Source organism: Haematobia irritans, chromosome 2 (assembly GCF_050003625.1).
Source record: "Haematobia irritans isolate KBUSLIRL chromosome 2, ASM5000362v1, whole genome shotgun sequence".
Lineage (NCBI taxonomy): Eukaryota > Metazoa > Arthropoda > Insecta > Diptera > Muscidae > Haematobia > Haematobia irritans.
Genome location: NC_134398.1, coordinates 46,399,392 through 46,687,749, shown reverse-complemented (window position 1 = coordinate 46,687,749; position 288,358 = coordinate 46,399,392). Strand labels below are relative to the sequence as shown.

The 288,358-nt window shown below is 32.1% G+C and overlaps 3 protein-coding genes and 1 non-coding gene across 4 annotated transcripts; 3 read left to right on the top strand and 1 right to left on the bottom strand.

The window, feature by feature from the left end:
* The first annotated feature begins 67,732 nt into the window (after nucleotides 1-67,732).
* rk (G-protein coupled receptor rickets) lies at nucleotides 67,733-219,334 on the top strand. Its single transcript, XM_075293967.1, has 14 exons — nucleotides 67,733-69,488; nucleotides 128,586-128,657; nucleotides 157,474-157,617; nucleotides 162,229-162,372; nucleotides 177,797-177,868; nucleotides 178,200-178,271; nucleotides 195,511-195,579; nucleotides 210,553-210,690; nucleotides 211,478-211,618; nucleotides 211,699-211,764; nucleotides 211,827-211,970; nucleotides 212,042-212,409; nucleotides 216,913-218,736; nucleotides 218,798-219,334. Exons 1-14 carry the CDS (start codon nucleotides 68,044-68,046, stop codon nucleotides 219,289-219,291), a joined length of 5,193 nt encoding a protein of 1,730 aa, XP_075150082.1. The 5' UTR covers nucleotides 67,733-68,043; the 3' UTR covers nucleotides 219,292-219,334.
* TRNAL-CAA (transfer RNA leucine (anticodon CAA)) lies at nucleotides 94,055-94,182 on the top strand. Its single transcript has 2 exons — nucleotides 94,055-94,092; nucleotides 94,138-94,182. It is a non-coding gene; the product is annotated as a tRNA-Leu (tRNA).
* An 11,617-nt stretch (nucleotides 219,335-230,951) lies between the features above and the next one.
* LOC142224163 (uncharacterized) lies at nucleotides 230,952-244,459 on the bottom strand. Its single transcript, XM_075293947.1, has 4 exons — nucleotides 244,229-244,459; nucleotides 243,983-244,153; nucleotides 231,684-233,507; nucleotides 230,952-231,421 (listed from the first exon to the last, which is right to left on the bottom strand). Exons 1-4 carry the CDS (start codon nucleotides 244,315-244,317, stop codon nucleotides 231,184-231,186), a joined length of 2,322 nt encoding a protein of 773 aa, XP_075150062.1. The 5' UTR covers nucleotides 244,318-244,459; the 3' UTR covers nucleotides 230,952-231,183.
* Nucleotides 244,460-256,685: 12,226 nt separating this feature from the next.
* On the top strand, nucleotides 256,686-269,533 carry eater. The gene is made up of 4 exons (XM_075293946.1): nucleotides 256,686-257,029; nucleotides 264,826-264,995; nucleotides 265,067-269,259; nucleotides 269,389-269,533. The coding sequence occupies exons 1-4, from the start codon at nucleotides 256,895-256,897 to the stop codon at nucleotides 269,463-269,465; spliced, it is 4,575 nt and encodes a 1,524-aa protein (XP_075150061.1). The 5' UTR covers nucleotides 256,686-256,894; the 3' UTR covers nucleotides 269,466-269,533.
* Nucleotides 269,534-288,358: the final 18,825 nt, after the last annotated feature.

The following is a 288,358-nucleotide window of genomic DNA, read 5'->3' as shown; positions in this document are numbered from 1 at the left end:
AACAAGTAAGGAAAGTCTAAAGTCGGGCGGGGCCGACTATATTATACCCTGCACCACTTTGTAGATCCAAATTTTCGATACCATATCACATCCGTCAAATGTGTTGGGTGCTATATATAAAGGTTTGTCCCAAATACATACATTTAAATATCACTCGATCTGGACAGAATTTGATAGACTTCTACAAAATCTATAGACTCAAAATTTCCCAGCAAAAACTCTCATTACCCGGTAATCTTGTAGGTAAGCCTGTTTAAAAATTAATAACCACTTATTAATTGTCATCGCTCCGGATTACATTTACATACGCATGTCCTAGGAGGAAAGTACTTCTCCCCAGGCATATCTTTGCCCATGAAATAATTAGTGCTTTTAAAGCATATAATCACCTAATATGTAATCACTTATTCGTAGATATACCAAAGTTTGCAAAATAACCACTTATTGTCTCAGGCAACCAAATCTCGAAAATATTGACTTCTCTAGCCGATTACAATGGATCAAAATATGGCGAGTAATGATGTAATATGAACATTACTAGAATAGAAACGAATATTGTAGAAATAAACAAGTATATACGGCCGTAAGTTCGGCCAAGCCGAATCTTATGTACCCTCCACCATGGATTACGTAGAAACTTCTACGAAAGACTGTCATCCACAATCGAATTACTTGGGTTGTGGTATCTTAAAACTTCTTAACATCGTTTTCTAAATTGTGAATTAGTCCATACGTGGTAGAGAGCCAGAATTGAAATATGGGGGTCGCTTATATGGGGGCTATATACAATTATGAACTTGATATGGACCAATTTTTTGTGATTGGGGATTGATTTATCTGAGGGCTATATATAACTATAGACCGATACGGACCTAGTTAGGCATGGTTGTTAACGGCCATATACTAGCACAATGTACCAAATTTCATCTGACTCGGATGAAATTTGCTCCACCATGAGGCTCCAAAACCAAATCTCGGGATCGGGGCTATATATGATTATGGACTGATATGGACCACTTTTGGCATGGCTGTTAAATATCATATACTACCACCACGTACCAAATTTCAACCAGATCGGATGAATTTTGTTTCTCCAAAAGGCACCGGAGGTCAAATCTGGGGATCGGTTTATATGGGGACTATATCTAATTATGGACTGATATGCACCAATTCCTGCATGGTTGTTGGATAACATATACTAACATCACGTACCAAATTTCAACCGAATCGGATGAATTTTGGTCTTCCAAGAGGCTCCGGAGGTCAAATCTGGTAACCGGTTTATATGGGGGCTATATATAATTATGGACATGCAATTTTTGCATGGTTATTAGAGACCATATACTAACACCATGTACCAAATTTCAGCCGGATCGGATGAAATTTGCTTCTCTTAGAGGCTCCATAAGCCAAATCTGGGGATCGGTTTATATGGGAACTACATATAATTATGGACCGATGTGGACCAATTTTTGCATGGTTGTTAGAGGTCATATGCTGACATCATGTACCAAATTTCGGCTGGATCGGATGAAATTTCCTTCTCTTAGAGTCCCCGCAAACCAAATTTGGGGGTCCGTTTATATGGGGGCTATACGTAAAAGTGGGCCATTATGGCCCATTTACAATACCATCCGACCTACAACTACTTGTGACAAGTTTCAAGTCGATAGCTTGTTTCGTTCGGAAGTTAGCGTGATTTCAACAGACGGACGGACGGACGAACATGCTCAAATCGACTCAGAATTTCACCACGACCCAGAATATATATACTTTATGGGGTCTTAGAACAATATTTCGATGTGTTACAAACGGAATGACAAAGTTAATATACCCTCATCCTATGGTGGAGGGTATAACAAAAATTTAACAAATCATCTAAATAAGATTACAGGCAAATTATTTTCACAGTTAAAATATAAACAAATGTTGTCGTTTAAGGGAGTTAGATTCACAATTTGTTCGAAATCTACTAAAAGTGGATTTTATATATCCTTTTTTATAAGGCAAATGACAGTTGAAGTCGATTTTGAAACTGTGATGTGAATGAGGTATAATAAAGCATTTATTTAAAATGGTAATATCATTAATTTAAAACACAAGTATTATGAAATATTCGTGAAGAATATTCCTTAAAGGTGTATTAAGTATTAAGTTCGAGTTTAGCCGCTAATTTTCACTAAAGTGAAAACTAAATCAGTAAAAAAAGTTATAAAATTATACATATTTGTTGCAGATTTCATTATAACTTGATGGGGGAATATCCAAAAGCAAATTTTCATGGTATTCCTTAAAATGGATTATTAAAGAAAAGTAATCGTGAAAAAATGACGATTTTAGCGGCTAAACTCGAACTTAATACCCACCTTAACGGAAAAATCTTCAGAATTACCGTTACATAACATATTCTTTTTGAGTTTTTTTTTAAGTAAATGCTCAATTATGTGAATAATTATACCTAATGGCACCTTCATTTATTCTATTTTATTAAGTCATTAACGGCCAAATGCATTACATTTTGAGAATATCAATTCAAAAATTACCGAGAAGTATTTATTATTGCCATTACAAGTTAGTCATTATAACTCACCGCAATGTAATGCAATGTGTAATGACAGCTTTACTCCTGGTAATGTAACTTATAATAAGATGTGGTTACCTAGTTTTGCTGGGTTAAGTCGGCTAATGCACTATGGTGGTAAAAAAAATATGGGAAACGTTTAAATCTGAAGCAGTTTTGAGGAAACTTCGCAAAAGTTTATTTATGATTTATCGCTCGATATATATGTTTAGGAAAATTAGAGTCATTTTTACAACTTTTCGACTAAGCATTGGCGATTTTACAAGAAAAATGTTGATATTTTGACCATTTTTGTCGAAATCAGAAAAACATAATATGGGAGCTATATCTAAATCTGAACCGATTTCAACCAAATTTGGCACGCATAGCAACAATGCTAATTCTACTCCCTGTGCAAAATTTCAACTAAATCGGAGTTAAAAATTGGCCTCTGTGGTCATATGAGTGTAAATCGGGCGAAAGCTATATATGGGAGATATATCTAAATCTGAACCGATTTCAACCAAATTTGGCACGCATAGCTACAATGCTAATTCTACTCCCTGTGCAAAATTTCAACTAAATCGGAGCAAAAAATTTGCCTCTGTGGTCATATGAGTGTAAATCGGCCGAAAGCTATATATTGGAGCTATATCTAAATCTGAACCGATTTTGCTGATATTTTGCAAGTTTTTCGAGACTCATAAAATATTCGGATGTACGGAATTTGAGGAAGATCGGTTGATATACACGCCAATTATGACCAGATCGGTGAAAAATATATATGGCAGCTATATCTAAATCTGAACCGATTTTTTCCAAAATCAATAGGGATCGTCTTTGAGCCGAAACAGGACCCTATACCAAATTTTAGGACAATCGGACTAAAACTGCGAGCTGTACTTTGCACACAAAAATACATCAACAGACAGACAGACAGACGGACAGACAGACGGACAGACAGACGGACAGACAGACGGACAGACAGACAGACGGACATCGCTAAATCGACTCAGAAATTAATTCTAAGCCGATCCGTATACTAAAAGGTTGGTCTATGATTACTCCTTCTTGGCGTTACATACAAATGCACAAACTTATTATAGCCTGTACCACAGTAGTGGTGAAGGGTATAAAAAGTAAACTGTTTTATAGGAAGAGTTAACTAACTCTTGCGAAAATTGAACTAAATTGTACTGCATATTTTGAGATTTTCACAAAGCGTTGCTAAACCCAGGAAAATGTATTGCCCTGTTGTACTTTTTAACTACAACTCACAAAATTATACCCTATCATATAAGAAAAAATTAACTAAAAGTAATGAAAGAAATTATTGGATTGAAGTAATGTATACAGGGTGGTTGATTGCAATTTTTTTATTTTGGTTTATTTTTGTTAATAAACATAATATGTCGGAATTAGCATAAAATTGTAGTTTCGATTTGTTCGAATTGACGGCCTTTTGCACGAGTTATACCCTCTGCGGTATTTTGAGCAATTCCAGCCGAAGCTGGAATGATTGATAATTTGTCCAACAGATTGAGAATCGGCGATTTTGGTGGCCATTTTACGGTAGAAATGAAGCGAGGCAAATTTTAAGCCTCCCTTGGTTGACTTGTGCACAGTGCAATGGTGCTGAGTCCTGTTGCCTGTGTGTCTCTCATAGGCTTCAACACTGTATTTAGGCCATTAGGTATTTAGGTTCACCACAGTGGTGAACTTCTCTCTTATCACTGAGTGCTGCCCGATTCTTTGTTTTGCTCAATGATAAGAGATCGCCTTTTTATAGCCGAATCCAAACGGCGATCCACATTGCGCTTAAACAATTTAGAGAAGCTTTGGGAAACGTAAAAATTTCCTCTGCATTACGGAGAGGTGATAATTCACCGCTGAAAAACTTTTTGGTGTTTAATCGAAATTGGGATTAAACCCATGATGGTAACCGGGGATGGTAACCATTGCACGACGGTGGCTCCCTTTTCCAAGTTAACCTGTCTGTGAACACATTTTTGTAATCAAAGTCTAGGTCGCTATTTTAGTCTAATCCAGTTCAAATTTGCCACAGCTATGTTTTTTTTGGGTCAGTACCCTTTTGATGTTGGTAAGAAATCTGTTCAGATTTTGGATATATCTCTTGTCCAATATGTAATTATATGGCTCCAGAAGTCAGAGTTTTATCCCGATTTGTTTCAAATTTCGCACAAGGAGTGCAATTGATAGCAAAGTCGTAAAGTGTGCCAAATTTAACTGAAATCGTTTCAAATTTACATATAGCTGCCATATATATCTTTTGCCCGATTTACACTAATATGACCGGTTTAAATTTTAAGTTTAGAGATTTAAGATAAAAAGTTTTGTTCAAATCCGTTCAGATTTAGTACACATACATTTGTACATGGGGACATAAACCCAACAACTTTGATGGATTTAAGAAGGTTTCGAAAATGTGGATACACAAATCGGTGCAGGTATATGGACGGCAGCGCCCGAATTAATTTTTTTTTGTAATTTCATTGTTAAAAATAAAAAAAAACTATTTAGATTTCTACAAATTCCTCTGGCACGAATTATGTCTTCAAACAGCCGCCAAGTGGATTTGCGGTAAATTGAGACATTCCCAACGAGCGCTGTCTTGAGGTAATCGACACTTTGTTATTGTTTAGAGCCAAATATACCCTCCAACACGTTCCAGGCGTGGAAATCCACGGGATTAAAGTCCGCATATTTTGCGCGGTAGGAATGAAGTGAGGAACCTTCTTTTTAAGTGATTGTAATTTTACGAGTGAGACCTGTTGGAATGCCCATGTGGTCTGCCCAAGACTTCACTAATGTCTTTAACAGATTTTCCTGATAATATTGATCATTTATTTGAATTCAACGCTCGACACGAGCTGACAGATACCATCAGTTCTACGGCAGGTCAAACGATTACTATCGCCGACGCTGGTAACAAAATTTTATTTCTGTAGAAAATTTTGTTAAAATTTTATTACTATAGGAAATTTTGTTAAAATTTTATTGCTATAGGTAATTTTGTTAAAATTGTATTTTTTATAGAAAATTTTGTCAACATTTTTATTTCTATAAAAAATTTTGTCAAAATTTTATTTCTATAAAAAATTTTGTCAAAATTTTATTTTTATAGAAAATTTTGTCAAAATGTTCTTTCTATAGGAAATTTTGTCAAAATTTTATTTCTATAGAAAATGTCAAAATTTAATTTCTATAGAAAATTTTGTCAAAATTTTATTTCTATAGAAAATATTGTCAAAATTTTATTTCTATATAATGTTTTGTGATTATTTTATTTCTATAAAAAAATTTGTAAAATTTTTATTTCTATAGAAAATTTTGTCATAATTTATTTCTATAGAAAAATTTTGTCAAAATTTTATTTCTATAGAAAATTTTCTCAAAATTTTATTTCTATAGACATTTTTGTCAAAATTTTATTTCTATAGACAATTTTATCAAAATTTTATTTCTATAGAAAAATTTGTCAACATTTTATTTCTATAGAAAATTTTGTCAAAATGTTATTTCTATAGAAAATTTTGTCAAAATTTTATTTATACAGAAAATTTTTTTTAAAAATTTTTTTCTATAGGACGTTTTGTAAAAATTGTATTTCTATACATAAAAATGTTGCCAAAATTTTATTTCTGTACAAAATCTTGTCAAAATTTTATTACAATAGAAGATTTTTTCAAAATTTTATTTCTATAGAAAATTTTTGCACATTTTTAGTTCTACAGTAAATTCTTGCAAAACTTTATTTCCAGATACCATCAGTTATACGGCAGGTAAAACGATTACCATCGGCGACGCTTGAGTACTGGTAACAAAATTTTATATCTGTAGAAAATTTTATTTCTGTAGAAAATTTTGTTAAAATTTTATTACGATAGGAAATGTTGTTAAATTGTATTGCTATAGGAAATTTTGTTAAAATTTTTACTACTATAGGAAATTATGTCAAAATTTTATTTCTATAAAATTTTATTTGGTCAAAATTGTATTTTTTTATGGAAAATTTTGTCAATATTTTATTTCTAAAAAAAAATTGCCAAAATTTTATTTCTATTGAAAATTTTGTCAAAATTTTATTGCTATAGAAAATTTTGTCAAAATTTTATTTCTATAGAAAGTTTTGTGATTATTTTATTTTTATAGAAAATTTTGTGAAATTTTTATTTCTATACAAAATTTTGTCAAAATTTTATTTCTATAGAAAAATTTTGTCAAAATGTTATTTCTATATAAATTTGTTAAAATTTTATTTATATAGAAAATGTTGTCAAATTTTTATTTCTATAGAAAATTTTGTCAAAATTTTATTTCTATACAAAAATTTGTAAAATTTTTTTGCTATAGAAAATTTTGGCAAAATTTTATTTTATTTTGTAAAAATTCTATTTCTATAGACAATTCTGTCAAAAATTTTTTTTGTATGGAAAATTCTGTAAATTTGTTTATATAGAAAATTTTGTCAAAATGTTATTTCCATGGAAAGTTTTATTAAAATTTTATTTCTGTTGAAAATTTTATTAAAATTTAATTTGTATAGAAAATTTGTGAAATACGTGGTTGCAACAGTGCTAATATCACGTGAAACAAAATATTTATTCAGAAGTCCACAAGCGACTAACGTTATCCCTTTGTGTTTTTCTAGCCAAATATAAGCCCATCCATAATTCCACCACGAATAAGTTTAATTCTGAATGCAATAGACAATGCTTTTGTAAGTTTGTAAACTATGAAATGCACTGTGTCTGAAATAAATTTGTCAGATGTCAAGCGGAAGGGTTTAGAAATAGTTCCAACCTAAAGGTGGTTACAATACATACCAGCTACCCTGTGTATCTGGTTTTTATTTTGCTCTGCGATCTCACGTGAATACCAATGTTCGGAATCAATATTAAATTACTATCTTGAAGATTAAAATCTTTGGATCCATATAACCCTTTTTTGAGCAGTTTTAATAACGAGGACTAAGACCCATGGACTGCATCAATTTATCACCATCTAAATTCTTCAAATCGATTTCTGGAATTGCCAAAACTTCCACTGCCAATTATAGATGTCATGGCCTGCGACCCCCATGTGATCTGCAAAACTAAGCCCATTTTTACTTGTCCAAATTTTAAAAGTCCCATTTATCCTATTCACTCTAAAATTGCAAAAATTTGAAATTTTAATTTTACAAACAAATATCACTGAACTAAATTTACATATTTTTTTTCTTTTTTCAATTTTATCTATCGAATTGAATAACCCAAATGTATTGACTTTTATTATTTGTTCTAATGCTTGCTGTCTTACCAATAAAAATTGCAATTTATTTTATCAATTGTAAATGCGTTTTTTTCTGTTTTTGTTTTTCGAACAGCCTCAAACCCAACTCTTGACATTAAGAACACAACGGGCTATTTCGTATTCCAAAAGAATTTTGCGTTTAAATTCGCAGCAAAAAAAAAAGGCAAAATCGATCGATTCAAATAGACTGCATGCAGCACATGTTGTCTGCTTGCTGGCTAGTTGGCTAGCTGGCTGTGACAGTCGGACGTCCGATTATTAAGTGTGTGAATGTGCAATTTTTGCTGTTTTGTAATTTGTGTCTACATGAATGGATTTTTTGGAACTCATTTTTTATTTTTATTTAAAATGCTGGGTTTCCTTGAAAAGTCTTTGGGCTTAGAAATATTTGTTGCATTTTCCATAGCAGCATTAATTTGTGAGTGTGAGTTATATTGGTATTTTTTTCTCTTTTTTTCTATAGGTTCCATAAATGGAATGGTGGTATGGAATTCATTAATTTTATCATTTGATATGAAACATCTTCAAAATATGGTGTGACATACAGAGATATTTTAATATGCTACTCCACTATTAAGATAAATACATAAAACGTCTCGTATTTGTTTTAATTATGTCCGTCTTGATCAGAGTCCTCAATTTATTCTCTGAATCACAAATTATACCCGATGTCTATAAAATGGGTTGGGTGATTGCACCACTGAATCCAGGCTAAGACTCAAGCAAAGATGAATCGTACTGACCGATCCTCCATCTCTCGCCACTAGCCAAAACACTTTAGGCACTACTACTCTCCAACCGTGTAGACAATTTTCCAGCTGATAAACATCAACATGGACACCATAAAGTACAGATCACAAAAAAATTACATTATATGTAAATATAGGACTCAAACAACCCAAACTGTGTCACAGAATGACCCTTGTGGCGCTTGACGATACAGTCAGCCATGTCAGACAGTTCGAGGACATCGAAAATACATACCTACCTATAGGAATCAACGTTGGGTTCTACTGTTTTTTTACTGTTTGGCAGATTGGTATTATTATTATTGACTTCAATTTTATATATAAAAAATTTTTGACCAAATTTTCTATAGAAATAGAATGTTGACAAAATTCTCTACGAGAAAAAGTGATGGGACAAAATATATCAATAGAAATACAATTTTGACAAAATTGAATGCAAAGACAAAATTTTGAAAAAATTTTCTATAGAAATAAAATTTTGACAAAAAATTTTCAAAGGAATAAAATTTTGACAAAATTCTCTATAGAAATAAAATTTTGACAAAATTCTCTATGGAAATAAAATTTTGACAAAATATTCTATAGAAGTAAAATTTTGACAAAATTTTCTATAGAAATAAAATTTTGACAAAATTTTCTATACAAATAAAATTTTGACAAAATTTTTTATAGAAATAAAATTTTGACAAAATTTTCAATAGAAATAAAATTTTGTATGGAAATAAAATTTTGACAAAATTTTCTATAAAACTAAAATTTTGACAAAATTTGCTATAGAACTAAAATTTTGATAAAATTTTCAGTAGAAATAAAATTTTTACAAAATTTTCAATAGAAATAAAATTTTGACAAAGTTTTCTATAGAAATAAAATTTTGACAACATTTTTAATAAAAAATTACATTTTGACAAATTTTCTATAGAAATAAAATTTTGACATTTTCTATAGAATTAAAATTGTGACAAAATTTTCGATAGAAATAAAATTTTGAGAAAAATTTCGATAGAAATAAAATTTTGACAAATTTTTCTTTAGAAATGTAGAACTTAATTTTGACAAAAGTTTCTGTAAAAACAAGTTCGACAAAGTTTTCTATAGAAATAAAATTTTGACAAAATTTTCAAAAGAAATAAAATTTTGACAAAATTTTCAATAAAAATAGCATTTTGAAAATTTTTCTATAGAAATAAAATTTTGAGAAAATTTTCTTAGAAAAAAATTTTGAGAAAATGTTCAGTAGAAATAAAATTTTGACAACATTTTCTATAAAAATAAAATTTTGACATTTTCTATAAATATAAAATATCGACAAAATGTTCTATATAAATAAAATTTTGACAAAATTTTCTATAGAAATAAAATTTTGAAAAAATTTTTTAAAGGAATAAAATTTTGTCAAAATTCTCTATAGAAATAAAATTTTGACAAAATTCCCTATGGAAATAAAATTTTGACAAGATTCTCTACGGAAATAACATTTTGACAAATTTTTCTATAGAAATAACATTTTGAGAAAATTTTCTGTAGAAACACAATTTTGAGAAAATTTTCTGTAGAAATAAAATTTTGACAAAATTTTCTGTAGAACTAAATTTTCACAAAAGTTTCTTTAAAAAATAAATTGGACAACGTTTTCTATAGAAATAAAATATTGAAAAAATTTTCTCTAGAAATAAAATTTAAAAAAAAAAATTCCAAAGGAATAACATTTTGACAAAATTTTCTATAGAGATAAAATTTTGACAAAATTCTCTATGGAAATAAAATTTTAACAAAATTTTTTGTAGAAATAAAATTTGACAAAAAATGTTTATAGAAAAAAACAAGATTTGACAAACTCCTTATAGAAATAAAGTGATGCCAAAATTTGCTATAGAAATGAAATTTTGAGAAGATTTTCGGTTGAAATAAAATGTTAACAAAATTTTCTATAGAATAAAGTGATGACAAAATTAAATTTTGACAAAATTTTCTAAAGAACTAAAATCTTAAGAAAATTTTCTGTAAAAATAACATTGTTAGAAAATTTTCTATACAAATAAAATTTTGACAAAATTTTCTGTGGCAATAAAATTTTGACAAACTTTTCTATAGAAGTAAAATTTTGACAAAATTTTCTATAGAAATAAAATTTTGACAACATTTTCTATAGAAATAAAAATTTGACAAAATTTTCTATAGAACCAAAATCATTTCAAACTTTTCTGTAAAAATAACATTGTGAGAAAATTTTCAATAGAAATAAAATTTTTATGGAAATAAAATTTTGACAAAATTTTCAATAGAAATAAAATTTTTACAAAATTTTCAATAGACATAACATTTTGACAAAGTTTTCTATAGAAATAAAATTTTGACAACATTTTTAATAAAAAATTACATTTTGACATAATTTCTATAGAATAAAATTTTGAGAAAATTTTCCGAAAATATTTTCTGTAGAAATAAAATTTTGAAAACAAATTTCATTAAAAATAAAATTTTGACAACATTTTCTATAGAATTAAAATTGTGACAAAATTTTCTATAGAAATAAAATTTTGAGAAAATTTTCGATAGAACTAAAATTTTTACAAAATTTTCAATAGAAATAAAATTTTGACAAAGTTTTCTATAGAAATAAAATTTTGACAAAATTTTATGTTGAAATGAAATTTTGACAAAATTTTATATAGAAATAAAATTTGGAAAAAAATTTCCAAAGGAATAAAATTTTGACAAAATTTTCTATAGAATAAAGTGATGACAAAATCAAATTTTGACAAAATTTTCAATAGAAATAAAATTTTGACAAAATTTTCCATAGAAATAAAATTTTGACAAAATTTTCTATAGAAATAAAATGTTGGCAAAATTTTCTATAGAAATAAAATTTTGCCAAACTCAAATCATGAATTATGATGAATTATGAATGAATTACCCGAATTTATTCTGATAATTGGTTGATAGTTTTGCTGCAAGTAGAGGATGCTGATGAGGAATGTGGTAATTCCTAAACAGCTGTAAATCCAACCATCTTGCAGTCTATAGGGCTTTGCCCAAATAAATTTGACAAGCATACTTTTCCTCTGTTGGTTAAGCTACACTTGTAGTTTAATCAATACATGGCTTTAAGCTGAGATCAAAAACAACAATAACGAAATAAAATTTGGACAAAATTATCTATAGAAATAAAATATTAAGAAAAATTTCGATAGAAATGAAATTTTGAGAAAATTGGCTATAGAATTAAATTTTTGAGAAAAATTTTAATAAAAATAAAATTTTGAGAAAATTTTCTATAGAAATAAAAATTTAAGAAAATTTCCTATAGAAATAAAATTTTTACAAAATTTCCTATAGAAATAAAATTTTGACAAAATTTCCTATAGAAATAAAATTTTGAAAAAATTTTCTATGGAAATAAAATTTTGAGAAAATTGTCTATGGAAATAAAATTTCGACAAAAATTTTCTAGAGAAATTAAATTTTGAGAAAATTTTCTATGGAAATAAAATTTTGACAAAATTTTCTATGGAATTAAAGAGAAAAGTTTCTATAGAAATAAAATTTTGAAAAAATTTTCTATGGAAATAAACTTTTGAGACAATTTTTTATGGAAATAAAATTTTGAGAAAATTTTTTATAGAAATAAGTTTTTGAGAAAAATTTTAATAGAAAGGAAAATGTGAGAAAATTTTCTATAGAAATAAAATTTTGCGAAAATTTTCTATGGAAATAACATTTTGACAAAATTTTCTATAGAAATAAAATTTTAATATTTTTTCTATAGAAATAAAATATTTCCTATAGAAATAAAATTTTGACAAAATTTCCTATAGAAATAAAATTTTGAGAAAATTTTCTATGGAAATAAAATATTGACAAAATTGTCTATAGAAATCAAATTTTAAGAAAATTTTCTATAGAAATGAAATTTTGAGAAAATTTTCTATAGAAATAAATTTTTGAGAAAAATTTTAATAGAAATAAATTTTTGAGAAAATTTTCTAAAAAAAATAAAATTTTAAAAAATTTTTTATAGTAATAAAATTTTGAGAAAATTTTCTGTAGAAATAAATTTTTGAGAAAATTTTCTTCTATAGAAAATTTTCTCAAAATTTTATTTCTATAGAAATTTTTCTACAAATTTTATTTCTATAGAACATTTTCTAAAAATTGTACTTTTATAGAAAATTTTGTTAAAATTTTATTTTTATAGATAATTTTGTTGACATTTGTAATTCTATAGAAAATTTTGTTCAAATTTTATTTCTATAGAAATTTTTATCATAATTTTATTTCTATAGAACATTTTGTCAACATTTTATTTCTATAGAAAATTTTGTCAGAACTGTATTTCTATGGAAAATTTTGTGAAAATTTCATTTCTATAGAAAAATGTTTGTCAAAATTTTATTTCTATAGAAAATTATGTCAAAATTGAATTTCTATAGAAAAATGTTTGTCAAAATCTTATTTCTATAGAATTTTGTCAAAATTTTATTTCTATAGAAAATTTTTTAAAATTTTATTTCTATAGAAAATTTTTTCAAATTTTATTTCTATAGAAAATTAAGTAGAGGATGTTGATGAGGAATGTGGTAATTCCGAAACGTGCGTCCATCCAACCATCTTGCAGTCTATAGGGATTTGCCCAAATAAATTTGACAAACATTATTTTCCTCTGTTGGTTAAGCTACACTTGTAGTTTAGTCAATACATGACTTTAAGCTGAGATCAAAAACAACAATAACGATTGAAGAAATAAAATTTTGACAAAATTTTCTATAGTAATAAATTGAAAAAATTTTCAATAGAAATTAAATTTTGACAACATTTTCGATAGAAATAAAATTTTGACAAAATTTTCAATAGAAATAACATTTTAACAACATTTTCTGTAGAATTAAAATTGTCACAAAATTTTCTATAGAAATAAAATTTTGACAACATTTTCTATAGAACTAAAATTTTGACAAAATTGTTCGAACTTCCCTCGTATGCGACCCTTAGGACATGTTCAGGTCTCCTACATAGTTTGTTTGGATACCTCCTCTTTTATAGCATCGTCAGCATAACAGACGGGTTAAAATCCTTCTTTAGTTAAAATCCTTAGCACACTCTAAATACGAGTAGTGATTATCCACAATAGAATATAATTAGCTTGAAACATAACCTATTTGCACAATATAAGTAATATTTTGTTTGAACAAATTCCTAAAATATATATCCTTAGTAGCATATTTTACAGAGCTGAGTTGTGTAGGGTACATAATCTTTATTGTTAATTAATTTTATATTTTAGATTTTTTACACTTATATGTTTTGTTTAATTTTTTTTGTTTTATTTGTAAATTTGCGTGCAGTAAAGCGAAAAATATTTTTATAAAACGACAATTATGAATTTGCCATGTTGCAAGTGGAAAGATAGCAAAAACGACATCGACTCCACATATCGTTAAAGGTGCAGAATTTTTGCTATTAACCAATGGGGGAGCCAATTGGAATGTGCACGCATGTACCCACACATAACTCCAGACAAGTTTGGTAATGATTGGATTACAAACCTGTAGGCCCAGACTGGCGTCGACAAATGGTCATGGTTACTTTTTTCAAATATTAAATATTAGTTGGTCAAATTATCATGGACACAGCTGGTACAGATATTTGTAACATAGTTATTTATTTTTGGTAAATGCCAATATTTATGTATAGTTTAACCCAAAATGCATCGCTGATTTTTAAGGATTTAAAGTTGTCTCAAAAAATGCAGAAATTTTAAAATTTTATTTGTTTATAGAATATATTAAAAACAATATTCCACTTAAAGTATTGATTTTTCGTGGTTCCGTGCAAGAGTCGCAACATATCCCTCAATAAATTTTTTATAAAGTAAAACTGAATTTAATTATATTTCCACTTCATATTTTTCATTATTTTTACGAAATAAGTTCCCAATATATGAGAATATTTTTTCTTTTAAGTGTTTTTCGTTTTATTTCATTTTTTGGGGAATATTTTCACAAAACACTCCGAGGATTTACTTCATTATGAAATAAGTCGCCAAATTTTGAGAATTTGTTCCATTTGTGATTTTTATCAAATAAAAATGCGTAGTCATTATCAGAGAATGAAGCCGACACATTTTTGTCGGCGGCGGCTGACACTAAATATTTGCCTCCGGCGGCGGCGGATTGACGGCTAAGCCGATAAAAAATTATCTATTCGGCGGCGCAAAATTATCTATTATAAAATCAATTTGAAGTTTTCCGAATTGTAATGAGATTAGTTGTACAACCAATCCTACAATCAAATTTACATTTCATTCAAATTTTTTGAGCTAAATTTTTGTAAAACTATTATAGCAACTTGATACTAATTCATTGAAGGTGGAAAGTTCAAAATTTTGGCAAAAACTATAAAAAATATTATTAAATTTTTCTGATACAAATGAATATTTTAGATTAATTGGCGGCTAAATTTGAGTCGAGATGAGTCGACATATTCGGCGGCGGCGTCGACTGCTAAAAACGGGTCGGCGACGGCTAAAATCGGTGGCGCGACTCGGCGGCTTCATTCTCTGGTCATTATTTCATCTGCCCTCCCAATACTAGCCCAACACTCTTTTAGTAGATTTAACTTTGGGGCTTTATTTCATGGGGACTTATTTATTAGCTCCTTCGCAAATAAGTACACGGCCATGATTCCTACGGCCCTCCTGACTCTAGTCCAAATCTCCTTCAGTAGATCTTTATGATTTTGGGGGTTTACTTCATGGGGACTTATTTCGTGTCTCCCTCAATTATAAGAACCAGGTCAAGATTTCTATGGTCGTTCTGACTCTAGATTGCTATCCGTACTAGAGGTGTGCGCGTGAGTGAAATTTCACTCACGCAGCAAAATGTTAAATCACGCACAATACGTGTGGTAGCCACACACTCACGCACATTCACGAAATGAAAACCAGTACTCACGCACGAATCACGACAAATTCACGAGATTCACGACATTTTCCAACCGAGAATAAGCAAAGGTAAACAAAATTCATGACTAGAATATAGTTCGACAGCTAAATTAATTTCAGTTAACATACGAGTAATAAATAAATCTTGATTTTTTTCCTGAGCGTGATTTTGCAGATATTTTATTCACGCACTTTCACGCACGCTCTCACTCGCACCACATATTTGTTTCAGTCCCATTCACGAGAGTTGCTTCAGATTTCGTTCACGATTCACCTGATTTTCGGGTGAATCACGCATGTCACGACAATATCGTATCACGCGCACACCTCTACGTACTGTAGTCTAACTCTTCATCAGTAGCTCTTTCCGAGTTTGATTTTAGGGATTTATTTCATGGGGACTAAGTATCCGGCCACTATTCCTATTGGCCTCCTAATTGTAGTCCAACTTTCCTTCAGTAAATCTTTCTGATTTTGATTTTAGGGATTTATTATATCAGATTTATTTCATGGCGGCCTCAAATATATCATAAGGAACCGGTCATGATTCCCACTTACCTTTATTTCATATTTCATACAAAATTTTGTATAGAAAATTTCGACAAAATTTTGTATATAAATAAAATTTTGACCAAATTTTCTAAAGAAAAAAAATTTTTACAAATTATTCCATAGAAATAACATTTTGGCAAATTTTTCTAAAGAGATACAATTTTGACCAAATTTTCTATAGAAATAAAATTTTGATAGAATAATAGAACAACAATATAAACCAAATTAAAAAAAAGAAAATTCTATAAAAAAATTGGACAAAATTTTCTACTGAAATAAAATTTGGAGAAAGTTTTCTATAGAAATAAAATGTTGACATAATTTTTTATAGAAATAAAATTTTGACAAAAGAAAAAAAATTTTGACAAAATTTTCTATAGAAATAACATTTTGGCTAAATTTTCTATTAGTTTAAAATTTTGACAAAATTTTCTATAGGTTTAAAATTCATTGTTGTTTTTGATCTCAGCTTAAAGTCATGCATTGACTAAACTACAAGTGTAGCTTAACCAAAAGAGGAAAAGTATGCTTGTCAAATTTATTTGGGCAAAGCCCTATAGACTGCAAAATGGTTGGATGTACAGCTGTTTCGGAATTACCACATTCCTCATCAGCATCCTCTACTTGCAGCAAAACTATCAACCAATTATCAGAATAAATTCGGGTAATTCACTCAACCCAAAGTTTAAAATTTTGACAAAATTTTCTATAGGATTAAAATTTGGACAACATTTTCCACAGAAATAAAATTTGGACACAATTTTCTATAGAAATAAAATTGTGACCAAATTCTATAGAAATAAAATCTTGACAAAATTTTCTATAGAAATAAAATTTGGACTAAATTTTCTATTGACATAAAATTTTGACCAAATTTTCTATAAAAAAAATGTTGACAAAATTTCTACAGAAATAAAATTTGGACAAAATTTTCCAAAATAGAAATTTTGACAAAAATTTCAATAGAAAACTAATTTTGACTCAATTTTCTATAGAAATAAAATTTTGAGAAAATTTTCTATAGAAATAAAATTTTGGAAAAAAATCTATAGAAATAAATTTTGACAAAACTTTCTATAGAAAACAATTTCGACAAAATATTCTTCCATAGAAAGAAAATTTGGACAACATTTTCCATAGAAATAAAATTTTGACAAAATTATCTATACATTTTTTTGGCAAAAATTTTCTATATATTTTTTATAGAAATAAAATGTTCACTAAATTTTCTACAGAAAAAAAAATTAAAAAAAATTCTACAGAAATAAATTTTGACAAAATTTTGTACACAAATAACATTTTGACAAAATTTTCTACAGAAATAAAATTCTGACAAAATGTTCTATAGAAATAAAATTTTGACATAATTTTCTACAGAAATAACATTTTGAGCAAATTTTCTGTAGAAATAAAATTCTGGCAAAATTTTCAATAGAAATAAAATTTTGACAAAATGTTCTATAGAAAAAACCTTTGACAACATTTTTTATGGAAAAAAAATGTTGACAAAATTTTGTATTGAAAAAAATGTTGACTGAATTTTCTATAGAAAAAAAAAAATTGAAAACAAATTCTACGGAAATTAAATTGTGACAAAATTTTCCATAGAAATTAAATTTTGAAAACATTTCCTACGGAGTGTTAGGATTGCTGATGTTTTGGCAAAATCTAGCCAACTTTTCCTCTCCAAAATAAAAATTTGACAAAATTTACTACAAAAAATAAAATTGTGGAAAAATGTTCTATAACAAAAACTGTCTATAATAAATTTTCTATATAAATTTTACAGAAATTTTTATAGAAATAAAATTTTAACAAAATTTTTTATAGAAATAAAATTTTGGCAAAAATTTCTGGAGAAATAAACTTTTGACAAAATTTTCTAGAGAAATGCAATTTTCACAAAATTTTCTAGAGAAATAAAATTTTGACAAAATTTTTTATAGAAATAAAATTTTGTCAAAATTCTCTATAGAAATACCATTTTGACAAAATTTTCTATAGAAATAAAATTTGGACCAAATTTTCCATAGAAAAAAAGTTGACAAAATTTTGTATTGAAAAAAATGTTGACTGAATTTTCTATAGAAATAAAATTTTGACAAAATTTTCTATAGAAATAAAATTTCGACAAAATTTTCCAAAATAGAAATTTTGGCAAAAATTTCAATAGAAATAAATTTACTATACAAAACTAATTTTGACTAAATTTTCTATAGAAATAAAATTTTGACAAAAATTTCTGTTGAAAAAAAATTTTGACTCAATTTTCTATAGAAATAAAATTTTGGAAAAAAATCTATAGAAATAAATTTTGACAAAACTTTCTATTGAAAAAAAAATTTGACAAAATTTTCTATAGAAATACAATTTGGGCAAAATTTTCCATAGAAATAAAATTTGGACAAAATTTTCCATAGAAATAAAATTTTGACAAAATTATCTATACATTTTTTTGGCAAAAATTGTCTATATATTTTTTATAGAAATAAAATGTTCACTAAATTTTCTACAGAAAAAAAAGTAAAAAAAAAATCTACAGAAATAAATTTTGACAAAATTTTCTACACAAATAACATTTTGACAAAATTTTCTACAGAAATAAAATTCTGACAAAATGTTCTATAGGAATAAAATTTTGACATAATTTTCTACAGAAATAACATTTTGAGCGAATTTTCTGTAGAAATAAAATTCTGGCAAAATTTTCAATAGAAATAAAATTTTGACAAAATTTTCTATAGAAATAAAATTTGGACAAAATTTTCTATAGTAAAAAAATGTTGACAAAATTTTGTATTGATAAAAATGTTGACTGAATTTTCTATAGAAATACAATTTTAACAAAATTTTCTATAGAAAAAAAATGTTGAAAATAAATTCTACGGAAATTAAATTGTGACAAAATTTCCCATAGAAATTAAATTTTGAAGGCATTTCCTACAGATTATTAGGATTGTTGATGTTTTGGTAGATTTTGCCAACTTTTCCTCTCCAAAATAAAAATTTGACAAAATTTCCTACAAAAAATAAAATTGTGGAAAAATGTTCTATAACAAAAACTGTCTATAATAAATTTTCTATAAAAATTTGACAGAATTTTTTATAGAAATATAATTTTAGCAATATTTTTTATAGAAATAAAATTTTGTCAAAATTCTTTATAGAAATAAAATTTTGACAAAATTGTCTATAGAAATAAAATTTTTCCATTCGTTTTGTTTTTTGTTGTTGGTTTTGTCTTTAAGCACTGTTGTTTTTTTATTATTTCAGTTTAAAACCATACATTGACTAAACTACAAGTGTAGCTTAACCAACAGAGGAAAAGAATGTTTGTCAAATTTATTTGGACAAAGCCATATAGACTGCAAGATGGTTGGATGGACGCACGTTTCGGAATTACCACATCAGCATCCTCTATTTGCAGCAAAACTATCAACCAATTATCAGAATAAATTCAGGCAGTTCATTAAACCCAACAATGAACCACTTGAACCTTCCGAAAAAATGTTTTGTATGATAGCCGGCTTATGCCGAAATAAATTCGAAACAAACATATCTCTTTTCCTATGCCACTGTCAAATCATCGAAAAAAACCTTTGACAAAATTTTGTATAGAAAAAAACGTTGACAAAATTTTGTATTGAAAAAAATGTTGACTGAATTTTCTATAGAAATAAAATTTTGACAAAATTTTCTCTAGAAATAAAATTTTGACAAATTTCCTTTAGAAATAAAATTTTGACAAAATTTTATAGAGTAATACAATTTTAACAAATTTTTCTATAGAAATAAAATTTTAAGAACATGTTCTCTGGAATAAATTTTCTATAAAAATTTGACAGAATTTTTTATAGAAATAAAATTTTAGCAATATTTTTTATAGAAATAAAATTTTGTCAAAATTCTTTATAGAAATGAAATTTTGACAAAATTTTCTATAGAAATAAAGTTTTGACAAAATTTTCTGTAGAAAAAAAATGTTGACAAAATGTTGTATTTAAAAAAAAAAAAATATTCACTCAATTTTTTATAGAAATAGAATTTTGACAAAATTTTCTATAGAAATAAAACTTTGACAAAATAAAATTTTTTTGATTGGTAGTTTTTTGGTTACCATTTTGTTAGATTCATAAACTTCGCTCGTCAATTATAAAAACTGGCATGTTCAGTATGTTCATTAATTCATATCTCTTAAAGAAACCCTGTGAATTATGATCTAAGTTGAGAGTATTATTTATCTTAGGTTAACCAACTGATGGTGCAAATGATACAAATTATATTATTATCCAGCTCTTCGTTGTGGGATGTTGTATTAGATATTTTAGTCATATGGTGATAAATATATAAAAATAAACTTTTCCTGTTTTTTTTCCTTCTCTTTATGAGAAGCATATCAAATGGTAATAACAATGTCTATCATTATTCTATAGAAAACTATTTAATGTGCCCACTTTGTCTGTAAATATCTCTCATTTTGTGTCTATAGACATCAATGGCTATTAGTTAGTCATGGAGCGAGCGACAAAATTATAATGAAATGTATCCTTAACAGAAACCAGACTAATGACCATAATTGAAATGGTCTCTTTAGGTCTTGTCGGTCGCATCATTCCCAAAGACATTATTATTGCGTATATATTTAAGTGGGACAATCTCATAAATTGTCTTGTTAAAATAATGATGCTCTTTTTCTGCTAGTTAACATTGAAACACATTGGATATAACAGAGAGAGGATATTAGGGTGGAAATATAATAAAATTGATGAAAAAGTAGTTTTTCAATAATAGACCATATATATAATAGGGTGCTTCGAAAAATTCATACAAAGTTAAGGCACTAATCCTCTTGAGAAAAATTACATATTTTATTATTACATTAAATCAAGTTTGGCTTACCTCAAAGGTATTCGACTTTAACGGACGGATGTAAATTTCATAGACTCATGTCATTAAGTTAATAGTGAAAATTTTTAAAGGCAAGATTATGAAATTTCTTTTCTTAACGAGGTCTATTTTTTTCAGTGTATTCTATATTTCCTTTTTTCTAATTATTTGAATTAGTTTGGCTAACACTAGTTGTGGAAAAAATCGCCCTAGTCAAAATATTTTTTAAATAGTTAATGTTCTTAGAATAAACAACAATGTCTGACACTTGCACTCAATAATTGTTTAGAAAAATGTTTATAATTTACTCGCCTACTTAGGAGATTATTGAATTGCGTACAATCAATTATTGCGATTCTGTGGCTTTGATTACTTTCGCCAAAGAAAATAAGAACAACTGGGTGGAGTAATTAAAATGTTTAATGTTTATTTAAACATGTGATATTGTTGCGGAATATTGTTGTACACGCAGAGAAGAAACATGAAACATATTCGAAGAGCAAAATAATATGACGGGAGTTTTATTGTACCGATGGTGATCATCCAAGAATAACAAAAAAAAAAATTGAAGTGGTCGCTCTATCCTCCATAGAAATTGGCATAAGTTGGCCAAATGGAAGGATGTGAAAAACGAAATGTCTTTCACATATAAATATGGACATGCATATTTTTCCATCTGGCCACAGTAGAAGTATTTCTCTCGAGGTGTTCTTCTTGTACATTTTGGCCATAGAGAGTAGCTGATATGAAATGCAACAAAGTAAAGCGCTATATATTTTTTTCTTCTTATTTTTAATGTTATAGTTCCAAAGAAAAACAAGTATATACGGCCGTAAGTTCGGCCAGGCCGAAGCTTATGTACCCTCCACAATGGATTGCGTAGAAACTTCTTCTAAGCACTGCCATCCACATTCGAATTACATAATTTTCTATAAAAAGAAAATTTTGACAAAATTTTCTACAGAAATAAAATTTTAACAAAATTTTCTATAGAAATAAAATTTTAACAAAATTTTCTATAGACATAAAATTTTGACAAAATTTTCAATAGACATAAAATTTTGACAAAATTTTCTATAGAAATAAAATTTTCTATAGAAATAAACTTTTGGTAGATTATCTTTGGTTCGAGTGGCAACCATGACTATGAACCGAATAAAATTTTAACAAAATTTTCTATAGAAATAAAATTTTGACAAAATTTTCTATAAAAATAAAATGTTGACAAAATTTTCTATAGAAATAAAATTTTGACAAAACTTTCTATAGAAATAAAATTTTGACAACATTTTCTATAGAAATAAAATGTTGACAAAATTTTCTATAGAAATAAAATTTTGGTAGATTATCTTTGGCTCGAGTGACAACCATGATTATGAACCGAATAACATTTTAACAAAATTTTCTATAGAAATAAAATTTTAACAAAAATTTTCTATAGAAGTAAAATCTTAAAAAAATTTTCTATAGAAATAAAATTTTAACAAAAATTTTCTATAGAAATAAAATTTTAACAAAATGTTCTATAGTAATAAACTTTTAACAAATTTTCTATAGACATAAAATTTTTGACAAAATTTTCTATAGAAATAAAATGTTGACAAAACTTTCTATAGAAATAAAATTTTGGTAGATTATTTTTGGCTTGAGTGGCAACCATGATTATGAACCGATGTGGACCAATTTTTGTGTGATTGGAGATCGGCTATATATAACTATAGACCGATATGGACCAATTTTGGTATGGTTGTTAGCGGCCATATACTAACACCACGTTCCAAATTTGAACCGGATCGCAAGAATTTTGCTCCTCCAATTTTTGCATGGTTGTTAGAGACCATATACCAACACCATGTACCAAATTTCATCCGGATCGGATGAAATTTGCTTCTCTTTGAGGCTCCGCAAGCCAAATCTGAGGATCGGTTTATATGAGGGCTATATATAATTATGGACCGATGTGGACCAATTTTTGCGTGGTTGTTAGAGACCATATACCAACACCATGTACCAAATTTCAGCCGGATCGGATGAAATTTTCTTCTCATAGAGGATTCGCAAGCCAAATTTGGAGGTCCGTTTATATGGGGGCTATACGTAAAACTGGACCGATATGGCCCATTTGCAATACCATCATACCTACATCAATAACAACTATTTGTGCCAAGTTTCAAGTCGATAGCTTGTTTCGTTCGGAAGTTAGCGTGCTTTCAACAGACGGATTGACATGCTTAGATCGACTCAGAATTTCACCACGACCCAGAATATACAGCGAGCAGCATAAGTCATGGTACCCACTACAAATAAAAAAAAAATTGTAATTTCTCAAAAACTATTTCACAAAAGTTATAATACTTATTTTTATTTTATGTATTCACTCCCGTACTACTACACTACAAACAAAAATTTAACTTATTTGTCAAAACAAAATTTAAAAATAAATCGAGATCTGGTAAAGTTCATATTTTTGCACAGCATAAGTCATGGTACCCCTAGGGAGAGGAGGTGTTTTACATCATTCGTGGGATAAAATCGTTTACCAAAACATGTGGCAACTATTTAGGGTTTTGTCAAAGTCTCTTTTGATCTAATAACGGTACTTGCCGCATTTATAAACGCGTGTTTTTGTGCAACAAGTTGAAACAAAGGTGTTTTTAAAATGTCTAGAAAAGAATTATCTGTGGAAGAGCGAAAAATAATAATTAATAACCATAAAATGGGTAAATCCTATTCCGAAATAGGTAAAATTATAAACAGAACCAAATCAACCATCCAAAAAGTTGTTAATCGGTACAAAAAAGGAAATCTAATTGAAAACAAACCTCGAACAGGCCGTCCACCGAAACTAAATTATAGAGAAGAACGGAAAATTGAAGCTATTATCAAAAATGATCCATTTACCAGCGCTCCTAAAATCGCTACAGAATTAAAAGAATCATTAGGAAAAGAAGTTTCTGCAGACACAGTACGTATATGCATCAAGAGGTCTGGATTAGAGGTGTGCACGTGAGTAATAGTTTACTCACGCTCACGCACACTCACGACAGAAAAATCATACTCACGCACGATATTTTTTGGTAGGACTCACGCTCACGCACACTCACGCACGAAAACGTCGTGACTCACAAAAAATTCCGTGACTCACGAAAAATACCGTGAATCACGAAAAATATCGTAACTCACGAATAATTTTATAATTAATTTACCTTACCGAAGTGTCTGAAAACATGAGCATTATTAAAATCGAGAGTGTTATTAAACTCTTAACATCTCAGGTGTCACTAGAATTGTAATTGAATTTAACTCTTAAGCGTTTTATGTTGGTGAGCAGGAATATTGTCGCGAGTGTAATTCGTTACTCACGCACACTCACGAATATATTATTTTCATGACTCACGCTCACGCACGATATTATAAATAATAATCACGACTAAATAATCACTTACGTACGTAGGAAAAATGAATATTAAATTGTGATTTTTTTAATATAAAATCTTTTGTCAGCAGACAATTTAATAGAAATATATATAAAGTGCTAAAGTGAAAGTCAGATTTTAGTATTTGAGCCACTGTGCCCAAAATCGGCATGTGGGGAATACACCAAGCACTGGTGGAGACAGCTCTCCACGAGTAGAATACGAATCTGAAATCAGATTAATTGTTAATTGAATTTTCAAAACTATTAAAACTTTAATGGATTCAACATTAAATTAAAACTTTAATGGATTCAACAAATTTTTTAATTAAAACAAAAATCAATCACATAAATTATGAGTATCAATTATTATACCCTTCACCACTACTGTGGTACAGGGTATAATAAGTTTGTGCATTTGTAACATATGTAACGCCAAGAAGGAAAAGTTTGAGACCCATCGTTTAGTATACCGATCGTCTTAGAATTAAATTCAGAGTCGATTTAGCGGTGTCCGTCTGTCTGTCTGTTCATGTATTTTTGTGCGCAAAGTACAGGTCGCAGTTTAAGTCCGATCGTGCTCAAATTTGGCATAGGATCGTTTTGTGGAACAAAGACAATCGGTTCAGATTTAGATATAGCTGTCATATATATTTATCCCCGATCTGGTTATATCTTTCGTCCGATTTTGACTTATATGGCCTCAAAAACCAGAGTTTTGCCCCGACTTACTTCAAATTTTGCACAAGGAGGACGTTTAATAGTATCAGTAGGTATAAGTTTAAATCGGGTCAGATTTAGATATAGCTCCCATATATATCTTTCGCCCGATTAACTTGAAATTTTGCAAAGATTGCAGAATTATTATTCTAACTATGCATGTCAAATTTAGTCAAAATCGGTTCAGATTATATATAGCTCCCATATATACGTACACCAGAGTTGGGGAAATATGGTAGACTGTTTCATATTTTAGACCCAATGGGATTCAATGGGATTTTCCTACAATTGACTGGATAGTTTCCACAGAGAATATATTTAATATGATATTTAAGTGTGTCAAGTTTGATCTAATTTGGTTCAGATTTAGATAAAGCCTCCATATATTCGTTTTTCCGATTTATAGAAATATGGCCAAAATTCCCACACTTTACACAAAATACTGTGATGATTTCCCCATATCTTAGTCGTATTCTACACACTGTAATGCCAGAATTTCCACAAAACGGTTGAGTTTTAAATAAGGTTCCAATTCGCCAGACTTGACCAAATAATATATCACAACTTACACTTGACCACATATTTTGGCGAGATCTATCATTGTAAAATCGCCACTGATGAATAGAAAAAATTGTAAGTATTACTAAAATTGTCCTATATCTCAAACACATATGTATCGCCTGATAAATCATAAATGCTCTTTTGTACAATTGCATTAAAATTTCTCTCTCGTTATATTTCCCATATTTTGTTTAGTAACATTGTGTTTCATCCCAGGGCGATTTAAATTTTAATTCTAGAGTTTTTGTAGAAGTACAAAAAATTGTATCCATTAAAAGTATTTGTATCTGGAAATGCAAACCTTTATGCAGCTCCCAGCAAATGTGAAGTAGTTAACATGGTAACACAAATGTTTGTCCACATGGTGTGAAGGATATAATATAGTCGACTTCGCCTGACGTTAGACTTTACTTGCTTGTTTTATTTATGGCTTTTGAGATAATTATATGCTTTAAATAATCATTAAAAGGCTACAATAAATTTTTTCTGTGCGTGTAGATAATATTTTGTTTATAAAACAATCTCTCACTAAGTTTGTTTAAATTAAGAAAAATATTACAAATTTTAAATAATGGGAAACATTATTATAATTTTTTTCTGTATCATGTGGTGTTGTTATTAATTTAAAAAATAATTTTAATAAGATTGGTATTAGAGAAAAACTCTATATGAATAGCAATTATAAATTTAATTAAATATAAAAATATTCCCAGAAAGCTCACTTTCATTTTTTTCTCATTTCTCAATTTTTGTATTTGCCCTGATTTCTTAATTGTTTGTTGTCTATATGCTTCATATTTATTTATATTTTTGATTACCTTAATATTTTGCTTTTCCAAAATGTTGCCATATTATTTACATTATACTTTTTATTTTGCCTTAATATTTGTTTATGTTCTTTCATTGCGGCTCATGGCAACCTATATTACCGAAGGGGAAATTGAAATATTTTCTTTTGATTTCCTTGTTTAATTTTGCTCATTTTAAGTACCAACGTAAATTGCGGTTTATCAATCATTTTCACTTTGATGGTCTTGCAGAAAGAAACCGCTTGATGATTATTGGCAATTGGATTATTTGTATGGCAATTTGGCACCGGTCATTACACACTTGAATTTCCCCCTTCTCATTAATTCGGACGATTAAAACATTTCGAAAATCTTTTGAAGTGGTTTACTGTGGTCTGGCTAGGATAGTCAGTTTACGCCATAGTTGGAATATTGAGTCGATGGAAACATCATTGATTTCTTTTCTCCAAATATTGAAAACTAAGAAATATGAATATTATATAGCCCATATGAAACGAGAGGAATATTCGATTCGATTCGAGCAAGTGTTGCCAGAGATGCTGAATAATTGTCATATGGGCGAGGATCCAATAACATGGATAGACGCCAATTTGGAACCATAGGTTAGGTTGGCAGCCCGATGTATGAGGCTCACTTAGACTATTCAGTCCATTGTGATACCACATTGGTGAACTTCTCTCTTTGGAACCATACGAAAGCCTCAACTGAACGCATATTTGGACATTGGAAAACTCTTAGATGCTCTACCTCATTTCTGACCAAAACTAAATACGAGCTGATGATTCGGGGCTGTGTTGGGAGATTATCCAAATTTCTCCATTGATATGGGATTATTCACGGATCATGGTTGCCGAACATTTATGTCCAGTCGACGCTGAATTTATTTTCGGAACATTATTTCACTCCGAGATTGAACAGTGATCCGAAGGAAGTTGCTCTAAACTTAAGCTATTGATCTAATATCATAGATTATATAACCTTGATTTTTATTACATGCAATTTATCCAATATTAAGGACAATTTTCTTTAAATTAAAGATATGCTTGTTAAAAGAAAGTCCAAACTAATTGCTTCAAAGTTTTTGTGTTTTTTATATAACATACCCTGCGCCACACTGTGCAACAGGCTATTACAAGTTAGTGCATATGTTTACAATACCCAGAAGGAGACGAGATAGACATATGCAATATTGCTCAGGGCGGGTACCTGAGTCGATATAGCCATGTCCGTCTGTCTATGAACACATTTTTGTGATCAAAGTCCAGGTCGCAGTTTTTGGCCATTCGACTTCAAATTTGGCTCAAGCTTCTGTTTTTGGTCAGAATAGAAACCTACTGATTTTGGAAGAAATCGGTTCCGATTTAGGTATATCTCCCATATATATCTTTCGTCCGATATGCACTTATATGGCCGCAGAAGCCAGTGTTTCACCCCAATTTGTTTGAAATTTTTTATAAAGGAAAAAAATTAGTACTATAGTCAAGTGTACCAAATTTGATTGGAATCGGTTCAGATTTAGATATAGCTCCCAAATATATATTTCGCCCGATATGGACTTATATGGCCCCAAAAGCCAGAGTTTTATCCTAATTTGCTTGAAATTTTGCACAAAGAGAACAATTGGTACTATAGTGAAGTGTGCCAAATTTGATCGATATCGGTTCAGATTTAGATATAGCTCCCATATATATCATTCGCCCGATATGAACTTATATGGCCGCAGAAGCCAGAGTTTTACACCAATTTGGTTAAAATTTTGTACAAGGAGAACAATTAGTACTATATTGAAGTGTACTAAATTTAATTGAAATCGTTGAAGATTTAGATACAGCTCCCATATATATCTTTCGCCCGATTTACACTAATATGATCACAGAGACCAAAGTTGTACTCTGATTTACGTGAAATTTTGCACAGCGGGTAGAATTAACATAGTTACATAGGGAGCCACCGTGGTGCAATGGTTAGCATGCCCACCTTGCATACACAAGGTCGTGGGTTCGATTCCTGCTTCGAGCGAAAACCGGAAAGTTTTTCAGCGGTGGATTATCCCACCTCAGTAATGTTGGTGACATTTCTGAGGGTTTCAAAGCTTCTCTAAGTGGTTTCACTGCATTGTGAAACGCCGTTCGGACTCTACTCTAAAAAAAGGAGATCCCTTGTCATTGAGCTTAACATGGAATCGGGCAGCACTCAGTGATAAGAGAGAAGTTCACCAATGTGGTATCACAATGGACTGAATAGTCTAAGTGAGCCTGATACATCGGGCTGCCACCTAGCCTAACCTAACATAGTTACTATGCATGTCAAATTTGGTTGAAATCGGTTCAGATTTAGATATAGCTTCCATATTAATGTTTTTCCGATTTGGGCAAGAATGGCCAAAATACCCACATTTTCCTTATAAAATCGCCGCTGCTAAGTTCAAAGCTTTTAAAAATGACTTAAATTTTCCTATATTTCTAATACGATCGATAAATCATAAATACGCTTTTGCGATGTTGTAAAAAAATTGCTTCAGATTTAAATGTTTCCTGCATTTTTTACTAATGCCCTGGGCGGGACACTAAGCCGACTTAAATCGTAACTCTATAGATTTGGTAGAAGTCTAACAAATTTTGTTCAGATCGAGTCAGATTTAAATGTATGTATTTGGGCAAAAACCTTTATATATATCACCCAACACATTTGACGGTTTGGATATGGTATCGAAAATGTGGATCTACAAAGTGGTGCAGGGTATAATATAGTCGGCCCCGCCCGGCTATAGACTTTCCTTACATGTTTTATAATAATTAATTGTTTTCGAAAGAAATTATGACACATGTCTCTGAAATTTGAGTCCCTCTGTTAAACTCCTATATCCTTAAATTAAGTCAATTTTCCTGTAAATGAAGGAAAATATTTTTGTTTTAAAAAAATAATCATTAAAATAACTGGTTTCTTGAATCGTTGGATTAAATACAAAAAAAGCTAAGACTTATTTTAAGGCTTTCGTGTCTTTGGTACTAATGTGTGTGTGTTTTGTTTTTTTTTTTTTTTGAATTAAGAAAACATTTTTTAGATTTTTAACTAGAGGATCTTTGGCTCGGAAAAATATCAAAATTGTTAAGGAGTGATGACAACCTAAAAATTTTCGGTGCACTGAAACAAATATTTACGTGATAATAAAAATTAGGCAACGTAAATTTTAGGATGCACAATTTACTCAATATTAAAGACAAATTCCTTTAAAATAAAGAAATTTTAATTAAAATAAAGTTTATAATCTTTGTTTCAAAAAAATGTTTATTAAATTTAGGACACACATTTCGTTAAAATCGTATGTCTTTCAATTAGTGAAAATGTTACTTAAAATAAAGAAAACCATTTTTGATTTAAAGAAATCGTCCTTAAATTTACTGAAATATTAATTCTTTAGATTTAAGATAAAAACGCTTTAAATAGAGACTAGAACTTGTTTTGAGGATTTAGAATCCTTGGTTTATTTTTATACCCACCACCATAGAATGGTGACGGGGGTATAATAAGTTTGTCATTCCTTTTGTAACACATCGAAATATCGATTTCCGACTATATATATTCTTGATCAGGGAGAAATTCTAAGACGATATAACGATGTCCGTCTGTCTGTCTGTTGTAATCACGCTACAGTCTTCAATAATGAAGCAATCGTGCTGAAATTTTGCACAAACTCGTCTTTTGTCTGCAGGCAGGTCAAGTTCGAAGATGGGCTATATCGGTCCAGGTTTGGATATAGTCCACATATAAACCGACCTCCCGATTTGGGGTCTTGGGCTTATAGAAATCGTAGTTTTTATCCAATTTGCCTGAAATTAGAAATCTAGAGGTATTTTATGACCATAAAGAGGTATGCCAAAAATGGTGAGTATCGGTCCATGTTTTGGTATAACCCCCATATATACCGATCTCCCGATTTTACTTCTTGGGCTTATAGAAACCGCAGTTTTTATTCAATTTACCTGAAATTGGAAATCTAGAGGTATTGTAGGACCACAAATACGTGTGCCAAAAATTGTGAGTGTCGGTCCATGTTTTGGTATAACCCCCATATATACCGATCTCCCGATTTTACTTCTTGGGCTTATAGAAACCGCAGTTTTTATTCAATTTACCTGAAATTGGAAATCTAGAGGTATTGTAGGACCATAAATACGTGTGCCAAAAGTTGTGAGTGTCGGTCCATGTTTTGGTAGGGTCCCCATATAAAACGACCTCCCGATTTGGGGTCTTGGACTTATAGAAACCGTAGTTTTTATCCAATTTGTCTGAAATTGGAAATCTAGAGGTATTTTAGGACCATAAAGAGGTGTGTCGAAAATGGTGAGTATCGGTCCATATTTTGGTATAGCCCCCATATAGACCGATTTCCCGATTTAACTCCTTGGGTTTCTAGAATCCGAAGTTTTTATCCTATTTGCCTGAAATTGGAAACCTAGAGGTATTTTCTGGTCATAAAGAGGTGTGCCGAAAACGGTGAGTATCGGTTCATATTTTAGTATAGCCCCCATAAGAACGATCTCCCGATTTAACTCCTTGGGTTTCTAGAAACCGTAGTTTTTATCTGATTTGCCTGAAATTGTAAATATTTTGGTATTTTAGGCTCACAAAAACGTGTATCGGATTAAGTTTTTATCGGTCCATTTGGTAATGCCTCCATATAGACCGACTTCACTTCTTGAGAGTGTAGAAGGCGCACTGATCATGAAAATTGCTTGAAACACAATGTAAAATTTCCAGATTTTACTTCTACAGATTTAAGATTTCAAATCAAGACGTTATTTTATAATTTTCTTGCACACTTACAAGAGATGTTAATAATTCCTCTAAAACTCAAACGAAAATGGTTCTTATAAATCCAGAATCTTACATAGTCTTCATGGGTAAAATATTTAAATTTATCTTCGGGAAGTGTCCTCAAGCCCTCCTGAAATTTCAAAGGAAACCCTAATATTTGGTTCATGGTGGTGGGTATTTAAGATTCGGCCCGGCCGAACTTAGTGCTGTATATACTTGTTTTTTTTTTTTTTTTTTTTGGAATTGAGAAAAAATTTTTTACTTTGAAGTATCCATTATAATTTGGATTTTTAAACTGGCAATTTCTTGTACGAGAAGCCCCATCTTTGACTCGTAATCAATACCAAAATTCCTAAGGGAAAGCCAAAATCTTTGCATCCATGTATACTTTGTTGTTTTAAAAGCATTTTCTTGCGTAGACAAGAAATTTAAGATTTAAAGAAAAATGGTTCTAATATATCCACAAACTTATGTAGTAACCATAAGTGAAAATTTAAAACTTATCTTCTTACCATTGTACTGATTTTTTTAAATAATATCTTTCATCAAATCCATCATGAAATTCTTTTTTTTTGACAAAAATTGATCTGATGAATCTGTTAATTTTCTAGAAGTTTCTTGAATTGTATAAATATTTTTCTAATTTAAATATTTTGAAACCCCATAAACCTCTTAAATTCCTAAAATAGTTCCATCTCTTTTATTGGAATAATCTGGAGCTTCCAAAAATTAAAAAAAAAAAAACAATCATTTTATCCAATCTTAACATTGCCTTTAACCCTCACTATGAAATTCATGTCGCCCATATATAATCAGTAGCGAAAATAAGAGCAAGGGGATCGACTTTTTTTTGTCACCAACAAAATATTTTATACGGTTTTGCCATTTTGCTTATTGACTATGCAAACGCAACTAATTTGTAATCAATCAACATCTTTGGAAAATTTTCAGTCTTTTTTGCAAAAAAGTATTGAATTATTTCAATACCCCGGAGATTGTCCATCGTTTCGTTCTTCACTATGAAATATGTTTTCATTTTTATATTGTACACTTGAAGGATTTTAAATGTGAGTGAATAATGTTGTTTTGGCTATAAATGTTAATGCAATGCAAAAATAATAATAATCGAACGAAAAATTTACATTTGATTATAAAGATTTTCCTTTGTTCAAAATGTGATTGATTGATATTTTGCCAATTTAATTAATCACTTAACAATATTTGTGGGAAGTTTTTTTTTTTAAATAAAATGGTGTTGATGAAAGGTTAAACAATGTGTGAACAATGCATAAAAAATTCCATATTAAATTTTGTTTAATTGCACAACGCTGTAAATAAAATATAGATTGACAGGTGCTAATGAAACATATTTATTTTTATATGATAGATTAATAATAAAAATAATATAGACATAATAAAATTTCAAAACGTTCATGACATAAAACTTAAAGTTGCGTTGAACATATTAGGGTGTAATAGGTAAGGGGTTTAGGGTACGGTTGCCACTCGAGCCACAAAAATCCACCAAAAATTTGGAGAAAATATTACTAAAAAACTACAAAACAAAAAAATCTTATTTTGGAAAATTTTAATATAACTTTTTCAAATTTTAATTTCTAAAAATTTTTTTTCTACAAAATTTTCTCACAATTTTATTTCTATAGAAAATTTTCTCAAAATTTTATTTCTATAGAAAATTTTTCCAAAAATGTATATCTATCGAAAATGTTGCCAAAATTTTACTTCTATAGAAATTTTTTTATATGGAAATTTTTGTCAACATTTTATTTGTATAGACAATTTTGTCAAAATTTTATTTTTTATAGAAAATGTTATTAAAATTTTAGTTCTTATAGAAAGTTTTGTCAAATTTTATTTTATAGAAAATTTTGTCAAAATTTTATATCTATAGAAATTTTTGTGAAAAAAATAATAATTTTTAAGAAAATTTTGTCAAAATTTTATTTCAATTGAAAGTTTTGTTAACTTTTATTTTTTAGAAAATTTTGTCAAAATTTTATTTCAATAGAAAAATTTGTCAAAATTTTATTTCGATAGAAAATTTTGTCAAAATTTTAGTTCCATAGGAAATTTTGTAAAAATTTTATTTCTATAGAAAATTTTGTTAAAAGTTTATTTCTATTGATAGTTTAGTCAATTTTTATTTTTATAAAATTTTGTCAAAATTTTATTTGTATAGATAATTTTGTCAATATTTTATTTCTATAAAAAGGTTTGGCAAAATTTTATTTGTGTAGAAAATTTTGTCAAAATTTAATTCCCGTAGAAAATGTTTTTAAAATTTAATTTATATGGAAAGTTTTGTCACAATTTAATTTTCGTAGAATTTGTTTTCAAAATTTTTGTTCTATAAAAAATTTTGTTAAAATTTTATTTGTATAAAAAATTTTGTCAATATTTTATTTCTGTAGAAAATGTTGTCAAAATTGTATATCTATAGAAAATTTTGTCAAAAATTTATTTTTTATAGAAAATTTTGTAAAAATTTTATTTTTATAGAATTTTTTTTCCACAATTTGATTTTTTATAGAATTTTTGTCAAAATTTTATTTGTTATAGAAAATTTGTGAAGTACCTCTTAGTTGGAGAGGAAAATTTGGAAAAATCTACCAAAACATCAACAATTCTACCAATCTACCAAACAGTAATAAATCTACCATTTTAGGTAGAACTCTATCAACTGTGGCAACCGTGGTTAGGATGGATGTTAACAATATCAAAATCTAAACCTATTTACGTAATATATTGCAAACAAAAAAAAAAAAAAAACAAGTATATACAGCACTAAGTTCGGCCGGGCCGAATCTTAAATACCCACCACCATGAACCAAATATTAGGGTTTCTTTTGAAATTTCAGGAGGGCTTGAGGACACTTCCCGAAGATAAATTTAAAGATTTCACCTATGAGGACTATATCAGATTCTGGATTTATAAGCACCATTTTTGTTTGAGTTTTAGAGGAATCATAAACCTCTCTTGTCAGTGTGCAAGAAACGTCTTGATTTGAAATCTTAAATCTGTAGAAGTAAAATCTGGACATTTTACGTTGAGTTTGAAGCAATGATCAGTGCGCTTTCTACACCCTCAAGAAGTGAAGTCGGTCTATATGAAGGCATTACCAAATGGACCGATAAAAACTTAATCCGATACACATTTTTGTGACCCCAAAATACCAGAATATTTAAAATTTCAGGCAAATCGGATAAAAACTACGGTTTCTAGAAACCCAAGGAGTTAAATCGGGAGATCGTTCTTATGGGGGCTATACTGAAATATGGACCGATACTCACCGTTTTCGGCACATGTCTTTACGACCCGAAAATACCTCTAGATTTCAAATTTCAGGCAAATAGGATAAAAACTTCGGATTCTAGAAGCCCAAGAAGTAAAATCGGGAAATCGGTCTATATGGGGACTATACCAAAATATGGACCGATACTCACCATTTTCGGCACACCTCTTTATGGTCCTAAAATACCTCTAGATTTCCAATTTCAGACAAATTGGATAAAAACTACGGTTTCTATAAGCCCAAGACCCCAAATCGGGAGGTCGTTTTAAATGGGACCATATCAAAACATGGACCGATACTCACAATTTTTGGCACACGTATTTGTGGTCCTACAATACCTCTAGATTTCCACTTTCAGGTAAATTGAATAAAAACTGCGGTTTCTATAAGCCCAAGAAGTAAAATCGGGAGATCGGTCTATATGGGGGCTATACCAAAATATGGACCGATACTCACAATTTTTGGCACACGTATTTGTGGTCCTACAATACATCTAGATTTCAAATTTCAGACAAATTTGATAAAAACTACGATTTCTATAAGCCCAAGACCCCAAATCGGGAGGTCGGTTTATATGGGGACTATATCAAAACCTAGACCGATATAGCCCATCTTCGAACTTGACCTGCCTGCAGACAAATGACGAGTTTGTGCAAAATTTCAGCACGATTGCTTCAATATTGAAGACTGTAGCGTGATTACAACAGACAGACAGACGGACAGACGGACATCGTTATATCATCTTAGAATTTCTCCCCGATCAAAAATATTCGGAAATAGTCGGAAATCGATATTTCGATGTGTTACAAACGGAATGACAAACTTATTATACCCCCGTCACCATTCTATGGTGGTGGGTATAAAAATAGTCAACCTTAAAATCACAAACTTTTTCCTAGTGCACTGAAAAAACAGTGAACCCACCAGGAAAGATAACTTTCGATTAATTTTAGAAAATTTGGAACTTTTTTAGAAAATTTTAACTAAACGGTATTACAAGCGCTGGCATCACTCCGATATGGCAAAAATAAGTAAATATTTTTCGACAAATTCAAGAAAATTTATTAGACATAACTAAATTTGTTCAGTAGTTAAAGAAAATTTTGTAGTTTTAAGAGAAATCTTGGAGTTCAAAATTGGAAGAATGTCTTTAGTGACATACGAAGTTCATGATGGACACATTTTTGGTAAAATTTACAAATTTAAAGAAATAATGAACTATTTTGTAAGAAATACGAAATTAGGAAATCTTTATGCTTTATTTGTGTATAACTTTTTCCCGTTTTTTAGTTCATTTAACTAACATACGCAAAAAATTATTTGACTAAAATAAACTTTTTCCAAACATAATGATTCTATGAACTAATATAAAGTTAATATGGCTTTAGTGAAATAGAGAGTTCACTTTTTTTTGAGTGTGAATTAAAGTCAGCTTGTGATTAAAATGAAGACAACATTTTAGAATTGACGTAACTTTGTTTCAGTATATTTTTCTCTTGGCTCTTTATATTTGTCAGACATCAGATAAAATTTACATAAATCAAAATCTATGCATAGTTTGATTAATATTCCCTTCAGCAATGCAGTCCTTACTCAGTTTTAGGGATCTTTGACAAAAGACCCTAGCAAATTTCATGATATCCCGTTTAAAACAATAACTTCCAAAGTTTCAGTTTTAACATGGATGGATAAAGAGCTTTTTCATTGTCTTATGATAAACTAAAATTTTGTTGGAATCTAATATGCCGTTTATTACATATGTAAGACCAAAAATGAAATTTTACATAACCCCACGTTCCATCATCTCTTTGGGGATTCCATGTTATTTTTTTTGTAGGTAAGGATATCCCCTGGTTATGAATGTCTTGAAGACATGAAATAGGGCAAAGCCCATTAAGAAATTCTGATGGGGCAAACTTTAAACTGATCCGGAGGTCGAGCAAGGATAATGTAAAAGTTATGCATGTGTGCAGGAGTGTATGTGAATATGTGATGCATATGAATGTGGTGGTGGTGGTGCGGATAATGTTAGTGGTTTTCATAGTTTACACATAATAATTTGCATATTTTTGTAAAAGATTTCATCTAGGAACTTTATCTTTGCTCCAGCCAAAAAAGAATACAGCTAAGGATATTTTGCAAAAGATTTCAAGTGAATTGTTATGAAAATTATTTTGCTTTGTCTGCTGCTGAAGTGTCTTCTCAAGTTTTCTATGGTAAAACTAATGCAATTGAAAAACTTAATATAATTTACAATAAACCGATCTACACTCAAAAAAAAGAGGGGACACTCAAACAAATTTAACTTTACTTTAGTTTGCGAAAACTAGTACGCTTTAGCTAGAAGGTCGCCAATATAGCAAAGTTTCATTTCCTTTAATAATTTTCTGTCTACTTTTGTTACATGAATTTAAAAACAGAAAATGTTTATACCCAGGAAAACCTATCACAAAGATTTTTTCCAATAAATACTCTGATTGAAGTTGTAAACGTAATCAATTAAAAAATAACTTATTTTAAATAAAATTAAAAAACAAGTAAGGAAAGTGTAAAGTCGAGCTGTGCCCTTCACCACTTTATAGATCGATTTTTTTCAAGTCCATGAAAGTTGTTGGGAGCTATATAACAGCTTATATTCCCATTTGCATATATTTAAACCTGAACCGATTTGGCCACAATTTTTTACATTTCTAAAAAATCTCTAGACATAAAATTTAAACTGGTTAACGTCCTGCGACGAAACACAAAGTTTGTAAAATATATTTTAAAGATTTTTACTGTTTGGTAGAATTTTTGACGTTTTGGTAGAATTTGTAAGAGTTACTTCAATTTTATTTAGAAATACAATTTTAACAAAATTTTCTATAGAAATAAAATTTTGACAAAATTTTCTATAGAAATAAAATTTTGACAAAATTTTCTTTGGAAATAAAATTAAAATTCTATGGAAAATAGAAATAAAATTTTGACATTTTTTTTAATTAGAAAACATTTTTTGCTTTGAAGTGTCCGTTAAAATTTAGATTTTTAAACTGGAATTTGTTTATAAGTGAAACGCGTTATTAATACAAAAAAAAAAAAGAAATTCGATAAATGCGATCTGTAGCCTAATTCTAATTTTATTGATCGTAGATTTAAAAACTGATAGGTCGCAAATAATGTCTTTATTTTAAAGAAGCCGCATCTTTGGCTCGGAACCAATCCTTCAGGGAAGGTAAAATTTTTGGATGAAAGTAAACTTTTTTTTGAGTGTATGGAAAATTTTGTCAAATTTTATTTCTATAGAAAATGTTATCAAAATTTTATTTCTTTATAAAATTTTGTCAAAATTTTATTTCTATAGAAAATTTTGTCAAAATTTTATTTCTATAGAAAAGTTTGTCAAAATTTTATTTCTGTAGAAAATTTTGTCGAAATTTTATTTCTATAGAACATCTTTGGCTCGGAACCAATCCTTCAGGGAATATCAAAATCTTTGGATGAAAGTAAACTTTTTTTTTGAGTGTATGGAAAATTTTGTCAAATTTTATTTCTATAGAAAATGTTATCAAAATTTTATTTCTTTATAAAATTTTGTCAAAATTTTATTTCTATAGAAAATTTTGTCAAAATTTTATTTCTATAGAAAAGTTTGCCAAAATTTTATTTCTGTAGAAAATTTTGTCGAAATTTTATTTCTATAGAACATTTTGTCAATAATGATATAACAATTTTTTGAAGTACCTTCTAGTTGGAGAGGGAAATTTTGCAAAATCTACCAAATCATCAGTAATTCTACCAAACTACCATTTTTGGTGGAATTCTACCAACTGTGGCAACCGTGGTCTGTATCTTAAAATTAAATTTATGAACCCTACGAAGTGCCTTTATTTTAAAGGAGCAGCGTCTTTCACAAAATTTTTCTATAGACAAAATATTTCCAGCCAACTGCACTCAAATCGATAATTTAACGGTGGCAAAGGAAAAGAGATATGTTTGTACGAATTTATTTCGCCATAAGCCGGCTATCATGTAAAACCTTTTTTCGGAAGGTTCAAGTGTGATTCATTGTTGGGTTTAGTGAACTGCCTGAATTTATTCTGATAATTTTCTATGGAAATAAAATTTTTATAAAATTTTCTATAGAAATAAAATTTTGTTAAAATTTTCTACAGAAATGAAATTTTAACAAAATTTTCTATAGAAATAAAATTTTTACAAAATTTTCTATAATAATAAAATTTTGACAAAATTTTCTATAGAAATAAAATTTCCTATAGGAATAAAATTTTGACAAAATTTTCTATAAAAATAAAATTTCGACAAAATTTTCTATAGAAATAAAATTTTGACATTTTGTCTAAATTTTCTATAGAAATAAAATTTTGAAAAAATTTCTATAGAAATAAAATTTTGACAAATTTTTCAATAGAAATAAAATTTTGACAAATTCTGCACAACAAGATTTTTTTATTTGGTAAAATTTTCTTAATATTTTGGTTGAATTTTTTTGGCTCCAGTGGCTGCCGTGATTCCAATACGGTCTGATATTGCCCCTATTGCCCTCTGTCAAATATTTACGTTTGTGGCCTTGTGTTATTTCCAAGCTACTTAACACATTCCTTCATGGCACCCATTTTAGGATTGTGCTGTGGTCCGGTAATCAGAATAGGATCTTGGTGTCCAGGCCCTCCTCATACACACTCAGTCCCGTCCTCACATCCATATTCAATCCATCGGTGTAGCAGTTATTTCCCTCTGTATCTGTTCTGAGGCCCTATTTTCTCAGGACCATCTCACTGGCATCAGAATGTCACACTCGCCAGCTAAGGCCACCTCACGTATACGATCATGGATTGTTGCGGAATCCGGCATTTCACCTACCATCTCCCCTATTATTCTTTGATGGTCCGGTATGTTTCTTTTTTGGTCCATTATCGCAACATCTTTAATCGCATCGCAGACATGGCGGCTACAGTTTTTATCCGAGCCTCTATAGGTCTAAAGTCCAAGGCTCTGATTGACATGGTATTCATTGCCCCAGTTATGACAAGACAACATGTCCGTTGGACTTTCTATGTTTCACTTCCTCTTTATTCATTTCCGTATGTCAGGATTGGCCTTATTACGTTCTCATATATCCAGTACATTACCTTTGGATTTAGGATCCATTTAGAGTGCACAGTGCTCAACATCTGACCCAATCGTGCATATTAGCTCAATAGAAATGTTATTTACCTTTCTATACTTAGGTCAACCTACTTCACATTTTATCCACGAAAGTAATGCATATGGGTCTTATAAAATTATATTTGTTATTGGTATTAGTTTTGTTTTTTTTTATTATTATGTTTTTTTTTTTTTTTGAGATTGAAAATTTTAACAATCATTGGCACGATCAAAGTTGCACGACTTTGAGAACCCCACAAAAAAAAAAACTTCAAATTTAATCAAACGAAAAAATGAAATATACACCAAAGTTCATATGGAGATATTTGTAACCATTTCACATATTCAAGTGGCTGTCATGGAGCTGATAATAACAATAGATACCATAGGAGTTTCCCTCTGAAAGCACAAATAGACAATAATCGAGTGGCACAAGAACACTTAACATTTGGTCCAAAAAGAAAAAAAAAACACAAAAACACCATCTCCAAGTCTATCATTGATGAGATGATGGTATAGCATTTCGTTCCATTTCGTGGAGATGTCAGATGATAAATTCTCTTTTTTTCTGAATCATCGCCCCTTTATGCCACCATCGAAAATACACTTGAATGATTTCAGGTTAAACGTAGATGACCAGCAATTGACTAGCATGGTGAATGAATATAACTTTTAATCTCATTGGGATTTATATTGTCTCGTGGAGGGGATTTTCAGTCTATTTGCCTTCAATTTCGTTGAGTTTCATTTTTTTCTTTATTAAATTGACATCACGTTCATAAAATAATCTCCAGTCGTTGGGGGGCATTGTGGCAAAATTTGCTATGAGACCAAATAGAAAATATAAAACAGAGTATTTTTGTTTCTCCCACAGTTTGGTTATAAATGATTTGGATGTCACAAAAGTTCGAAGAGAGCTTTTTGTTGAAAGTGAGAATAAAAATCGAACGTTTAGCCATTGTTGGCAAATTCAATTTTAATCCACTTCGTTTTTTTTTTTTTTTGGTTGAAGGAAAGTGCCAAAAAAATATACGTTTAGATATGTTTGTGGTATTGTATGGGAGTGCCTTCATTTTTGATGTGTGTTTAAATTTAATTCTTAAATGGATCATAATTGATGGCTAATTGATGTTGATTGCCTGAATGATTTTCAATAGAATGATTAAACGCAATAAAAAGGTGTCAAAATAACTTTACACTTAAATAATGGTTTCATAACCATGTCTACACTGTTTGAATCGACTTTTATATCTCAAACCGTTTCAAACGGCACAAATGGGTACTAACCTAGCACAAATTGGCACAACATTCAGTTTTTTGAAATTCGAAAATTTTAAATTTTGACTATTTTCAATCACAAATTGGCATTAAAAATAAGTATATACGGCCGTAAGTTCGGCCAGGCCGAATCTTATGTACCCTCCACCATGGATTGCGTAGAAACTTCTACTGAAGACTGTCATCCACAATCGAATTACTTGGGTTGAGGTAACTTTTGCCGATGACAAGGTATCTTAAAACTTCTTAATACCGTAATATATACCACGTAGTCCATACGTGGTATATATTAAACTTAAAATGGCCGTTTAAATACGTATATAAATAAGTTTGACAAAATTTTCTATAGAAATAAAATTTTGACAACATTTTCTATGGAAGTAAAATTTGGACAAAATTTTCTATAGAAATACGATTTTAACAAAATTTTCTATAGAAACAAAATTTTTAGAAAATTTTCAAAAGATTTAAAATTTTGACAACATTCTCTATAGAATTAAAATTTCGACAACATTTTCTATAGAAATAAAATTTTGCCAAATTTGGGAGCCACCGTGGTGCAATGGTTAGCATGCCCGCCTTGCATACACAAGGCCGTGGGTTCGATTCCTGCTACGACCGAACACCAAAAAGTTTTTCAGCGGTGGATTATCCCACCTCAGTAATGCTTGTGACATTTCTGAGGGTTTCAAAGCTTCTCTAAGTGGTTTCACTGGAATGTGGAACGCCGTTCGGACTCGGCTATAAAAAGGAGGTCCTTTGTCACTGAGCTTAACATGGAATCGGGCAGCACTCAGTGATAAGAGAGAAGTTCACCACTGTGATATCACAATGGACTGAATAGTCTAAGTGAGCCTCATACATCGGGCTGCCACATAACCTAACCTAAATATAAATTTGACAAAATTTTCTATAGGAATAAAATTTCGACAAAATTTTCTATAGAAATAAAATTTTGCTAGATTATTTTTGCTCGAGTGGCAAGCATGATTGAACCGATATGGACCAATTTTTGTGTGATTGGGAATCGGCTATATATAACTATAGACCGATATGGACCAAATTTGGCATGGTTATTAGCGGCCATATATTAACACCACGTTGCAAATTTCAACCGGATCGGATGGATTTTGCTCGTCCAAGTGGCTCCGGAGTTCAAATCTGGGGATCGGTTTATATAGGGGCTATATATAATTATGGACTGATATGGACCAATTTTTGAATGGTTCTTAGAGACTATATACTAATACCTGTACCCAATTTCAGCCGGATCGGATGAAATTTGCTTCTCTTAGAGGATCCGCAAACCAAATCTGGGAATCGGTTTATATGGGGGCTATATATAATTATCGACCGATATGGACCAATTTTTGCATGGTTGTTAGAGATCGCATGAATTTTGCTCCTCTAAGAAGCTCCCTAGTTCAAATCTGGGGATCGGTTTATATGGGGGCTATATATAATTATGGACCGATATGGACCAATTTTTGCATGGTTGTTAAAGACCATATACTAACAAAATGTACCAAATTTCAGCCGGTTCGGATGAAATTTGCTTCTCTTTGAGGCTCCGCAAGCCAAAACTGGGGATCGGTTTATATGGGGACTATACATAATTATGGACCGATGTGTGCCAATTTTTGCATGGTTGTTAGAGACCATATACTAACACCATGTACCAAATTTCAGCCGGATCGGATGAAATTTGCTTCTATTAGAGTAATCGCAAACCAAATTTGGGGGTCCGTTTATATGGGGGCTATACGTAAAAGTGGATATTAACACCATGTACCAAATTTCAGCCGGATCGGATGAAATTTGCTTCTCTTAGAGGATCCGCAAACCAAATCTGGGAATCGGTTTATATGGGGGCTATATATAATTATGGACCGATATGGACCAATTTTTGCATGGTTGTTAGAAAACGGATTGCTCCCCTAAGAGGCTCCGGAGTTCAAATCTGGGGATCGGTTTATATGGGTGATATATATAATTATGAACCGATGTGGACCAATTTTTGATGGTTGTTAGAGACCATATACTAATACCATGTACCAAATTTCAGCCGTATCGGATGAAATTTGCTTCTCTTAGAGCAATCGCAAGCCAAATTTGGGGGTCCGTTTATATGGGGGCTATACGTAAAAGTGGACCGATATGGCCCATTTGCAATACCATCCGACCTACATCAATAACAACTACTTGTGCGAAGTTTCAAGTCGACAGCTTGTTTCGTTCGGAAGTTAGCGTGATTTCAACAGACGGACGGACGGACATGCTCAGATCGACTCAGAATTTCACCACGACCCAGAATATATATACTTTATGGGGTCTTAGAGCAATATTTCGATGTGTTACAAACGGAATGACAAAGTTAATATACCCCCATCCTATGGTGGAGGGTATAAAAAAAAGTTTTTGCGAATATCTCCAAAACGGTTTGAGATAGAAAGTTGATTCAAACGGCATAAATGAGTACTAACCTAGCACAAATTGGTACAACATTCAGTTTTTTGAAATTCGAAAATTTTATATTTTGAATATTTTCAAGCATAAATTGGCATTTTTTAACAAAAGTTTTTGCAAATATCTCCAAAACGGTTTGAGATAGAAAGTTGATTCAAACGGCACAAATGAGTACTCACCTAGCACAAACTGGCACAATATTCAGTTTTTTGACATTCAAAAATTTAAATTTTGGCGTTTTTCAAACATATATTTTGGAACTTTTTAAAAATATTTAATTTGGCTTTTTCTCCGAAACGGTTTGAAATAGAAAGGTGATCTCAACGGCACAACTAAGCACAAGGCGATAACGGTTTAATACAATATTAAAATTTTCGAAATTCGAAAATGGCGATTCTGGGAATTTTTCGAAATTTCTGAATTTCTCGAAAACTATAAGAGATAGAATTTTTATTTAAACGGCACAATAATGTACTCGGCTAGCACAACTCAGCACAACTGTCAAAATGTCAAATTTCGAAAATGACGATTCTGGCAAAATTTTGTTCAAAAACGTTTTTTCCAAATATCTCGGCTATTTGATAAAATTAAAAAAAAAAAGAAATTGCAGTACAAATCGGTACAAACGTAGCACAATTCAGCACAACTTTCAAATTTTCGAAATTCGAAAATGGCAATTCTACTTCCTTGGACATAAATAAATGTGGTTTACGGTATGACATAGTCGACTCCGACTGACTTTCTCCCCTACTCACTTATTATTTAATCAATGATATTATTGTGCAAAACAATTTATTGCTTTTAATTGTAGACCAAATTTGAGTATCGATAAAATTAAATGCAAATGAAATATTTCATTGACGCCTACTAATTTTATGTGTTACAATCCATTAATTAAATGTCACTTCAATTAGAAATATGCCGCCATAAATTATCTGTGTATGTAAAAACAAAATTTACCAATTTCGTTTTTAATAGAAATTCTCACGCACCTCTATTTGGATTAGAATTTTAAAGTATTTTGAAGGCTATTATTGACATTAACATTCAATTAGATTTTAAAACAACTTTTTATATTTTCATATTCATTTATATAATTATGCTAATGAAAGATTATTTCGATTATGCTATACATTTGAAATAAGCTCATTGTTACATAGCTTATTTCAAATGTAAGCGTAGGTGATATTAATTAATGTACATACCTTTGTATAAATTGGATTTTTCAATTGATTTTAATTGTACTTGTATTTCAATTAAATAATGAGATTATAATTAAAACTTTTTATACTATCAACAAAGTTAGAGAATATATTTAATTTTACCTATAAACAAAATACGTAACACCCAAAAGTTGTGTCCAGAGACCTAAAGTACATGTGGATGAAATTCGTTTTGTGACTACATGAGTCAAATATGGTATATTCATCCTTCCGTATATCTAGTCGAATTGAAATGGTCGTTGCAATATATTTATACCCTAAACCACATAGTGGTCAGGGTATAATAAGTTTAATCGGCCAAAAAATGTGCCTACCAGAAATATTGATTTTAGACCCCATAAAATATATAGCGATCGACTCAGAATCACTTCAAATTTCAAATTGACAAATTTTGTCCAAATTTAATTTCTATAGAAAATTTTGTCAAAATTTAATTTCTATAGAATATTTTGTCTAAATTTAATTTCTATAGAAATTTTTGTCAAAATTTTATTTCTATAGAAAATGTTCTTAAAATTTTATTTCTATAGAAAATGTTCTTAAAATTTTATTTCCATAGAAAATTTTGTCTAAATTTTATTTCTATTGAATATTTTGTCAAAATTTTATTTCTATATAAAATTTTTCAAATTTTTAGTTTTATAGAAAATTTTGTCAAAATTTTATTTCTATAAAAAATTTTGTCAAAATTTTATTGCTATAGAAAATTTCGTCAAAATTGTATTTCTATAGAAAATTTTGTTCTTATTGAATATTTGGTAAAAATTTTATTTCTATAGAAAATTTTGTCAAAATGTTATTTCTATAAAATCTACCAAACAGTAACAAATCTACCATTTTTGGTAGAATTCTACCAATTGTGGCAACCGTGGTTCAAATCCCCATGAGGGTGAAATTTTTAATTTTTTTTATTGTGTGTTTTACTTTTTATTGATTTTCTATTCTTTTTTTCCGATATTTAATTGTCCAAAATTTAAAATTTAAATTGACATTAAACTGCCAAATAACTTCATCGGAAGTGGAAATCATTTTATGGAGGATCCCGGGATGCACTTAAAAACAAATGTTTGTAGAACAACTTCCAATATTTTTTGGCTAGGAAGTTTTTGAAAAGAAAATGCCAGAGGCCAATCTACAGAGCCCTAGCCATACATATTGCACGTCTTGCTAGAGTGACTTTCCTTCTGTATAGATTTGACAAGGGAGGTGGAGGGTGACTTTTTTTATTTATTTTATATCTGATAAAATTCAGCAAATTTAAATTTGTTAAAAAAAAAACAAGTAAGGAAAGTCTAAAGTCGGGCGGGGCCGACTATATTATACCCTTCACCACTTTGTAAGTCCACATTTTCGATACCATACCAAAACCGTCCAATGTGTTGGATGCTATATGAATCCATACACATATATTCTGTATATCTGAGCAGATCTGTACAGAGTTCTGCAATACTTATAGATTTTACATTTAAGTCGGCTAATGCGCTGAGGTGGAACACAATGTTAGTAAAAAAATAGGGGAAACATTTAAATTGAACTAATTTTGAGGCAACTTCGCAAAAGCGTATTTATGATTTATCGGTCGATAGATGTGTAATAGAGAAATAGGAAAATTTGAGTCATTTTGATAAGTTTTCGACTTAGCAGTGGCGATTTGATAAGGAAAATGTAGGTATTTCGGCCAGTTTTCCCTAAATAGGAAAAACATATATATGGAATCTATATCGAAATCTGAACCGATTGCAATCAAATTTCACATACATACTTACTATGTTGAATCTACTCCCTGTGCAAAATTTCACGTAAATCGGATAACAACTTTGACCTCTGTGGTCATATGACGGAAAAACGGGCGAGAGATATATATGGGAGCTATATCAAAATCTTAACCGATTTCAACCAAAATAAACACGCATATGCAGAACCTTAATTCTACTGCCTGTGCAAAGTTTCAAGTTCAATTCTACTCCCTCTGCAAAATTTCACGTAAATCAGAGTAGCACTTTTGCCTCTGTGGGCATATTAGACCAAATCGGGCGAATGATATATATGGGAGCTGTATCTAAATCTGAGCCGACTTCAACTAAATTTTGCACAATTAACGATACTATAAAACGTACTCCTTGTGCAAAATTTCAAGCAACTCAGGGCAAAACTCTGGCTTTTGTGGCCATATAAATCCAAATCGGACGAAAGATATATATGGGAGCTATATCTAAATCGGAACCGATTTTAACCAAATTAACCACACTTAACGATACTATTAAACGTACATGTTGTGCAAAATTTGAAGCAAATCAGGACAAAACTCTGGCTTTTGGGGCCATATAAGTCCAAATCGGTCGAAAGATATATATGGGAGCTATATCTAAATCTGAACCGATTTCAACTAAATTTGGCACAATTAACGATACTATTAAACGTACTCCTTGTACAAAATTTTAATCAAATCAGGGCAAAACTCTGGCTTTTGAGGCCATATAAATCCAAATCGGACGAAAGATATATATGGGAGCTATATCTAAATCTGAACCGATTTCAACTAAATTTGGCACAATTAACGATACCATTAAACGTACTCGTTGTGCACAATTTGAAGCAAATCAGGGCAAAACTCTCGCTTTTGGGGTCATATAAGTCCAAATCGGACGAAAGATATATATGGGAGCTATATATAAATCTGAACCGATTTAGCTGATATTTGGCAGTTTTTACGGGACTGACAAAACATTCAGATGTACAAAATTTGAAGAACGTCGGTTCATAAATACGTGAATTATGATCAAATCGGTGATAACTATATATGGCAGCTATATCTAAATCTGAACCGATTTTTTCCAAAATCAATAGCGATTGTCTTCTACCCGAAGAAAGACGTTATGCGAAATTTTAGGACGATCGGACTTAAACTGCGACCTGTACTTTGTGCACAAAATTACATATACAGACAGACGGACAGACAGACAGACAGACAGACAGACAGACAGACGGACATCGCTAAATCGACTCAGAATTTAATTCTAAGCCGATCGGTATACTAAAAGATGGGTCTATGGCAATTATTTCTTGGCGTTACATACAAATGCACAAACTTATTATACCCTGTACCACAGTAGTGGTGAAGGGTATAACAAATGATTTTTATATAGTACCTCAAAAGAACTTCTGGTGAAGTGAAAATAACCCCTATCTATAGAATAGTATATTTGGGTGTACATTAAAAGTAATTTAATATAAAGAGATGACTATAAACCATGTATCATGTGATTTGTATTAGCTACCCTGTATTGAGGGCAATAGCTAACTTCACCCTGATCGAATGCAGCAAAATTTTTGTTTTGATTCGTTTGTTTTTTAATAAATAAAACTTTTTAATGGATCGACTATTCTTGGGAGACACCATGGTGCAATTTTTAGCATGCCCGCCTTCCATACGCAGGTCAGTGATAAGAGAGAAGTTCATCACTGTGGTATCTCAATGGGCTGAATAGTCTAAGTGAGTCTGAAATATCGGCCTGCCACTATACCCAACCTAACCTAACCATCGTCTATTCTTAAAATTGTATACCCCAAAACTTTAGACTTTTTTGTTTCACAAAATCCTAAATCTCTTTAATAACAAAACTTTTTATGTTGTTGTTGTTTTTGTTTTTTTTTTTTTAAGTCCACCATATCATGAAAATGTGACATTGCTCCCAAAAGCGAATAAACACAATCACATCACGATTTGAAAAACTTTTCAAATTTTTTGGCATAAAATCAAAAGGAAGCCAAAAAAATATTCTACGATTTGTTGGCTGATTGAGTGACTGAATGTCTGTGTAGCTTTGGTTGCTGTTTGGTGACTATACTCAGATGGTTGTCTGCTATGACATCCGCCACGTCCGCGTTCATATTCTTTAACAGTTCACAAATCTATAAATTATCCATAAATAAATAAATAAAAATGCATATCCGTTATTATGGAATAAATGAAATATTGCATAAACAATATTTAGCAGCAATTTATCATCAATCGTTGAAATGTCAATAAAGAAAAATAAAAAAATAAAAAATTGAAAATTGGTGATAGGTGGGTATGGAATTTTTTTTTTGTATCGTTTGGTTTTAGTGGCTTTTTTTATAAAGACACAAGGTGCATTTGTTAAAAACAAAAAGCCAAGTGAGTGCAACATTATGCTGTTTAACTGGTTACTATTTTTTTTTTTTGGCTATTACTCATTGGAGTTACCGAAAAGTCTGTACTTTTTAGGGGGATCTTTTTTTTTCGCCATTTATTAAACCGCAAGTGATTTGTGCCTTAAATCATTAACCACTGTAGACATGGTTGCTGCTGGTTTCCATTGGAGCTAGGGTATATACGGTGTGACCACTTTTAGTTCAAGTTGAAAAAAATGCAAATGCATTGTTTATTTTGGGCATCCGAAAACAAAAAAACGGAAATGTTTTAAAACTCATCGACGTCCATTGTTGATATACCCTACATGAGAAATAACATAATCTAAATTTAAAAGAAGAAAATATAGCGATATATGTGGCTTGATGACTATATGAGCTACATGCCCTAAACATGTTACATGTTCCCCTTGAAAATGTAACATCATACTCTTGAAACATGTTTGAGGTGATCGTATTCCTCCTCTGGGTGTGGGATGACCTTCTAGACCTTTATAGGATTCAACTGAGTAAAGACTCCCCTATGGACAATACTTGATCTACACGAAAATTTATGTTTTTTTTTATTCCGAGCTATTATTTATATTGTTTTCCTCTACCAGTGATCCAATTTTCGTTTCTCCATGGGATTGTAATTAACAGCACAGACTGAACTTGTCGAATTTGGTAATAAATCTTTAATCGCTCAAGCTATGTTTCCATCTTTTTCACTAATTTCAATAGCACTTTTCGGGATAGTACATATCAGACAGTACTTTTCAGTCCATTGTGGTACCACAGTGGTAAACTTCTCTTTTATCACTGAGTGCTGCCCGATTCTGTATTGAGCTCAATGACAAGGGACCTCCCTTTGATAGCCGAGCCCGTATGGCCTTCCACATTGCAGTGAAATCACTTAGAGAAGCTTTGAAACACTCAGAGATTTCACCAGCATAACTGAGAGGGGATAATCCACCGCTGAGAAAACTTTTTGGTGTTTGATCGAAACTGGGTTTGAACTCATGACCCTGTGTATGCACAGCCGGTATGCTAACCATTGCACCAATGTGGCTCCCTACTGGCAGTATCGCATCGCGTTCAAAAAAGCTCCAAAACTCGGTAACAACCATCAGTAAAGGGTGATACGGTCAAAATTTGGTCTAGGGAAAAAGTGTGTAAATCGGTGAAATCGTTTATTTAAAAAATCAAATTAAATTTCTTTTTCAAGTTCAATTAGTATAAAATTCAGGAAAAATATTCAGTTAGGCTTTCGCTTTTCCAAATCTGAATTGCCGGGACTCACGCATGACACCTGCCATCAGATTTTGTACAGCCACCTTGTCCACCTTCTTCGCCGCAGAAAGCCAGTTTGCCTTGAACTGCTGCTCGTCCTTAGCAGTTTTTTTGGTCTTCTTTAGGTTCCGCTTGACAATAGCCCAGTATTTCTCAATTAGGCGGAGCTCTAACGTGTTGGGAGGGTTCTTGTCCTTGGGAACCAACTGCACGTTGTTGGCGGCGTACCACTCCATGGCCTTTTTACCGTAATGGCAAGATGCCAAATCCGGCCAAAACAGTACGGAACAAACGTGTTTCTTCAGGGAAGGCAGTAGACGTTTATTCAAACACTCTTTCACGTAAATTTCTTGGTTGACAGTCCCGGAAGCTATGAAAATGCTGCTTTTCAAGCCACAGGTACAGATGGCTTGCCAAACCAGATATTTCTTTGCGAACTTTGACAGTTTTATGTGCTTGAAAATATCTGCTACCTTTCCCCTTCCTTTTGCCGTATAAAACTCCTGTCCCGGAAGCTGCTTGTAGTCGGCTTTGACGTAGGTTTCGTCGTCCATTACCACGCAGTCAAACTTCGTTAGCATCGTCGTGTACAGCCTCCGGGATCGCGCTTTGGCCGTCGTATTTTGTTTATCATCGCGATTTGGAGTCACTACCTTCTTGTAAGTCGATAGTCCGGCTCGTTTTTTGGCTCGATGGACGGTTGTAGACGATACACCCAGCTTATTTGCGGCATCTCGGAGAGAGAGGTTAGGGTTTCGCTTGAAACTACCGGCAACTCACTTTGTCGTCTCAGCGGCTTCCGGTTTTCGATTTCCCTCTGATCCAGACTTCCTGGCTGTCGTTCCCCAAACACTTTAATTACATTTGTGAATTCCAAAATCAAAATAGGAGCAACATTCTACACACACACACCTTCAAAATGAGGGGTGTTCAGGTTTTTTAAATGCAAAATTGAAAGAAATACGTCAAGTTTATATAGACCAAATTTTGACCGTATCACCCTTTATTACGTTTACTTGTCAAAGAGGTCAGATAAAAATGTACAACTGTGATTGGCTACCAGAACTTAAGCTCCGCCAATGGTAATGGTATGGGTCGCCGTAAAGGACAATAGTCGCCCTCATCGACCGTGTTGTCAATATAAATGCCAAATATTATTGGGAAAAAAATTTACCAATTTCTATGCTAAAAAAATCGCATTCGTTTTATTTTAAGGTCGTGAAATTTTTGGCCTCACGGCAACAGTTTTCTCAGTCGACTCATATTTTTCCCATTGGCTTAGGTTTAGGTTAGGTGAGGTGGCAGCCCGGTGTATCAGGCTCAATTAGACTATTCAGTCCATTGTGATACCACATTGGTGAACTTCTCTATTATCACTGAGTGCTGCCCGATTCCATGTTGAGCTCAATGACAAGGGACATCCTTTTTATAGCCGAGTCCGAACGGCGTTCCACATTGCAGTGAAACCACTTGGAGAAGCTTTGAAACCCTCAGAAATGTCACCATCATTACTGAGGTGGGATAATCCACTATGTATCGTGGGTTCGATTCCTGCTTCGACCGAACACCAAAAAGTTTTTCAGCGGTCGATTTCTTTTTTCGGTGTATGTTAAGCATTGCTTCACCTTGATTCCCAGTCATTTATTTAAAAAAAAAAAACTAATCATATTAACTGATTTAATCGGATAATCTTCTAATCATATTTTATTATTATTAAAATCTGTCATCGCTATTCTAATCCAATTCCCCATCTATTCAATGGTATTTCATTAATACCATTCATGTTACCGCATTTTATAGCGCATCCATTTTACCACTTATACTTTATAAGATGAAGTATATCTTGGATCCATCAGGTTATCTCTTATCACATTTTGTTTCGGTCTGGTTTGCATCAACCTTTCAAATTGCACAAAAAAATACCCTCAAGATTTGTTTACTCTTATGTTATTTTTTCTACAAACGAAACAAAAAAACACATCTTTTTTCTTTTTTATCTTTTGGTCTTAATTTATCTGAAACATTCATTTAATTTATGGGTAACGTTCAATTGATTTTTTTTTTTTGCTTATATACGTGAACTTGAGTTACTTCAGATGGTAAAAACTACATTTAGGGTTGGGGAAAAAGTGCCAGTATAACTAAAAAGAAGGTACGAACTCAAAAAAGATCGAAGAAAACCATTACACTATGATGTTGATGTTATGCTGGTCAACTGACAGTCAATTAAAGGGAATGGATGTTTGTTAAACTTTAAGGAATTCACCTTGAAAACCAGTATGAAATAAGGTCCACCAATTGGAAGCATTGCTATCCGAAAAACAATTCATTTATTTTTGAATGATATCTCTTAAAACGTAGGAGCCACGAAGTCTGCTCCTGATTATGACTGAGAAATTTAGTAGCTGAAATTTAAGAAATTAATAAATCAACTACTTCGGATGAATTGTGATTGTATGCAGGTCATAAAATAAATTTTATTTGCAATGGTCAGTGGATTTTGTAAGGAGTGAATAATAAATTTCAGATTTATCCAAATCACCCATGGGAAAATTAGAAAAGGTAATTAATTAGCTTGGCTTAAATAATTCAGTAAAATTCCTCAAAATTAATGAAATTGTCTTTAAGTTTGTTGTATTTTTGCATGCGTAAAATAGGAGATGTTCTACAACACATTATTTTAAAGACGACTTTTACTTGTGATATAGCATAATTTCTACTACACGCAGAGAAGAAACATGATTGTCACAATCATATTCGAAGAGCAAAATAATATGATAGCAGCTATTTTTGCGGCGACCATGTAACATTTTAACCTGCAACCATGTTGGCTCAATGAACATGGTTCTAAGAAAAATACAATTGTCCTCGTCTAAAATGTTATTATATTGATAAAAAGAAATTTGTTTCCATTAAAAGACAATGGTCACGATCTAAAATGTTATGTTATTCGTCAAAAATGTTTTTCTTCTAGTTAAAAGAACATGGTCACAACCTAAAATGTTTTTATTTTTATGAAAAAACTTTTTTCGTCGTCGAAAAAGGACGGCACTTGAGAAAAGAAAACACAAAATCAACTTTATTTATTTCTTTTTATTTATTTATAAACTAATTCATTGTTTATTTGTATTTATAATGTCGTGCAAACAAACATCACATATTTTTACACACTTTAGTTTGGTTCAATTTCAACAATAAGTAATCATGCCCATCAAATGTACAAACGCAGACATCATGTAACTGCAAATAAAAATAAATTATACCATATATCAAAATGCAGAACAAAAACCAGGTACATTTTTTTCAATTACACTTTCCTTTCTTGTATTCACATAAAACCACGTGCCATTTCTGAATAAATAAATTAACACAAAACACAATAATTCCGTATTCTCCGTCCATTCCAAGAAACAATCAACACACGACTGACGCGCAAAATGAAAATCGTGTGTACCTGCTCAATGTTTTTTATAAAATTCTTGTCGCTGCAAAAAAATTAAATGGTCACGAGAACAATGTACATGGTCTTTATGGCCATGTAATGGTTGTAGACATGTCTATACGTAAACTATAAAAATACTTTTTTCTCTGCAACAAAGTAAAAAAAACTGAATGGTCAGGTACATGATTTTCCTGACCATATAATGGTCTCAAATTCTATCATTTAAATAATAGAACATGTTTGCGGCATTTGAGAACCATTTAAATGCTTATTGCCAACATATATTTTTCTCCGCTCGAAAATTATTTTTACAAAGACAAAATACATGGTTTTCGCGACAAGTACATACTCTAAATAAGCATTAAATGGATGCGGCAACCATGTCCAAACATCTTTTTTCTGTGCGTGTAGGAGTCAAGTCTGAATTTGGAAATGGAAGTTTTCATTAACACGTTTTTAAAGGTCTATGATAATACATGATGAAAAAAGCTGCAAAATGAATAAATAAAAATTTGTTTCCTAGAATCAAGTACGCAAATCTCAAATTTAAAAGAGAATTGTGCCCCTTACTTCAATTCTCTGCTTCTTTGTCTCGGAATCAATACCAAAATCATTAGTGTAAAGACCGAATTTTCATTTCAATGTAAAAAAATAGAAAAAGCATTCGCAACTAAGGTCATCACCTAATATTATTTATTATACGGATCAGATTTCGAAATATCACCACCCCAAAAAATCCCAAAAAATTTAAATTCACCGTCAAATTCCCAAGTCCTCAAATCAAAACTGATGTCCCCATCCAAGAAAAAATTCCTAAAATTCCAACACTGATTTTGAAAATGATGTTTCAATGGAATAATTAATCAAATCCCTAAGTTCCCAACTCAAAAATGTTGTCCCCATCCACGGAAAAGAATCCCCAATAAGGGGTAAAATCCCCAATATTGGCAATACTGGTTATGACAATGATATTTGTATGGAAAAACGAAACAACTCTCCATATTCCCAACTCAAAGATTCCCAACGGAAAATAGGAAAATTTCCAATACTGGCAACACTGCCCAGTTAAAAAACGTAGCCAAAAAGGCAATGAACATTTTCTTTTTGTATACGGTAGTAGTGCAAATTTGACTCAGAAGCGATTAATTTTACATGGGCTTGTCATAAAGGGTGATACGGTCAAAATTTGGTCAAGGAAAAACGCGTGTAAATCGGTGAAATCGTTTATTTAAAAAATCAAATTAAATTTCTTTTTCAAGTTCAATTAGTATAAAATTCAGGAAAAATATTCAGTTAGGATATCGCTTTTCCAAACCCGAATTGCCGGGCCTCACGCTTGACACCTGCCATCAGATTTTGTACAGCCACCTTGTCCACCTTCTTCGCCGCAGAAAGCCAGTTTGCCTTGAACTGCTGCTCGTCCTTAGCAGTTTCTTTGGTCTTCTTTAGGTTCCGCTTGACAATAGCCCAGTATTTCTCAATTGGGCGGAGCTCTGGCGTGTTGGGAGGGTTCTTGTCCTTGGGAACCACCTGCACGTTGTTGGCGGCGTACCACTCCATGGCCTTTTTACCGTAATGGCAAGATGCCAAATCCGGCCAAAACAGTACGGAACAACCGTCTTTCTTTAGGAAAGGCAGCAGATGTTTATTCAAACACTCTTTCACGTAAATTTCTTGGTTGACAGTCCCGGAAGCTATGAAAATGCTTCTTTTCAAGCCACAGGTACAGATGGCTTGTCAAACCAGATATTTCTTTGCGAACTTTGACAGTTTTATGTGCTTGAAAATATCTGCTACCTTCCCCTTCCTTTTGCCGTATAAAACTCCTGTCCCGGAAGCTGCTTGTAGTCGGCTTTGACGTAGGTTTCGTCGTCCATTACCACGCACTCAAACTTCGTCAGCATCGTCGTGTACAGCCTCCGGGATCGCGCTTTGGCCGTCGTATTTTGTTTATCATCGCGATTTGGAGTCACTACCTTCTTGTAAGTCGATAGTCCGGCTCGTTTTTTGGCTCGATGCACGGTTGTGGACGATACACCCAGCTTATTTGCGGCATCTCGCAGAGAGAGGTTAGGGTTTCGCTTGAAACTACCGGAAACTCTCTTTGTCGTCTCAGCGGCTTCCGGTTTTCGATTTCCCCCCGATCCAGACTTCCTGGCTGTCGACATACGTTCCCCAAACATTTTAATTACATTTGTAACGGTTGATTTGGCAACTTTTAGCGATTTTGCCAGCTTTGCGTGCGAGTAGCTCGGATTTTCGCGATGCGCGAGCAAAATTTTGATACGCTGCTCTGCTTGCTTGGACGGCATTTTGACAACTGAAGAGTGAATTCCAAAATCAAAATAGGAGCAACATTCTACACACACACCGTCAAAATGAGGGGTGTTCAGGTTTCTTAAATGCAAAATTGAAAGAAATACGTCAAGTTTATATTGACCAAATTTTGACCGTATCACCCTTTAGGGTGGAAGATATCTTTTTAAACATCCGTTGCATTGATTTCGCATTAGTTCTTCAGATATGATTCTTTTTCAGTATCTTGAATTTAATTTAAAGAAAAAAATAAAAATTTATTTTTTTTAATTTTTCGAATTTCATCTGAGACATATTGAATAAAGGTAGCAAAGCCATGACTACACACAAAGAAAATTTCATTAAAATTGAGCCAACGAAAATTTTTCATTGATATAAAAATTTCCTTAATATTGTATTAACGTTTCATTAATAGTAGGAAACATTACGTTTATTAATAGAAAATTCGTTATAATAACGCAAAATTTCATTGTATTAACGAATTTGTTTCATTTGCTCACTTTTAATGAAACATTTCGTTAATATAACGAAAATTTTTCTATCAGTGTAGTACTGGGGCTAATATAGGAGGTACTGATCGGATTGTGACCACAGCCGCATCGTCCACGTCCTATCGGACGAATTATTGCGACAACATCTACTTCTGCCTCAAGACGTTCGTTGGTAAGACGACAGGATGGGCCAGACATGTCTGGAAATACGAAAAATAAAGTGGGGACAGAAAACAAGATGTTATTAATTTTGATTATCAACAGGTAACAGTAGAGCTTGACAACGGGTCTTGTTATAATACAATCTCCCATCTCGCACCTTATTGTCGGGGCCTAAGTAGATCCTTTCGACTCTACCTACTTTCCACCCTGCTGAACAGTGTTGCCAGTATTTTTCTGGCTTTTGTCCCCAAATTGTCATGCTTTCGTCTCCAAAAATCCCCAATCTACATTTAAATTCCTCACGAGAATCTCCAATACATTTTTGATAAGTTAAAAAAAAAACAACAAAAATAAAGAAAACGACTCAGCTGCAGAAAATCAGTAACAATTTAAAACTTTAAAAAATTAAAATTGATCAAACCAGTATGTAAGCTGCAATAAGATGAAGATTTTGAACCACAACACCAAGAGACAGATGATCGTCTTCCAAATTCTGGATATATGAAAATTGGGTGTAGACACGGTGGCCACAGTTAGTAAAATTCTACCTGAATGATAGATTTTTTATTGTAGATTGGCAGAATTTTTGATGTTTTGGTAGATTTTGCAAAGAGGTACTTCATAAATTTTTTATAGAAATAAAATGTTGACAAAATTTTCTATATAGAAATAAAATGTTGACAACAATTTTTACAGATCCGTCAAATCTGTTGGGGGCTATATATAAAGGTTTGTCCCAAATACATACATTTAAATATCACTCGATCTGGACAGAATTTCATAGACTTCTTCAAAATCTATAGACTCAAAATTTAAGTCGGCTAATGCACTAGGGTGGAACACAATGTTAGTAAAAAATATGGGAAACATTTAAATCTGAAGCAAAAAAGATTTTATACCCTGCGCCACACTGTGCAACAGGGTATTATAAGTTAGTGCATATGTTTGCAACACCCAGTCGATCTATCCATGTCCGTCCGTCTGTCTGTGAACACATTTTTGTGTCACAAATTCCATTTTTGGGTCAGAATAGAACCCTATTGATTTTGGAAGAAATCGGTTCAGATTTAGGTATAGCTCCGATATATATCTTCCACTCGATATTCACTTATATGAACCCAGAAGCCAGAGTTTTACCTTGATTTGCTTGAAATTTTGCACCAGGAGAACAATAGGTACTATAGTCAGGTGTGCCAAATTTGATTGAAATCGGTTCAGATTGAGATATAGCTTTCATATACATCTTTCGCCCGATATATACTTATATGGTCCCAGAAGCCAGAGTTTTAGCCCAATTTGGTTGAAATTTTACACTAGGAGTTCAATTAGTAGTGTAGTCAAGTGTGCTAAATCGGTTCAGATTTAGATATAGCTCCCATATATATATTAAAATACTAAGTATGCCTGTCAAATTTGGTTGAAATCGGTTCAGATTTCTATATAGCTTCCATATATATGCTTTTCCGATTTGGGCAAATATGACCAAAATACCCACATTTTCCTTATAAAATCGCCACTGCGAAGTCGAAAACTTGTAAAAGTGACTCAATTTTTCCTTTATTTCTAATACATATCTATCGACCGATAAATCATAAATACACTTTTGCAAAGTTGCCTCAAAATTGGTTCAGATTAAAATGTTTCCCATTTTTATACCCTCCACCATAGGATGGGGGGTATATTAACTTTGTCATTCCGTTTGTAACACATCGAAATATTGCCCTAAGACCCCATAAGTATACATATTCTGGGTCGTGGTGAAATTCTGAGTCGATCTGAGCATGTCCGTCCGTCCGTCTGTTGAAATCACGCTAACTCCCGAACGAAACAAGCTATCGACTTGAAACTTTGCACAAGTAGTTGTTATTGATGTAGGTCGGATGGTATTGCAAATGAGCCATATCGGTCCACTTTTACGTATAGCCCCCATATAAACGGGCCCCAAAATTTGGCTTGCGAATCCTCTAAAAGAACCAAATTTCATCCAATCCGGCTGAAATTTGGTACATGGTGTTAGTATATGGTATCTACCAACCATGTAAAAATTGGTCCACATCGGTCCATAATTATATATAGCCCCCATATAAACCGATCCCCCGATTTGGCTTGCGGAGCCTCTAAGAGAAGCAAATTTCATCCGATCCGGCTGAAATTTGGTACATGGTGTTAGCATATGGTCTCTAATGACCATGCAAAAATTGGTCCACATCGGTCCATAATTATATATAGCCCCCATATAAACCGATCACCAGATTTGACCTCCGGAGCCTCTTGGAAGACCAAAATTCATCTGATTCAGTTGAAATTTGGTACGTGGTGTTAATATATGGCCTCAAACAACCAAGCAAAAATTGGTCGAAATCGGTCAATAATTATATATTGGCCCTATATAAAACGATCCCCAGATTTGACCTCCGGAGCCTCTTGGAAGAGCAAAATTCATCCGATTCGGTTGAAATTTGGTACGTGGTGTTGGTATATGATATTTAACAACTATGCCAAAAGTGGTCCATATCAGTCCATAATCATATATAGCCCCCATATAAACCGATCCCGAGATTTGGTTTTGGAGCCTCTTGGAGGAGCAAATTTCATACGAGTCAGTTGAAATTTGGTACATTGTGCTAGTATGTGGCCGTTAGCAACCATGCCTAACTAGCTCCATATCGGTCTATAGTTATATATAGTCATCAGATAAATCGATCCCCAATCACACAAAAATTGGTCCATATCAAGTTCATAATTGCATATATCCCCCATATAAGCGACACACATATTTCAATTCTGGCTCTCTACGTATTGTCTAATACATACCACGTACGGACTAACTCACAATTTAGAAAACGATGTTAAGAAGTTTTAAGATACCACAACCGTACGCAATCCATGGTGGAGGGTACATAAGATTCGGCCTGGCCGACATTTTTCTATTCCAGACTTACTCAATTTGAACCAGGGATCCGGAGCGGAGCGGAGCGGAGCAAGCCCTTTTTTTGCCGGAGCGGGAGCGGAGCGGGAGCGGCATTTCTAAAATCCGGAGCGGAGCGGGAGCGGAGCGGTTTCCAAATGAAAAACCGCTCCGCTCCGAATAAAATATTACTTGAATGAAATGTGTAACTTTGAAATTACACTGTGTAGGTAATTTCAAATTTAGCTAGTACTTATCGTAGTGTGAGTAAACGTTTAAAATGTACGATATGTATTTTTGTACGTACGTACATTGGGGAAAACACAACGTGTTTTTTAGTAATTGTTTTCAAAAACGGCAAATGTCAAAATATATATCTAGTTGTAAAAGTAACAACAGTACTTTCGATCAATTTCATCCCGTATTACTACAAAGATGTTTGTAATGAACGTCAAATAAATGCAATTAAACGATCTTATTTATATTTAATTTTTTAGTTTTCTACACTGAAAAAAATATTGTCGTGAAGTCAAAGATTCCATGTCCTTAGAATAAGAATGCAAATTTTGCTTAACATGGAAGACGCATTTCTCTAAAATAAAGTTTTTTATACCCATCACCATAGAATGGTGACGGGGGTATAATAAGTTTGTCATTCCGTTTGTAACACATCGAAATATCGATTTCCGACTATATAAAGTATATATTATTGATCAGGGAGAAATTCTAAGACGATATAACGATGTCCGTCAGTCTGTCTGTCTGTCCGTCTGTCTGTCTGTTGTAATCACGCTACAGTCTTCAATAATGAAGCAATCGTGCTGAAATTTTGCACAACCTCGTCTTTTGTCTGCAGGCAGGTCAAGTTCGAAGATGGGTTATATCGGTCCAGGTTTTGATATAGTCCCCATATAAACCGACCTCCCGATTTGGGGTCTTGGGCTTATAGAAATCGTATTTTTTATCCAATTTGCCTGAAATTTGAAATCTGGAGGTATTTTATGACCGTAAAGAGGTGTGCCAAAAATGGTGAGTATCGGTCCATGTTTTGGTATAGCCCCCATATAGACCGATCTCCCGATTTTACTTCTTGGGCTTATAGAAACCGCAGTTTTTATTCAATTTACCTGAAATTGGAAATCTAGAGGTATTGTAGGACCACAAACACGTGTGCCAAAAATGGTGAGCATCGGTCTATGTTTTGGTATGGTCCCCATATAACACGACCTCCCGATTTGGGGTCTTGGGCTTATAGAAAGCGTATTTTTTATCCAATTTGTCTGAAATTGGAAATCTAGGGGTATTTTCGGACCATAAAGAGGTGTGCTGAAAATGGTGAGTATCGGTCCATATTTTGGTATAGCCCCCATATAGACCGATTTCCCGATTTTACTTCTTGGGCTTCTAGAATCCAAAGTTTTTATCCTATTTGCCTGAAATTGGAAATCTAGAGGTATTTTCGTGTGAGTAGCGGTCCATGTTTTAGTATAGCCCCCATAAGAACGATCTCCCGATTTAACTCCTTGGGTTTCTAGAAACCGTAATTTTTATCTGATTTGCCTTAAATTGTAAATATTCTGGTATTTTAGGCTCGGTCCATTTGGTAATGCCTCCATATAGACCGACTTCACTTGAATTGCTTGAAACTCAATGTAAAATTTCCATATTTTACTTCTACATATTTAAGATTTCAAATCAAGACGTTATTTTATAATTTTCTTGCACACTTACAAGAGATGTTAATGATTCCTCTAAAACTCAAACAAAAATGGTTCTTATAAATCCAGAATCTGATATAGTCCTCATAGGTGAAATCTTTAAATTTATCTTCGGGAAGTGTCCTCAAGTCCTCAAGCCCTCCTAAAATTTCAAAGTAAACCCTAATATTTGGTTCATGGTGGTGGGTATTTAAGGTTCGGCCCGGCCGAACTTAGTGCTGTATATACTTGTTTTCTTGTCCAAAAGGCAATAAACTTTTGAATGAAGTTGTAATGTCCTTATAATTAAGTGATTTTACTTAAAAATGTGTATCATAACATGAAAGATAAAATTTTTGACTTTAATAATTAAGAAAAATTCTTTAAAATTAATAAAATTGTCTTTAAATTTGTTTCCTTTTTGCATCTTGCCTACAAAGCAAAAAATCGTTAAAAAATAAGACATGTTTTTCAACACTTTATTTTAAAGACGCTTTTTACTTGAAACATAGCATAATTTCTACTGGAAGTCGAGTCTTAATATGGAAAAAAAGTAACTCGTTAACTCGTTTTTAAAGGATTTTGATAACAACTGACTGACTAAAAAAATGAAAAAGTAACATATGCTTCCTAGAATGCTTCCTTTAATGAAGTCAAAATGGATTTAATATTTCTGAAAAAATCTTCAAAATTAATAAAATATTTCAACACATTGTTTTAAAGTCATTATACCCTAAACCACATAGTGGTTAGGGTTTAACAAGTTTGATCTGCCAAAAAATGTGCCTACAAGAAATATTGATTTTAGACCCCATAAAATATATACCGATCGACTCAGAATCACCTCCTGAGTCGATCTAGCGCTTGACGTCCGTCCGTCCGTCCGTCCGTCTGTCCATGTATTTGTTGTTCACAGGATTTCGGTCGCAATTATTAACCGATTTTGATGAAATTTGGTACAGGGAGTTTTTTTGGGCACAAGGACGAACGTTACTGAATTTGGAAGAAATCGGATCAAATTTAGATATAGCTCCCATATATATGTATTGCCCGACTTCGACAAATGGGGTCACGTTGCACTTTGTTTACTAACCGATCGTCGTCAAATTTAGCACAAAATAATCTTCTGTATCACCCTTTAGGTCTGAAAATTTCATCGAAATCGGTTCAGATTTAGATATAGGTCCCATATATATGTATCGCCCGATTTTGTCAAATTAGGTCATAAAACCCTTATTTATCAACCGATCTTACTCAAAGTTGGCGAAATGTAATCTTCTATAGCACTAACTATATGTGCAAAAAATCATCGAAATCGGTTCAGATTTAGCTATAGCTCCCATATATGTACCGCCCGATTTTTCTAAATAAAATAAAACTCAATTGAACAAATAATACAATGTTTGTACTATAATTTTCTCGAAGAGGAGCGGAGCGGAGCGTGGAGCGGAGCGGAGCGATTTTTTTTTTCTCGGAGCGGAGCGAGGAGCGGAGCGGTTTTTTTTTCTCCGGAGCGGGAGCGGAGCGGAGCGAAAAAAATGGACCGCTCCGGATCCCTGATTTGAACCATGGAGAGATACACAATCCAACAACGTGTTAAATGGTTCCAAGAAATGGCAACAGTGGATGATCAATTTTCGAAGAAAGTCATCTTCAGTGATGAGGCACATTTTCACCTCAGTGGATTCGTCAATAAACAGAATTGCCGCATTTGGGCGAATGAGAATCCAAGAGTGATTGTCGAAAAACCAATGCACCCACAAAGAGTGACTGTTTGGTGCGGTTTATGGGCTGGCGGCATCATCGGGCCGTATTTTTTCCAAAATGAGGCGGGTCAGGCAGTTACTGTGAATGGTGTTCGCTATCGTGAGATGATAACGAACTTTTTATGGCCCGATTTGGTAGATATGGATGTGGACGATATGTGGTTTTAGCAGGACGGTGCCACTTGCCACACAGCTAACAACGAAACAATGGCTCTTTTGCGCAACAAATTCAATGGCCGTGTCATCTCACGTAATGGCGATGTCAATTGGCCGCCAAGATCACGTGATTTGACACCGTTGGACTTATTTCTTTGGGGTTATTTGAAAGAAAAGGTGTACGTCGATAAGCCAGCAACAATTCAAGAGCTAAAGGATACGGTAATTCGGCACATTAACGGCATAGAATCTCCATTATGCCTCAGCGTCGTCGAAAATTTGGACCATCGGATGAAGGTGTGCCACCGAGGTCGCGGCGCCCATTTGGCCGATATTTTGTTCCATACATAATTGAGTAATACCAATATATCATAATAAAATAAAATTACAATAATTTCCTAAATAGTTTGTGTTTTATTCAAAATCAATATCGGCCCTTGAAATTTTAACCACCTTTTATATCTTAGCCAAACTGAGTAAAATTAAAAAGGAGCTTGGGCCCCTGAAATAAAATCCTGTGTCCGTTTCTAGTTCAAATGCTGCCTTTCGAATACCGTGGAATAAAGAGCAGCTTAGTTTTCTTTTTTAAATGTTGACGAACCACTGCTGGTGAAGGCGAATTGTCTCTCCTGCAAAATCTCTTTGCACAAATTTCCATTTATTTCGCTTATGGTGATATTCCTCTATCCACCGTGATAGAGGATCTTAGGTTTCTGCCATCTATTCACATAACTTAACGGCCCAATCAACGTATCGGGAGAGAAGGGTTGAACCTCTAAGGAAGTCTTCTGCAGTTAAAGGGGTGAGATCGTTCGGATTATCACTCATAGAACTAAAGGGTCTACAATTACCTACGAAAAAAAATTTGGAAGTTGTTCTATAGGCACAACTTAAAAAACACTTCTAAAAATGTTCTTCCAAAGATGTTCTTTATTTTAACTACACAGGAATTTCTTTTAAGTCATTTTTTTATAACTCGCTCTTTTTCATATTTTTAATTTAAACTTTTTTTGTTTCAAATAAATAAATAATATAAATTTTGTATAAAAAATGCTAGATCCAGTCTAGAAAATTGCGAATTTTTGAAAATATTTGAGGTCAAACATTTCAGACAAGTGTTATTTAAACTACACAGGAAGTTCTTTTAAGTAATTTTTTTACAACTCGCTCTTTTTCATATTTTTAATTTAAACTTTTTTTGTTTCAAATAAATTAATAATATAAATTTTTTATAAAAATGTTAAAAATCGGCAATATAAATAATATTAAAATTAAACATATTTTTGGGTAAACACAAAAGAAATCAGGTTTGTATGCAAATAACATTAACATAAAAATCATTTTCTAGTTAAAAAAATATTTCGTAATTTTTGTATAAAAAAATCTATTTTTCTAAAATATTGTTATTAATTGAGTAACATTTTTATTTAAAAATTAAATATTTTGAAACTCAAGAAAAAGTCCCGTGTTTTCAAAAACATTTGATTTTTTATGGTGTTTCCGATAGATATGTCTATATGTGGTTATTTGTTTATATTGTATTAGAATTTTATCATAATTAGTAAAAAATTTCTACGTTTGCTGTGGAGTGTGGAAGAATTATGATTATTTGTACGAATTTTGACAAAGCTCGAAAAGCCAAAGTACTCCATGTTTTTTTTTCAGAATTTTTCTCAAAATTTTTCAAATTTATTTTAATATTTTCAAAAATTTGTTCAAAATGTAAAAACTTTAACTCCCTAAATTTTGTGTCTAATAAACGGAGTTAAAATCGGAAAAAATCGGAATTGCCCATTTTATGAGTAAACAAGTATATACAGCAGTAAGTTCGGCCGGACCGAATCTTAAATACCCACCACCATGAATCAAATATTAGGGTTTCCTTTGAAATTTCAGGGGGGTTTGAGGACATAGCAAGCAGAGCAGTTAAACCAGTACACTTCCCAAAGATAAATTTAAAGATTTTACCTATGAAGACTATAACAGATTCTCGATTTATAAGAACCATTTTTGTTTGAATTTTAGAGGAATCATTAATATATCTTGTAGGTGTGCAAGAAAATTATAAAATAACGTCTTGATTTGAAATCTTATACCTGTAGATTTTCACCCGAAAAGTAAAATCTGGAAATTTTACATTGAATTTCAAGCAATTTTCATGATCAGTGCGCCTTCTATACCCTCAAGAAGTGAAATCGGTCTATATGGAGGCATTATCAAATGGACCGATAAAAACTTTATCCTATACACGTTTTTGTGAGCCTAAAATACCAGAATATTACAATTTCAGGCAAATCGGATAAAAACTACGGTTTCTAGAAACCTAAGGAGTTAAATCGGGAGATCGTTCTTATGGGAGCTATACTAAAATATGGACCGATACTCACCGTTTTCAGCACACCTCTTTATGGCCCAAAAATATCTTTAGATTTCAAATTTCAGGCAAATTGGATAAAAACTACGGTTTCTATAAGACCAAGACCCCAAATCGAGAGGTCGGTTTATATGGGGACCATACCAAAACATGGGCCGATGCTAACCATTTTTGGCACACCTCTTTATAGTTCTAAAATACCTCTAGATTTCGAAGTTCAGGTAAATTGAATAAAAACTGTGGATTGTAGAAGCCCAAGAAGTAAAATCGGGAGTCCGGTCTATATGGGGGCTATACCAAAACATGGAGCGATACTCACCATTTTTGGCACACCTCTTTATGGTCATAAAATTCCTCTAGATTTAAAATTTCAGGCAAATTTGATAAAAACTACGATTTCTATAAGCCCAAGAACCAAATCGGGAGGTCGGTTTATATGGGGACTATATCAAAACCTGGACCGATATAGCCCATCTTCGAACTTGACCTGCCTACAGACAAAAGACGAGTTTGTGCAAAATTTCAGCACGATTGCTTAATTATTGAAGACTGTAGCGTGATTACAACAGACAGACAGGCAGACAGACAGACATGATTATATCGTCTTAGAATTTCTCCCTGATCAATAATATATACCCCCTTCACCATTCTATAAAAATCGGCAAAATGCCGATAAATCGGCAAAATTGGCAGCCCTGGTTAGAATACATAAAAAATTACAAAAATTATATTTTTGGCAAAATATCACATTCATAGCTTCTGCGCCAATTTGGCACCACTTCCGGATCGAAAAAGAACATTTTCGCTACTTGTTTGAAGACGCTTTTCTTACTGAGTAAGGCATGCTTCAATTCTGGCTAACATTGTGCTGAAATCTTCAAGAGTAAACATCTGAGAGTGAGACACTTTCTTAAGGTGAGTTTTGAAACTCTTAACTCCTGGCTCCCAAAGGCCACCCATATATGCACACCAGGAGGAATAAATTTCCATTCTTATAATTGGAAGGGGAAATATATCACATTCGTAGCTTCTGCGCCAATTTGACACCACTTCCAGATCGAAAAAGAACATTTTTACTACTTGTTTGAAGACGCTTTTCTTACTGGGTAAGGCATGCTTCAATTCTGGCTAACATTGTGCTGAACTCTTCAAGAGTAAACATCTGAGAGTGAGACACTTTCTTAAGCTGAGTTTTGAAACTCTTAATTCCTGGCTCCCAAAGGCCACCCATATATGCACACCAGGAGGAATAAATTTCCATTCTTATAATTGGAAGTGGAAATAAGATTTTGCTTTACTTCAGCAAAAAAAAAAAAAAACGGGCATTAATCCTTTCACTACCGATGTCCACTTAGAAGGACATTCGAAAAAGACAACAAATACTATTTTCCCACTTAGTTTCGATTTATTTCTCGATGTTATTTTAAAGTAGAGGCTTTAATCTAAATAAGCTATAAATATTTTCAACATTGGTGAGCACTAAAATATATTTTTATAAACTTTTTTAACAATAAACGAAAAATACGAACATTTTAGACAATTTTTCCTTTGTATGTTTCTAGTAAATGGGCATTTATATAAAAACTATAGATTATACTTTTACGGTTTCTTTTTTGTATTTTTTTCTCACACTGTGAAAGATATTATAGGCCAAATAGGGCTTATTTTCTTAAAGCCATTTGGTCACAATTCAAGAATCAAGTTTTCAGAAAAAGCTCATATAGCTCTTGAAGTAATTGAGGTAATTGAGGTAGGTTCTCAAAATAACAATTTTTGTTCTACATGCTGTTAGTACAAGTAAAGACAGAAGAAAAATTAAAGTTTTTAATATTAGGATTATTTCGGTAGTGAAAGGGTTAATGGTCATTCACATTGTGTTAGTGAAAAGTTTTCACAATGTCAATGAAAAAATTCTCGTTAACTCAAATTTAAAGAACTTTTGATTTTTTTTTGCTTTAGTGCTTTAAAACTAACCAAAAAATCTATTGTTCCCAAAATTACATGAAAAAATTAATCTTCCATTTGTGTCAGACAAATTGACCCATATATATTGGTTTAGTTTGCATTTTTAGCGTATAAAACCAAAAAACAAAGTTCATTTACAATACATTTGGAGTAATTCCAAGTTTCTAAGAATTTGAACCTTTGAAGTTGACTAATGTTGGGTTTCACATAATTTTCTTGTTTTATTTTTCGTATCTTTGCAGTTGTGACAATTGAATTGAACAGAGGCGACAACGTAGACAACTTTTTGGATAACAAAAAAGAGCAAAAGAATAACAGCAAACAATATTTCACATAGCGGAGAGGAGGAGGAAAAGGAAACAAAAAATTTACAAATATTCACTGGAACTCAGTGAAATAGAAACCATAACCATATAAAGAATTTCGGATAACTACATAAAGATTTAAATAAAAAACAAAAACAAAAAAAACTTCGAAACAAGCATAGACCAAATAAACAAAAAAGGCTAAAATCATGAGCACGAAACGTGTTGCACATATAACTGTCATCAAATGACAAATGCTTGACAGCATCAATCAGCAGCAAGAAAAGCAATTGCTGCTGCTGCAACAGCAGCAACAGAAACAACATCGGTTACTGTTACAGCAGCTAAAACTACAGTCAAACGGCCATTGTGAGGCATTACAAAGACCACAAAAAATTCTTGGCTATAAAGCCAAAAAGCCATTGTTCCCCTCATCTCCAAATCCTCCTGTGATCCATAATCCAATAACACATAGAAAAGCTACGAATTGTGTTCAGCAGACTTTTCAAATTATGGCCGGTTTTCGTAAACGTGGCTCTCGTACACGAACTTGGTTTCTACTCAAGGATTCCCTTATCTTTGTCACCATCATGTGTGTTCTACAAATATTTTTCCAATCCTCGGTCATGGGATCCAATATCCAAAAGCAAACATCCGATGTTGTAGCATCAGTTGGTCAAGACACCAAGAGTTTATCGGAAAATCTCATAGTATTGGAAAGGGCTTTATTGGCAAGTAATGACCAGAGAATCCAGCAAGAAAGTGACATGGATAATGATCCAAATGCTTCGGCAGAGCTAGAAAATCAAACCAAAGACTTTAATGTAATCGATGTAAATAAAATAGAAATAGAAGAAAAAATTATATTTAAATCAAAAGAATTTAGTAAAAATTTATATAAATTAAAGACAAATGAGGTGCTTATACCCACAAGCAAAACAAACAAGGACCTGGTCCCCGAGGAAGACCAACAGGAATTGATGCAAAGAAATTCACAAAATCCAGATAGCAATGAAACCAAACGAAAACAGAATGAAACCACATTACATTCATCCAAAGCGCCAGATGAATCTAAGGCTATGGAAACCTCGAAAATTCCCACTAAGGATATTAGGAAAAACTTGGAAAATAACATAGTTACCACCCCCACCACTACGACTATTAAACCCCCACATTTAGCTACCATAGCTGCAGCAGCAACAACCACAAACGTAAATACAACCAAGGACAACCAGCTAAAAACTACATCCGATATGAAACCCACACGTCCTACTGGAATTTCTACCAAAGGTGGTGGTGTTGGTGGTGGTGTTTTTTCTAATCTTTATGGCATTCGTGAAAATGTCATGTTACCCTCCGAGGATCCCGAAAGGGAGGCCCAGATTTTATATGAGAAAACCTTAAAGGAATATCATGTCAACTACAGCCATAAAGAGGATAATGTACACTTCACTACTAAACAGCAATACCATGGCAATGATGGTAATACATCCCCGTCTGCCACTTCAGGATCTGCAGTGCCAGCCATATCGACCAACAATTCGGATGAGACCCCACAACGTACTTTACATTCGGTCTGTGAGATATGGACACAAAAACATTGCCATTGTACGGGAACATTGGGTCGCCTTTCGTTGAAATGCCGTAATATTGGAATATTGGCTGTGCCAGTGGATTTACCCAGTGATACAGTTATTCTGTAAGTAGACACTATTATTATAAAATTTATATTCCATTAAAAATACTTTATGTGGTATTAGTGAAAATATATCCATGCTAGCATTAAGTTGGGGTTTCTTCCACATATGGATTCTTTTTCAAATGCTTGCGAATATGATGAAATGAACTACACAGACATATATTGTCTAGTTTTGAATCCCTATAAGATCATAATTGTAACTTTTTAAATATATTGAAATCCAGATGTCGTTAAGAAAACTTTCGATAAATTATGAATTGTATGACTTTTGTTACGATATTCACATTAGCTGGTAATACATAAACTCAATAAACTTAACTTGCTATTCAAACAACTTTCTTCCTTTTCCCTTTCATGTGGACCGAATTTGGAATACTGTTCGAGGTCATATTTCATCTGGCCTAAATCAGCTAATCGATTCCTATTTGTCATTAGTGATTACTCAAGAGTAACAGGTTGACTGATAAGTCCCCGGTCCAGCAAAGAAAAACACATTTTTTGTCAAAATTCGTTTTTATACCTTCCACCATAGGATGGGGGTGTATTAACTTTGTCATTCCGTTTGTAACACATCGAAATATTGCTCTAAGACCCCATAAAGTATATATATATTCTGGGTCGTGGTGAAATTCTGAGTCGATCTGAGCATGTCCGTCCGTCCGTGCAAACGGGCCATATCGGTCCACTTTTACGTATAGCCCCCATATTTGGCCTGTGATTGCTCTAAGAGAAGCAAATTTCATCCGATCCGGCTGATATTTGGTACATGGTGTTAGTATATGGTCTCTAACAGTCATGCTAAAATTGGTCCATATCGGTCCACTTTTACGTATAGCCCCCATTAGCTTGCGATTGCTCTAAGAGAAGCAAATTTCATCCGATCCGGCTGAAATTTGGTATATGGTGTTAGTATATGGTCTCTAACAACCATGCAAAAATTGGTCCATATCGGTCCATAATTACATATAACCCCCATATAAACCGATCCCCCGATTTAGCTTGCGGAGCCTCTAAGAGAACCAAATTTCATCCGATCCGGCTGAAATTTGGTATATGGTGTTAGTATATGGTCTCTAACAACTATTCAAAAATTGGTCCATATCGGTCCATAATTACATATAGCCCCCATATAAACCGATCCCCCGATTTGGTTTGTGGAGCCATGGTGTTAGTATATGGTCTCTAATAACCATACAAAAATTGGTCCACATCGGTCCATAATTATATATAGCCCCCATATAAACCGATCCCCCGATTTGGCTTGCGGAGTCTCTAAGAGAAGCAAATTACTTCCGATCCGGCTGAAATTTGGTACATGGTGTTGGCATATGTTCTCTAATGACCATGCAAAAATTGGTCCACATCGGCCCATAATTATATGTAGCCCCCATATAAACCAATCCCCAGATTTGACCTCTGGAGCCTCTTAGAGGAGCAAAAGTCATCCGATCCGATTGACATTTGGTACGTGGTGTTAGTATATGGTCTCTAACAACCACGCAAGAATTGGTCCATATCGGTCCATAATTATATATAGCCCCCATATAAACCGATCCCCAGATTTGACCTCTGGAGCCTCTTAGAGGAGCAAAAGTCATCCGATCCGATTGACATTTGGTACGTGGTGTTAGTATATGGTCTCTAACAAACATGCAAGAATTGGTCCATATCGGTCCATAATTATATAAAGCCCCCATATAAACCGTTCCCAGATTTGATCTCCGGAGCCTCTTGGAGGAGCAAAATTCATCCGGTTGAAATTTGCAACGTGGTGTTAGTATAAGGCCGCTAATAACCAAAATTGGTCCATATCGGTCTATAGTTATATAGACCGATATGGACCGATCCCCCATCACACAAAAATTGGTTCATATCGGTTCATAATCATGGTTGCCACTCGAGCCAAAAATAATCTACCAAAATTTTATTTTTATAGAAAACATTGTCAAAATGTTATTTCTGTAAATCTTGGCAAAATTTGATTTCTATATAAGTTTTTTTTTCAAGAGTTTATTTCTATAGAAAATTTTTTCCAAATTTTATTTCTTTAGAAAATGTTTTCCAAAATTTACTTCTATAGAAAATGTTGTCAAAATTTTATTTCTATAGAAACTTTAAACTTAATTATATACGTATTTAATCGTCCTTTTTATACCCTCCATCATAGGATGGGGGTATATTAACTTTGTCATTCCGTTTGTAACACATCGAAATATTGCTCTAAGACCCCATAAAGTATATATATTCTGGGTCGTGGTGAAATTCTGAGTCGATCTAAGCATGTCCGTCCGTCCGTCCGTCCGTCCGTCTGTTGAAATCACGCTAACTTCCGAACGAAACAAGCTATCGACTTGAAACTTGGCACAAGTAGTTGTTATCGATGTAGGTCGGATGGTATTGAAAATGGGCCATATCGGTCCACTTTTACGTATAGCCCCCATATAAAGGGACCTTCAGATTTGGCTTGTGGAGCCTCTAACAGAAGCATATTTCATCCGATCCGGCTGAAATTTGGTACATGATATTGGTATATGGTCTCTAACAACCATGCAAAAATTGGTCCACATCGGTCTATAATTATATATAGCCCCCATATAAACCGATCCCCAGATTTGGCTTGTGGAGCCTCTAAGAGAAGCATATTTCATCCGATCCGGCTGAAATTTGGTACATGGTGTTGGTATATGGTATCTAACAATCATGCAAAAATTGGTCCACATCGGTCCATAATTATATATAGCCCCCATATAAACCGATCCCCAGATTTGGCTTGCGGAGCCTCAAAGAGAAGCAAATTTCATCCGATCCGGCTGAAATTTGGTACATGATGTTGGTATATGGTCTCTAACAACCATGCAAAAATTGGTCCACATCGGTCCATAATTATATATGGCGCTCATATAAACCCATCCCCAGATTTGGGTTGCGAAGCCTCAAAGAGAAGCAAATTTCATCCGATCCGCCTGAAATTTGGTACATGATATTAATATATGGCCTCTAACAACCATGCAAAAATTGGTCCACATCGGTTCATAATTATATATAGCCCCCATATAAACCGATCCCCATATTTGGCTTGCGAAGTCTCCAAGAAAAGCAAATTTCATCCAATCCGGTTGTAATTTGGAACATGGTGTTAGTATATGATCTTTAACAACCGTGCCAGAATTGGTCCATATCGGTCCATAATTATATATAGCCCCCATATAAAACATTCTCCAGATTTGACCTCCGAAGCCTCTTGGAGGAGCAAAATTCATCCGATCCGGTTCAAATTAGGCACGTGGTGTTAGTATATGGTCGCTAACAACCATACCAAAATTGGTCCATTCACACAAAAATTGGTCCATATCGGTTCATAATCATGGTTGCCACTCGAGCAAAAATAATCTACCAAAATTTTATTTCTATAGAAAATTTTGTCAAAATGTTATTTCTAGAGAAAATTTTGTTAAAATTTTATTCGGTTCATTTCTATAGAAAATTTTGTCAAAATTTTATTTCTATAGAAAATTTTGTTCAAATTTTATTCGGTTCATAATCATGGTTGCCACTCGAGCCAAAAATAATCTACCAAGATGTTATTTCTATAGAAAATGTTGTCAAAAGTTTATTTCTATAGAAAATTTTGTTAAAATTTCATTTATGTAGAAATATTTGTCAAAAATTTCTTTCTATAGAAAATTTTGTCAAAATTTTTATTTCTATAGAAAATTTTGTGAAAATTTTATTTCTATAGAAAATTTTGTGAAAATTTTATTTCTATAGAAAATTTTGTTAAAATTTTATTTCTGTAGAAAATTTTGTCAAAATTTTATGTCCACTTTGTCAAGCTGAATTATATACGTATTGGATCGATCTTTTTTGATTTTAAGATACCTTGCCATCGGCAAGCGTTACCGCAACTTAAGTAATTCGATTGTGGATGGCAGTGTTTAGATGAAGTTTCTACACAATCCATGATGGAGGGTACATAAGCTTCGGCCTGGCCGAACTTACGGCCGTATATACTTGTTTAGTTTAATACGGTGTTAGGAAGTTTTAAGATACCTTGCCATCGACAAGTGTTACCGCAACCTAGGCAATTCGATTGTGGATGGTACTCTTCAGTAGAAGTTTCTACACAATCCATAGTGGAGGGTACATAAGCTTTGGCCTGGCCGAACTTACTGCCGTATATACTTGTTATTATTCGTATATAGTTCCCTTCAAGAACGATACAACGATTATAACGACCTTCCAATTTTTTGATACCATTTTGGTAGTACTCCTTCGGTTTTGCCTCAAAATAGGCCTCAGTTTCGGCGATCACCTCTTCATTGCAGCCAATTTTTTCCCCGGCAAGCTTCCTATTGAGGTCTGAGAACTAGAAAAAGTCACTGGGGGCCAGATCTGGAGAATACGGTGTGTGGGGAAGCAATTCGAAGCCCAATTCATGAATTTTTGCCATCGTTCTCAATGGCTTGTGGCACGGTGCGTTGTCTTGGTGGAACAACACCTTTTTCTTCTTCATATGGGGCCGTTTTACCGCGATTTCGACCCTCAACCGCTCCAATAACGCCATATAATAGTCACTGTTGATGGTTTTCCCTTCTCAAGATAATCGATACAAATTATTCCATGCGCATCCCAAAAAACAGAGGCCATTACTTTGCCAGCGGACTTTTGAGTCTTTCCACGTATAATAAGTTTGTCATTCTGTTTGTAACACATCGAAATATCGATTTCCGACTATATAAAGTATATATATTCTTGATCAGGAAGAAATTCTAGGACGATATAACGATGTCCGCCTGTCTGTTGTAATCACGCTACAGTCTTCAATAATGAAGCAATCGTGCTGAAATTTTGCACAAACTCGTCTTTTGTCTGCAGGCAGGTCAAGTTCGAAGATGGGCTGTATCGGTCCAGGTTTTGATATAAACCGACCTCCCGATTTGGGGCCTTGGACTTATAGAAATCGTAGTTTTTATCTAATTTGTTTGAAATTTTAAATCAAGAGGTATTTTATGACCATAAAGAGGTGTGCGAAAAATGGTGAGTATCGGTCCATGTTTTGGTATAGACCCGATATAGACCGATCCCCCTATTTCACTTCTTGGGCTTATAGAAACCGCAGTTTTTATTCAATTTACCTGAAATTGGAAATCTAGAGGTATTGTAGGACCACAAATAAGTGTGCCAAAAATTGTGAGTATCGGTCCATATTTTGGTATAGCCCCCATATAGACCGATCTCCCGATTTTACTTCTTTGGCTTATAGAAACCGCAGTTTTTATTCAATTTACCTGAAATTGGAAATCTAGAGGTATTGTAGGACCACAAATACGTGTGCCAAAAATTGTGGGTATCGGTCCATGTTTTGGTATGGTCCCCATATAAAACGACCTCCCGATTTGGGGTCTTGGGCTTATAGAAACCGTAGTTTTTATCCAATTTGTCTGAAATTGGAAATCTAGAGGTATTTTAGGACCATAGAGAGGTGTGTCGAAAATGGTGAGTATCGGTGCATATTTTGGTATAGCCCCCATATAGACCGATTTCCCGATTTTACTTCTTGGGCTTCTAGAATCCGAAGTTTTTATCCTATTTGCCTGAAATTGGAAATCTAGAGGTATTTTCGGGTCATAAAGAGGTGTGCCGAAAACGGTGAGTATCGGTCCATATTTTATTATAGCCCCCATAAGAACGATCTCCCGATTTAACTCCTTGGGTTTCTAGAAACCGTAGTTTTTATCTGATTTTCCTGAAATTGTAAATATTCTGGTTTTTAGGCTCACAAAAACGTGTATCGGATTAAGTTTTTATCGGTCCATTTGGTAATGCCTCCATATAGACCGACTTCACTTCTTGAGGGTGTAGAAGGCGCACTGATCATGAAAATTGCTTGAAACTCATGGTAAAATGTCCAGATTTTACTTCTACAGATTTAAAATTTCAAATCAAGTCGTTATTTTATAATTTTCTTGCACACTTACAAGAGATGTTAATGATTCTTCTAAAACTCAAACAAAAATGGTTCTTATAAATCCAGAATCTGATGTAGTCCTCATAGGTGAAATCTTTAAATTTATCTTCGGCAAGTGTCCTCAAGACCTCAAGCCCTCCTGAAATTTTAAAGGAAACCCTAATATTTGGTTCATGGTGGTGGGTATTTAAGATTCGGCCCGGCCGAACTTAGTGCTGTTTCTTCTTCATATGGGGCCGTTTTGCTGCGATTTCGACCTTCAATCGTTCCAATAACGCTATATAATAGTCACTGTTGATGATTTTTCCCTTCTCAAGATAATCGATAACAATTATTCCATGCGCATCCCAAAAAACAGAGACCATTACTTTGCCAGCGGACTTTTGAGCCTTTCCACGCTTCGGAGACGGTTCACCGGTCGCTGTCCACTCAGCCGACTCTCGATTGGACTCAGGAGTGTAGTGATGGAGCTATGTTTCATCCATTGTCACATATCGACGGAAAAACTTGGGTGTATTACGAGTTAACAGCTGCAAACACCGCTCAGAATCATCAACACGTTGTTGTTTTTGGTCAAATGTGAGCTCGCGCGGCACCCATTTTGCACAGAGCTTCCGCATAACCAAATATTGATGAATAATATGACCAACACGTTCCTTTGATATCTGTAAGGCCTCTGCTATCTCGATCAAATTCATTTTACGGTCATTCAAAATCATTTTGTGGATTTTTTTGATGTTTTCGTCGGTAACCACCTCTTTCGGGCGTCCACTGCGTTCACCGTCCTCCGTGCTCATTTCACCACGCTTGAACGTTGCATGCCAGTCAATTATTGTTGATTTCGCTGGGGCAGAGTCCGGAAACTCATTATCAAGCCAAGTTTTTGCTTCCACCGTATTTTTTCCCTTCAGAAGACAGTATTTTATCAAAACACGAAATTCCTTTTTTCCATTTTTTTCACAATAACAAAAGTTGCTTCACAAAAGATGCTCAATCTCACAAACTAATTGACTTACAGACGTCAAATTTTGACACGAATCATTTCCAGGTTGGTACTATATAAAAATAATATGCATTTAATACTAGCGACGCCATATATGTGTCAGACCGGGGACTTATCAGCCAAACTGTTAAGTCCCAGAGATGCATTTTTGGTCCTTCGAGCCGGATATCCTCTTCCCACGAGTATTGCGAAAAGCTGTATTCAGATACTACTAAACGAGATTGTGACGGTAGATACATCGTATCGCTTCCCTTTAAAGAACCATTGTTAGATAAATCGATTCAGTTGGGACAATCAAGGGCCATTGGTTATGCACTGGTAAATTGTGGAACGAACATCGTTTATTAAAAAATCCTGATCTGAAATACAAGTATGACTCTGTTATCCAGGAATACTTGGATTTACGCCACATGGAAGCTGTTCCTTCTTCCCGGTTAACGGGCCATTCTGAAAACTACTTCTTCTCCACCATTCTGTTATGGAACCAGAAAGTACCACGACTAAAGTCCAAGTGGTATTTAATGAATCGTGTCGCACTTCTTCTGGTAAATCCTTGAACGATATCCTCTATTCCGGCACCGTGCTCCAAATGGATATACTTCTTTTGAAATGGCGTTTCAATCGTTATTTGTTTAGTGACGACATCGAAAAGATGTTTAGGCATTGAAGGTGAATTCCACACTGAAAGAAGAGTTTTCTTTTCTGAGGAACGAAATGTTAGACAAGCAAAGTTTTCTTTTGACACAAAAAAAATTTTCGGATTAAGTTGCTCTAAACGAAAATACTTTAATTTCATTCCAGAGGAAAGTATTTTTATACCCTCCATCATAGGATGGGGGTATATTAACTTTGTCATTCCGTTTGTAACACATCGAAATATTGCTCTAAGACCCCATAAAGTATATATATTCTGGGTCGTGGTGAAATTCTGAGTCGATCTAAGCATGTCCGTCCGTCCGTCCGTCTGTTGAAATCACGCTAACTTCCGAACAAAACAAGCTATCGACTTGAAACTTGGCACAAGTAGTTGTTATTGATGTAGGTCGGATGGTATTGAAAATGGGCCATAGCGGTCCACTTTTATGTATAGCCCCCATATAAAGGGACCCTCAGATTTGGCTTGTGGAGCCTCTAACAGAAGCATATTTCATCCGATCCGGCTGAAATTTGGTTCATGGTGTTGGTATATGGTCTCTAACAACCATGTAAAAATTGGTCCACATCGGTCCATAATTATATATAGCCCCCATATAAACCGATCCCCAGATTTGGCTTGCGGAGCCTAAAAGAGAAGCAAATTTCATCCGATCCTGCTGAAATTTGGTATATGGTGTTGGTATATGGTCTCTAACAACCATGCAAAAAGTGGTTCACATCGGTCCATAATTATATATAGCCCCCATATAAACCGATCCCCAGATTTGGCTTGCGGAGCCTAAAAGAGAAGCAAAATTCATCCGATCCTGCTGAAATTTGGTACATGGTGTTGGTATATGGTCTCTAATAACCATGCAAAAATTGGTCCATATCGGTCCTTAATTATATATAGCCTCCATATAAACCGATCCCCAGATTTGGCTTGTGGAGCCTCTAAGAGAAGCATATTTTATCCGATCCGGCTGAAATTTGGTACATGGTGTTGGTATATGATCTCTAACAATCATGCAAAAATTGGTCCACATAGGTCCATAATTATATATAACCCCCATATAAACCGATCCCCAGATTTGGCTTGTGGAGCCTCTAACAGAAGCATATTTCATCCGATCCGGCTGAAATTTGGTACATGGTGTTGGTATATGGTCTGTAACAACCATGCAAAAATTGGTCTACGTCGGTTCATAATTATATATAGCCCCCATATAAACCGATCCCCAGATTTGGCTTGCGAAGTCTCCAAGAGAAGCAAATTTCATCCAAGCAGGTTGTAATTTGGAACATGGCGTTAGTATATGATCTTTAACAACCGTGCCAGAATTGGTCCATATCGGTCCATAATTATATATAGCCCCCATATAAAACGTTCTCCAGATTTGACCTCCGGAGCCTCTTGGAGGAGCAAAATTCATCCAATCCGGTTCAAATTAGGAACATGGTGTTATTATATGGTCGCTAACAACCATACCAAAATTGGTCCAATCACATAAAAATTGGTCCATATCGGTTCATAATCATGGTTGCCACTAGAGCCAAAAATAATATACCAAAATTTTATTTCTATAGAAAATTCTGTAAAAATTTTATTTCTAGAGAAAATTTTGTTAAAATTTTATTCGGTTCATAATAAAATTTTCATCATTTTCAAAATTTTATTTCTATAGAAAATTTTGTTCAAGTTTTATTCGGTTCATAATCATGGTTGCCACTCGAGCCACAAATAATCTACCAAGATTTTATTTCTATAGAAAATTTTGTTAAAATTTTATTTCTGTAGAAATTTTTGTCAAAATTTTCTTTCTATAGAATATTTTGTCAAAATTTTTATTTCTATAGAAAATTTTGTGAAAATTTTATTTCTATAGAAAATTTTGTTAAAATTTTATTTCTGTAGAAAATTTTGTGAAAATTTTATTTCTATAGAAAATTTTGTTAAAATTTTATTTCTGTAGAAAATTTTGTCAAAATTGTATGTCTACTTTGTCAAACTGAATTATATACGTATTGGATCGATCTTTTTTGATTTAATATATACCACGTATGGACTTACATACAATTTAGAAGATGGTGTTAGGAGGTTTTAAGATACCTTGCCATCGGCAAGCGTTACCGCAACTTAAGTAATTCGATTGTGGATGGCAGTGTTTAGAAGAAGATTCTACGCAATCCATGATGGAGGGTACATAAGCTTCGGCCTGGCCGAACTTACGGCCGTATATACTTGTTTCTTTTCAGCATATTTTATCTATATAGGTTAGGTTAAGTTGTAGAGGATGACATCAATTTTTGTGTTGTATTGATGTCAACTTAGACCACTATAGGTCCATTGTGATTCCTCGATGTAACATTTCCAGCTTCTTCCTTCCGATGTGGTCCCCTTTGAAATAGGTTCAGACCTTCCACTTGTCCGCCTTCTTTAAAAGAAATCTTAGAACAAGCAACCAGTGAGAGCCTGAAAGAAAAAGGATCCCAGTATCTTGTTTCTTCTAAAGGATAATACTGTACACTGTCATAGGAAGTGGTACAGGTCTTCCGTAACTTCCAGGTCCAGACATCATCTACAGATGTCATCATCGTGAAGGCCTATTCTCACCATGTGTTTCCCAAGTGTTTTATGTCCTGTTATGATGCCAATCAAAGGCCGCAATTCATCTCTGTTCATCGACATTAAAATTTCGCAGTTCCTTCGGTTCTTTTAGTCCCACATCAACTTCGTTGGCTGGCAACCATCCGAAGAGACCCAGCGTCTTCGCCATAGTTCATCATATTTGACTTTCATCCTGTAAAGATAAGAAGATAGTGGAGGAAAAACGTCCGCTAGGACATTATTCGTTCCACGAGCGCCCTCCTTAGCCAGCACAACCGCCTCCTCATTCCCTATCATGCCACAGTACCCAGTTATCCAGCACAGAGTTATATTGTTTAGTGAGATCCTTGAGTTCTCTACCACAGCGGCTGATTATCTTAAACCTGATTTCAGCACTACATAAGACTACTATATAGCTGCTTGACTGTCGATGAAGAAGCTGATATCGCTTCTGAATAACAGCCTCATCAACAGCGACTCAGCAGCCTTTGTGATCGCAAAAATCTCAGCCTGAAAACTACTGCAATCACTATCTAGCGTGTAAGACTCCCGTATTCCCAGTTCACTGCAATAAATGCCGCGGCCCGTCAATTCTTCAATCTTTGATTCGTCCGTATACATGTTCCGAAACACATGGTGAGAATAGGCCTTCTGTCTTCCCACTCCTCCCTACTTGGTATACTTATGTGTCGGCTTGTGATGATAAACGTGTTCCGTGGCCATGTGGTCCGTCTCTCTATAATGTGCGGCAAGAATTTCAGTATGCCTGCAGGCAGTACTCTCCAGCGTGTCAAAGCTCTTAAGTGTCAAGTGCTGTTTTCTTTATGTTTAAATCGAGTGGGCTAACTCCCATCGGTACCTCCGTCCGGCTGTTACAGTTGTCAAAATTTTATTTCTGTCCGGCTGTTACAGTTGTCAAAATTTTATATCTATAGAAAATTTTGTCAAAATGTTAATTCTGTAGGAAATTTTGACAAAATTTTAATTCTATTGAATATTTGGTCAAAATTTTATTTCTATAGAAACTTTTGTCAAAATTTTATTTCTATAGAAAATTTTGTCAAAATTGTATTTCTATAGAAAATTTTGGCAATATTTTATTTCTATAGAAAATTTTGTCAAAATGTTAATTGTGTAGAAAGTTTTGACAAAATTTTACTTCTATAGAAAATTTTGACAAAAGTTTATTTCTATAGAAAATATAGTCAACATTTTAATTCTATAGAAAATTTAATTTCTCTAGAAATTTTTGCAACAATTTTATTTTTTATACCCTAAACCACATAGTGGTCAGAGTATAATAACTTTGATCTGTCAAAAAATTTGCCTATCAGAAAAATGAATTTTAGACCCCAAAAAATATATACCGATCGACTCAGAATTATCTCCTGAGTCGCTTGGTGTCCGTCTGTCCGTGCATTTGTTGTTCACAGGATTCCCGTCGCAATTATTAACCAATTTTGATGAAATTTGGTACAGGCTATGTTTTGGGCACAAGGACGCTATTGAATTTGGAAGAAATCGGATCAAATTTAGATATAGCTCCCACAATTTTATTTCTATAGAAAATTTTCTCAAAATTTTATTTCTATAGAAAATTTTGTCAACTTTTTACTTCTATAGAAAAAATTTTTTTTTTTTCAAAATCTTATTTATATAGACAATTCTGTCTAAAATTTTTTCTATATAAAATTTTGTCAAAATTTTATTTCTGTAGAAAATTTTGTCAACATTTTACTTCTATGGAAAATTTTTTTTTTTCAAAATCTTATTTATATAGACAATTCTGTCTAAAATTTATTTCTATATAAAATTTTCTATAGAAATAAAATTTTGACAAAATTTTATTTCTATAGAATATTTGTTTAAAATTTTATTTCTATTGAAAATTTGGTCAAAATTTTATTTCTATAGAAAATTTTATCAAAATTTTATATCTATAGAATATTTGGTCAAAGTTTTATTTCTATAGAAAATTTTGTCAAAATTTTATTTCTGTACAAAATTTTGTCAAAATATTAATTCTATAGGAAGTTTTGACAAAATTTTAATTCAATAGAAAATTTTGTCAAAATTTTATTTCTATAGAAAATTTTGTCTAAATTTTAATTCTGTAGACAATTTTGACAAAATTGTAATTATATATAAAATTTTGAAAAAATTTTAATTCTGTAAAAAATTTTGTCGAAATTTATTTCTATAGAAATTTTTGTAACAATTTTACCCTGACCATATAGTGGTCAAATTTTTAAGAAAAAATTACCAAAATCTACCAGATTTAACAAATTTTAATTTGAAGCATTTTTGTAAAAAATGTATTAGTATAGAAAATTTTGTCAAAACTTTATTTCTATATAAAAAATTTTGTCAAAATTTTATTTGTATAGAAAATTTTGTAAAAATTTTATTTTAATAGAAATTTTTATCAAAATTTTATTTCTATAGAAAATTTTGTAAAAATTTTAATTCTGTAGGAAGTTTTGACAAAATTTTAATTTTATAGAAAATTTTGACAAAATTTTATTTCTACAGAAAATTTTGACAAAATTTTAATTCTATAGAAAATTTGGACAAAATTTTAATTCTATAAAAATTTTTGACAAAATTTTAATTCTATAAAAAATGTCGAAATTTTATTTTTTATACCCTAAACCACATAGTGGTCAAGGTATAATAACTTTGATCTGCCAAAAAATGTGCCTACCAGAAATATTGATTTTAGACCGACTCAGAATTAGAGATGTGCACGTGACACGAAATTGACGTGACTCACGAAAATTTTCGTGACTCACGCGTGAGTCGTGAGTCACGCTCATGTCAACGGTGTGAGTGTGCGTGATTAACAAACCAATATGTCGTGCGTGAGCGTGAGTTACGAAAACAATATATTCGTGAGTGTAACGAATTACGCTCACGAAAATAATCCCGCTCTCCAACATAAAACGCTTAGAAGTTAAATTCATTAGCAATTTTAGTGACACCTATTTTTATTTCTGTACAAAATTTTGTCAAAATGTTAATTCTATAGGAAGTTTTGACAAAATTTTATTTCCATAGAAAAATTTTTCAAAATTTTATTTCTATAGAAAATTTTGTCTAAATGTTAATTCTGTAGACAATTTTGACAAAATTGTAATTCTATAGAAAATTTTGAAAAAATTTTAAGTCTGTAAAAAATTTTGTCGAAATTTCATTTCTATAGAAATTTTTGTAACAATTTTACCCTGACCACATAGTGGTCAAATTTTTAAGAAAAATTTACCAAAATCTACCAGATTTAAAAAATTTTAATTTGAAGCATTTTTGTAAAAAATGTATTAGTATAGAAAATTTTGTCAAAACTTTATTTCTATATAAAAAATTTTGTCAAAATTTTATTTGTATAGAAAATTTTATCAAAATTTTATTTCTATAGAAAATTTTGTAACAATTTTAATTCTGTAGGAAGTTTTGACAAAATTTTAATTTTATAGAAAATTTTGACAAAATTTTATTTCTACAGAAAATTTTGACAAAATTGTAATTCTATAGAAAATTTTGACAAAATTTTAATTCTATAAAAATTTTTGACAAAATTTTAATTCTATAAAAAATGTTGTCGAAATTTTATTTTTTATACCCTAAACCACATAGTGGTCAAGGTATAATAACTTTGATCTGCCAAAAAATGTGCCTACCAGAAATATTGATTTTAGACCGACTCAGAATTAGAGATGTGCACGTGACACGAAATTGACGTGACTCACGAAAATTTTCGTGACTCACGCGTGAGTCGTGAGTCACGCTCATGTCAACGGTGTGAGTGTGCGTGATTAACAAACCAATATGTCGTGCGTGAGCGTGAGTTACGAAAACAATATATTCGTGAGTGTAACGAATTACGCTCACGAAAATAATCCCGCTCTCCAACATAAAACGCTTAGAAGTTAAATTCATTAGCAATTTTAGTGACACCTATTTTTATTTCTGTACAAAATTTTGTCAAAATGTTAATTCTATAGGAAGTTTTGACAAAATTTTATTTCCATAGAAAATTTTTTCAAAATTTTATTTCTATAGAAAATTTTGTCTAAATGTTAATTCTGTAGACAATTTTGACAAAATTGTAATTCTATAGAAAATTTTGAAAAAATTTTAAGTCTGTAAAAAATTTTGTCGAAATTTCATTTCTATAGAAATTTTTGTAACAATTTTACCCTGACCACATAGTGGTCAAATTTTTAAGAAAAATTTACCAAAATCTACCAGATTTAAAAAATTTTAATTTGAAGCATTTTTGTAAAAAAGGTATTAGTATAGAAAATTTTGTCAAAACTTTATTTCTATATAAAAAATTTTGTCAAAATTTTATTTGTATAGAAAATTTTATCAAAATTTTATTTCTATAGAAAATTTTGTAACAATTTTAATTCTGTAGGAAGTTTTGACAAAATTTTAATTTTATAGAAAATTTTGACAAAATTTTATTTCTACAGAAAATTTTGACAAAATTGTAATTCTATAGAAAATTTTTACAAAATTTTAATTCTATAAAAATTTTTGACAAAATTTTAATTCTATAAAAAATGTTGTCGAAATTTTATTTTTTATACCCTAAACCACATAGTGGTCAAGGTATAATAACTTTGATCTGCCAAAAAATGTGCCTACCAGAAATATTGATTTTAGACCGACTCAGAATTAGAGGTGTGCACGTGACTCACGAAAATTTTCGTGACTCACGCGTGAGTCGTGAGCCACGCTCATGTCAACGGTGTGAGTGTGCGTGAGCGTGATTAACAAACCAATATGTCGTGCGTGAGCGTGAGTCACGAAAACAATATATTCGTGAGTGTAACGAATTACGCTCACGAAAATAATCCCGCTCTCCAACATAAAACGCTTAGAAGGTAAATTCATTTGCAATTTTAGTGACACCTAGGATGTTAAGAGGTTAATAACGCTCTCGATTTTAATCGTGCTCGTGATTTCAGACTCGTCCCTCTAATTTTATATGATCTGCAAAAAATCATCGAAATCGGTCTACATTTAGCTATAAATCTCATATATATGTATCGCCAGATTTTCTAAAATTTGGTCTTAATAGCCTTATTTATTAACCGATCTTACTCATATTTAGCACACAGTAACTTTCTGTGCAAAATATCATTCAAATCGGTTGAGTTTTGGATTTAGCTCCCATATATGTACATACAGCGCCCGATATTGAACAATTTGTCCCTACTAACCTAATTTTTGACCTAGTGGCCTCATTTATTAACCGATCTTTCACAAATTCAGCACAAGGTCTCCTGTAATATCAACCAAACCTTATTTATTAACCTTTGCTACTCAACTTTCAAAGTTTTAAGTATTATCCGATCGTATTTAGACTTACATGTAGCTCTTACATAATAATAATTGAGCGATTTCCTCTTGTTTAGTGATGGACTCAATATTAGTTTTATACAAACTCAGTAGGAGCAAATTAACTATAACAGGTTGGCTGATAAGTCCCCGATCTGACACATAGATGGCGTCGCTAGTATTATAGTACCAACCTTCAAATGATTCGTGTCAAAATTTGACGTCTATAAGTCAATTAGTTTGTGAGATAAAGCGTCTTTTGTGAAGCAACTTTTGTTATTGTGAAAAAAATGAAAAAAAAGGAATTTCGTGTTTTGATAAAATGCTGTTTTCTGAAGGGGAAAAATACGGTGGAAGCAAAAACTTGGCTTGATAATGAGTTTCTGGACTCTGTTCCAGGGAAATCAACAATAATTGATTGGTATGCAAAATTCAAGCGTGGTGAAATAAGCACGGATGACGGTGAACGCAGTGGACGCCCGAATGAGGTGGTTACCGACGAAAACATCAAAAAAATCCACAAAATGATTTTGAATGACCGTAAAATGAAGTTGATCGAGATAGCAGAGGCCTTAAAGATATCAAAGGAACGTGTTGGTTATATAATTCATCAATATTTGGATATGCGGAAGCTCTGTGCAAAATGGGTGCCGCGCGAGCTCACATTTGACCAAAAACAACAACGTGTTGATGATTCTGAGCGGTGTTTGCAGCTGTTAACTCGTAATACACCCGAGTTTTTCCGTCGATATGTGACAATGTATGAAACATGGCTCCATCACTACACTCCTGAGTCCAACCGACAGTCGGCTGAGTGGACAGCGACCAGTGAACCGTCTCCGAAGCGTGGAAAGACTCAAAAGTCCGCTGGCAAAGTAATGGCCTCTGTTTTTTGGGATGCGCATGGAATAATTTTTATCGATTATCTTGAGAAGGGAAAAACCATCAACAAATGAAGAAGAAAAAAGTGTTGTTCCACCAAGACAACGCACCGTGCCACAAGTCATTGAGAACGATGGCAAAAGTTCATGAATTGGGCTTCGAATTGCATCACCACCCACCGTATTCTCCAGATCTGGCCCCCAGCGACTTTTTCTTGTTCTCAGACCTCAAAAGGATGCTCGCAGGGAAAAACTTTGGCTGCAATGAAGAGGTGATCGCCAAAACTGAGGCTTATTTTGGGGCAAAACCGAAGGAGTACTACCAAAATGGTATCAAAAAATTGGAAGGTCGTTATAACCGTTGTATCGCTCTTGAAGGGAACTATGTTGAATAATGAAAACGAATTTTGACAAAAAAATGTGTTTTTCTTTGTTAGACCGGGGACTTATCAGCCAACCTGTTAGATTTGGATATAGCTCCCATATATACATCTGATTTGGGAAATATGGTCGACAATTTCATATTTTACCCGAATTCCGTTGAATTTTACTGCAATTGATTTTAGTTTACACAGAAAAAAGATTTAACATTCTATCTAACTGTGTCGTTCCGATTTACATAAAGTGTCATATCAGTTCCGATTTAGATAAAGCGCCATATATTCTTCCGATTAAGGCAAAAATGGCACAACGTAGCTCCCAACAAATTTGCAGGAGTTGAGATGGTATCAAAAATGTTGGTTTACACAGCGGTGAGGTATAATATAGTCGGCCCCGCCCCGCCCCACTTTAGACTTTACTAACTTGTTTTGTATTTGTTTATTTATTTATTTTATGTCTCAATAAAATAATAAAACGAACTGCTAAAGATTTTTATATGTATTAAGTTTGAAAATCTTCACAACTATTCTAAAAATATAGGTAATTCGGCACTGAGCCCATTATTATCTTCATTTCCGAAGACAACTCAAGCAATTTAGATCACAAAATGTTTTATTAGTTATATATTTTCTTAATTACTTAATTACACTGGATATTGAGTTGTTTTTATGGACAATGATTAGTATTATTCCCACCATAATAACGAATTCGCATAGGCACCATACAAAATGTAACCCCCCTAGAAAAAAATATGCCACTGCTTTTTTTTGTCCCTCATCATAATCACTCACGTTCGGTGTGTGTGTTCGAATATCGTACAAGTTGGCTGTAATGTAATTACAAACAGCAGACTCGTACACAATTTAGAACTGTTAATTGTCTGAAATATAAAACAGCAGCAACAACATCAAACGAACGAACGAACAACTACAACTCGGCCATAAAAGTTTGAGACGGTTTCTGTAGCGGCAACCTACAGCAAAACTAATTGCCAACATTCTGCAAATAGTAACACAATAACGTCAGTCGTCAGCAACATAGCAAAACATACTCATAATGACAAACTATTAATTTCACACAAAAACTAAAAAAAAGTGACAGCGAAAAAATAGATCGAAAACTAAATAAAACACGCACAGCCTCACAGTTCACTCACTCACTTCTTGGCTTGTCTGTAGTCATCGAGTCACTTATCATGTTGCATATCACGTCTGTTTTTTACGTCAACTGTAAACAACAACGAACAGCCACAATGACTGCGTGCCGCCGATAACTACACCATTTACTATGGAATTTTTTGAGTGGCTTTGGGTTTTCTTAATCTTAAATCTGTAGATTTTTCCCGCTATTATTTAAATGAATACGAGGAGTAAAATCTGGAAATTTTACTTTCAGTTTCAAGCAATTTTCATGATCAGTGCGCCACCGTGGTGCAATGATTAGCATGCCCGCCGCCTTGCATACACAAGGTCGTGGGTTCGATTCCTGCTTCGACCGAACACCAAAAAGTTTTTCAGCGGAGGATTATCCCATCTCAGTAATGCTGGTGACATTTCTGAGGGTTTCAAAGCTTCTCTAAGTGGTTTCACTGCAATGTGGAACGCCGTTCGGACTCGACTATAAAAAGGAGGTCCCTTGTCATTGAGCTTAACATGGAAACGGGCAGCACTCAGTGATAAGATAGAAGTTCACCAATGTGGTATCACAATGGGCTGAATAGTCTAAGTGAGCCTGATACATCGGGCTGCCACCTAACCTAACCTAACCATGATCAGTGCGCCTGCTGCACCCTGAAAGAAGTGTTTTCTTTTTTGAGGTACGAATTTTTAGACAAGCAAAGTTTTTTTAATGACACAAATTTTAGAGACAATCGTTGAATAGCTTATCAAAAATTCGGTATAATTCGCTCTAAACGAAAATACTTTATACGAAAGGGGAATTTCGTTTGTCTAAAATTTCATTCCAGAGAAAAATATTTTTTCTTTGGGTGTTCCCTCAAGAAGTTAAATCGGTTTATATCGATGCCTTACCAAATTGACCGGTAAAAATAAATGAGATACAGATTTTTGAGGGTGTAAAATACCAGTATATTTACATGTTTGTGCAAATCGGATAAAAACTACGGTTTCTGGAAGCCCAAGGAGTTAAATCTGGAGATCGCTCTATGTGGAGGCTATAATACATGGGTCAACACACACCATATTCTGCTGATCTATTTGTGGTCAGCCGGATTCCAGAAGTCCTACAAATAAATTCGGGAGTTAGGACTATATGGGCGCTACTAAAACATGGACCAATACTCACCACCCCTTAATGTTCCTCAAATACCACTAAAATTCCAATTTCAGACAAATTGGGTGAAAACTACGAATTCTAGAAGTCCAAGAAGTAAAATCTGGCGATCAGTCTATATAGGGGCTATACCAAAACATGGATCGATACGGACCATTTTCGACACACCTCTTTATGGCTCTAAGATACTTCTAGATTTCTAATTTCCGGCAAATTGGATAAAAACTACGGAGAAATAAAGTCGGGAGATCGGTCTATATGGGGGTTATACCAAAACATGGACCTGTAGGCACAATTTGCGACACACCTATTTGTCATCTTAAAATACCTCTAGATTTTCAATTTCAGGCAAATCTGATAGTAAATACAGTTTATAGACGCCCAAGAAGCAAAATCGGGAGATCAGTCTATATGGGAGCTATACCAAAACATGGACCGATACGGACGATTTCCGGCACACCTTTTTATGGTCGTCAAGTACCTCTAAATTTCCAATTTCAGGCAAATTGGATAATAAATCCAGTTTCTAGACGCCCAAGAAGTAAAATCGGGAGATCGGTCTATATGGGGGTTATACCAACAAATGGACCGATACGCCTCAATTTCGGCCCACCTATTTGTGGTCCCAAAATACCTCTAGATTTTCAATCTCAAGCAAATCGGGTAATAAATGACGTTTATAGAAGACCAAGAAATAAAATCGGGAGATCGGTCTATATGGCGGCTATACAAAAACATGGACCGATACACCACATTTTCGACACACGTCTTTACGGTCCAAAAATATCTCCAGATTTTCAATTTCAGGCATATCGGATAGTAAATACAGTTTCTAGATGCCCAACAAACAAAATCGGGAGAAAGGTCTATATGGGGGCTATTACAAAACATGGACCGATACGGACCATTTCCGGCACACCTTTTTCTGGTTGTCAAGTACCTCTAGATTTCCAATTCCAGGCAAATTGGATAGTAAATACAGTTTCTAGACGCCCAAGAAACAAAATCGGGAGATCGGTCTATATGGGGGCTATACCAAAACATGGACCGATACGGACCATTTCCGGTACACCTTTTTATGGTCGTCAAGTACCTTTAGATTTCCAATTCCAGGCAAATTTGATAGTAAATACAGTTTCTAGAAGCCCAAGAAGTAAAATCGGGAGATCGGTCTATATGGGGGTTATACCAAAACATGGACCGATATGGTCCATTTTCGACACACCTCTTTATGGTCCCAAAATACCTCTAGATTTCCAATTTCAGGTAAACCGGTTTGTAAATACAGTTTCAAGAAGCCCAAGAAGCAAAATCGGAAGATCGGTCTATATGTGGGCTATACCAAAACATGGACCGATACGGACCATTTCCGGCACCCCTTTTTATGGTCGTCAAGTACCTCTAGATTTCCAATTTGAGGCAAATTGGATGAAAACTACGGTTTTTATAAGCCCAAGACCCCAAATCGGGAAGTCGGTTTATATGGGGACTATATCAAAACTTGGACCGATATAGGCCATTTTCGAACTTGTACCGCCTGCAAACAAAAAACGAAACTGTGTCAACGAATAGCTCAATTATTGAAGGCTGTAGCGTGATTACAACAGACAGACAGACGGACATGCTTATATCGTCTTAGAATTTCTCCCTGATCAAGAATATATATACTTTATATACCACCACCATTCTATGGTGGTGGGTATAAAAATATGAACATATTTAGTTTCCCGATAAAAGGGATGCAAAAAAATCTATTATATTTATTGGAACTTAACTACCCACCAAAAAAAAATTGGAAGTTGTTCCACAAACATTTCTTTTAAAGCCCATCCCAGAATCCCCCATCGAGTTTTTTCAACTTCCGATGCAGTCCTTTTGGACAAGTCCACAAACATTTCTTCTAAAGTGCATGGTGAGATCCCCCAATAATTGTTTTCCACTTCTGATGCAGTCCTTTTGGACAAGTGCACAAACATTTTTTCTAAAGCGCATCTTGGGATCCCCCAATGATTTTTTTTCTACTTCCAATGCAGTCCTTGTGGACAAGTGTTAGAAAAAACGCAATCAAGCTATTTTAAGTGCAAATTTTGAACAATTAAAGTTTACAAAAAAATAGAAAACTAGTAAAAAAATAAAATAAAAACAGAAAATTAATAAAAAGTAAAATAATAATAATAAAAAAAAATTCATCCCTGCTGGGATTTGAACCTGTGCCGTTTGACTTTTTCGCTTCCATGGAAGTTCTTTTGAGAAGGTTTTGCAAATTACGAGAATTTTCAATTTTTTGTTGATTTTTAATGGAAAAAATATATTTATACGAAAATATATGCCGAAAATAAAAAATAAAAACGATGCATAACATAAAAACATATTTTTTTAGAAAAATATTTGATAAAAAAATTGCCGCTGGTGAGATTTGAACCTGCGTTTCTTATTTTTTCGTTCATACTAATAAAGAACATCTCGAGAAGCGATTATTCCTTGGTGTCGTATTACGATCATATCACAAACATTTGAATTGATCTTTCGACGCTTTACGTTTAATGGCGTTTGTGACTGAGTGTGCTAAGGCATTCTGTTATGGTACCAGCAAACCCAGGTTCAATCCCTGGTCGGAGCGAAAAAGTTTTTGAAATTGTAAAAATTAGATAATAGAAAAATAATAGTGTTAATAAAACATATGGATGAAAAAAAAGTGAAATTGGTTAAAAACATTTTGTTTCGCTTTTTAAATTTCTTCATTCAAATTAACTTCCAGGGCACAACTTCCGTCCTATGACAAGCCCATGTAAAATTCATTGGAGATGATCCAAGTTTGCACTACTTCCGGATCACAGATTGGGGATCCAAACTACTTTTTTGGAAGCTCTTTTTTTGCTGGGTAGTTTTGCAACTCTCATTTACAACTTCAAACTAATCTGGGTGTGCGTTGTCCATAATGTCTATCCAAGCTTTTGTTGCATCTGCGAATAACTAGATAGAATTTTGACAATTTGAAATTACTATGGAAATTGGCTCGAATAAGTCAAAAAAGTGTTTTTATAAAATTCTCTCTAAACAGCAGTTCACTTATGCTTCGCTGTAAGTTTCTGTAGAAATTTGTGAAAGGTTTCCCATGGTTAAGCCCATTTCCATACATCCAAAGAAAAGTAGACTTCTAAAATCAAGTTTCAAATTCTTATTTCTAGCCTGAATCCGCACTTAAAATTTTAAGTACGCAAATACTAAGTTATACTCATATTAAGTACAAAGTGCGCTTATTTGTGCAATTCAAGTGCTTAAAGTTTGATTTAAGCTTGTTTTGAGTTATAAGTGAGTTATGAGGGCGGTTCGGAAACTTCTTAGCCTATCAATGAAAGAGAATATGTTAAGAAGTTTCCGAACTGCCATCGTATAATGGACTGTAGGCTGAACTTTAAGCTTAATATTGAAGGGCGAGAAAAGTCTCGAGCAAAAGGCAATAGGGAAAATGTGGGGACTAAAACCGAAAATTGTGAACATTCTTGAGAATTGTAACTTCTTCGCACATATCATCATCTTAGATATCATCGAATTCACCTATCTGACGCGACTGAGGTATTGTGAGTTTACGACTTTTATTACTTTTTCTACATTTACAACGTATATGTATGTGACGTTTACAACTTTGCGACAATTGCAAACCTAAAAAAATTTGATACGAGTACAGGCCATCTCTGATTTTGAGTCAATCCAGCCATGTCCGTCCGTCCGTCTGTTGAAATGGGCCATATCAGACCACTTTTACGTATAGCGCCCATATAAACCGACCCCCAAATTTGCCTTGTGGAGCCTCATAGAGAACCAAATTTCATCCGATCCGGTTGAAATGTGGTACGTGGCGCTAGTATTTGGTATCTTGCAAACATGCAAAAATGTATCCATATCGGTCCATAATTATATAGAGCCCCCATATAAACCAATCCCCAGATTTGACCTCCGGAACCTCTTGGAGGAGCAAATTTCATCCGATCCGGTTTTAATTTGGTACCTGATGTAAGTACGTGGTCTATAACAACCATGCAAAAATTGGTCCACATCTGTCCTATAAGTAGGTAAGTACGTGGTCTATAACAACCATGCAAAAATTGGTCCACATCTGTCCATAATTATATATAGCCCCCATATAAACCGATCCCTTGATTTGGCTTGCGGAGCCTCTAAGAGAAGCAAATTTCATTCGATCCGGTTGAAATTTGGTACGTGATGTAAGTACGTGGTCTCTAAGAACCATGCCAAAATTGGTACATATCGGTCCATAATTATGTAAACCCCCATATAAACCGATCCCCACATTTGGCTTTCGGAGCCTCTTGGAGAGCAAATTTCATGGTGGTGGGTATTTAAGATTGGGCCCGGCCGAACTTACTGCTGTATGTACTTGTTTAATTTATTCTAGGGAGATTGAATTTTATATTATTATTAAATTTTCGTATTTTTTTCAATAAAAATATAAAACGAGAATTATATATTTTTTTTTTGTTTGCAAACCCGAATTTTTATAAAATATATTCCTATAAGAAAGAAATTTCTTATATCTATATGTATGCTTAACAGAAACTCTTTCTTATAAACAATAATTTTCTTTAAGAAAAACAACGCATATAAGAATAAAATGTGGATTTTTTCGACTTTCTTATATCCATTATTTACTATATATGATGATTATATATTATAAATAAATTATATAATTACTATTGAACGGAAAAGTTGATTAATTTTACAGACCGAATTTTGGACTAATGTCTTCTGATTATTGTTATTCATAATGTTTCGTTATTAATGTGAAGCATCTTGGGTAGAACTGCATACACAGAAAAAAATTTCACGAAAATTTTTCCAATTAAAATTTTAATTGAGTTTTAAAAAATATTCAATTAAAAATTTAATTGAATCAACAAATTTTTTAATTGAAACAAAAATCAATCACAAAAATTAATAGTATCAATTAATGTTTTAATTGGATCAATTAATTTTTTAATTGATCTTCAATTAATTTTTTAATTGATACTATCATTTCTGTGATTGAAGACGTTTCAATTAAAAAATTAATTGGATCAATTAATTTCGTGATTGAACCAGAAAAAAATTTCTTTGTGTGTAGTAGAACTGCATTTTATTTACATTCTCATTTTATTAACATGTCAATAGCCCATTTATTTATTTTATACCACTGTGCACTGGTATCAACGCAAATTATGTTTGATATGTTGCCCACTGCTACCCGCTTGCCGCTATGACGACAACATTTCAAATCACTCAATTCTATTGCTCATTCGTTTGGTAAGCACTCATTCATTTGTTTAAGTCTATAAATAGATTCGTTATGTTGATTGAAGACGAATACCCAAACTATGACGTTGTTCACACATGCACACACACACACACAACGTCCATATAAAAACAAGCATTGGCTAACGCATAACGCAACATGTCAGGATGGCCGAGCGGTCTAAGGCGCCAGACTCAAGTGTAATAACTTGTTCTGTTCCAGCAGAATTGTTAGTGTATGAGCGTTCTGGTCCTCTCTGAGGGCGTGGGTTCAAATCCCACTTCTGACAAATTACTTTTTTTTTAAATTTATTTATTACTTTTTTATTGCTGTTATATGACCACAAAAAAAAAACAATCATGACCGTTAACTTATATATAAAGAGTTAGCTTATCGATATGATTTATAATCATATCTTTAAACCTACCACCATAGGTGATTTGCCATTCCAATTGTAACGCATCGGAATATCGATTTCCGACCACGGCTGCCACAGTTGGTAGAATTTTACCAAAAATAGTATAATTTTTACTGTTTGGTAGAATTATTGAGATTTTTCAAACTATTTCTCTCCAACTAAGAGGTATTTCAATTTACTATAAAATAAAATTTTTACATTTTCTATCGAAGTAAAATTTTGACAAAATTTACTATAGAAATAAAATTTTGACAAAATTTTCTATAGAAATACAATTTTGACAAAATTTTCAATAGAAATAAAATTTTGACAAAATTTTCTATAGAAATACAATTTTGACAAAATTTTCAATAGAAATAAAAGTTGGGCCAAATTTTTATAGAAATAAAATTTGGGCGAAATTTTCTATAGAAATAAAATTTTGACAAAATTTTCTATAGAAATAAAATTTTGACAAAATTTTCTATAGAAATAAAATTTTGACAAAATTTTCTATAGAAATAAAATTTTGACAAAATTTTCTATAGAAATAAAATTGTTACAAAATTTTCTATAAAAATACAGTTTTGACAAAATTTTCTATAAAAATACAATTTTGACAAAATTTTCTACAGAAATAATATTTTGTAAAATTTTCTATACAAATAAAATTTTGACAAAATTTTCTGTAGAAATAAAATTATGACAAAATTTTCTAAAGAAGTACAATTTTGACAAAATTTTCTATAGAAATACAATTTTGACAAAATTTTCAATAGAAATAAAATTTTGACAAAATTTTCAATCGAACTAAAAGTTTGGCCTAATTTTTATAGGAAAAAGACTAACTCCAACTAAGAGGTACTTCAATTTTCTATAGAAATACAATTTTTACAACATTTTTTATCGAAGTAAAATTTTGACAACATTTTCTATAGAAATAAAATTTTGACAAAATTTTCTATAAAAATATTTTTTTTTTTAAATTTTTCTACAGAAATAAAATTTGGACAATATGTTCTATATAAATAATATTTTGACAAAATTTTCTATAGAAATAAAAATTTTGACAAAATGTTCTATAGAAATAAAATTTCGACAACATTTTCTATAGAAGTAAAATTTTGACAAAATTTTCTATGGACATAAAATTTTGACAAAATTTTCCATAGAAATACAATTTTGACAAAATTTTCTATAGAAATAAAATTTTGTAAAATTTTCTATATAAATAAAATTTTAACAAAATTTTCTATAGAAATAAAATTATAACAAAATTTTCTATAGAAGTACAATTTTGACAAAATTTTCTATAGAAATACAATTTTGACAAAATTTTCAATAGAAATAAAAGTTGGGCCAAATTTTTATAGAAATAAAATTTGGGCGAAATTTTCTATAGAAATAAAATTTTGACAAAATTTTCAATAAAAATACAATTTTGACAAAATGTTCTACAGAAATAAAATGTTGAAAAAATTTTCTATAGAAATAAAATTTTGACAAAATTTTCTATAGAAATAAATTTTGATAAAATTTTCAATAGAAATAAAAGTTTGGCCAAATTTTTATAGAAGTAAAAATTTGGACAAAAGTTTCTATATAAATAATATTTTGTCACAATTTTCTATATAAATACAATTTTTGACCACATTTCTATAGAAATAACATTTTGAAAAAATATACACCCAAAAAAAAGTGAACCCACCGTGGAAGAAAATGTTGGTTTATTTTAGAAAATTTTAACTAAAATAGTTTTCTAATTGCAACATGTTTTAAATAAGTTAATACTTTTTGTCAAACTGAAGAAATTTTTTTAAAAATAATTAATTTTTTCTGTTGTTTAAGAAAATTTCATATATTGAAAAAAAAAATTGAATATAAAAATTGTTAAAAGGTCTTTAGCGCTGTACGAAGTTCAAGGCAGGTACAATTTTAGTAAAATTTACTCATTTGAGAGACTTATGAACTCAATTTAAGCAAACTTCTGCCATTTTAGGAAAATATGAACTATTTTATAGTAAAATTGTGCACTATATTTGTGTACAAATTTTCTTCTTATTTTTAGTTCACGTCATTAAAGTTAGCAAAAAATTATTCAAATAAGAAAAATTTACTGATATTGTGAAAATTTAACTAAAATCAACTAATCTTCATGAACTAAAATAAATTTCAGTTGGCATTAGAGCCCTTTTTTCTGGGTGTAGAAATAAAATTTGGACAAAATTTTCTATAGACATACTATTTTGCGGCACTTTTTTGGATAATCCATCACTGAAAAAGTGTTTGGTGTTCGGTTTAAATGGTGATTGGACCCCAACACCATTTGCATGCATTATCACGGTACATTAGTTTAACTTCAGCCCACCCGAGAAGCTCCGGGTGGGTTGGTTGACATGGAGGCTGTATATAATTATGAACCGCATATACTAGCATTACGTAGTAAATTTCAACCAGTTCGGATGAAATTTCGTTTCCAAGAGGCTGCGAGGGAAATCACATCTGGGCGGTTTATATGGGGGCTATTCCTAAAAGTGGTCCAATATGGCACATTTGCAATACCATCCGACGTACATCAATAACAACTTTTTGTGCCAAGTTTCAAATCATGTTCGAAAGTCAGCGTGATTTCAGCAGACGGACGGTCGGCTGGAAACCACTGTATCGACTAAGAATTTTGCCACCATTCATAATATTGTATATATATTATGGATGATGGGGACTGAGACCAATATTTCGATGTATTACACACTGAAAAACTAAATTAGTAAGTGATCCAAACCTTTGTGGGAACTTTTTGTTTGCTGGGTACATTCATTAACCATGAAGCTTCCTACAGAATGTGCTTCTCTACACCAAACCAAGGATCTTTTTTGAAATCTCTGTCTCTGTGGCTCTCCTTCTCTCTTATTCAAGACAATATTGTGTAATGCAACCGATAAATTCATTAAATGGCAAGTTGTTACTCCCAAGTATATTGTATTGTAAGAGGTAATGCCTCAACAGCTTTTGGTAACCAGTTACTCAGCACAATTATCTGTGTCGCTTTTGAAGTGGAAGAAGTGGAACTCCAAAATGCAATATATGTTAGTCTACTTTGGGATATATCCACATTTAAGAGTTTCTGATTTTATTCATGAAAATATGGATTATTGTAGAGGGATGCGCGATTTTTGTTATTAAAACAAAAACAAACAAACAAAATGTTTGTTTTCCCCAATTTTTTTTTTTCGATTTCAATCTTAAAACTAAGACTAACTTATAAATGCTAATTGTGTTTTACATATAATGTTATTATGGGTCAATGGAATCGATGACATTGTTATATCGTTCATTGGATTTAAATATTTTTGCATTATTATGCTGACGTTGTCATTTCCGCCAGCTACATTAGAGTGGGAAGTACTCTTATGAAAGTGAGGGTACGTAACTCGCGTGACACGAAATTGTCATGATACGCGTGATTCACATGAGTCGTGAACAAAATCCAAAGCAACTATCGAGAAAGTGCGTGAATGGGACTAAAACAAATATGTTGTGCGTGAGCGTTAGTGAGAGGTAACTAAAATCCAGGAATTTTCCATGGAAAAATTGAAGATTTAATTCTTACTCGTATGAAATTAATTTAGCTATCAAACTCCTCTATTTTTATACCCTAAACCACATAGTGGTCAGGGTATAATAAGTTTTATCGGCCAAAAAATGTGCCTACCAGAAATATTGATTTTAGACCCAATAAAATATATACCGATCGACTCAGAATCACCTCCTGAGTCGATCTAGCGCTTGGTGTCCGTCCGTCCGTCCGTCTGTCCATGTATTTGTTGTTCACAGGATTCCGGTCGCAATTACTAACCGATTTGGATGAAATTTGGTACAGGGTGTTTTTTGGGCACAATGACGAACGCTATTGAATTTGGACGAAATCGGATCAAATTTAGATATAGCTCCCATATATATGTATCGCCCGATTTCAACATATGGAGTCATGTTGCGCTTTTTTACTCACCGATCGTCATCAAATTTTGCACATAGTAAAATTTTTCATCACCCTTTAAGTCTGCAACATTTTATCGAAATCGGTTCAGATTTAGATATAGCTCCCATATATATGTATCACCCGATTTTCCCAAATTTGGCTATAACAAGTATATACAGCAGTAAGTTCGGCCGGGCCGAATCTTAAATACCCACCACCATGAACCAAATATTAGGGTTTCCTTTGAAATTTCATGAGGGCTTGAGGACTTGAGGACACTTCCCGAAGATAAATTTAAAGATTTCACCTATGAAAACTATATCAGATTCTGGATTTATAAGAACCATTTTTGTTTGAGTTTTAGAGGAATCATTAACATCTCTTGTAAGTGTGCAAGAAAATTATAAAATAACGTCTTGATTTGAAATCTTAAATCTGTAGAAGTAAAATCTGGAAATTTTACATTGAGTTTCAAGCAATTTTCATGATCAGTGCGCCTTCTACACCCTCAAGAAGTGAAGTCGGTCTATATGGAGGCATTACCAAATGGGCCGATAAAAACTTAATCCGATACACGTTTTTGTGAGCCTAAAATACCAGAATACAGTCGACTCCGCTTTACTGAAACGTTGAAAATGCAGCCATTTAATTTCAGTTATCCGAAGTTTTTGCTAAAGCGGACTACGGATAACTGAAAAAAACTTCCAGTAATGCGAACTTCGGATAACTGAAAAAGTTTCAGTAAAGCGGACTCCGTATAACTGGAAAAAAATCCACTCAATTTCAGTTAACCGAACTTATGACCAATGCTATGTACATAAAATAATAAAAACAAGGTGTTTGATTCCGTGTGTGTGCCATCTACAATTTTACCTTTCAGTTGATTTTATTTACAGAGTGATTTAAACTGTTTTGAAAGTGCCATCTTCACTTGAAATAAAGCGTTCTCAATACGGAGAAGAAAATGTACTCTCTCTCAATAGCGAGAATGTGGCATTTTCAGTAAAGCGAAGTCATACTAATGTGACGAAACTCATTTGAACACAAAAAACTTTTCAGTAATCCGATTTTTTCAGTTAAGCGGAGTTTCACTAAAGCGGAGTAATTTAAATGAAATGGACAGAAAAAACAACTGGGGAATGCGATCGATTTCAGTTATCCGAGGTTTTTCAGTAAAGCGCATTGCGCTAAAGCGGAGTCGACTGTATTTACAATTTCAGGCATATCAGATAAAAACTACGGTTTCTAGAAACCCAAGGAGTTAAATCGGGAGATCGTTCTTATGGGGGCTATACTAAAATATGGACCGATACTCACCATTTTCGGCACACCTCTTTGTGACCCGCAAATACCTCTAGATTTCCAATTTCAGGCAAATAGGATAAAAACTTCGGATTCTAGAAGCCCAAGAAGTAAAATTGGGAAATCGATCTATATGGGGGCTATACCAAAATATGGACCGATACTCACCATTTTCGGCACACCTCTTTATAGTCCTAAAATCCCTCTAGATTTCCAATTTCAGACAAATTGGATAAAAACTACGGTTTCTCTAAGCCCACGACCCCAAATCGGGAGATCGGTCTATATGGGGGCTATACCAAAATATGGACCGATACTCACAATTTTGGGCACACGTATTTGTGGTCCTACAATACCTCTATATTTCCAATTTCAGGTAAATTTAATAAAAACTGCGATTTCTATAAGCCCAAGAACTAAAATCGGGAGATCGGTCTATATGGGGGCTATACCAAAATATGGACCGATACTCACAATTTTTGGCACACATATTTGTGGTCCTACAATACCTCTAGATTTCCAATTTCAGATAAATTGAATAAAAACTGCGGTTTCTATAAGCCCAAGAAGTAAAATCGGGAGATCGGTCTATATGGGGGCTATATCAAAATATGGACCGATACTCACAATTTTTGGCACACGTATTTGTGGTCCTACAATACCTCTAGATTTCCAATTTCAGGTAAATTGAATAAAAACTGCGGTTTCTATAAGCCCAAGAAGTAAAATCGGGAGATCGGTCTATATGGGGGCTATACCAAAACGTGAACCGATACTCACCATTTTTGGCACACCTCTTTATGGTTATAAAATACCTCCAGATTTCAAATTTCAGGCAAATTGGATAAAAACTATGATTTCTATAAGCCCAAGACCCCAAATCGGGAGGTCGGTTTATATGGGGACTATATCAAAACCTGGACCGATATAGCCCATCTTCGAACTTGACCTGCCTGCAGGCAAAAGACGATCTTGTGCAAAATTTCAGCACGATTGCTTCATTATTGAAGACTGTAGCGTGATTACAACAGACAGACAGACAGACAGACGGACAGACGGACATGCTTATATCGTCTTAGAATTTCTCCCTGATCAAGAATATATATACTTTATATAGTCGGAAATCGATATTTCGATGTGTTACAAACGGAATAACAAACTTATTATACCCCCGTCACCATTCTATGGTGGTGGGTATAAAAACCTTATTTATTAAGCGATCTTACTCAAACTTGGCTTACTCTAATCTTTTATGATACTGACAATATGTGCCAAAAATAATCGAAATCGGTTCAGAGTTAGATATAGCTCCCATATATATGTATCGCCCGATTTGCTCAAATTTGGCCGTAAAACCCTTATTTATCGACCGATCGTACTCAAAGTTGGCTAAATGTAGTCTTCTATAGCTCTAACTGTATGTGCGCAATTTCATCGAAATCGGTTCAGATTCAGATATAGCTCCCATATATATGTATCGCCCGATTTTACCAAATTTGGCCGTAAAACCCTTATTTATCAACCGATTGTAACCAAGGTTGGCTAAATGTAATCTTCTATAGCACTAACTGTATGTGCAAAATTTCATTCAAATCGGTTCAAATTTAGATATAGCTCCCATATATATGTATCGCCCGATTTTGAAAAATTTGCCCCTAATAACCTTATTTTTGACCATAGGGGCCTCATTTACTAACTGATCGTACTCAAATTTTACACAAAGTGACCTTCTGTGGTATCAATCATACCTGCAAAATATTATATAAATTGGTTCAGATTTAGATATAGCTCCCATATATATGCATCGCTCGATTTTGTCATATTTGGCCATAATACTCTTATTTATTAAGCTATGTTATTCAAATTTCAAATTTTGATGTACTAGCTGATCGTATTTAGACTTACATGTAGCTCTTACATAAATCTATTGTCCTATTTGCAGAAATTTGGATTTATTACCCACAACTAATTGACCGATTTCCTCTTTTTTAATAATGAACTCAATATTAGTGGCATACTAACTCTTTTGGTGCAAAATAAACTATAGCTCATAATATTAGACATTTCTGCTCAGATTTGACAAGACACCCATAAACATGTACCCCCCTTTATGTTCTCTAAAACCTATACCAATGATACCCCACAAATGCTTATGTTTACTAATTCAGTAGGGGTGGTTTAGGGTATGATATAGTCGGCCCCGCCCGACTTTCTACTTTACTCACTTGTTAATTTTGTTGCCTTTGCAAATTTCCGGATGGAAAATATCGTGAGTATCGTGAATTTGTCGTGAGTCACGAGAATCGTTCGTTAGCTTTAGTCTTTAGAAGTAGTTTGTGCGTGAGTACAGCTTTTTATTTCGTGAATATGCGTGAGAATGAATAACATAACTACCACACATATCGTGCGTGAGCGTTCGTGAATTAACATTTTGCTTCGTGAATGTGCTTGAGTGTTGCAACTCGTACCAAAAATAATCTACCAAAATTTGAAGAAAATTTTACCAAAACTCATGTTGATAGAGTTTTGGTAAAATTTTCTTCACCCGCCACCGTGGTGCAATGGTTATCATGCCCGCCTTGCATATACAAGACTGAATAGTCTAAGTGAGCCTGATATATCGGGCTGCCACCTACACTGAAAAAAAATATTTACGTAATATTAAAGATTACGCCACCTTAATTTTAGGATGCGAAATTTACAAATTATTAATGACAAATTTCTTTAAAATCATGAAATTTTAATTAAGGAAAAGTTTATAAACTTTGCTTAAATTTTTTTTTTTTTTTAATAAAATTCGGAAACAAATTTTGGAAATTTGCTTCCCTCGGTTAAAGTCGTATATCTTTGAAATAAGGCCAATTTTCCTTTAAGTAAAGAACCACATTTTTTATTTAAAGAAATCGTCCTTAAATAAACTGAAATATTGAATCTTTAAATTTACGATAAAAGCGCTTTAAATATCGGCTAATACTTATTTTGAGGATTTAGCATCTTTGGTTTAAAGTTTTTTTTTGTAATTAAGAAAACATTTTGTACGTTAATGTATCCGTTATAATTTGGATTTTCATTTGTTTGTACGTGAATAGCTTTATGAATATACCCCTCTCTATCTCTATCTTAATTTTATTGATCCTAGATTTAAAGCAACTTAGGTCGCTAAAAAATGTCTTTATTTCAAAGAAGCCGCATCTTTGGCTAGGTATCAATACAAAAATCCTCAAGGTATGGTCAAATTCTTTGGATCCAAGTAAACGTTTTTTTTTTGAGTGTAACCTAACCTAACCAAATTTTAAAAAAATCTTTTTTTGAAGTTGTTGATAAAATTTTTGTGGTTAGTATGCCAAAAGGTTGTTTTATTTGAAAGAAATGTTTTATATAGGATTTGTTAAATAGAAAATTTGTTAAAATAGAAACTGTTGCCAAAAATGTATTTCAACTGAAAATGTTGTCAAAATTGTATTTCTGTAGAAAATTTATTTCTTTTTGTTTTTGTCAAATTTTTTTTACAAAAATCTTTGTCAAAATTTTATTTCCTTAGAAATAAAAGTTTATTTATATGAAAATTTTGTCAAAATTTTATTTCTATAGAAAATTTTGTCAAAATTTTATTTCTATAGAAAATTTTGTCATAATTTTATTTCCATAGAAATTTTTTTCATTTTTTTTATATGGGAAATTTTTACAATTTTATTTCTATAGAAAAATTTCTCAAAATTTTATTTCTATAGAAAATTTGTCAAAATTTTATTTCTATAGAAAATTTTGTCAAAATTTATTTCTATAGAAAATTTTGTCAAAATTTTATTTCTATAGAAAATTTTGTCAAAATTGTTTTTTTTTTAGAAATCTTTGTCAAAATTTATATGGGAAATTTTTTACAATTTTATTTCTATAGAATAATTTCCCAAAATTTTATTTCTATAGAAAATTTTGTCAATTTTTTTTATATGGGAAATTTTTCACAATTTAATTTCTATAGAAAAATTTCTCAAAATTTTATTTATGTTGAAAATTTTGTCAAAATTTTATATCTATACCTATAAATTTTTCTTTTATACCTTTTTCAAAATTTTTGACAAATTTTATTATACCCTGGGCCACACTGTGGAACAGGATATTATAAGTTAGTGCATATGTTTGTAACACCCAGAAGGAGACGAGATAGATACATGGTGTCTTTGGCAATAATGCTCAGGGTGGGTCCCTGAGTCGATATGACCATGTCCGTCTGTCCGTCCGTCCGTCTGTCTGTGAACACATTTTTGTGATCAAAGTCTAGGTCGCAATTTAAGTCCAATCGCCTTCAAATTTGGCACATGTTCCTAATTTGGGTCAGAATAGAATCCTATTGGAAGAAATCGGTCCAGATTTAGATATAGCTCCCATACATATCTTTCGCCCGATATGCACTAATATGGACCCAGCAGCCAGAGTTTTATACCGATTTGCTTGAAATTTTGTACAAACATAACACTTAGTCGTATAGTCAAGTGTGCAAAATTTGATTGAAATCGGTTCAGATTTAGACATAGCTCCCATATATATCTTTCGCCCGATATGGACTTCTATGGCCCCAGAAGCCAGATTTTTGGCCGAATTTGGTTGAAATTTTGCACTAGGAGTACAATTAGTAGTATAGTCAAGTGTGCAAAATTTGATTGAAATCGGTTCAGATTTAGATATATCTCCCATATATATCTTTCGCCCGATATGGACTAATATGGTCCTAAAAGCCAGAGTTTTGGCCCAATTTGATTGAAATTTTGCACAGGGAGTAGATTTACCATTGTAGCTATGCGTGCCAAATTTGGTTGAAATCGATTCAGATTTAGATATAGCTCCCATATATATCTTTCGCCCGATATAGACTAATATGGTCCTAGAAGCCAGAGTTTTGGCCCAATTTGTTTGAACTTTTGTGTGTGCAAAAACATATGTATGTATTTGTATTTGGGGCAAACCTTTATATATAGCCCCCCAACACATTTTATGGATGTGATATGGTATCGAAAATTTAAATATACAAAGTGGTGCAGGGTATAATATAGTCGGCCCCGCCCGACTTTAGACTTTCCTTACTTGTTTTTATAGTAAATTCTTTCAAAATTTTATTTCTCTAAGAAATTTTGTCAAAATTTTATTTCTATCGAAATTTGTGCCAAAATTTTATTTTTATAGAAAATTTTTTCAACATTTTATTTCTATAGAAAATTTTATCAAAATTTTATTTCTATAGAAATTTTTGTCAATATTTTATTTCGTTGTGTTTGTTATTGTTGGTTTCTCTTCAATCATTATTGTTGTTTTTGATCGCAGCTTAAAACCATGCATTGAGTAAAATTCTAGTGTAGCTTAACCAACAGAGGAAATGTATTCTTGTAAAATTTATTTGGGCAAAGCCCTATAGAATGCAAGATGGTTGAATGTACGGCTATTTCGGAATTACCACATTCCTCATCAGCATCCTCTACTTGCAGCAAAACTATCAACCAATTATCAGAATAAATTCGGGTAATTCACTCAACCCAAATTGAACTACACTTGAACTTTCCGAAAAAGGTTTGATAGTCGGCTACTGCCTAAACAAATTTGCAAGCATATCTCCTTTGCTTTGTAAAATTCAAATCATCGATTTGAATGTAGTTGGCTGGATTTGTCTCAATCTGAGATCAAAAACAAACCCATCCAACTACATTCAAATCGATGATTTGAATTTGGCAAAGGAAAAGAAATATTTTCTTTCTATAGCAATTTTTGTCAATATTTTATTTCTATAGAAAATTTTTTCAATATTTTACTTCTATAGAAAATTTTGTCAAAATTTTATTTCCATAGAAAATTTTGTCAAAATTTTATTTCTATAGAAAATTTTGTCAAAATTTTATTTCTATAGAAAATTTTGTCAAAATTTTATTTCTATAAAAAATTTTGACAACATTTTATTCTATTACATGTTAGCCTGATACCGAAACAGGCAATTGACGTCCAAATGCATTATATCTAATTATACAATTATTTTTCGAGCTTTATGGACAGATATAGATTAGAAAATTCGGTCAAAATTGTATTTCCACAGAAAAATTTGTCAAAATTTTATTTCCATAGAAAATTTTGTCAAAATTTTATTTCTATAGAAAATTTTGTCAACATTTTATTTCTATAGAAAATTTTGTCAACATTTTATTTCTATAGAAAATTTTGGCAAAATTTTATTTCTATAGAAAATTTTGACAAAATGTTATTCCTATAGTAAATTCGGTCAAAATTTTATTTCTACAAAAAATTCGGTCAAAATTGTATCTTCATCGAAAAATTTGTCAAAATTTTATTTCTATAGAAAATTTTGTCAACATTTTATTTCTATAACAATTTTGTCAATATTTTATTTCTATAGAAAATTTTGTCAACATTTTATTTCCATAGAAAATTTTGTCAAACGTTTTTATTTCTGTACAAAATTTTGTCACAATTTTATTTTTATAGAAAATTTTGTCATAATTTTAGTTCTTTAGAAAATTTTTTCAAAATTTTATTTCTTTAGAAAACTTTGTCAAAATTTTATTTCTATAGAAAATTTTGTCAAAATTTTATTTCTATAGAAAATTTTGTCAAAATTTTATTTCTAAAGAAAATTTTATTTCTATAGAAAATTTTGTCAATATTTTATTTCTGTAGGAAATTTTGTCAAAATTTTATTTCTTTAGGGAATTTTGTCAACATTTTATTTCTATAAAATTTGTGTCAAAATTTTATTTCTTTGAAACTTTTTTCAAAATTTTATTTCTATAGAAAATTTTGTCATTATTTTATTTCTCTAGGAAATTTTGTCAACATTTTATTTCTATAGGAAATGTTGTCAATATTTTATTTCTATAGGAAATTTTGTCAATATTTTATTTCTATAGAAAATTTTGTCAAAATTTTATTTCTATAGAAAATTTTGTCAACATTTTATTTCTATAGAAAATTCGGTCAAAATTTTATTTATTTATTACAAGATTTACAATCATAATAAATTATGAAAATAAATATAAAAAAATTAGGTGCTAACAATAAAGGTTTTTGACATCAAAATTTTATTTCTATGGAATCTTCGGTCAAAATTTTATTTTTATAGAAATTATTTTCAAAATTTTATTTCTATAGAAATTTTTTCAAAATTTTATTTCTATACAAAATTTTGTCAAAATTTTAAAATTCGGTCAAAATTTAATTTCTATGGAAACTTTGGTCAAAATTTTATTTCTATAGAAAATTTTGTCAAAATTTTATTTGTATAGTAAATTTTATTAACATTTTATTTCTATAGAAAATTTGGTCAAAATTTTATTTGTATAGAAAATTTTGTCAAAATTTTATTTCTATAGAAAAATTTGTCAAAATTTTATTTCTATAGAAAATTTTGTGAAATTTTATTTCTATAGAAAATTTTATTTCTATAGGAAATTTTGTCAAAATTTTATTTCTATAGAAAATTTTGTCAAAACTTTATTTCTATAAAATTTTTTCTTCCTATCTACATTTCTCCAACTAATGAAACTGTGTAAAGGCAACTAAACTAAATGAAACATTTACTGTCGTTGTGACTTACGCGTTAGTGCGTTCGTTGCACATTGATTGGTTGACGATGACGTGTACGTAAACGGTGCGCTTTATGCGTTGCTATTACTAACGTCGTTTTGCCTTGAAACATTGATTAACGTATGTCACGTTGCCATAAATTATTAATTAAATTTGCCACTACTGGGTGATTTTTTGCTGTTTCTTGGTTTTTTGTTTTTTTTGTTTGTTTGCTGCTCGCACTCATAGTTTGTTAGGTTGTACAACCAAATGAAAAAGACAAACGGGTCTGATGGATGGCTGCATGAATGGATGGACGGACGGACAAATGTTTGATGTGCGAATGCTTTTTGATTAGATGGTGGTGGCATAGAAGAACGTACAGACGGACAACTGCAATGCTGGCATAGAGGCATGCCTTAAGATCTATCGATATTTTTGCTATACTTCTCTGTGAAGTGAGGTAAGTGGAATGAGTCATTTTGTTGCAGTTAACATTTTAGTTAGACTAACAGCTCGATGTCGCGATGTTACTATTGAAATAAGATATGCCTCTGGTTTTGTGTGCATACCAGGGATGAACAATTCGATACTTGATGATTTTTCCAGTACTTTTGTCCATAACAGGACCCCTGCGAGCTGAAAAGTACTTTTTCTAGTACTACAAATCAAAAACAATTTTATATTTTTTCTGCAAGCTTTATTCGAAAAAGAGTGATGTTTGAAAATTAATTTGTTGATAGTTGGGGTTGAGTCTCAACAACTCATTAAATATGTGAATGTAACAGACCTCATGAATATTTTGGTATTGAAAGTCATCTTACTTTTAACCCTCTAATGCCCAAGCCCGCCTTTAGGCGGGCTTCATTTAATAAGGAAGCTTTTAGTAAAACACACCTTAAGACAACAAAAATGGGCAAAATAAAAAGAAAACTTATTTGAAACTATTCAAGAGGCTTTGCAGCATATGCTTAATTTTACTGCATAAATTTTTCTTGCTTAGTTCTCTTGCTTTTGTGTCGTTAACATTGAAAATTTAATCAGCTGGCAAAAAAAAAATTGGGGCATTAGAGGGTTAAATAGGCATCTAAAAATGGCTTGTATATATCGTTTAATTTAAATGACCTCGCAATATGCGAAAGAAATTAAATTTATTTTTCATGCCTTGCAGATCCAGAGTTTAAAATGTGTCCAAGTTTTTGGTCACATATTTTAAACCCCAGCAAAAACTGGGTAAGCACTAGTGATTCTTTCTGTAATACCGGTAATTAAAAAGTTACTACTTGCTGTAAAACAATAAAAACAATAACTTACCTGTGTAGGCAAAAAGTGATTCTTTCTATTAATACCGGTAATCAAAATCATATCTTGAGGTCCGGGTTCGGTTCTACAGTGGGCACCGTTAATAGTAGCGATAAGTAATGCCAAATTACATTTCAGAAAAACGCAACATATTCCTCCCCAACTAAGAGCTACTTTACAAGTTTCCTCTAGAACTAAAATTTTGACAAAATTTTCTATAGAAATAAAATTTTTAAATTTTGTTTATCATCGCGATTTGGAGTCACTACCTTCTTGTAAGTCGATAGTCCGGCTCGTTTTTTGGCTCGATGCACGGTTGTAGACGATACACCCAGCTTATTTACGGCATCTCGGAGAGAGAGGTTAGGGTTTCGCTTGAAACTACCGGCAACTCTCTTTGTCGTCTCAGCGGCTGTCGACAAACGTTCCCCAAACACTTTAATTACATTTGTAACGGTTGATTTGGCAACTTTAAGCGATTTTGCCAGCTTTGCGTGCGAGTAGCTCGTATTTTCGCGATGCGCGAGCAAAATTTTGATACGCTGCTCTTCTTGCTTGGACGGCATTTTGACAACAACATTCTAAACACACACACACCTTCAAAATGAGGGGTGTTCAGGGTTTTTAAATGCAAAATTGAAAGAAATACGTCAAGTTTATATTGACCAAATTTTGACCGTATCACCCTTTATATCTAAATCTATGAGTCGTAGAAGGACCCTGTCCCAAATTTGAGTACGATCGGACTTAAATAAATGTTGACAAAATTTTCTATAGATATGAAATTTTGAACAAAATTTCTATAGAAATAAAATTATGACAAAATTTTTTATAGAAATAAATTTGTGACAAAATTTTCGATAGAAATAGAATTGTGACAAACTTTTCTATAGAAATAAAATGTTGACAAAATAAAAATTATACAATTTTGACAAAATTTTCTTTAGAAATAAAATTTTGACAGTGTAATATTTTTGGGTTTGGTACTTTTTTGATAAATTATTTCTCTAAATTTTGGTAGATTACTTTAGGCTTAAGTTGCAACCGTGATTCTAAGCCATGTTGTAATTCTGAGTCGTCCATCCGTCTGTGGAAATAAGGCTCCGTCCATCCGTCTGTGGAAATAAAGCTAATTACCGATCGGAAGAAGCTATCGACTTGAAACTTTGTATAAGTAGTTGTAATTGACGTAGGTTTGCTGGTATTGCAAATGGACCATTTCGGATCACTGTTAGGTATAGCCCCCATATAAATCCCCTTACACCCCCCGGATTTGTCTTACGGAACATCTTGGAAAAGTAAATTTCACCCGATCGGGTTGCTGGGTGTATACTTATTTACCTATAACAAAATGTCGACTTTGGTCTATCTACACGCAGAGAAGGAATATGATCACCTCAAACATGTTTCAAGAGCAAAATGTTGTTTTTGGATGGTGACCATGTAACATGTTTGTCGCAAAAATGTTATTTTCTCGCTAAACATAACATGCTTTCCGAAAACATATACATAATTTCTGAGAAAATAACATGATTGCGGTAAACATGTTACATGGTCACCATCCAAAAATAACATTTTGCTCTTGAAACATGTTTGAGGTGATCATATTCCTTCTCTGCGTGTACTTTGTTGCTGAAATGCCCAATTTCGACTACTAAATTCTGCAAATTATAATTTATTCGTTTTTTCTGTTTTTTCTTCATGTGCAATTACAGGCCTTTAAAAACGTATTAACGACAACTTAAATTTTTAAATTCAGTTTCGACTTCAAGTAGAAATTTTGCTATGTCTCAAGTAAAAATCGTCTTTAAAATATAGTGCTGAAAAACGTCTCCTATTTTTAAAAGCTGTTTTGCTTTGTTGTCAAGATGCAAAAAGGCAACAAACTTAAAGAAAATTTCTTTAATTTTGAAGAATTTTTCACAATTATTAAAGACAATTTGATCTTAGTCAAACAAAATTTTCTTTCAATTTAAGATACCCATTTTTAATTGAAATCACTTAATTATAAGGAAAAAACGACTTTATAGAAAAGTTAATCTTTTTTCGAGCAAGGAAAAAAACTTTATATCAGAAAAATGCGTTGAGAGCTAAAGAGGCTTTTATTCGGGACCGCCTTCAAAAAATCGGAAATTCCATCAAAATCCTAAAAAATCGAAATTGTTTATGAAAAAGTTTTTTTGCTCGTATCTCCTAAACTATGCTTCATAGAGGTTAATTCGTGATCACCTTAAAAAATTGAAAATTTCAACCAAATCCTGAAAAAATTTAATTTTTTACACGAAAAACTTCTTGCACTCATATCTCCTAAACTAAGCGTCGTTGAGCGAAAAAGTTTTTAATTCAAGACAAACTCAAAACAAAAAAAAAAAAAAAACAAGTATATACGGCCGTAAGTTCGGCCAGGCGGAAGCTTATGTACCCTCCACCATGGATTGCGTAGAAACTTCTACTGAAGACTGTCATCCACAATCGAATTACTTGGGTTGCGGTAACACTTGTTAGCAAGTTTTAAGGTATCTTAAAACTTGCTTACACCGTCTTCTAAATTGAAAGGTAGTCCGTACGTAATATATATGAAACTAAAAAAGGCCGTTTAAATACGTATATAATTAAGTTTAAAGTTTCTATAGAAATAAAATTTTGACAACATTTTCTATAGAAGTAAAATTTAGAAAAAAATTTCTATAGAAATAAAATTTGGAAAAAAAATCTATAGAAATAAAATTTTGACAAAATTTTCTATAGGAATAAAATTTTGACAAAATTTTCTATAGAAATAAAATGTTTACAAAATTTTCTATAGAAATAAAATTTTGACAAAATTTTCTATAGGAATAACATTTTGACAGTGTTTTCCATAAAATTAAATTTTTGGTAGATTATTTTTGGCTCAAGTGGCAACCATGAATATGAACCGATATGGACCAATTTTTGTGTGATTGGGGATCTGCTATATATAACTATAGACCGTTATGGACCAATTTTGGCATGGATATTAGCGGCCTTATACTAACACCACGTTGAAAATTTCAACCGGATCGGATGAATTTTGCTCCTCCAAGAGGCTCCGAAGATCAAATCTGGGGAACGGTTTATATGTGGGCTATATATAATTATGGACCGATATGGACCAATTCTTGCGTGTTTGTTAGACACCACATTCTAACACCATGTTCCAAATTTCAACCGTATCGGATGAATTTTGCTCCTCCAAGAGGCTCCGGAGGACAAATCTGGGAATCGATTTATATGGGGGCTATATATAATTATGGACCGATGTGGACCAATTTTTACATGGTCATTAGAGAACCTATACCAACACCATGTACCAAATTTCAGCCGGATCGGATGAAATTTTCGTTTCTTAGAGGCTCCGCAAGCCAAATCGGGGGATCGGTTTATATGGGGGCTATATATAATTATGGACCGATGTGGACCAGTTTTTGCATGGTCATTAGAGAACATATACCAATACCATGTACCAAATTTCAGCCGGATCGGATGAAATTTGCTTCTCTTAGAGCGATCGCAAGCCAAATTTGGGGGTCCGTTTATATGGGGGCTATATGAAAAAGTGGACCGATATGGACCAATTTTCGCATGGTTGTTAGAGACCATACACTAACACCATGTACCAAATTTCAGCCGGATCGGATGAAATTTGCTTCTCTTAGAGCAATCGCAAGCCAAATTTGGGGGTCCGTTTATATGGGGGCTATACGTAAAAGTGGACCGATATGACCCATTTGCAATACCATCCGACCTACATCAATAACAACTACTTGTGCCAAGTTTCAAGTCGATACCTTGTTCCGTTCGGATTTCAACAGACGGACGGACATGCTCAGATCGACTCAGAATTTCACCACGACCCAGAACATATATACTTTATGGGGTCTTGGAGCAATATTTCGATGTGTTACAAACGGTATGACAAAGTTAATATACCCCCATCCTATGGTGGAGGGTATAAAAAAATCGAAATACCATACAAATCCTTCCCTCTTGTTATACCCACCACCATAGAATGGTGATGGGAGTATAATAAGTTTGTCATTCCGATTGTAACACATCGAAATATCGATTACCGACTATATAAACTATATATATTCTTGATCAGGGAGAAATTCTAAGACGATATAACCATGCCCGTCTGTCTGGCTGTTTGTCTCTCTGTTGTAATCACGCTACAGTCTTCAATAATGAAGCAATCGTGCTGAAATTTTGCACAAACTCGTCTTTTGTCTGCAGGCAGGTCAAGTTCCCAGATGGGCTATATCGGTCCAGGTTTTGACATAGTCCAACCTCCCGATTTGGGGTCTTAGGCTTATAGAAATCGTAGTTTCTATCCAATTTGCCTGAAATTGGAAATCTAGAGGTATTTTAGGACCATAAAGAGGTGTGCCAAAAATGGTGAATATCGGTCCATGTTTTGGTATAGCCCCCATATAGACCGATCCCCCGATTTTACTTCTTGGGCTTCTAGAATCCGTAGTTTTTATCCTATTTACCCGAAATTGCAAATCTAGAGGTATTTTAAAACCATAAAGAGGTGTGCCAAAAATGGTGTGCATCGGTCCATGATTTGGTATGGTCCCCATATAAACCGATTTCCCGATTTTACTTCTTGTGCTTATAGAAACCGTAGTTTTTATCCAATTTGCCTGAAATTGGAAATCTAGAGATATTTTCGGACCATAAATAGGTGTGCAGAAAACTGTGAGTATCAGTCCATGTGTTAGTACAGCCCCCATAAGAACGATCTCCCGATTTAACACCTTGGGTTTCTAGAAACCGTAGTTTTTATCCGATTTGCCTGAAATTGTAAATACTCTGGTATTTTAGGCTCACAATAACGTGTATCGGATTAAGTTTTTAACGGTCCATTTGGTAATGCCCGATTTCACTTCTTGAGGATATAGAAGGCGCACTGATCATGAAAATTACTTGAAATTGAATCTAAAATTTCCAGATTTTACTTCTCGGGTGAAAATCTACAGATTTAAGATTTCAAATCAAGACGTTGTTTTATAATTTTCTTGCACACTTACAAGAGATGTTAATGATTCCTCTAATACTCAAACAAAAATGGTTCTTATAAATCCAGAATCTGATATAACCTTCATAGGTAAAATCTTTAAATTTATCTTCGGGAAGTGTACTGGTTGAACTTCTCTGTGAAACCCTTATATTTGATTCCCTTTAGAATTTGATTGACATGAATTCGTGATCAACCCACTATGTGTCCTAGAGCGCAAAAAGCTAAATTCCATAAAAATCTAAATAAAATTTTATGAAAAACATATTTTACTCGTATTTACAAAACTAGCTAAGATTGCGATTACACACCCGAAAAATCCAAAATTCCATAAAAATCCTTTAAAAGTCAAAATTTTTACTGAATAATTTATTTTGTTCGTATTTCCTAAACTATGTGTCCTAGATAGGAAAGGAGAAAATTTATTTTGCACCTATCTTCTAAATTATGCGTCCTATAGCGAATGGACAATTTTCGTTTTATCCTTTTTTTGTCCAAAAATCGCCTAAAATCGATTTTTTTCCAAATGGATGGACAATGGACTTTTACCGCAATGAATTAGAAGGGGAATCTGATGCAAATATTTCTATCGTAATTATAAGAGTATCCGTTTGAGGCATATTCTGTGAATATGAATGTTTAGAATTATTCGATTTAACCGCAGCTCATTTTTTTTAAGTAGAGCTTTTGAAAAATTCGGAAGTCGACTTTTTGATTCTGATCAGAATCCCAAACTGGCTAACTCCTGGGATGGATCAAAAATTCACCGTATGAAATTTATTTGAATTGGCATCACTGATTTACCACCATCCGATATAACCGCAGCTCATTTTTTTAAGTAGAGCTTTCCGAATGTTTCAAAAATTCGGAAGTCGACTTTTTGATTCTGATCACAATCCCAAACTGGCTAACTCTTGGGATGGACCAAAAATTCACCATATGAAATTAATTTGAATTGGCATCACTGGTTTACCGCCATTAAATCTTTGGTAACTAGCCCGTTTTGTAAACCAAACTCATGTATTCGTTCACCTAAATGATCCTTGCCTTGTATGATTAATCCGATCAATAGATCACAAATGATTCATTGATCAGCAAAAGTTGAAGGAATTTTCGAAAACATGCTGAGCATGCTTAATCATGTTTTATGTTAACCAACGTCAAAATAAATATATTTTAAATATTGTCATTACGATTTAGGTATGCATTTGGTACAACTACTCTCGTGTGACCTTTACAGTCAATTAATTTTATTAGGCTTAGTTAACAGTGAACGTGATATGGGAAAATGGCCATAAGCGCCAAACCAATAGCTGGCTTAGGTGCCCTCTTTTAAATTCATGTCCGGTATATGTGGACAAAAAACAAAACAAAACGTGTCGGGAATAAGTCAAATTAAACACAGACATAAAATGGCCAATATGTGGGTGTCATAGAACTTTCGATTGACCAGCTCATACCAATTATGTTGTCAATCAAATGGGGAGGGCCATTTGTGATAGAGTCGTTAACCCAGAGTAAAGACAGAACATTTTTCGGTAGGCAATGGGCTAAAGTTACCTTTTTTATTAAAGAATTATAGTCTTGTAAATTATGTAGTATTAATTTTAATATTTATAACTTGTAAAGAATGTTAAATTTTATATATATTTATATATTTTTTGTTTTGATTTTTAAGGTTTAAATAAATTTCAGAGTTTCTTTCCCTACATACAAGATGTGTTTTTTATGACTTTATGTCTCTCGCCAAGAATAATATTTTCTTCCCAAACGATTTAACAATTTTTATCTTTGGTATGGCTGGTTTACAGCTAAAATATGAGCATGTTTTTTTTTTGGTGAGACATTCTATGCATTTGTTTTTCCTACTACATCACACCTCATAAATTTTTTGGTGTAAATCTAAGAGGGATTTACAACGCCTGGGTCATTATTACAATGACCACAAACGACCATTATCATTGTCAACATCAGCATAAAATATAGAGGGAGAGCATCGCCATTAACATTCACACTATAGTCTTTATGTGTGAACTATTTTAGTAGGATACTGTTATACGATTTGTTGTCAGTGAATTATTGCAAGACAAACAAACTAGGAATGAAGTACAATGGGATGAGATAACAAAAAAACTGTTATTCCTACAAAAAATTTTGTCAACATTTTATATCTATTGAAAATTCTGTCAAAATTTTATTTCTATAGAAAATTTTGTCAAAATTTTATTTCTAAAGAAAATTTTGTCAAAATTTTATTTCTATGGAAACATTTTTCAAAATTTTATTTCTATAGAAAAATTTTTCAAAATTTTATTTCCATAGAAAAATTTTTCAAAATGTTATTTCTATAGAAAAATTTGCCAACGTTTTATTTCTATAGAAAATGTTTTTAAATTTTATTTCTATAGAAAATTTTGTCAAAATTTTATCTTAATAGAAAATTTTGTCAAAATTGTATTTCAATAGAAAATTTTGTGAAAATTTTATATATATAGAACATTTTGTCAAAATTTTATTTCTTAAACACTTTTGTCAACATTTTATTTATATAGAAAATTTTGTCAAAATTTTATTTCTATAGAAAAGGTTGTCAACATTTTAATTCCAAAGGAATCTTTGTCTAAATTTTATTTCTTTAGAAAATTTGGTCAAAATTTTATTTCTATGGAAAATTTTGTCAAAATTTCATTTCCATAGAAAATTTTTTCAAAATTTTATTTCCACGGAAAATTTTGTCAAAATTTTATTTCCATAGAAAATTTGGTAAAATATTATTTCCATAGAAAATTTTGTCAACATTTTATTTCTATAAAAAATTTTTTCAAAATTTTATTTCTATAGAAAAATTTTTCAAAATGTTATTTCTATAGAAAAATTTGTCAACATTTTATTTCTATAGAAAATTTTATTTCTTTAGAAAATTTTGTCAAAATTTTATTTTTATAGAAAATTTTATCAAAATTTTATCTTAATAGAAAATTTTGTCAAAATTTTATTTCCATAGAAAATTTTGTAAAATTTTTATATATATAGAACATTTTGTCAAAATTTTATTTCTATAGAAAATGTTGTCAACATTTTATTTCCAAAGAAATGTTTGTCAACATTTTATTTCCAAAGAAATCTTTGTCTAAACTTTATTTCTATAGAAAATTTGGTAAAAATTTTTTTTTCTATGGAAAATGTTGTCAAAATTTTATATCCATGGAAAATTTTGTCAAAATTTTATTTCCATAGAAAATTTTGTCAAAATTGTATTTCCATAGAAAAATTTGGCAAAATTTTATTTCCATAGAAAATTTGGCAAAATTTTATTTCCATAGAAAATTTTGTCAAAATTTTATTTCTATAGAATATTTTTAAAACTTTTATTTTTATAGAAATTTTTTCAAAATTTTATTTTTATAGAAAATTTTGTCAAAATTTTATTTCAATAATTTTTTTAAAGTTTATTTCTATCGAACATTTTGTCAAATCTTTATTTCTATAGAAAAATTTTTTAAATTTTATTCCTAACGAAAATTTTGTCAAAATTTTATTTCTATAGAAAATTTGTCAACATTTTATTTCTATAGAAAAATTTGTCAACATTTTATTTCTATAGAATTTTTTTTTTAAATTTTATTTCTATAGAAAATTTTGTCAAAATTTTATTTCTATAGAAAAATTTGTCAACATTTTATTTCTATAGAAAATTTTGTCAAAATTTTATTTCTATAGAAAGTGTTCTCAAAATTTTATTTCTATAGAAAATATTGTCAAAATTTTTATTTTTATAGAAAATATTAAATTAAAATTAAATTTTGACAATATTTGTCAACATTTTATTTCTACATAAAATTTTGTAAAAATTTTATATCTATACAAAATGTTGTCAAAATTTTATTTCCATAGAAAATATGGTAAAATATTATTTCCATAGAAAGTTTTGTCAAAATTTTATTTCCATAGAAAATTTTGTCAAAATTTTATTTCCATAGAAAATTTTTTCAAAATTTTATTTCCATAGAAAAATTTGTCAAAATTTTATTTCCATAGAAAATTTTGTCAAAATTTTATTTCCATAGAAAATTTTGTCAAAATTTTATTTCCATAGAAAATTTTGTCAAAATTTTATTTCCATAGAAAATTTTGTCAAAATTTTATTTCCATCGAAGATTTTGTCAAAATTTTATTTCTATAGAATATTTTAAAACTTTTATTTTTATAGAAAATTTTTTTCAAAATTTTATTTTTATAGAAAATTTTGTCAAAATTTTATTTTTATAATTTTTTATAAATTTTATTTCTATAGAACATTTTGTCAAAATTTTATTTCCATAGAAAATTTTGTCAAAATTTTATTTCTATAGAAAAGTTTGACAAAATTTTATTTCTATAGAAAATTTTGACAAAATTTTATGTCTATAGAAAATTTGGTCAAAATTTCATGTCTATAGAAAATTTTGTCAAAATTTTATTTCTTTACAATATTTTGTCAAAATTTTATTTCTTAAGGAAATTTTGTCAACGTTTTGTTTTTATAGAAACTTTTGTCAAAATTTTATTTCTATTTTTATTTATATTTGTATTTAAATGTTGTCAACATTTTATTTTTATAAAAAATTTTGTTAAAGTTTTATTTCTATAAAAAATTTGTCAACGTTTTATTTCTACAGATTTTATTTTTTTTAAATTGTATTGCTATAGAAAATTTTATCAAAGTGTTATGTCTATAGAACATTTTGTCAAAATTTTATTTCTTAAGAAATTTTTATTTCTGTAGAAAATTTTGTCAAAATTTTATTTCTATTTTTATTTATATTTGTATATAAATGTTGTCAACATTTTATTTCTATAGAAAATTTTGTCAAAATTTTATTTCTATAGAACAAATTGTCAAAATTTTATTTCTATTTTTATTTATATTTATATTTGTATTTAAATGTTGTCAACATTTTATTACTATAGAAAATTTTGTCAAAATTTTATTTCTATAGAAAATGTTCTCAAAATTTTATTTCTATAGAAAATATTGTCAAATTTTTATTTTGATAGTAAATTTTTTAAACATTTTATTTTTATAGAAAATTTTGTCAAAATTTTATTTCTGTAGAAAAATTTTTAAATAATTTTTTTCTATAGAAAATATTGTCAAAATTTTATTTTGATAGTAAATTTTGTAAACATTTTATTGTTATAGAACATTTTGTCAAAATTTTATTTCAGTAGAAAATGTTTTAAAAATTTTATTTTTATAGAAAATATTGTCAAAATTTAATTTTGACAATATTTGTCAACATTTTATTTCTATATAAAATTTTGTAAAAATTTTATATCTGTACAAAATGTTGTCAAAATTTTATTTCTATAGAAAATTTTGTCAAAGTTTTATTTCCATAGAAAATATGGTAAAATATTATTTCCATAGAAAGTTTTGTCAAAATTTTATTTCCATAGAAAATTTTGTCAAAATTTTATTTCCATAGAAAATTTTGTCAAAATTTTATTTCCATAGAAGATTTTTTCAAAATTTTATTTCTATAGAATATTTTAAAACTTTTATTTTTATAGAAATTTTTTTCAAAATTTTATTTTTATAGAAAATTTTTTCAAAATTTTATTTCTATAATGTTTTATAAATTTTATTTCTATAGAACATTTTGTCAAATATTTATTTCCATAGAAAATTTTTTTAAATTTTATTTCTATAGAAATTTTGTCAAAATTTTATTTCTATAGAAAATTTTGTCAAAATTTTATTTCTATAGAAAATGTTGTCAAAATTTTATTTCTATAGACAATTTTACCAAAATATTATTTCTGTAGAAAATTTTCTCAAAATTTTATTTCTGTGGAAAACTTTCTCAACATTTTATTTCTATAGAAAATTTTGTCAAAATTTTATTTCTATAGAAAATTTTGTCAAAATTTTATTTCCATAGAAAATTTTGTCAAAATTTTATTTCCATCGAAGATTTTGTCAAAATTTTATTTCTATAGAATATTTTAAAACTTTTATTTTTATAGAAAATTTTTTTCAAAATTTTATTTTTATAGAAAATTTTGTCAAAATTTTATTTTTATAATTTTTTATAAATTTTATTTCTATAGAACATTTTGTCAAAATTTTATTTCCATAGAAAATTTTGTCAAAATTTTATTTCTATAGAAAAGTTTGACAAAATTTTATTTCTATAGAAAATTTTGACAAAATTTTATGTCTATAGAAAATTTGGTCAAAATTTCATGTCTATAGAAAATTTTGTCAAAATTTTATTTCTTTACAATATTTTGTCAAAATTTTATTTCTTAAGGAAATTTTGTCAACGTTTTGTTTTTATAGAAACTTTTGTCAAAATTTTATTTCTATTTTTATTTATATTTGTATTTAAATGTTGTCAACATTTTATTTTTATAAAAAATTTTGTTAAAGTTTTATTTCTATAAAAAATTTGTCAACGTTTTATTTCTACAGATTTTATTTTTTTTAAATTGTATTGCTATAGAAAATTTTATCAAAGTGTTATGTCTATAGAACATTTTGTCAAAATTTTATTTCTTAAGAAATTTTTATTTCTGTAGAAAATTTTGTCAAAATTTTATTTCTATTTTTATTTATATTTGTATATAAATGTTGTCAACATTTTATTTCTATAGAAAATTTTGTCAAAATTTTATTTCTATAGAACAAATTGTCAAAATTTTATTTCTATATTTATTTATATTTATATTTGTATTTAAATGTTGTCAACATTTTATTACTATAGAAAATTTTGTCAAAATTTTATTTCTATAGAAAATGTTCTCAAAATTTTATTTCTATAGAAAATATTGTCAAATTTTTATTTTGATAGTAAATTTTTTAAACATTTTATTTTTATAGAAAATTTTGTCAAAATTTTATTTCTGTAGAAAAATTTTTAAATAATTTTTTTCTATAGAAAATATTGTCAAAATTTTATTTTGATAGTAAATTTTGTAAACATTTTATTGTTATAGAACATTTTGTCAAAATTTTATTTCAGTAGAAAATGTTTTAAAAATTTTATTTTTATAGAAAATATTGTCAAAATTTAATTTTGACAATATTTGTCAACATTTTATTTCTATATAAAATTTTGTAAAAATTTTATATCTGTACAAAATGTTGTCAAAATTTTATTTCTATAGAAAATTTTGTCAAAGTTTTATTTCCATAGAAAATATGGTAAAATATTATTTCCATAGAAAGTTTTGTCAAAATTTTATTTCCATAGAAAATTTTGTCAAAATTTTATTTCCATAGAAAATTTTGTCAAAATTTTATTTCCATAGAAGATTTTTTCAAAATTTTATTTCTATAGAATATTTTAAAACTTTTATTTTTATAGAAATTTTTTTCAAAATTTTATTTTTATAGAAAATTTTTTCAAAATTTTATTTCTATAATGTTTTATAAATTTTATTTCTATAGAACATTTTGTCAAATATTTATTTCCATAGAAAATTTTTTTAAATTTTATTTCTATAGAAATTTTGTCAAAATTTTATTTCTATAGAAAATTTTGTCAAAATTTTATTTCTATAGAAAATGTTGTCAAAATTTTATTTCTATAGACAATTTTACCAAAATATTATTTCTGTAGAAAATTTTCTCAAAATTTTATTTCTGTGGAAAACTTTCTCAACATTTTATTTCTATAGAAAATTTTGTCAAAATTTTATTTCTATAGAAAATTTTGTCAAAATTTTATTTCTATAGAAAAGTTTGACAAAATTTTATGTCTATAGAAAATTTTGTCAAATTTTTATGTCTATAGAAAATTTTGTCAAAATTTTATTTCTTTACAACATTTTGTCAAAATTTTATTTCTTAAGGAAATTTTGTCAACGTTTTGTTTTTATAGAAAGTTTTGTCAAAATTTGATTTCTATAGTAAAGCTTCTCAAACAAAGAATTTTATTTCTATAGAAAATATTTTATTTCTATAGAAAATGTTGTCAAAATTTTATTTCTATATAAAATTTTGTAAAAATTTTATATCTATAGAAAATATTTTCAAAATTTGATTTCTATAGAAAAGTTTGTCAAAAAGGAATTTTATTTCTAAAGAAAAATTGGTCAAAAGTTTATTTCTATAGAAAAATTCGTCAATATTTTATTGCTATAGAAAATTTTGTCAAAATTTTATTTCTATAGAAAATTTTGTCAAAATTTTATTTCTATAGAAAATTTTGTCAAAATTTTATTTCTATAGAAAATTTTGTCAAAATTTTATTTCTATAGAAAATTTTGTCAAATCTTTATTTCTATAGAAAATTTTGTCTATAGAAAATTTGGCTATAGAAAATTTTCTCAAAATTTTATTGCTTTAGAAAATTTTGTCAAAATTTTATTTCTAAACTCAATAGAAGTGAACCCTATATTTCACAAAATTTTATATCTATAGAAAATGTTGTTAAAATTTGATTTCTATAGAAAAGTTTGTCAAAAAAAAAGAAAATTTTGTCAAAATGTTATTTTTATAGAAAATTCTGTCAAAGTTTTATTTCTATAGAAAAATTTGTCAAATTTTTATTTCTATAGAAAATTTTGTCAAAATTTTATTTATATAACATTTTTTCAAAATTTTATTTCTATAGAAAATTTTGTCAAATCTTTATTTCTATAGAAAAATTGTTTTAAATTTTATTTCTATAGAAAATTTTGTCAAAGCTTTATTTCTATAGAAAAGTCTATAGTCTATAGAAAATTTGGCTGTAGAAAATTTTCTCAAAATTTTAGTATATTGTAAGTTTTACGCGACTCACTAACTTTCGGATGTACGAAATGTGAGGAAGATCGGTTTATAAGCAGGTCAATTATGACAAAATCAGTGATCAATATATTTGGCAGCTATATCCACATTAATAGGGATTGTCTTTGAGCCGAAGTAAGATCTCATGCCAAATTTGAAGACGATTGGGCATAAACTGCTAGTTGTACTTTGCACACAAAAACACACGAATAGACAGACAGACAGACAGAGAGGCTGACGGTTATAGCTAAATCGACTCAGAATTTAATTCTTAGACGATCGGTATATCGGTTCGATGGGTCTCAGATCTTCCTTCTTGGCGCTACATACAAATCCATTGCGGAGGGCACATAAATCTTGGTCCAATCGAACTTTCTGCCATACATACTTGTTTAAAATGCTAAATATTTAAGAAGTATCAAAAATCGATTTTTATCGGAATATTTCGAAATAAACTACCTTGAACATTGCTCACGGGTCATTTCTTTGCTACTTATTAAAAGCTTGTGGTTGTGTGTTTGGTCTTTCACTAAAAATTCTTAAAGAAAATCCTTTGTTTTTCTTTTAAATTAATTTTTATGAGATATCAAGATCAAGATTTTTTCCCCACTCACTAACATTTACCACTTGGGCATCGCTGCATTCCTTTCTCTCGCGTGTTAACTGATTGTTCGCAATAAAATTTCCTCGAGATGGCTGTGAAAATGATTCATTGTTTATGGCATGAAATGGCCTCATTTTTTTCCCCGCTATTTGTGATGTTGTTTGTTCTCCATCAACATTTAACAGTCGCTGTCAACGCCATCAGCAACTCGACTCTAAGCGACAACTTTAAGGAATTAGCTCGACAGATACAGAGTTGTGGGTTGAGGGAGGATACTGGAAACATCTTACACTTCACTTCAATGTGAACAAGAGTTGTAAACAATATTGTGGGGATCATTCATCTTATTGTGGTAGTGGTGGTGGTGATGGTGAAATATGTCAGGGCTTCTAGTTTTTTTGAGTACTAGATTCCCTATGATAGAGAGAGAGAGAGAGAGAGAGAGGAATTTGACAAGGCCTCATTGGGTGTATATTCTTGTCTAAGGAAACATCATAAGACAATATAACCAAAGATAATTGAGTATAACAAGATTAAGCATTGTGCTCTTATAAAGAGAAAACAAATGTCAAAGTGTAGAGGGCTATGAGAAAAAAATTGTTTTATTTGTCAATTTTTTCCAAAGCAGCTCTGCCCAGGAATAAACTTAAACGGCAATATTCACATAAAGCCATAATGAATATTCGCTTAAAATACACATACTCGTACATACGTTTTGTTTTAATTTTCTACAATCGTTTTGGTATTGCTTTTGTGGGTTTTTATTCAGAAATTTATGAAAAACACAAATGTTGTGATATTTTCCGACGCAAACGGCAGTACATTTGAGATACACGTCGACGCAAACTTTATGATATTTTGTTGGCAGAGTCCTCTGGTGCTTCAGTTTTGCTTTGACAAGACTGCATCTTCTTCTCAATTATCTTTGATATAACCATGTCCGTCTATCTGTCTGTCTGTCGTGTTACAGGCGTCAACAGTGACGCAATCGGCTTGAAATTTGTCACAGATTAATTCTTTTTCTGCAAGCACGTCAAATTCGAAGATGAGCTATATCGCTGCAGGTTTTGATATAACCCCCATATAAACTGACAAGCATATTTGGCATCTTGAGATACCGTAATTTTTATCCGATTTTCCTAAATTGGAAATCGAGAGGTGTTTTACGTCCACAAAAAGATGTGCCATATGTGTTGTGTTTCGGTCCATGTTTTGGTATAGCTCCCATAAAGACCGATCTCTCGAATTGATTTCGTGGAATTCTAGATACCGCACTTTGTTATCCGATTGTCTTAAAATTGGAAATTCTATTCTAAAGACTATTTTAGGTCTTTTGGGTAAATATGTGCACCGGTCATGGTTTGCCACAGTCCCATTTAAAACGATCTCCCGATTTGGCTTCTTTGGCTTAGATCATCGGGATACAACAATTTTTATCCAACTTGCCTGAAAATATTTTTTTACGTCCACAAATAGGTGTACCGGATATGGTGTGTATCGCTTTTGGTATAGCCCCCATATAGACCCGATCTCCCTCTTTGACTTCTTACGCTTCTAGTAGCTCAATTTTTTACCTGATTAGCCTGAAATTGGAAATCGAGTGGTATTTTTGATCCACAAAGATCTGCATCGAGTTTTTTATATGGGTCCTTATTTTGGCATATAGACCTTCCGATTTGACTTCTTTGGCTACTAGACCCCGCACGTTTTTATCCAATTTGTCTGAAATTCCAAACCCATATAGACGTTCCGATTTGACTTCTTTGGCTACTAGACCGCGCACTTTTTATACCCACCACCATAGAATGGTGACGGGGGCCTAATAAGCTTGTCATTCCGTTTGTAACACATCGAAATATCGATTTCCGACTATATAAAGTATATATATTCTTGATCAGGGAGAAATTCTAAGACGATATAACGATGTCCGTCTGTCTGTTGTAATCACGCTACAGTCTTCAATAATGAAGCAATCGTCCTGAAATTTTGCACAAACTCGTCTTTTGTCAGCAGGCAGGTCAAGCTCGAAGATGGGCTACATCGGTCAAGGTTTTGATATAGTCCCCATATAAACCGACCTCCCGATTTGGGGTCTTGGGCTTATAGAAATCGAAGTTTTTATCCAATTTGCCTGAAATTTGAAATCTAGAGGTATTTTATGACCATACAGAGGTGTGCCAAAAATGGTAAGTATTGGTCCATGTTTTGGTATAGCCCCCATATAGACCGATCTCCCGATTTTACTTCTTGGGCTTATAGAAACCGCAGTTTTTATTCAATTTACCTGAAATTGGAAATCTAGAGGAATTGTATGACCACAAATACGTGTGCCAAAAATTGTGAGTATCGGTCCATAGTTTGATATAGCCCCCATATAGACCGATCTCCCGATTTTACTTCTTGGGCTTATAGAAACCGCAGTTTTTATTCAATTTACCTGAAATAGGAAATCTAGAGGTATTGTAGGACCACAAATACATGTGCCAAAAATTGTGAGTATCGGCCCATGTTTTGGTATGGTCCCCATATAAAACGACCTCTCGATTTGGGTTCTTGGGCTTATAGAAACCGTAGTTTTTATCCAATTTGTCTTAAATTGGAAATCTAGAGGTATTTTAGGAGGTGTGCCGAAAATTTTGAGTATCGGTCCATATTTTGGTATAGCCCCCATATAGACCGATTTCCCGATTTTACTTCTTGGGCTTCTAGAATCCGAAGTTTTTATCCTATTTGCCTGAAATTGGAAATCTAGAGGTATTTTCGGGTCATAAAGAGGTGTGCCGAAAACGATGAGTATCGGTCCATATTTTAGTATAGCCCACATAGGAACGATCTCCCGATTTAACTCCTTGGGTTTCTAGAAACCGTAGTTTTTATCTGATTTGTCTGAAATTGTAAATATTTTATTTTAGGCTCACAAAAACGTGTATCGGATTAAGTTTTTATCGGTCCATTTGGTAATGCCTTCATATAGACCGACTTCACTTCTTGAGGGTGTAGAAGGCGCACTGATCATGAAAATTGCTTGAAACTCAATGTAAAATTTCCAGATTTTACTTCTACAGATTTAAGATTTCAAATCAAAACGTTATGTTATAATTTTCTTGCCCACTTACAAGAGATGTTAATGATTCCTCTATAAATCCAGAATCTGATATAGTCCTCATAGGTGAAATCTTTAAATTTATCTTCGGGAAGTGTCCTCAAATCCCCAAGCCCTCCTGAAATTTCAAAGGAAACCCTAATGTTTGGTTCATGGTGGTGGGTATTTAAGATTCGGCCCGGCCGAACTTAGTGCTGTATATACTAGTTTTTATCCAATTTGCCTGAAATTCCAAATCTAGAGATATTTTAGGTCCGCAAATAGGTGTACCGGATATGGTGTGTATCGGTCCATGCTTTGGTACAGAGCCCAATTAGACCGATCTCCTGAATTTACATCTTTGGCATTCAGACACCGCAATTTTTGTCCGATTTGCCTGATATGCAAAATCTAGAGATGATTTAGGTCCTTGTAAGGTGTGCCGAAAATGGTATGTATCGGTTTATGTTTTGGTATAGCCCCCATAAAGACGGATATCCCGATTTGAGTTCTTGCGATCCAAGACACCGCAATTTTTAATAGATTTTCTTAAAATTGGAAGTGCACAGGTATTTTGAATCTATAAATAGGTGCACCGGGTATTTTGGGTCCATAAATAGGTGCGCCGAATACCGGCCCATGTTTTGGTATATCCCCATTTTCAGATTTGGTTTCTATAAACATGCATTTTTGTTCATTTTGGCTGAAATTGGTAATCTATCATAGAAGGATTTTTAGTTCCAAACAGACTTGTGACGATTTGATTATGTATCGGTCCATGTTTCGGTATATACCCTATATAGTCCGATCTACCGATTTGAGTTCTTAAGCGTTTCGACACCTCAATTTGTATCCGATTTGCCTGAAATTCAAAATCTAGAGGTATTATAGTTCCACAAATTGATGTGCCGAATATAGTGTGTATCGGTCCATGGTTTGGTATAGCAGCCATTTAGACCGATTTCCTGAATTCACTTCTACGGCTTCTAGACACCGCATTTTGAACCGATTTGTCTGATATGAAAAATCTAGACACAATTTGGGTCCGTAATGAAGTATTTCATAATATTTCAGGCTAACTTAGACCAATCAGCGTATTGTGATACCACATGTGGTGAATTTCTCGTTTTCAGTGAGTGCTTGTGCATATGATATGTTAAGCTGACGGTGGTAAACTTCTCTCTTATCAATGAGTGCTGTCAGATTCTATGTTAAGCTTAAAGGATCTCCTTCCTATAGCCGAGTCCAAACGTCGTTCCACTTTGAAGAATTTTGATACACTCAGAAATATCACCGGCAATACTGAGAGTAGAGGTGTGCGCGTGACACAAAATTCTCGTGACACACGTGATTCACGCGTGAGTCGTGAACAACATCCAAAGCAACTCTCGTGAATGTGCGTGAATGGCACTGAAATAAATATATCGTGCGTGAGCGGGTGTGAGAAATAAAATCGGTTCATGAATGAGCGTGAATAAAATTTCTGCAACATCACGCTCACGAAAAAATCAAGATTTAATTAATACTCGTATGTTAACTGAAATTAATTTAGCTCTCGAACTATATTCTATTTTTGAATTTTGTTACCTCTGCTGATTTTCGTTTGGAAAATGTCGTGAATCACGTGAATTGTCGTGAGCGTGAGTCTTTAAAAGTTATTCGTGCGTGAGCGTGCGTGAGTACTGGTTTTCATTTCGTGAATGTGCGTGAGTGGGATTGGCTACCACACGTGTCGTGCGTGAATAGACATTTTGCTTCGTGAATGTGCGTGAGAGTGAGGGAAATTTCAGTCACGCGCACACCTCTAACTGAGAGCGGATAAACCATCGCTGAAAAACTTTTTGTTGTTTGTTCGAAACTGGAATTGAATGCAATGCCTTGTGATTACAGGCCCTTTACTCGATTATCCTCATCACTCCACTGGCTTCATGTTCTTTATAGAAATGTTCTCCATATACTAGCCACCAAAGAAGCTGTAGTCGATTGAAAATATTCACTTCAGACCATCAACGGATGAACATATCCTTGTTCGGTTGATAGTATTTGCCATCAATTCTGATTGATTGAATTAAAGACAGCTTTGTTTTCACTTTTATTTAAGCAATTTATCGTTCAAGTATCGTCCTATTCACATAGACAATTGGCAAAAAACAAACAACACAAACAATTCTTGGTTGGCTATTTTCGAGTTTCCTATTTTTGTCTATCTGAATGAAGAAGAACTTAGATGTCCGACAATTGTCTGTCAATCATAAAAATGGAGGGAATGGTTCGTGCTAATGTAATAATGCTGAGGATTTTATTGGTAAACCGGAAGTATTGGGAAAATAAAATCCATTTGAAAGCTTTTGAAGGTCTAAGGAAGTATATGAAAGTTTTTACGAATGGTAAAAAATAAGTTGAGTTTTTTTATACTACTTGGAAATTTGGAATATTTGGAAGACCCATAACAAACAGCCAAACAAAAGTATGGTTCGTAGAATAAATAACATTATGAGGACCCCAGTGCGTTCCATAATAAGTTTACCTGACCAATATGAAATGGTTTTTGCAAATATGCTATTTTATTAAAAACTACTTAAGAAATTTTAAAATAAAATAAAAAAACATTCCTTAACAACTTTAGATTTTTTTAAAGTAGAACTTTTTATTGCCTACTTTCAGGGACTTGGGAAATAACAATATCACCACTTTGGAAGCGAATTCATTTTTCATGGCCACCAATTTGGAAGAATTGTAAGTATTTCATTTTTATATTGCCATATACTAAGTATCTATGTATAGCCACAGAATTTCTTTAACTAATGTAAATTGCATATTTAACAATTCGCAATCTCAGTATAGCACTTTTGAGATTATAATCACAAAGGAAATTCCACAATACAATAATGCAGCTATTTTAAGTAGGGAAGTGATACTTAATAATCACATGCTTGGGAAACCATAAATTCTATACTTCACACATTATTACAATAAACCAGAGAACAATACAAAGTTAATAGCAAAAGAGTAGGAGATTGCGGTGGAAATTTTACATATGCTAAGGGGAAATATTCTGCTTTGCACTCCACTCAGAACAAAATTAATTATAAGTATGGCCAATGCAATCGTTTTATTGAAAAATATCTTTTTAGTCTCAGAAGAACTATGCACAGAAAAAATATCACAACTTGTTTCAATTAAAAATAAAATTGCAATAAAGTAAAGCGGAATCAAAAGAACAAAATGTGACAAAATTTTCTAGTGAAATAAAATTTTGACAAATGTTTCTATAAAATGATATTTTGGCAAAATTTTCTATAGAAATAAAATTTTGACAAAATTTTTTAAGAAAATAAAATTTTGACAAAATTTTCAATAGAAATCAAATTTTTACAAAATTTCCCATAGAAATAAAATTTTGACAAAATTTTTCTAAAGAAATAAAATTTTACAAAATTTTTCTACAGAAATAACACTTTGACAAATTTTACTATAGAAATAAAATTTTGACAAAATTTTCTATGGAAATAAAATTTTGAAAAAATTTTCTAAAGAAATAAAATTTTGGCAAAATTTTTTATAGAAATACAATTTTGACAAAGATTTCTAAAAGAAATAAAATTTTGAAAAAAATTTCTATAGAAATAAAATTTTGACAAAATTTTTTATAGAAATACAATTTTGACAAAGTTTTCTCAAGAAATAAAATTTTGAAAAAAATTTCTAAAAAAAAAATAAAATGTTGACAAAATTTTGAAATATAATTTTCAAAAAATTTTCTTTAGGAATACATTTTTTACAATATATTCAATAGAAATAAAATTTTGAAAAAAATTTCTATAGAAATAAAATTTTGACAAAATTTTCTATAGAAATAAAATTATAACGAAATTTTCTATTATTTCTATAAACCCAGCAAAAAAAATTGGAAGTTGTTCCACAAACATTTTTTTTTAAAGCCCATCCCAGAATCCCCCATCGAGTTTTTTCAACTTCCAATGCAGTCCTTTTGGACAAGTCCACAAACATTTCTTCTAAAGCGCATCGTGGGATCCCACAATAATTTATTTCCACTTCCGATGCAGTCCTTTTGGACAAGTGCACAAACATTTCTTCTAAAGCGCATATTGGGATCCCCCAATGTTTTTTTTTTTTCTTCCGATGCAGTCCTTGTGGACAGGTATTATAAAGAACGCAATCAGGCTATTTTAAGTGCAAATTTTGTACAATTAAATTTTACAAAAAAATAGAAAACTAATAAAAAAACCAAAAAAAAAAAAAAAATAGAAATTAACCTGGGATTTGAACCTGTGTCGTTTGACTTTTTCGCTTCCATGGAAGTTCTTTTGTTAATTTTCAACGGAAAAAAATATATTTATACGAAAATATATGCCGAAAATAAAAAATAAAAACGATGCATGACATAAATAATAATTTTTTAGAAAAATATTTGATAAAAAATATTGCCCCTGGTGAGATTTGAACCTGCGTTTCTTATTTTTTCGTTCATACTAATAAAGAACACCTCGAGAAGCAATTAGAATGTTATTCCTGTCGTCGTATTAGGATCATACATTTGAATACACCTTTCGACGCTTTATGCTCAATAGCGTTTGTGGCTGAGTGTGCTAAGGCGTTCTGTTATGGTGCCAGCAAACCCAGGTTCAACCCCTGGTCGGAGCGAAAAAGTTTTTCAAATAATTTTTCAATATGTTTGCGCGTGGGTTGTTTTTTTTTAGTTGGAATCGCGTTGTTGTGGTATACGGAGAGATTGTTAAAAAATAATATAATAAATAACAAATAAAATATATAAAATATTTGTTATTTTAAATTAGTGAGAAAAATGTTCGTTTTTTGAAAATAAATCTATCAATGTTCATTTCATTTGTCTTCATTTTGGAATCTTCAATTATCAGGTAATATTCAGTGACGCTAACCTTTTGTATCAAAAATGGTTTATGATTTTTTATATTTGTAGGTATTGAAATTGTAAAAGGAGGACAAAATCGTTAGGCAGCAACTTATTAAAAGTGAAAAGTACAAGAAGAAGAAAAAGTGCGTTTTACAGTTGATAATATCACATGGAAATTGGAAATAGTGGAATAATAAACTAATATTTCAAGGACAGTCGATACTGTTGATTCTTAATAAATATATTCAATATATATATATATATATATATATATATATATATATATATATATATATATATATATATATATATATATATATATATATATATATATATATATATATATATATATATATATATATATATATATATATATATATATATATATATATATATATATATATATATATATATATATATATATATATATATAAAACTTGTCTTTTATTGAAGATAAATTGCTTATATAAATAAATAAAATTGTATTTAAAAACGAAGGTAGCAGTTCTAATTATGAAGTAAAAGTTTTACCACAAATATGTAAGATTTGTCCAAATGAATGAAAAAATTTCAATAAAATCATTCCATATATGAATTCAAATCAGTTAAATTTTTTCATTCTGTAGTACATAAATATAGGAAAATGTTAACTAATATATGGAATGCATTATACCTAATTTCTACGAAAATCACATCGTTCAAACAAATAAAAATGTCTTTGGCGCTATACGAAGTTCAACTTTCTTCACAATGAGTTCATTTTAACTTAAAGAATTTTAACTTAAAGAAAACAAAATGTGTTTCGGGCACAATTTTAAAAAACAATATATTTAAGTGCGAACATGTAATGTTCCTAAACTAACACTAAATGTTAGTATGTTAATATGTTAGAATATATTATGTTTGGGGCATGAATGTTTCATAAAAATCATATGTGTGAATGCAAACATATATAAATTTACAAATTTCAACTAAACATACATATGTTCAAAGCGACAGAGAGAGAGTATAGAGAAAGAAATAGAGATGGAAACCGGGAGAGTTGACGAAAGATTTCAACATAGCACAGCAAAAGAATCAAAAGAGAACAATTTCTGTGAAACCGCTTGTATGTTGTTTCGGAAAACTGTTTTATGATAAGGCAAAAAATTTGATATGCTTAAGTCTAAATATTATTTAATTTGAATAAAGAGAATAGACATTCGGAACCAAGGGAATAGACATTTGAAAAATAAACAGCATATGTTTTCGCCTTGAGAGCAGCATTTTATGTATGTGTGGACATGTGTTTTGTTTATCATTTTGGCATTATGGGCTCAATTTTTTTTTCTTGGTTCGTTAAAAGAAATCAGGGGTCTTCATAAAAATAACGAAAGGGCCCTATACTCTTTTTAGAGTTAGGACAGTAATATGAAATAAGGGGGAAATAGTGAAAAATTACACGGTAAAATGTATTAAATAGTTCCTCTTTATTAATAAGTAGTCCGCGAGGAGTTGACGGACACCATCAAATATAAAAGCGGGCATTAAGTTCGAGTTTTACAGCTAAAACAGTTTAAAAAGTTTATTTTCTTTAAAATGAATTATTAAAGAAAAATAACATGCATTTTAGAGCGATGGTGTTAAATGCTAGTAAAAAACTGTTCACGCCTAAATAAATTTATGTTTATATTATAAAATTATTTATGTATGTTTATACTCGACTCCACGTTCTTCTTTTGTTAGAGTTTTTGAATTCCTTCCAAATTTTAAAGTTTTGTACCAAAACCAGTTTTATGTTACAAAATTGTTATTTTTGCAATAAAAAATAATATTTTATCCAAAAGTCAGTCAATTCCGTTTATATCAAGCACTGTTACTGACTATAAATCTTTAATAACCCACATTTCGAAGTTTCATTATAAAAATTTAATATAGTATAAATATATATGTGTAAATAAAAAAAAAGTGTTCGGTCGGAGCAGGGATTGAACCCACGACCCTTTGCATGCAAGGCAGACATGCTAACCACTGCTTCACGTGGCAAACAAATGTATGTTTCTGTTAAATAATGTTATGTTTGCATGGGCTCGTGGGCACTGCAAACTATGCTATATAAATGTAACTTATAACGATAACTATCTGCTGGTGACCATAACAGCTACGTAGCCCAGTGTGTTGGCTTACAAACTGTATGGTCCTCGGTTCGATTCTCCGTGCAGGCGAAAGGTAAAATTTAAAAAATTTATAAAAGTGAATAATTTCTTCAACATTATTTGTATTACAGAAAAAGGTGCCAAGAACTAAAAAAATTCGTGGAAGTGAAAATTACGAGTATGTTAGGGAATGAGCACAATCGTGTTTGGGAAATATTCTTCCAAGCATATAGTATTTTTGGCTCAAAATGCTTCCAAACATATAATATGTTCACATAAAACAAACATATTAATGTTTCGGCAGTATCTAATAATATATGTGCTTCCTGCAAAATATGTTTGGAACATATGTTAAAGAAGCGATTTTTTTTGAGGGTGTGGAAGCTCTTTTTTTGCTGGGAACTTGTAAAAATTTTCTATTGAAATAAAATTTTGACAAAATTTTCTATAGAAATAAAATTTGTACAAAATTTTCTTTAGAAATAAAATTTTGACAAAATATTCTATACACCCTCAAAAAAATCGCTTCTTTAACATATGTTTCAAACATATTTTGCAGGAAGCACATATATTATTGGATACTGCCGACACATTAATATGTTTGTTTTATGTGAACATATTATATGTTTGGAAGCATTTTGAGCCCAAAAATATTATATGCTTGGAAGAACTTTTCCCAAAGACGATTGTGCTCATTGCCTAACATACTCGGAGCCACCGTGGTGCAATGGTTAGCATGCCCGCCTTGCATACACAAGGTCGTGGGTTCGATTCCTGCTACGACCGAACACCAAAAAGTTTTTCGGCGGTGGATTATCCCACCTCAGTAATGCTGGTGACATTTCTGAGGGTTTCAAAGCTTCTCTAAGTGGTTTCACTGGAATGTGGAACGCCGTTCGGACTCGGCTATAAAAAGGAGGTCCCTTGTCATTGAGCTTAAAATGGAATCGGGCAGCACTCAGTGATAAGAGAGAAGTTCACCACTGTGGTATCACAATGGACTGAATAGTCTAAGTGAGCCTGATACATCGGGCTGCCACATAACCTAACCTAACATACTCGTAATTTTCACATCCACGAAATATTTTAGTTCTTGGTACCTTTTTCTGTAATACAAATAATGTTGAAGAAATTATTCACTTTTATAAATTTTTTAAATTTTACCTTTCGCCTGCACGGAGAATCGAACCGAGCACCATACAGTTTGTAAGCCAGCACACTATCCACTTTATTACGTAGCTGTTATAGTCACCAGGAGATAATTATCGTTATAAATTGCATTTATATAGCATAGTTTGCAGCGCCCACGAGCCCATGCAAACATAACATTATTTAACAGAAACATACATTTGTTTGCCACGTGGAGCAGTGGTTAGCATGTCTACTTTGCATGCAAAGGGTCGTGGGTTCAATCCCTGCTCCGACCGAACACTTTTTTTATTTTTAATTTACACATTTATATTTATACTACATTAAATTTTTATAATGAAACTTCGAAATGTGGGTTATTAAAGACTTATAGTCAGTAACAGTGCTTGATATAAGCGAAATTGACTGATTTTTGGATAAAATATTATTGTTTTATTGCAAAAATAACAATTTTGTAACAAAAACTGTTTTTGGTACAAAACTTTAAAATTTGGAAGGAATTCAAAAACTCTAACAAAAGAAGAACGTGGAGTCGAATATAAACATACATAAATAATTTTATAATATAAACATAAATTTAGTTAGGCGTGAACAGTTTTTTACTAGCATTTAACACCGTCGCTCTAAAATGCCTTTTATTTTTCTTTAATAATTCATTTTAAAGAAAATAAACTTTTTAAATTGTTGTAGCTGCAAAACTCGAATTTAATGCCCGCTTTTATATTTGAAGGTGTCCGTCAACTCCTCGTGGACTACTTATTAATAAAGAGGAACTAAACTTTGTTTTTATACATTTTACTGTGTAATTTTTCACTATTTCCTCCTTATTTCATTTTACTGTCCCAACTCTAAAAAGAGTATAGTGCCCTTTCGTTATTTTTATGAAGACCCCTGATTTCTTTCTCTATACTCTCTCTGTCGCTTTGAATAAAATATCACAACATATGTATGTTTAGTCGAAATTTGTAAATTTATATATGTTTGCATTCACACATATGATTTTTATGAAACATTCATGCCACAAACATAATATATTCTAACATATTAACATAGATGTCCCAAACATTTAGTGTTAGTTTAGGAACATTACATGTTTGCACTTAAATATATTGTGTTTTAAAATTGTGCCCGAAACACATTTTGTTTATATCGGAACATATGAAAAACATATTTTTCTAACAGTGTAGAAATATAATTTTCACAACATTTTCTATATAAATAAAATTTTGAAAAAATTTTCTATAGAAATAAAATTTTGACTAAAATTTCTACAAAAATAAATTTTTGACAAAATTTTCTATAGAAATAAAATTTTTACAACATTTTGTATATAAATAAAATTTTGACAAAATTTTCTATAGAAATAAAATTTTGACAAATGTTTCCATAAAATAAAATTTAGACAAAATTTTTCTACAGAAATAAAAATTTGACAAAATTTTTCTACAGAAATAAAAATTTGACAAAATTTTCTATAGAAATAAAAATTTGACAAAATTTTCTATAGAATAAAAATTTCACAAAATTTTTTAAAGAAATAAAATTTTGACAAAATTTTCTATAGAAATAAAATTTTGACAAAATTTTCTACAGAATAAAATTTTTATAAAATTTTCTATAGAAAATATTAAAAAAAATGTTGATAAAATATTCTATAGAAATAATACTATGACAAATTTTTCTATAGAAATAAAATTTTGACAAAATTTTCTATAAAAATAAAGTTTTGCAAAATATGATTTTTTGTTTTGTAGTTTCCTAATTTTGGTAGATTATTTTTGAGTCAAGTGGCAAACGTGAGTGCAATGTGCTAAGGCGACTGTTAACGCTTATGGAGCAGACAATCCAGGTTCACGTCACTGTAGCGGATTGTGTCATTTTACCGTTGTCAGTTTGACACCACATGTGTTTTTTTTATTCAATTTCATGAACGGATCGTTTTGAATTGTGCACGCCGTTTATGGTTTTTTCAATGGGTGTACACTGAAGACACAGTGAACCCACCATGAAGAAAAAAAATTGTTAATTTTAGAAATTTTATATTATTTGTGGAAAATTTTAACTAAACAGTATTACAAACGCTGACATCACGCCGATATCACAAAAATAAGTTAATATTTTTCTATAAATTCAAGAAAATTTATTAGACATAATTATTTTTTTTTCACTTGTTAAAGAAATTTTGTAGTTTGAAGGAAAAAATCGGAGTTAAAAATTGCAAGAATGTCTTTAGTGCCAGTTCAAGATTAAAAAGGGGGCATTTGTAGTAAAATTTACAATTTTAAAGAAATATATGGAACTATTTTGTAAGAAATACGAATTTAGTAAATCTTTATACTTCATTTGTTTATAATTTTTCCCCGTTGTTTAGCTGATTTAACCAACGTACGCAAAAAATTATTAGAATAAAGGAAACATTCTCCAAACATAATAATTCCATGAACTAAAATAAAGTTAAATTGGCTTTAGTGAAATGAAGGGTTCATTTTTTTTTGAGTGTATGTACCTTCGGCGCGAATAATGACCTTCAAATGCCCACAGTCTTTAGGTCCATTCCCGGCGAAGCGTCATCTTGAGAGGATCGGCACTTTGGTGTTTTTGTGCCCCCCTTCCCAAAGGAGGAATATGATCACCCTGTTTTTCTAAAAAATTATGTATTTGATTTCGGCAACTATGCATATGCTTGCAGAGAAACACCATTTTTGGGACAAAAATGTTTCATGTTCACTGTCCCAAAATAACATTTTGCTCTTGAAACAGGTTTGGGGTGATCATAGATGAAAATTGAAAAATTATCATTATTATGTTATTGAAAAGAAAATGCCAAATATCAATCTCCACAAGCCATACTATACGCATGTTTCGTCGCTTCCACAGTCTGTAGTGTAGATCTCGTGGGGTGAGATGATTCAATTTGGGTCTTATATGTTAATTTCTTACGGCAATTCAATACGAGAATTATTCTTCCCAAATGACCAATTTTCACCACCTTGATTGGTGACCGTTCACACATGTCTTGTTTCTAGTCAACAACAATTACTGTGATAGCTAAACTAACAAAATATTAATGCATTGATATCATTACTATTTTTATGATATCAATGCAGGCTGATTTTTCGTCCAAATTAATTTTTTTGTTTCTGTGATTGAAGAAATTTCAACTAAAAATTAATTGAGTTAATTAATTTCGTGATGGAAAACAAAAAATATTTTTTCTTCTTCGTGTAGGGATAGATAAAAATCCCTGATTTTGGGTCTGTTTGTAATTCCGTGGAGATTTGGATTGTTTTAACATGAGACAACAGCATTTTGTCGACTCTCAGAATACCACATTGGCAATCAGATTTACCATTTGCAAGGATTACGACTCAATGCCGCACGTCCTTCAGGATGAATGAAAAGTGTCAGACAGAATAACCACATCAGCAACATAATGTGCACTGAAAAAAAAAGCATGCTCGGTTTCAAAGATTTTGTCTTTACTTTAACAAATTTGGTATTGATTCCGAGCCAAAGAAGCGGAGAATACATATAAGGATACTTTTAAGACATAATTCTCTTTTAAATTTAGGTTTTGTGTACTTGACTCTAGGAAGCAAATTTTAATTTTTCGTTTTTTATCTTGTTTTCTTCATATGCTATTAAAGTCCTTTAAAAACGGGTTAACGACGACTTTATTTTCCAAATTCAGATTCGACTTCCAGTAGAAATTGTGCTATGTTTCAAGTAAAAGACACCTTGAAAATAAAGTGTTGAAAAACGTGTCCTATATTTGAACGATTTTTTGCTTTGTAGTCAAGATGCAAAAAGACAAAAAATTTAAAGACAATTTCATTAATTTTAAAGAATTTTTCTTAATTATTAAAGTCAAGTTGACCTTAGCTCAACATTTTTTTCTTTCATGTTATGATACCCATTTTTAAGTCAAATCACTTAATTATAAGGACAATATGACTTCATTGAAAAGTTTATCGACTTTTGGACAAGGAAAAAAACTATATATTAGAAACGCGTCTTCTATGCTAAGCAAAATTTGCATTCGTATTTTAAAGACATGAAATCTTTGACCTCACGACAATATTTTTTTCAGTGTGGGATACACCATCATCCAGACAAAATCAGTAGCACTAGCTGATTTGCTATGAAATATAAATGCATTGTGTTGTAAAGGGTTATTTGTTAAGAGCTTGATAACTTTTTTTTAAAAAAAAAAACGCATAAAATTTGCAAAATCTCATCGGTTCTTTATTTGAAACGTTAGATTGGTCCATGACATTTACTTTTTGAAGATAATTTCATTTAAATGTTGACCGCGGCTGCGTCTTAGGTGGTCCATTCGGAAAGTCCAATTTTGGGCAACTTTTTCGAGCATTTCGGCCGGAATAGCCCGAATTTCTTCGGAAATGTTGTCTTCCAAAGCTGGAATAGTTGCTGGCTTATTTCTGTAGACTTTAGACTTGACGTAGCCCCACAAAAAATAGTCTAAAGGCGTCAAATCGCATGATCTTGGTGGCCAACTTACCGGTCCATTTCTTGAGATGAATTGTTCTCCGAAGTTTTCCCTCAAAATGGCCATAGAATCGCGAGCTGTGTGGCATGTAGCGCCATCTTGTTGAAACCACATGTCAACCAAGTTCAGTTCTTCCATTTTTGGCAACAAAAAGTTTGTTATCATCGAACGATAGCGATCGCCATTCACCGTAACGTTGCGTCCAACAGCATCTTTGAAAAAATACGGTCCAATGATTCCACCAGCGTACAAACCACACCAAACAGTGCATTTTTCGGGATGCATGGGCAGTTCTTGAACGGCTTCTGGTTGCTCTTCACTCCAAATGCGGCAATTTTGCTTATTTACGTAGCCATTCAACCAGAAATGAGCCTCATCGCTGAACAAAATTTGTCGATAAACACATTTCGAACCGAACACTGATTTTGGTAATAAAATTCAATGATTTGCAAGCGTTGCTCGTTGGTAAGTCTATTCATGATGAAATGTCAAAGCATACTGAGCATCTTTCTCTTTGACACCATGTCTGAAATCCCACGTGATCTGTCAAATACTAATGCATGAAAATCCTAACCTCAAAAGAATCACCCTTTATATCTTATAACAATTTGTGTGAAGGATGTACCTCGAGCTTCTTCGTGCTTCACGTCACTCAAAATCCAAGAATACTCATTCAATTTGAATGAGTTCCATTGCAAAGGAGAGGAAAGGACTTAACAGAGAGAGTGGAAATAAATTAGGGTGGTATGGATATATGTATCCCTTTCATCAAACAACACATTTCAACAGGACCGTATGAAATTTGCCCCTCCGGAACGGAAATCTGGGGATGCGTTTATATGGGGCCTACCAAGAGGTAGAGGGCACATACCAAGACGGACGGACGCACATCGATAGATCGACTTGCCAGAATTTCACCGTGTCTAAGACCAATATTTCAATGTGTTACAAAGGGAATGAAAAAGTGAATACACCCCCTTCGTATGGAGTATAAAAATAATAATTATGGTAAACAATTTCCGGTATATATTAAAAAAACACAATTTACCTGCAAAAGTGTGACTTTAAAATTTCATTAGATTTGAGTCAATCAATGTTTTCATTGGCATTACGAACACGTTCAGAAAGGTTTTCGTTATTATGAGATAATGGAAAGATCCATTGCATAAATGAAATTGTTTCGTTGTCTCAATTTCAATGACAAATATCATTAATATTACGAAGATTTTTCTATTAGTCATTTCTAGCAAAAACAAACATCGGAATTTTTACACCCTTCACCTGCTGTGATACAGGGCAGGGCAGGTCTGTGGAGTCGGAGCCGGAGTTTTGGAGTCGGAGTCTGAAGATTTTGCTGGAGTCGGAGTCGGAACCGGAGTCGTAAAAATTTTGGAATAAATACTGTTAAAATGGTACTTGGTACACCACCTGGAGTCGACTACGGAGTCGGATTCGGAGTCGAGGCTAATAAGAAATGCTGGAGTCGGAGTCATAGCCGGAGTCGAGCAAAATTTAATCGACCCTACAGCCCTGGTACAGGGTATTATAAGTTGTTGCATTTGTATGTAACGCCAAGAAGGACCAGTCCCAGGCACGCTTGATAGAATTCTACCAAATTGGTAGACTGTTTGGTAGATTGGTAGAATTCTTGGAGTTTTGGTAGATTTTGCAAAATATTCCTCTCCAACTAAGAGGTACTTCAATGTTCAATAGAAATAAAATTTTTAGAAAATTTTCTATAGAACTAAAATTTTTAGAAAATTTTCTATAGAACTAAAATTTTGAAAAAAAATCTAAAGAAATTAAATTTTGACAAAATTTTCTATAGAAATAAAATTTTGACAAAATTTTCTATAGAAATTAAATTTTGACAAAATTTTCTATAGAATAAAATTTTGACAAAATTTTCTATAGAAATAAAATTTTGAGAAAATTTTCTATCGAAATAAAATTTTTAGAAAATTTTCTATAGAAATAAAATGTAAAAAAAAAAAAAAATTTCTAAAGAAATCAAATTTTGACAAAATTTTCTATAGAAATAAAATTTTGACAAAATTTTCTAAAGAAATAAATTTTGACAAAATTTGCTATAGAAATAAAATTTTGACAAAATTTGCTATAGAAATAAAATTTTAAGAAAATTTTCTATAGAACTAAAATTTTGACAAAATTTTCTATAGAAATAAAATTTTGACAAAATTTTCTCTAAAAATAAAATTTTGACAAAATTTTCTATAGAAATAAAATTTTGACAAAAAATTTCTAAAGAAATAAAATTTTGACAAAATTTTCTATAGAAATAAATTTTGACAAAATTTTCTATAGAAATAAAATTTTGACAAAATTTGCTATAGAAATAAAATTTTGAGAAAATTTTCTATAGAAATAAAATTTAAAAAAAAATCTATAGAAATAAAATTTTGACATAATTTTCTATAGAAATAAACTTTTGACAAATTTTTCTATAGAAATAAAATTTTGACAAAATTTTCGATAGAAATAAAATTTCGACAAAATTTTCTATATAAGTAAAATTTCGACAAAAATTTCTATAGAAATAAAATTTTGACCAAATTTTCTATACAAATAAAATTTGACCTAATTTTCTATAGAAATAAAGTTTGAAAAAAATTTCTATAGAAATAAAATTTTGACCAAATTTTCTATATAAATAAAATTTTGACAAAATTTTCTACAGAAATAAAATTTTGACAAAATTTTCTATAGAACTAAAATTTTGACAAAATTTTCTATAGAACTAAAATTTTGACAAAATTTTCTATATAAATAAAATTTTGACAAAATTTTCAATAGAAATAAAATTTTGACAAAATTTTATACAGAAAAAAAATTTCGGCAAAATTTTCTATAGAAATAAACTTTTGACAAATTTTTCTATAGAAATAAAATTTTGACAAAATTTTCGATAGAAATAAAATTTCGACAAAATTTTCTATATAAATAAAATTTCGACAAAATTTTCTATATAAATAAAATTTTGACAAAATTTTCTATAGAAATAAAATTTTGACAAAATTTTCTATATAAATAAAATTTCGACAAAATTTTCTATAGAAATAAAATTTTGACAAAATTTTCTTAAGAAATAAAATTTTGACAGAATTTTCTATACAAATAAATTTTGACCTAATTTTCTATAGAAATAAATTTTGAAAAAAATTTCTATAGAAATAAAATTTTGACCAAATTTTCTATATAAATAAAATTTTGACAAAATTTTCTATAGAAATAAAATTTTGACAAAATTTTCTATAGAAATAACATTTTGACTAAATTTTCTATATAAATAAAATTTTGACAAAATTTTCTATAGAAATAAAATTTTGACAAAATTTTATACAGAAAAAAAAAATTCGACAAAATTGTCTATAGAAATAAAATGTTGACAAAATTTTCTATATAAATAAAATTTTGACAAAATTTTCTACAGAAATAAAATTTTGAGAAAATTTTGTATAGAACTAAAATTTTGAAAACAATTTCTATAGAAATAAAATTTTGACAAAATTTTCTAGAGAAACAAAAATTTTGACAAAATTTTCTTTATAAAAAAATTTTGACAAAATTTTCTATAGAAATAAATTTTAACAAAATTTTCTATAGAAATAAAATTTTGACAAAATTTTATACAGAAATAAAATTTTGACAATATTTTCTATAGAAATAAAATTTTGAGAAAATTTTCTATAGAAATAAAATTTTGACATATTTCTATAGAAATAAAATTTTGACATATTTCTATAGAAATAAAATTTTGAGAAAATTTTCTATAGAACTAAAATTTTTAGAAAATTTTCTATAGAACTAAAATTTTGAAACAAAATCTAAAGAAATTAAATTTTGACAAAATTTTCTATAGAAATAAAATTTTGACAAAATTTTCTATAGAAATTAAATTTTGACAAAATTTTCTATAGAATAAAATTTTGACAAAATTTTCTATAGAAATAAAATTTTGAGAAAATTTTCTATCGAAATAAAATTTTTAGAAAATTTTCTATAGAAATAAAATTTAAAAAAAAAAAAAAATTTCTAAAGAAATCAAATTTTGACAAAATTTTCTATAGAAATAAAATTTTGACAAAATTTTCTAAAGAAATAAATTTTGACAAAATTTGCTATAGAAATAAAATTTTGACAAAATTTGCTATAGAAATAAAATTTTAAGAAAATTTTCTATAGAACTAAAATTTTGACAAAATTTTCTATAGAAATAAAATTTTGACAAAATTTTCTCTAAAAATAAAATTTTGACAAAATTTTCTATAGAAATAAAATTTTGACAAAAAATTTCTAAAGAAATAAAATTTTGACAAAATTTTCTATAGAAATAAATTTTGACAAAATTTTCTATAGAAATAAAATTTTGACAAAATTTGCTATAGAAATAAAATTTTGAGAAAATTTTCTATAGAAATAAAATTTAAAAAAAAATCTATAGAAATAAAATTTTGACATAATTTTCTATAGAAATAAACTGTTGACAAATTTTTCTATAGAAATAAAATTTTGACAAAATTTTCGATAGAAATAAAATTTCGACAAAATTTTCTATATAAGTAAAATTTCGACAAAAATTTCTATAGAAATAAAATTTTGACCAAATTTTCTATACAAATAAAATTTGACCTAATTTTCTATAGAAATAAAGTTTGAAAAAAATTTCTATAGAAATAAAATTTTGACCAAATTTTCTATATAAATAAAATTTTGACAAAATTTTCTACAGAAATAAAATTTTGACAAAATTTTCTATAGAACTAAAATTTTGACAAAATTTTCTATATAAATAAAATTTTGACAAAATTTTCAATAGAAATAAAATTTTGACAAAATTTTATACAGAAAAAAAATTTCGGCAAAATTTTCTATAGAAATAAACTTTTGACAAATTTTTCTATAGAAATAAAATTTTGACAAAATTTTCGATAGAAATAAAATTTCGACAAAATTTTCTATATAAATAAAATTTCGACAAAATTTTCTATATAAATAAAATTTTGACAAAATTTTCTATAGAAATAAAATTTTGACAAAATTTTCTATATAAATAAAATTTCGACAAAATTTTCTATAGAAATAAAATTTTGACAAAATTTTCTTAAGAAATAAAATTTTGACAGAATTTTCTATACAAATAAATTTTGACCTAATTTTCTATAGAAATAAATTTTGAAAAAAATTTCTATAGAAATAAAATTTTGACCAAATTTTCTATATAAATAAAATTTTGACAAAATTTTCTATAGAAATAAAATTTTGACAAAATTTTCTATAGAAATAACATTTTGACTAAATTTTCTATATAAATAAAATTTTGACAAAATTTTCTATAGAAATAAAATTTTGACAAAATTTTATACAGAAAAAAAAAAATTCGACAAAATTGTCTATAGAAATAAAATGTTGACAAAATTTTCTATATAAATAAAATTTTGACAAAATTTTCTACAGAAATAAAATTTTGAGAAAATTTTGTATAGAACTAAAATTTTGAAAACAATTTCTATAGAAATAAAATTTTGACAAAATTTTCTAGAGAAACAAAAATTTTGACAAAATTTTCTTTATAAAAAAATTTTGACAAAATTTTCTATAGAAATAAATTTTAACAAAATTTTCTATAGAAATAAAATTTTGACAAAATTTTATACAGAAATAAAATTTTGACAATATTTTCTATAGAAATAAAATTTTGAGAAAATTTTCTATAGAAATAAAATTTTGACATATTTCTATAGAAATAAAATTTTGACATATTTCTATAGAAATAAAATTTTGAGAAAATTTTCTATAGAACTAAAATTTTTAAAAAAAATTCTAAAAAATCAAATTTTGACAACATTTTCTATAGAAATAAAATTTTGACAAAATTTTCTATAGAAATAAATTTTGACAAAATTTTCTATAGAAGTAAATTTTGATAAAATTTTCTATAGAAATAAAATTTTGACAAAATTTTCTATAGAAATAAAATTTTCACAAAATGTTCTATAAAACAAGTATATACAGCAGTAAGTTCGGCCGGGCCGAACCTTAAATACCCACCACCATGAACCAAATATTACGGTTTCCTTAAATACCCACCACCATGAACCAAACATTAGGGTTTCCTTTGAAATTTCAGGAGGGCTTGAGGACTTGAGGACACTTCCCGAAGATGAATTTAAAGATTTCACCTATGAGGAATATATCAGATTCTGGATTTATAAGAACCAATGTTGTTTGAGTTTAAGAGGAAATAACGTCTTGATTTGAAATCTTAAATCTGTAGAAGTAAAATCTGGAAATTTTACATTGAGTTTCAAGCCATTTTCATGATCAGTGCGCCTTCTACACCCTCAAGAAGTGAAGTCGGTCTATATGGAGGCATTACCAAATGGACCGATAAAAACTTAATCCGATACACGTTTTTGTGAGCCTAAAATACCAGAATATTTACAATTTCAGGCAAATCAGATAAAAACTACGGTTTCTAGAAACCCAAGGTTAAATCGGAAATCTTATGGGGGCTATACTAAAATATGGATCGGTACTCACCGTTTTCGGCACATCTCTTTATGACCCGAAAATACCTCTAAATTTCCAATTTCAAGCAAATAGGATAAAAACTTCGGATTCTAGAAGCCCAAGAAGTAAAATCGGGAAATCGGTCTATATGGCGGCTATACCAAAGTATGGACCGATACTCACCATTTTCGGCACACCTCTTTATGGTCCTAAAATACCTCTAGATTTCCAATTTCAGACAAATTGGATAAAAACTACGGTTTCTATAAGCCCAAGACCCCAAATCGGGAGGTCGTTGTATATGGGGACCATACCAAAACATGGACCGATACCCACAATTTTTGGCACACGTATTGGTGGTCCTACAATACCTCTAGATTTCCAATTTCAGGAAAATTGAATAAAAACTGCGGTTTCTATAAGCCCAAGAAGTAAAATCGGGAGATCGGTCTATATGGGAGCTATACCAAAACATGGACCGATACTCGCCATTTTTGGCACACCTCTTTATAGTCATAAAATACCTCTAGATTTCAAATTTCAGGCAAATTGGATAAAAACTACGATTTCTATAAGCCCAAGACCCCAAATCGGGAGGTCGGTTTATATGGGGACTATATCAAAACCTGGACCGATATAGCCCATCTTCGAACTTGACCTGCCTGCAGACAAAAGACGAGTTTGTGCAAAATTTCAGCACGATTGATTCATTATTGAAGACTGTAGCGTGATTACAACAGACAGACAGACGGACATCGTTATATCGTCTTAGAATTTCTCTCTGATCAAGAATATATATACTTTATATAGTCGGAAATCGATATTTCGATGTGTTACAAACGGAATGACAAACTTATTATACCCCCGTCACCATTCTATGGTGGTGGGTATAAAAAAAATTGTTTGACAAAATTTTCAAAAAAAATAAAATTTGGATAAAATTTTCTATCGGAATAAAATTTTGACAAAACTATCTATATAAATTAAATTTTGACAAAATTTTCTATAAAAATTAAATTTTGACAAAATTTTCTATAAAAATTAAATTTTGACAAAATTTTCTATAGAAATAATTTTTTTTCATTCGTTTTGTTTTGTTATTGTTTGCTTTTTTCTTTAATCATCGTTGTTGTTGATTTCAGCTTTAAACCATGCATTGACTAAACTACAAGTGTATCTTAACCAACAGTGGAAAAGAAATAAAATTATTTATAGAAATTAAATTTTGAAAAAAATTTCCATAAAAATGAAAATGTTGACAACATTTTCTATAAAATTTTTTTTACAAAATTTTCAATAGAAATAAAATTTTGACAAATTTTCTATGGGTATAAAATTTTCTATAGAAATAAAACTATGATTATATTTTCTATAAATAACTGTAAAATATTTAATTTTTGTTTTAGGACATACTATCAAAGTCTCACTCAAATAAATTGTCGCTATTAGGAGTGATAAAAAAGTAATAAATCAACTTCTTAAATAAAATAATAAAACTATTTTTTAAAGGAACATTTTCACAATAACAACGACCAAAATTTGATCAAACTCTGCAAAACAATTTTTAATATACCGATCGTCTTAAAATTAAATTCTAAGTCGATTCTGCGATGTCCGTCTGTCTACCTATCTATTTAGCCAAGACCGCAGCTTTGGTCCGATTATCCTCAAATTTGGCATGCGGTCTTACTTCTGGTCAAAGACAATCGCTATTGATTTTGGAAGAAAAAAATCGGTTCAGATTTAGATAAAGCTGTCATATATAGTTATCACCAATCTGCTGATAACTGGCGATCTTCTTCAAATTCCGTACATCCAAATATTTTGTAGGTTTCGGAAAACTTGCAAAATATTAGCCACACCGGTTCAGATTTAGATATAGCTCCCATATATATATTTCTCCCGATATGCACTTACATGGCCCCAGAAGCCAGATTTCTATCCTGATTTACTTCAAATTTTGTACAAGATGTACATTTGATGGTGTCGTCAACTGTGACAAATTTGATGGTTCGCCCGATTGAGACTAATACAATTTAGACTCATATGGTAGAGGCCAAAGTTTTACTCCGATTTATGTGAGGCTTTGCCTAGGGTGTAGAATTAATATTACAGCTATTCATGTCAAATTTGCCTAAAGTATGTTCAGATTTAGGTTTAGCTCCAATATATATAATTCACCTAGGACTCATTAAATCTATATTTAATGAGTCCTAGTTTGCAGATTTTTGCCTATAGTTCCTTCAAATTTTGAACAAAGAATACATTTGATGCACAGAAAAAAAATCACGAAAATTTTTCCAATTAATGTCTCAATTGAGTTTTAAAAAATATTCAATTAAAAATTTAATCAATCAATTTAAAAAATCTTTTAATTGAAATAAAAATCAATCACAACAATTAAAAGTACCAATATATTTTTTAATTGGATAAATTAATTTCTTAATTGGCTTTCAATTAGTTTTTTAATTGATAATATAATTTCTGTGATTGAAGAAATTTCAATTAAAATAATTAATTGGATCAATTAATTTTGTGGTTGAAAAAAAAATTGTTGTGTGTGCTATTGTTTAGTATGCTGAATTTCTTTGAAATCGGTTCAGATTTAGATGCAGCTCCCGCTTTAGATTCATATAACTACCGGAGACAAAACTTACATTTCGATTTACTTGAAATTTTGCACTGAGAGTACAATTATGATTTTAGCAATATGTGCCAAATTTAGTTCAAATTGCTTAGGATTCACATATAGCTCCAGTATATATAAATACGCCTGATTTGGGGAAATATGCCACAATATTTCATATGTAAATGGGAATATGAACCTTTATAAATAAAGCTCCCAACAAATTTGAATGAGTTGAGTTGGTATCAAAAATTTTGATCTACCTATTGGTGAAAGGTATAATATAGTCGGCCCCGCCCGACTTTGGACTTTATTTACTTGTTTTTAATAGAGTTCTTGCATCATTGGGTTCTAATTAATCTATAAAATTTTTCTTTTTAACAAAAATAAAAATTCCATCTTGTAGGGAAATGGTTTGAGGGACACCCTAATGTTCATTTACGTTCCCCATATAAATGTATAAATTAAAAGAGATGTCAGACCAAAGGTCATACTATAATAACTCAAATTTGCAAAAAGTTACCATAGTTTTATCGTTTTCGTTTTTCCCTTCAGTCTTCCATCGTTTTTGTTTTCGTTTTAATTTCCAGAGTTTGTAATTGAATTTTTTCATAAATAACTTAATTTGTTTTTATAACAATTTTATTTATTGTATACATCATTAATTTTGTGTGCTTTTAAATGTGGTCATATGGAAAGTAAAGGGTCTACCAAAGCGGAATATAGGATATATATGAGAAATATTGTTGTCCTACATTCACTGGTAATAAAGGGTGGTTAAATTGTAACGGCCGATGTTGAATGTGAACCACACCTAATTTTATTTGACATTTCTCTATTTCAGACTTACTCAATTTGAACCATGGAGAGATACACAATCCAACAACGTGTTAAATGGTTTCAAGAAATGGCAACAGTGGATGATCAATTTTCGATGAAAATCATCTTCAGTGATGAGGCACATTTTCATCTCAGTGGATTCGTCAATAAACAGAATTGCCGCATTTGGGCGAATGAGAATCCAAGAGTGATTGTCGAAAAACCAATGCACCCACAAAGAGTGACTGTTTGGTGCGGTTTATGGGCTGGCGGCATAATCGGGCCGTATTTTTTTCCAAAATGAAGCCGGTCAGGCAGTTACTGTGAATGGTGTTCACTATCGTGAGATGATAACGAACTTTTTATGCCCGAATTGGAAGATATGGATGTGGACGATATGTGGTTTCAGCAGGACGGTGCCACTTGCCACACAGCTAACGAAACAATGGCTCTTTTGCGCAACAAATTCAATGTTATCTCACGTAATGGCGATGTCAATTGGCCGCCAAGATCATGTGATTTGACACAGTTGGACTTTTTTCTTTGGGGTTATTTGAAAGAAAAGGTGTACGTCGATAAGCCAGCAACAATTCAAGAGCAAAAGGATGAGATAATTCGGCACATTAACGGCATAGAACCTCCATTATGCCTCAGCGTCATCGAAAATTTGGACCATCGGAAGAAGGTGTGCCACCGAGGTCGCGGCGCCCATTTGGCCGATATTTTGTTCCATACATAATTGAGTAATACCAATATATCATAATAAAATAAAATTAAAATAATTTATTAAATAGTTTGTGTTTTATTCAAAATCAACATCGGTCCTTGAAATTTTAACCACCCTTTAGATTCGAATTTTGGAAATTTAATTGAATATTTTTCCGAAATTACTTGAATAGGTGTTGTCAAGTTGATCTATATTCATTGGTAATAGATTGTAATTTTGGATTTTTTATACCGTCCATCATAGGATGGGGGTATATTAACTTTGTCATTCCGTTTGTAACACATCGAAATATTGCTCTAAGACACCATAAAGTATATATACTCTGGGTCGTGGTGAAATTCTGAGTCGATCTAAGCATGTCCGTCCGTACGTCTGTTGGAATCATGCTAACTTCCGAACGAAACAAGATATCGACTTGAAACTTGGCAAAAGAAGTTGTTATTGATGTAGGTCTGATGGTATTGAAAATTGGCCATATCGGACCACTTTTACGCATAGCCCCCATGTAAACCGACGCTCAGATTTGGCTTGCGGAGCCTCCTGGAGGAGCAAAATTCATCCGATCCGGTTGAAATTTGGTACATGGTGTTAGTATATGGTATCTAACAACCATGCAAATATTGGTCCACATCGGTCCATAAGTATATATAGCCCCCATATAAACCGATCCCCATATTTGGCTTGCGGAGCCCCTAAGAGAATCAACTTTCATCTGATACGGCTGAAATTTGATACATGGTGTTAGTATGTGGTCTCTAACAACCATGCAAAAATTGGTTCATATCGGTGCATAATTATATATAGCCCCCATATAAACCGATCCCCAGATTTGGCTTGCGAAGCCTCTAAGAGAAGTAAATTTCATCTGATCCGGCTGAAATTTGATACATGGTGTTAGTAAAGGGTGATTTGTTAAGAGCTTGATAACTTTTAAAAAAAAAAAACGCATAAAATTTGCAAAATCTCATCGGTTCTTTATTTGAAACGTTAGATTGGTCCATGACATTTACTTTTTGAAGATAATTTCATTTAAATGTTGACCGCGGCTGCGTCTTAGGTGGTCCATTCGGAAAGTCCAATTTTGGGCAACTTTTTCGAGCATTTCGGCCGGAATAGCCCGAATTTCTTCGGAAATGTTGTCTTCCAAAGCTGGAATAGTTGCTGGCTTATTTCTGTAGACTTTAGACTTGACGTAGCCCCACAAAAAATAGTCTAAAGGCGTCAAATCGCATGATCTTGGTGGCCAACTTACCGGTCCATTTCTTGAGATGAATTGTTCTCCGAAGTTTTCCCTCAAAATGGCCATAGAATCGCGAGCTGTGTGGCATGTAGCGCCATCTTGTTGAAACCACATGTCAACCAAGTTCAGTTCTTCCATTTTTGGCAACAAAAAGTTTGTTAGCATCGAACGATAGCGATCGCCATTCACCGTAACGTTGCGTCCAACAGCATCTTTGAAAAAATACGGTCCAATGATTCCACCAGCGTACAAACCACACCAAACAGTGCATTTTTCGGGATGCATGGGCAGTTCTTGAACGGCTTCTGGTTGCTCTTCACTCCAAATGCGGCAATTTTGCTTATTTACGTAGCCATTCAACCAGAAATGAGCCTCATCGCTGAACAAAATTTGTCGATAAAAAAGCGGATTTTCTGCCACTGATTTTGGTAATAAAATTCAATGATTTGCAAGCGTTGCTCGTTAGTAAGTCTATTCATGATGAAATGTCAAAGCATACTGAGCATCTTTCTCTTTGACACCATATCTGAAATCCCACGTGATCTGTCAAATACTAATGCATGAAAATCCTAACCTCAAAAGAATCACCCTTTATATGGTATCTAATAGAGGTCTGCATCGAATAACTTTTCACTACATGTATGCAATTCGCTGTCGAATATAGTACATACACTGTCTTTCTCTCAGAGCGCAAGTAGTGAAGTGAAGAGAACACTTGCTTGTCAAATACCACCAAGTACTTATCCGAAACAATATGTGTTCCGAAAAAAAGGAACAATAAAAATGTAAGTACTTGAGAAAAAGTACAACATGGATTCTCTTCACTTCACGTCGTACCACAAGTATTGCTCAGTTATGTGCGAAGCAAAACTTTCCATTATTATTAATCATAGGTATGTATGTATGTCACATATTTCATATATTTATGTATGTCACACGCTTACCTTAACGTTTGCCGTTCTTTATATCAATCCGAAAACATATATTATGGAGATTAACTGTTTTCTTGTATTTCTGAAACTGCACGTGGTACATGGAGTACTCTATGAAGTTTTGTTCTCGCAACATACTCGACGTGATCACTCTGAGTACACTTCAATAAGAGGGAAAGAGGAATATGTGTTTGTTGGTAGTGACGACGTCAGAGTAGCAACAAGAAGTTACTCGTGGCTTTTGGTGTTCATTAAAATGTGTACCAATTGTTTTGCGACTCTCTCAAATAGATGTACTCATTTAGCAAGTACACGTGTACTCTGCATTTACAAATGCAATTGTGCAGACCTCTAGTATCTAATAACCATGCCAAAATTAGTGCATACCGGTCTTAATTATATACCCATAAACCGATCCCCAGATTTGACGTCCGGAGCTCTTAGAGGAGCAAAATTAATCTGATCCTGGTGAAATTTGGTACATGGTGTAAGTATATGGTCTCTAACAACTATACAAAAATTGGTCGATATCGGTCCATAATTACCCAGCAAAAAATTTTGGAAGTTCTTCCAAAGGCACAACTTTAAAAGCACTTCCAGAAGATGCACTCCCAATGATGTCCTTTATTTTAACTACCCAGGAAGTTCTTTTAATTCAATTTTTTATAACTTGTTTTTTTTTCATACTTCTAATGGGTAATTTGAACCTTTTTATACCCACCACCATAGAATGGTGACGGGGGTATAATAAGTTTGTCATTCCGTTTGTAACACATCGAAATATCGATTTTCGACTTTATAAAGTATATATATTCTTGATCAGGGAGAAATTCTAAGACGATGTAACGATGTCCGTCTGTCTGTCTGTCTGTTGTAATCACGCTACAGTCTTCAATAATGAAGCAATCGTGCTGAAATTTTGCACAAACTCCTCTTTTGTCTGCAGGCAGGTCAAGTTCGAAGATGGGCTATATCGGTCCAGGTTTTGATATGGTCCCCATATAAACCGACCTCCCGATTTGGGGTCTTGGGCTTAAAGAAATCGTAGTTTTTAGCCAATTTGCCTGAAATTTGAAATCTAGAAGTATTTTATGACCGTAAAGAGGTGTGCCAAAAATGGTGAGTATCGGTCCATGTTTTGGTATAGCCCACATATAGACCCATCTCCCGATTTTACTTCTTGGGCTTATAGAAACCGCAGTTTTTATTCAATTTACCTGAAATTAGAAATCTAGAGGTAGTGCAGGACCACAAATACGTGTGCCAAAAATTGTGAGTATCGGTCCATATTTTGGTATAGCCCCCATATAGACCGATCTCCCGATTTTACTTCTTGGGCTTATAGAAACCGCAGTTTTTATTCAATTTACCTGAAATTGGAAATCTAGAGGTATTGCAGGACGACAAATACGTGTGCCAAAAATTGTGAGTATCGGTCCATGTTTTGATATGGTCCCCATATAAAACGACCACCCGATTTGGGGTCTTAGGCTTATAGAAACCGTAGTTTTTATCCAATTTGTCTGAAATTGGAAATCTAGAGGTATTTTAGGACCATAAAGAGGTGTGTCGAAAATGGTGAGTATCGGTCCATATTTTGGTATAGTCTCCGTATAGACCGATTTCCCGATTTTACTTCTTGGGCTTCTAGAATCCGAAGTTTTTATCATATTTGCCTGGAATTGGAAATCTAGAGGTATTTTCGGGTCATAAAGAGGTGTGCCGAAAACGGTGAGTATCGGTCCATATTTTAGTATAGCCCCCATAAGAACGATCTCCCGATTTAACTCCTTGGGTTTCTAGAAACCGTAGTTTTTATCTGATTTGCCTGAAATTGTAAATATTCTGGTATTTTAGGCTCACAAAAACGTGTATCGGATTAAGTTTTTATCGGTCCATTTGGTAATGCCTCCATATAGACCGATTTCACTTCTTGAGGGTGTAGAAAGCGCACTGATCATGAAAATTGCTTGAAACTCAATGTAAAATGTCCAGATTTTACTTCTACAGATTTAAGATTTCATTTTATAATTTTCTTGCACACTTACAAGAGAGGTTTATGATTCCTCTAAAACTCAAGCAAAAATGGTACTTATAAATCCAGAATCTGATATAGTCATCATAGGTGAAATCTTTAAATTTATCGTCGGGAAGTGTCCTCAAGCCCTCCTGAAATTTCAAAGGTAACCCTAATATTTGGTTCATGGTGGTGGGCAAGGCCGTATTCAGGGGGGGGGATGAGGGGGATCAAACCCCCCCCCCCCCCCGAAATGAATGAATATTTTTATATAAATATATATTTTTAGCTGCATAGAAAAATCTTATCGAAGATGTTGAAGAAAAGCTGGAGGTTTTATTTGGAAAAACCCTTACCTATAAAACTTGCACAAATCATAGAATACTAGTTGAAAAGCCCGTCAAACGACGGTCGAAAAAAACAAATTGTTTTTGTTCTCGCACCACAAATTTCATTTTTGGAAAATGTATTTCTGCTTTTTATGTGTGTTTGTTGTTCTTTTTGTGAACATGACTCGCTTTGTTTGGCCATAGCAACAACAACGAAACAGCCAAACACACATGTGTAAATGAAATGGCGCAAAACCTGCGAAAAGAACCTAATTCAGCGATGGAAGCAATAAAGAGATATTTCCAAACGTGCATATTCTTTTAAATATTTTGGTCACTTTGCCAGTTACTCAGGGATGGAAAATACAATTTTTAAGAAAGTACAAAAAAGGTATTTTTTGAGCGGAAAGGTACTTTTTACTAAATTTCAACAAAAATTTCACTGGAAGATTATTGTCAAGAGACTGAATTTTAAAGAAAATAAAATTTTGACAAAATTTTCTATAGAAGTAAAATTTTGCAAAAATTTCCTAAAGAAATAAAATTTTTACAAAATTTTCTATAAAAATAAAATTTTGCAAAAATTCTATATAGAAATAAAATTTTGACAACATTTTCTACCGAAATAAAAAATCGATTATATAGAATCGCATTCTTTTTTCGACTAAAACATTCTTGAAGTTCAATAAAATCCTGTTTTTGACTATGTCTTTTACAAAATCGAGATTTTCTTCCCACATGAACATGTCTGTTTTGCCATATTTGTAAAAGACTATTAGCAAATAAGGTTGATAAAGACTTGCTCAAGATATTAAAATATTTTGTCAAAGCTATTGTACCATAAATCTGATATCGACTCCAAAATGTCTACACAAAAGGTACTAAATTATTCGCGGGGGTACTACGGTAATGACCGGGGTGAAAAAGGTTTGAAAAAAGTACTATAGTACTGCATTTTCCATCCCTGCAGTTACTACGTGCTCATCCGAACGTTCATTTTCAACAATGAAGAGATTAAAGACGTATCTTAGAAATTCGACTAGTAGACTCAAAGGATTGGCATTAATGTCGTTCATCGCCGAATAAATGTGCCGACTGAAGAAGTCATTGATTTATTTGCTGCCCAAAAAGCCTGTCGGCATAAGCGTAGGAAGGCCTCTGGGGAGGGGGCTTAGACCCCCCAGAAAAATTTTAGCCCCCCCCCCAGAATTTGAAAACCTATTTACGATTTTACATTTTTATAAAAATTAAACAAGTATATACTCGTACAACGCACAAAGTTTCACTAAAGACTTTCATGCACAATCGAATTACGTTGGTCTGATATTTATGAAATAAAGCTGTGGTTGAACTTATGATTTAGTTGAATAAAAAATTGTAATTGATATTAAAACTATTCTTTCATAAATTAATATCTTAATAATACTGCAAAAAAGCGTCGCCAAAAAAGAAGTGAAAATGTTCTTTTTGGGTCTGGAAGTGGTACAAAATTGGCGGATAAGCGATGAATGTAATATGAACTTGTCATAGAACGAATGTCCACCGTTTCAACAACCGTTGCAATGAATTTGCATCACTTCTTAAGGTGTGTTCTGAATTCAGTGTTTTGAATGTGAATTAAAAATTTTGTGATATTTTCCCAAATAAATAATTTTTATACTTTTTATGATTTTTAATGCATTCTAACGCTTGTTTGAAACGTTTTTTCAAATATTATCGATTTTTCTGGATAATGGATTTAGCATTTTTGTGGCAAAATTTGAATAATTTGTACCATTTTATTTATTCTTAAACTTTTTTAAACTATTTGAAAAAAGAAAACAAAAAATTACGCATTAAAATATAAAAAAATGAATTATTAGTATTAGTTTATTTAAAATCATAATAAATTATGAAAATAAATACAAAAAAATGAAGGTACTAACAACTAAGGTTTTCGACCTAATAAAAAAAAAAAAAAAAACTAGTTGAACCTATAAGTTCAGTCTATAAAGTTTTAGCTAGGGGGGCTATAGCCCCCCCTAGGAAAATTGTCTAGCTACGCTAATGCCCGTCGGCTCAATTTAATAGTATAAAAATATTGTATACATACCTATGCATAAATAAAATTTTCTACACATCAGATTATATGAATATTTTTTTTTAAAGTTGATTCCCCCCCCCCCCCTCGAATTAAAATCCTGGCTACGGCCTTGGTGGTGGGTATTTAAGAATCGGCCCGGCCGAACTTAGTGCTGTATATACTTGTTTTGTTTCAAATAGGTTAAAAACAGAGTAAGAATTTTTTCGAAAAAAATGTTAAATCCAATCTGAAAAACTTGTGAATTTTTGAAAATATTTGAAGTCAAACGTTTCCGACAAGCGTTAGAATCCATTAAAAATTATACAAATTTATAAAAAATATTTATTTGACAACATATCACAGATTTTTTTAATTTACATCCAAAACATTGAATTCGGATCACACCGAAAGAAGTGATGCAAATTCATTGCAACGGCTGTTGAAATGGAGGACTTCCCTCCTATGACAAGTCCATGTCATAGAATCCAAAAAGAACAATTTCATTACTTTTGTGACGACGCTTTTTTTGCTGGGTATATAAAGCCCCTATATAAACCGATCCCCAGATTTGGCTTGCGGAGCCTCTAAGAGAAGCAAATTTCATCTGATCCGGCTGAAATTTGGTACATGGTGTGAGTGTATGGTCTCTAACAACCATGCAAAAATTGGTTCATATCGGTCCATAATTATATACAGACCCCATATAAACCGATCCCCAGAGTTGGTTTGCGGAGCCTCTAAGAGAAGCAAATTTCATCTGATCCGGCTGAAATTTGGTAAATGGTGTTATTATATGGTCTCTAACGACCATGCCCATCTCCAGATTTGACCTCCGGAGCTCCTTGAAAGAGCAAAATTCATCCGATCCGGTTGAAACTTGGTACATTGCACTAGTATATGGCTGCTAAAAACCATGCTAAAACTGGTACATAGCAGTCTATAGTTATATATAGCCGATTCTCAAAAATAATCTACCAAAATTTTATTTCTATAGAAATTTTTGTCAAAATTTTATTACTATAGAAAATTTTTGTCAAGATTTTAGAAAATTTTGTTGAAATTTTTTTTTTATATACAAAATTTTGTCAAAATTTTATTACTATACAGAATTTTGACAAGATTTTATTTCTATAGAAAATTTTGTCAAAATTTTATTTCTGTAGAAAATCTTACCAAAATTTTATTGCTATGGAAAATTTTGTCAAAATTTTTTTTCTATAGAAAATTTTGTCAAACTGAATTATATACGTATTTAATCGACCTTTTTTGTTTATTATATACCCTTTATGGACTAACTTACAATTGAGAAGACGATGTTAAGAAGTTTTAAGATACCTTGCCATCGGCAAGTGTTACCGCAACCCAATTAATTCGATTGTGGATGACAGTCTTTATGGAATCCATGGTGAAGGGTACATAAGATTCGGCCTGGCCGAACTTACGGCCGTATATGCTTGTTTTTAAATATTTTCCCCAAATTATTCGAACGAGTGTTTACCTATAGTGGCAAATTATGTATACTGCTACATATATGTTTTTAATTTCTTAATTCATTTCTTATTATTTCTCTTTCTTCTCCAGGACTTTGGCCGATAACAATTTGGATGTATTGGATCCCTTGGCTTTTTATGGTTTAACCAAATTGAAGCGTTTAAATTTGCAAAATTGTGGCCTTAAAACACTGCCAGCATATGCATTTCAAGGTTTAACAAATTTAATATCCATGTAAGTAGCAAATAGATATGGGTGTTTGCATACAAATACTTCCTTATTTTGCGTGGTGTATTATAAGTCATGGAAATGTCGAAAATATAATGCTCTACTAAATATTGATCGAATTTCCTTTTCTTCGCTTTGATAATTCCTTTAGGTAATCGAATTTGTTGTGACATTTATCTTCGTTTGCCATATAGTTATTAAGGGGCATAGCCATTGGTCAAAATTTACAGGTGGTCCAGTTTTAGGTTTTAATTTATGACATTTCAAGCGTCTATCCAATTCTAGAAAGCAAACTTCCTCTACTTGATGTCACTAGAGTACATTAGGTATCACGTCACCACCGTGGTGCAATGATTAGCATGCCCGCCTTGCATACACATACACACCAAAAAGTTTTTCAGCGGTGGATTATCCCACCTCAGTAATGCTGGTGTCATTTCTTATCACTGAGTGCTGCGCGATTCCATGTTTAGCTCAATGACAAGGAACTTCCTTTTTATAGCCGAGTCCGAACGGCGTTCCACATTGCAGTGAAACCACTTAGAGAAGCTTTGAAACCCTCAGAAATGTAGGTGGTTTAAGCCACAGCATATTATCAGGTGCTGGTGGTGGGGATTTCGCAGTGTCAGGACTAATTTTTGTTCAGGAGCGAGAGGTAACTGTTTAACTGATTTGGTCATTTTAAGCAGTCTTGGTTTTCCCCGATTTATTCCTTGTGAAGTCGAACCTGATAGCCTTAGCACATTCACGCCACTCTGAATGGATGATATTGTCGTATGCTTCAACTTCAATGCCGCTCTTATTCCCTCCACAATTCCACAAAGTGTCCTCGTTTAGGTGGCATGTAGTGACGAGAGGGCCATGTAGTGACAACTGGTATCCATGTAGTGACAACTGGCAATCCGAAGCATAGACTTGTAAGTCTTTTGGATCACCTCTTATGTTCCCTGAAATGCTACTAATACGCGGAGACTTTGGGGTTCTTGGACTTAGTAATGCTCTGGTCACGAGTATTCTTATCGTACGTGAAATACGATGAGCCAATGTCTTCAGATACTACTACTACTTCAGATACTAATTCCTCTTGCAAAATCAAAGGACAACAAGAACATTGTGCTTTTTGGACTGAGTAATGTCCTGGCTACGATTATGGACATCGTGCTCTTGATTCCTGTAGATAAAGAAATTTCAAAGTGCAAGAAGGTAATCACTTATTTTCACTGCAATCTCCTTGTTATCTCTTACGTATCTATAGGTTAGGTTAGGTTAGGTTATGTGGCAGCCCGATGTATCAGGCTCACGTAGACTATTCAGTCCATTGTGATACCACAGTGGTGAACTTCTCTCTTATCACTGAGTGCTGCCCGATTTATGTTAAGCTCAATGACAAGTGACCTCCTTTTTATAGCCGAGTCCGAACGGCGTTCCACATTCCAGTGAAACCACTTAGAGAAGCTCAGAAATGTCACCAGCATTACTGAGGTGGGATAATCCACCGCTGAAAATCTTTTTGGTGTTCGGTCGTAGCAGGAATCGAACCCACGACCTTGTGTATGCAAGGCGGGCATGCTAACCATTGCACCACGTTGGCTCCCCTATCGTTCGAATAGGTTATCAGGTGGATGTCTGGCAGTAGCATAATCTTTGACAGACCCGCTAAGTAGATTTGGTATGGAAACACCGCTGCCATAAGGGAATAACTTCCTCGGACATTTGAAAGGTATTTTGTGGTGTACAAAATAACTTTGATGTTAATTCACGTGGCCTTAACCAGGATTCCGCTTGTATTTGCCAACACCCTTTTTTGTCTCAAGATTCAGTTCTCTGAATGAGGCATCAGCATGGTATGTACCAATCTCGTCACGGTGGTTTTGGCAGGTCGATCCGCGATCTTCCTCCATCACAGGTGGGATTAACAGAATCATAGTAGGCCACCCGAAATGCACAATATGGCTAGAGGATGAATTGGATTGTACCGGTACCAAAACCCTCTGCTATAGGGGAATAACTGTGACTCCTTCCTCGGACATTTGAAAGGTATTTTTTTTTGTGGTGCACAAAATCCCTTTACCTTAGCCCATGCTACATTTATTCAGGTGGTCTTACCTAGAATTCCGCTTGTGTTTGTCTCAAGATTCAGTTCCATGAATAACGGATCAGGATGGTCTGTTAGGTTAGGTTAAAGTGGCAGCCCGATTAAGATTCAGGCCCACTTAGACTATTCAGTCCATTGTGATACCACATTAACTAAAAGTACCTATTACATATGGGCACTTCTAGATTTAACCGCTGAACCTTCTTGATTGTTTTTCTTTGTTGAACCAACCAGATTGTTCCAAAAACATTAGCAGACTGCTTAAGTTAGCGTTTTCCAGATCCGCCAGTAATCTGAAGCTATATGCTCCTAAAAGTTGCTTGCGCTTTACACAAAATGCAGGACACTCATACAAGAGATGTTTAATTGATTCCTTTTCCTCCGCATCATGACAGCTCATACAATAGTCATTATACTTCGCGTCTATAGTTTTTGCAAAATCGCCTATCAGGCAGCGACCCGTTATAGCAGATATCAGGAGTGATATCTGACGTCTCGAGAACACTAGCATATCTAGTGTGCGGATTAAGTTTAAATGGGGCCATATTTGTTTGGTGTCGTTACAGCCCTTGCAATTCTCCCATCGAACATTTGCCATCATAACAGCCTTCTCACGCAGCATGAGCTTGCAGGTAGCCAGGGGCATACCAACAGATTCTAGTTCCCCTGGAATATGTAAGGTAGTCCCTACCCTTGCCAACTCATCCGCTTCGCAGTTCCCCGTTATGTTCCTATGGCCAGGCACCCATATTAGGTGAATATTGTACTGTTCAGCCTTCTCATTGAGAGATTTGCGGCAGTCGATGGCCGTTTTCGAATTGAGGAACACAGAGTCCAATTGCAGGTTGACTGTCTAAGTATATATTAATGCCCACATTTTTTGGAACATTACTTCTCAGCCAATTCGCCACCTCTCTTATTGCTAATATTTCAGCCTGAAAAACACTACAGTGATTAGGTAATCTTTTCGCTATTCGAAGTTCCTGATCATTGGAATATACTCCGAAACCCAATTGTCCATCCAATTTGGAGCCATCAGTGTAGAAATCTATATATTCTTTATTCCCCGGGGTCTGTGTGCACCACGCCTCACTGTTGGGGATTAGAGTCTCAAACTTTTTGGCGAAAAGTGGACTCGCCAAAGTGTAATCCACTACGTTAGGCACATCTGGCATTATTTTGAGGACCGAACTCAAAAGGATGATCTGTAACAATCTCGTCAAATCGATGCGGAAACTTCCTCCATCACGGCTCGGATCAACAGAATCATAGTAGGCCTCCCGAAATGTACCATACCACTCGAGGATGAATTGGGTTTATCCGATACAAAAACCCCTTGCTATAGTGGAATTTTGTGTTGCCTGAGTCTAAACTACATTGGTTTAGGTGCTACACCCTTTTTATCTCAAGATTCCATGAATACGGGATCATCATGGTCTGAATGAATCTCATCACGGTAGCCTTCGATAGATTATCTACTGCAACAGTTTGGTGTCACATATTAGCTTATTTGACAAGGCCCCGTATATTCCTCTTTGGAAGACGTTTGTAACTACGGCGATTTACTAAGGATCAATATAGCGGGTGAAATTACTCACGTGGGTGAACAATTTTAAATGTCCCAAAAACAAAACTTTATTTTATCTAATAATAAATTGAAACACATAATATTTCACATACACCGTTGCTGCAATTTGTTTTGTATTTTTTAATGGCTTTCAATTTTTTTTCGAAACCTTGAATGTTCTGAACCTGTTAACCAATTTTTGTGCTCAACTATGGAAAATGTGATATCAGATAATTTGAGATAAGCGCTAATAAGAAATTCACCACCGCAATATAATCAAAGCCTGAAAGTATGCAACACTTTTTATGAAATTTGAAAATGTTCTGCAATTGTCAAAAATGATGTTTTATCATAATATTTTATGTATTGTATACATATATTTTTTTAGTATTAAATGTATAGTTTTTTTTTTATATTTTATTTATATATATTTTTTCATCTTGTCTCTTTTTTGTCGTTCATTTCATAAAAAATAATAAAAAAAAACAAACATCATAAATGAAATCATCTCAACATGCATCATCATCCTTGGCCGAATTGATTGCGTGCCTTATTTGCCTACATTTGTATTGCCTTTCTTTATTTATAATCGACCATTGACAATCATTTCCATTGTCATCATCCTCATCATCACACAAACAAACACACACACAATATACTCTTATATTTACTAAACAAAAAACCCTAAAACACACATCCAAATGAAACCAAACTAAATAAATGAATCCCATTTATTTTGGGAAATATTTGTTTACTATGAATCCAATGATGGACACACTCAATATGAAACGAAATACATTTGTCCACATGTCCAACACTACATCACACACAATCACACATGTCATGTTCAATGTCCATCCATCTATCCATTTATCTCCATTTCACGTTTTTGTTTTGTTCTCGTCCTCCCATATCCTTTTTCCGCTGTAATATCTATTGTTCCCACTACTGAAAGGCAATTAAATGGCAACGCCTTAGCGAGCATGGACAGCAACAGCCTGCAACATTTACCAAAATTACGCACCCTACGTCTCGAAGGCAATTTATTCTATAGGATACCCACCGATGCTTTGGTTGGATTAAAGACACTCGAAGCACTGTGAGCTCAAAAAAAAATATACAAATATAAAATTTTATGTTTATTATATTGCGAACACGAAGCACACTACATTTTATATTTATAACACTATGCAACAGACCAAACAATTTCAAATTTATGATAACTATCGAATGAATATCAACACATATAAAAATTTTATAAGATTTATATTTAATTTAATGAATAGAATGAAAAAAAAATAATTTTAAAATTAATTTAAACTTTTTAATTTTCTAAATATGTAGCTAGCACTTGTCAAGGTAGCCTGATTTTATGATTACAGCCTAGAAGTATGCAAATATTTTTTGTTAAAATTTAAGCAATTGCTGATACGATGACGATAGTGCAATCGTTTACTGATTTTTATGGGGGTTTAGAGTAATTAAAAACTCGGGTTTTCTCGCTTATAAAATACAGGCATATTTTCCACAACCGGAGGACAGTGTTTTTGAAACAAATAACCGACACCATCGGTTCAACCGAATTTTATAAAATCATCAAATTTTATTGTTATGAAAAATCTATAGGAATCGCTATCATTGTTATGTTATGTAAAAACAAGAATATACGGCCGTAAGTTCGGCCAGGCCGAATCTTATGTACCCTCCATCATGGATTGCGTAGAAACTTCTACGAAAGACTGTCATCCCCAATCGAATTAATTGGGTTGTGGTATCTTAAAACTTCTTAACATCGTTTTCTAAATTGTTTCTTTTTTCGACTAAAACATTCTTGAAGTTCAATAAAATCCTGTTTTTGACTATGTCTTTTACAAAATCGAGATTTTCTTCCCACATGAACATGTCTGTTTTGCCATATTTGTAAAAGACTATTAGCAAATAAGGTTGATAAAGACTTTCTCAAAATATTAAAATATTTTGTCAAAGCTATTGTACCATAAATCTGATATCGACTCAAAAATGTCTACACAAAAGGTACTAAATCATTCGCGGGAGTACTACGGTACTGACCGGGGTGAAAAAGTATTGAAAAAAGTACTACAGTACTGCATTTTCCATCCCTGCAGTTACTACGTACTCATCCGAACTTTCATTTTCAACAATGAAGAGATTAAAGACGTATCTTAGAAATTCGACTACCCTGCCAACATTTTTTGTATTTGGGGGCGCTTCTGAGAATCCCCACTACGTCGAAAACAATCATATACGACATCAAAAACTCGTCGGAAAAGCGCCGTCACTATTAAGAAGTTGTACCACGCTAAGTTACTACGAAAAAGTTTCTCATCAGTGCAATTATTAGGTGCCTATTTAGATCAATTTCGAAGGACGCCAATAAGAACCCCTGCAAACTATCATAAAAAGTGCATTTTAAGGTATTTGTAGAAGAATCATTGTGGTCAAGTAAAACACGATTGTGTAGATGTTTATTGATTTGATTAAACATTTATAATTTCTTATAAATAAAACATTTTTCGGTTTATCTCATCACATTTAACATAATTTTTTGCATTAATAAAAGAATGATGTTGAGTTTTAAGTAGCAAGTTACATATTGCAGAGTCTATTAGCCAGTTTGTTTATTTTCGATGGAGACAGCGTGCCTGGAAAAATATTTGAAAAACGATCACTTTATTCTATTTGGAAAGTCGAAAATTGTTCACCATATACCTTTCACAATTTTAAGCATAATATCTTTGTCTTCAATACTTTATTTTCGTTTTTATTTAAATAAAATAAAACAAGCTGGTTGCGCTTGGCGTTTCACAAAAAATAAAATGGCTCTTCTAACAGTAGTGATGGCAAAATACTTTCATGTACATTTTGTACTTTTTGATATGCTTCCCCATCACAGTTCGCGATGGTTGTGGTGACATTTACGAGTCTGTAGTAGCGATGAGGATGAAATGCTGGCAGGGTAGCGAGAGTAGACTCAATGGATTGGTTCATCACCGAATAAATGTGCCGACTGAAGAAGTAATTGATTTATTTGCTGCCCAAAAAGCCCGTCGGCTCAATTAAATATTATAAAAATATTGTATACATACCTATGCATAAATAAAATTTTCTACACATGAGATTATATGAATATTTTTTTTAAGTTGAACCCCCCCCCCCCCCGAATTAAAATCCTGGCTACGGCCTTGATACGTGGTATATATTAGACAAAAAAGTTATGTATAGGTAAGTCTACAAATAATTACGAATCGACATGGACTTTTGCACGGTACGTATAGAACCAGAATTGAAATATGAGGGTCGCTTATATGGACCAATTTTTGTATGATTGGGGATCGATTTATCTGAGGGCTATATATATGTTAACTATAGACCGATATGGACCTAGTTAGGCATGGCCATATGCTAGCACAATGTACCAAATTTCAACTGACTCGGATGTTAAATAAAGGGTGATTCTTTTGAGGTTAGGATTTTCATGCATTAGTATTTGACAGATCACGTGGGATTTCAGACATGGTGTCAAAGAGAAAGATGCTCAGTATGCTTTGACATTTCATCATGAATAGACTTACGATCTGCCACAACGTCGAATTTTCAGTGAATGGGCCCTAGAAAAGTTGGCAGAAAATCCGCTTTTTTATCGACAAATTTTGTTCAGCGATGAGGCTCATTTCTGGTTGAATGGCTACGTAAATAAGCAAAATTGCCACATTTGGAGTGAAGAGCAACCAGAAGCCGTTCAAGAACTGCCCATGCATCCCGAAAAATGCACTGTTTGGTGTGGTTTGTACGCTGGTGGAATCATTGGACCGTATTTTTTCAAAGATGCTGTTGGACGCAACGTTACGGTGAATGGCGATCGCTATCGTTCGATGCTAACAAACTTTTTGTTGCCAAAAATGGAAGAACTGAACTTGGTTGACATGTGGTTTCAACAAGATGGCGCTACATGCCACACAGCTCGCGATTCTATGGCCATTTTGAGGGAAAACTTCGGAGAACAATTCATCTCAAGAAATGGACCGGTAAGTTGGCCACCAAGATCATGCGATTTGACGCCTTTAGACTATTTTTTGTGGGGCTACGTCAAGTCTAAAGTCTACAGAAATAAGCCAGCAACTATTCCAGCTTTGGAAGACAACATTTCCGAAGAAATTCGGGCTATTCCGGCCGAAATGCTCGAAAAAGTTGCCCAAAATTGGACTTTCCGAATGGACCACCTAAGACGCAGCCGCGGTCAACATTTAAATGAAATTATCTTCAAAAAGTAAATGTCATGGACCAATCTAACGTTTCAAATAAAGAACCGATGAGATTTTGCAAATTTTATGCGTTTTTTTTTTTTAAAAAGTTATCAAGCTCTTAACAAATCACCCTTTATCATATACTACCACCACGTACCAGATCGGATGAATTTTGCTTTTCCAAAAGGCAACGGTGGTGATCGGTTTATATGGGGACTATATATAATTATGGACTGATATGAACCAATTCCTGCATGGTTGGTGGATATCATATACTAACATCACGTACCAAATTTCAACCGAATCGGATGAATTTTGCTTTTCCAAGGGGATCCGGAGGTCAAATCTGGGGATCGGTTTATATGGGGCTTATATATAATTATTGATCGATGTAGACCAATTTTTTCATGGGTGTTTGAGGCCATATATTAACACCACGTACCAAATTTCAATTGAATCAGATGAATTTTGGTCTTCCAAGAGGCTCCGGAGGCCAAATCTGGTGATCGGTTTATATGAGGGCTATATATAATTATTGACGATGTGGACCAATTTTTGCATAGTTGTTAGAGACCATATACCAAATATCAGTCGGATCGGATGAAATTTGCTTCACTTAGAGGCTCCGCAAGCCAAATCGGGGGATCGGTTTTTGTGGGGGCTATATATAATTATGGATCCATGTGGACCAATTTTTGCATAGTTGTTAGAGATCAGCCGCATCGGATGAAATTTGCTTCTCTTAGAGTCCCCGCAAGGCAAATTTGGGGGTCCGTTTATATGGGGGCTATATGTAAATGTGGACCGATATGGCCCATTTGCAATACCATCCGACCTACATCAATAACAACTACTTGTGCCAAGTTTCACGTCGATAGCTTGTTTCGTCCGGAAGTTAGCGTGATTTCAACAGACGGACGGACGGACATGCTCAGATCGACTCAGAATTTCACCACGACCCAGAATATATATACTTTATTGGGTCTTAGAGCAATATTTCGATGTGTTACAAACGGAATGACAAAGTTAATATACCCCCATCCTATGGTGGAGGGTATAAAAACATCTCTATAATTCCTGTTGATGTTATTGGGGATCTTTCGACCGCCTCTGGTTACTTTTAGGGGTCTTCAAAAAGTCTTTTAGACCACCAAGGGCCTGAAAATTATAAGCTCTAGCTATGTCGGTTCTTCTTAGTTTAAAAAACCGGACTATTTTCCTATTTTGTTGGATCGTTTGTCACAGAATCGGGTTTATTTGCTACTACAGAAATTTACATTAAAAGAAAATGCGTTTGACTAAAAGTTCGTTCCGGAGGAAAGCATTTTTTTTTTTGGTGCACATTTGGCAATTTTACATTGAAATTTAAATAGCCTTTGTTTAACACCGGTTTTACAATAAATTTAAATTTCTGAATTTTACTGTGTATACAGTAAGGATAAATAAAATAATGGAAATTTTCAAATAATATTAGAAAAGTGTGCCGATCCGTTTATCAACAGAAGTGGAAGTTGCTATAATATAACGACAGAAGTAGAATTTGCTATAAAGTATTTGCTAGTATTATTCAGAAAGTCTTAATACGGAGATCAAAATTTTCCGCAGTTTTTATAACCTGCTGCATACTGTGGAACAGGATATTACAAGTTAGTTCATATATTTGCAAAACCCAGAAGGAGACGAGATGGACACATGGTGTCTTTGGTAATATTACTCAGGATCGACCCTTCAGTCGATATAGCTATGTCCGTCCGCCTGTCTGTGAACACAGTTTTGTAAAGTCCAGGTCGCAGTTTCAATCCAATCGACTTCAAATTTGTCACATGTTTTTTGGATCAGAATAGAACCCTATTGATTTTGGAAGAAATCGGCTCAGATTTAGATATAGCTCCCATATTTATCTTTCGTCCGATATGGACATATATGAACCAAGCAGATAGAGTTTTACCGTGAAATTTCGCTACTCCTTGTGCGAAATTTAGTAGCTTTGTCAAGTGTGCTAAATTAGTAGCTTTGTGCTAAATTTGATTGAAATCGGTTCAGATATAGATATAGTTCCCATATATATTTCACCCGATATGGACTTATATTGCCCCAGAAGCCGGCGATTTAGCCTGATGTGCGTGAAATTTCGTACAAGGAGAACAATTAGTAGTATCGTCAAGTGTGCTAAATTTGATTGAAATCGATTCAGACTGGGATATAGCTCCCATATGACCACAGATACCGAATTTTAACACCGATTTACGTGAAATTTTTCACAGGGAGTAGAATTAACATTGTTACTATGCATGCCAAATTTTGTTGAAATCGGTTCAGATTTAGAAATAGCTACCATATATCTGTTTTTCTAATTTCGGTAAAAATGGTCAAAATGCCACAATTTCCTTTTAAAATCGTGATTGCTTAGTCGAAAACTTGTAAAAATCTCCAACTCCAATATTCCTATACTTCTATGTAATCTATCAACCGATAAATCATAAATGCGCTTTTGTGAAGTTCCCTCAAAATTGGCCCAGATTTCCCCAGGACATTAGCCGACTTAAATTTTAACCCTCTAATGCCCAATCCCGCCTTTAGGCGGTCTACTATAAAACGGGACGCTTATAGTGAAACACACGTAAAGACAACAAAAATGCGTAAAATAAGAGCAAAACTCAAACTCAAAACTTTACAAGAGACTTTGCAGAATATACTGAATTTTACCGTATTGATTTTGATTGTTTCGTTCTCTGGCTTTTGTGTCGTAAACCTAGACTATTTTATCAGATAGCAGAAAAATGGGGCATTAGAGGATTAAGTCTATAGCCGACTTAATTTAAAAAGTCTAAAAAATGTTGTCCAGATCGAGTCAGATTTAAATGTATTGTTACGAATTTGATAATTATAGATATAAGTTTATTTAAATTAGTTTCCGTTAATTTAAAATTGTAACGATAAAATTTCGCTATCACTTGTTGGAATCATCTATTCATTTTCTAGCACTTTCCTGAATTTCTTTTATGTTCTTTTGTTTGCTTATTTTCATGTAAGTTCTCACTCTCTTTGATAACAACCCCTTTGCTTTGTTAAGGTGGGTATTAAGTTCGAGTTTAGCCGCTAAAATCGTCATTTTTTCACGATTACTTTTCCTTAATAATCCATTTTAAGGGATACAGACTTTGTGAAAATTTGCTTTGGGATATTCCCCATCAAGTTATAATGAAATCTGCAACAAATATGTATAATTTAATGGCTTTTTTTACTGATTTAGTTTTCACTTTAGTGAAATTTAGCGGCTAAACTCGATCTTAATACTCACCTTTATTTTGCATTCTCATTTCATCTCATTGTATATTGTCATTGTTTTTGTTCTTGTAGTAATGCGAGCGTATATCTATGTGAGTGTGTATGTGTTTAGCAGCCACCAGATGAATGACTTAATGGTCGTAGATCCTTCTAGCATTGTCTAAGAATGTTCTGGCGTTGCCAGAATATTGTAGTGCTACCAGAATGTTCTCGTATTGCCACACCGTCATATATAAAAGCGCTCGCATGCTGCTAACGAGTCAGTCTTAATTAAAGCGTCAAACGAATAACTTCAGTGTGAACGAATTGTAAAGTGTGGAGTCATAGTAAATAAATTGTAGATTGTCGTTATTTAAAAGAACTGTGTTTTAATTGTCGGGTAATAAAAAAACGCCTAAATATAAAAACGTAACAGTATGTATATGGGAAGAAAACCCTTTATATACATTACCTAGCACATTTGATCGGTATCGAAAATGTGAATCTACAAAGCGGTTCAGGGTATAATATAGTCGGTCCCGCCCGACTTTAGACTTGTTAGTGTTTAACTCGATGACTAGAGACCGTTTTATAGCCTTGTCCGAACTATTTAGGAAATACTCAGAAATGTTACCAGCAAGATTTTTAGAAGTCATATGCTAACAGTGGATACCAAAAGTGGTCCGATATAAGCGACTTGTATAAACTTTATACAGCTACATGTAACATAACGATAGCTTGTATCGTTCGGAAGTTAGCGTAATTTCAACATACGGACAGACATCGCTAGATCGACTCTAAATTTCACCATGACCCAGAATATACAGTGAGCATCATAATAAGGTGTACATACCAATTTGTTTCAAAAAATTGTTTTTATTTTAACCTTCCATGGAATTGAAAAAGCCAATTGATTGAGGTTAAAATCGCAGCATATTTCACATGTTTTTATCGTCCAAACAACGTAATTTCTAAGACTTGATGAAGGATTTTAAGCCAGCCACATATCGTTGCACTTGTGCTCCCTCCACCTCAGTGTAAACTTTGAAGTTTTTTCAAGTCACAATAGCAGTTTATTGTGAATAAGTTGTACAAAAAGATGAAAATAAAAAGAAATTGCAATTATTGTGTTATTATAACTACAATATATATTATGTTTTTTAGTATTTGTCACACTACGAATTTAACCCTTTCACTACCGAAATAAACCTAATTATAAAAACTTTAATTTTTCTTCTTTTTATACCCTCCACCATAGGATGGGGGGTATATTAACTTTGTCATTCCGTTTGTAACACATCGAAATATTGCTCTAAGACCCCATAAAGTATATATTCTGGGTCGAGGTGAAATTCTGAGTCGATCTAAGCATGTCCGTCCGTCCGTCTGTTGAAATCACGCTATCTTCCGAACTAAACAAGCTATCGATTTGAAACTTGGCACAAGTTGTTGTTATTGATGTCGGTCCACTTTTACGTATAGCCCCCATATAAACGGATCCTCAGATTTGGCTTGCGGAGCCTCTAAGGAAAGCATATTTCATCCGATCCGGTTGAAATTTTGAACATGGTGTTGGTATATGGTCTCTAACAACCATGCAAAAATTGGTCCACATCGGTCCATAATTATATATAGCCCCCATATAAACCGATCCCCAGATTTGACTTGCGGAGCCTCAAAGAGAAACAAATGTCATCCGATGCGTCTGATATTTGATACATGGTTTTGATATATGGTCTCTAATAGAGGTCTGCATCGAATAACTTTTCACTGCATGTATGCAATTCGCTGTCGAATATAGTACATACACTGTCTTTCTCTCAGAGCGCAAGTAGTGAAGTGAAGAGAACTCTTGCTTGTCAAATACCACCAAGTACTTATCCGAAACAATATGTGTTCCGAAAAAAAGGAACAATAAAAATGTAAGTACTTGAGAAAAAGTACAACATGGATTCTCTTCACTTCACGTGGTACCACAAGTATTTCTCAGTTATGTGCGAAGCAAAACTTTCCATTATTATTAATCATAGATATGTATGTATGTCACATATTTCATATATTTATGTATGTCACACATTTACCTTAACGTTTGCCGTTCTTTATATCAATCCGAAAACATATATTATGAAGAGTAACTGTTTTCTTGAATTGTGCAGACCTCTAGTCTCTAACAACCATGCAAAAATTTGTCCATATCGGTCTATAATTATATATAGCCCCCATATAAACCGATCCCCAGATTTGGATTGCTGAGCCTCAAAGAGAAACAAATTTCATCCGCTCCGGCTAAAATTTGGTACATGGTTTTGGTATATGGTCTCTAACAATCATGCAAAAATTGGTCCACATCGGTTTATAATGATTTAAAGCGTTACCGCAACTTAAGTAATTTGATTGTGGATGGCAGTGTTTACAAGAAGTTTCTACGCAATCCACGATGGAGGGTACATAAGCTTCGGCCTGGCTGAACTTATGGCCGTATATACTTGTTTTACTTGTACTAACAGCATGTAAAAAAAATTGTAATTTTGAGGACCGATCTCAATTAGTTCAAGAGATATATGGGTTTGTTCTGAAAGCTTGATTCTTGAATTGTAACCAATTAGCTTTATGAAAATAAGCGCTAAGATCTCGTGAATTGTGAGAAAAAATACAAAAAAGATTTCGAAAAAATATCAGCTATAGTGTTTGTATGAATGTCAATTTACTAGAGACATACAGTAGAAAAAATGGTCTCAAAATGTTGTTCTTTCCGTTTATTTTTAAAGAAGTTTATACAAATGCAATTTAGTGTTCATCAATATGGAAAATATTTATAGCTTATTTAGATTAAATACTCTGCTTTAAAATAACGTTGAGAAATAAATCGAAACTGTTTGGAGAGTTTGAGTTTGTTGTCGTTTTCGAATGTCCTCCTAAGTGGACGTCGGTAGCCAAAGGGTTAAACAGCTGGTGACAGCATTGGACATTTTCTAATAATTCTAGATTACCAAAGTGGTATTTTCTTTTAGTCCATTTCGGCTTAGCTATCTAGAATTAATTTAAAAAATATTTTGTTTGGTAAGTTGCATAGTGTTATACACGACTATCACAGTTATTGTATGGTGTTTTTTTTAATAATGGTTTATTTTTGCGGTGTATAACCAAATCACAATCTATCTATTAAGACAAACTTTTTTCGTTACAATGAAAACTTTAAATAAAATTCTCCTGCATGTAGAACATATAACCGTACATACATATATGTTTTAATAAAAAAAAAACAACACACGGAAATATAAAAGCGAAATGGCATCGCTTAAATGTGCTAAAAAAAAAACATTTAAATTATTCATATAATTCCATTGTAAAATGTCCCAAAAAAAAAACACAATTTCATATTTATACATACATCCATACATATAAGTATAAAAGTAAACATATTTGTCTAACCATACGTTTGAATGTTTTCCACAATTTCCACCCATAACATAACTTGCAGTTTCATTTACATATACAATATCTGTACTAATTGCTGTGGCTTTAGTTGTTAACCAAATATGTAGTACAACAAAAAAATTCCCTAAAACACACTTGGTCATCATACCTACAAAAAAAAAAAAAAAAAAACAACAACAAAAACTTGAAAACTGAATCTGTATAAATGGTTTATTGAGGAAGAACAAGTTATGGGTTTGTGTGTGATTTTCCTCATAAAAATTTTATACAATTAAACAAAAAAGAAAATAAATATATAAGTGTAACAGTAATGTACAACCATTGGCCCTTAATACTAAAAATAACTGAAAGTCAAAAAAAAAAAAAAAATATTTTCAAAATAAACTTTTAATTGCCAAGTGATTTTAAAGACAACCCTAAGTAATCTGTGTTAATAATTTTTAAGATTTTAAAACTGACATATTCTTCAAGTAAACAATTAGCTTCCTTAGAGCACACATTTGTTGCATGTGAAATATTACATAGTCTGTGTGTAAACATAACCGTAGCGATAGGTGATAGGCGAAGCCCAAAATACGCGACTGAATGCCGTAATAATAAAATTTTGACAAATTTTCTATAGAAATAAAATATTGAAAAAAATTTCTATAGAAATAAAATTTTAACAAAATTTTCTATAGAAATAAAATTTTAACAAAATTTTCTGTAGATATAAAATCTGGACAATATTTTCTTAGAAAAAAATTACAAAATTTGCTATAGAAATAAAATTACCGAGTAAAAATTCAGATATTTAATTTGATACAATTAGATATGAGTAGATCCGAAAAATGGTAAGATCTAAAAATATCTAATTACTTTGGAATTAGATCTGATCAGATCTCAATATTGGACTAGATCTAATTTCTTAGATATGATTATACAGTCGAAGCTCGGTTTAACGAACGATATATTGTCAGGCCCTTTCGTTATTTAGAAAAATTCGTTAAATCGAACGGGTATATTAAATGTTAACTTTTAATAAAAATCGTACTTTTTACTAGATGAGTAAAAATTCATAATCAAAAATATTACTTTAAATAATCCTTAAAAACTGATGAACTTGATATATCTAGGTTAGGTTAGATTGAAAAGAGGATCCAAGATTCGCTGTCTTATGGGGGCCTATATACACCCATAATTTGTGTGTCTAACTTCTTAGACGAATTGCCTAATTTGTTTCCAGTCCCCGGTTTCAAGATGGGCCAGGCATAGGTAGTGTTCATAGTAACATCTTCCTAAAAATTCCTACATACAGCATTACTCTGCTGCTCCTGTCGGCATAGATGTACTCTCAACGCTACATTGCTCTTTCGACCGAGCACCACAAAAGTTTTTCAGCGGTAGTTTATCCCTCTTACTAATGATGTTGACATTCCTGTGTATTTCATAGTTTCTCTTCAGTTATAAGACGGGGGTTCCTTGTTATTGAGATAAATATAGAATCGGGTAGCACTCATTATTAAGAGAAAAATTCACCACCTGTCCTACGAAATATTGCCACTAACTGACCTATCACAGGACTAGTACCAGTTTTTAAATTTTCATATAATTTATTGATTTCTATACTCTCTTTATTTATTTTTTTTTTGATATAAACATTTACCTATGGGCCAACATAGTCCAAAAGTTTTTCTTTCTGGTGCAATTTGGATGATGAAAATAATATCGGTACCTAAGGGTTTGTCTCAGACTGGTTCATGAGGACCTGTCTAGTCCTACTAAGTTCTCCCAGGTCATGTAGTTTGGAATGAGTTCAAGCCGTGGCCTGCAGTGTAAATTTATCCCCGTCAATGACAAACCCATGTTGAAGTGACCAGTCCCTTCCATACGTTTCGGCCAGAACTGGGACTGGTCTATTCATACCAGGGAGTAGTCCTGTACCGGTTCTGGTGTAGATCCATTTTCCGTAGCGAAGCTACCACTCTATATAACCTAACTTTACCTAGTTACCCGGCCATTGAATATGTGTTTACGAACATTTTAATGGATTTTAATATCTTGGGAATGCCGTATTTTGTGGACATTCTCGCATATCTATCCCTATATATACACTGAAAAAAAGCATACGCGATTCTAAAGATTTTGTCTTTAGAAAAAAATTACAAAATTTGCTATAGAAATAAAATTACCGAGTAAAAATTCAGATATTTAATTTGATACAATTAGATATGAGTAGATCCGAAAAATGGTAAGATCTAAAAATATCTAATTACTTTGGAATTAGATCTGATCAAATCTCAATATTGGACTAGATATAATTTCTTAGATATGATTATATCTATCCCTATATATACACTGAAAAAAAGCATACGCGATTCTAAAGATTTTGTCTTTATTTTAAAAATTTTGGTATTGATTCCGAGCCCAAGAAACGGAGAATACAATTAAGGATATTTTTAAAACACAATTCTCTTTTAAATTTGGGTTTTGTGTACTTGCTTCTACACTAAAAAAAAAAGTTTACTTGGATCCAAAGATTTTGACCTTCCCTTAAGGATTTTGGTATTGATTCCGAGCCAAAGATGCGGCTTCTTTAAAATAAATAAATTTTTTAGCCACCTACCTGGCTTTAAATCTAGGACCAATAAAATTAAAATTAGGATACACATCTCATTTATCAAATTTTCAGTCTCTTTTTGCGGTTTATCAAAAATCCAAATTATAACAGATACTTCGAAGTAAAACATGTTTTCTTAATTCCAAAAAACTTTAAACCAAAGGCGCTAAATCCTCAATATAAGTCTTAGCCTATATTTGAAGCGTTTTTATCTTAAATCTAAAGTTCCAATATTTCAGTTAATTTAAGGACAATTTCTTTAAATCAAAAATGTGTTTCTTTACTTTAAGGAAAATTAGCCTTAGTTCAAAGACATGGGACTTTAACGGAGGGATGCAAATTTTCGAAATTTGTGTCCTATCTTTAATGACAAAATTTTTTGAAGCAAAGATTATAAACTTTATTTTAATTAAAATTTCATTATTTTAAAGAACTTTGTCCTTAATATTTTGTAAATTTCGCATCCTAAAATTTAGGTTGCGTAATATTTAATATCACGTAAATATTTTTTTAGTGTAGGAAGCAAATTTTATTTATTTTTTTTTTTCAGCTATTTTCTTCATATGCTGTCAAAGTCCTTTGAAAACGAGTTAACAAAAACTTTATTTTCCAAAATCAGACTCGACTTCCAGTAGAAATTATGCTATGTTTCAAGTAAAAAACGTCTTTAAAATGAAGTGTTGAAAAACATGTCCTATATTTGAACGATTTTTTGCTTTGTAGTCAAAATGCAAAAAGACAACAAATTTAAAGACAATTTCATTAAATTTAAAGAATTTTTCTGAATTATTAAAGTCAAGTTGACCTTACCCCAAAAATTTGTTCTTTCATGTTATGATACCCATTTTTAAGTAAAATCACTTAATTATAAGGACAATACGACTTCATTGAAAAGTTTATCGACTTTTGAACAAGGAAAAAACGTGACATTAGAGAAATGTGTCTTCTATGTTAAGCAAAATTTGCATTCGTATTTTAAGGACATGTAATCTTTTCTACGGAAATAAAATTTTTGACAAAATTTTCCATAGAAATAAAATTTTGACAAAATTTTCCACAGAAATAAAATTTTGACAAAATTTTTATAGAAATAAAATTTTGACAAAATTTTCAATAGAAATAAAATATTGACAAAATTTTCTATAGAAATAAAATTTTGACAAAGAGTTCTATAGAAATAAAATTGTGACAAAGAGTTCTATAGAAATAAAATTTTGACAAAATTTTCTATAGAAATAAAATTTTGACAAAATTTTCTATAGAAATAAAATTTTTGACAAAGTTTTCTATAGAAAAAAATTTTGACAAAATTTTCTATAGAAATAAAATTTTGACAAAATTTTCTATAGAAATAAAATTTTGACAAAATTTTCTATAGAAATAAAATTTTGGCAAAATTTGCTATAGAAATAAAATTTGACAAAGTTTTTTATAGAAATAAAATTTTGACAAAATTTTCTATAGAAATAAAATTTTGACAAAATTTTCTATAGAAATAAAATTTTGGCAAAAATACTACTTCATTGAAAAGTTTATCGACTTTTGAATAAGGAAAAACGTTACATTAGAGAAATGCGTCCTCACCACAAAATTTTTATCAGTGCGATTTTTGAACAAAATTTTTTATAGAAATGCAATTTTGACAAAATTTTCCATAGAAATAAAATTTTGACAAAATTTTCTATAGAAATAAAATTTTGACAAAATTTTCTATAGAAATAAAATTTTGAAAAAATTTTCTATATAAATAAAATATTGACAACATTTGCTTTAGAAATACGATTTTGACAAATTTTTCTATGGAAATAAAATTTGTGACAAAATTTTCTATAGTAGTCAAGATACAAAAAGACAACAAATTTAAAGACAATTTCATTAATTTTAAAGAATTTTTCTGAATTATTAAAGTCAAGTTGATCTTATCCCAAAAATTTGTTCTTTCATGTTATGATACCAATTTTTAAGTAAAATCACTTAATTATAAGGACAATACGGCTTCATTGAAAAGTTTATCGACTTTTGAACACGGAAAAAACGTTACATTAGAGAAATGCGTCCTCACGACGATATTTTTTCAGTGCTGTTTTTTAACAAAATTTTTTATAGAAATAAAATTTTGACAAAATTTTTTATAGAAATAAAGATTTGTCAAAGTTTTCTATAGAAATAAAATTTAGATAAAGTTTTCCTTAGAAATAAAAATTTGACAAAGTTTTCTATAGAAATAAAATTTTGACAACATTTTCTATAGGAATAAAATTTTGACAAAATTTTCTATAGAAATAAAATTTTGACAAAATTTTCTATAGAAATAAAATTTTGACAAAATTTCCTATATAAATAAAATTTTGACAAAATTTTCTAAAGAAATAAAATTTTGACAAAATTTTCTATAGAAATAAAATTTTGACAAAATTTACTATAGAAATAAAATTGTGATCAAATTTTCTATAGAAATAAAATTTTGACAAAATTTACTATAGAAATAAAATTTTGATCAAATTTTCTATAGATATAAAATTTTGAACAAATTTGCTATAGAATCGCATTAAGAATAAAAATCTGTGATGTTAGTAAAATATTTTATTCAGTGTATATATTAGATAAGGATATTTCAATTGAAGAACGATTTTCTAGACCTTAATAACCTTAATTAGTCCATCTAGCCATCTATTGAATTCAACATACAAATTTTACATTTTTATTTTCAAAATTTCACACTTAAAGTTGTACATCATTGGTGTTGTAACTAATCCACATGAAATAAAACAAACAAAACTTGACTAAACAACATATATAAGTATATTATGTTACGACACTTTTTTTTTAATTTCTGTGTTTAACCACATGGATTTACCAAACAAATCTCTATGTTTTATGTTATTATGAATTTTTGAAAATATGTAATTTAATATACCAAATTTTCTCTTAATATATAACAAATACATAAACAGGAACCTTGGCAGCAATCTATTGACAATAATTAATGATGAGGATTTTCCAAAAATGCCAAACCTAGTGGTACTGTAAGTAGATATTTATAATATTTTTTATTTATATAAAGGAAAATATTTATCAATTAATTTTGCAGCTAATTTGTAGCATTTACAGCCAGGTGTGTTTAATTTATTAATGGATAAATTAACGACCATTAATAACGCTCCACACTTTTTTTCAACTCATAATGCAAACAGAAATCCCATGAAAATTCGATAAACATTTTCCTATATTTTAGAAATGTTTACCATTTCTATTTTTGAAATTTATTTTATGCATCCGCCAGTTTTGCCTCACTTCTTGTCCTCTTCTTCAACCGTTAATAATATTAAAATTTATTCCTCATTTTTCTCGTTCCAGTCTGCTGAAGCGCAATCAAATCATGAAAATCTCCTCTGGCGCCTTTGCAAATTTAACAGCTTTGGAAATTTTGTAAGTCTTGGGCGTGTTGAATATTTTGAAAATCCTCTTCCCTATCTCCCACCCACCACTAAGCATTTACGTATTTGCTATCATCGTTTTGTATCTTCTGCCTGCCACAATATTCTGCCACAGGCACCTCCCAACAAAGGTGTAAAATATTTAGTTCCAAAACAAATTTCCTACTTACCTACTAACGTCTAAGGACATCCAAAGGAGCGATATGGAAGCCAAACATTAAAAATATGTCCAGACCAGCAAATTTTACTGGGTTACGTTATCCTTTAGTTGATGTGCCGGTTTAAATGACTGTAACTGAATTTTATAAGTTTTTGGGGTAAAAATAATCACTGAAGACCTGATGGGAGGTAGTATGATAATTTTAACAAGTATATACGGCCGTAAGTTCGGCCAGGCCGAAGCTTATGTACCCTCCACCATGGATTGCGTAGAAACTTCTACTGAAGACTGTCATCCACAATCGAATTACTTGGGTTGCGGTAACCCTTGCCGATGACAAGGTATCTTAAAACTTCCTAATACCGTAATATATACCACGTAGTCAATACGTGGTATATATTAAACTTAAAAAGGCCGATTAAATACGTATATAATTAAGTTTGACAAAATTTTTTATAGAAATAAAATTTTGACAACATTTACTATAGAAGTAAAATTTGGACAAAATTTTCTATAGAAATAATATTTTGACAAAATTTTCTATAGAAATAAAATTTTGACAAAATTTTCAAAAGATTTAAAATTTTGACAACATTCTCTATAGAATTAAAATTTTGACAACATTCTCTATAGAATTAAAATTTTGACAAAATTTTCTATAGAAATAAAATTTTGCCAAAATTTTCTATAGAAATAAAATTTGACAAAATTTTCTATAGGAATAAAATTTTGACACAATTTTCTATAGAAATAAAATTTTGACAAAATTTTCTATAGAAATAAAATTTTGACAACATTCTCTATAGAATTACAATTTTGACAATAAATAAATAAAATTTTGACAAAATTTTCTATAGGAATAAAATTTTGACAAAATTTTCTATAGAAATAAAATGTTGACAAAATTTTCTATAGAAATAAAATGTTGACAAAATTTTCTATAGAAAAAAAAAAAAATTGCTAGATTATTTTTGGCTCAAGTGGCGACCATTATTATAAACCGATATGGACTAATTTCTGTGTGATTGGGGTTCGGCTATATAACTATAGACCGATATGGACCAATTTTGGCATGGTTATTAGCGGCCATATACTAACACCACGTACCAAATTTTAACCGGATCGGATGAATTTTACTCCTCTAAGAGGCTCGGGAGTTCAAATCTGGGGATTGGTTTATATGGGGGCTATATATAATTATGGACCGATATGGACCAATTTTTGCATAGTTGTTAAAGACCATATACTAATACCATGTACTAAATTTCAGCTGTATCGGATGAAATTTGCTTCTCTTTGAGGTTCCGCAAACCAAATCTGGGGATCGGTTTATATGGGGGCTATATAAAATAAGAGAATTGATTAAAAAAAGGATCAATACCATCTTCATAACATCAAATTCTATATTTGGCACTATAGTTGAGTTCCTTAAGCTTTTGACAGTCTAATCAGAATTTTTGTCATTTTGTCGTCAATTAAACTCAATACTGTTCAAATTAAAAAAAAAACACTAAATGAAAACACCATAAAGCATCAAGTTATTGCTGTTTATGTAAGGGCGCTAAAAAGGACATTTGGTGCTTTTTGAAAATCAAAAGGCCTAAATTTGGTGCAAATTGGCATCACTGTATCCAACTGTGTTCTTCTCGATCTCATCCTTGCTGAGAGGGAAATAATAAGTTTAACTGAGAGAAATAATAATATGATCTAATTTGTCATACAGTCCATTAACACTCATAGGGATTTCCAAGCCTTGACTTCAATCAAATTATGCTCTTATTTATCGCCAATTTGGAAGAAACCACCTCCAATCAGTTCCTGAAAAAAGCTTGAAATATATGAAAAATATTTTAGGCCAAGACATTTTGAAACATTTGAAATATATGAAACATATTTTAGGCCAAGACATTTTGGTTGAAAATTTTTTTATACCCTAAACCACATAGTGGTCATTATACCCTAAACCACATTGTGGTCAGGGTATAATAACTTTGATCTGCCAAAAAATGTGCCTACCACAAAAATTGATTTTAGAACCCATAAAATATATTCCGATGGACTCAGACTCACCTCCTGAGTCGATATAGCCCTTGGTGTCCGTCCGTCTGTCCGTCAGTCCATGTATTCGTTGTTCGCAGGATTCCGGTCGCAATTATAAACCGATTTTGATTAAATTAGGTACGCGGCGTTTTTCTGGCACAAAGACGGACGCTATTGAATTTGGAATCGGATCAAATTTAGATATAGCTCCCATATATATGTATCGCCCAATTTCGATAAATGGGATCAGATTGCGCTCATTTACTGACCGATCAGCGTTAAATTTGCTACCAAGTGATCTAATTCATCACTCTTTAAGTGCACAGAAAATAATATTATAATTTTTGAGCTAACAATAAATAGTTGTTACAGAAAATTTTTAAGTTCAAAAAATTTTTGTTGATATAACAAAATGTTTGTTGATATAACAAAATTAGTTGCTAAATTGACTAAAATCGTAATTGTATTTACAAATTACGTTGTTAGCTCAAATTTAAACATAATTTTAATTGTATTGACAATCAAATTAATTGATATTTTTTTGTGTGTGTGCTAGATGTAACTCCCATATATATGTTTCGCCCAATTTTCTCAAATTTGGCCATTAAACCCTTATTTATCAACCGATCTTACTAAAAGTGGACGTACTCTAACCTTATATAGTAATAACTATATGTGCAAAAAATCACGAAAATCGGTTCAGATTTAAATATACCTCCCATATATATGTATCGCCCAATTTTCCCAAATTTGACCGTAAAACCCTTATTATTAACCGACCTTACTCAAATTTAGCACACAGTTACTTTCTGTGGTATCAACCAAACCTGCAAAATATAATCAAAATCGATTCAGACTTAGATATAGCTCCCATATATATGCAGCGCCTGATTTTCAAAAAATGTGTACCTAATAACCTTATTTTTGACCATAGTGGCCTCATTTATTAGCCGACTTTACTCAAATTTAGCACAAGGTAACCTTCTGTGGGTTCAACCAAACCTGGAAAAACCATCCATCCATCCAAATCGGTTCAGATTTAGATATAGCTCCCATATATATACATCGCTCGATTTTACCAAATCTGGCCATAATACTCTTATTTATTAACCAATGTGTCAATGTTCAAATATTTAAAATGGGTCATATCGGACCACTTTTACGTATAGCCCCAATATAAACCGACGCTCAGATTTGGCTTGCGGAGCCTCTAGGAGGAGCAAAATTCATTCGATCCGGTTGAAATTTGGTACATGGTGTTAGTATATGGTCTCTAACAATCATGCAAAAGCCTTGTGGATGAGAAAAATTCATCCCATCCGGTTGAAATTTGGTATGTTGAGAAATTTGGTAGATTGCGCTAGTATATGGCCGCTAACAACCATGCCAAACTTGGTCCATATCGGTCTAAAGTTATATATAAAAATCTACCAAAATTTTATTTTTATAGAAAATTTTGTCAAAATTTTATTATTATGCACAATTTTCTCAAGATTTTATTTCTATAAAAAATTTTGTCAAAATTTTATTAAAAAAAAAATTTTGTCAAGATTTTATTTCAATAAAAAATTTTGCAATTTTTATTTCTATAGAAAATTTTGTCAAAATTTTATTGCTATAGAAAATTTTGTCCAAATTTTATTTCTATAGAAAATTTTGTCAAAATTTTATTTCTATAGAAAATTTTGTCAAAATTTTATTTCTATAGAAAATTTTGTCAAAATTTTATTGCTATAGAAAATTTTGTCAAAATTTTATTTCTATAGAAAATTTTGTCAAAATTTTATTTCTATAGAAAATTTTGTCAAAATTTTATTTCTATAGAAAATTTTGTCAAAATTTTATTTCTATAGAAAATTTTGTTAAAATTTTATTACAATACAAAATTTTTTCAAGATTTTATTTCTATAGAAAATTTTGTCACAGTTTCATTTCTATAGAAAATTTTGTCAAAATTTTATTGCTATAGAAAATTTTGTCAACATTTTATTTCTATTGAAAATTTTGTCAACATTTTATTTCTATTGAAAATTTTGTCAAAATTTTATTTCTATAGAAAATTTTGTCAAAATTTTATTTCTATAGAAAATTTTGTCAAAATTTTATTTCTATAGAAAATTTTGTCAAAATTTTATTTCTATAGAAAATTTTGTCAAAATTTTATTTCAATAGAAAATTTTGTTAAAATTTTAGTTCTATGGAAAATTTTGTCAAAGTTTTATTTCAATAGAAAAATTTGTCACAGTTTCATTTCTATAGAAAATTTTGTCAAAATTTTATTGCTATAGAAAATTTTGTCAAAATTTTATTTCTATAGAAAATTTTGTCAAAATTTTATTTCAATAATAAATTTTGTCAAAATTTTGTTTCTATTGAAATTTTGTTTTCAAAATTTTATTTCTATAGAAAATTGTGTCAAAATTTTCTTTCTATAGAAAATTTTGTCAAAATTTTATTTCTATAGAACATTTTATCAAAATTTTATTTCAATAGAAAATTTTGTCAAAATTTTCTTTCTATAGAAAATTTTGTAAAAATTTTATTTCTATAGAAAATTTTGTCAAAATTTTATTTCTATAGAAAAATTTGGCTAACTGAATTATATACGTATTTAATCGGCCTTTTTTGTTTAATATATCCCCCGTATGGAGTAGCTTACAATTGAAAAGACGGTGTTAAGAAGTTTTTTTTTGTTTAATATATCCCCCGTATGGAGTAGCTTACAATTGAAAAGACGGTGTTAAGAAGTTTTAAGATACCTTGCCATCGGCAAGTGTTACCGTAACACAAGTAATTCGATTGTGGATGACAGTGTTTAGTACAAGTTTCTATGCAATCCATGGTGGAGGGTACATAAGATTCGATCTGGCCGAACTTACGGCCGTATATACTTGTTTAACATTGAAGTAATAATAATTTGAAATTTTAAATTGACATTTATTTCGACATCAATAACTCTATGAATATATCGCGAATTATTTATTTATTATTATTCCGATAATTGGTTGATAGCTTTGCTGCAAGTAGAGGAATGTGGTAATGCCGAAACGGCCGTCCATCCAACCATCTTGCAGTCGACAGGGCTTTGTACAAATAAAGTGGACAAACATAGTTTTCCACTGTTGGTAAAGCTACTCTTGTAGATTAGTCAACGCATGTTTTTAAGTTGAATTCCAAACAATGATTTTGAAAAATTCTAACTGCAATTTTTTTTTCTTCAAATTCTTCTTCTTATACCTTAAAAATAATTATGTGTAATAAATATTCATTTTTTGAGTGAAGATAACATAGTTGTTATACAAAATAAATGTCTCTAAGGTGGCCTGTATTGCCAAACTTTTTAGAATGAACATTGTCCCTTCTCTATAGTTTGCTTGATAAGGTATTTTTGTTTTGTTGGTCTGTAATTCCGTTTTCAAATTACCAACCATGTTTTTGTCAAACGAAATATACGAGTATACATAATTTTTTATAGAGAATAGTAACAGATATATGCCGGTCATATTTAGTACTATTATCATTTGTTTTGTTATCAAATTATTAAACCATCCTACATTATAGTGGATTTAAAGTTGCTTCATAAATATTTACATATCAAGCAAAGGCAACATGTGAAAATTGATGATAAATTGCATCGACTACCAGAGGTTGTGGAAATGGCAAATAAATTTCAATACTTCTCTCTTTAACACTCTCTCTTCTACTTGTTACCACAAGAAAGTTTAAAAGTTGAGGAATATAAAGAAGGTGTGTTTGTGTATTTTGTTTGCTTGTAGTGGTTAGTGTTCTTTTTTTGTTTTTGGTCAACAGGAATCAACAATTGATAAAATCAATGATTTACTTGAAAACTTTTGTTTAATGCAAGTGCAAATACCCTTTTTACCTTTAACTCAGAGAGAGAGAGAGAGAGAGAGAGAGAGAGAGAGAGAGAGAGGGAGAGGCGAAAAGTTAAGTATCAATGATAAACGATAGCTTGTCAGCATAGTGAGTTGGGATTCAGTTAACAATGCCAAAACAAAATAGAAACACAAATAATATACTTACCCACACACAGAAGGAGTCAAGTGCAACTTGCCTCTACTTTTCTTATCAGGTGAGAGAATAAATCAAGTTGTCTGCTTAAGTGCTCGTTTTCCAATTCAAAGAGCTTTAGTTTGAACAAAGAGATATTTTAACTGTAGAGATAATGTCTGTTATTGACAACTTTATTTATATATGAGTTCTGTTTATAAATTGTTTAGACATTTGAAATAATGCAAAATAATTTGTTTATAAGAATGATCTAGATATTCTTTTCAACATGCATTTTTAATTAAGTTTTCTTTGGAGATAAATGGGTTAACAGTATAAGATTCAAAGATGGCCATATTATTGTAAAGAGGCCCAATAAACAACAACATTACTTTTTAGTTAATATTGTGTGCGACAGTTGGTAGGTGTACACACTAGTTAATGTGTATTTCTTATGAAAATTCCAAAATGCCTGTTGGCTAGAGGCCAATCGCAAGTGGGTACATTAGAAAAATAAAAAAAAGTCAAAAGGAAAGAAAAATAGTATAGTTCTAAAAATTTTTGGTTATGCTTTATTACAAACGCCCATATGAAACAAATACATAAATTGTATAAGAAAACAATATTAAAGTTATATTTTGTAAAAATTATTTAGCGTCATACGAAATTCAATATGGACACAGTTTAGTAAAATTTAAAAATTGTAGGAATTTTAAAGTAGTTGTTGTGATGTGGATGGACTGAATAGTCTAAGTGAGCCTGAATCAAATCGGGCTGCCACTTTTACCTAATCTAACCTTGTGTGAAATTCAAATTTAGTAAGAGTGTAGGCTTTATGTAACCAAAGTAGGCCAAAATTATTGTACTAAAGTATTTTGAAGAAATTTTAATTAAAACCAAGTACATACGGCCGAAAGTTTGGCCATACCTAATCTTACGTACCTTCCACCATAGATTCCGTGCTATCGAATTAGTTGGCTTATAGTAATATTTACTGATGGAAAGGTATCGTGAAACCTCTTAACATTGTCTTTTTAATTGTAATTTAGTCTATTTGGAATCTATGTAAGATACAATTGGCACATTAAATACGTATATCAGCTACTTTCGTTTTTGATCGGTTTATGTAGAGGAGTCTATATATTATTTTAAACCGAAATGGACAAATTTTTCCAGATCTGATCAAATTTGCTTCATCCGCAGGCTTCGGAATTTAAATCTGGGGATCGGTTTATATGGGGGCTCTATGTATAATTACGGACAGATGTAGACTATTTTTGCATAATTGTTAAAAGGCATATACAAACATCACTCCTCCAGGAGACTCCGGAAGTAAAATCTGGGAATCGGATTGTATGGGGGCTATATGTAATTATGAACCGATATGGGCCAATTTTGGCATGGTTCTTAAGAGGTGTATGTTGACATTATGTACCAAATTTCAACCGGATCGGATGAAATGTGCTCCTTCAGCCGGCTTAAGAACTAATATCTGGATCGGTTTATATAAGTATTATATATAACAATAGACTGACAATGGACCAATTTCTTCATGATTGTTAGAAGACGTGTACTAACATCACGTACTAAATTTCATCTGGATCGTGTAAAAGTTGATCCTCTAAAAAGTTCCAAAAATCTAATCTGCACTGAAAAAATATTTACGTGATATTAAAGATTACGCAACCTAAATTCTAGGATGCGAAATTTACAAAATATTAAGTACAAATTTCTTTAAAATAATGAAATTTTAATTAAAATAAAGTTTCTAAACTTTGTTTCAAAAATTTTTTTAATTAAATTTAGGACACAAATTTTGTAAATTTGCGTCCCTCCGTTAATGTCGTCTTTGTACTAAGGCTAATTTTCCTTAAAGTAACGAAACACATTTTTGATTTAATGAAATTGTCCTTAAATTAACTGAAATATTGAAACTTTAGATTTAAGATAAAAAAGCTTCAAATATAGGATAATACTATTTTGAGGATTTAGCGTCTTTGGTTCAAAGTTTTTTTTTGGAATTAAGAAAACATTTTTTACTTTGAAGTATCCGTTATAATTTGGATTTTTAAACTGGCGTGAGTACCTTTATTAATAAACCGCGAAAAGAGAATGAAAATTTGATAAATGAGATCTGTATCCCAATTTTAATTTTATTGGTCCTAGATTTAAAGCCAGATAGGTCGTTAAAAAAATGTCTTTATATTAAAGAAGCCGCATCTTTGGCTCGAAATCAATACCAAACTCCTTAAGGGAAGGTCAAAATCTTTGGATCCGAGTAAACATTTTTTGAGTGTGGGGAATGGTTGATACGGGGGCTATATAATTATGGGCCGATATTGACCAATATGTGCTCGATTATTAGAGAGCATATACTGATGTCATATATCAGATTTCAACTGGATCCACCAAGAGCCTCCGGAAGGGATGGGGGTGGGGGGGCTATATAATTATGGACTGATATGGATAATTTTTTGAAAGGTTGCGAGAAGACATATACTAATATCACATACCAATATCAACCGGAGCGGATTGTGGCTATATCTGAAAGTTTCCATTTGAAATACCATTCGACTTATATCGATAAGAACTACTTGTCCCAAATTTTAAGTCGATAGCTTGTTTCGTTCGGACGCTAGCATGATGTCAATAGACGAACTGTAGGACGGGCATCGCAAGATCGAGTCAGAATGTCACCACGAGAATAATATTTCGATGTGTTACAAATGGAATAACAAAGTTGGTATAAACAAATCCTACACTTAAAACAAAAAAACGTTTAGTTGGATCCAAAAAAGTTCACTTTCCTTTAAGGATTTTGGTATTTATTCCGAGCCAAAGATGCAGCTTCTTTAAAATAAGGACATTTTTAGTGACATATCTGGCTTTAAATCTAGGATCAATAACATTAAAATTGGATACAGATCTCACACTGAAGAAAAAGCATACTCGGTTCCAAAGATTTTGTCTTTACTTTAAAAAATGTGGTATTGATTCCGAGCCAAAGAAGCGGAGAATACAAATAAGGATACTTTTAAGACACAATTCTCTTTTAAATTTAGGTTTTGTGTACTTGCTTCTAGGAAGCAAATTGTAAGTTTTCGCTTTCTCAGCTTTTTTTCTTCATATGCTATCAAAGTCCTTTAAAAACGAGTTAACGGCAACTTTATTTTCAAAATTAGGACTCGACTTCCAGTAGAAATTATGCTATGTTTGAAGTAAAAAACTTCTTTAAAATAAAGTTTTGAAAAACATGTCCTATATCTGAACGATTTTTTGCTTTGTAGTCAAGATGCAAAAAGACAACAAATTTAAAGACAATTTCATTAAAGTTAAAGAATTTTTCTGAATTATTAAAATCAAGTTGACTTTAGCCTATAATTTTTTTCTTTCATGTTAAGATACCCATTTTTAAGTCAAATCACTTAATTATAAGGACAATACGACTTCATTGAAAAGTTTATCGACTTTTGGACAAGGAAACTAACTTTATTTTAGAGAAATGCGTCTTCTATGCTAAGCAAAATTTGTATTCGTATTTTAAAGACGTAAAATCTTTGACCTCACGACAATATTTTTTTCAGTGCATTCATCGAATTTTTTTTCTCTGTTTGCGATATATTAATAAAGCTATTCATGTATAAACAAATTCCAGTTTCAAAATCCAAATTATGCCAAGTACTTCAAAGTAAAAACTGTGTTCTTAATGCTAAAAAAAAAACTTTAAACCAAAGATGCAAATCCTTAAAATAAGTCTTAGCTTATATTTGAAGCATTTTTATCTTAAATTTAAAAATTCAATATGTCAGTTGAGTTGAAGACGATTTCTTTAAATTAAAAACGTTTTTCTTTATTTTAAGGAACATTTGCCTTAGTTCAAAGACATGCGGCTTTAACGGAAGGACGTAAATTTACAAAATTTGTGTCCTAAATTTAATGAAAGAAAAATTTTTGAAGTAAAGATTATAAACTTTATTTTAATTAAAATTGCATTATTTTAAAGAAATTTTGTAAATTTCGCATCCTAAAACTAAGTAATACTCAAGAAAATTCATTAGACATAATTATGTTAATCGTTTTGACTTGCTACAGAACATTTTGTAGTTTGAAAGAAAAAATTGGATGCCCGTAGTGCCATATAATGTTCAAGATGGGCGCGTTTGTTGAGAATTTTCATTCTCTTTTCGCGGTATATCAATAAAGCTATTCACATACAAACAAATGCCAGTTCAAAAATCCAAATTATAACGGATACTTCAAAGTAAAAAAAATGTTTTCTTAATTCCAAAAAAAAAAAAACTTTAAATCAAAGATCCTCAAAATAAGTATTAGCATATGTTTAAAGCGTTTAGCTTAATGATAAGAGTTTTAATTTTATCACATGCCACAATACACTTAGAAGTGTCACAGTTTTACGGAGAAGGAATAAACCACCGCTGGACAACTTGTTGGTGTGCGGTTTACTTGGATCCAAAGATTTCGACCTTCCTTTTTTTTATTTTGTTAAAATTTTATTTCTATAGAAAATTTTGTCAAAATTTTATTTCTATAGATTTTTTTCAAAATTTATTGCTACCCAGCAAAAACTAGGTAACCACATATCATTACAATTGACATTACCAGGAGTAAAGCTGTCATTACGCGTTGTATTACATTGTGGCGAGTTATAATGACTAACTTGTAAATAATGACAAAAATAAATACTTCTCGGTAATTTTCGAATTGTTATTCTCAAATTTTTAGGCAGTTGTAGTTAACGAATTAATAAAATAGAATAAATGATGGTACCATTAGGTATAATTATTCACATAATCGAGCACTTACATAAAAAATCAAAAAGAATATGTAATGTAACGGTAATTCTGAAAATTTTTTATCACAAATATTTCATAATAAATGTGTTTAATGACATTATCATATTATGTTTTAAATAAATGCTTTCTTACACCTCATTCACATTACACTTCCAAAATGCGCTTAAACTAAATTTCAAATGCCATTTGCCTTATAAAAAAGAGACTTAAAAGCCACTTTTAGTAGATTTCGAACCTTATGTGAATTGGCTATTGGATATATTATAACGTAATTCACGAATCCAACTCCCTTAAACAACCTACATTTATTTCTATTTTAAGTGTGAAATTAATTTGCGTGATAGGTGAAGGTCCTGGCAACCAGTCCTAATGTTACTTTTTATATTTTTTGTACATTAATTTACACTAAATAAATAAATAAATAAAATAAAAATAAATAATTTGCGTGTAATTAAGATTATTTATTAGATTTTTTGTTTATTTATACAATATTCGTTTCTATTCAAGTAGTTCTCCTATTACAGCATCACTCGCCATATTTTGATCTATTGTAATCGGCGATAGAAATCAATATTTTCGAGATTTGGTTGCCTGAGACAATAAGTGGCTATTTTGCAAGCTTTGGTGTATCTACAAATAAGTCATTACATATTAGGTGATTATATGCTTTAAATGCACTACTTATTTTATGGCCGAAAGTATGCCTGGGGAAAGGTACTTTCCTTCTAGGACATGCGTATGTAAATGTAATCCGAAGCGATGCCAATTAATAAGTGGTTATTAATTTTTAAATAGGCTTACCTATAGGATTACCGGGTAATGAGAGTTTTTGCTGGGAAAATATTTTACTTACATAATCTTCATATTGCGAATGAAAAGCGTCAGACTGTAATTTTCACTCTTTTGACTTCAATTTCATCAAAAATATCCTACAAAATCCAAATGTTACCCGTCTCTGTTTTGATACATCTTACATGCGTGCGGATCTCTGAATTTTAAAGTACATAGAGTTCTGTAGTTAGTCTGAATTTAGTGAATTTAAATTACAATTTATTTACATTAGGGTTATGAAATAAAATTTAATAAATATATAAAATGACGAATTTTATATCCAAAGCAATCCATTAGTTTTTTTTTCACATCAATCCTTTATTTACACAACTGTAGCTTAATTTATTAAGTGCATCCAATAGTACACAGAACACTTGTTGTCCACTTTGAACATCACAGATATGACCATTGTTTTGCTTCAAGGGATAACAATATTGAATGCAATACATTGTCCAAAAGCCATTTCATTATTGATTCAATGCCAAAGAGTGGCGGCATTTGCTGCACAATTTTTCCCATTCTCTGTACATCTCACTCCTTCTCTCTCTCACACTCTCTTAAGGCATTCTTTGGAAAAACGATATAAAATGTATTCTTTATTTACAATTTCCTCCAACTTCTGGTTTAGTTTAGTATCCGGTAGTGGTGTTTCAAGCCAATACTAAAAACCGACCGACAATTGCCAACAGCTGACGCAAAACTTATTGCTATCGTTTGGCAACACCAGCATCAAGAGATGACAACAAAACAAAACAAAACAAATACTAAAGCTCAATGCACAATGGGGTGGAATACAATGAAGTGATTTAATATAGTAATTTTGAAGTGATAAAAAAATACACCCAGGAAAGGAATATGATAACCCTCAAATATGTTTCAAGAGAATAATGTTACTTTTTCAAGGGGAACATGGAACATTTGTATCATTAAAATATTGAACTTTTACATCGTGGATATGATATACAAAAAATGTCCATGAAAAAGAATTCATCACATCTATTTTGATGGGTGGTTAAATTTCAAGGGCCGATGTTGATTTTGAATAAAACACAACTATTTAGGAAATTATTGTAATTTTATTATACCCTGCGCCACACTGTGGAACAGGGTATTATAAGTTAGTGCATATGTTTGTAACACCCAGAAGGAGACGAGATAGACACATGGTGTCTTTTTCAATAATGCTCAGGGTGGGTCCCTGAGTCGATATAACCATGTCCGTCTGTCCGTCCGTCCGTCTGTCTGTGAACACATTTTTGTGATCAAAGTCTAGGTCGCAATTTAAGTCCAATCGCCTACAAATTTAGCACATGTTTCTAATTTGGGTCAGAATAGAACCCTATTGATTTTGGAAGAAATCGGTTCAGATTTAGATATAGTCCCATATATATCTTTCGCCCGATATGGACTAATATGAACCTAAAAGCCAGAGTTTTGGCCCAATTTGGTTGAAATTTTGCACAGGGAGTATATTTAGCATTGTAGCTATGCGTGCCAAATTTGGTTGAAATCGATTCAGATTTAGATATAGCTCCCATAGATATATTTCGCCCGATATGGACTAATATGGTCCTAGAAGCCAGAGTTTTGGCCCAATTTGTTTGAAATGTTGCACTCGGAGTACAATTAGTAGTGCAGTTAAGTGTACAAAATTTGATTGAAATCGGTTCAGATTTAGATATAGTTCCCATATATATCTTTCGCCCGATATGGACTAATATGGTTATAATAGCCAGAGTTTTGGCCCAATTTGGTTGGAATTTTGCACAGGGAGTAGATTTAGCTATGCGTGCCAAATTTGATTGAAATCGGTTCAGATTTATATATAGCTCCCATATATAGCTTTCGCCCGATTTACACTCATATGACCACAGAGGCCAATTTTTTACTCCGATTTAGTTGAAATTTTGCACAGGGAGTAGAATTAGCATTATAGCTATGCGTGCCCAATGTGGTTGAAATCGGTTCAGATTTAGATATAGCTCCCATATATATGTTTTTCTGATTTCGACAAAAATGGTCAAATTACCAACATTTTCCTTGTAAAATCGCCACTGCTTAGTCGAAAAGTTGTAAAAATGACTCTTATTTTCCTAAACTTCTAGTACATATATATCGAGCGATAAATCATAAATAAACTTTTGCGAAGTTTCCTTAAAATTGCTTCAGATTTAAATGTTTCCCATATTTATACCCTTCACCACTACTGTGGTACAGGGTATAATAAGTTTGTGCATTTGTATGTAACGCCAAGAAGGAGTAATCATAGACCAACCTTTTAGTATACGGATCGGCTTAGAATTAAATTCTGAGTCGATTTAGCGATGTCCGTCTGTCTGTCTGTCCGTCTGTCTGTCTGTCTGTTGATGTATTTTTGTGTGCAAAGTACAGCTCGCAGTTTTAGTCCGATTGTCCTAAAATTTGGTATATTGATTTTGGAAAAAATCGGTTCAGATTTAGATATAGCTGTCATATATATTTTTCACCGATCTGGTCATAATTGGCGTGTATATCAACAGATCTTCCTCAAATTCCGTACATCCGAATATTTTATGAGTCTCGAAAAACTTGCAAAATATCAGCAAAATCGGTTCAGATTTAGATATAGATCCCATATATAGCTTTCGCCCGATTTACACTCATTTGCCCACAGAGGCCAATTTTTTGCTCCGATTTAGTTGAAATTTTGCATAGGGAGTAGAATTAGCGTTGTAACTATGCGTGCCAAATTTGTTTGAAATCGGTTCAGATTTGGATATATCTCCCATATAAAGCTTGAAATTTTGCACAGGGAGTAGAATTAGCATTGTAGCTATGCGTGCCAAATTTGGTTGAAATCGGTTGAAATTTAGATATAGCTCCCATATATATGTTTTTCTGATTTCGACAAAAATGGTCAAAATACCAACATTTTCCTTGTAAAATCGCCACTGCTTAGTCGAAAAGTTGTAAAAATGACTCTAATTTTCCTAAACTTCTAATACATATATATCGAGCGATAAAACATAAATAAACTTTTTCGAAGTTTCCTTAAAATTGCTTCAGATTTAAACTTTTCCCATATTTATACCCTTCACCACTACTGTGGTACAGGGTATAATAAGTTTGTGCATTTGTATGTAACGCCAAGAAGGAGTAATCATAGACCAACCTTTTAGTATACGGATCGGCTTAGAATTAAATTCTGAGTCGATTTAGCGATGTCCGTCTGTCTGTCTGTCCGTCTGTCTGTCCGTCTGTCTGTCCGTCTGTCTGTCTGTCTGTCTGTCTGTTGATGTATTTTTGTGTGCAAAGTACAGCTCGCAGTTTTAGTCCGATTGTCCTAAAATTTGGTATGGGGTCCTGTTTCGGCTCAAAGACGATCCCTATTGATTTTGGAAAAAATCGGTTCAGATTTAGATATAGCTGCCATATATATTTTTCACCGATCTGGTCATAATTGGCGTGTATATCAACCGATCTTCCTCAAATTCCGTACATCCGAATATTTTATGAGTCTCGAAAAACTTGCAAAATATCAGCAAAATCGGTTCAGATTTAGATATAGTTCCCATATATAGCTTTCGCCCGATTTACACTCATTTGCCCACAGAGGCCAATTTTTTGCTCCGATTTAGTTGAAATTTTGCACAGGGAGTAGAATTAGCGTTGTAACTATGCGTGCCAAATTTGCTTGAAATCGGTTCAGATTTGGATATATCTCCCATATAAAGCTTTCGCCCGATTTACACTCATATGACCACAGAGGCCAATTTTAACTCCGATTTAGTTGAAATTTTGCACAGAGAGTAGAATTAGCATTGTAGCTATGCGTGCCAAATTTGGTTGAAATCGGTTCAGATTTAGATATAGCTCCCATATATATGTTTTTCTGATTTCGACAAAAATGGTCAAAATACCAACATTTTCCTTGTAAAATCGCCACTGCTTAGTCGAAAAGTTGTAAAAATGACTCTAATTTTTCTAAACTTCTAATACATATATATCGAGCGATAAATCATAAATAAACTTTTTCGAAGTTTCCTTAAAATTGCTTCAGATTTAAACGTTTCCCATATTTTTTTACTAACATTGTGTTCCACCCTAGTTCATTAGCCGACTTAAATTTTGAGTCTATAGATTTTGTAGAAGTCTATCAAATTCTTCCAGATCGAGTGATATTTAAATGTATGTATTTGGGACAAACCTTTATATATAGCCCCCAACACATTTGACGGATGTGATATGGTATCGAAAATTTAGATCTACAAAGTGGTGCAGGGGATAATATAGTCGGCCCCGCCCGACTTTAGACTTTCCATACTGGTTTTTTACTAACATTGTGTTCCACCCTAGTGCATTAGCCGACTTAAATTTTGAGTCTATAGATTTTATAGAAGTCTATCAAATTCTTCCTGATCGAGTGATATTTAAATTTATGTATTTGGGACAAACCTTTATATAGCCCCCAACACATTTGACGGATGTGATATGGTATCGAAAATTTAGATCTACAAAGTGGTGCAGGGTATAATATAGTCGGCTTCGCCCGACTTTAGACTTTCCATACTGGTTTTTTACTAACATTGTGTTCCACCCTAGTGCATTAGCCGACTTAAATTTTGAGTCTATAGATTTTTGTAGAAGTCTATCAAATTCTGTCCAGATCGAGTGATATTTAAATGTATGTATTTGGGACAAACCTTTATATATAGCCCCAACACATTTGACGGATGTGATATGGTATCGAAAATTTAGATCTACAAAGTGGTGCAGGGTATAATATAGTCGGTCCCGCCCGACTTTAGATTTTCTTTACTTGTTAAATGTATGTATTTGGGACAAACCTTTATATATAGCCCCCAACACATTTGACGGATGCGATATGATATCGAAAATTTAGATCTACAAAGTGGTGCAGGGTATAATATAGTCGGCACCGCCCGACTTTAGACTTTCCTTACTTGTTTTATTTTAATTCCATCCCATTGTGCATTGTCTACAGTTCAATGATGGCAACGAAGCGGCACTGAAGAGACAATGCAATTTAATAATAAAAATTGCATTGTACGCTTGGAATTGACAATTGAGTTGTTTTATGTTTGTTTGCGGATTTTTTTTATGATCACTAATTCAAACTAAACAACAGAGAAATAGCAATTGGAACAAAATACTTGAAGTGAAAATGCTTTAAATAATTGTTACTTGAAATCAAATCAATATACTGGCGGCTAGAAGAAGATACCAAAGGATAAGCAATCAACACTAACAAAGTGGTTGGTGAAAAAATAACATAGTTTGCTTGAAGGAATAATTCATAATTGTCCATATATGAAATTTATAACTTCTTTTGCAATAAATAAATTTATTTGTTTATGTTTAAAATTTCTTTTCAGAGTTCTAGACGATAATCTAATTAATTCTCTACCCGAAGGACTGAATAAATTAACACATCTCCAGGAATTGTAAGTATACATATTTAAGATAATATTGGAATTTTTATCCTATTTCCACACTTCATATTACAAAGATGACTTCAATATTATGCTCTCAAACATATTTGATAATTTATCACCTATTAAAGGGAAACCTGAATATTCCTAGTAGTATTATTTCAACGTAGAAGTAACAGAACTCTTCCTTGTAGATTAGGTGAGGTATACACGGACGAAAAAGACTGTTTCGGTGTAAACACTATATGTTTGGAATTCAAATATTTAACACATTATTTTTAAGTGCAAACATATAATGTTGCTAAACTAGCATAACATGTTTGCGACATATATGTTAATATGTTAGAAAATATTATGATTGGGACATAAATTATTTTTTTACCCTCCACCATTCCGTTTGTAACACATCGAAATATTGCTCTAAGACCCCATTAAGTATATATATTCTGGGTCGTGGTGAAATTCTGAGTCGATCTAAGCATGTCCGTCCGTCCGTCCGTTTGTTGAAATCACGTTAACTTCCGATCGAAACAAGCTATCGACTTGAATTTGGCACAAGTAGTTGTTATTGATGTAGGTTGGATGGTATTGCAAATGAACCACTTTTACGTATAGCCCCCATATAAACGGACCCCCAGATTTGGCTTGCGGAGCCTCTAAAAGAAGCACATTTCATCCGATCCGGCTGAAATTTGGTACAAGGTGTTGGTATATTGTCTCTAACAACCATGCAAGAATTGGTTCACATCGGTCCATAATTATATATAGCCCCCCATATAAACCGATCGCCAGATTTGGCTTGCGGAGCCTCAAAGAGAAGCAAATTTCATCCGATCCGGTTGAAATTTGGCACGTGGTGTTAGTATAGGGTCTCAAACAACCACGCAAAAATTGGTCCATATCGGTCCATAATTTTATATAGCCCCCATATAAACCGATCTCCAGATTTGGCTTGCGAGGCCTCTAAGAGAAGCAAATTTCATCCGATCCGGCTGAAATTTGGTACATGGTATTGGTATATGTTCTCTAATGACCATGCAAAAATTGGTCCACATCGGTCCATAATTATATATAGCCCCCATATAAACCGATCCCCCGATTTGGCTTGCGGAGCACCTAAGAAACGAAAATTTCATCCGATCCGGCTGAAATTTGGTACATGGTGTTGGTATAGGTTCTCTAATGACCATGTAAAAATTGGTCCATATCGGTCCATAATTATATATAGCCCCCATATAAATCGATTCCCAAATTTGTCCTCCGGAGCCTCTTGGAGGAGCAAAATTCATCCGATCCGGTTGAAATTTGGAACATGGTGTTAGAATGTGGTCTCTAACAAACACGCAAGAATTGGTCCATATCGGTCCATAATTATATATAGCCCCCATATAAACCGTACCCCAGATTTGATCTCCGGAGCCTCTTGGAGGAGCAAAATTCATCCGATCAGGTTGAAATTTGCAACGTGGTGTTAGTATAAGGCCGCTAATATTCATGCCAAAATTGGTCCATATCGGTCTATATAGCCAATCCCCAATCACGCAAAAATTGGCCCTTATCGGTTCATGTTCATGGTTGCCACTCGAACCAAAAATAATCTACCAAAATTTTATTTTTATAGAAAACATTGTCAAAATGTTATTTCTATAGAAAATTTTGTCAAAATTTTATTTCTATAGAAAATTTTGTCAAAATTTTATTTCTATAGAAAATTTTGTCAAAATTTTATTTCCAAAGAAAATTTTGTCAAAATGTTATTTCTATAGAAAATTTTGTTAAAATTTTATTTCTATAGAAAATTTTGTTAAAATTTTATTTCTACAGAAATTTTTTCCAAATTTTATTTCTATAGAAAATTTTTTTCCAAATTTAACTTCTATAGAAAATGTTGTCAAAATTTTATTTCTACAGAAACTTTAAACTTAATTATATACGTATTTAATCGGCCTTTTTTATTTTAATATATACCACGTATGGACTATGTGGTATATATTACGGTGTTAGGAAGTTTTAAGATACCTTGTAATTCGATTGTGGATGACAGTCTTCAGTAGAAGTTTCTATGCAATCCATGGTGGAGGGTACATAAGCTTCGGCCTGGCCGAACTTACGGCCGTATATACTTGTTTTATTTTGTATTATAATTAACTTTGAAAAATAGTAACGTTTCTAAAACTGGTGCAAATTTAAACGTTTTTCCTTTTTGTCCATCTTCGCGGTACTTGAAGGACCTGTAAGAAAAAAGTATATCTTTGAATTTCATTTCTTGTTTATTTTTGTTTTATATTTGTTGTTAAACTTCCATTAAAAACAAAATAAAAATTTGCTAATTTTGAAAAAGTAACGTTGTTTTTCAGAAGTTTGTTTTACAAACTTCGGAATAAATAACGTTACTTTTTCAAAATTAGCAAAATTTTATATTTTTAAGTTGAAAGTTAACAACATATGTGAAACAAATTTATTTAACAAAACGAGTCAAAATTCTAAAAGAAAATTACATTTATAAACTTTTCCCATAGCCGAGGGGACCAATTTTAGAGGCCTGCCAGTAGGGTTCCTGTCCAACTAGAGTCTCAAAATTTGGCTCCCTACTTGGTCAATATCTCGGCTATAACATCACAAAATTTCAAAGCGTGATTTACAAAATGAAGGACATTTTGCTATTTGTGTTATTTCATCCTTTTATACAATCAGATATTTTTGATCCATTTGTATGGGAAATATGTGAAGGAGTGGTCCGATCGGAAACAAACTTCACATTTATCTTAGTTTTGACCATCAACGAGGCCCTTCAAAGTTTTGATTTGCAACGATGCATCCTTCTATTTTTTGCCCATTACTTGTATGGGATCGAAGCACTGTGCGGCGTTCCCCATTACGGTGAAACTATTTAGAGATGCTTTGAAACAGAAATGTCACCATCATTACTGAGAGAGGATAATCAATCACTGAAAAACATTTTGGTGTGTGGTTAAAACTGTGTTGCAACTCACGAACCTGTGTATGCAAGGCGGGCATGCTAACCATTGACCAGGGTGGCACCCATCACCTTGTAACTCATAACCAATCTGTCGTTTTTACAGTACTTTAATTATTAGTGATTTCGTGAAAAAAATATGAACAGCTCAACTTTGTTTCAACTATAATTTTTGTCACAAAAATATTGTTGTCTAACATATACATCTTTGCTGAAATCAGATACATAATTTTAAAGAAACTACATTGGTTGCAACAAAAATGTTTCATGCTTCCCGTGAAAAACCATTATTTTGCTCTTGCAATTTATTTGAGATGATCATATTTCTTCTCTGGATGTGGCTGATCTTTAGTGCTTTTCAAACTAGGATTCGTTGGAGAGCTTTTGCGTCGCCTACTCCTCCCCCTACACCTACTCTCTGGAAGTGGCTATCTGCATGTTAACTTGTTAATTCGATTTGAAGCCTCGAAAGTGTTTTCTTCTCAAATTTCAATCCTGGAATTATCAAATAGTCTTCCTAATTCGTTCCTATTGCATCTCGCATAGTTGGTACATGCTTACAATTACTCCTAAGCTCTCAAGGATTTTAATGTCCAATTTTTTTGGTAATTTTTGTTTCTAATATTCCTAATAATCATATTCCTAAGAAATATGTCTTGAGTTTCCTTTCCACGGAACATTTAACACATTCCTGAAACTTTATGGAAAGTTAAATGGCTGCGAATTATCATCAGTGTCATCGTTATCACCATGACGACAATGTCGACATCTTGAAACGCCAATGCATCGCAACAACATTATACTCATTATCCTCAACTGCATCATCATAATCTTTGGTGTCAGCGCTTAAGTTGTTTTCGTTGCAAACATGACATGATTGTAAGGGGCAATGGTGGCAGGATATACTGATATCCTTTGCGACACTGGTGGCGGTTAGCCCCAGATATAAGTGAAGTAGTGGAAATTCCTTTGCCTCTATGCTTAGTTATGTGGCCACAGGATATTTGTGACCATGACAACATTGCCTGCAACCGGTATTCAAAGACCACAGAAACCGACGGAGATCACAGCTCTTATACTAGCGGTTATCCTTTTTGCTAATGTTATTTAAAGAGGTCAACATTGTTGTCTTTATGTTACCACACCAGCTTGACTTGCGTTATTTCTTGGTATTTGTCATCCTATCACCCACATACCTTTCCGGAACAATTATTTACTGGTAAAAGACTGACACAGACATGGAGAGACATTGCTGGCACAATCATGGATGCATTCATGTATGCACTCGTATCGAGGAAAAAACGACAGAATAACATTTGGATCAAATTTCTTTAAAGAGGTTTGGTTTTTAAAATAAATTAAATTAAATATTTTTATACCCTCCACCACAGGTATATTAACTTTGTCATTCCGTTTGTAGCACATCGAAATATTGCTCTAAGACCCCATAAAGTATATATATTCTGGGTCATGGTGAAATTCTGAGTCGATCTGTTGAAATCACGCTAACTTCCGAACGAAACAAGCTATCAACTTGAAACTTGGCACAAGTAGTTTTTATTAGAGGTGTGCAAGTGACACGAAATTGTCGTGACTCACGAACATTTTCGTGACTCACTCGTGAATCGTGATTCATGCTAACGGCAACGGCGTGAGTGTGCATAATCGTGATTAACCAACCAAATGTCGTGCGTGAGCGTGAGTCACGAAAATACTATCTTCGTGAAAGTGCGTGAGTAACGAATTTCGGAAAAACACACTCACGAAAATAATTCCGCGTACAAACATAAAATGCTTACGAGTTGAATTCATTTACAATTTTAGTGACACCTTAGGTGTAAAGAGTTTTATAACGCTCTCGATTTTACACATACTCAAGTTTTCAATCAGGTTCTATAGGTAAATTATTCATAAAATTATTCGTGAGTCACGAGGTTTTTCGTGAGTCACGACATTTTTCGTGAGTCACGATATTTTTCGTGAGTCACGACATTTAAAAGATTTTCGTGCGTGAGTGTGCGTGAGTACAAATTTTATTTTCGTGAGCGTGCGTGAGCGTGAGTCCTACCAAAAATATCGTGCGTGAGTGTGCGTGAATAAGATTTCTTCGTCGTGAGTGTGCGTGAGTAAAATATTACTCACGTGCACACCTCTAGTTGTTATTGATGTAGGTCGGATGGCATTGCAAATGGGCCATATCGGTCCACTATTACGTATAGCTCCCATATAAACGTACCCCCAAATTTGGCTTGCGATTGCTCTAAGGGAAACAAATTTCATCCGATCCGGTTGAAATTTGGTACATGGTGTTAGTATATGGTCTCTAACAACCATGCGAAAATTGGTCCACATCGGTCCATAATTACATATAGCCCCCATATAAACCGATCCCCCGATTTGGCTTGCGGAGCATCTAAGAGAAGCAAATTTCATCCGATCCGGCTGAAATGTGGTACATGGTGTTGGTATATGGTATCTAACAAATATGCAACAATTGGTCCACATCGGTCCATAATTATATATAGCCCCCTTATAAACCGATCACCAGATTTGACCTCCGGAGCCTCTTGGAAGACCAAAACTCATCTGATTCAGTTGAAATTTGGTACGTGGTGTTAATATATGGCCTCAAACACCAATGCAAAAATTGGTCGAAATCGGTCAATAATTATATATATGCCCCATATAAACCGATCCCCAGATTTGACCTCCGGAGCCCCTTGGAAGAGCAAAATTCATCCAATTCGGTTGAAATGTTGTACGTGATGTTAGTCTATGGTATCCAACAACCATGCAGGAATTTGTTAATATCAGTCCATAATTATATATAGCCCCCATATAAACCGGTCCCCAGACTTGACCTCTGATTCCTTTTGGAGAAGCAAAATTCATCCGATCTGGTTGAAATTTGGTACGTGGTGGTAGTATATGATATTTAACAACCATGCCAAAAGTGGTCCTTATCAGTCCATAATCATATATAGCCCCCATATAAACCGATCCCGAGATTTGGTTTTGGAGCCTCTTGGAGGAGCAAATTTCATCCGAGTCAGTTGAAATTTGGTACATTGTGCTAGTATATGGCCGTTAACAACCATGCCTAACTAGGTCCATATCGGTCTATAGTTATATATGACCCTCAGATAAATCGATCCCCAATCACACAAAACTTGGTCCATATCAAGTTCTTAATTCTATATAGCCCCCATATAAGTGACCCCCATATTTCAATTCTGGCTCTCTACGTACCGTGCAAAAGTCCATGTCGATTCGTAATTATTTGTAGACTTACCTATACATAACTTTTTTGTCTAATATATACCACGTATGGACTAACTCACAATTTAGAAAACGATGATAAGAAGTTTTAAGATACCACAACCCAAGTAATTCGATTGTGGAAGACAGTCTTTCGTAGAAGTTTCTACGCAATCCATGGTGGAGGGTACATAAGATTCGGCCTGGCTGAACTTACGGCCGTATATACTCGTTTAAATTTGATTTATTTGAAATTAACAGAAAGACCAATTTAATTTACTGGTATATCATTTTTATTTATTTTTTTTTTGTAAATTTAATGAAATTTATTTTTTTAGTATATTTTTTTAAAATAAATAAGTTTACCTCAAATTATGTAGTCAACCATGCGATTCTTCCTTACTGTTTGTACGAAATGCTTTATGCGGTTGCAGTACTCTTTGATATACTTTTCCAATGTCGGTTATCCTTGCACTTGTTTCATTGAGGAGTCATACATACATTCACATTTTTCAGTCTTCCCAAGAAGCAATGAACTACATTGTGTTGGCATTCCTTTGCAAATTTTCCACAAGTTCATAACTTTTAACTTTTTTTCTCATTTCTTGTTTACATTTCTCATTTTTTGGTTGAATATTATTTTTCGAAATAGCCATTTAACAAGTTCATAATTATCCTGTTTACATAGAACAACGATGGATGCTTCATTTGGTATATTTCCTGTTTGTTTTCGTATGCGTGTGAGAGAATTGCAATCGTATTCGTTCATGATGCACTAGCAAAATGAGAAATGAATGGATATATCCTGTGGCGCACACATTTGCACAATCATACTTCCACTACTTTGGAAGGGAAGACGCAAAGTAAAAAGTTTTATAAAGAAACCATGGATATATGTGCATCAACTTTAAGGGTAGACTCTGTGCATTTTTTCATTACTATTGGAAAAGTCTTAACTGGGATTTATTGAAGCATTTTCCCTGTAGGATATTGATGTTCTGGCACTTGAAAATCACACAAATTGAGTAAACATACGAAAAGTATAGATGAGTAGACTCAGGGATACCCATTTGATAAGCTGAAAATAATATTAAAAAGATATAAGTCACAAATAGAATGTTGTACTTTTTTAAATATTTCTAAATTTTGACGTAGTCCGAAATTGTTATTCTTCCTTCCACAAATTATTATAAGTATTCATTTTATTTACCAATATTACACAAATAAATTTATATGATTATCTATACATACAATGGATGAATTTATAGGAAAAAAATAAGCATTTGTAGCCTTCGTAGGACCACCCAGCAAAAAAAGCGTCGCCAAAAAAGTAATGAAAATGTTCTTTTTGGATCCGGAAGTGGTGCAAAATTGACGCAAAAGCGATGAATTTAACATGGGCTTGTCATAGGACGGAAGTCCTCCATTTCAACAGCCGTTGCACTGAATTTGCATCACTTCTTTAGGTGTGATCCGAATTCAATGCTTTGGGTGAAATATTAAAAAATTCTGTGATATTTTGTCAAATAAATAACTTTTATAAGTTTTTATCATTTTGAATGGATTCTAACGCTTGTCGGAAACGTTTCACCTCAAATATTTTCAAAAATTCACAATTTTTTCAGATTGGATTTAGCATTTTTGTCGATAAAATTTAAATGATTTCTACCATTTTATGAATTCTTACTCTGTTTTTAACCTATTTGAAACAAAAAAAAAAATAAAATTATCCATTAAAAGTATGAGCAAACCAAGTTATAAAAAATTGAATTAAAAGAACTTCCTGGGTAGTTAAAATAAAGAACATCATTGGGAGTGCATCTTCTGGAAGTGCTTTTAAAGTTGTGCCTTTGGAAGAACTTCCAAATTTTTTTGCTGGGCAACCAGATCTAAGTCCATGAGTAGTAGTCACGTTGCAGGGAAGCGAGTTAGATCTAACTGGGCACGGGCTTGTCAATAGGTAGATTTATGTGGAAGAGTAGATGCTCGTTATGTGGAACAGTAGAACCGATGTTTTATTCCCTAGACCATTGCTCAGTGTGCAATTGTGAATCTATGAACTCGGGATGGATTTACCGTTTGAGGTTCTGGGTAGACGAACAAGGAGACTGTCTCTTTAGTTGACAGACTTCTTCGACGGTTTCCCTTATAACACAAAGATGTGAGAAGAGAGTCGATGTCATCCATTTACGGTTCGTACGGAAGCAGAAACAGGGAACTATAGAGATCGCATGTACAGTCACGGGAGGGATTGCACTACTCTAGGTAACGGATCGTAACAGACTTGTGACGAGAGAGCGAACTTAGATCTACAGTTGACAGTCTTCCTATTCGTTGGATTCCCTTATAACACAAAGATTTGAAAAGAGAGTCGATATCACCCATTTACGATACGTACGAAAGCAGATACAGGGAACTATAGACATCGCATGTACTGTTGCGGGAGGAATTGTACTCCTCAAGGTTACGGATGGTAACCTATACTAGTTTCCCAGAGATGCCAATTTGGTGCTTTTAGCACTAAATTTAGTGCTGTTTGATTTCTAAAAAGCACCAAAGTGCCTTTTTAGTGCCTTAAAAAGTTCGGCCAGGCCGAAGCTTGTGTACCCTCCACCATGGATTGCGTAGAAACTTCTACTGAAGACTGTCATTCACAAACGAAAAACTTGGGTTGCGGTAACACTTGCCGATGGCAAGGTATCTTAAAACTTCCTAACACCGTCATATATATCACATAGTCCATACGTGGTATATATTAAACTAAAAAAAGCCGATTAAATACGTATATAATTAAGTTTAAAGTTTCTATAGAAATAAAATTTTGACAAAATAAAATTTTTACAACATTTTCTATAGAAGTAAAATTTTAAAAAAATGTCTATAGAAATACAATTTGGAAAAAAAATTCTATAGAAATAAAATTTTGACAAAATTTTCTATAGAAATAAAATTTTGACAAAATTTTCTATAGAAATAACATTTTGACAATTTTTTCTATAAAAATAAAATTTTGGTAGATTATTTTTGGCTCGAGTAGCAACCATGATTATGAACCGATATGGATCAATTTTTGTATGATTGGGGATCGGCTATATATAACTATAGACCGATATGGACCAATTTTGGCATGGTTATTAGCGGCCTTATACTAACACCACGTTGCAAATTTCAACCGGATCGGATGAATTTTGCTCCTCCAAGAGGCTCCGGAGATCAAATCTGGGGATCGATTTATATGGGGGCTATATATAATTATGGACCGATATGGACCAATTTTTGTATGGTTGTTAGAGACCACGTACTAACACCACGTACCAAATTTCAACCGGATCGGATGAAATCGGTTTATATGGGGGCTATATATAATTATGGGCCGATGTGGACCAATTTTTGCATGGTCATTAGAGAACATATACCAACACCATGTACCAAATTTCAGCCGGATCGGGTGAAATTTGCTTCTCTTAGAGGCTCCGGAGGACAAATCTGGGCATCGATTTGTATGGGGGCTATATATAATTATGAGCCGATGTGGACCAATTTTTGCATGGTCATTAGAGAACATATACCAACACCATGTACCAAATTTCAGCCGGATCGGATGAAATTTGCTTCTCTTAGAGGCTCCGGAGGACAAATCTAGGCATCGATTTTTATGGGGGCTATATATAATTATGGGCCGATGTGGACCAATTTTTGCATGGTCATTAGAGAACATATACCAACACCATGTACCAAATTTCAGCCGGATCGGATGAAATTTGCTTCTCTTAGAGGCTCCGGAGGACAAATCTGGGCATCGATTTTTATGGGGGCTATATATAATTATGGACCGATATGGACCAATTCTTGCATGGTTGTTAGATACCATGTACTAACACCACGTACCAAATTTCAACCGGATCGGATGAAGTTTGCTCCTCTAAGAGGCTCCGGAGGTCAAATCTGGGGATCGGCTTATATGGGGGCTATATATAATTATGGACCGATATGGACCAATTTTGGCATGGTTGTTAGAGACAATATACTAACACCACGTACCACATTTCAATCGGATCGGATGAAATTTGGTTCTCTTAGAGGCTCCGCAAGCCAAATCTGGTGATCGGTTTATATGGGGGCTATATGTAATTATGGACCGATATGGACCAATTTCTGCATGGTTGTTAGAGACCATATACTAACACCATGTACCAAATTTCAGTCGGATCGGATGAAATCGGTTTATATGGGGGCTATATATAATTATGGGCCGATGTGGACCAATTTTTGCATGGTCATTAGAGAACATATACCAACACCATGTACCAAATTTCAGCCGGATCGGATGAAATTTGCTTCTCTTAGAGGCTCCGGAGGACAAATCTAGGCATCGATTTTTATGGGGGCTATATATAATTATGGGCCGATGTGGACCAATTTTTGCATGGTCATTAGAGAACATATACCAACACCATGTACCAAATTTCAGCCGGATCGGATGAAATTTGCTTCTCTTAGAGCAATCGCAAGCCAAATTTGGGGGTCCGTTTATATGGGGGCTATACGTAAAAGTGGACCGATATGGCCCATTTGCAATACCATCCGACCTACATCAATAACAACTACTTGTGCCAAGTTTCAAGTCGATAGCTTGTTTCGTTCGGAAGTTAGCGTGATTTCAACAGACGGACGGACGGACATGCTCAGATCGACTCAGAATACCACGACCCAGAATATATATATATACTTTATGGGGTCTTAGAGCAATATTTCGATGTGTTACAAACGGAATGACAAAGTTAATATACCTTATCCTATGGTGGAGGATATAAAACCTCCAACTTGGTGCTTTCTGGCATTTTCATTTAGTGCTTTTTTCAATTTGAACAGTATTAAGTTTAATTGACGATATCTTTTCATACAAAAATTGGGATTAGATTTTCAAAAGCTTAAACTCAACTACATTGTCAAATGTAGAATTTGATTGTTATTAAGGTGGTGTAGATTCTTTTTTAATTAATATGGGTATTTAGGGTATCGTTTAGAACCAATTTGGCGCAGGCATAATTATACTCATACGTGGCAATGGAATTTTTGCTGGGAAATGTCTAGCGACGAGTGCCGAGTTTCTGAACTTGATAAAGATGTAATTAAAAACGTTTGTATTAAATTAACAAAAGTACTCATAACTTAAATAAATATTAATATTTCCAAATTTAATGTAGCAAAAAATGTTTCTCTCCTCTAAAAAAATATTTTGAAATTTGAAAGACATTACTGACCAAAATTAATTGGATGAAAGCATTCAAAGTGATGAATGTGTACACTTGAATAGAGTTCATAATTTCATCAAATTACAAATGCGTCAAATCAATACAAGAAATCTTCTATAATACATCTTAAATTTTTTTTTAGTACAGCATTGAATTTTAGTTGGCTTTAGTAGTTTTTGTAGTGGGAGGTGGTATGTTAGAATTTATAATACAGTTTTCGTGCTTTTTGCCTTCCTGGAGTTGGCATCACTGTAGTTTACTTTCGCCCGTAGGCGAAACTCAAACAGATTTTTGTTTAGAGAGTTCGCACTTATGAAAGGTATATGTTTATTTTGTGCGCGTTGTTGCTTTCGCGCGCCATTAAATGACAAACCTCTTTGATTCTGAAAAACCGCCGATGAAAATGAGAGTCATCTTATTTCTTATTTTTTCATAATAATAACAAACAATCTTTCCTTTCCATTACAAGGCACACAAAATATTAAGAACGGCGTTTAATAACAGCGTTAGCGACTGGAACATACACGAGCCACTACAATGAAAGCGGTTTATACTACTACGGTTTGCGTTTGGCGTGAACATACCGCCTCCCTTGCATTATATGATGCAAAAATATGAATAGCATTGACAATGAGACAAAGAGAACATTGAAGCAAGAGAAAGTAATTAAACTTACGGCCATTTTCATGTAGCTCCGTTAGGCTTTAACTGCCAGTTAACAGAAAGTAAAATCCAAATATCTTCTTTCCGGTTAACTTTAACTGCAAATTTTTTGTCAGTTAAGATCCTAACTGGCATATGGAGTATATACGCTATGGAGTATATACGCTATATACGCTAGCTATGTCCATAATACGGTTTAAAAATTCGTTAGTTAACAGAGCACTAACGGAGCTTCATGAAAATGGGCGTTATAGTATTAAATTAATTAAACTTAAAGTAGTAGTTTCGTAAGTAAAGAAAAATTCAATTAAATTTTCTATAAACATTAAATGTTTCATACTACTAACAAAGTGGAATTCAATCTGTAGTAATATATACAGGATAAGGCTAAAATTTAATATACATTTGAACAAAGTAAATTAAGTGAATTGGCATTGAGAATAAAAATTCTAAGAAACACTTTATGAGGTATCTTTTCTTCATTGACTTGGTAAGCTGGATTAGTTGAGGTCAGGATGTACTGAGCCAAAATATGCATAGCCAAAAAAATGGTTTCTTGTAGCATGATCTGATTTCGTCCTTGGTGGGGGCGATTACAAATTACTGCTCCTACAGCGTCAGCACCCAGTATAAGTTGACTGGCAAATTTGCAATGCCAAAACGGATCAGCTGCCTCTTGGATGGAGAAATGGTCATTTATTTGTTCTGGTTTTAGTTCAAAAGGTGGTGTTTCTATTGAACTTGCTGATACGATTACGACAAGGAATGCCAGTACGGAGTAAAATCATTACGTGAATTCTGTTATTTACAGCCTTTTGTAATTGAAAGGCCAGTTCACGGGTTATGGTTGATCGTGGTCTTCTGGGATCGATTATGATTCGGCGATGTGCCCCTTCTTTAGAACTTGGGTTTCGAATCTCTACGTAAGCAGTCATAGAAAACCATACCCGTCCCGGGTCGGTTGGATGAAGCAAGGTGTGACGAGTTGATTGACAAATGAGACAGCGACCACGAGAGCGACACTCGTGGAATGGCGACCATGGCATAGAAGGCATTTGTACGAGTCATCAAATGGCCGTTTTGGTAACATTTCTGCAAGGAGATATGATTAGTGATATACAGACTAGTGAAGTATACAGTATAGATGTTCACTGGCGTGAACAGTATAGATGGAACTAAGCCAAATACTTTTTTACTGCGGAAATCTATAACGACTTTACTAAATTGATGTCCCAAACGGAACCAAAAGCTTCGTGTAGGAAGACCGGAGTCTTCTTGGTTACAAATGGAATTTGGGACTGAAAACAAAGTAACGGGCGGAAACACTCGAGAGATTGAACATCTATGGGTTACTGACGGAACAAGAAACGGTATCAAAGACTTACAATTAAAGTGTTGGGATTCCGGATATGAGTCATACAACTCTTTCGCACCTATAGAAATAACACTGCTTTAGGTAACGGACTAAACAATCTACCTGCTGTAGGTTGTAGACGAAAGCATTAACCAGTGACTAGGGAGACCACTCTTCTTTAGGTTACGTGGGTTCGATTCCTGCTTCGACCGAAAACCAAAAAAGGTTTTCAGAGGTGGATTATCCCACCTCAGTAATGCTGGTGACATTTCTGAGAGTTTCAAAGCTTCTCTAAGTGGTTTCACTGCAATGTGGAACGCCGTTCGGACTCGGCTATAAAAAGGAGGTCCCTTGTCATTGAGCTTAACATGAAATCGGGCAGCACTCAGCGATAAAGGAGAAGTTCACCAATGTGGTATCACAATGGACTGAATAGTCTAAGTGAGCCTGATACATCGGGTTGCCACCTAACCTAACCTAACCTAGGTTACGGACGTGAATTGCTTTCAAATGTCTGTATCGTGTCTAGAGGGAACTCGCGCCTACGTTACAGATGAAATAAGAGATGACAATTACGCAATTACGACTGTGACAGGCCGCATGCCTAAGGGAATCACTGTTCTCTAATGGCGATTTCGATTGGTAAAAAAAGTGCAACATTCTCCAAATTGACTGCAAAATATGAAGGACACTTTCATAGCTTTTGGATCCTGTATTCCTTCCAATATTATGAATTAACAATAACTTTGGATTGACACTATCATTTGGGCAAAAATACAATGAGGAAAAAAGTAGTGTAACACCAGGACAACATATCTTTTGCGAAACGAAAACGCCCTAAGTTATTGACGGAAGAGGACATCAAAAACTCGTCATAAGAGAGTTGGGACTCTGAATACATGTCTTTTGCGTCGAAATACGGAATGCGAAAAGACTGTCTATTAAAGCAACTTCGCTTATGTAGGTTGCAGCAGGAAGCATTAGCTCGCCACTAAGGAAATCGTACTCCTCTAGAGTATGGACATAAATTGCTGTCAAAAATAAGTTTTGGTTCTAGGAGGATTATGCTTCTCTAACTAACGGACATATTTGGAGGTGGGAGCAAAGGTTCGAGACTAAAAAAATTGTTTTTTCGCGTAGAAAAAGGCTAGCGATTAAATACATTGCAATCTCCCAATTTATTTTTAAGTGGAAGGAAAAGCTCCAACATAGAATTTGGAAGATTATATCTCGAGAGAATGGATACTTCTCTAGGTTCAAATGGAATTAATGATGACAATGAAGTCTTATGAATAGAGAGGACTTGTATTTCAGTTGATAATAGACGTAAATATACGAAAATATAGAGATAGCACTTCTCTACGGCCGAAGTATAGATACAATAATAATTAATCCCAAATTGATCCATTTTATTTATCATGTTTTTTTATTCATTATCTATGCACTACATAAAACGTCCATATTTGTTTTTTTTTCAGTTCTGCAACAAGTAATCGTCTGAGATGGATCAATGACACAGATTTACCTAGAACATTGCATACATTAGATTTGCGGGCCAACCCTATATCACAGATAATGCCAAGTGCATTAAGAAGTATGCCAAAATTAAGAAAATTGTAAGTATATGAACATTGTAAGTATATATAGGTTTAGCATTTGAAGTTGTCGACATTGGTTTTGAGCGGAGAAGGCTTCCCTTATCAGATGTGATAACTCATATCTTGCGATTGTCAAAATGTACAATATAAACATTTAGGTGCCATATAGCTACAAATTTATAGGTATATTATCGGACATAGAATGTAGATATCGATTGCAATATCATTTTTAAGATCAATAAGCTTACAAAAAAATAGGCCCCTATCTTCTCGTTTACGAATATGTACAACGCAACCAACCAGCAACCAGCACCTTGAGCATGGATCAGAGAACTTGTTAAGAATGTGGAAATATATGATAGATTTTCATAAAAATTTTAGGAGATTTTCTGATAAGGCGAAATATTCCTGAACTGTTTTATGAGTTACAACATCTCCTCGCTTCCAGTTCCGGTGCTCCGATTGGCCTTCAACAGGCTTGGGTCGATTACTCATAATTTTTTTAAAATGAGCTAAGCATTTCGACTGTTCTCATACCAAGATTACCGACTTTTGATGCCGCTTGGTAATCACCCAATTTGGAAACTTCACTCGGTCCTGAAGTTACTGTCCAGAGAATAGAATCGTATAATATTTTTCTATATGGCAGATTAATCTACCATACTAGAAACTTCTTAATGGTACCTATAATGCTGATAGTATTCCAGTTAATCGCTGGATCGATGCTGAACGAATCCCTTTTACTTATTTATTTCCCTGGGGATTTCTTACATTCATGTTTCCTATCTCTTATTTTTCCCTTTAGAATTTTATCAGATGTACGTTTTCTAAGAAACTTTCCCGATTTGGAAGGCAGCTATTCTTTGGAAATTTTAAAATTAGATCGAGCTGGTATAACAGAAGTGCCGGGAAATTTATGCCATCAAACACCAAGACTGAAGAGTTTGTGAGTAGATACTTCGTGAACGTTTTATAAAAAAAAAAAAAATATTGAAATCTCTAAAAATAATTTTCTTTTTCTCCTAGAGAGCTGAAAACCAATTCCATACAAATCATTCCCACATTAGCACTTTGCAGAGATTTGAGACTGTTGTAAGTATAACGACAATAAATTCTTAAAAAATCCTTTAAAACATTCTAAAATTTATTTCTAGAGATTTATCAAGCAACTTAATTGAGAATTTACAAGGACGTCCATTCCAAGGTTTAAAACAATTACACGATTTACTTTTATCGTATAATTACATAAAAACAATACCTCAAGATGCCTTCTATGGCATTAGCAAGTTACAGTTATTGTAAGTCCTGGTCCATTGAGACCGTTTTTTCATCCTATTTCCTGAGTATTCTGATTAATTACTTTTTTTAGAGATTTAGAAGGTAATCAAATTTCATTTATCCACAAAGATGCTTTTATGGGATTTTCATCGTTGGAAGACTTAAATTTGGGAAATAATGTATTTCCCGAATTACCCTCGAATGGTTTGCAACGTCTATTGCATTTGAAGACCTTTAATAATCCAAAATTGAGGGATTTCCCTTCACCGGAGACATTTCCACGCATCCAGACATTAATTTTATCCTATGCCTATCATTGTTGTCCCTTTATACCTTTGGTTGCAATGTCGGCTAGTAAAAAACCCCCATTGGTCCAAGAAGCGGTGTTGTTTCCCTCGGATGCTGAGTTCGATATGAGTTTGTGGAACAATAGCATGATGGATATATGGCCGCAATTGCGTAAGTAAGCTTGCAATATGTTACTATTAATAAAATATGATAACAAATTGAGCAGTAATAAGCAAACAGGTGCAGAGGGTTTATTCCACAAATGGAGTCTGTAAAGACACTTACATGCCGGAAACCTTCAAAACTTTAAAGAACGGACAAGAAATTAAAAATTGTAGCTATCGGATCGGTTTTGGTATTACTGACGATTACTCATGCAAACTACTCCTTATTCTTATTTAGAACTATAGATCCCAAGAACTCAGTGGGGGACTTGAAGTGGGGAACTTCAAATAACTAAAAACTCTGTTGCGGGCACTGTAGATGCGAAGAACTAGTTGAGGGAACTGTGGAACTCTGTGAGGGATAAGCGAGTCGGAAAAAATAGTGGGAGAACCATTAATTGTAGATCAGAAGAACTCAGTGGTTCTGAAGAATTAAATTGGGGAATTCTGGGCTTGAGAATCTGAGTGAGGAGTATCTAAATCCGAAGATGGGAATAAGGCCAAACAGACCAAGAACTCTGTGTGGCGGAACGGTAGATCCAGAGCTATCAGTGGGGGACTCGAAGCCCGTAGGTCTCATGGTTACTATCAGGGAGAACTATAGTTACAAAAGCTAGTCGAAGAATTGCAGAGCTGAAGAAAACTCCGTCGGTGAATTCTACCCCAAAAAACCTGATGGGGAAAAATCTAAATTTCAAGATCGGAAATATATAAAACAGACCAGGAACTCTGTGGCGGAAATTGTAGATCCAGAGAGCTCAATGGAGGACTCGAAGGCTGATGGTATTCCTGTTACCATCAGAAGGGGAACTGCGAATCGGAAGAAATTATTATAGATACATAGAATAAGTCGAGGAATTATAGATCGGAAGAACTCAGTTAGGGAACTCTAGGCCTGAACAACTGAGTTGAGGGTATATAAATTCGACGAATTTGGTGACACTACTGTAGATTCAAAGAACTGAGTGGAGATATTCTAAATCACAATCAGTGGCAGAACTCTACATACAATGAAGTAATCGGGGAATTTTAAACCTGAAGAACTTAGTGGATACGAAGAACTTAGAGAATACAAAGAACTCTGTCGGAAAACTCTTAGCCCCGAAAAACTGCGTGGGAAATATTTAAATAGGAGGAACTTTGTGGCGCAACTGTAGATCTGAAGAACTTAGTGGATACGAAGAACTTAGTGAATACAAAGAACTCTGTCGGAAAACTCTTAGCCCCGAAAAACTGCGTGGGAAATATTTAAATAGGAGGAACTTTGTGGCGCAACTGTAGATCTGAAGAACTGCGTGGGTAGATTCTAAATCCCAAGAAATCTGTGGGGAACTGTAGATCCGGACTATAGATTAGGGAATCTCAGTGGGCTACTCGGGGCCCGAAAATATCAATAATACTACCTGTGGGAAGCTGTGGATTGGAATAAACTATAGAGAAAAATGTAGTCGAGGAATTGTAGATCGAAAGAACTCAGTGGGAACATGAGGCCTGAAAAACTAAGTGGGGGACCGGGGGCCTGGAAGCCTGAAAGTCTTCCTGTTACCATCAGTGGAGCAGCTGAGGATCGGAAGAAATCAGTGTGAGAACTATAGATACAAAGAAGGGAGCCACCATGGTGCAATGGTTAGCATGCCCGCCTTGCATACAACAGGTCGTGGGTTCGATTCCTGCTTCGACCGAACACCAAAAAATTTTTCAGCGATGGATTATCCCACCTCAGTAACATTTCTGAGGGTTTCAAAGCTTTTCTAAGTGGTTTCACTGAAATGTGGAACGCCGTTCGGACTCGGCTATAAAAAGGAGGTCTCTTGTCATTGAGCTTAACAAGGAATCGGGCAGCACTGAGTGATAAGAGAGAAGTTCACCAATGTGGTATCACAATAGACTGAATAGTCTAAGTGGGCCTCATACATCAGGCTGCCACCTAACCTAACCTAACCTAGATACAAAGAAATGGGCGAGGAATTGAAGTTCTGAAAAACTCAATCGGGGAACTATAGGTCCGAAGAACTGAGTGGGGAATATCTAAATCCGAAGAACTTGGTGGCATAGCTGTAGATCCGTAAACTAAGTTGGGAGATTCCAAACTCAAGCGGAACTGTTAATTCGCAGAGCTCAGCTGCGATCTCAAAGCCCGAAGGTCTCACTGTTACTTTCAGTAGGCGAATTGTAAGAAATCAGTTGCAGAACTCTAGATACAAGAAAGTAATCTGGGAATTTTAAACTTAAAGAACTCAGTCAAGGATCTCAACAGTAGATCTAAAGAACTGAGTGGGGAAATTCTAAATCCCATGAACTCTGTAGGAACTGTAGATCCGGTGGGGAAACTTTGTTTTTCTCTTTTCTAACGGTCTCTACAGTAGACACTTCCTGGTTGTCCTTCGATATTGTAATTTTTCTCCTACGCAATCTCAGTTCTGGCTTACATCCTCTCTGATTGTTCTGGTATGTGTCACATTCCTCAGGTGTTTTATGGAACTTTGCTTTTGTTGAAGAGTTTCCTGCAGAAATTCTCTTTAGATCTCCATGTCGGTCGAGATTTTAGCTTAGGTTTTACTCTGAGCATGGTGAGATGTTGAAGACTTTCATAATTCTCTCTATCGCGTGATTAATGTCCTGCACTGTGCTGGTGTTCGACTGGTGTCGGTCCGGTACCGTTATATTGAGCGAAATTCTATCTCTATTCCCAACAGCTGTCAGCAATCTCCATGAAAATATGTTCTTAGTAGGCGGTACGTACATCGAACTGATATAACGATAATCTGTGAAGGTATGCTGTTACCACACTGTTAGAAAAATATGTTTTTCATATGTTCCGATATAAACAAAATGTGTTTCGGGCACAATTTTTAAACACAATATATTTAAGTGCCAACATGTAATGTTCCTAAACTGACACTAAATGTTTGGGACACATATGTTAATATGTTAAAATATATTATATTTGGGGCATGAATGTTTCATAAAAATAATATGTGTGAATGTAATCATATATAAATTTACAAATTTCTAGTAAACATATATATTTTTACAATTTCTGTGAAACGGTTGTATGTTGTTTCGGAAAACTGCTTTATGATCAGGCCAAAAACTTGATATGCTTAAGTCGAAATATTATTTAATTTGAATATTAGAATGAGTATTCGGAGTAAAGAGAAAAGACATTCGGAACCAAGAGAATAGAGATTTGAAAAAAACAGCATGTGTTTTCGCCTTGATAAAATTATTTATGTATGTTTACACTCTTCTTTTGTTAGTTTTTGATTTTCTTCCAATATTTTAAACTTTTATACCAAAAACAGTTTTTTGTTATAAAATTTGTATTTTTGCAATAAAAAAATAATATTTTATGCAAAAGCCATTTCGTTTATATCAAGCACTGTTTCTGACTGTAAATCTTTATTAACTCACATTTCGAAGTTTCATTATAAAAATTTAATATAGTATAAATGTCTAAATTAAAAAAAAAAAAAATTGGTTCGGTCAGAGCAAGGATTGAACCCACGACCCTTTGCATGCAAGGCAGACATGCTAACCACTGCTCCACGTGATCAACAAATGTATGTTTCTGTTAAATAATGTTATGTGGGCGCTGCAAACTATGCTATATAAATGTAACTTATACCGATAATTGTCTACTGGTGACTATAACAGCTACGTAGCCCAGTGGATAGTGTGTTGGCTTACAAACTGTATGGTCCTCGGTTCGGTTCTCCGGTTCGGTAAAATTAAAAAAATTTATAAAATTGAATAATTTCTTCAACATTATTTGCATTACAGAAAAAGGTGCCAAGAACTAAAAATTTCGTGGAAGTGAAAATTATTTTAGGGAATGAGCACAATCTTTTTTGGGGAAAATTCTTCAAACTATAATATTTTTGGGCTCGAAATGCTTCCAAACATATAATATGTTCATATAAAACAAACATATTAATGTTTCGGCAGTATCCAATAATATATGTGCTTCCTGCAAAATATGTTTGGAACATATGTTAGAGAAGCGATTTTTTTTGAGGGTGCATTACTTCACATAGTATCACAAGAGAATAGCCCTAGTGAGAACCGTAGTCTGCGTCTAACATGGATCAGCATTTGCGAAGCCCAAAAAAACCTTAAAAACCTGACAGAAAAGAAACAGACAGGACAGACATTACCAGCAACAACTGGGCAAGTAGTTGAGGTAAAAACTACTTACCAAGAGCATTTGTTCCATACCATGTTTGATAATAATGACTTACCATAACCGGTATCGGTTAAAATTGTTTGCTCATATCTCGTCCATGCTTACAATTAAGTTCTTGGTAATGCTGCAAAGAATTACTTCCCTTCTGAACTTGCGAAAATAACTAAGATTTCCATTTAATAGTAATTGCTTACCAATTGAGTTACCTCCAAGATTATTTGGTAATGAGAGTTTTTTCAAGGTTGTTAAATAATCTGGGATTGATCTGCGATTTGTAGCTTTAATTAACACCGTCTCCTGTTTTCTTTATCTTTCTCTCCCTAGATAATCTCAGCAAGAAGTTTGGCAACGAAATGCATAACATTTGGGAAAATTTCGGACAAGATTTCACCTATCCCGGAAATATACCAACCTACATGGAAGAATACTTCGAAGAGGAAAATAATGCAGGAACAGGTGGAGCTAGTACTGGGACAGGTACAGGAACTGGGATGCAAACATCCATGGGATCTAACACAAATTTTGCTGGGAAATTTGGTGATGGTAGCCTCTTCTCGGCCATAGGAACAGAGCATACACCAGGCAGTATACAATGTCTACCAATGCCTGGTCCCTTTCTACCATGTGCTGATTTATTTGATTGGTGGACCTTAAGATGTGGCGTATGGGTGGTCTTCCTATTGGCTTTATTGGGTAATGGTACCGTCGTCTTCGTTTTGATATTCTCACGCTCAAAAATGGATGTGCCACGATTTTTGGTATGCAATTTGGCAGCAGCAGATTTCTTCATGGGTATATATTTGGGTATACTGGCCATAGTGGATGCCTCAACGCTGGGGGAGTTTCGTATGTTTGCCATCCCGTGGCAAATGTCAGTGATGTGCCAGGTGGGAGGATTTTTGGCAGTGCTATCGTCAGAATTGTCAGTCTACACTTTGGCAGTTATAACTCTGGAAAGGAATTATGCCATTACCCATGCCATACATTTGAATAAGCGATTGTCGTTGAAGCAAGCAGCCTACATCATGGCGGTGGGATGGACGTTTGCCTTATTTATGGCGGTCTTACCATTGATGGGTGTTTCGGATTATCGAAAGTTCGCTGTGTGTTTACCCTTTGAGACTACGACGGGCATAGCCAGTCTCACGTATGTCATAGCCCTGATGTTTATCAATGGATGTGCCTTTTTGACCCTTATGGGATGTTACTTGAAAATGTATTGGGCCATACGAGGTTCGCAGGCCTGGAATACCAATGACTCGAGAATAGCCAAGAGAATGGCTTTACTAGTATTTACAGATTTTCTTTGCTGGTCACCCATAGCCTTTTTCTCGATCACAGCCATATTTGGATTACAGTTGATTTCATTGGAACAGGCCAAAATCTTTACAGTCTTTATATTGCCCTTGAACTCCTGCTGTAATCCCTTCTTGTATGCCATCATGACGAAGCAGTTCAAAAAAGATTGTGTGAATCTCTGTAAACATTTCGAAGAGACGAGGGTGACTCGGGGAACAGCAGCAATGACGCGAAGAGGCATGACAACGGAAAGAGTTCCCAAGGAGTTGCCTCCTCTATTGCCGGCGGTTCATCCTCCCGGCTGCAGATGTCTTCGCATGATGCCTGAAGAAATGCCCATATGGCATCGCATCCAAGAGAAGGAGGGCTCCATATGGTCTCGCACATGGCAACGCATATGGTCCTATTGCTCTTGCTGTGTTACATGCTGTGAGAGGAATCGACCTCAGCGTATGGATAAGAGACGTGGTCGTATCTCACGAGGCAATAAAAATGATCCCTATCAGTATCAGTTCTCTGAAATGAAGCAGAAGAAACAATTGAGAGCTAGTTCCATTTCCAGTGAGAATTTTTGTTCGTCACGTTCATCCAGTTGGAGGAATGGTAATACTTCGGGTACTCACTTGACAGGCCATACACACGGTCATACATGTTCCATACCCATGAAAATGATGGATCCCAATCGTCGAAGGCATTCGACATGGTTGATAACTCGTAAAACATCACAAGATTCAAATTTGTCCTCTTCAAGGAATGACTCTTCAGCATCGGCGACCACGGCCAGTACATCCACATTCCGGCTATCAAGGTCTAGTGCTGGAAGTACTACTCCATTGCCTTCTATTATAAGTATGACTTTCGTCCGTAGTTTAACCTATTCCATTAATTTTTGATCTTTTCCACTTTTCAGCTCATCATCATCATCATCATCATAATAATAAAAATCCACAATTCTCTTCGACGTTACCCAAACCACGGCTGGTGCGTCAAGAGGCTGTCCAAGAGGAAGAAGACTCATCACCCCCACGTTTGGGAGTACGCTTTTTACCCACTATACCCTCAGCGGCTGATAGTTCTGTGGTCATGGAAGATGGTGATTCAGGATTTAATCCAGATTTTACAAATCTCTATGCAGCTTTACATCACCCAAATCATCAAATGACAGTCAAAGCGGTTGTCATAACATCGTCTACAGAACCCATATTGGCAACTGTAACAACTCCATCCACTACAACCACAACAACAAATACAATAAATACCTCAACTCCACCCAATAGTAGTCATAGAAAATCTTCACAATCCCCGCCTGCTTCACAATTGCCACAGTCACCACAAACGTTGACAACTCCAGTATCACCACCACCACAAAAGCCAGCGCCTGATCCACAGGATAAACCGCCATGACCCATATTAAAACAACAAAAGAAACCAAAACAGCAACAACAACCACACAAAAAGAGGACAATATTTTTTAGACCTTTGGGTAATACGGAAGCTTTTCTCTAAGAAAGAAACAACAACACAAAAAACTTCAGTAATGAAATTCAAATGAAGGAGAAGTGGGAGAAAATGAGATTTTTGTAAAGAGAATGGGGAAGGGATTAGACAATTTGGTTTATTAGTATTCCAAGAAAAAGTTTTAGACTTCACTAAGTTTTGAAAAATTTGACTATTTCAAATTTTGTAACTGTCTACTGTCGATTTTTGCGTTTGCGTGAAAAGTCATCTTTTAACGTAGCGACGTAGCGTAGTTTTTGAGTTGTCCATATGAAAAAAATCCATGGTTCCAACAGTTGGTTGAATTCTACCAAAACGGATAGATTTTTTCCTGTTTGGTAGATTGGTAGAGGTCTTGATGTTTTGGTAGATTTCCAACTAAGAGGTACTTCAAATTTCTAGAGAAATAAAGTTTACACAAAATTTTTTATATAAATAAATTTGTGACAAAATTTTTTTTTATAGAAATAAAATTTTGACAACATTTTCTATAGGAATAAAATTTTGACAAAATTTTCTACAAAAATAAAATTTTACAAAATTTTCTATCGAAATAAAATTTTGACAACATTTTCTATAACAAGTATATACAGCACTAAGTTCGGCCGTGCCGAATCTTAAATACCCACCACCATGAACCAAATATTAGGGTTTGAAATTTCAGGAGGGCTTGAGGACTTGAGGACACTTCCGGAAGATAAATTTAAAGATTTCACCTATGAGGACTATATCAGATTCTGGATTTATAAGAACCATTTTTGTTTGAGTTTTAGAGGAATCATTAACATCTCTTGTAAGTGTGCAAGAAAATTATAAAATAACGTCTTGATTTGAAATCTTAAATCTGTAGAAGTAAAATCTGGAAATTTTACATTGAGTTTAAAGCAATCAGTGCGCCTTCTACACCGTCAAGAAGTGAAGTCGGTCTATATGGAGGCATTACCAAATGGACCGATAAGAACGTAATCCCATACACGTTTTTGTGAGCCTAAAATATCAGAATATTTACAATTTCAGGCAAATCAGATAAAAACTACGGTTTCTAGAAACCCAAGGAGTTAAATCGGGAGATCGTTCTTATGCGGGCTATACTAAAATATGGACCGATACTCACCGTTTTCGGCACACCTCTTTATGACCCGAAAATACTTCTAGATTTCCAATTTCAGGCAAATAGGATAAAAATTTCGAATTCTAGAAGCCCAAGAAGTAAAATCGGGAAATCGGTCTATATGGGGGCTATACCAAGATATGTACCGATACTCACCATTTTCGGCACACTTCTTTATGGTCCTAAAATACCTCTAGATTTCCAATTTCAGACAAATTGGATAAAAACTACGGTTTCTATAAGCCCAAGACCCCAAATCGGGAGGTCGTTTTATATGGGGACCATACCAAAAACATGGACCGATACTCACAATTTTTGGCACACGTATTTGTAGTCCTACAATACCTCTAGATTTCCAATTTCAGGAAAATAGAATAAAAACTTCGGATTCTAGAAGCCCAAGAAGTAAAATCGGGAAATCGGTCTATATGGGGGCTATACCAAAATATGGACCGATACTAACCATTTTCGGCACACCTTTTTATGGTCCTAAAATACCTCTAGATTTCCAATTTCAGACAATTTGGATGAAAACTACGGTTTCTATAAGCCCAAGACCCCAAATCGGGAGGTCGTTTTATATGGGGACCATACCAAAACATGGACCGATAATCACAATTTTTGGCACACGTATTTGTGGTCCTACAATACCTCTAGATTTCTAATTTCAGGTAAATTGAATAAAAACTGGGGTTTCTATAAGCCCAAGAAGTAAAATCGGGATATCGGTCTATATGGGGGCTATACCAAAACATGGACCGATACTCACCATTTTTGGCACACCTTTTTATGGTCATAAAATACCTCTAGATTTAAAATTTCAGGCAAATTGGATAAAAACTTCGATTTCTATAAACCCAAGACCACAAAACGGGAGGTCGGTTTATATGGGGACTATATCAAAACCTGGACCGATATAGCCCATCTTCGAACTTGACCTGCCTGCAGACAAAAGATGAGTTTGTGCAAAATTCCAGCACGATTGCTTCATTATTAAAGACTGTAGCGTGATTACAACAGACAGACGGACAGACGGACAGACGGACATCGCTATATCGTCTTAGAATTTCTCCCTGATCAAGAATATATATACTTTATATAGTCGGAAATCGATATTTCGATGTGTTACAAACGGAATGACAAACGTATTATACCCCCGTCACCATTCTATGGTGGTGGGTATAAAAATAAAATATTGATAAACTTTTTTATAGAACTAAAATTTTGATATTCTATAGGAAAAAATTTTAACAAAATTTTCTATAGAAATGAAATTTTGACAAAATTTTCTATATAAATAAAATTTTGACAAAATTTTCGATAGAAATAAAATTTTGACAAAATCTTCTATAGAAATAAAATTTAACAAAATTTTCTATAAAAATAAAATTTTGACAAGATTTTCTATAGGAATAACATTTTGACAAAATTTTCTATAGAAATAAAATTTTGACAAATTTTCTATATAAATAAAATTTATATAGAAACAAAATTTAACAACATTTTCTATAAAAATAAAATTTTGACAAAATTTTCTATAGAAATAACATATTGACAGAATTTTCTACAGAAATAAAATTTGTAAAAAATTTTCTATAGAAATAAAATTTTGATATGGCAGATTTATGCTAGAATTTTCTTGATTGTTATTAGCACTACGTAGTGGCAACCATCCTTCTTTTAATGTAATGTCGACATGAAAAACAAAAATCGATGTGGTGAATTTGAGTTGTTTTTCAATTAAAAGTCGATTTTGAAGTTTTAAAACAGTCGATTTTTACCTTTTTTGTAAAAGAGTCGATAAGTCGAAAGTCAATATTCCCAAATATGCCCTGTTTTCGCCATAGGACAATGGTATAATAAATTTTCCGGTCCATTTGTAGCACATCGACATATCGATTTTCGACTATATAGAGTATATACAGGGTGGTTGATATGGAATACTACTAAGTAAAGGACTATATGTTCCTCTTTAATTGATTATTATAGTTTAAAAGCAAAAAAATTGCCGGAAATAATATAAAATTTTAAAATGAATTTAGATTTATTCGTAGCGGCTACCTATAGCCTGAATTTTGGCCTTCTAAAGATGCCAAAACCATCACACGCTGCACGACAGTTGCTCTTCGAAATTTTGGTTCATTCCAGGAGATTCAACGGATTGTGGATATGCGGTAGATATGAAGCGAGGGACCTCCTTTTCCAGCCATCCATGGTTGACGCTTGCTCCGTGCGATGGTACGGACTCCTGTTTTTTTTTTCTGCGGCATAAATGTTAATCAGGCCATGGCTTTAACACTGTATTTAGAACATTGTTCCCACAATATTCGGAATTTATTTTGACCCCACGGTAGATGAATATGAGCGGGTTTTAACCATTGGCCGTTAAGGCAACCCACACCGTTACCATCAGCGATATTTGAGTTCTTGTCAATCGAAAGTGTAATTTCTCAGCTGAACAAGTAATCCCAATAATAGGGTTCTTCTTATTGGAATGACTTCTTACTGTGAAAACCAATTTCGGTAACTGGCCACTATCAGACAGGCGCAGCAACTCCTTGGCTCATTTTTTGGCTTTAGGCCAAGCTTACTTTCGTATATGCGTTTTATCCGTTTTGCTATATGTTTATGGTTGCCAGTCGTACCAAAATTATTCTACCAAAATTTTAAGAAAATTTTACAAAATTTAAAAATCTTATTTTTAAGTTTTTGTTCTAATTTTTGTGGTCAGTGTAAGAAATATATTTCTTCGTATTATTTTATTAAGTATTATAATATTATTAACGATGTTAGCTTGCAATAACAAGGAACAGTTACTTCTTCTAAAAAAGCGAGAACATACTAACAATGCACATTTGTATCATGACCTAACACGTAATTTTTTTTTCATTTCTATTAAAAATTTTGTCAAAATTTTATTTTTATAGAAAATTTTGTCAAAATTTTATTTTTATAGAAAATTTTGTCAAAACTTTATTTTTATAGAAAATTTTGTCAAATTTTTATTTATAATGGAAAATTTGCATTATTTTATTTCTATAGAAAATTATGTCAAAATTTTATTTCCATAGAAAATTATGTCACAATATTATTTCTATAGAACATTTTGTCTAAAATTTTATTCTATGGAAAGTTTTGTCAAAATTTTATTTCTAAAGAAAACTTTGTCAAAATTTTATTTCTAAAGAAAACTTTGTCAAAATTTTATTTTCATAGAAAATTTTGTCAAAATTTTATTTTTATAGAAAATTTTGTCAAAATTTTATTTTTATAGAAAATTTTGTCAAATTTTTATTTTTATAGAAAATTTTGTCAAATTTTTATTTTTATAGAAAATTTTGTCAAAATTGATAGAAAATTTTGTCAAAATTTTATTTTTATAGAAAATTTTTTCAAAACTTTATTTTTATAGAAAATTTTGTCAAAATTTTATTTATAATGGAAAATTTGCATTTTTTATTTCTATAGAAAATTTTGTCAAAATTTTATTTCTATGGAAAATTTTGTCAAGAGTTTATTTTTATAAAATATTTTGTCAAAATTTCATTTCTATTGTAAATTTGGTCAACAGTTTTTCTATAGAAAATTTTGTCAAGAGTTTATTTCTATAGAAAACAGCGTCAATATATAATATCTATAGACATTTTTGTCAAAATTTTATTTCTATAGAAAATTTTGTCTAAATTTTATTTCTGTATAAAATTTAAGTAACTCTTGGGTGGAGAGAAATATTTTGCAAAATCCACCAAAACGTCAAAAATTCAATCAGAATCAGAATCAGAACAGAAAAAATCAACCCTTTTTGGTGGAAGTCTACCACCAGTGGGAACCGTGTATATGGTCTACCCCCTCCAATCTCATATAAAATCATCTCAATTTCTTTGCGATAGTATAGTCAATTTTATTGTACAGTTAAAATAGTTATAGTTAATTTAAAAGCAAATTAAAAAAACGCCAGTATGCGAAGGAGTATTACAATTACATATTGATTAATTTAATGCCAAGCATTTTATTTATTATTTTATTATTAAGAATGAATGATATAAAACAAAATGCAATTATATTTAATATAAAGAATTAAAAAAAAACAGATTCAAATAAAAAACAAAAAAAAAAAAAAACAAAAGATTGACAAAATTCAAACAAATGTACTTAAAGTATAACGAATAAAAGAAAAAAAGAAAATCTAGTGTGATAATGTATATATAAATAAAAAAATAGAAATTATTACAACCCATATGTGGCCATGCCAATTGTATATAATGATTATATACAATATCATATAATTTGTATGGATGTGTATTTATGTATTTTCTAAGGAAATCGATAATACAAAATCAAGTGATATACTCGTATATATAGTATTTAAATGTCTATGTATATTTCTAAGACAGAAAGAGAAAAGAAAAAAAGGAAAGGTATGGAAAATAAACAGAAACAATAAAATAAAAAAAAAATGTTTTTAAATTATTTAACAAAAAAAAAAAAAAAAATATTTAAAAAAAAAAAATATTTTCTTGGACAGATTTAGTTTCTAGTAACTGATAATATCAGCTACCGGTTTCCAATAAACATCTGATTAAATTAACAAATATTATTTGATATTGAGTAGAATATTAAATGAATAGTTTAGTTAATCATATATTAAATATAAATACAAATTTTATATCTAAATATAAACTCTTTTCAACCACAATTAGAGCGTATAGTTAAAATGTTAATTTATAGAAATAAAATTTGGACAAAATTTTATATAGAAATAAAACTTTGAGAAAATTTTCGGTAGAAATAACATTTTGAGAAAATTTTCTATAGATATAAAATTTTGACAAAGATTTCTATAGAAATAAAATTTTGACAAAATTTCTATAGAAATATAATTTTTAAAAAAAAACTTTCCATAGATGTAAAATTTTAACAAAATTTTCCATAGAAATAAAATTTTTAGAAAATTTCCCATAGAAATACAATTTGAGAAAATTTTCTATAGAAATACAAATTTGAGAAAAAATTCTATAGAAATAAAATCTGGAGAAAATTTTCTATAGAAAAAAATGTTGGGGTTTTTCTTTAATTTACAAGTACTTACTACTCGAGCTTCATGGACAAAGAAGATTAAGGCAATTTATTAATAGAGTCATTGTAAAGCAAACGCCAGATATAAATCTATACACGTCTGACTGTACATGTTTCAGTTCGGGCAAATGAACCTATTCACAGCCTTTAGTAAGATCTCGCTGTGATAGATAACTCAATTTTGGGTCCTTTATGCTTACCTTTATCTTACTAATTGAATCATCTTAATTTTTATTTCGTTTTGTTACTGCAACAACACCAAATTTATTTATAAAATTTTGAGAAAAATTTCTATAGAAATAAAATTTCGACAGCATTGCCATAGAAATAAAATTTTGAGGAAACCTTTTATAAATATAAAATTTTGAGAAAATTTCTTAGAGGAACAATACTTTGAGAAAATTTTCTACAGAAATAAATTTTGAGACAACTTTCTATAGATTTTGAGAAACATTTCCGTACAAAAAAAATTTGGACAAAATTATCTATAGAAATTAATTTGACAATATTTTCTATAGAAATACAAGTTTGACGAAATTTTCTACAGAAATAAAATTTTGACAAAATTTTCCAAAAAATAAAATTTGGACAAAAAATAAATTTTTTCAAAATTTTCTATAGAAATAAAATTTTGAGAAAATTTTGTATAGAAAAAAATATTGAGAAATTTTCCAAAGAAATAGAATATTCTAAAAAATAAAATTTTGATAAAGTTTTCTATGGAAATAAAACTTTGACAAAATTTTCTATAGAACTAAAATTTTGAGAAAATTTTTCTATTGAAATAACTTTTTAAAAAAAAATTTAATAGAAGTGAAATTGTGAGAAAATTTTCTATAGAAATAAAATTTTGAGAAAATTTTCTATGGAAATAAAATTTTGACAAAATTTTCTATGGAATTAAAATTTTGAGAAAAGTTTCTATAGAAATATAATTTTGAGAAAATTTTCTATAGAAATATAATTTTGAGAAATTTTAATAGGAATGAAATTGTGAGAAAATTTTCTATAGAAATAAAATTTTAAGAAAATTTTCTATAGAAATGAAATTTCGACAAAAATTTTCTATAGAAATAAAATTTTGAGAAAAGTTTCTGTAGACATATAATTTTGAGAAAATTTTCTATAGAAATAAGTTTATGAGAAAAAATTTAATAGAAATGAAATTTTGAGAAAATTATCTATAGAAATAAAATTTTGAGAAAATTTTCTATGGAAATAAAATTTTGAGAAAAGTTTCTATAGAAATAAAATTTTTATTTCTATAGAAAATTTTGTCAAAATTTTATCTCCATAGAAAATTTTCTCAAAAATTTATTTCCATAGAAAATTTTTTCAAAATTTTATTTCTATAGAAAATTTTCTCATAATTTCATTTCTATAAAATTTTTTCTCAAAAAGTTATTTCTATAGAAAATTTTCTCAAAATGTAATTTCTATAAAAAATTTTTATCTAAATTTTATTCCCAAAGAAAATGTTCTCAAAATTTTATTCCCAAAGAAAATTTTCTCAAAATTTTGTTTCCATAGAAATTTTATTAAAAATTTTATTTGTATAGGAAATTTTGTCAAAATTTGATTTCTATAGAAAATTTTCTTAAAATTTGATTTCTATAGCAAATTTTGTCAAATTTTTATTTCTATAGAAAATTTTCTCAAAATTTTGTTTTTATAGTAAATTTTCCCACAAATTCATTTCTACTAAAATTTTTCTCAAAATTTTATTTCTATAGAAAATTTTCTCAAAATTTTATTTCTATAGAAAATTTTGTCAACATTTTATTTCCATAGAAAATTTTCTCAAAATTTTACTTCTATAAGAACTTTTCTCAAAATTTTATTTCTATATTAAATTTTTGTCGGAATTTTATTTCCATATAAAATTTTCTCAAAATTTTATTTGCATAGAAAATTTTCTCAAATTTTATTTCTATAGAAAATTTTCTCACAATTTCATTTCTATTAAATTTTTTCTCAAAAAGTTATTTCTATAGAAAATTTTGTCAAAGTTTTATTTCTATAGAAAATGTTGTCAAAGTTTTATTTCTATAGAAAATTTTGTCAAAATTTTATTTCTATGTTTTTTATTATATATTGTCACAATTTTATTTCTATAGAAAATTTCGTCAAAATTGTATTTTTATAGAAAATTTGGTCAAAATTATTTCTATAGATCAAAATCTATGGAAAGTTGTTTCAAATTTTATTTTTGTAGACAATTTTCTCAAAATGTTATTCTTGTAAGAAATTTTCTCAAAATTTAATATTTATGAAAAGTTTTCTCAAAATTTTATTTCTATAGATAACATATATCGTCAAAATTTTATTTCTATAGATTTTTTTTTTTATATTTTATTATTTTCTCAACATTTTATTTCTATAGAAATTTTTCTCAAAATTTTATTTCTATAGAAATATTTTTTAAAATTTTATTTCTTTAGAAAGTTTTCTCAAAATTTTATTTCTATTAAAATGTTTCTCAAAAATTTATTTCGATAGAAAATTTTATTTCCATAGAAAATTTTTTCAAAATTTTATTTCTATAGAAACTTTTCTCAATACTTTAATTACATAGAAATTTTTGTCAAAATTTTATTTCCATAGAAAATTTTCTCAAAATTTTATTTCCATAGAAAAATTTCTCACAATTTCATTTCTATTAAATTTTTTCTCAAAAAGTTCATTCTATAGAAAATTTTCTCAAAATTTTATTTCTACAGAAAATTTTCTCAAAATTTTATTTCTATAGAAAATTTTGTCAAAATTTTATCTCCATAGAAAACTTTCTCAAAATTTTATTTCCATAGAAAATTTTCTCAAAATTTTATTTCTATAGAAAATTTTCTCAAAATTTTATTTCTATAGAAAATTTTTTCACAATTTCATTTCTATAAAATGTTTTCTCAAAAAGTTATTTCTATAGAAAATTTTCTCAAAATTATATTTCTGTAGAAACCTTTCTCAAAATTTTATTTCTTTAGAAAATTTTTATCGAAATTTTATTTCCAAAGAAAATTTTCTCAGAATTTTATTTCCATAGAAATTTTATTCAAAAATTTATTTCTATAGGAAATTTTGTCAAAATTTTATTTCTATAGAAAATTTTCTTAAAATTTGATTTCTATAGAAAATTTTGTCAAATTTTTATTTCTATAAAAATTTTCTCAAAATTTGATTTCTATAGAAAATTTCCCCACAAATTCATTTCTATTAAAATTTTTCTCAAAAATTTATTTCTATAGAAAATGTTCTCAAAATTTTATTTCTACAGAAAATTTGCTCAAAATTTTATTTCTATAGGAAATTTTGTCAAAATTTTATTTCTATAGGAAATTTTGTAAAAATTGTATTTCAATAAAAAATTTTGTCAAAATTTTATTTTCCAAAATTTTCTCAAAATTTTATTTTTATAGAAACTTTTCTCAAAATTTTATTTCTATATTAAATTTTTGTCGGAATTTTATTTCCATATAAAATTTTCTCAAAATTTTATTTGCATAGAAAATTTTCTCAAAATTTTATTTCTATAGAAGATTTTCTCACAATTTCATTTATATTAAATTTTTTCTCAAAAAGTTATTTCTATAGAAAATTTTCTCAAAATTTTATTTCTATAGAAAATTTTCTCGACATTTTATTTCTATAGAAGATTTTCTCACAATTTCATTTATATTAAATTTTTTCTCAAAAAGTTATTTCTATAGAAAATTTTCTCAAAATTTTATTTCTATAGAAAATTTTCTCGACATTTTATTTCTATAGAAAATGTTCTCAACATTTTATTTCTATAGAAAATTTTGTCAAAATTTTATCTCCATAGAAAACTTTCTCAAAAATTTATTTCTATAGAAAATTTTTGTCGCAACCTTTTTTCCATAGAAAATTTTCTCAAAAATTTATTTCCATAGAAATTTTTTTCAAAATTTTATTTCTATAGAAAATTTTCTCACAATTTCATTTCTTTAAAATACTTTCTATAAAATACTTTTGTACATTTTTCAAAATTGTATTTCTATAGAAAATTTTCTCACAATTTCATTTCTATAAAATACTTTTGTACATTGACAACATTTTCTATAGAAATAAAACTTTGACAAAATTTTCTATAGAAATACAATTCTGACAAAAATTTTCCAAACATAAAATTTTGAGAATAAATAAAATTTGCAAAATTTCCTATAGAAATAAAATTTTGAGAATATTTTGGATAGAAAAAAATATTGAAAAATTTTCCAAAGAAATAGAATATTCTAAGAAATAAAATTTTGGTAAAATTTTCTATGGAAATAAAATTTTGAAAAAAATTTCTATAGAAATAAAATTTTGAGAAAACTTTCTATAGAAATAAAATTTTTGAGAAAATTTTCTTTTTAAATAAAATTTGCCAAATTTCCTATAGAAATAACATTTTGACAAAATTTCCTATAGAAATAAAATTTTGAGAACATTTTTATGGAAATAAAATTTTGAGAAAAATTTCTGTAGAAATAAAATTGGAGATAATTTTCTATAGTAATACAGTTTTGAGAAAATTTTATATGGAAATAAAAGTTTGAGAAAAATTTCTATAAAAATAAAATTTTGCGAAAATTTTCGATAGGAATAACATTTTGAGAATTTTTTTATAATTCAATAGTTATTCAATATGTATTTATGCACCCAAAAAATTATCATTAAAAGGAGGGATCATTCGTTCATTCGAAAAAAAGCATTGATGCTCATACTAACCGCAACGATCTGATCAAAAACATCAAAATAAGAGTTTTTTAATTTTGGTAGTTTGTTGTAAAATGTTCTTCAAATTTTTATTATTTTATTTTTGCACGGTAGCAGCCGTGCTCAGGGACCTACGCTTAGCATTATTTCCAATGAAATCATGTGTCTATCTCGTCTCCTGTTGTCCCCTGTTGCAACTATATATACTAAATTGTAATACCCTGGGAACCACCGTGGGTAGCATGCCCGCTTTGCGTACACAGGGTGGTGGGCTCAAACCCAGTTTTGACCAACACCACCAAAGTTTTTTAGCGGTGGATTATCACCTCTCAGTAATTCTGGTGACATGACTGAGTGTTTCAAAACTTGTATAAGTGGTTTTACTGAAATGTGGAACGCCGTTTGGGCTCGGCAATTATAAGGAGGCCCTGTGTCATTGATCTTAATGTAGAATCGGGCAGCATTCAGTGATAAGTGAGCATGAAATACCAGGCTGCCACTATATCTAACCCAACATCCTGTTCCACAGTGTGGTGAAGGATATAAAAATCAATTATAATATTTATTAATTTAATTAAAAAATTATATCTATATATAATTATATATAATATTATTTTTAAAGATGAAAATGATTCAATTTTTTTTTTATCGAAACAGCAAAGTGTATTATAAACTATCCGTGTTACTTTTATTGAACTGAGTATTAAAACAAAAATTAGTTTCATTGATTTTTTTTATAAATTATTATTTTGTTATTTTATACATATAATTCAAATTTCAATTCAAATTCCAGTGAGAAAAATTTCGTTGATTTGTTTTCTGTCTAAAATACTAATTTTTTCTCTTATTCGTACATATTTCAGTTCTTTTTTGATTATCTCTTCTCTTCTCCATTCTCAACTATTCAATTCTTGTGTGGTATCGGAAGTTTCTTCTTCCACGTGGTCGCCATTTGTCAATCGATCGTTTGGTAATAAGACTCCAAATGAAGGATTTTCAATTAATCGCACTTGCTGTTTATCGTGTACTCGTCTATGTCCTATCTCTCGGAATACCATGATTAGAGCCAATACACAAACAGCAAAAAGAATTATGGCCACTGTAGCTATGGTCCAACGTGATACGGGAACTCCACTGCAAAAAACAAACACAGTTTTTATTAATAGCATATTAAAATGATTATTTTTAAGTGATTTGATCGAGATATAGAAACCACCACAATGGCTATAAAGTAGAGGTGTGCACGTGACATGAAATTATCGTGACTCACGCGTGAGTCGTGCGTGAGTCCTGCCAAAAAATATCGTGCGTGAGTGTGCGTGAATAAGATAAGAAAATATTACTCACGTGCACACCTCTACTATATAGCAAAATCATATCTCTAAAAAATACTCACCCATTAAATAGTCTCTCCTTTTCAGCCAATTCAGTGACACACATTCCCCGCAGGACATTATAAACTAAACCCGTGGGACATTCACATGTGGTCGAAGAACTGCAGGTACCGCCACGGCAATTCCATTCATTACAGAAGCCCACACATTCATTATAGCCCGTGTCGGGATTAATGCGCGCCACAAAGCCCGATTTACAACTGCATGTATTGGGGGCCACACACATGCCATTTGTGCATGATTGTTCACACACGGGTTCACACTCTACTGTGCTATTGGCCATAAAGCGATAACCTTCTAAGCAGACACATTTGTTGGGTTTTTGACATTCGGCATTTATACAGGTCTCTTGGCAAACAGCGTGACAGCTATGGGGAGTACTGGCATTGACCACACGATAGCCTTCATGACATTGGCACTTGTTAGGGGCCACACACATGCCATTCTCACAATACGGTCTACAATGGGCCACACATAGATTGGAGTGTTTGGTCTCCTCATAGCCATCCCAACATTCACAGGTATTCGGTTCCACACAATTGCTATTGATACACGAGGGCAGACAGACAGGATCACAAATGGATTTGGAACCTTCCCGAAGTTTGTGACCCGCATAACAACGGCATATACCGCCCGGGGCACAAATACTATTCACACATTTCTGTGGACAATGGGGTTCACATTTGCCCGTCACCCATTTCTTTTCATAGCCTGGATCACAGCTGCACGTGCCAGGAGCTATACACTTTCCATGTTCACAATCAAAATTACATACGGGATCGCAGACATTGGGATTATTGGGATTGGCCTTGTGGCCCATGAAACAACGACAGGTGTCGGGAGCTGTACAAGTTCCATGAATACAGGGTTTGCGGCATATGGGAATGCAGTGATAGAATAGCAAGGGCTGGTAACCAGGATTACAGGTGCATATGTTTGGGGCAGTGCAATTGCCATTCCTACATCCTTTGGCACAGAACGGTTCACAGACCTTCTCATGGACATCACTGTAGATGTAGCCCTCATGGCATTTGCATGTATCCGGAGCCGAACAATAGCCATTGACACAACTCTCCCGGCAAATGGGAGCACAACGATGGGGCTCGACTTTCTCATAGCCTTCATGGCATTCACACTTGCCAGGTTCACTGCAAAAACCATTCTCACAATCTTTGGGACAAGTGGGCTCACAGATACTCCTCGATCTATTGCGATAGGCATGGCCCTCAAAGCAGGTACACTGATTCGGTGCCGTACAAAAAGCATTCACACATTTCTCCTTGCACACGGGTATACAACCTTGAGATTCTATATTCCCGAAATTCGCATAGCCTTCTTTGCAAGCACATACTTCGGGCGATTTGCATATACCATTCGTACAACCACTGGCACAAACCGGATCACATTTACTAATCGATCCCAAGCGCAGACTATAACCAAACCAGCATGTACATTGATTTGGAGCCGTACACATAGCATTTTCACAAGGCTCCTCGCACACGGGCACACAACGTTTCTGTTGCTCGTCCTTTCGATAACCCTCATTGCAGATACATTTGTTATTGCTATCACAATGACCATTGGTGCAATCGATATCCTTGAAGCATTGCGGCTCACATTCATTGCTACTGCCTTGTATAAAGTCATAGCCCTCATCACAGGTACACACATCGGGCTCTGTACATTCGCCATTAATGCAAGGTGGCGAGCAAGTAGGTTCACAAACGCTTGAATTTGCCATGTTGTTGTAGCCATTAGGACAGAGACAAATATCGGGACGTATGCAGCGGCCTCCTTTACAATCGATACACTTCGGAAGGCATGATCTGAAAGGGCAAAACAATAGATATTAAGTGGGCCAGACGATCAGATAGTTGGTCTAAAAATTAATTTTGAAAGAAACTAATCTCATGGCTCTTCAAATTGAGATGAGTTGACTAAAAAATCGTCCAACTGACTTCGATGTAATTTCCTTACGAATTTCAGTGGTCTACTAGGGTGACGGTCCTCGTTTATTCTATTGATGTCGGCCGAGAAAGTGTTATGTGACACGTTGATATCACGTCAAAGGACAGCGGCTGAGTATGGCGATGATTAGAGAAAATTAAGTGATTAATGACCGAGGCACACTTTGACTATTTTCCCAACTGTCTGAGACCCGAGTATCGTTCGTGGAGGTATTCCCCTAAGAAACATAACCATTGTCATAGCTCTTATCTTAAGTGGAGACGCTCCTGTAAGTAACGTGATCATTGCTATTGATCGCATCTTACGTGGCGATGCTCTCGTAAGCAACGTAACCATTGGACATTGCTCGTATCTTAGGTGATAACGTTTTCATTAATTTCGTTTTTATCTTAAGCCTTTCTCCGTATCCTGCTCAGAGACGGCATTGCTTAACGCTTGTGCTCTCATCGTACGCGGCCCTTATCTTACGTGGAGACGCTCACGTTAGCTCCGTAACCTCTCCAGTTGTTCTTATCTTACATGAAGACGTTCCCGTAAGCAACGTTACCATTGCCATGGGGAGCCACCGTGGTGCAATGGTTAGCATGCCCGCCTTGCATACACAAGGTCGTGGGTTCGATTCCTGCTTCGACCGAACACCAAAAAGTTTTTCAGCGGTGGATTATCCCACCTCAGTAATGCTGGTGACATTTCTTAGGGTTTCAAAGCTTCTCTAAGTGGATTCACCGCAATGTGGAACGCCTTTCGGACTCGGCTATAAAAAGGAGGTTCCTTGTCATTGAGGTTAACATGGAATCGGGCAGCACTCAGTGATAAGAGAGAAGTTCACCAATGTGGTATCACAATGGACTGAATGTCTAAGTGAGCCTGATACATCGGGCTGCCACCTAACCTAACCTACCATTGCCATTGATCGCATCTTACGAGGAGACGTTCCCGTAAGTAACGTTAGTATTGCCTTTGTTCTTATCTTACGTGGAGATGCTCACTTTAGCTCCGTAACCTCTCCATTTGCTCTTATCTTACATGGAGACGCTCACATAAGCACCGTAGGTTAGATTAGGTGGCAGCCCCATGTATCGGGCTCACTTAGACTATTCAGTACATTGTGATACTACAGTGGTGAACTTCTCTCTTATGACTGAGTGCTGTTCGATTCCATGTTAAGCTCAATGACAAGGGACCTCGTTTTTATAGCCGAGTCCAAACGACGTTCCACATTGCAGTGGAACTGCTAAGAGAAGCTTTGAAAAACCCAGAAATGTCACCAACATTACTGAGATGGGATAATCCACCGATGAAAAACTTTTTGGTGTTCATTCGAAGCAAGAATCGAACCCAGGACCTTGTGTATGCAAGGCGGGCATGCTAACCATTGAACCACGGTGGCACCGTAAATTCCCCTCTTAACGTCCTGTCCGCACATTACGTGAAGACGTTCCCGTAGGCACCCTGACACATTGTATCAACCCGTGTCCATCATAGATTACTGTCGTCATAGCGTACGCGTTGTTTGGTTTACAGCAGAGCCTCTCTTAGTCGTGCAATGTTCGTCGTGTCAGAACCTTATCTCGAACTGAATAGAACTGTCTATCAGATGGACTATTGCAAGCTCCCACGGCGACCGAACATATCGCCCAACGGACATTTCGCCCAAAATGATTTTTGGGCGTTATGACCTCCAATGGGGCGGTCACATCGCCCAATTTTAGTTTGGGCTTTATGTCCTCCCTCATCGCGGTCATATGTCCCAAAGAATAGGCGGTCAAAACGCCTAATATTTTATGGGGAAAATAATGTCGGAATACAAATCAAAAACTGTCCTAAATGAAGTAGTTTTTATCCCCAATTTTGGTTAACTAAATACGTACGGTATTTAATTCAAAATGCCGTAACTAGAAAGACAGTGCAGATCTCGTGGTCTATAAGAAAATTAAGGAGAAAATGGTGCAAAACGCTCCACAAAGTCCCCAAGAACTTGCCAAATCAGAACATATGAGTGAATACTAAATATGCGAAAGTGTGCCGGAAAAGATATTTTAGCAAACCACTATTATGGAAGCCGATTTGGCATACAGTGTCTTTGTGTTCCAACCCAGTAACTGAAATAATGAATGAATGAAATAGGGATGATGGAGATGCTATTGTTTTATTGATGTCCCTTTTTCGGTCGTTGTTAAATTCATCACATTCAGTTCGTCCTCAAATCCTAGCGACTTTCAGTTTATTATCTTGTTCTAAACATTAAAATTGGAAAGAGATGAGATGATCGACGTGCTGCTGATGGGTACTTGAAATAAATCGCGCGCGCGATTTTTTTTCACTTACCCATCAGCAGCACATCGAACATCTCATCTCTTTCCAATTTTCAGTTTAAAATACATAATTTTCAATTCAGCATTTGTGTGGTTTGTTCAAAAGAAAAAAATTATCAATTTCCGAATTTTCATGTTTCAATATATAAATTCAAATGTCTTGGAGCTTAAACCGACCTATTTCACGAGCGAAATAGGTCTTCGTAGTTCCACTTTAGCCGCTTTTCCATTTCAATCGTACGCTGAGAAGAAAAATGGTCAAAAATTCTGTTCCAGTCTAAAACAAACGATGAAGCCAAGATATGATAGTTTTACATCTTCTTCCAGCATATACAATAAAAGCAGGATTCGATATTTGTCAATAAGAGGCATATCTATCTATTAAATATTAAAAAAAAAAAATTATGGATAGATGAAGTAATCATATATAGCTTTTGAATGATTAAAAAAAAATATTTTGTTATTTTAAACTATTTTTTATATTCAATTATATTCAAACGGTCATAACACCCACATTTTTTTTATGGGGCTTATGACCGCGATGAGGGAGGACATAAAGCCCAAACTAAAATTGGACGATGTGACCGCCCATTGGAGGTCATAACGCCCAAAAATCATTTTGGGCGAAATGTCCGTGGGGGGATATGTCCGGTCGCCGCTCCCACCACATCTTATCGTCAAGAGACCGCAAAACTGAGTTCCGTAGCAGGCTACGTTCAGCCCTACGTTGGTGAATGCGAATGCCAGGCGATAGTTGCGTACTACGCCACTCCCGACTAGAAGAGCACAAATTCCCTTACACGCTAAGCCGTTTCAGGCTGCATCCGGCCACAGTCAGCAATCGCTAATCAATTAAACTAATGGCATACGTGAAAGTACTTTATACCGATCCTGTTTTGAGTAACGCGTTGGAATATAGTGCTGGCCTCGAGAAAAAGCTAAACAACGTGCAAAGCATGCCCGTGTGTGTTCTTCGAATGATATCTGCTTATCGTACAATCTCGACATTCACATCAATGAGCCTCGCTAGCATACCTCCATTCGATATGCTGATAACGAAAAGATCAGAGATATTTAACGATTAATCAGCAATGCTGAACTGAACTTTTCATCAACAAGCAGCAGAGAAAAGGGGCATCAAAAAGGGAAGATGACAAAGATAGATGGACCTACAAACTTATTTCGGGCTTGGTAAATAGATTTCATAAATTTTGGGACCTAACTCCATAAATGCAAGATACGAGAGACAATCATAAGTGACCTCTGCAATATTGATGTAAAACACACACGCAGCCACGAGATGCATTTTCATGAAGAACGCAAGAGAAGGAATGTCTGAGTGTGGGTCGGACGAAAGCCTTATCGTATGTACTGAAGAAAACTGGTGCAAGGATTCTATAGTCATAGAGAAAATTCAAAGAGAAAATATGAAATTTCGGCAATATCCACATAATATACAGTGGGGAGCAAAACCGACTGCATGTTTTCACCTTCGCAATCTTTATTAAATAGAAATCGTCTAGTTAGGCCAATTGTCATACAATGCACAGTTTATGTTCTTACAAACCGATTCCCAAAAATAACATTTGGAAAAATTAATCAAACCAAAACGGAAGCCCTCCATTTCAACAGCCGGTGCACTGAATTTGCATCACTTCTTTAGGTGTGATTTTGTCAAATAAATAACTTTTATAATTTGTTACGGATTCTAACGCTTGTCTGAAACGTTTGACATCAAATATTTTCAAAAGTTCACAATTTTTTCAAATTGGATTTAGCATTTTTTTCGATAAAATTTTAATAATTTGTTCCATTTTATGAATTCTTAAACTGTTTTTAACCAATTTGAAACAAATAAAGTAAAAATTACCCATTAAAAATGTAAAAAAAACATGTTATACAAAAATTGAATGGAAAGAACTTCCTGTGTAGTTAAAATAAAGAACATCATTGGGAGTACATCTTCTGGAAGCGCTTTTAAAGTCGTGCCTTTGGAAGAACTTCCAAATTTTTTTGCTGGGATGGTCTGATGAAACAAAAATAAATTGCTTTCAATCCGATGAAAAATAATATTATTGGCAACGACCTCGTGAAAGTCTTCAAACATACCACGTCAAGCAGAGGGGGAAGCCTCATGGTATGGGGATGTTTTAATTGGAGACAAACTTGTCCGCTAGTAAAAATTGTAGGAATCATGCATTGATATTTTGCAATCAAATTTTGTGGAGGTTTGCGCTTACCCTGAGGAGCAAGTAATTTTTCAACAAGACGGCGACCCAAAGCATTCTTCCAATATAGTAAAGAAAAGGTTGTCGGAGAAAAAATTAAAAATGCTTGAATGGCCCCCACAAAGACCCTATCTCAACCCCATTGAGAATTTGTGGTCTCTGGTCGAAAGGAGTTTGGGATTACACAAAAGAGTGCCAAACAAGTATATAAGTAGTAAGTTCGACCGGGCCGAATCTTAAATACCCACCACCATGAATAAAATATAATAGTTTACTTTGGAAATTCTTCGTCGTAGCGGTTTACTTGATAATTTATAGAATTTCAGGGAGTTTAATGACAGATATTCTCCCAAGAAGATCAGCTCAATCAGTACGCTTCCCGAAGATAAATTTAAAGATTCTGCCTATGAAGACTAGATCAGTTTCTGGATTTATAAGAATCAAAACTAAAAACTACGAATTCTAGAAGCCCCAGAAGTAAAATCGGGAGATCAATCTATATGGGGGCTATACCAAAACATGGACCGATACGGACCATTTTTGACATACCTCTTTATGGTCCTAAAATACCTCTAGATTTTAAATCGGATAGTAAATACAGTTTCTAGATGAACAAGAAGTAGAATCGGGAGATCGGTCTATATGGGGGGTCTATACTAAAACATGGACCGATAGGGAGCATTTTCGACACACCTCTTTATGGTCCCAAAATACCTCTAGATTTCCAATTTCAGGCAAATCGGATTGTAAATACAGTTTCTAGATGACCAAGAAGTAGAATCGGGAGATCAATCTATATGGGGTCTATACCAAAATATGGACCGATACGGACCATTTTTGACATACCTCTTTATGGTCCTAAAATACCTCTAGATTTCAAATCGGATAGTAAATACAGTTTCTGGAAGCCCAAGAAATAAAATCGGGAGATCGGTCTATATGGGGCTATACCAAAACATGGACCGATAGGCACCATTTTCGGTACACTCTTTTATGGTCCTAAAATACCTCTAGATTTCCAATTTCAGGCAAATCGGATTGTAAATACAGTTTCTAGATGACCAAGAAGTAGAATCGGGAGATCAATCTATATGGGACAGGCAAATTGGATAAAAACTACGGTTTTTATACGTCCCAAGAAATCGATATTTCGATGTGTTACAAACGGAATGACAAACTTTTTATACCCCCATCACCAGATGAGCTCAGGAGCCGAGTTCTGCAGGAATGGTTGGATATTCCAAAAGAAATAATAGAAAACTTGGCAGAAAGTATGCCAAGGCGTGTAAAACGTGTAATTAAAAACAAATGATTATAAATTAAATACTAAAATATTTGATTTTAATTTAGTATTTAATATTTAAAGCATAAAGTGCAACGCTGAGTGCATCCAAGTTAACATGTAGTTTATTGTAACAAATTCACTAGTGTAAGGATATAATTTAAAGTATAAATGAAGTAAATTTTGTAGCAATTGGACTCAAGGAATGTTTTTTATACCCTTCACCACTACTGTGGTACAGGGTATAATAAGTTTGTGCATTTGTATGTAACGCCAAGAAGGAAAAGTCTGAGACGCATCGTTTAGTATACCGATCGTCTTAGGATTAAATTCTGAGTCGATTTAGCGATGTCCGTCTGTCTGTCTGTTGATGTATTTTTGTGTGCAAAGTACAGCTCGCAGTTTTAGTCCGATTGTCCTAAAATTTGGTATAGGGTCCTGTTTCGGCTCAAAGACGATCCCTATTGATTTCGGAAAAAAATCGGTTCAGATTTAGATATAGCTGCCATATATATTTTTCACCGATCTGGTCATAATTGGCGTGTATATCAACCGATCTTCCTCAAATTCCGTACATCCCAATATTTTATGAGTCTCGAAAAACTTGCAAAATATCAGCCAAATCGGTTCAGATTTAGATACAGCTCCCATATATAGCTTTCGCCCGATTTACACTCATTTGCCCACGGAGGCCAATTTTTTGCTCCGATTTAGTTGAAATTTTGCACAGGGAGTAGAATTAGCATTGTAGCTATGCGTGTCAAATTTGGTTGAAATCGGTTCAGATTTAGATATAGCTCCCATATATAGCTTTCGCCCGATTTACACTCAAATGACCACAGAGGCCAATTTTTTGCTCCGATTTAGTTGAAATTTTGCACAGGGAGCATAATTAGCATTGTAGCTATGCGTGCCAAATTTGATTGAAATCGGTTCAGATTGAGATATAGCTCCCATATATAGCTTTCGCCCGATTTACACTCATATGACCACAGAGGCCAATTTTTAACTCCGATTTAGTTGAAATTTTGCACAGGGAGTAAAATTAGCATTGTAGCTATACGTGCCAAATTTGGTTGAAATCGGTTCAGATTTAGATATATCTCCCATATATAGCTTTCGCCCGATTTACACTCATATGACCACAGAGGCCAATTTTTTGCTCCGATTTAGTTGAAATTTTGCACAGGGAGTATAATTAGCGTTGTAGCTATGCGTGCCAAATTTGGTTGACATCGGTTCAGATTTAGATTTAGCTCCCATATATATGTTTTTCTGATTTCGACCAACATTTTCCTTGTAAAATCGCCACTGCTTAGTCGAAAAGTTGTAAAAATGACTCTAATTTTCCTAAACTTCTAATACATATATATCGATCGATAAATCATAAATACTTTTTTGCGAAGTATCCTTAAAATTGCTTCAGATTTAAATGTTTCCCATATTTTTTTACTAAAATTGTGTTCCACCCTAGTGCATTAGCCAACTTAAATTTTGAGTCTATACATTTTGTAGAAGTCTATCAAATTCTGTCCAAATCGAGTGATATTTATATGTATGTATTTGGGACAAACCTTTATATATAGTCCCCAACACATTTGACGGATGTGATATGGTATCGAAAATTTAGATCTACAAAGTGGTGCAGGGTATAATATAGTCGGCCCCGCCCGACTTTAGACTTTCCTTACTTGTTATTAAATAAATAGTGCAGGTGTGGTAAACGTACACTCGGTTTTGCTCCCCACTGTATATAGGGGATATACAATTAAGATACTGACGGATAAAGGAGCTTTCTCGCTTTAACATATGATGGCGTATTTTTTATTACATTCGAGAAAATCGCTTATAACTATCGCAAATAGATAATCGTTTTAAAAGGATTAACACTTTCGATACGGTCGGTACACTGTATCCCAATAAATTTCAGAAACACCTCCTGGTAATATTTGCTGAATAATATGCATGGCAACTCGTTTTTATCGTTTTTTATGATCTTTAATATGTGTTTAGTAGAAAATATTGATGCTCTTCTGTCATTTGACAGCTGCAGTTGCTAGTAATCAGCGAATATTATACGAAAAAGCGCATCACTTACCAAATCTTCTATATATTTTATTATTCCATTAGCGGAGGATATGATTAAGTGTGGGCTGGAGAAAAGTAAGGTGCCCAAGAAGAAAAAATCTGGATGCCATTTGAAGAATCGAGACATCAATTATGGTATAATCGGCTATCACATGACCATTGAAACGTAGAACTCAACGCTGATGCGTAAACGATAAGAAAGGTGGAAAGAACGACACGTGTACTTACTTTACATGTAAGAGTTGCGAAGTTTCACTATATTTTAATTGTTTTTACACCATACCAAAACTTTTTATAAAATAATAGAATGAATAAACATCTACTAGTGAGTGTATTTTGTTATGAGAACTGTTGGGACATTATATGCCAAATTTTAATTCAAAACCACCGATTGGGATTATAAATCCCAGAGCCTCAGCACACCTAGTGGCGCAAAATTGAAATTTTGGCTCGGCACTATTGTTTACTTTTTCTTTGCCTTTAAGTTCCACTGTTTTTTATACCCACCACCATAGAGTGGTGACGGGGGTATAATAAGTTTGTCATTCCGTTTGTAACACATCGAAATATCGATTTCCGACTATATAAAGTATATATATTCTTGATCAGGGAGAAATTCTAAGACGATATAACGATGTCCGTCTGTTGTAATCACGCAACAGTCTTCAATAATAATGTAGCAATCGTGCTGAAATTTTGCACAAACTCGTCTTTTGTCTGCAGGCAGGTCAAGTTCGAAGATGGGCTATATCGGTCCAGGTTTTGATATAGTCCCCATATAAATATAAACCTCCAGATTTGGGGTCTTGACCTTATAGAAATCGTAGTTTTTATCCAATTTGCCTGAAATTTTAAATCTAGAGGTATTTTATGACCACAAAGAGGTGTGCCAAAAATGGTGTGTGCCGGTCCATGTTTTGGTATAGCCCCCATATAGACCGATCTTTCGATTTTATTTCTTGGGCTTATAGAAACCGCAGTTTTTATCCAATTTACCTGAAATTGGAAATCGAGAGGTACTTTCGAACCGTAAAGAGGTGTGCCAAAAATGGTGAGCATCGGTCCATGTTTTGGTATGGTCCCCATATAAATCGACCTCCCGATTTGGGGTCTTGGGCTTATAGAAATCGTAGTTTTTATCCAATTTGCCTGAAATTTTAAATCTAGAGATATTTTATGACCATAATGAGGTGTGCCAAAAATTGTGAGTATCGGTCCATGTTTTGGTATAGCCCCCATATAGACCGATCTCCCGATTTTACTCTGGGTCTTATAGAAACCGCAGTTTTTATCCAATTTACCTGAAATTGGAAATCGAGAGGTACTTTTTTATTCAATTTGCCTGAAATTTTAAATCTGGAGGTACTTGAGGACCATCAAATGGCGTGCCGAAAATGGTCCGTATCGTTCCATGTTTTGGTATAGCCCCCATATAGACCGATCTCCCGATTTTACATCTTGGGTTTATAGAATCCGTAGTTTATATACAATTTGTCTGAAATAGGAAATTTATATGTATTTTGAGACCATAAAGAGGTGTGCCACAAATGGTGAGTATCGGTCCATGTTTTGGTATAGCCCCTATATAGACCGATGTCCCGATTTTACTTCTTGGGCTTATAGAATCCGAAGTTTTTATCCAATTTGCTGAAATTGGAAATCTGGAGGTAATTTCGGGACATAAAGTGGTGTGCCGAAAACGGTGAGTATCGGTCCATATTTTATTATAGCCCCCATAAGAACGATCTCCCGATTTAACTCCTTGGGTTTCTAGAAACCGTAGTTTTTATCCGATTTGCCTGAAATTGTAAATATTGTCGTATTTTAGGCTCACAAAAACGTGTATCGGATTAAGTTTTTATCGGTTCTTTTGGTAATACCTCCATATAGACCGGCTTCACTTCTTGAGGGTATAGAAGGCGTACTGATCATGAAAATTACTTGAAACTCAATGTAAAATTTCCAGATTTTACTTCTCGGGTGAATCTACAGATTTCATATTTCAAATCAAGACGTTATTTTACAATTTTCTTGCACACTTACAAGAGATGTTAATGATTCCTCTAAAACTCAAACAAAAATGGTTCTCATAAATCCAGAATCTGATATAGTCCTCATAGGTGAAATCTTTAAATTTATCTTCGGGAAGTGTCCTCAAGTCCTCAAGCCCTCCTGAAATTTCAAAGGAAACCCTAATATTTGGTTCATGGTGGTGGGTATTTAAGATTCGGCCCGGCCGAACTTTCTGCTGTATATACTTGTTTTTTGTTCGAAAGGCTTAAAACAAAGAGGAAGGATCCTAATGGGTATCTTACACATTCAGATTCTGAAGATTTTTCTACCGCTAGAAAATGCTATTGCTTCACTATAATTTTTTTTTAACAAATCTGGGACATTGCTTGCCGATCTATATAACTTACGCTGATTTAGATTGTCGTTCATAGCCCTCACAGCAGACTTCCTCCATTTCGGTATAGGTTTCTTTAACTGGTCTCAAAACAAACGGATTTAGACCGGTACGACATTCATAGCTTTCACATTGTTCTGGATATTTACGCATTGTGACCAAGGTAACTCGATGTTTGACAGTTCTATAAATTGGAGAAAAAAGGAAGTCTATAATTCCAAAGTTCCTTATTATCCACCCCCACTCTCATTCAACTTACGAAACTTTTTCAGTACAAGCCCAAACATCACTACATCCCACGAGGGCAAGCAATAGCACAATCAACCAAAAATTTTCCATTATTTCCATTCACTCCAAAGGACACGATTTTTTTTCCGTGAGATATGTTCTATAGCCAATTCTGTTGTTATTGTCTAATTTTTTCACAACCGTTCTTAAGAATAGCTTACGAGAAATTGATATACCATAGCTTAAGCCATTTCATCAAGAATTAATCCATTTCATAAAATTGCACTCGGTGTCTTATCATCATTCATAGCAATGCCTTATATGCCATAATGAATGCAATGACTGTTGATGGGGCTGTGACTGGATCGGATTGTTTTCCTACTCGGACTTTCCGATGGAATCAACAACCAAGCATCAACATTTTCGTCACCATAGTCTGACACTGTTGTCGCCATGGTATATGAATACATTGAACTTTCATTTGCAGTGATAATACCAATGAGGAGTCATTACATCTTTCTGGTGTAAGGTATATGCATTTTATTTGGTTGCTATTAAATTTGATCCCAAATTGATAGCGAAAAAATAGCAAAGAAACAGATGAGCTTGTTATACTCGAAATTAACAAATTTTTAATAATTCACAAAAAAAAAATTGAAAATACGAGTAATTGAATACTAATAGCCCTCACATTTAGAAAGTGTATATCCTAATGTTGTGTTTCGAAATCTTGGTCTTCTTGCAGCTCACAAACTAGTATCACAAACACTTTATATTTAAAACCAAATTAAAATTTTTAAATATACTGAATTTATAAAAATGTTTGTCAAAACTTTACTTCTTTAGAAAATTTTGTCAAAATTTTATTTCTATGGAAAACTTTGTCAAAGTTTTATTAGTATAAATTTTTTTTCAAAACTTTATTTCTTTAGAAAATGTTGACAGAATTTTATTTCTATAGAAAATTTTGAAACAACTTTATTTCTATAGCAAATTTTTTCAAAATTTTATTTCTACAGAAAATTTTGTCAAAATTGTATTTCTATAAAAATTTTTGTCAAAATTTTATTTCTATAAAAATTTTTGTCAAAACTTTATTTCTATAGAAAACTTTGACAGAATTAAAATTTTGACACAATTTCATTTCTGTAGAAAATTTTGAAAAAAAAATATTTCTATAGAAAATGTTGTCAAAATTTTATTTCTATATAACACGTTGTCAAAAGTTTTGAATAGAAAACTTTGTCACCATTTTATTTCTATAGTATTTTTTTCCACAGAAAATTTTGTCAAAATTTAATTCCTATATAAAGTTTTGTTGACATTTTATTTCTATAGAAAATTTTGTCAAAATTTAATTTTTATAGAAAATTTTGTCAATTTTTTATCTACATTTTACTCCTATAGAAAATTTTGTCAAAATTTGATTTCTATAGAAAATTTTGTAACAATGTTATGTCTTTAGAAAATTTTGTCAAAATTTTATTTCTACAGAAAATTTTGTCAAAAATTTATTTCTATAGAAAATTTTGTTGAAAATTTCTATAGAAATTTTTGTCAAAATTTTATCTCTATAGAAAATTTTGTCAAAATTTTATTTTTATAGAAATTTTGTCAATTTTTTTTCTGTAGAAAATTTTGTCAACATTTTACTTCGATAGAAAATTTTGTCAAAGTTTTATTAGTATAGAAAATTTTTTAAAAACTTTATTTCTGCAGAAAATTTTGACAGAATTTTATTTCTATAGCAAATTTTCTCAAAATTTTATTTCTATAGAAAATTTTGTCATAATTTTTGTGTAGAAAATTTTGTTAAAAGTTTATTTCTATAGCAAATTTTTCAACATTTTATTTATTTTCAGCATTTTCTCAAAATTTTATTTCTATCGAAAATGTTCTCAAAATTTTATTTCTATAGAATATTTTGTAAAAATTTTATTTCAATAGATTTTTTTTTTTTAATTGTATTTCTGTAGAAAATTATTTGATGGAATTTTATGATTTTTTTATGGAAAGTGGTTATCGTCAATTGCAATTCTATAGAAAATTAAAGTACCTCTTTAAGAATTATACCAATGTACTAAACAGTAAAAAAGTTACCGTTTTTTGTCAATTTTATTTCTACAGAAAATTTTCTCAAAATTTTATTTCTATAGAAAATTTTGTCAAAATTTTATTTCAATAGAAAATTTTGTCAAAATTTTATTTCAATAGAAAATTTTGTCAAAATTTTATTTCAATAGAAAATTTTATCAAAATTTTATTTCAATAGAAAATTTTATCAAAATTTTATTTCTAATGAAAATTTTGTAAAAATTGTATTTCTGTAGAAAATTGTTTTATGGAATTTTATGATTTTTTTATGGAAATATAAAATTAAACTACCTCTTTGCAAAATCTAGCAAAACGTCAAGAATTATAAGAATCTACAAAACAGTAAAAAATTTACCGTTTTTGTAAATTTTTTGCTATAGAAAATTTTTTCAATTTTTTTTTTTTAAATTTTGTCAATTTTTTTTTCTCTAGAAAATTTTGTCAAAATGTTATGTCTTTAGAAAGTTTTGTCAAACATTTATTTCTAATGAAAATTTTGTGAAAAATTTATTTCTATAGAAAATTTTGTCAAAATTTTATTTTTATAGAAAATTTTGTCAAAACTTTGTATCTATAGAAAGTTTTGTTGAAATTTCATTTCTATAGAAAATTTTGTCAACATTTTATTTGTATCGAAAATTTTGTCAACATTTTATTTTGTCAATTTTTTTTGTAGAAAATTTTCTTAACATTTTACTTCTATAGAAAATTTTGTCAAAATTTTATTTCAATAGAAAATTTTACCAAAATTTTATTTCAATAGAAAATTTTATCAAAATTTTATTTCTAATGAAAATTTTGTAAAAATTGTATTTCTGTAGAAAATTGTTTTATGGAATTTTATGATTTTTTTATGGAAATATAAAATTAAACTACCTCTTTGCAAAATCTAGCAAAACGTCAAGAATTATAAGAATCTACAAAACAGTAAAAAATTTACCGTTTTTGTAAATTTTTTGCTATAGAAAATTTAAAAAAAAAAAATTTTTTTAAATTTTGTCAATTTTTTTTTTCTCTAGAAAATTTTGTCAAAATGTTATGTCTTTAGAAAATTTTGTCAAACATTTATTTCTAATGAAAATTTTGTGAAAAATTTATTTCTAATGAAAATTTTGTGAAAATTTTATTTCTATAGAAAATTTTGTCAACATTTTATTTTTATAGAAAATTTTGTCAAAACTTTGTATCTATAGAAAGTTTTGTTGAAATTTCATTTCTATAGAAAATTTTGTCAACATTTTATTTGTATCGAAAATTTTGTCAACATTTTATTTTGTCAATTTTTTTTTGTAGAAAATTTTCTTAACATTTTACTTCTATAGAAAATTTTGTCAAAATTTTATTTCAATAGAAAATTTTATCAAAATTTTATTTCAATAGAAAATTTTATCAAAATTTTATTTCTAATGAAAATTTTGTAAAAATTGCATTTCTGTAGAAAATTGTTTTATGGAATTTTATGATTTTTTTATGGAAATATAAAATTAAACTACCTCTTTGCAAAATCTAGCAAAACGTCAAGAATTATAAGAATCTACAAAACAGTAAAAAATTTACCGTTTTTGTAAATTTTTTGCTATAGAAAATTTAAAAAAAAAAAAATTTTTTTAATTTTGTCAATTTTTTTTTCTCTAGAAAATTTTGTCAAAATGTTATGTCTTTAGAAAATTTTGTCAAACATTTATTTCTAATGAAAATTTTGTGAAAAATTTATTTCTAATGAAAATTTTGTGAACAATTTATTTCTATAGAAAATTTTGTCAAAATTTTATTTTTATAGAAAATTTTGTCAAAACTTTGTATCTATAGAAAGTTTTGTTGAAATTTCATTTCTATAGAAAATTTTGTCTACATTTTATTTGTATCGAAAATTTTGTCAACATTTTATTTTGTCAATTTTTTTTTGTAGAAAATTTTCCTAACATTTTACTTCTATAGAAAATTTTGTCTAAATTTTATTTCTATCGAACATTTTGTCAATTTTTTTTCTGTAGAAAACTTTGTCAAAATTTTATTTCTATAGACAATTGTGTAAAAATTTTATTTCTATAGAAAATTTTGTCAAAATTTTATTTTGTCAATTTTTTTTCTGTAGAAAATGTTGCCAACATTTTACTTCTATAGAAAATTGTGTCACCATTTTATTTCTATAGAAAATTTTGTCAAAAATTTATTTCTATAGAAAATTTTGTAAAAATTTTATTTTTATAGAAAATTTGCTCAAAATTTTATGTCTATAGAAAGTTTTGTTGAAATTTTATTTCTATAGAAATTTTTATCAAAATTTGATTTTGTCAATTTTTTTCTGTAGAAAATTTTTGTCAACATTTTACTTCTATAGAAAATTTTGTCAGAATTTTATTTCTATCGAACATTTTGTCAATTTTTTTCTATAGAAAAGTTTGTCAAAATTTTATTTCTATAGAATATTTTGTCAAAATTTTATTTCTATCGAGCATTTTGTCAATTTTTTTTCTGTAGAATACTTTCTCAACATTTTACTTCTATAGAAATTTTTTTCAAAAATTTATTTCTATAGAAAATTTTGTCAAAAATTTATTTCTATAGAAACTTTTGTAAAAATTTTATTTTTATAGAAAATTTTCTCAAAATTCTATGTCTTTACGAAGTTTTGTTGAAATTTTATTTCTATAGAAAATTTTGTCAATTTTTTTTGTGTAGAAAATTTTTTATTTCTATAGAAAATTTTGTCAGAATTTTATTTCTATCGATTTGTCATTTCTGTAGAAAACTTTGCCAACATTTTATTTCTATAAAAAATTTTGTCAAAATTTTATTTCTATAGAAAATTGTGTTAAAATTTTATTTCTATAGAAAAATTTGTCTATATTTTATTGCTATAGAAAATTTTGTCAAAATTTTATTTTTATGGAAAACTATCTCAACATTTTTTTTTCTTTAGAGAATTTTGTCAAGATTTTATTTTTATAGAAAATTTTGTCAAAATTTTAATTCTATAGAAAATTTTGTGAAAATTTTATTTCTGTGGAGAATTATTTTACGGAATTTTATGAATTTTTTATGGAAAATGCTTATGGTAAATTGTAATTCTACAGAAAATTGAAGTACCTCTTTGCAAAATCTACCAAAACGTCAAGAATTGTACCAAACTACCAAACAGTAAAAAATCTATCCTTTTTGGTAAAATTCGACCTACTGAGGCAACCGTGGTCCCATCGTAGTGTATACCGGTCATCTTAAAATTTAATTATGAGTCGATCTAGCGACAGACAGGCAATCTATCTGTCTGTATAAGTAATTTTTGTGCAAAGTACTGCTCGCACTTTAGTCCGATTGTCCTCAAATTTGGCATAGGGTCTTTCTTTGGTTAAGGACAATAGCATTTGATTTTTGGAAAAAAATAGGTTCATAATTGACATGTTTATGAACCGATCTTCTTCACATTTCGTACATCTGAAAATTTTACAAGTCCCCGTAAAAGTTGGTAAATATCAGCCAAATCGGTTCAGATTTAGTTATATCATCCATATGTATATCTTTTACCCAATGTACAATTATATAGCTCCAGATGCCAGAGTTTCATCTTACAAATGATTGTATCGAGTACAATTGATAGTATCGTCATATATGAGAAATATGGATGAAATCGGTTCAGATTTTTTATATCTATAAAAAGTTTTTTTGAAATTTCATTTCTATAGAAAATTTTGTCAAAATTTTATTTGTATCGAAAATTTTTTTAAAAATTTTATTTTGTCATTTTTTTTTTGTAGAAAATTTTGTTAACAGTTTACTTCTATAGAAAATTTTGTAAAAATTTTATTTCTATCGAACATTTTGTCAATTTTTTTTCTGTAGAAAACTTTGTCAACATTTTACTTCTATAGAAATTTTTTTCAAAAATGTATTTCTATAGAAAAATTTTTCAAAAATTTATTTCTATAGAAAATTTTGTAAAAATTTTATTTTTATAGAAGATTTTCTCAAAATTTTGTGTCTATAGAAAATTTTGTCCGAATTTTATTTCTACCGAACATTTTGTCAAATTTTTTTTTCCGTAGAAAACTTTGTCAAAATTTTATTTCTATAGAAAATTTTGGTAAAATTTTATTTCTTGAGAAAGTTTTGTTAAAATTTTATTTCTATAGAAAAATTTTTCAAAATTTTATTTCTGTAGAAAATCTTGTCAAAATTTAATTTTTATGGAAAACTTTCTCAAAATTTTATTTCTATTGTGAGTTTCGTTCAGATTTTATTTGTATAGAAATTTTTGTCAAATTTTTAATTCTATAGAAAATTTTGTGAAAATTGTATTTCTGTGGAAAATTATTTTATGGAATTTTATGAATTTTTTTATGGAAAATCTTTATGGTCAATTGTAATTCTACAGAAAATTGAAGTACCTCTTTGCAAAATCTACCAAAACGTCAAGAATTGTACCAAACAGTAAAAAATCTATCCTTTTTGGTAAAATTCTACCTACTAAAAATTCTACCTACCTACATCGTAGTGTATACCGATCATCTTAAAATTTAATTATGAGTCGATCTAGCGACAGACAGGCAATCTGTCTGTCTGTATATGTAATTTTGTGTGCACAGTACTGCTCGCAGTTTAGTCCGATTGTCCTCAAATTTGGCATAGGGCCTTTTTTTGGGTTAAGGACAATAGCATTTGATTTGAAAAATATTGATTGGAAAAAATAGGTTCATAATTGACGATCTTAATTGACATGTTTATGAACCGATTTTCTTGACATTTCGTACATCTGAATATTTTACAAGTCCCCGTAAAACTTGCAAAATATCAGCCAAATCGGTTCAGATTTACATATAGCTTCCATATATATATCTTTCACTCGATGTACACTTATATAGCTCCAGAGGCCAGAGTTTCATCTTACAACTGATTGTATCGAGTACAACTGATAGTATCGTCATATATGAGAAATATGGATGAAATCGGTTCAGATTTAGATATAGATCTCATATATATCTTTCCTGCGATATGCACTTATATTGTTTTAAAAGCAACCCTATATATACTGCAGAATAATGGCAAGCACACAGTCTTACCTTTGGAAATTTTTAAAAAGTCCCAAAAAAGTCGCATACTCAAAAATCGTACAAAAAGTCACGTAATGGTAAGAAAAGTCGCATACATTTGTGAAGTCTTTTTATTACTGAAAATGTTGTATAAATCAACCTAAAAACAATAAAGGAACAGTCCCCTTAACAAACAAAGATATTTTACCAACTTACTCGTATTGTATTATAAAATCCAATAAAACGTAAACTTGCAATAAAGTAAAAATTGATTATTACTTTTAAGGAATTTTTATTCGAAATTTGGTCCACTGAAGAGAATTTTGGATGTTGGAAAAACTTGGTCCAAAATAAACATTCATTGTGGCAATGCTGATGACAAGTGAACTCTATTTTATAGCCGAATTAAACCTGCTTCTCACATTACGGTGAAGTACTTAGAGAAGCTTTTAAACACTTAACATTCACAGCAGAAACACATCTTGCTCTTTAGTCGAAACTGGTGTTGGGGGTACAACGGTGGCTTCGCGTAAGGCGCACGTCGATGAATTCCCATTTATAAAAATTGCTTCAAATTTAAACACTTTCCTTTTGCATTTTTTAATAAAGTCGCATGATGTCAGAAAGGTTGCAAAATGCTACTAAAGTCACACAACGGTAACACTGCAAGCACACATCGATGAACATTTTTCAAAATAAATTCACAAATCCTTAATATAAAATTTAAAGTTTGAAAAAAATGCATAATAATTTATCCAGAATCATTAAGACAAAATCTTTCTTCTTTGAAACAAATGCGCTTAAGTGAAAGTAAGTCCGTACTACCATACTCAAGTGCATATAATGAATGAAAGAATTGTCGTCAGCCACATAAAATAAAATTAGATTTCTCTTTATTCGATTTTACAAAAACAAAAACATAAGAAAATAACAAAAATAATAAAAAAACAACAAAACAAAACAAAAATCAGTTCTGAGTGGTCATTGTTTTCTCTTAATCACCCCTATATGGTGTTATCTCGTAATATGGCCCAGTTCTTTGGGGATATGGGGATGGAATGTTGGACTATTGAGTGAATAAATGAGTAACTAAGCCACTCAGAATTTAACTGAAACATTTAAAATTATTAAAAAATTTGATTCGAGGAAAATTTATTATAAAAAAACTGCAGGTTTCATCATCATGGCTGCCACAGTTGGTACAACTCTACTAAAAATGTAGATTTTTTACTTTTTGGTAGATTGGTAGGATTGCTGTTTTGGTAGATATTGCAAAATATTCCTCTTCAACCAAGAGTTACTTCAGAATTTTTCTATAGAAATAAAATTTTGACAAAATTTTCTATAGAAATACAATTTTGATAAAATGCTCTGTAGAAATAAAATTTTGACAAAATATTCCATACAAATATAATTCGGACAAAATTTGCTAGAGATATAAAATTTTGACAAAATTTTCTGCAAATTTAAAATTTTTTAAAAGTTTTCTATAGAAATAAAATTTTGACAAAACCTTTTATAGGAATAAAATTGCGACAAAATGTTCTATAGAAGTAAAATTTTGACAAAACAATTTTTCTAGAAACAAAATTTTCTATAGAAATAAACTTTTGAGAAAATTTTCTATAGAAATAAAATTTTGACAAAATTTGCTATAGAAATAGAATTTTTTATAGAAATAAAATTTTAACAAAATTTTGCACAGGAATAAAATTTTGACAAAATTTTCTATAGCAATTAAATTTTGACAAACATTTTCTATAGAAATTAAATTTTGACAATATTTTCTATAGAAATTAAATTGTGACAAAATTTTCTATAGAAATAAAATTTTGACAAAATTTTCTATAGAAATAAAATTGCGACAAAACTTTCCATAGAAATAAAATTTTGATAAAATGCTCTACAGAAATAAAATTTTGACAAAATTTTCTATACAAATAAAATGTTGACAAAGTTTTCCATACAAATATAATTGGGACAAAATTTGCTAGAGATATAAAATTTTGACAAAATTTTCTGCAAAAATAAAATTTTTAAAAAATTTTCTATAGATATAAAATTTTGACAAAACTTTCTATAGAGATAAAATTGCGACAAAATTTTCGATAGAAATAACATTTTGAGAAAATTTTCTATAGAAATAAAATTTTGACAAAATTTTCTATAGAAATAAAATTTTTTATGGAGATAAAATTTTAACAAAATTTTGTACAAGAATAAAATTTTGACAAAATTTTCTATAGCAATAAAATTTTGACAAACATTTTCTAAAGAAATTAAATTTTGACAATATTTTCTATAGGAATTAAATTTTGAATTTTCTATAGAAATAAAATTGCGACAAAATTTTCTATAGAAATAAAATTTTGACAAAACTTACCATAGAAATAAAATTTTGAGAACATTTTTTATAGAAATTAAATTTTGACAAAATTTTCTATAGATATAAAATTTTGACAAAATTTTCTATAGAAATACAATTTTTTATCGAGATAAAATTTTAACAAAATTTTGTAGATGAATAAAATGTTGACAAACATTTTCCATAGAAATTAAATTTTGACAATATTTTCTATAGAAATTAAATTTTGACAAAATTTTCTATAGAAATAAAATTTTGACAAAATTTTCTATAGAAATAAAATGGCGACAAAATTTTCTATAGAAATAAAATTTTGACAAAACTTACTATAGAAATAAAATTTTGAGAACATTTTTTATAGAAATTAAATTTTGACAAAATTTTCTATAGATATACAATTTTGACAAAATTTACTATAGAAATAAAAGTTTGACAAAATTTTCAATAGAAATTAAATTTTGACAAATTTTTTTATAGAAATAAAATTTTGACACAATTTTTTACAGAAATAAAATTTATACAAAATTGTCTATAGACATTAAACATTGACAACATTTTCTATAGCAATAAAATTTTGACAAACATTTTCTGTAGAAATTAAATTTGGACAATATTTTCGATAGAAATTAAATTTTGACAAAATTTTCTATAGAAATACAATATTGACAAAATTTTATATAGAAATAAAATTTTGAAAAAAAATTTTTATAGAAAATAAATTTTGACAATATTTTCTATAGAAATAAAATTTTGACAAAATTTTCTATAGAAATTAAAATTTGACACAATTTTCTATAGAAATAAAATTGTGACACAATTTTTTATAGAAATAAAATTTATACAAAATTGTCTATAGACAATAAATTGTGAAAAAATTTTCTATAGAAAATAAATTCTGACAATATTTTCTATAGACATTCAAGTTTGACAAAATTTTCTATATAAATAAAATTTTGAGAAAATGTTCTATAGAAATAAAATTTTATTTTGTTATTGTTGGTTTGGTTCTTTAATCATTGTTGTCGTTTTCTTGATTTCAGCCTAAAACCATGCATTGACTAAATTACAAGTGTAGCTTAACCAACAGAGGAAAAGGATGTTTGTTAAATTTATTTGGGCAAAGCCCTATAGACTGCAAGATGGTTGGATGGTCGCGCGTTTCGGAATTTCCACATTCCTCATCAGCATCCTCTACTTGCAGCAAAACTATCAACCAATTATCAGAATAAATTCAGGCAGTTCATTAAACCCAACAATGAACCACACTTGAACCTTCCGAAAAAAGGTTTTACATGATAGCTGGCTTATGCCGAAATAAATTCGTACAAACATAACTCTTTTCCTTTGCCACCGTCAAATCATCGATTTGAGTGCAGTTGGCTGGATTTATTTCGAGTGTGCTTCCTCTTTTTTCTTTCATTCGTTTTGTTTTGTTATTGTTGGTTTTGTTATTTAATCATTGTTGTCGTTTTCTTGATTTCAGTCGTAGTTTAGTCAATGCATGGTTTTAGGCTGAAATCAAGAAAACGACAACAATGATTAAATAACAAAACCAACAATAACAAAACAAAACGGATGAAAGAAAGAAGAGGAAGCACGCTCGAAATAAACCCAGCCAACTGCACTCAAATCGATGATTTGACGGTGGCAAAGGAAAAGAGTTATGTTTGTACGAATTTATTTCGGCATAAGCCAGCTATCATGTAAAACCTTTTTTCGGAAGGTTCAAGTGTGGTTCGTTGTTGGGTTTAATGGACTGCCTGAATTTATTCTGATAATTGGTTGATAGTTTTGCTGCAAGTAGAGGATGCTGATGAAGAATGTGGTAATTCCGAAACTTGCGTCCATCCAACCATCTTGCACTCTATAAGGCTTTGCCCAAATAAATTTGACAAACATTCTTTTCCTCTGTTGGTTAAGCTACACTTGTAGTTTAGTCAATGCATGGTTTTAGGCTCAAATCAAGAAAACGACAACAGAAATAAAATTTTGACAAAATTTTCTATAGAAATAAAATTTTGACAAAATTTTCTATAGAAATTAAATTTTGACACAATTTTCTATAGAAATGAAATTTTGACATAATTTTCTATAGAAATAAAATTTGTACAAAATTTTCTATAGAAGCCAAAACTACGACTTAGATTTTGATTACAAAAATGTAAAATGTTGGTAAAAGTTTGCGTTAGAAAAAAATTTGCCAAAAATTTTCTATAGAATACAATTTAGCCACATTTTCTATAGAAATAAAAAATGTTTGACATAATTAGAAATACAATTTTGACAAGATATTCAATAGAAATAAAATTTTAACAAAGTTTGCTACAGAAACCAAAACTGCGACCCAGATTTTGATTACAAAAATGTGTTCACAGACAGGCGGACAGAATGACATTGCTAAGAACACCAAGTGTCTATCTCGTCTCCTTCTGGGTGTTGCAAAAATATGTACTAACTTATAATACCATGTTCCACAGTCTGGCGCAGAGTATAATTAATTGGATGAACTAATTTCGTGACTGAAAACAAAATTTAATTTTTTTCGGTGTAGTTTTAAGTTGTTCGTTTTCCATTGGAAGATCCTCTCTCTCTACACCATATGCAAAATAATAGGAAAATCCCTTGTTTGTAGTAAAATTCGATAACGAATTGTAAGCTATAATGACGAATAAGGCAGTGGACCAAAAGAAAGAAAAAAATATGCAAACGTCTTCGTCAGCGTATATGACAAAAAAAAAAAAACAATAATATTAAAACAAAGACGGATGTGATTCGCATAAATATCGCATTGCCTATTTTCACCAACTTCTTAATGAGTATGTAGTCATCTCCTCCAGTCCTCCATATACATACGAATGCATACTCTTACTATCATTCTAAGCTAGTTCAAATCCATCGTCATCAACGACGATTAAATTCATATTGGAAATTTTATTTTTAAATATTCCTTCTCTGCGGCAATTTCGAAGCTTCAATATTTGCAATGAACATATCGGTAGCGAGTTAAGAAGATCAGTTGACGCGTAACTTTAAACGAGGAAACAACAAAAGATCCGTTCAATGGAATGACTAAGTGGCTGGTCTCCCCCCATAAGATTATATAATTTTTATTTTAAAACAATATTTTTAGTTATAACCAAAAAAAAAAAAAAAAAATACAACAAAAAACAAGAAGAAGAAAACAAAACAACTAAAAGTGAAACCACAAACAATGATATATCTGAAATTATATTTACTTTTCATTTTTGTCGTTTATGCATCCGCGGCCGGAGATAATATTTGCCCGCGTAAAACGAAAAGGCCTATTACAAGAACGGTTTTTAAAAATGGTGTAATTGAACAAGAGGCAAGTATGGCGATCATGTGACAAAGATGTAATGTGTTTAAATCATCATTCAATCAATCCGTTAAGGTGTAACAAACAACTTGAAAATGATCTGAGTCCTCGCAATTCGGGTTAACAAACTCAAAAACCCAGTTAGTAACTTATAGATTTCCTTAATGTCATGTTCGTGATCTACAGTTTGGTTGATATGCATCGAGCAATTTCAGGTTGCTTCCATTATAAACCACTCGATTTATTCCACACAAAACAAAAAAAAAATCACCAAAATATTTCCAGTTAAAAAGTTAATTGAAGCTGAAAACTTATTCAATTAAAAAATTAATTGATACAATGATTTGAAAATTTTTTTAATTTAAAAATTAATTGATACAATTAACTTTCTAATCAAACTCGGAAGACTAAGCCTTGATCTTTTTTAATTTTTAATAAAAAAATTAATTGATGCAAAAAAATTTTAATCCAAATAAAAACACAAAGTCAATTAAGAAAGTGATTGAAAATAATTATGTCTTTAATTAAAAAATTTTTTGATACAATCATTTTTTAATCAAACTAATTAAAAACTAATTACCACTCCATGGCCTTTTTACCGTAATGGCAAGATGCCAAATCCGGCCAAAACAGTACGGAACAACCGTGTTTCTTCAGGAAAGGCAGCATTCAAACACTCTTTCACGTAAATTTCTTGGTTGACAGTCCCGGAAGCTATGAAAATGCTGCTTTTCAAGCCACAGGTACAGATGGCTTGCCAAACCAAATATTTCTTTGCGAACTTTGACAGTTTTATGTGCTTGAAAATATCTGCTACCTATCCCCTTCCTTTTGCCGTATAAAACTCCTGTCCCGGAAGCTGCTTGTAGTCGGCTTTGACGTAGGTTTCGTCGTCCATTACCACGCAGTCAAACTTCGTCAGCATCGTCGTGTACAGCCTCCGGGATCGCGCTTAGGCCGTCGTATTTTGTTTGTCATCGCGATTTGGAATCACTACCTTCTTGTAAGTCGATAGTCCGGCTCGTTTTGGCTCGATGTACCGTTGTAGACGATACACCCAGCTTATTTGCGGCATCTCGGAGAGAGAGAGGTTAGGGTTTCGTTTGAAACTACCGGTAACTCTCTTTGTCGTCTCAGCGGCTTCCGGTTTTCGATTTCCCCCCGATCCAGACTTCCTGGCTGTCGACAAACGTTCCCCAAACACTTTAATTACATTTGTAACGGTTGATTTGGCAACTTTTAGCGATTTTGCCAGCTTTGCGTGCGAGTAGCTCGGATTTTCGCGATGCGCGAGCAAAATTTTGATACGCTGCTCTTCTTGCTTGGACGGCATTTTGACAACAGAAGAGTGAATTCCAAAATCAAAATAAGAGAAACATTCTACACACACACACCTTCAAAATGAGGGGTGTTCAGGTTTTTTAAATGCAAAATTGAAAAAATACGTCAAGTTTATATTGACCAAATTTTGACCGTATCACCCTGTAGCCCCCATATAAACCGATCCCCAGATTTGGCTTGCGGAGCCTTAATGAGAAGCAAATTTCATCCAATCCTGCTGAAATTTGCTACATGGTGTTGGTTATGGTCTCTAACAACCATACTAAAATTGGTCCATATCGGTCCACTTTTGCGTATAGCCCCCTATATAAACCGATCCCCAGATTTGGTTTGCAGAGCCTCAAACAGAAACAAATTTCAACCGATCCGTCTGAAATTTGGTACATGATGTTGGTATATGCTCTTTAACAACCATGCAAAAATTGGTCCACATCGGTCCATAATTATATATAGCACCCTATATAAACCGATCCCCTGATTTGGCTTGCGGGTCCTCTAAGAGAAGCAAATTTCATCCGACCCGGTTGAAATTTGAAACATGGTGTTAGTATATGGTCTCTAACAACCGTGTCAGAATTGGTCCATAATTATATATAGCCCCCATATAAACCGTTCTCCATATTTGACCTCCGGAGCCTCTTGGAGGAGCAAAATTCATCCGATCCGGTTCAAATTTGGAACGTATATGGCCGTTAACAACCATACCAAAATTGGTCCATATCGGTATATATAGTTATATAGCCGATCCCCAATCACACAAAAATTGGTCCATATCGGTTCATGATCATGGTTGCCACTCGAGCCAAAAATAATCTACCAAAATTTTATTTCTACAGAAAATTTTGTCAAAATTTTATTTCTATGGAAAATTTTGTCAAATTTTTATTTCTATAGAAAATTTTGTCAAAAATTTTTTTCTATAGAAAATTTTGTCAAAATTTTATTTTTTATAAAAAAATTTTTTAAAGTTTTATTTCTATAGAAAATTTTGTCAAACTGAATTATATACGTATTTAATCGGTCTTTATTAATTTAATATACCCCGTATGGACTTACTTACAATTTAGAAGACGGTGTTAGGAGGTTTTAAGATATCTTGCCATCGGCAAGCGTTACCGCAACTCAAGTAATTCGATTTTGGATGGCAGTGTTTGGAAGAAGTTTCTACGCAATCCATAGTGGAGGGTACATAAGCTTCGGCCTGGCCGAACTTACGGCCGTATATACTTGTTTTTTAATTAAAAAAGGTAACTATTTTCAATTACTTTCTTAACTGAATTAGTTGTTTTAGTTTTATTACAAAATTGATTTTTTGAAATATTTTTTTAGTTAAAAATTAAAAAAACAAAAATTTTTCCATCACTTTTTATACCCTCCACCATAGGATGGGGGTATATTAACTTTGTCATTCCGTTTGTAACACATCGCAATATTGCTCTAAGACCCCATAAAGTATATATATTCTGGGTCGTAGTGAAATTCTGAGTCGATCTGAGTATGTCCGTCCGTCCGTCCGCCCGTCTGTTGAAATCACGCTAACTTCCGAACGAAACAAGCTATCGACTTGAAACTTGGCACAAGTAGTTGTTATTGATGTAGGTCGGATGGTATTGCAAATGGGCCATATCGGTTCACTTTTACGTATAGCCCCCACATAAACGGACCCCCAAATTTGGCTTGCGAGTGCTCTAAGAGAAACAAATTTCATCCGATCCGGCTGAAATTTGGTACATAGTGTTCGTATATGGTTTTTAACAACCATGCAAAAATTGGTCCATATCGGTACACTTTTACGTATAGCCCCCATATAAACGGACCCCCAAATTTGGCTTGCGATTGCTCTAAAAGAAGCAAATTTCATCCGATCAGGCTGAAATTTGGTACCTGGTGTTAGTATATGTTCTCCAACTACCATGCAAAAATTGGTCCATATCGGTACACTTTTACGTATAGCCCCCATATAAACGGACCCCCAAATTTGGCTTGCGATTGCTCTAAGAGAAGCAAATTTCATCCGATCCGGCTGAAATTTGGTACATGGTATTAGTATATGGTCTCTAAGAACCATTCAAAAATTGGTCCATATAAGTCCATAATTATATATAGCCCCTATAAATCGATCCCCAGATTTGAACTCCGGAGCCACTTGGACGAGCAAAACTCATCCGATCTGGTTGAAATTTGCAACGTGGTGTTAATATATGGCCTCTAATAACCATGCCAAAATTGGTCCATATCGGTCTATACACTCTTAGAAAAATATGTTTTTCATATGTTCCGATATAAACAAAGTGTGTTTCGGGCACAATTTTAAAACACAATATATTGAAGTGCAAACATGTAATGTTCCTAAACTAACACTAAATGTTTGGGACATCTATGTTAATATGTTAGAATATATTATGTTTGGGGCATAAATGTTTCATAAAAATCATATGTGTGAATGCAAACATATATAAATTTACAAATTTCGACTAAACATACATATGTTGTGATATTTTATCCAAAGCGACAGAGAGAGAGTAAGAGAAAGAAATGGAAACCGGGAGAGTTGACGAAAGATATCAACATAACACAGCGAAAGAATCAAAAGAGAACAATTTCTGTGAAGCCGCTGATATGTTGTTTCGGAAAACTGTTTTATGGTAAGGCCAAAAATTTGATATGCTTAAGTCTAAATATTATTTAATTTGAATAAAGAGAATGGACATTCGGAACCAAGAGAATAGACATTTGAAAAAAAGCCTGTGTTTTCGCCTTGAGAGCAGCATTTTATGTATGTGTGGACATGTGTTTTGTTTATCATTTTGGCATTATGGGCACAATTTTTTTCTTTGTTCGTTAAAAGAAATCAGGGGTCTTCATAAAAATAACGAAAGGGCACTATACTCTTTTTAGAGTTGGGACAGTAAAATGAAATAAGGAGTAAATAGTGAAAAATTACACAGTAAAATGTATAAAAACAAAGTTTAGTTCTTCTTTATTAATAAGTAGTCCAAGAGGAGTTGACGGACACCTTCAAATATAAAAGCGGGCATTAAGTTCGAGTTTTGCAGCTAAAACAATTTAAAAAGTTTTATTTTCTTTAAAATGAATTATTAAAGAAAAATAAAAGGCATTTTAGAGCGATGGTGTTAAATGCTAGTAAAAAACTGTTCACGCCTAAATAAATTTATGTTTATAAAGGGTGATTTGTTAAGAGCTTGATAACTTTTTTTTAAAAAAAAACGCATAAAATTTGCAAAATCTCATCGGTTCTTTATTTGAAACGTTAGATTGGTCCATGACATTTACTTTTTGAAGATAATTTCATTTAAATGTTGACCGCGGCTGCGTCTTAGGTGGTCCATTCGGAAAGTCCAATTTTGGGCAACTTTTTCGAGCATTTCGGACGGAATAGCCCGAATTTCTTCGGAAATGTTGTCTTCCAAAGCTGGAATAGTTGCTGGCTTATTTCTGTAGACTTTAGACTTGACGTAGCCCCACAAAAAATAGTCTAAAGGCGTCAAATCGCATGATCTTGGTGGCCAACTTACCGGTCCATTTCTTGAGATGAATTGTTCTCCGAAGTTTTCCCTCAAAATGGCCATAGAATCGCGAGCTGTGTGGCATGTAGCGCCATCTTGTTGAAACCACATGTCAACCAAGTTCAGTTCTTCCATTTTTGGCAACAAAAAGTTTGTTAGCATCGAACGATAGCGATCGCCATTCACCGTAACGTTGCGTCCAACAGCATCTTTGAAAAAATACGGTCCAATGATTCCACCAGCGTACAAACCACACCAAACAGTGCATTTTTCGGGATGCATGGGCAGTTCTTGAACGGCTTCTGGTTGCTCTTCACTCCAAATGCGGCAATTTTGCTTATTTACGTAGCCATTCAACCAGAAATGAGCCTCATCGCTGAACAAAATTTGTCGATAAACACATTTCGAACCGAACACTGATTTTGGTAATAAAATTCAATGATTTGCAAGCGTTGCTCGTTAGTAAGTCTATTCATGATGAAATGTCAAAGCATACTGAGCATCTTTCTCTTTGACACCATGTCTGAAATCCCACGTGATCTGTCAAATACTAATGCATGAAAATCCTAACCTCAAAAGAATCACCCTTTATTATAAAATTATTTATGTATGTTTATACTCGACTCCACGTTTTTGAATTCCTTTCAAATTTAAAGTTTTGTACCAAAAACAGTTTTTTGTTACAAAATTGTTATTTTTGCAATAAAAAATAATATTTTATCCAAAAATCAGTCAATTTCGTTTATATCAAGCACTGTTAATGACTATAAATCTTTAATAACCCACATTTCGAAGTTTCATTATAAAAATTTAATATAGTATAAATATAAATGTGTAAATTAAAAAAAAAAAAACAAAAAAGTGTTCGGTCGGAGCAGGGATTGAACCCACGACCCTTTGCATGCAAAGCAGACACGCTAACCACTGCTCCACGTGGCAAACAAATGTATGTTTCTGTTAAATAATGTTATGTTTGCATGGGCTCGAGGGCGCTGCAAACTATGCTATATAAATGTAACTTATAACGATAATTATCTGCTGGTGACCATGACAGCTACGTAGCCCAGTGGATAGTGTGTTGGCTTACAAACTGTATGGTACTCGGTTCGATTCTCCGTGCAGGCGAAAGGTAAAATTTAAAAAAATTATAAAAGTGAATAATTTCTTCAACATTATTTGTATTACAGAAAAAGGTGCCAAGAATTAAAATATTTCGTGGAAGTGAAAATAACAAGTATGTTAGGGAATGAGCACAATCGTCTTTGGGAAAAATTCTTCCAAGCATATAATATTTTTGGGCTCAAAATGCTTCCAAACATATAATATGTTCACATAAAACAAACATATTAATGTTTCGGCAGTATCCAATAATTTATGTGCTTCCTGCAAAATATGTTTGGAACATATGTTAAAGAAGCGATTTTTTTTGAGGGTGTAGATATATTTAGCCGATCCCCAATCATACAAAAATTGGATCATATCGGTTCATAATCATGCTTGCCACTCGAGCAAAAATAATGTAGCAAAATTTTATTTCTATAGAAAATTTTGTCAAAATTTTATTTCTATAGAAAATTTTGTCGAAATTTTATTCCTATAGAAAATTTAGTCAAATTTTATTTCTATAGAAAATTTTGGCAAAATTTTATGTCTATAGAAAATGTTGTCAAAATTTTAATTCTATAGATAATGTTGTCAAAATTTGAAATCTTTTGAAAATTTTGTAAAATTTTTATTTCTATAGAAAATTTTGTCAAACTTAATTATATACGAATTTAATGGACCATTTTAAGTTTAATATATACCACGTATGGACTACGTGGTATATATTACGGTATTAGGAAGTGGATGACAGTCTTCAGTATAAGTTTCTACGCAATCTATGTTGGAGGGTACATAAGCTTCGGCCTGGCCGAACTTACGGCCGTATATACTTGTTTTAATTGACTTAGTCTTTCGAGTTTTCATTAAAAGATTAATTTTATCAATTAATATTTTAATTAAAAATTTTAACATTTTCAATCATTGACTTAATTAACTTAATCTTTCTAACGTGATTAAAAAGTTAATTGTATCAATTAATTTATTAATTACAAAAAATTTCAACTTCAATCAACTTTATAATTGGAAATATTTTTTGCTGTGTAAATCGACTCAGAATTTCACAACGCCTAGAATATATATACATTATGGGGTTTTAGACAAATATTTGATGTGTTACAAACGGTCGGACAGATGGACATGTTTAGATCGACTCAGAATTTCACCACGACCCAGAATATATATACATTATGGGGTCTTGGAAAATATTTCGATGTGTTACAAACGGAATGACAAAGTTAATATACCTATGTGGAGAATATAAAAAATGCCAACCATGCCAGATTGTTTTATGAACAATGAACAAAAATTGTAAGAATGAACTACCGTGTGGTTAAAATGGTAATGATTCGGCACAAATGATTTTCTTCTTTACTTTTAGTTCATTTTTTCTCCTCACAGAGGGTCGCATTTCGTAAATTTTAGTTAAAAAGTGTAACAGGTCATTACTTCTTTAGCCTGTCTGCAAAGCAGGATGGTATTCAAGAGGTAGTAAATATTCCCCAACAATTTTCTTTTTATTCTGCGTACAATAAAAATGAATATAATTTAATAAATATGCAATTTTAGTGAAATTAAGGTTTTTATTTCTTTTTTTAAATTTCAATCAAAAATGTGACTTTTGATACAAAATTATGTTGCGTTCTTTCTTCTTTTGTTTTTTTTTTTTTTTTTTGACAAATCTACCAGGTTTTGGTAAAACAATTCTGGCAACGCTGCTTCTAACCAATATTGAAGAAACAATTTTTGAACTATCAAATATCATAAGCGTTAATTAATGTAGGATTTTTTTGGAACCGCTCGATTTGTATCTAATGAGCTTTTTTCAACTTTCAGACTACGTATGTGGAACGTGTGGTTAAGTTTTGTTGCCGTGGTTATCGCATGATCAAAGGCAAATGTGAACCCAGCTGTAACAGAGGGTGTGACAATGGAAAATGCATTAAGCCCAATCAATGCGAATGCTTGCCTGGCTATAAATATTTCAGCGAGTTTGTGAAACATCGGTGAGTTTTATTTGATAAAAAAAAAATAAAAATATTAGAAAAGTATTTAACTTTTCGATTTTCTTTGCTAGATGTATTCCTGAATGTGGTCCATGTATAGGAGGCTTCTGCAGTGCTCCTGGTAAATGCAGTTGTCATGGGAATTTTGAACTTATAGGCGATAGCTGTAAGCCAGCATGTAAAAATTGTGAGAATGGTTCCTGCAATGCTTCGGGCAAATGTGAATGCCATAAGGGCTATGAAATGTCGGCCGAGAATAAGTGTGAGCCGGTCTGTGAAATGCCTTGTACGAATGGGGTTTGCTCGGCGCCCGGCGTTTGTAGCTGTAATGCGGGTTATCAAAAAGATGGCCAAGAGAATTGTATCCCAGTTTGTAAAAATGGTTGCAGTAATGGTCGTTGTGTTGCTCCAAATCTTTGTGAATGCCAGAAGGGTTATGCTAAGATTTCACCTTCTAGTTGTGAACCCATATGTCATTCGGGTTGCAGAAATGGCAAATGTGTGGCCCCAGATGAGTGCAGATGTAATACGGGTTACTCACCATCTGAAGATGGTGAATGTGAGCCTGTGTGCAAAGCAGGATGTACGAACGGTAAATGTATGGCACCCGATCAATGTGAGTGCAATAAAGGATATAGCAAAGTCTCTGCCGGGGCATGTGAACCAAAATGTGAGCCGATATGTTCGAATGGTCAATGTATAGCTCCTGATTTTTGTAAATGTAACGAGGGCTATACTCTCAAGGCGGGTAACAAATGTCAACCGGTATGTGAACCGCCTTGCAAATTTGGCCAATGTGTGGGACCGAATCGATGTGAATGCCAAAAGGGTTATGAACTATCCTCCAAGGTCAATGAATGTCAACCTATATGCAAATCGGGTTGTCCCAATGGCAAATGTGTGGCACCTGGTAAATGTGAATGCCTCAAGGGATATCGCCAAATATCTGCTGAGCTGTGTGAGCCTATTTGTTCCAACAATTGCCCCAATGGCCAATGTGTGGCCCCTAATGTTTGTGAATGTCAAAAGGGCTATTCCAATACAATTCCCACATTATGTGAACCCATATGTGAGTCAGGCTGTCCGAATGGTTTGTGTGTAGCCCCTGGAGTTTGTCAATGCCTGTCAGGTTATGGGATGGAGGAAAATCATTGTAAACCCCAATGTTCTGGAGTACCTTGCTTGAATGGTAAATGTGTAGCCCCCAATGTTTGTGAATGCTTGGAAGGCTATAAAATGGTGAATGGTCATTGTGAACCTCAATGTGAGTTGGGTTGTGAAAATGCTCTCTGCATTAAGCCCAATACTTGTGAATGCCTTTCGGGTTATTCCTTGCGAACACTCCATGCCTGCGAACCTATATGTGATTCCAAATGCCCCAATGGTATTTGTATAGAACCAGGAAAATGTAAATGCAATGAGGGATATCGTTCTGTAGCTTCGCAAGAATGTCAAGCCATATGTGAGAATAATTGTCCCCATGGCCTATGTGTGGCCCCCAATGTCTGTGAATGTGAGAAAGGTTATGCAAATAAGAATTCCCTTACCTGTGAACCAGTTTGTGAAACTAAATGCCTCCATGGCTATTGTGCTGCTCCAAATAAATGTGAGTGCCTTAAGGGTTATAAGATGGTGAATGATCACTGTGAAGCAATTTGTGATCAGGGATGCCATAATGGCCTATGTGTGGCCCCTAATGAATGCGAATGCCTGGAGGGATATTCCAAATCTGCTAATGGGACTTGTGATCCCATCTGTAATGAAGGATGTCCTCATGGTTTTTGTAGTTCCCCTGGCATTTGTAGCTGTAATGAAGGTTATGCCATGACATCTCCAAATAACTGTAAGCCAGTGTGTCAACTGGGATGTGAAAATAGTGAATGTGTGGCCCCTAATGTATGTGAGTGCCTCAAAGGGTACTCCAAGGTATCATCAAATCTATGTACACCAATATGTTCCAATGGCTGTCCAAATGGTAGCTGTATTGCTCCAGAGACGTGTACATGTGATGAGGGTTACAACATGAATTCCCAAAACGAATGCAAACCCATATGCCCCCAGGGTTGTAATCACGGTGTATGTACTGCCCCCAATATCTGTGAATGTGAGAGAGGCTACAAGGCAGAGACTCCAAATATCTGTTTACCCATTTGTGAATCGGGCTGCCCATTTGGTGAATGTGAGGCCCCAGGAATATGCAAATGCTTGCCAGGATACGAAATGACCAAAGATGAAAAATGTGAACCTGTGTGTCCTCTAGGATGCCATAATGGCAAATGTGTGGCCCACAATACTTGTGAATGCTTAGAAGGATATTCCGCAACGGAAGCCAATCATCATTGTGAACCCTTCTGTGAGACGGGCTGTCCTAATGGCCAATGTATTGCTCCAGGAATATGTGAGTGTCTGGAAGGTTTCAAAGCCAACAATTCCATGATTTGTCAACCGCATTGTGAAGGAGGATGTCCCTATGGTCAATGCCTTACTCCAGGCCAATGTCAGTGTCATGAAGGTTATATCAATGAATCTCCCTTGGTATGTAAGCCAATATGCCAGCCTGAATGTCAAAATGGAGTTTGTATAGCTCCAGGAAATTGCGAGTGTTTCCTGGGTTATGAACTGGTGGAAGATCATAAATGTATACCCATATGTACAAATGGTTGTGAGAATGGTTTCTGTACCCAACCAAATGTGTGTGAATGCAATGTGGGCTATGGCCAGACCTTGGACAATAAATGTGAACCCATATGTTTGACGGGTTGCCCCAATGGGATGTGTGTGGCTCCTGATTACTGTGTATGCCAAGAGGGTTATACACAAAACGCGCTGGGAAATTGTGAACCCATATGTGATCCCAAATGTTCGAATGGAGTTTGTGTTTCTCCAGGGAATTGTTTATGTGATCCAGGATATGAAATGGGATTAGGAAATATTTGTCAGCCCATATGCTTGGAAAAATGTCTCCATGGGTCCTGCATTGGCCCAGACATTTGCGAATGTCTCCCAGGCTATAAGAAGATTTCCAAATATCAGTGTGAAGCCATATGTGAACCTGCTTGTTTGGGAAATGGAGAATGTATAGCCCCAAATTTGTGTGAGTGTCATGAAGGCTATCAAAAAAATAGCTCCAATTACTGTGAACCCCATTGTCCGCAAGGATGTTTACATGGTCTTTGTATAGCTCCAAATGTATGTGAATGTGAAAGAGGTTTTAAAAAATCGGCGCAAAATGAATGTTCCCCAATTGAAGGTCTTTATTGTGATGGGGAAGGGATTTGTCATTGCCTGGAGGGTTATAGGAAAAATGAAAATTCTGAATGTGATCCCTATTGTCCCAAAGGATGTGCAAATGGAGAATGTATTCAACCAAATGTCTGTCAATGTCTGGAAGGCTATAAAATCACCCCGGAAGGAATATGTCAACCCTATTGCCGGGATAATTGTACAAATGGTGTTTGCATAGCCCCCAATATCTGTCAGTGTTTGGAGGGCTATAGTAAAATTTCAGAGAATACTTGTGAACCACGCTGTGATACCGGATGTCCCAATGGTTTATGTGCGAAACCTGGAGTGTGTATTTGTTTGGAGAATTACACTCTAAATTCCCATAATGAATGTGTAGCTCAATGCCAACCAGGATGTGATCATGGTGAATGTATTGCCCCTAATGTTTGTAAATGCCACGAAGGTTACCAACAACTGAATGGAGAGGGCGTTTGCATACCTATTTGTGAAAATCAATGTCCCAATGGAAAATGTGTACAACCTAATAATTGTTCCTGCGATCCAGGCTATCAACTCCAGGATAATGGTCTATGTGAATTAGACCAGATAATCGAGAGAAATTCCGATATCAATTCTATACAATCGAATGAAATGGATTACTCTCAGTGTTCTATTTCTTCATGTATTGACGGAAGTTGTGAGAACGGTTTCTGCGTATGTAGTGGTGATTATGTTCCCATACAACTTGAGGATTCTAGGATCCAATGCATCCCGAAATGCTACGATGATGTGCAGTGCGCAAATGGCTTTTGTCGTGTCAATGGAACTTGTGCCTGTAATGACGGTTTCATCTTTTCCACCAAGCAGCTACATTGTGAGTCCGAGTTATTGATAGCCGGTGAAGATTTTCTTCATTCGAAGTTATGGCTGAGGGGATTTTTCATTTTGGCGTTAATATCCTGTGTCTTGGCTTTCAATATTTTGATCATAATGTGGATATATGCACGAAAGAAGGTCTCCTATCGTGTCGATGCCAAAGGTGAGTAAATACTTTATTTCGTTTAATCGAATAATTTTAATTTAAGCCTGACTAGCATCCTATAATTTTTTATTTTTTCTATCGCACTATTTCTTATTAACCAACAATGACTTCCTTCCTTCCTTACAGAAGATAAATATGGACTTGTAAAATTATCTGCAAAAAAGGCTGATGTCATACGAAATCCTGAAAGTTCAGAAGTTTGAAAAGATTTCTCAAAATGCCGCAATAAGAAATGTCCTAAATTAAATGTAAAACTACATATTGTATAATTTTTATTGTTAATAAAATAGTTGTGTTACAAAAAAAAAAAAATATATATATATATGGTATAATATGGATATGCTTCCTAAAAATGTGCTTATAAAGGGTGGTTAAAATTTCAAGGTCCGATATATTGGTATTACTCAATTATGTATTTAACCACCCTTTACATGTAATGAAAACAAATATATACGGCCTTAAATTCGGAAAAACCGAAACTTATGCATGTTTTGCATTGAAGTTCTGCTGAAGATTGCCATCCAGAATTGAATTACTTGGGTTATAGTAACACTTACCGATTTCTTCTTAAATTGTAAGTTAGTCCATTGGAGCCTATGTTGGACAAAAAAGGCAAAATATGCATATAAAAGCCTCTTTAGTTTTTGATAATTTTACATAGAGGAGTCTACAAATAATTATGGACCGATATGAACCAGTTTTAGTATGGAAATTAGAGGGCTAAATTTCAACCGGATAGGATGTTATTTTCTCTTCCAAGCGTCTCCGAAAATCAAATCTGGGTACCCATATATATGGGGGCTATATGTAATTATGAACCGATATGGACCAATTTTTCCATGTTTGTTAGAAGTAGAGAATGAAGCCGCCGAGTCGCATCGTCGATTTTAGCCACAAAAAGAAAATTTTGTCAATGTTATATTTGTAGAGAAAATTTTGGTCAAAATGTTACTTCCATACAAAATTTTGTCAATTTTTATTTCTCTAGAAAATTTTGTCAAAATGTTATTTCTATAGAAAATTTTGTCAAAATGTTATTTCTTTAGCAGATTTTTTTAAAAATTTATTTCTACACAAAACTTTATTTCTATAAAAATTTTAGTCAAAATGTTATTTCTATAGAAAATTTTGTCAAATTTTTATTTCTATAGAAAATTTTGTCAAAATTTTATTTCTATAGAAAATTTTGTCAACATTTTATTACTATAGAAAATTTTGTCAATTTTTTTTTTCTATTGGAAATTTTGCTCAAAATTTAATTTCTATAGAAAATTTTGTCGAAATTTTATTTCTATAGAAAATTTTGACAAAATTTTATGTCTATAGAAAATTTTGCGAATATTTAATTTCTATAGAAAATTATTTCGAAATTGTAGTTCTATAGAAATTTTTGTCAACATTTTATTTCTATAAAAAATTTTATCAACATTTTATTTCTATAGGAAATTTTGTCAAAATGTTACTTCTATAGAAAATTTTGTCAAAATTTTATTTCTATAGAATATTTTGTCAAATTTCTCTTTCTATAGAAGATTTTATCAACATTTTATTTCTATAGAAAATTTTGTCAATATTTTATTACTATAGAAAATTTTGTCAATTTTTTTTCTATTGAAAATTTTGTTCAAAATTTATTTCTATAGAAAATTTTGACAAAATTTTATTTCTACAGAAAATTTTGCGAATATTTAATTTCTATAGAAAATTATTAAATTAAATTAAAAAATTTTGACAAAATTTTATTTCTACAGAAAATTTTGCGAATATTTATTTTCTATAGAAAATTACTTCGAAATTGTAGTTCTATAGAATTTTTTGTCAAAATTTTATTTCTATAAAAAATTTTATCAAAATGCTTTTTCTATAGGAAATTGTGTCAAAATTTTACTTCTATAGAAAAAGTTGTAAAAATTTTATTTCTATAGAAAATTTTGTCAAATTTCTATTTCTATAGAATATTTTATCAAAATTTAATTCTATAGGAAATTTTGTCAAAATTTTACTGCTATAGAAAATTTTGTCAAATTTTATTTCTATAGAAAATTTTGTCAATTTTTTTTTGTACAAAATTTATGTTTATAGAAAATTTTTAAAAATTTATTTCTATAGAAAATTTAGTACAATTTTTTAAATATTTAGAAAATGTTGTGCAAATTTTATTTCTATTGGAAATTTTGTCAAAATTTTATTTCTATAGAAATTTTTGTCAAAATTTTATTTCTTTAGCAGATTTTTTCAAAAATTTATTTTTACAGAAAATTTTATTTCTATAGAAAATTTTGCCAAAATTTATTCCTACAGAAAATTTTGTCAAAATTTTATTTGTATAGAAAATTTTACATTTTGTTTCTATAGAAAATTTTGTCAATATTTTATTACTATAGAAAATTTTGTCAATTTTTTTTTCTATAGAAAATTTGTCAAAAATTTATTTCTATAAAAAAGTATGTTTTTTTTTCTATAAAAAATTTTGTCCAAATTTTATTTCTATAGAAATGTTTGTGTCATTCGTGCAGAAAATTTGTGAAGTACGGTCTATGACTTTAGAGCTAAGGCTCAATATGGAAACTAAGGTTTTCAAGTAGATAAACGAGAGAGAAAAATGGGGAACTTAAATTACACGGGATTATTCATAGATTGATGGAACTTAGGTTCCTGGATTAATGGGTCATTTTTTATGATCACACTACCACCACGAATACTTACATGGGAAACATGTCGTAATGGGAGAAAAAGAGACGAAATGTGCGTTTTAAATGAGATGACAAATTTTTTATTGGGACGCAGAGATCCTTGATCGTCGAAAGCTGGATGACGAAAGAGGCCGGATACTTAGACTAAATTTGACAGGTGAATTCAGAGTTTCAGAAAAGAAGAAAGAGGAAAGCAAATAGAAAACAGAGTTCCTACTTAAAGTTATGACAGCTTAAAACTCTAATCTATTACATGTTAACGACTAGTCTAAAAAAGGAAATTCATTTTAATTTATCTTTACAACAGGAATTCAATTTTAATTCAAGTTTTTAATTCAATATATTTTCAAAACTTTATTAAACAGGAGCTATATCTAAATCTGATTTCGATTTACACCATATTTGACATGCATAGTCAGAATATCAGTTCCGCTCCCAGTGCAAAATTTCACCAACATCACAGTAAAACTCTGGTTTCTTGGGCCATATAAGTACATATCGGACGAAAGATATATATGTGAGCTATATCTATATATGAACCGATTTCAACCATATTCGGCAGGCATAATAAGACTGATAATTCTACTCCTTGCGCCAGATTTAATGCAAACCACTGAAATAATCTGGTTTCTGGAGCCATATGAGTGAATATCGGGTGAAAGATATATATGGGAACTATATCTAACTGTGAACCGATTTTTTCCAAAATCAATAGGGTTCTATTCTGACCCACAAACATACTTGTGGCAAATTTTAAGTTGATTGGACTAAAACTGCGACATTGACATTGATCAGAATCATGTATTCACAGTCAGATGTACGGACGGACATGGCTAGATCGACTCAGGAACCCACCCTGAGTATTATTGGCAAAGGTACCATGTGTCTATCTCGTCTTCTTCTGGGTGTTGCAAACATATGCACTAACTTATAACACGAACCCTGTGGCGCAGGGTATATTGAATTACTTAGTTGTATAACATATCAGCCACCCTATAGATACTGATGTCCACATATCAATAAAAAATATTCAAATATCGTTTCAAAATCCTTTAATTTTTAATTAAATTTTGAAAAATACATAATAAATTTTATTCATTAAGGCATAATTTTTGTCACAATTTAAACCACATACTTGACGTTCGTACAACTGCGGTTAAGTGAAAGTAAATCCATACAAACCAAATCAATTGCACACTATGAACCACATAAAATGAAATTCCCACATTTTCTTAATTCGATTTTACAAAAAAAAAAACATTTCATTGTTTTCTCTTAATCAACCCTATTTGTGTTACCTTGTAATGTGACGAAGGTTTTTGATGGAACAGTGAGTCAATAAATTAGTAACTAAATAAGTTACACGGAATTTTAATGGAACATTTAAATAAAATGTATTATTAAAAAAAAAAGAACTAAATAAATAGTGTTCGTCATATATCGATATGTTATTGGATCGATGCAAAAAAAAAACTCCTCATTAATTCACAATAGTGAATGATGCTCAAGTTTTAATATCAGAAAATTATTTTTAGGAAAAACTATGGCATCAAGATTTTCTAAACGAAATAAAAGACCAGACTTAATAAAATTTTCCTAGAAATTCACACATTAAGGTAAGCATATAAAACCGTAAATCCGCAGCAGTGTTAATGTTGAGCCACTCTCGTCGCAAAGTTGCCACTTTTACCGAGCAGTCTTACATTTATGGCATACTTTTTACTTACAACTAAATTACACTTATGCTGTATATTTTTTGTACAATCTCATCTCAAATCTTAATTTTATCCAAATTGCAAAAATGATCGTAGTCTTGAGAAAAACATGGGGTCATTATTAGTGACAAATTTCAAATTTTACCATGTTTTCAGTGGTGCGCCTAAAGATATGCAAAGGAAATTGTACACGGAAAAAATTTCCGTGGTTAAACTAACGCTAAATTAAACTTATTTTTATTGCAAAAAAAAAATTTTTGGTTTTTAAATTTTATTATTTTTTTTTCGAAATTTTCCACAGCGCCCTGTTTAAAATATCAAAACCGAAATTATAATGAAAATAAAAATATTAAAACTAACGGCCATTTTCATGTTGCTCCGTTAGGCTTTAACTGCCAGTTAACAGAAAGTAAATTGCAAATATCATGTCTCAGGTTAACTTTAACTGAAAAAATTTCCGTCAGTTAACTGGCCTATAGAATATAAAGGCAAGATGGCAGCTTCGTCCATAATATGGTTTAAAAGTTGGTTAGTTAACGGAACACTAACGGAGCTTTATGAAATTGGGGGTAAGACTCTAATGCAATGTTGTTGTTTATTAGGTCAGTTTTAAATTAAATTTTTTTAAATTTAAGGGTATAAGGGAACTAACGACAAAGACTTTTTGAAAATTTTTAAAATTATTTTAAAATAAGGATTTTCCCCTGTTCAAAACATTTGCAACAAAGTTTATGTAACTTTTAACGATAAATGGTCATACACGCAAAAAAATAATTCTTTCATCCCAAACGAAATTTTAGACAAACAAAGTTCGTTTCTCATTTGCTTTTCGCTGTAAGGAAGTGTATTTGGAAGAAAAGTATATACTTTTTGTGATAAACGTTTATTCTTTTCCAGGATTTCATAAAGACAAACTCAAAAAAAAAAAAAAAAAAAACATTGTTTTCTTGCTAATTTAATTGCATTTTCCCTCACATCTTTCTCACATCCACGAGGTTTTTTAGTTCTTAACACCTTTTCCTGTAATACCAACAATGTAGAAGAAATTATACGATTTTATAAATTTTTAAAATTTTTTTACCTTTCGCCAGGACGGAGAATCGAACCGCGGACCATGCACTTTGTAAGCCAACACACTAACCACTGAGCTATGTACCTGTTATGGTCATTAATAGATAAATATCCATATAAGTTATATTTATATAGCATAGCTTGCGGCGCCCACGAACCGAATAAACAAAGTTTATTTAACAGAAACAAACATTTAGTTTGGCACCGTGGAGCAGTGGTTGCTACGTCCGACTTGCATGCCAAGGGTCGTGGGTTCGATCCCTGCTTCGACCAAAGTTTTTTTTTTTGTTTTTTTTTACATATATTCCAGATATGTTCGGAAGATTGCGAAAAAAATGTTCAACATTACATTGTATATTAAATTTTGAACTGTAAAATGTGTCTTACTAAAGACCTAAAGTCAGAAAAGAACAGTGTTTGATATAAACGAAATGGACTGTGTTGCTGTTTCAAAAATAACTTTTTTTATTGAAAAAATAAAAATTTTGTAACAAACGAATTTTTTTGGTGATAAAAGTTTAAAATTTTCGAAGCAATTCAAAAAACTCTAACAAAAGAAAAACGTTTTCGGTACACGTTTTCCAAACGTTTTTTTCTTTGCGTGTATGATTCAGATTCAAATATCAAATATCAAATATACTTTCAGCCTTCGTACTAAATTTCAACCATCCGATCACTGTAAGTTAAACTTTGATTCGTAGCAGAATATAACACATTTCCACTGCTCCTCATCCCATTTAAGGTATTTTTGTGAAAATTGGATGAACGCTATCCTATTTTTCTTGAAAGAAGTGTTTTTGACATTTTTGTATAATCGCACTTTGACTTCGAAATCTCTACACAGAGAATGAAGCCGACCCATTTTTTTCGGCGGCGTCTAACACTAGATTTTTGCCTCAGGCGGCGGCGGCTAAGCCGATAAAAAATTGTCTGTTCGGCGGCGCAAAATTATCTATTATAAAATCATTTTGAAGTTTTCCGAATTGTAATGAGATTAGTTGTACAACCAATCTTACAATCAAATTTACATTTCATTCAAATTTTTTGAGCTAAATTTTTGTAAAACTATTATAGCAACTTGATACTAATTGATTGAAAGTGGAAAGTTCAAAATTTTGGCAAAAACTATAACAAATATTATTAAATTTTTCTGATATAAATCAATATTTTAGATTAATTGGCGGCTAAATTTGAGTCGAGATGAGTCGACATATTCGGCGGCAGCGTCGACTGCTAAAAACGGGTCGCCGACGGCTAAAATCGGCGGCGCGACTTGGCGGCTTCATTCTCTGTCTCTACACCTGATCGCTATGGTTGTTATATGCAGTCGAATTTAATTTTTGACTTTTTTAGATGATATTTGATAATAAGATCTTCTGATCTGTGCAGTAAGGTTTTCTTATACCTCAGTGTAAAGTTTTGGTGCATACACTGTTTACAACACGGGACGCAGTTTATTTATGTAACTACATTGTCCTCTTCCGAAATTCATTTATGTGCTACCCCAATTTATTGCTGGTAAATATTATCGAAAAGATCATAAAGAACAAAGAACAAAGAACAAAATAGAACAATTTACCACGATCTACCATTTTCAAAAAAATATATATATTAGTTTGAAGTTTTTGATCAAATTTTTGCTATTAGTATGAAACAAATATATACGGCCGCAAGTTCGGCCAGGCCGAATCTTATGTACCCACCACCATGGATTGCGTAGAAACTTCTACGAAAGACTGTCATCCACAATCGAATTACTTGGGTTGTGGTCTCTTAAAACTTCTTATTCCTGCATGGTTGTTGGATACCATATACTAACATCACGTACCAAATTTCAACCGAATGCGAAGAATTTTGCTCTTCCAAGGGGCTCTGGAGGTCAAATCTGGGGATCGGTTTATATGGGGCCTATATATAATTATGGACCGATATCGACCAATTTTTGCATGGTTGTTAGAGACCATATACTAACATCACGTACCAAATTTCAGCCGGATCGGATGAAATTTGCTTCTCTTAGAGGCCTCGCAAGCCAAATCGGGGGATCGGTTTATATGGGGGCTATATATAATTATGGACCGATGTGGACCAATTTTTGCATGGTTGTTAGAGACCATATACTGACACCATGTACCAAATTTCAGCCGGATCGGATGAAATTTGCTTCTCTTAGGGGCCTCGCAAGCCAAATCGGGGGATCGGTTTATATGGGGGCTATATATAATTATGGACCGATATCGACCAATTTTTGCATGGTTGTTAGAGACCATATACTAACATCACGTACCAAATTTCAGCCGGATCGGATGAAATTTGCTTCTCTTAGAGGCCTCGCAAGCCAAATCGGGGGATCGGTTTATATGGGGGCTATATATAATTATGGACCGATGTGGACCAATTTTTGCATGGTTGTTAAAGACCATATACTGACACCATGTACCAAATTTCAGCCGGATCGGATGAAATTTGCTTTTCTTAGGGGCCTCGCAAGCCAAATCGGGGGATCGGTTTATATGGGGGCTATATATAATTATGGACCGATGTGGACCAATTTTTGCATGGTTGTTAGAGACCATATACTAACACCATGTACAAAATTTCAGCCGGATCGGATGAAATTTGCTTCTCTTAGAGGCCTCGCAAGCCAAATCGGGGGATCGGTTTATATGGGGGCTATATATAATTATGGACCGATTTGGACCAATTTTTGCATGGTTGTTAGAGACCATATACTGACACCATGTACCAAATTTCAGCCGGATCGGATGAAATTTGCTTCTCTTAGGGGCCTCGCAAGCCAAATCGGGGGATCGGTTTATATGGGGGCTATATATAATTATGGACCGATGTGAACCAATTTTTGCATGGTTGTTAGAGACCATATACTAACACCATGTACCAAATTTCAGCCGGATCGGATGAAATTTGCTTCTCTTAGAGGCCTCGCAAGCCAAATTTTGGGGTCCGTTTATATGGGGGCTATACGTAAAAGTGGACCGATATGGCCCATTTGCAATACCATCCGACCTACATCAATAACAACTACTTGTGGCAAGTTTCAAGTCGATAGCTTGTTTCGTTCGGAAGTTAGCGTGATTTCAACAGACGGACGGACGGACGGACGGACATGCTCAGATCGACTCAGAATTTCACCACGACCCAGAATATATATACTTTATGGGGTCTTAGAGCAATATTTCGATGTGTTACAAACGGAATGACAAAGTTAATATACCCCCCATCCTATGGTGGTGGGTATAAAAAAAAATCATACTAACCGCAAAATAAATAACACGAAAATAAAAATTTTGTTTTTTTATATCTACAGATTTTTTTTTTCAAAATGTCCTTTTTACAGAAAAGTTTTTCTAAATTTTAATTCTAAGGATTTTTATTAATTTTAATTCTATAGAAAATTTTGTCAATTTTATTTCTATAGATAATTTTAATAATTTTTTTGTCAACATTTTATTCCAATAGATTTTTTTTATACCCTAAACCACATAGTGGTCAGGGTATAATAAGTTTGATCGGCCAAAAATTGTGCCTACCAGAAATATTGATTTTAGACCCCATAAAATATATACCGATCGACTCAGAATCACCTCCTGAGTCGATCTAGCGCTTGGTGTCCGTCCGTCCGTCCGTCTGTCCATGTATTTGTTGTTCACAGGATTCCGGTCGCAATTTTTAACCGATTTTGATGAAATTTGGTACAGGGAGTTTTTTGGGCACAAGGACGAACGCTATTGAATTTGGAAGAAATCGGATCAAATTTAGATATAGCTCCCATATATATGTATCGTCCGATTTCGACAAATGGGGTCACGTTGCGCTTTTTTTCAAACGGATCGTCACCAAATTTGGCAAAAGGTAATCTTTTCCATCGCCCTTCAAGTCTGCAAAATTTCATCTAAATCGGTTCAGATTTAGATATAGCTCTCATATATATGTATCGCCCGATTTTTCTAAATTTGGCCATAAAACCCTTATTTATCAACCGATCTTACTCAAATTTGGCTAAATGTAGTCTTCTATAGCACTAACTATATGTGCAAAAAATCATCCAAATCGGTTCAGATTTAGCTATAGCTCTCATATATATGTATCGCCCGTACTTGTAGCTCTTACATAAGAATATTGCTCGATTTTTACAAATTTGTATTTATTACCCACACATATTTAACGATTTTCTCTTTTTTAATAAAGGGCTCAATATTAGTGGCATACTAACTCCGTAGGCGCAATATCAACACAGCCAGTGTTGCTAGAAGTAGGGGAAATTCCCTATATGTAGGGTTTTTCTAATATTTAGCGTCTTGTAGGGACGTAGGGCCACAATTTGTAATAATTTTTACATTTTGGTGGCTCTAGAGGAGTAAATTAGAAGCCGGCAAGGCTTGATCTTTAACAATGTGTGGTAAACTTTATTCCTGTAGAAAATTTTGTCAACATTTTATTTCTATGGAACATTTTGTCAAAATTGTATTTCTATAGAAATTTTTTTCAAAATATTATTTCTATAAAAAATTTTCTCAAAATTTTATTTCTGTGGAATTTTGTCTCAAGATTTTATTTCTATAGAATTTATTGTCAAAATTTTATTTCTATAGAAAAATTTCTCACAAAAATTTGTTTATAGAGACTTTTTCCAAAATTTTATTTTTATAAAGATTTAACAAAAAAGATTACTAATTTGGGTAGAATTCTACCAACTGTGGCAACCGTGGTCGTAATACAAATTTATATTCCAAGTTATATACGTTGCATATTCATGTTTTAAGATAATAAAGTACTTAGAACCATTTTTGTTTTGTAATTTTGTTTTAAATTTAACGAAAAATGTAGTAGGGAAAATTGTTTGGGAATGTATAGGAAAGTAGGGAACTTTTTTGTCCTTGTAGGGTAAACCGAACATTTTCCCTGGCAACATTGACTATGAGCTATAGTCAGATTGACACAAAGCACCCATAGACATGTACCCCTTAATTTTCTTAAATATGCAACTTCGGTTTATCTCCCATACCTATATATTACCCCACAAATGCTTATGATTACTAATTCTGTAATGGTGGTTTAGGGTATGATATAGTCGGCCCCGCCCGACTTTCTACTTTACTTACTTGTTTTAATTTTATTTCTATAGAACATTTTGTTAAAATTCTATTTCTATAGAAAATGTTGTCAAAATATTATTTCTGTAGAAAATTTTGTCAATATTTTATTTCTATATACAATCTTGTCAAAATGTTATTTCTATAGAAAAATTTCTGTCAAAAATTTTTATTTCTATAGAAAATTTTATCAACATTTTATTTCTTTAGAAAATTTTCTCAAAATTTCCCATATATAGCTTTCGCCCGATTTACACTCATATGACCACAGAGGCCAATTTTTTGCTCCGATTTAGTTGAAATTTTGCTCCGATTTAGTTGGTCATATGAGTGTAAATCGCCCGATTTACACTCATATGACCACAGAGGCCAATTTTTTGCTCCGATTTAGTTGAAATTTTGCACAAAGAGTAGAATTAGCATTGTAGCTATGCGTGCCAAATTTGGTTGAAATCGGTTCCGATTTAGATATACCTCCCATATATATGTTTTTCTGATTTCGACAAAAATGGTCAAAATACCAACATTTTCCTTGTAATATCCCACTGCTTAGTCGAAAAGTTATAAAAATGACTCCAATTTTCCTAAACTTCTAATACATATATATCGAGCGATAAATCATAAATAAACTTTTGCCAAGTTTCCTTAAAATTTTTTCAGATTTAAATTTTTCCCATATTTTTTTACTAACATTGTGTTCCACCCTAGTGCATTAGCCGACTTAAATTTTGAGTCTATAGATTTTGTATCAAATTCTGTTCAGATCGAGTGATATTTAAATGTATGTATTTGGGACAAACCTTTATATATAGCCCCCAACACATTTGACGGATGTGATATGGTATCGAAAATTTAGATCTACAAAGTGGTGCAGGGTATAATAAAGTCGGCCCCGCCCGACTTTAGATTTTCTTTACTTGTTTTTCTGTAGAAAATTTTGTCAAAATTATATATCTATAGAAAATGTTGTCAAAATTTTATTTCTGTAGAAAATGTTTGAAATTTTTTTTCTGTAGAAAATTTTCTCAAAATATTATTTTTATAGAAAATTTTGTGAAAAGTTTGTTTCTACATAAAAATTTGTCAAAATTATATTTCTATAAAAAATTGTGTCAAAATTTTATTGTTATAGAAAATTTTGTCAAAACTTTATTTTTATAGAAAAATTTCTCAAAATTACATTTCTATACAAATTTTTGTTCAAAATTTTATTTCTACAGAAAATTTAGTCGAAATTTTATTTGTATAGAAAAATTTGTCAAAATTTTAGTTCTATAGAAAATGTTGTTAACATTTTATATCCATAGAAAATGTTGTCAAAATGTTATTTCTATAGAAAATTTTGTAAATTTGTTTTTCTGTAGAAGTTTTTTCTTTAAATGCTCAGAATGCTACTTCTACCGAAAATGGTCTCAAAATATTATTTCTATAGAAATATTTGTCAATATTTTATTTCTATAGAAAATTTTGTCAAAACTATATTTCTATAAGAAATATTGTGAAAATGTTATATCTATAGAAAATGTTGTCAAAATTTTATTTCTGTAGAATTTGTTTTTAATTTTTTTTTTTGAAAATTTTCTCAAAATATTATTTCTACAGAAAATGTTGTGAAGAGTTTGCTTCTACCGAAAAATTTGTCAAAATTATATTTCTATTCAAAGTTGTGTCAAAATTGTATTGCTTTAGAAAATTTTGTCAAAATTTTATTACTATAGAAAATTTTGTCAAAACTTTATTTTTATAGAAAAATTTCTCAAATTTTTATTTCTATACAAATTTTTTTCAAAAGTTTATTTCTATTGAAAAACTTTTCAAACAGTTTTTTTTGTCAATATTTTTGTTATAAAGAAAAAAATGGAAAAACATGGAAACGAAGATTGATGTTACTCGCGTAAATAACACTGTGCCTATTTTCACCGATTTCTTAATGTCATCTAGTCGTTTCCTACGGTTCTCTGTATGGTTCCACTATCATACTAAGCTAATTCTAATCCATCGTCCTCATCATTGACGATTAAATTCATATTTTCACCGATTTCTTAATGTCATCTAGTCGTTTCCTACGGTTCTCTGTATGGTTCCACTATCATACTAAGCTAATTCTAATCCATCGTCCTCATCATTGACGATTAAATTCATATGGGAAATTTTATTTTTAAATATTACTTCTCTTCGGCAAATTTCGAGCTTTCGTTTTTGCAATGGGTCCATCATATTAGGAGATCAGTTAACGCGTAACTTTAAACGAGAAAACAAAAAATTATCCGTTCAATGGAATTACTAATTATCTGGATACCCCCTCATAAGATTATATCATTTTAATTTTAAATCAATATTTTTAGTTGCAAGTAATAAACAAAGAAGAAGGAATAACAAACAACTACAAGTGAAACCACAAACAATGCTATTTCTGAAATCATATTTACTGTTAATTTTTGTCATTTATGCATCTGCGGCAGGGGATAATATATGCCCGACTGAAACGAAAAGGTTAATTACAAAAACGTTTCTTAAAAATGGTATTTTTCAAACAAAGGCAAGTGTGGGGAGCATGTGGAAAAAGCTAAGGTGTTCAAATTAATCACTCTGTTAAGGCGTAAGGAACAATTAGGAAGGTATCTGAGTCCAGCCGGAGTTAAACTCATATACCCCTTGTAATTCGTGTGAATAAAATCTAAACTATATGCGTTAGGAGATGTAAATAAATATACGATGCTTATTTAGCAACGTATATATTTCTATATTTCCATAATGTTATATTCCATCTATTGCTTTTTTCTGTACTCTCAAATAACGGCCAAGAGAGCTATTGTGTCACAAGAAGGCCGTAAGTTCGGCCACGCCGAATCTTATGTACCTCCACCATGGATTGCGTAGAAACTTCTACTAGACGGTCATCCACAAATGAATTACTTGGGTTGCGGCCGATGGCAAGACATCTTAAAGCTTCTGAACATCATCTTCTAAATTGTATGTTAAGTTAGTCCATGTGGGATATATATTAGACAAAAGAAAGGCCGATTAAATACGTATATATTCAGTTCTTTACCGGTATATATAGGGAAGAAATAATTACGGACTGATTTGAACTTTCGTGCGGTAATTATAGAGCCAGAATTGAAATATGGGGGTCGCCTTATATGGGGGCTATATACAATTATGAACACGTGTCTACCAAAAATTGGAGATTTTTTACTGTTTGGTAGATTGTGAGAATTCTTGATGTTTTAGAAGATTTTGCAAAATATTAGACAAAAGAAAGGCCTTTCCAACTAAGAGGTGCTTCATAAATTTTCTATAGAAATAACATTTTGAGAAAATTTTCTACAGAAATAAAATTCTAACAAAATTTTTTATAGAAATAAAATGTAGACAAAATTTTCTATAGAAATAAATTTTTGCCAAAATTTTCTATAAAAATTATATGTTGGCGAAAAATCCTAAAGAAATAAATTGTTGACAAAATTTTCTATAGAAATAAAATTTTGACAAAATGTTCTATAGAAATATAAAATTTTGACAAAATTTTCTTTGGCAATAAAATTTTGGTAGATTATTTTTGGCTCGAGGTGCAATCGTGATTTTTCTGTGATTGAGGATCAGTTTATCTGGGGGCTATATATAACTATAGATCGATAAGAACCAATTTAGTCATGGTTGTTATCGGTCATATACTAGCGCAATGTATCAAACTTCAACCGGATCGGACGAATTTTGCTCCTTCAAGAGGCTCCGGAGGTTAAATCTGGGGATCGCCTTATATGGGGGCTATATATAATTATGAACCGATATGGACCAATTTTTGCATGGTTGTTAGAGACCATATACTAACACCACGTACTACGTTTCAACCGGATCGGATGAATTTTGCTTCTTCAAGAGGCTCCGGAGGTCAAATCTGGGGATCGGTTTATATGGGGGCTTTATATAATTATCAACCGATATGGACCAATTTTTGCATGGTTGTTAGAGACCATATACTAACAACACGTACCACGTTTCAACCGGATCGGATGAATTTTGCTCCTTCAAGAGGCTCCGGAGGTCAAATCTGGGAATCGGTTTATATGGGGGCTATATATAATTATGGATCGATATGGACCAATTCTGGCACGCTTGTTAGAGACCATATTTTAACACCACGTACCAAATTTCAACCGGATCGTATGATTTTTGCTCTTCCAAGAGGCTCCGGAGGTCAAATATGGGGATCTGTTTATATGGGGACTATATATATGATTTGTTGTTAGAGACCATATACTAACACTATGTACCAAATTTCATCCAGATCTGATGAAATATGCTTCTCTTAGAGGCTCCGCAAGGCAAATCTGGCGGTCCGTTTATATGGTGGCTATACGTAAAAGTGAACCAATATGGCCCATTTGCAATACCATCCGACCTACATCAAGAACAACTACTTGTGCCAAGTTTCAAGTCGATAGGTTGTTTCGTTCGGAAGTTAGCGTGATTTCAAAAGACAGACGGACGGACGGACGGACATGCTCAGATCGACTCAGAATGTCACCACGACCCATAATATACATGCAAAGAAAAAAAAAAAACGTTTGGAAAACGTGTACCGAAAACGTTTTTCTTTTGTTACAGTTGTTTGAATTGCTTCGAAAATTTTAAACTTTTATCACCAAAAAAATTCGTTTGTTACAAAATGTTTATTTTTTCAATAAAAAAAAATTATTTTTGAAACAACAACACAGTCCATTTCGTTTATATCAAACACTGATCTTTTGTGACTTTAGGTCTTTAATAAGACACATTTTACAGTTCAAAATTTAATATAGTACAATGTAATGTTCAACATTTTTTCAGAATCTTCCGAACATATCTGGAATATATTAAAAAAAAAAACAAAAAAACAAAAAAACTTTGGTCGAAGCGAGATCGAACCCACGACCCTTGGCATGCAAGTCAGACGTAGCAACCACTGCTCCACGGTGCCAAACTAACTGTTTGTTTCTGTTAAATAAACTTTGTTTATTCGGCTCGTGGGCGCCGCAAGCTATGCTATATAAATATAACTTATATGGATAATTATCTATTGATGACCATAACAGGTACATAGCTCAGTGGTTAGTGTGTTGGCTTACAAAGTGCATGGTCCGCGGTTCGATTCTCCATCCAGGCGAAAGGTAAAAAAAATTTAAATTTATAAAATCGTATAATTTCTTCGACATTGTTGGTATTACAGGAAAAGGTGTTAAGAATTAAAAAACCTCGTGGATGTGAAAAAGATGTGAGGGAAAATGCCATTAGCAAGAAATCTTATTTCTTTAGGAAATTCTGTCAAAATTTTATTTCTATAGAAAAGTTTGTTAAAATTTTATTTCTACAAAAAAATTTTGACAAAATTTTATTTCTATAGCAAATTTTGTCAAAATTTTATTTTCATAGACAATTTTCTAATTCCACTTTAATTTAGTTTCATCAATCTACCAAACAGTAAAAAGAATCGATAATTTTTGTAGAATTCTAGTATCCCCGCCTTGTATACTAAATGTCATGAACTCAATCCGAAACCGTAATCTAACCTAACCATCAACTAACCCACGTGGTCCGAAACTACTCTATTTGATCCATGGTGATGTGTATTTACGATATGGCCCAACTTTTGGCCTTACCTATTTGTTTTTTATACCCTTCACCACTACTGTGGTACAGGGTATAATAAGTTTGTGCATTTGTATGTAACGCCAAGAAGTAGTGGTCATAGACCCATCTTTTAGTATACCGATCGGCTTAGAATTAAATTCTGAGTCGATTAAGCGATGTCCGTCTGTCTGTCTGTCTGTCTGTCTGTCCGTCCGTCCGTCTGTCTGTATATGTAATTTTGTGCACAAAGTACATCTCGCAATTTAAGTCCGATCGTCCTCAAATTTGGCATAGGGCCGTTTCTTGGGACAGAGACAATTGCTATTGGTTTTGGAAAAAATCGGTTCAGATTTAGATATAGCTGCCATATATATTTATCCCCGATTTGGTCATAGTTAGCGTGTTTATCAACCGATTTTCTTGAAATATCGTACATCCAAATATTTTATGAATCTCAAAAATCCTGCAAAATATCAGCCAAATCGGTTGAGATTTAGATATAGCTCCCATATATATCTTTCGTCCGATTTAGACTCATATGACCACAGAAGCCAAAGTTTACTACCGATCTTCGTGAACTTTTGCACAGAGGGTAGAATTGACATTCTACCAATGCTTGGTAAATTTGATTGAAATCGGTTCAAATTTAGATATAGCTCCCATATATATCTTTCGTCCGATTTGAACTTATATGGCCACAAAAGCCAGAGTTTTGCCGCGATTTGCTTCAAATTTTGCACAAGGGGTACATTTAATAGTATCGTTAAGTGTGTAAAATTTTGTTAAAATCGGTTCAGATTTAGATATAGCTCACATATATATCCCGAGTTTTGCCCTGACTCACTTCAAATTTTGCAACAAGCGGTACTTTTAACGATATTATTGTATGTGCCAAATATGGTCAAAATCGATTCAGATTTAGATATTGTCTAAACACGACTGTTTAGACTTATTATTGAATTTTAATATTATGTTATGAATTTTTATACCCACCACCATAGGATGGGGGGTATATTAACTTTGTCATTCCGTTTGTAACACATCGAAATATTGCTCTAAGACCCCATAAAGTATATATATTCTGGGTCGTGGTGAAATTCTGAGTCGATCTGAGCATGTCCGTCCGTCCGTCCGTCCGTCCGTCTGTTGAAATCACGCTAACTTCCGAACGAAACAAGCTATCCACTTGAAACTTGGCACAAGTAGTTGTTATTGATGTAGGTCGGATGGTATTGCAAATGGGCCATATCGGTCCACTTTTACGTATAGCCCCCATATAAACGGACCCCAAAATTTGGCTTGCGAGGCCTCTAAGAGAAGCAAATTTCATCCGATCCGGCTGAAATTTGTTACATGGTGTTAGTATATGGTCTCTAACAACCATGCAAAAATTGGTCCACATCGGTCCATAATTATATATAGCCCCCATATAAACCGATCCCCCGATTTGGCTTGCGAGGCCCCTAAGAGAAGCAAATTTCATCCGATCCGGCTGAAATTTGGTACATGGTGTCAGTATATGGTCTCTAACAACCAAGCAAAAATTGGTCCACATCGGTCCATAATTATATATAGCCCCCATATAAACCGATCCCCCGATTTGGCTTGCGAGGTCTCTAAGAGAACCAAATTTCATCCGATCCGGCTGAAATTTGGTACATGGTGTTAGTATATGGTCTCTAACAACCGTGCAAAAATTGGTCGACATCGGTCCATAATTATATATAGCCCCCATATAAACCGATCCCCCGATTTGGCTTGCGAGGCCTCTAAGAGAAGCAAATTTCATCCGATCCGGCTGAAATGTGGTACATGGTGTAAGTATATGGTCTCTAACAACCATGCAAAAATTGGTCCACATCGGTCCATAATTATATATAGCCCCCATATAAACTGATCCCCCGATTTGGCTTGCGAGGTCTCTAAGAGAAGCAAATTTCATCCGATCCGGCTGAAATTTGGTACGTGATGTTAGTATATGGTCTCTAACAACCATGCAAAAATTGGTCCACATCGGTTCATAATTATATATAGCTTCCATATAAACCGATCACCAGATTTGACCTCGGGAACCTCTTGGAAGACCAAAATTCATCTGATTCAGTTGAAATTTGGTACGTGGTGTTAATATATGCCCTCAAACTCCCATGCAAAAATTGGTTGATATCGGTCCATAATTATATATAGGCCCCATATAAACCGATCCCCAGATTTGACCTCCAGAGCCCCTTGGAAGAGCAAAATTCTTCCCATTCGGTTGGAATTTGGTACGTGATGTTAGTATATGGTATCCAACAACCATGCAGGAATTGGTTCCTATCAGTCCATAATTATATATAGCTCCCATACAAACTGATCCCCAGATTTGACCTCCGGTGCCTTTTGGAGAAGCAAAATTCATCCGATCTGCTTGAAATTTGGTACGTGGTGGTAGTATATGATATTTAACAGCCATGCCAAAAGTGGTCCATATCAGTCCATAATCGTACATAGCCCCATATAAACCGATCCCGAGATTTGGTTTTGGAACCTCTTGGAGGAGCAAATTTCATCCGAGTGAGTTGAAATTTGGTACATTGTGCTAGTATATGGTCGTCAACAACCATGATTAACTATGTCCATATCGGTCTATAGTTATATATGGCCCTCAGATAAATCGATCCCCAATCACACAAAAATTGGTCCACATCAAGTTCATAATTGTATATAGCCCCCATATAAGCGACCCCCATATTTCAATTCTGGCTCTCTACGTACAAAAAGTCCATATCGATTCGTAATTATATGTAGACTTAACTATACATAACTTTTTTGTCTAATATATACCATGTATGGACTAAATCACAATTTAGAAAATGATGTTAAGAAGTTTTAAGATACCACAACCCAA

Excerpts from the sequence above, each read along its gene's own strand:
- LOC142224163 (XM_075293947.1), bottom strand. The coding sequence starts at position 244,317 with ATGGAAATAATGGAAAATTTTTGGTTGATTGTGCTATTGCTTGCCCTC. Across the intron at positions 233,508-243,982 it reads GAACGACAATCTAAATCAGC|ATCATGCCTTCCGAAGTGTA; the intron begins GTAAGTTATATA and ends TTGCCCTTTCAG. Across the intron at positions 231,422-231,683 it reads AAGGAGAGACTATTTAATGG|TGGAGTTCCCGTATCACGTT; the intron begins GTGAGTATTTTT and ends TGTTTTTTGCAG.
- eater (XM_075293946.1), top strand. The coding sequence starts at position 256,895 with ATGATATATCTGAAATTATATTTACTTTTCATTTTTGTCGTTTATGCA. Across the intron at positions 264,996-265,066 it reads AGCGAGTTTGTGAAACATCG|ATGTATTCCTGAATGTGGTC; the intron begins GTGAGTTTTATT and ends TTTCTTTGCTAG. Across the intron at positions 269,260-269,388 it reads CTATCGTGTCGATGCCAAAG|AAGATAAATATGGACTTGTA; the intron begins GTGAGTAAATAC and ends CCTTCCTTACAG.
- rk (XM_075293967.1), top strand. The coding sequence starts at position 68,044 with ATGCTTGACAGCATCAATCAGCAGCAAGAAAAGCAATTGCTGCTGCTG. Across the intron at positions 128,658-157,473 it reads GCCACCAATTTGGAAGAATT|GACTTTGGCCGATAACAATT; the intron begins GTAAGTATTTCA and ends TTTCTTCTCCAG. Across the intron at positions 211,765-211,826 it reads TGCAGAGATTTGAGACTGTT|AGATTTATCAAGCAACTTAA; the intron begins GTAAGTATAACG and ends ATTTATTTCTAG.